At 42.3% G+C, this 287,905-nt stretch overlaps 6 protein-coding genes and 1 long non-coding RNA gene across 12 annotated transcripts; 5 read left to right on the forward strand and 2 right to left on the reverse strand.

The window, feature by feature from the left end:
• Positions 1-5,316: 5,316 nt before the first annotated feature.
• Pfn4 (profilin family member 4) lies at positions 5,317-13,667 on the reverse strand. Its single transcript, XM_075955376.1, has 5 exons — positions 13,100-13,667; positions 12,707-12,918; positions 9,736-9,873; positions 8,753-8,858; positions 5,317-5,861 (listed from the first exon to the last, which is right to left on the reverse strand). The coding sequence occupies exons 2-5, from the start codon at positions 12,821-12,823 to the stop codon at positions 5,833-5,835; spliced, it is 390 nt and encodes a 129-aa protein (XP_075811491.1). The 5' UTR covers positions 12,824-12,918; positions 13,100-13,667; the 3' UTR covers positions 5,317-5,832.
• LOC142839344 (small ribosomal subunit protein eS27-like) lies at positions 10,208-10,466 on the forward strand. The gene has a single exon (XM_075955408.1). It carries the CDS (start codon positions 10,208-10,210, stop codon positions 10,460-10,462), a length of 255 nt encoding a protein of 84 aa, XP_075811523.1. The 3' UTR covers positions 10,463-10,466.
• Positions 13,668-13,706: 39 nt separating the features above from the next.
• On the forward strand, positions 13,707-34,650 carry Fam228b (family with sequence similarity 228 member B). Of its 2 annotated transcripts, none has more exons than XM_075955516.1 (10): positions 13,707-13,803; positions 14,465-14,596; positions 19,872-19,940; positions 21,038-21,229; positions 21,788-21,868; positions 23,522-23,609; positions 23,696-23,852; positions 26,203-26,310; positions 31,669-31,813; positions 34,490-34,650. In XM_075955516.1, exons 2-9 carry the CDS (start codon positions 14,498-14,500, stop codon positions 31,784-31,786), a joined length of 912 nt encoding a protein of 303 aa, XP_075811631.1. In that variant the 5' UTR covers positions 13,707-13,803; positions 14,465-14,497; the 3' UTR covers positions 31,787-31,813; positions 34,490-34,650. The 2 variants fall into 2 exon arrangements, with proteins under 2 accessions (XP_075811631.1, XP_075811629.1); XM_075955514.1 differs by having other exon boundaries at positions 13,759-14,072.
• A 2,171-nt stretch (positions 34,651-36,821) lies between these two features.
• Fam228a (family with sequence similarity 228 member A) lies at positions 36,822-56,708 on the forward strand. Its single transcript, XM_075955796.1, has 7 exons — positions 36,822-37,148; positions 44,855-44,923; positions 46,258-46,446; positions 47,728-47,815; positions 47,914-48,067; positions 53,021-53,162; positions 56,544-56,708. The coding sequence occupies exons 1-7, from the start codon at positions 37,056-37,058 to the stop codon at positions 56,706-56,708; spliced, it is 900 nt and encodes a 299-aa protein (XP_075811911.1). The 5' UTR covers positions 36,822-37,055.
• A 1,629-nt stretch (positions 56,709-58,337) lies between these two features.
• Itsn2 (intersectin 2) lies at positions 58,338-171,457 on the reverse strand. Of its 5 annotated transcripts, none has more exons than XM_075955454.1 (40): positions 171,355-171,457; positions 151,246-151,308; positions 144,451-144,543; positions 142,603-142,666; positions 139,684-139,847; positions 137,956-138,162; positions 137,737-137,833; positions 136,903-137,042; positions 135,606-135,669; positions 134,927-135,064; positions 134,455-134,540; positions 133,299-133,561; positions 132,226-132,375; positions 130,059-130,199; positions 128,867-128,954; positions 125,843-125,982; positions 124,672-124,752; positions 116,333-116,469; positions 112,933-113,069; positions 111,944-112,041; positions 107,592-107,767; positions 107,155-107,299; positions 105,545-105,747; positions 103,472-103,536; positions 101,326-101,492; positions 98,123-98,168; positions 97,920-98,041; positions 96,260-96,356; positions 95,674-95,865; positions 72,785-72,906; positions 69,783-69,889; positions 68,812-68,995; positions 66,173-66,271; positions 65,355-65,522; positions 64,727-64,942; positions 64,155-64,276; positions 63,377-63,459; positions 60,297-60,380; positions 59,657-59,830; positions 58,338-59,233 (listed from the first exon to the last, which is right to left on the reverse strand). In XM_075955454.1, exons 2-40 carry the CDS (start codon positions 151,274-151,276, stop codon positions 59,076-59,078), a joined length of 5,049 nt encoding a protein of 1,682 aa, XP_075811569.1. In that variant the 5' UTR covers positions 151,277-151,308; positions 171,355-171,457; the 3' UTR covers positions 58,338-59,075. The 5 variants fall into 5 exon arrangements, with proteins under 5 accessions (XP_075811569.1, XP_075811568.1, XP_075811570.1 ...); XM_075955453.1 differs by lacking the exon at positions 171,355-171,457 and adding an exon at positions 171,014-171,129; XM_075955455.1 differs by lacking the exons at positions 124,672-124,752; positions 171,355-171,457 and adding an exon at positions 171,014-171,129.
• On the forward strand, positions 170,648-242,195 carry LOC142839580 (uncharacterized). The gene is made up of 4 exons (XM_075955797.1): positions 170,648-170,713; positions 170,869-171,485; positions 173,486-173,587; positions 242,089-242,195. Exons 1-3 carry the CDS (start codon positions 170,648-170,650, stop codon positions 173,580-173,582), a joined length of 780 nt encoding a protein of 259 aa, XP_075811912.1. The 3' UTR covers positions 173,583-173,587; positions 242,089-242,195.
• A 20,343-nt stretch (positions 242,196-262,538) lies between these two features.
• Positions 262,539-272,294, forward strand: LOC142839480 (uncharacterized). Its single transcript, XR_012908763.1, has 3 exons — positions 262,539-262,607; positions 263,572-263,630; positions 272,072-272,294. It is a non-coding gene; the product is annotated as an uncharacterized LOC142839480 (long non-coding RNA).
• Positions 272,295-287,905: the final 15,611 nt, after the last annotated feature.

Below are 287,905 nucleotides of genomic sequence, written 5' to 3' on the forward strand. Positions count from 1 at the left end.
TATTGCATCAGCGGAGAGGCTTATGGGGTTCAGAAACTTTTCAACCTCTGACTGATGCCACTGGTATTAATCACTCTAATCAAGGATTACTGTTTCAAAATGTTGGATCCCTTGATGAATACTTGTGCTCGTATCCTCACCCCATCCACTCTGTGTGTGTGTGGGGGGGTGATAACTTATGAATAATACCACACATGGATTGAGTGGGTCTTTAGTGGGTCTTTTAATGTTAATTAACCTAGTCTAGATAATCCCTTACAGATATGGTCAAAGATGTGTTTCCATGGTGACCTAAATCCCACAAAGTTGAAATCTAGATTAATCATTGTATTTTAACCACAGGGCTTCACCCTACAATCTGTCACTACAGTCCCAATTTACTATGGGGCTGTGCATGCTTTGGAGGGATGAGTTGGTGGGCCCATGTCATCATTATTGGTGTGTGTGGGGGGTGTGCATGCTCATTCTTCATTTTTGGAATCTAATGTCACACAAACTGGGCTCTTGAGGGAAGTCATGTGTCTTTGAACTGTAGCAGGGTTGGGGGAAGCTGTGATGTCCATTTCCTCCCTGTGCTATCTGTACTTCCTGTGCTCAACCTGTTCAGTTCTGGGAAGGAGCATGGAAGGATCTCTCTTCTAGGCAGATAAAGTATGTTTGGAAGAAGGAGTGGCCATCTTGTATGTAGCTCTGGGATGGCTGCAGTGGTTGGTAGGAAGGCAGTACAAATCTTTGCGGGAGAGAAGATGGACAGAGGCAGTCTTGAGGGGAAAGTACTTGAACGAGGGGACAGGTTACAGTGCCTGATAGGACTACGCTCACTGTGCCTTGGGCAAACCCCATGGTGCAGGATTTGCAAGCCTGAGCCACAGCATCCAAATGTGCCAGGTGACTAAAAGCTCTATTTGATGTGTGGGGGATGGGGATCTGGGAGAGGGTCAATACCTCGTCAGGGCCACTTGAGTCCATAGGAGTGGTCATCTCATCAACTCCTCCTGAATACCTCTGTGGAAAAAGAAAAAGGACCAAAAGTGGAGAGAAGGAACTGGCTAAAGTCGTTTGTCTTCAAACAGAAGAGACCATCACAAAGCAGTGGGTGGCCCATGTGGCACCCTTTGTGTTACGTAGATTGTCCTATTTCAAGGTTCACTGACTCCTGGCTAGATCAGTAGGTGGTGTGTGGAACTCTACCCTTGTTGGGATGATCCAAAATTTAGGGTTACCTAGTTATTTCCCAGTTGCTAATTAAGTAAAGGTCTGTATTCTAAAATCCTCTTACCTCCACCTTTTGCCCAGAGCTCATCTGTCAGAATATGTTGGAATATCTCTTGAGGTCCAGAAACCCTGATCTGCGGCCACAGCCACGGCTGCTCATTTGATAGAAAAGTGAGCTGGAAGGATTAATTTTCCTGTTTCTAGGAGGGTTCCAGCAACTCCAAAGGTCCTGCACAGTTCTGCTGAATCACCCTGAGGCAGCAATTTCTCTCCTTGCACAATCGAGTTCAGGTGACTCACTGTCTGGAACAGCAAAAGACTTGAGACTTTCTCAAGGAACGCTAAGAGAAAGTCACCAACCAATAACATTAGCTCTCCTGTCTGCGGGACTGTCCCTGGCTCCTGGGAACTACGTGAACTCTCTCCATGGTACTACCCCTTAAGGCTGATGAGGCAAATCTCAGGAACCAGGAGTCTCCTTCCTCCTTCATTCCTGTCCTCTGTAGACTATCTGTTTTGGCTCTCTTCTTAGGTACCAGTTCTCAGGACTGTAACTCCAAGATCTGTCATCCTCACTTAGACATACGTGCAGGCAAAACACCAATGCACATAAAATAAAAATAAATTTTAAAAGAAGTTACTTTAAAAAGGAAATGGTCTTCACTGGTCTATTCGCTGACAATTTAGTTAAGCCTTGCTCCAGTTTTGCTGGTGGCAAAGATATGGAGACCACCCACTCAATAAACGATTTGTTCCCCAGTTAGACGCGTCATTCAGGCTCTCGGGTTTTAGAATTAGACAACACTTTTGAAGACTTACCAAGTGATTGTCAATTGTATCTCCTTTATTGTCACTTAGAAACACTATGTTTAAACTTATATACTCAGAAGGGATCCCAATACTAATAATGTTGTTTTTTTTTTAACACACTTTGGCTACGATAAAAGTTTTTGCTAAAATTTATTTACTTAATATGCTTTAAACATATTTTAAGTTAACACCTAGGTGCTGTATACGTAATTCACTTATGAGAAACATTTGTACTACTCTTATTGGCAAAAATGTTCCTCATTGTTAATAAAATAAAAATCCCCTTCTACAAGAAAAGAATTTCTCGTTTTTCATATCAAGTAATCATTTCACACATCTTGAGACAATCATTTTGTCTCTGAAATTTAAGAAATAATTGATGGGGAAAAGTGTGAAGCCCTCTTTTCCTCAATGAATTATGCTACAAAGATTTTCTTTTATTTAAAAAAAAATGTATTTTAACTTGTCTGTGTGAGTTCAAGTGATCCCCTGGAACTGGAGGTCCGGGTGGTTGTGAGCTGCCCTGTGTGTGCTTGGAATTGAACTCAGGTCGTCTGAAGAGCAGCCAGTGCTCTAAGCTGCTGAGCCATCATCTCCAGTCCACACCTCATTGGTGCTTTTCTGCTTTCCTCTCACGGGACTCCAGTGCACAGCTGGTGGTGTTTTCATCACACAGGATGAGGGGCTATTGGATCTAACTGTATCTAGTGTTTCCCTTTCCTTTAGCACAGTGTAGCTGAGTAGGGCTGGGGATGGTCAAGATTATATCCTGGAGACGGGAGGTGGGATGGGAGAGGAAAGAAAAGTGATTTGATACGAGCCCTCAATCTCAGCAGCATAGTATTAGGAAAGTACACATAGGAGTTAAGAACCTGGGGCGCAGCCGGATGTGGTGGCACACACCTCTAATCCCAGAACTTGGGGGGCAGAGGCAGGTGCCTCTCTGAGTTCCAGGCCAGCCTCATCTACAGAGGGAGTTCCAGGACATCCAGGGCTACACGGAGAAACCCTGTCTCAACCTTCTACCCCCGACACAAAGAAAAGAATCTGGGGTAGGGAACCCTTTAATCTATCCATGCCACTGTGGGCCTCCCAAAGATTTTGTGCCTACCATGATAAGAACGTCCTTAGTTTGGAGACTCTTTGGGAAGATTATGTGCTCTCTAGGTGTTTCTACCCATACTGTGCAATTACTGCCAAAGAGTCACTTCTTTGGTTCTCTATACAGCTGGGCACAGTTGCAACTTTGTCATGAGGATTATAGGAAGAAACCGGAGAGTCTGTCCCAAGCAGTGCAGTGGTCAAGTAGCCAGGAAAGGCTGTCCATTGGCTGTTGGCGAACCACCCGGATGTTTCATCCTTGCATGTCACTGATGTTTATCAGCCTAGGGGTAGGTACACAGTTATCCTGACTTAGACCCTCCAGATGTCTGTGTGTTAAATTACGAGGAGAAATCACTGAAGACAATCACAAACCTGTGGGAAGATCTATGTATATAGTCAAATAGGAAGCTATAAATTTATTTTTGAGTATTATTAGTGATGTAAAAAAAAAGTAGAAGCCGGGCGGTGGTGGCACACGCCTTTAATCCCAGCACTCGGGAGGCAGAGGCAGGCGGATCTCTGTGAGTTCGAGACCAGCCTGGTCTACAAGAGCTAGTTCCAGGACAGGCTCCAAAACCACAGAGAAACCCTGTCTCGAAAAACCAAAAAAAAAAAGTAGAAATAACTAGCCAGATGGTGGTGGTGCACGCCTTTAATCCCACCACTCGGGAGGCAGAGGCAGGTGGATCTCTATGTTCAAGGCCAGCCTGGTCTGGTCAACGGAGCAAGTTCCAGTACAGGCTACAAAGCTACCCAGCGGAAACTCTGTCTGCAAAAACAAAAACAAACAAACAAAAAGTGGAAATAACTAAAGCTTCTAGGGGCTGGAGAGATGGCTCAGTGGTTAAGAGCATTACCTGCTCTTCCCAAGGTTCTGAGTTCAATTCCCGGCAACCACATGGTGGCTCACAACCATCTGTAATGAGGTCTGGTGCCCTCTTCTGGCCTTCAGACATACAGACAGAATACTGTATAATAAATAAATAAATAAATAAATAAATAAATAAATAAATAAATATTTAAAAAAACCAAAAAACTAAAGCTTCTAACACAGAATATATATTTAAATTAAATGATATGCAGTGATCTGATAGTTTTTTTAAAGATTTATTTATTTATTTATTATGTATACAGTATTCTCAGTACTCTGCCTACAGACCAGAAGAGTGCACCATGAGTCACCATGTGGTTGCTGGGAATTGAACTCAGGACCTTTGGAAGAGCAGGCCGTGCTCTTAACCACTGAGCCATCTCTCCAGCCCCTGATAGTGTTTTTTTGAAGGAATCTTAGTGACACTCAAGAAACAGCCTGATGCTAAATAAACATGTACATTGAAAAATACTGAATAAAAATGAAATCAGTAGTTTTCATTTAGTGAAAAATTATGAGTGTCTTATTTTTCCCAGGTTCTTAATATGTCTACTTTTGTATTTTTAATAGATGAAGACTAAGTTTAGGGTATTTACATGTATTTTTTTTTTTAAATTTCGGGAGCACTGAGGCTGGCCCTCCAGTCTTCTGGCATGCTAGGTGCTTCATCCCTGAGCTCCATCCCCAGCGTACACTCAAGTATTATAAAAGCATCGTCCACAGTTGCTGATGCCCTTTTGGGAGGCATCCTTTTCTCTTGTGGAATATCCACACACACTGTTTTCCACTTCTCCAACTTCTCACCATTCCTGACATGCCAGGAGGCTCCCTGACTCTGGGGCTCTCATATGCTGACCTCTATCCTGGCATGCTCTCTGCCCTCTTCTATGCTTCCTCTCTCAAACTCGCTTCTAATGCCAGTTTCAGGTTCTCGTAAAGCCCTGAAGCAGCTTCATGGGACAGTTAGTTGCTCCAAGCTCTGTGCTCTGGCATGGTTTCATACCTGGACACATTCGGGTTCATTACGTGATCCTGATAAACTGGGAAGCCATCGGTGGTCGAGAGGACCAGGTGTTTACCTCTGGGCCATTGCTACTTAGCACTTGGTAGGCTGCTCAACAGGAAAGAGATGAATTTTGAACTTATCTCTTTCACAAACCAAGCACACGGATGAATGGTTTCAGTGGGAAAGTTGACAACGAAGAACAAATGGGTGACTCTTAGGACCTATGCTCAGAGGACGGCTGGCATTGGCAGGAAGCTCTTAGAAAGGTTGTGAGATAACACTTGAAAATGAGAGGATTTTCTAAGCAATACTTTAATTTTTAAGGTGGTTTGACACTGACACGGCCTGGGTACAGAGTGGTCAGGGACACTGGTGAGAGGGCTCAGTGGGTTCACTTGCCAGCAGCCCTCACCACCCAGGTCCCTGGTCCCACTACTCACATGGTGGACGAGGAGAACTGACTCCACAGCTCTCCTCTGACTTCGATGTGCGTGAGGCCCACACACTGGGAGACTAGGGCCTGTATTCTTGGAATATCTGGCAGGTTGTGTGGGGACTTGGAGGTGAGACTCCCAGCAGACTTCTCCTATGAAAAATCGTTAATGCACTCGGGTTTCAAGTCAGTGACCAATGCTTAAAGAAAAGGAACGAGCTGGCCAGGTCCTTCCGGTGAGAGATGATGAACACTTGAAATAAGAAAAATATTCCTTAACTCAGTCTTTGTTTTTGTCTTCCACTCAGTGTTTTTAAGCACAAAATACTTTTTCTTAAGGGTCTGTACATTCTTTCAAAATAATAAAGTTGTCTTCACGAGTTGTCCAACGGTTTAGCTTCCTTTCTTTCTTAGATAGTCTCCTGAAAGAAACCCAGCACATTGAGAATTTGTGAGTGTGAACTGACATTGCAATGTAATTCATTCATTTCTCAATAAGCAGCGCTGGCTGACTACCACGTGCTGGAACCATGCCACGTACTGGAGTTACAAGGATGACAGACAGGATGGATAAAACACAGGCCTTGTTCATGTGGAGGTCTGTGCCTAGCAGGGGAGTCAGATGTATGCAATCCTCGGTTCTACTCCATAGTGACAGGGCATTTGAGCTGTTCTGGAGAGAATGAGGGCACACACAACTGTCAAGGGAAGATGGGTGGGGGAGGGCTCAGGGAACAGTAGAGCCTGCTGCTTGCTCCTTCATTAAAAAAACAAAATCTGTTAATAAGAAAAATTTGAGGACTGTTTTTCACTCAGAAAAAATTATACTTGTTTTCTTAACCTGTGCAAGGTTGCTTGAGCCCCCAAAGGAGTCTTGACCCACAGGTTGAGAACCATGGCTCTACCGCAACCATGACAGAGATAGGGGGAGACCAGGATTGTACTGGCAATTGACTTTTAGTCAGATATGGTGGCATGCTTTTGCAATCTCATTACTTGGGTGTTAGAAGCAGCAAGTTCATGGCCAGTTTAATATGCATGTTGAGTTCTAGGCCAGTCAGTACTACATAGCAAGACATTGTCTCAAAAAAAAAAAAAAAACCAGCACCAAAAAACCGAAAACAAATAAAAAAAGTAAGGCCTTTAAAAACTTAACTTATTATAAGAATTACTGCTAGGCAAATTCAGAAAAATGAATTATTTTATATTCTTCTGTTTTATAGGACTGGTCTTAGATGATATTCTAATGAGAATAAACAAAATACCCAAACCATGAACCATCGCTTCTTTCCATGTAGATGACAAAACACAGAGCCTAGATTCTTACATACGTGTGGGTTTAGTTAAGAGAGAGGCACATGTGAAGAGGCTAGGACATTTGGTTGTCCACTTAGGGGTTAAGTCACAGGAAGTTCAAGGAATAATTATAGTTCTTTAATAATTTTATACTTTTTTTAAAACTGATAACTTAGAATTAGTGGCTAACATTTTACTGACACACACAACTTGCCAATATAGTTGTTTAAAAATAAACCTGACTGATTGTGTGGAGTAATACAGGGTTGTCTGCCTATTGACTCCTTAAAGTTGCTATTACGTCATGCTGTTGGAATCTTCCATGTTTAAAAAACAATTGAAACAGGGTTTCACCATATAACTCTGGCTGGCTTGAAACTAGCTATACAGATTATTCTAGCCGTGAACTCACAGAGATCTGCCCACTCCTCCTATGTGCTGTGGATTAAATACAGGTGAATGGTCTACATCCAGAGGTTAAAAAAAAAATTAATCACCTTGATTCTTTATTTCTCAAATCTTCTGCAATAATCACATATTTTTTAATAGAGAAAAGCACAATTGGAGGCATACTAGCACATGCCTGTAATCCCACAATTTAGTGGGCTAAAGTAGGAAGATTACAAGTTTGATCCCAGTCTGAGGTACACAGTGCAACCCTGTATCAGAGAGAGAGAAGGCTGGAGGAGGGGAGGGAGAGAGAGCCATAGTAATGAAGGAAGCACAGTTAAGTCAGATGACGGTAGCAGCCTGACCCACCCCTTAGGCTATCCAAACACTTCTAACATCGCTGGTCCCTTCTTAGTGGGTTCTAACTTGGCGCTGTGCCAGCTGCATTATTTTTTGGAGTCTTTTGTGGCCTTAAGTGAGTGAGTGAGTGAGTGAATGAATGAATGAATAAATAAATAAATACATACATAAATAGTCAGAGAATCTTCATTACAATGAAGCCAGGGAACTTTCTGACCTTCCCTATGGAATTAGCTTGGTTCTGAGCCAATAGAATAAAGCCTGGTTTATTGAAAACCTAGTGGCCTGCCTTCCTACTTTCATTATAGATATTTTAATGAGATATATTTGCTCAAATTATAGGTCTCTGTCTGGTTTCTGCTCCTATTCTGTTGAAACTGGACCTCCTTTTCTAGGACTTAACTTCTTACACATTCATTTGAGATTAGTTCACTGGAACTGCCCTGGGTTTGTTAGGTAGAAGTTATTCGCATCTCCATTTATCAAACATACTGTAATTTCCTACTCAAAATCATGTACTGTGCTAGATCTCAGATGGGGGGATCAAGATGGCATTGCTGCAATGGGTTTGTAGTCCACATCAACAAAGAGCTCCAATGGGAATAACAGCAGTGGTGTGCATAAAATACACAGCACAGTGGAAGAGGGCATCCAGATCTGCCCAGACCCTCAGTGGCGATGAGGAGTGTACCAACCAGATGTGAGGGGCGTGGGCAGGACAGGATGCATTTCTGGCAGGTAGGACGGCATCTACAGAGTCACGAGAGGCCATTTACCATTTGCTATGCTCAAACCTCACTTTAGTTGTCTAGTAAATCTTAATTTTTATTTTCCCCAATTGTGAACCAAAGAAGGAGACGGCACTACACACCAAGATGGCTCCACCTTTCCAGGGTGGGCCCCTAACATTCCTTTTTAACCTGCTTCCTCTCTGCTCCCCTGCGCATCTCTCTTGCACAGCCTACTGACATGGGGGTGGGGGTAGGGGTAAACCACGACACAAATCAGGGTGCTACCAAGCCAGGGAAGGAAGCAGTTGCCTTGCAATGGGACAGGGCAAAGCTGACTCACGAAGAAGCAGAGACAAGACAGACTGTCAGCTGTCGAGCAGTGTTCCCATCCAGGGTACTTGCCTTTCCCACGGCTCCCCGGTGTTCAACACTTTCTGTGTGTGTGTGTGCATCATCTTCGGATTCTCCAATAAATTCCTCCTTTCTCCCCTGGCTGTCTGAGTAGGGTCTCAAGCCTCAGTGGGAGGCAAACTTACCCAGCTTCTCTGTGGCCTCCACACAGACGCTGGGATACATGCCTTCAGTGTAAGTGGCCACCAGAAGATACAGATGGGTCTTCACAACCACCACACCAGTGTTCTCCTGGGTGAGGAAGGACATAGAACGCTCTGGCTTTGTTCTGAGCCACAAGGCCAGGAGTTACCCCAGACACATTCAAAACAAAACAAAAAACCTTTTTCCTGACTTCTTTGTATTTTTGTACTTGTACTTTAATCTTCTATGATTTTGAGAAATTTAGTAGTATTTTCTGAAAAGTTTCAGTTTTTTTGTACTAATATTGCACGTATTGTGAAGAAGAATTCCTGGAAAGTATATTGACCGTGGGGAGGTTGGAACGTTGCAAGTCCAGAGCCTTTAACTATGTATTGTGGGCTATAGCCCAGTAATAACCTTTCCTTGCCTACCTCTGTGTCTGATTTAACATTCTTGTGCCTAACAGGTATATGAACGTTGGAATGTATGTAAACACCCCACCTGATCCTAGCTTTACTGTCTGTATCCGTGTCTCTGCCCTTTCTTCGTTCCCTCGCTGTCCCCACACTGGGTTTCAGGACCCAAGACAAGCAAGTCATAGCACTGGAGGATGAACGGTATCAGGAGAGGTAGCTCAGCTGACAGAGTCCAGAGGGAATATTTTAACAGCCGGGTTATCTGGCTAAGAATACTTTTGGACAAAAGTGCTTTTCTTCTTCTTTAATTCACTTCAGTGCTGGAGACCAAGCCCGGAGCTTTGCACGCTCCAGGCAAATTCTCTGCTTTTCATGTCCATCCCCAGCCTCTATGAGTATCTTCACACTTCACATCTTCACGCACACACACACTTCCTGGCACTAGAGTGCTATTTCAACAACTCAAGGCTACTAGTAATGTTTTGCAGAGAGCATCAGGAGGGATAAAGAAAACCAAAGTAAAATTCTTAAGATTTTTACCCATCTGTCTTCGAATCTTGAATACTTACATTCTTAGCATAAAGAGAATAGTCATCTGCCCGGACACATTTGTAATCCTTTTCCTTGAAGTACAAGCCTTCCCTTCGGGTTATCAGTGGGTTTTTGGCAAATCCATTCACAAGTGTTCGAACATCACTTGGCATTACCTGCAGCGGTTAAACAGGACAGGTAAGAAGCATGGCCACTGGCCAGGTAAATTTGATTGACTACCTTTTAAAATGACCTGAAGGCTGGGAATGGTTTTCACTTTTTAAAAATGACTGGACAAAAGAAAAGCACTCGTGAGCTGTCACCATTACATGAACCCCAAGTTCCACTGTTCATAAATTTGCATTAGAGGATAGCCATACCTATTGCTTTCTATGGCTGCTCTTCCAACTACAGAATTACTGATTGTGAATGACTATGTGGTCTAAACATAGTCTAAAGCATTTCCAATGGCTTTGTACTAGAAAAGGCTTTTTTGGCTTTCCAGCGGTGATGACTCTTGCAAAGGATCTCCTTCATCCCTCTCCAGAGGAGGAAAAGAGGAAACACAAGAAAAAGCTCCTGGTGCAGAGCCCCAGTTCCTACTTTATGGATGTGAAGTGCCCGGGATGCTATAGAATCACCACGGTCTTTAGCCATGCACAGACAGTAGTCTTGTGTGTCGGCTGCTCCACTGTCCTCTGTCAGCCTACAGGTGGGAAAGCAAGGCTGACAGAAAGATGCTCCTTCAGGAGGAAGCAGCACTGAAAAGCACCGGATTTGAGATGAGTGGAACCATCCCAACAAACACATTTTGGGAAAAGAAAAGAAAAGAGAAGAAAAGAAAAGAAAAGAAAGAAGAGGCTGTTTTGTTTTAAAGTCATACCTACAGGAAAGGATTTTCTGAAAAGGATTCCAATAGCACAGGCAATAACCTCGGGAATTTGCCAATGGGATCACAAGAAATTAAAGAGTTTATGTACAGCAAAGGAAACAATACTAGAACAAAGTGACGGAACATAAATGTGAAAGAACCACCAACTACACAGTGGACCAAAGGTAAACAAAGGTAAACAAAGGTAAACAAAGAACTGCAAAACTCGGGCTGGAGAGATGGCACTGCCTGCTCTTCCAGATCCTGAGTTCAATTCCCAGCAACCACATGGTGATTCACAACCATCTGTAAAGAGATCTGGCGCCCTCTTCAGACAGAACACTATACACATAATAAATAAATCTTTTTAAAAAAAAGAACTGCAAAACTAAAATTCCCAAAACACCCAATCAATCAATCAATCAATCAATCAATCAATCACAAAAGGTCAAATACTTGAAAACATAATATTCACCCATCAGATAAATGCAAATTAAAACTGCTTTAAGGGTTTGGAAAGATGGCTCAGTACTTAAGAGCACCGGCTACTCTTCCAAAGAACAGGAGTTCAGTTTCTAAACATGCATGTCAGGTGGCTCACAACTGCCTACAACTCCAGCTCCAGAGGATCTGAAGCCCTCTTCTAGGCTCAAGAGCACTGCACTCAGATGCACATCTAAACAGATATACACACATATACATATACATATATAACAATAGTTCTAGAGAGATGGCTCAGTTGTTAAGAGCAATTGTTGCTCATGCAAAGGACGGATCTAGATTTGATTCCCAGCACCAACATGGTGGCTTACACTTCTAGGAGATATGAGTCTTCTGAATCCTGAAGGCACTATGTATACATTTTGAGAGTATACCATATGCCAGTCATAATAAGTATCAAGAAAACAGAACCAAATGAGGGCAGGGATGTAGCTCAATTGGTAGAGCACTTGCTGAGAATGTCAAAGCTCTGGGTTTAGTCCCTAGCATTATAGAACAGGCATGGCGCTCCAGGAGTATAGTCCTAGCACTTGGGAAGTAGAGGCAGGAGGTTCAAGGTCATCTTTGGTTACCTAGCAGGTTGCAGGCTAGCCTGGGCTGTATGGAACCTTCTTAAAAACAGAAAAGAAAACAAATGACAAGAGATGCTGGCAAGGATGTGGGGAAAGATGAGAGCAGCTCTTAATTCATTGCTGGTGTGAATGCAAACTTGAGCATCTACTACGGAAATTAGTATGGAAAGTTCCTTCCCAAAAAACTGCCCCTAGAATTACCACATGGCCTAGCCCCACCACTCTGGGGGATGAATAAGTGAAGGACTTTGACTCAACATGTCAGGATGAGATAGGTACATGTACATGTTCACTGGAGTAGTAGTCATGATAGCCAGGACACAGAACTTATCTAGATGCTGCCCAATATAAGAGTAAACAAAAAAAAAGTGGTATATGTACACCATGTAATTTTGTGCAGCCATAAAGAAATTGACATTGCTGGACATGGTGACACACGCCTTTAATCCTAGCACTTGGGAGGCAGAGGCAAGCAGATCTCTGTAGTTTGAGGCCAGCCTGGCCTACACAATGAATGAGACTCTATTTCAGAGGGGAAAAAAAAAGAAAAATGAAATAATGACATTTGCAGGAAAATAGCTGCCGTTGGAGTCATTGTGTTAAGGGTTAATCAACCAGACCCAGAGAGACAATTAGCACATTTTCTTTTACATATAGAATGTGGATTTAAAATGATGTGGTTGAGGCTGGAGAAAGAGCTCAGCGGGTAAGAGTACTTGCAGAGGACCCAGGTTATTCCCCACTGCCCACCCACACTATGGCTACCAACCGTCTAGAACTCTAGTTAAGGGATCGGAAGCCCTCTTTTGGCCTCTGTAGGCATTGCATACACACGATAGGTAAACATACACATAAAAATAAAAACAAGTTTTACAATTATGTGTATGAATATATTTACTGATGTGTGCATCTGCAGGTGAAAAAAATTGTGGGGCTCATAAGAGGGAAGATAGATCTCTTACATTGTCCACTCACAGCACATATCTGAAGATGACATGATAAAAAAACAATACTTTGGATGCTAACCTAGAAAGTTATTTTTTTATAAAGTTTTTTTCCTCTTACATTAAATCCTGGTGATGTCACACACAGACTCCTTTCTTGGAGTTTGATGAGGGCGGCACTGTCCACGTGCTTTGTCCCCAGCAAGGTGTCTAACAGTAAGTTTTGTAAGTGACTCATGCTTCCTCAGCTCTGAACCAGGAACTGCAGTTGAAGCCTCCAAGTATGAGCATGTAAGTGCCTCAGATGCTTCAATTTTAGTATCAGTGGGTGACCTTTAAAACGTTGGAAGAGTGACATTGGTGGTCTGCCATCCAGTGTTCACCAATACTCAGAATTAAACAACAAAACACCATGGAAAACCAGAGTTCATAGAATGGCTTATTAAGCGGAATTTGAAGAAAAAAATCAGAGCCTCAACATTTTTAGCTATGAAATAATTTACATGAGAATTACCTGGGGTTTAAAGACACAAATCCATGCCAATCATCACAGGTACCCTAGCGGCAGGAAGGCTACAAGTTCAAGGCCAGAGAGACCCTGTCTCTCCATGGTAGAGAGGGAAATGTAAAATCCTCGGTTCAATCCTCAGACCCGCAGAAATGAACAAGTAAATAAATAAAAAGCAAATAAAGTAAAAACAAAAAGAAGCAACCAGCTACCCAAAGAACGTCATAGCCACTGACTAAGGAGAACAACCGAGTTAAATAAGATCCTCCTCTCATTCCTCCTTGACCAGCATCAACGCTGGAGACAGACACTGGTCAATAGACCCCGAGCTCTACCACCACCTTGGATGTCCTTTAGGGCTACATTTCCTGCCCATGGACCGCCACCAGAGTCAACCGCCACAAACGCTCGTTCACCAGGGACCTAGCATGGCTATCGCCCCTCTCCTGCCGCTCCCTTCGGAGAGGCGACTGAGGGCGAGCGAGCAGCCTAACCAAATCCGAAGTCCTGGGGAATGGGAGCTAAACACCGGGTACCAGCGCTACTGGGGAGTCCAAGCTCCGCCAGGGGCGGACATGGGCGGAGCCTAGGGGCATGGGCGGAACCTAAGGGCACAGACGAAAGCGGATTGGCTGTGGCAGCTGTCTGTTAGTGCGAGGCCGGCCCCCGCTCAGGTTTGCGGGCCGCGGTCCTCGGTGCTGCCCGACGAGGTGAGCGCGCGCGCTCTTGTCGCCTCTCGTGGCCGTGGGGCGCGTGGGGCCGCGTCCAGGAGACCGAGGCCCTAACGTTCGCGCGTTCTGAAGCCACGGTCTCGGGCTGGGGCCGCGGGCGCACTGTGCTGCGGGAGAGCCGAAAACTCTGCCTGCCGCCAGAGGGGGCCGAAGGGCCTGGTCGAGGCCTGCACTGCCTGGCGGCCTCGCGCACACGGTCTGCGTCAGCGGGCGGAGCGGGGACCGGACCTCGCGGGCTCTACTCCCTGGTGAGCGAGCCTGGTGCCTGGATCCACCGTGGGGACAGCCTCCGAAGTCCCCTTTCCCCACACATGCAGACCCTGGGGAGGGCTTGGAGCCTCTTGGAGCTTGAAGACCCGAATTTCGTCCAAAATTCCCTTTCTTCTCCAAGAGCTCATTTGTGCCCCAGTAGTTTGATCAGCTTTAGGGAACTGCTGGGGATGAGATTCCTAGAGGCTGGTCGGATGACCCGTAGCCATGAGGTCTCCAAAAGTCCCCTGTTTCATGGCAACCGGAAGGGAAACAAGGATGGTCCGTTTTCGAAGATTCATTCCACGGATGCCCAAGGTCATGAGTGTTGATTATTAAATAAAAAAGAAAACTACTGTGAATTTTAATTACAAAATAAACGCTGTTTTAGCTTTTCTAGGGACCCTGTTACTTGGTGACCACAATGAAAAATGGGAACCAAGATGATCTGGTAACGGGCACACTTCCTAAGCGCAAGAGCTCCAAAGAATGGTTGGAACCACAGTCGCTTTCTTTTATGGAGGTATAGTGTATGACTTTTGAGGTCTTTGCTTAGAGAGGGGTCTTGTACTAACTTGAGCTTTTTTTTCTTCCCTGTTCTAGTCCTTTGCTTCTCAGTAGAGAGCTGCTTAAAGTAGAATCACAAGCCACTGATTTATAAACCTTTTCTAATATAGATAGCAAAGCTGTTAAACATCCACTGAAACTTGGATATATTTTTCCAAATAGTTTTATTAAGGTATAATTGGTATACAGTAAATACATACACTTAAAGTGCATAATTTGCTAAGTTTTGGCATGTATGTGCTCCCGAAACCATTGTTACACATCAAGATAACAAGTATATTCAATATTCCCAGTTTCCTCATGTCCTTTGCAGTGCCTCCCCACCCCCAACATTTCCGACATTTCCTATAACCACGCTGACTTAAAAAGTTTTATGCAGGGAAAACTTACATGTTCTTTTTTTTTTTTTTTTTTTTTTTTGAGATCGATGTCCTGGAACTCATTCTGTAAAACAGGCTGGTCTCCAACTAAAAGATCCAGCTGCCTCTTGCTCCTGAGTGTTGAGGTTAAAGGCCTGCGCCACCATGCCTGGCTCTTACGTCATCCTTTTATCTGGCTGCTTTCACTTAACACTGTTTTTCGGTTCCTCCACGCTGTTGTACGCATCACTAATTAGTCCAGTGCTCCTCTTAGCAACTGCCCGTCTCCTCAATGACTGTGTTCCAATTGGTCCGTCTTATTGATGGGCATTTGGGTTGTTTCCAATCTGAAGCAATTAAAAGCTTTTCTAACTGGGCAATGGTGGCACACGCCTTTAATTCTAGCATTGAGGAGGCAGAGGCAGGCAGATCTTTGCGAGTTCAAGGCCAGCCTGGTCTACAGAGTTCCAGGACAGTCAGGGCTACACAGAGAAACCCTGTCTTGAAAAGCCGAAAATAAAAATAAATAAATAAATAAATAATAAAGCTCTTCTAAGCATTCACATTCATGTCATGGTATGGACATTTTTCATTTTCCTTTGGTAACTTTTAGTTGTGAGATAAATTAACGTTTTGCGAAGCTGTCAAACTATTTACATTCCCATTAGCAGCATATGATAGTTACAGTTTTTTTCATGTTCTATCCAACATTGGTATAGTCTTAAGTTTTATTGTATAGTTAAAAGACTATTAATTAGTCATTAAGACATCTTTGCTTGCTATTTATCTTTTTGGGTGAAGTTTGTTCAAATATTTTGTTCTTTCTAGAATTAGGTTATTATTGAAATTTTAATATTGAGATATAATTTATAGATCATAACAGTCACTTCTTTAAAATGTACAATTAAGTATCCTTTCAGTTTTTTTCACAAGGCTTTGTGTCTTCTACTACTCTTTTAATTCTAGAATATTTTCATCATTCCTAAGAAGAAGCTATTTCCTTCTGCAATTGCACCTCATTCTCTTTGCCCTCTAGTTGTTGGTAACATAATCTACTTTCTATTTCTGTGGATTTGCCTATCCTAGGCATTTATACAAGTGAGTCATACATAATATGTGGTCCTTTGTGACTGGCTTCTTTCCCTTGGAATAATGTTTTCAAAGTTCAACCATGCACTCATGCTTTTTAAACAGCTTTTTATATGTGTGTGTACAGGTGTTTGTATACGTCAGAAGGGGGTGTTGGGTCCCTTGGAGCTAGAATTTTGATGTTGTAAGTTACCTAATGTGGGACTGAGAACTGTCCTGACCTCACTCTGGTCCTCTGGAAGAGGAACAAGCACTCTTCACCAGACTTTCTCTTTAGTTCCTACGCCCTTTTTTCTTTTTTCTTTCTTTCTTTCTTTCTTTCTTTCTTTCTTTCTTTCTTTCTTTCTTTCTCTCTTTTCTTTCTTTCTTTCCTTCTTTTTTGTTTTTTTGTTTTTGTTTTTTTGTTTTTCAAGACAGGGTTTCTCTATAGCTTTGGAGCCTGTCCTGGCACTAGCTCTTGTAGACCAGGCTGGCCTTAAACTCACAAAAATCTGCCTCCTGAGTGCTGGGATTAAAGGCGTGCACCACCACTGCCCAGCCTCCTACGTCCTCCTTTTCATGACCAAATACTATCTCAGTGCTTGGATGCCACATTTTATTTCATCAGGTGCTGAACATTTGAATTGTTTCTAGTGTTTTGTTGTTATGAACATTGTTCTCATGAACTTTTGTATACGACTTTTAGTTTGAACATGTTTTCAGTTCTTTTGTAACATAGGATTGGATTTGCTGAGTCAAATAACTCTGTCCCTAACGTTTTGGGAAACCAGCAGAGATTCCCAGGACAGCTGGACCGTTTATAGTCTCAGCAGTACATGAAGGCTCCAGTTTCTCCACTATTTGGAGTTTATTGAACTTGGTGTTATTTGTGGGCTTACAGTTTGTGAAAATGCCCTTCCTCTTTCAGGTACTATTTCCTTCCTTCGCTCCTCACACCCCCACTTCTGTCTCTCTGACAAGTCTCTGTGTTGTCCGTGCTGTTCTCAAACTCCAGTGCTCCTGCCTCAACCTCTGCAGCCTGGGTTTCCAGACGTGTCACTAAGCCTAGGTCTGAAGTGAACTATTTCTAATGCTATACCGTCTTGTTTATGTCATCTTCAATCTTCTGTTAAACTCACTGAAATTTGTGTCTTTTTAAAACGTAAGAACTGAAAAAAACAAAATAAAACGTAAGAACTGGATTTTTCCACTTTTCTTGCTTCTGTTTGTTTGCTAAGTTTGTCCTTTCATTTTTAGCATATTTTTACCCTTTCCAAAATCTCTTTTTTTTCTTTTAGATAGGACTTTACTGTATAGTGTAGCCTGACTTTCAACTCTTTCTCTTCCTGCTTCAACCTCATAAGAAACTGGAATAACTGGAATTAGGGCATGTGTACCATGCCCACACCCCCAAAGGCTTTATATTTCAGTTTCAACAAATGGACCGTCCTAGTATTGCTGATGTTTTTCTTAAGTGTGGGTCACATTTTCCTTTTCCTCTGTGTCTGTTTTAGGCAGTATGAATGATGCATTTTAGAGGACCTTGATTCTTTTATGTCATTATGAGGAATATTAAACTTCCCAGACGCTTAACTTTGCTGAGTTGAGGCTCCAAATTTTGTCTTCCAGTTGGCAGCAGGTGAAGCCACTCTGCTTTTCTTAAGCTTTGGTTTTACTGCATAGAGTCTGGTCCACAGAGAGGGCAAGTGCTTACTGGAGATTTGGCCAGTCCTTTCGTGGACTTTGCGGCACTCTTTCTGTGACCCTTTTAGAGATGTCTCCTTTCCTCTCTCATCTCATCATGGTTGGGCCTGAGGATGTGGTTCAGTGATAGAGCACTTGCCTAGCTTGCACAAGCTTAATCTCCAGCAGTGCTAAGGAAAACGTCTTCCATAGTTACCAATCAGTAAGACTGCACGCATGGGAGTTTTCGCTACCTTCATTAGCTCTGGCTGAAACGAGTCGGGCACGAAGGGATGGGGCTGTGTGGGCACTTTGGACCACTCTCCAGGGCCTTCAGATTGCTGATTTTGTGTTGTTTTGTTTTGTTTGTCTGTGCAAAGGGAAGAAAGAAAATAAATTCTGAAACCAAGGATATTGGTTCACATCTGTAATCCTTGCACTTGGAAAGTTGAGGCAGGTGGATCACAAGTCTAAAACTCCTGAGCAAGTTTTAGACTAGGCTGGAATACATAGTCAGACTCCATTACACACAAAATAGTAGATACATATTTGAGTTTGTATTGTGGTTCAGTTATGTTTGGTGGCACACAACTTTAAACCCAGTACTCAGGAGTCAGAGAGGCAGGCAGATCTCTGAATTTGAAGATAATCTGGTCTACATAGTGAGTTTTAGAACAGCCAGGGCTATAAAGTGATTCCCTGTCTCAAAATGAACAACAACAAAAAGCCCACCAAGCCCACACAAAAATACATAAATTTATTAGGTGATTACAAGGTCTTCATTAATAATAAATGTATTTATTTTAATTATATGTATGTCTGTATTGCCTTTGAGAAAAAATGTTTCAGTCTATCAAGCTGGTAGATTGTTATGGAAAATTAGTTAAAGAAACATACACAGGCCTGTAATCCCAGCACTTGGGAGACCAAGACAAGGAATGGATTGGCAGTAGTTTGAGGTCAGCCAGGGCTATATAATGAGTCCAGGCCAGTCTGGGCTACATTCTAAGATCCTGTCTTAGAACAATGTAAGAAGACTTTAAGAGAAAATGTCTCTATTTCAATCCACCATTCTTATATTTTATAAAGATCCAGCCATATATTTGATTATACTTTTATATTTCATGTTTATTTGTAAGTTTGTGGATAAAAAATGTAACCCATGATTCATATTATCCACCGTCTTTACATTTTAGTATTTGTTCGTTTGTTTATTGATGGATTGGTTTCTTCAAGACAGAGTTTCTCTGTGTAGCCCCGGTTGTCCTGGAACTCAGAGGTCTGCCTGCCTCCTGAGTGATGGGATTAAAGATGTGTGCCACCATGCCAGACTTTACATTTTCGTTTTTATTTTTATTTATTTATTTTTGGTTTTTTGAGACAGGGTTTCTCTGTGGCTTTGGAGCCTGTCCTGGAACTAGCTCTGTAGACCAGGCTGGTCTCGAACTCACAGAGATCCGCCTGCCTCTGCCTCCCGAGTGCTGGGATTAAAGGCATGCGCCACCATCTCCCGGCTTCTCCACATTTTCGTTTTTAAAAAGCAATTTTCAAAGTCAAATCAATAGGTAAATTCGTTATAAAAGAGTAAGAATAGGACCAGGAAGTGTAATGAAGCCCTTTCTTTGACCTTGTGTTGTTTTATTTCAGTTACTTTTTTCTAGGATTAGTTTTGCCTAAGGTGTGCTAAACTCATAGTCTTCCATTAGACATACAGAGAGATCAGTCTGTCAAGTAGAGCCTGTGCATGTCTGTCTTTACCCAGAAAGGTAAAAACATTTGCCAGAGATGTGGGGAAGTCATTTGATGGTTCTGGGACTCAAAACGCCTGTGAGGTCAATTATTTTTTGCCCTAGAATGAGCTGTAACCAAGAGCAGAAAGATCGAAAGAGTCTTTGAGAAAGCGCTCAGTGACATAGAAACATTGGGTTTACAGAGAGTGTTTCAGGGATATGCCTTTCATATAAAAATACAATAAGAGAATGTTTCAGGGATATGCCTTTCATATAAAAATATAATAAGAGAATGTTTTAGGGATATGCCTTTCATATAAAAATATAATAAGCTCAGATAATGCTAATGATTGTTCAAGATTTGATATTTGGACTAATTCTGTTCTTTTAGGCTTTAGCTAAAGAAGACACTGATGCAGCTGTTCAATCAATTTTATACAGAGAAAATTATGTAATAAAGGTAAGAATTAGCTACAAAATGCATCTTAGATAATTTTTTTTCATTTCCATGTAGTTTCTACTTAACAACTTTGAGTAAAACTTGAGGTTTTAAATAATTAGAAAATAGAATTAAAAACACTCATTAGCAATTGAGATTAAGTGGAACACATCTCTGAGAGTGTTTTAATGACTGCCAATCTCCTGTGCTTTGGGAGACTTTCTTTAGTGTTGTACAGGTGAGTATACCTGCCACACACATACGTGTCATAAAATAATTTTGCTAGAATGACTTCACTTATAATGTATGCAAAGTTGCTATATTTTCTCTCCTCCCACTGTGTGATATATTTGATCTATTTTAATTTAAATAAAACCTTTTTTTTTGAGACCAGGTTTTTCTGTGTAGACCTAGCTATCCTGGAACTTGCTCTGTATATCTGGCTAGCCTCAAGCTCAGAAATCTGACTGGCCTCTGCATCCCAAGTGTTAGGATTAAAGGCATGCACCACCTCTGCCCAGCTTAAATAAAATTTGTATTTATTATTATTGTACATGTGTGTATGTGTGATATATGTGTGGACACACATGCCGTGGCACACACGTGGAAGTCACAGGACAACTTTACAGACTTGGTTCTCTTCTTTACCATTATATGGGTTCTGGGGTCACAGGTTGCCAGGATTAAGGGACAAACTTCTTCACCTGCTAAGTCATCTCACTGACCCAGCATATTTAATTATCAAGAGGGTGGGCATGTGCCTCCATTGTCCATGTATCCTTGTTTTTGGCAGTGTGTGCCAAATGATGGAAGCCTTATTTATTTATTTGTTTGTTTGTTTATTTATTTATTTAGCTATGAGTGCTATGTATACCTGTATACCAGAAGAGAGCATCAGGTCCCATTATAGATGGTAGTAAGCCACCAATGTGGTAGCTGAGAATTGAACTCTGGGCCTCTGGAAGAGTGGCCAGTGCTCTTAACCACTGAGCCATCTCTCCAGCCCCCAATGGTGGATTGTCCTGAAGAATAATTTAAGCTATGAAGTTTAAGTTTTATAAAATTTTAGGAGATAAAAGCTTCAGGATAATTTTTTTCTTTCTGTCACTGTTTACTAGGAATTAGACAAGTATTTAAATCATTACGAATTCTTAAATGAAAGAAGAAAAGAAATGTTGTATAAAAAATGGGTTGAGCGTGTGGAAGATCCTCTACAGAAGAAAATTATAGAAAAAGTTTCTTCACATAAGAAGATTAAAAAGAGGAGACGACAAGAATTAGAGAATTTTTTGAAATATGTTAATAAGAAGGTACTAAGAGGTGATTTTGTACTTTTATAGTGGTTTAAAAATTATGTTTATCTTTGCTCACTGGCTCATCCAGAGTCCTGCCTCTTCCTCTTCTATTTATGTACAACCAATACTCTGATATAAACAATATATTCTTTTAAAAAATTAAATTGTATTTATTTATTCTCTCTCTCTCTCTCTCTCTCTCTCTCTCTCTCTCTCTCTCTCTCTGTGTGTGTGTGTGTGTGTGTGTGTGTGTGTGTGTGTATGTGATGAGCTCTTGGAAGTCAGAGTTCTCTTCCTACTGTATTAGTTCAAGGGATTGCACTGAGGCCATCAGTCTGGTGGCAGGACTTTACCCACTGAACTGTCATGTGCATGAAGAGATGGCATCGATGCATTGGTGCTATTCTCAAGCATAAGACTGGAACCTTGTGGGGCTGGGACTGTAGCTCAGTGCCTCAGGTTTGTCCCTTATGACTGAGAACAGGAATACAAACTGTTAAACTTTTGACTTCCGTTATCCTCAAAGTTAATTGTGTACCCTTTCTTATGTGCAGTTTTATTTCCTTCCTATAGGAAAATGCGTTTATAGAGCATTATGATCCAAAAGAATATGACCCTTTTTATACGAACAAAGAGGACCCCAATTTTCTGAAGGTAGGCAGGTTTTTTTAATCATGGTGGTATGTGTGTGGTTGTTGTAAGTGTGCTTATCGTAGGTGTTGCTTGCCCTTGCGTGAGTTCTTAAAGTTCAATAGCACTGTTAGTAGTTTCCTCCCTAGTATTTTAGAAAAGGAATGAATAACCCAAAGGCCAAAGACGAATTAATCTCAGAAAGTATGAAAATGTTGTATAATAATTGAGTAATAGGAAATGTTTAAATATTTTCAAAGACTTTAGATTTTGTTACAGAAGTAATACATTCTTTTGTTTTGTTTGTATTTTGAGACAGGGTCTCTTTATGTAGTGTTGGCTGTTCTGGAACTCACTATGTAGACCTGGCTGGCCTCACAGAGAACCGCCTGCCTCTGCCTCTCTAGTGCTGGGATTAAAGATCTGATGAGTTCTTATAATAAATGAGAAAATTAACTTTAAATTCAGAATATAAATAAAATAAAATAAAACAATCCATGTAACTGGAAGTTTCTCCCCTGGCTGCTAGTTCCTGAGTAACCACTCGAAGGCTTAGAATTAATTATAAATGTTGGGCCGATGGCACAGGCTTATTTCTTGCTAGCTCTTATATTTAAATTAACCCATTTTTATTAATCTAAGTATTGTCTGTTGGCATTTGTTCATTGGATGGCTGCTGGTGTTACCCTGGCTCTGCCCTTCTTCACCTGTTTCTCTGCTTGGATTTCCCACCTGGGTCTCTCCTGCTTTGCCATAGGCCAAAGGAGCTTTATTTATTAACCAGTGAGAACAACACATATTCACAGTGTATAGGATCGTAATTAATCTTGATAATAAAAACCAGGGGTCAGATATTTGTCAGAACACAAACAAAATATCACAACATTTCCACTTCCCAAAACAAACTCATTAACATTTTTATTTACCTTTCTGGACTTCTTTATCTATTTAAAACTAGTTGGTGTTAACCAAATGTTTGCTTTTCGTTCTATGTATAAAGCATTCATTCTACCACTGAGTCTACTGTCTCCTAAAGAAATCCATCTCCCCTGCTGTTGTGTGAGGCAGTGTAGCACAAATAGGTTATTTGTCAATTCACCCACCTATGAGCAGCAGGGCATAAATGAGTCTCTAGGCATTTACCACACCTTGCAATGTTGTCATTTTCCTGAAGACTGAGTATTGCTCTTACAAACGATTTTTATGATGCTTATCTCTGTAGCGGTTTGTGACCCGGAAGTTATTTTATCTGTTCCCACACATGTGCATGCAACCTACAGGCATTAAGTGCCTTAGATACCGATGACGGTAAAAAGAAACAGACGGACAGGGGCGGCAGTAATGAGCAAGCGAAAGGGGAAAGGGAGCATTTTCTCAGTTACGGTTCCCTCCTCCCAGGTGATCCTAACTTGTTGACCAGACAGCCATCAGTGCAGATGGAGGCATTAGAGCAGAGCAGGGTGGGAGATGCAGACGGGCTCTCAAAGCTGTATGACCTCATAAGAAGAGTGTCAGAGAACCCATCTCTTTTGAATGTGTTACATATGTTAATAGCTCTATGTTAATAGGTCCCATGTCTTGACTCTTCTGGCGTGAAAACATATGGGTGTGTAGGGTGGACTGAATGCTGATACTCAGACCTGCAGCCCAGGCCTCAAAGAAGTGCTTCTCTTGTAGGTTATCATACCGCCAGTTCGTGACCCTTTGAAGAAAGCTCAATATGACAAGGATGATGAGAAGCGAACTCTTCTTCAGTGTGAGACTGGTACGTAACTCTTAGGCGACTCCTAGCCTGACAGCGAAGGCAGTTGTATTTAAGCATGCTGATTTAGGTTGCTAATTTTCTTGCAGGCAGAATCTATACAATGAAAGAATTTAAAGAGATCGAGAAGGCCCAATTGCAGTCCAGGTTCCCGAGTATTTCTAATTCAAGGCAATGCATGACTCCAAATGAATGGCTTAAAGTGCCCATGAGATATATAGAGAGTGAATTTTGTAAAAAGAGCAGGTAATAATTGATGTAATAGAAGTTGTGGGCTTCCTGGACTTTGAAAATTCTTTCTTGAGATAGTGATCTGTTTCAGTAATGATTTTGAAAATGAAGTCTGCTGTAATTTATTGTTCCTCCATATGTGATGTGTTTCTTGAGTTCTATCAGGATTCTCCAATTTTGGCTTTTGTTGGGTAGGCTATGAGGTATCTAAGCTTAGTTTTTCCTCTTAGAGTCCTCTGAAATTTTCATTTTTATCAGTATGCATATTTCATTAATTTTGGGGGAGAATCTAGACCATTATTACTTCAAATATTTCTCATGTACCATTTGTCTGCGTTTAATTTCTGAGGTTCTGTGTGTGTGTGACCATGGGTAATACCCACAGTTGTGTAAGTCTTGGATAGTGGTTGACTTTGCTTACTGTGTTTGGGTTAGATGATTTCTATTGAGCTGGCTGTAAGCTCACAGAGCCTCCTTGTTGCGTGCTGTCTGCTGGTGAACCCATCAGAGACACCAACTGTGATATCATGACTTTAGCTTTGCCATGTGATTTTTCAGAGTTTTCACCTTTTCCAAAATTCTTCATCTTTTAGTGCACTTTTTCAACCAGAATTTTTCAAAGGCCATACTAATCATAATTATTTAAATTTCTGATCTGATAGATCCAACATTAGGATCATTTCTGAATTTAGTTCAGTCTGGTTCTGTTGATTGCCTTAAATCTTGACTAGGCATTATATTTTGCCTGTTTTTTTTTGCTTGCCTTATAATTTTAAAAGATTTATTTATATTTATGTGTTTTGTCTGCGTGTCTATTTTTACATGACGTGTATAGCTAGTGACTGCAGAGGACAGAAGAGGGTATTAGATACCCTGAGACCAGAGTTAAATGGGAGCCACCATACTCGGCATTGAACCTGGCTCCTCTGGAAGAACAGTCACCTTGTTTGTTTGTTTGTTTGTTTGTTTTTGTTTTTGAGAGAGGTTCCCACCATGCCCTGGGCTGTCTTTGAACTCCCCCTGTACATCAGGTTAGCTTTGAACTCAGCTCTAGAGATCTTCCTGCCTCTGTTTCCTAAGTGCTGTATTTAAAGGCGTGCACCCCACAACTAACCCGAATTTTATGGTTTTTTTTTTATTGAGTATCAGACACTTGAGATGGAAAAATAGTGCAGATGCAAGGTTTTTTTCTTTTGTTTTGTAGAAACTGACATGCCTCTTCTGCCTCCCATTAGTATTGGGGGAATTGGCTTATTAGAAGTTGATCTATGTTTGGGTATTATAGCTGTTGCCTTTAGCACTCTACAGACAGTAAAAACAAGTATGCCATGCGTGTGCAGCTCACAGAAGCCAAAGGAAGTTATTGGACCCCCTCGGGCAATTGTGAACTGTCCATGTGGGTGCTGTAAATTGAACCTGGGTCCTCTGGAAGGGCAGCCAGTGCTCTTAACAGCTAAGCCAGCCACCATCCAACTCTCCAGATCTCTAAAGAGTTTTTTTTTAATTGTTATTGTTTTTAAGATGTTTTTATTTTGAATTTCTTTGTATCTGTGTGATTCTGTGTATGGGTGTGGGAACATGAGTGCAGGGGTCTGCAGAGTCCAGACGAGAGTGTTGGGTGTTATGGTGCTGGAGTTGCAGGTGTTTGTGAGCTGTCAGAGTGGTTGCTGGGGACCAAACTTAGGTCATTTGGAAAAGCAGGTTTTGCAGCTTAGCTATGTCTCTAGGCCTGACTTTCTTTGTTTCTGCCTGTTTGTTTGTTTTTAAATAGGAAACCATGTTGTGTGAGGGCCTCAGGATGATAGCAGAGGGATAAAATAAAGAGATTGATATGATAAAAGAAAAGATTTATGCAGTTTCATAACTGGAGGGTCAGGAAGAAAGAGAAAATTCGAAGTTGGAGCTCATGTGCTGACTGCAGGATTTCACGCGTGCTGGGCAGGCTCTCTGTCTCTGAGCCTGTCTCCAGCCTGCTGTTCTAAGAGCTGTCATCATTGTGTTTATCTCCTATGGCTGCCCTATTTGTGGCAGTCTTCTTGTCTCTGCCTCCCAAGGGCTGAGAATACAGGCCTGTTCTACTACATCTGACTTTATGACTTCTTTCTACATTAGAGTGTAAACTCCCAAGGATTAGAGGAAAGGGTTCAACTTTGCCTGCCTAATCTTGGTTCTCAGCGAACATCATGCCATTCTCCATTATGGTTTCAGAAGCTCTTAAACAACTAGTATCATTGAGAAAGTATAGCAGTGTCAAGTGATGGTATTTTGGATCATATTTATAGCAGTCAGTATCTAATGATAATTAAAGCTTAAATGCAAATGAACACTGTTTCGCAATGTCCTGACACATGCTTTCTTGTTAAAGGGTCAAAGTAAAGGTGAATTTTAATGCTGGTAGTTTTGATTTGAATCCACTGAGAAGGGTGCCTGATATTCTGGATTTCCAGGAGAAAGAAAAGGCAGTCAGTTACAAGTAAGCCTCTTGTTTTATAACTTTGCTCTCCTTTCATTTAAGATGCGTAGCTGTGTTGCCTTCTCTACCAGCCTTTCAGATTGCTTGAGTTAGTGCCAAGGCCTCACACAATGTCAGGGTAAGGAGACTTTTCTTTGTTTAAAGGAACAAATAGCACAGAAGCAGCAAGTACAAAAATGGGGCTGGGGGAGATGGTTAACAGCTTGTACTAAAGTTATGAGAATTTTAGACTGAAACTAGTTTTGGCAGGTATAGTCAGAAAAATACCTGCACCAGAGTGAGAACGTACAGCAGGGAAGGAATTCATAGAACTATGTGTGCAACATGGGAAGTAAGTTATTAGGTACTGATTAGTTAAAAATGAGAGGTTTCACACACAAAAGAGCTGGGTGGTTTACACACCTGTATTCCAGTACTTGAGAGGCTGAAGCAGGAAGATCTTAATTTTGAATACAGCCTGGGCTACATAGCAAGATCCTCCTGAGAAAATGGTGTGTGGCTAGAGATTTCTCCACATAGTTATAGAAAAAGGTTAAAAATAATAATAATATAATAATAATAATAATAGAATCCGTCATCGTTGCTAGAGGGAGTTGAAAATAGTGCAGAAACTTTGGGAAACAGTTTGTCAGTTTTCTAGAATGGTAAACATTACCTTACCATGTGGCATAGTTCTGTAGCAATGAGGTGAGCAGGCCTGCTTTTCGTCATGCTCAGCTCACGCATGGTTAGCTTTATACCCGAAATAACAACACACAAATTGTATTCTTTTAAACACTGCCTGGCCCATTGTATCTAGCCTTTTCTTGGCTAATTCTCACATCTTGCTTTAACCCATATTTAGTAATCTGTGTAGCACCACGAGGTGGTGGCTTACCGGGAAAGATTCAGCATGTCTGACCTGGCGGCTGGCTCCATGGCGTCTGGTTTCACTTCCCTTCTTCCCAGCATTCTGTTCTGTCTACTCCACTTATCTAAGTCCTGCCCTATCAAAAAGCCAAGGCAGTTTCTTTATTAACCAATGAGAGTAACACATAGACAGATGACCCTCCTCCATCATAGTTCTACTGCTGATTTTATTTGAGTGGTGTGTGTGTGTGTGTGGTGTGAGACATGGTTCTCACTGTTTAGTCCCCTGGCTGACCTAGAACTCATTCTTGACTCTGCCTCTAGAGTGCTGGGATTAAAGACATATACTATTATTCCCAGCCTACTGCCAGGTTTATATTCAGAAGAAATGAAAACATAGATCCAGCTGGGTGGTGGTGGCACACACCTTTAATTCCAACATTCAAGACAGAGATTAAATTACATTTATTTATGTATTTATATATTGTGTGTGTGACAGAGAGAGGGGAAAGAGAGGAAGAAAGAGGGAGGGAGGGAGGGAGGGAGGGAGAGAGAGAGAGAGAGGGAGAAAGAGAGAGAATATGAACATGAAAGTGTGTACCACAGCACAGAGGTAGGGTTTGCCCAAGTTCTTTTCTTCTGCCATGTAAGTCCCATGGATCAAACTCAAGTCATCAGACTTGACAGCAAGTGTTCTTACTACTGACCCATCTTGTTGACCCAGTAATCAACATCTTATTGTAATTTCTGTCACCGGGACAAAGGTTTTCATAAAACCTCTCCGAGTATGACTCAGATAATTGCTCACATTGTTGGACACCTGGGAACTTGTGTTTTAGATTAGAGGCATTAGTCTTCCAGCTCCCTCTGGAAAAGGAGTAAGACTAGATTCCATGAATGAGAGAAGCATCCCAATGATAGCAATAGGTGTGGAGAGGTGTTGTGTAATTTGGGGGGAGTTATACAGTTAATACCTGCCCCCAAACTGGACCAGTGCCAACAACCCTAAAATGACTTATTCAAGTTTATCCTTTTGTTTTGCTTTTCCAAACAGTTTCTCTGTGTGGCCCTGGCTGTTCTAGAACTTACTCTGTAGACCAGGCTGGTCTGGAACTCAGAAATCCACTTGCTTCTGCCTCTCCAGTGCTGGGATTAAGATATGCCTGCCTCCCTCTCAATCAAGTTCATCTTAATGAGAACAATGAATTTATCAGAGGTTAGTTATGGAGCAATGAGTAAGCATGGCCCACTCCACTCTTCCCTCTCTCTCCTATTGCAATACCACCTTTACTAGCCCTGTGTACGACTTTAAGTCTTAAGCAGGATTCATGTAAACCTGGGTGTAGTAATATGGGCGCAGCGGCGGGGCTACGTCCCCAAAACCCCAGCCGCCTGCCCGGCTAGCTTATGCCCTAAAATAATTACACGGACACTGTATTCTTTTAAAAACTGCTTGGCTCATTTCTACCTAGCATCTTCTAGGCTAACTCTCCCACCTGGACTAGCCCATTTCTTATCATCTGTATAACACCGGTCTTACCGGGAAGATTCTAGCCTAAGTTCATCCTGGGTCAGAGCTTCATAGCGTGCGTCTTCCCTGGAGCAGGTAGCATGGCGTCTCTCCTGCGTCTGCTCAGGAGAGGAGAGCTTCGGAGTCTGACCTCACTTCCTCTTCCTCCCGGCATTCTGTTCTGTTTACTCCACCCACCTAAGGGTGGGCCTATCCAATGGGCCTAGCAGTTTCTTTATTGCTTAGCCAATGAAATCAACAGATTGATATATGACACTCCCACATCACTTCCCCTTTTTCTGTTTAAACAAAAAAAGGAAGGCTTTAACCTTAACATAGCAAAATTACATATAACAAAACAGTTATCAAGTAAAAATTACATCAGAAACATTTATACATATAACAAAATTGACCATAAATCTCTATCAATAAAGCAAAATCTATACTAATGCAAATTATTCATGTCTATATCATATCCCCCTTTAAATGTAAAAGAACATTTATAAACTATATTTGGGAACATGGGCGCAGTTTTTTCTCTCCAAACTGCTTCCTGCTGAATGGGGGCGTCGTTAATTGGGTCTTTCATGGTATAACCTGTGTGCTAGTTTCATCTCAGTTGGCAGTTGAGCAAAGCAATTTTCTGAAGATGTTCACAGCAACCCTTCAGGAGGACGTGGTCCATCATACCAAATCAGAATAGAAGAAATCCATAGAGTCTCATCCTCTGTGAAAACAAAAGAAGAATCTCTTTTCCAAAGTATCATATCCTTAGATCCAAATTCTGAAATCATACCCTCATGATATCCGTTCTGGTTCCACTGGGTAGCCCATATAATGAAATGTCTCTCTGTACTTAGCTCCTTCACAGTCAAAAATTTTAAAGAAAACACAATGTACATAATCCAGATTCTCTGTGAATTTTCCATCTTTACGCGGCTTATTTTTATTTATATCTATAACTATCTGTACTCTGTCTCTTTAAAGACTTTACTTTTACTTTTTTCTTTTTAAACCATTAACTTTATTCTCTCTATTCTTTTTCTTCTCTCTCCCAAGCCTACGTACATTCATCCAACAGTGTGACTCATTTAGTGGTCTGAATCTGTCCTATTGTGAATCTACAATTTTTTACTATCCAGGAGCACTTTTGATTTGCGCCTTTAAATCACTAGGCACTTAAGAATCTAAGCTGTGACATTCCTAGGTTAACTTTTTGCTTTTTGAGCGTAAATCTGTAGACCAGGCTGTCTTTGAACTCTCAGAGATCCGCCTGTCTCTGCCTCCCAGGCATTGGGATTAAAGGTGTTTGCTACTACACCTTGAACTCACAGAGATCTGTTTGTCTCTGCCTTCTAGGCACTGGGATTAAAGGCGTGTGCTACCACACCTTGAAGTCACAGAGGTTTACTTTAAGAATTTTAACTTTTAGTCTGCATATATTTTTTACACTGTAAATCATTTAAAATTTTTCTTTGTCTTTGAATCTCTCTTTACTGTATATCTCTCTTTTTCTGACCACATGAGTCCTTAATTTAGCAAGCAATATCAGTAGAATTAAAGCCGTGGCTTTGCGGGCTAGATGTAGCCCATTCCTTAGCTGAGGTACTGGCTGTAAGGTCCCTGCCAGCCAGCAAGCTACAACAGACAACACTCAAGTCCTCTCTCGGTAGCTGGCCCTCCTGCCTCAAACAGTCAGAGTTTGCCCTTGCAGGACAGCCCAGAAAGCCGGCATTTTTAAACGCGCAGCTTTTTTCCTGCTATGGCTGAAAACCGAAAAGCATGCGTTCAGCTTTTCGCCAACACCGTTTAAGTGTTTCGTGGCAGGACCTCTTAATGAGCTGCAGGCTTTGCAGCTAAAGCTGAGTCAGGAAGCCTCTCTTAGATGAGGCGCTTGCTTGCCTCTAGCAAGCAGAGCAGACCCAAGAAATTGCCATAAGAAACATGCTTTACTCTATTCTTTTCCAAGCTTTCTCAGGCTTTCTGTGGACTCATTTAGCCACACGACTGGGCGTCATTTGTAGTAATAGGGACGCAGCGGCGGGGCTACGTCCCCAAAACCCCAGCCGCCTGCCCGGCTAGCTTATGCCCTAAAATAATTACACGGACACTGTATTCTTTTAAAAACTGCTTGGCTCATTTCTACCTAGCATCTTCTAGGCTAACTCTCCCACCTGGACTAGCCCATTTCTTATCATCTGTATAACACCGGTCTTACCGGGAAGATTCTAGCCTAAGTCCATCCTGGGTCAGAGCTTCATAGCGTGCGTCGTCCCTGGAGCAGGTAGCATGGCGTCTCTCCTGCGTCTGCTCAGGAGAGGAGAGCTTCGGAGTCTGACCTCACTTCCTCTTCCTCCCGGCATTCTGTTCTGTTTACTCCACCCACCTAAGGGTGGGCCTATCCAATGGGCCTAGCAGTTTCTTTATTGCTTAGCCAATGAAATCAACAGATTGATATATGACACTCCCACATCACCTGGGTTTGGAGTGCTACCTACCAGCAGCATAGGCAACTATGGGCGTGGACATGTGGCACAGAAAACAGACTCTAGGAAAGAAAGATACATGAATGTGTGCTCTGTCCTTCTTCTTAAAGGCCCTGTCTTGGCAGACACTCTGCAGACATAAGAAGGGTAGCTTGTTTAGCTGTAGTCTGGCATAAGAACACTTAAAAATGGCAGCGTGCTGCAAGACAGCGTCACTCTGACCAGTATTTGGAGGACCAATTTCACTAGGTCAGGCTGATTTTAGGTCAGTTTGGAGCTTCTCAAGGATAGCAAATGCACAATGCTGAGGGCATTGTTCAGGACAAGGGACTATCACTCAGCTGTTTGATTATATAGTTTCAACAAATATAATACTAAAACAAGGTGGTTACCTTTTAGTTTTCATAAGAATGTGAGTTCATATAGATCTCATAAACTTAGATTTTAAATGAAGATGTTAAGTTCTTCTACTGAGTTAAATGTTAAAAGGATTGCTCCTGGTTCTTCCTACAGAAACAAAGGACTTTCCTCTCTGGAGAGTGAAGATCCGTGTCTCCAGGAGGGAAAAAACCCAAGTTCTAAAGGGATCAGTGCTAAAGGTCGCCATTCTTCTGCAGCCCTCTGCCAGTAGGTAGAGAGGAACGGGGACCAGGATGCGGTGAGAGCTGGGACAGTCAGTCCCATTTTGTGATACACAGGGCAGCACTTGCTGACACCCAGTCCAAGCAGCTGGGAACTTCTTGATATGGTAGGCTTTGCAGAATCCAGGATGCTATTGAGCACATCATTAGTGGGCAGTAGAAGAAACTAAGACCGGTGTCATTCAGAGGCAGTGGAGAGTGTCCTTGCAGCCTGATGGAGCCACATAGTGGACTTCCCAGATGGTCTAGTATTTCCTTGGCTCCTGAGTTGACTCCTGATTGGGTAATCTGTCTACCACCTCTACCCTCTTTCTCTGATTTACCTGTAGTCAAGAAAAAAAATTGTTTCTTTTAATTCAGATCAAGAATTAGTTTTAAAAAGGATCAATACTAAAAGCAGTAAGCTCTAAGAAGGAAAGTAACAGCTCCCAAATGTAGACTGCCTAGCGATAGAGGTGTTCATAGAGACCTCAATCCCACGGGAACTCCAGTGCTGTGGTGTCCTGTGACAGAGCTAGTCTGACACAAGTAGGTCTAGAGGGTACTATTACACTTCAGTTTCCCTTCCCATCGCTGGGTCCTGTACGATGGGGACAGTCTCTTCTCCGAGGAGATTTATTTTATCCATTCCTGAGAGTTTCCTAAACCTGTCAGCACTCTGTTTTACCGTCTTTGCCTGTCGTTGTTTAGTTCTTTTTTCCATGTGGTTGCTTACTTTGTACCCTACCTTAACAAATACCTTTCTGAGTCAGGCAGTATGTAAGGGGCTGGATCCATAATGGTGAACTGCGGGGAAATCTCTGCTTTTGTTGAGCTTTTGACGGTAAAGAAAGAGAACAATCAAAATAAATGTAGAACAGGTGAGTTGATGAGTGAGGAGGAGAAAGTTAGATAAGGACAGCAAAGAAGGGGATGGATGAGGACACCATTTTAAATGGAGAAACCAGGAAAGGCTTCCTGGAAGAGATGACATTGTTCAGTGGCCTTAGAAACTGAGGATGGGATGGGCATGATGGAGCACATCTTCAATTCCAGTACTTGGGAAGCAGAGACAGGAAGACCTCTGTAAATTCGAGGCCAGCCTGGTCTATATTGAGTTCTAGGACAGCCAGGGCTACACAGAGAAACCCTGTCTTGAAAAATCAAAAAAAAAAAAAAGGAAAGGAGCTGAGGGTGGGCCATGGAGAGTCTTAGGGGGAAGCACATCCAGGGAGCAGATTGACACAGCAGCTTGAGGAGGGAATGAGGCTGACAAGAGGGGACTGGAGAGAGGTAGGTACCACTCGGAAGCCATTCAGAGATTTTGATTATACACATACCTAAGTGACTTTGGGGGAAGGTTTTTTCTTTATTTTCCTTTTTTTTTTTTTAATTGGTTGTTGTCTAGTTTCTTAGAGACAGCATTTCATGGTTTTATGTATCCTAGACTGGCCTTGAACTCTTTATATAGCTAAGGGTAGCCTTGAATTCTTCATCCTTTTGCCTCCACCTCCCACATGCTAGGATTACAGGTGTGCACCATGACACCTGACAAAGTGACATTATAAAAAAAAAACATGGCTGCTTTGTAGCCAGCTATATGCAGGCCAGAACAATCTGGCTGGTAGACCAGGGCACTGAATCAGGAGCATAGTAACTTGATGTCTAGTGATGGCCGTGTGGTCATGGGACCTAAGGAGAGAGCAAGACAACAAAGCTATTAGTGTTCGACATGTGAATCGAGTATTCTTGAGGTTTTTGTCTTGAGGAGCCTGGATGGACGATGGTCCTACTTCTGATTATAAAAGTTGGACTGGAACTTGGAGAGATTAAGGAAGAAGTACAAAGATGAGGTAATGCTCCCTGGGGCTAAATTAAAGATACATTTACCATTCCAATGTACACTTATAAGATATGACTATTGAGTAATTTAGCCTTTTCTCTAGCTGTTCATCAGGATGTAGCCCAATGGAGAGTATTTACCTATCATGTGCGAAATTCAGTCTCCAGCAGTCTCTTTCTTAAAAAAGAAACAGACGAATAAGTAAGGAAGTAGTAAGCATGTTCTGTAAAGGTAGTTTCCCCTAGCCTAGGTGTCCTCAGATGCTAAGTGTAATCAGAATACAAAGGCTCTCACTTCTATAGTTAGCATGACTAAGTGACAGAATGACTGTGTGCTCCTCCTAGCCTGGAATTTGCTGTGAAGACCAGGTGGGCCTCAAATCCACAGATCTCTGACAGCTTCTGTCCCTGGAGTGCTAGGATTAAAGGAAGCTCTCTCTCCCTTTCTCCCTGCCCCCCCCTCTCTCTCACACACACACACACAGGTTCTTGAAGACTCATCTTCACACATTTAGAACATAACATTTTCTCCCTAACAAATACCAATACTAAAATCAAGTATATTTTAGTAATATTCAGCTGTATTTAGCAACATTTATCTTTTACCTCAACCTCCCAGAGGAGCTGTGCAGTGGGCAGGTGGGTGTAATCTGAAGGTCAAAGGAGATATGAGGTTGGACGTGCATAATGTGATTTGAAGTCACAAGATAACCTGAGAATGAGTTTCCAAAGGGATGATGGCTAGATTCTGTGAGCAGTGTCAACTCTGGCCAGAATGACTTTGGGAGATCAGCTCCCATAGCCAAGGAACTTTCTGGTCCTGTAACCCTTTATTACTATGTCACACTCAACTCCTTTGTTACTTTCAAAAGGTTGTGACAACCACACATCCTGATTCCTGATCTGAACAAGGACCCACAAAAGAAGGCTGCTTTAGACGAAGTTACCTGCTGGCAGGAATCCTTCTGAGGCGAACCAAGGAAGAAACATAAGAATCATTCTGTTCTCTACAATAAACTTCTTTTGATATAGAGTTCAGTGCCTGTGATGATTAAGAAATTACAAGGTAAAAAAACCAAAACAAACAGAAAAACCGGGTGTGGTGGTGCACGCCTTTAATCCCAACACTTGGAAGGCAGAGGCAAGTGGCTCTCTGTGAGTTTGAGACCAGCCTGGTCTACAGGATGAATTCCAGGACAGCCAGGAATACACAGAGAAACCCTCTCTTGAAAACAAAAAGAAATGACATTACATTTCCCCAAAAGTGTATTTTCCTCTGAAATTAAAAAGTTCACAGAAGGGGCCAACAAAAAGAGCCATCTTCCTGAATGTCTGTCTCAGTTCACTTGGTTTGTGACTAAGTTATTCTTTCTTTTTTTTTATTTATTTAATTTATTTATTTATTAAGGATTTCTGCCTCCTCCCCGCAACCACCTCCCATTTCCCTCCCCCTCCCCCGATCAAGTCCCCCTCCCTCATCTGCTCGAAGAGCAATCAGGGATCCCTGACCTGTGGGAAGCCCAAGGACCGCCCACCTCTATCCAGGTCTCCTAAGGTGAGCATCCAAACTGCCTAGGCTCCCCCAAAGCCAGTACGTGCAGTGGGATCAAAAACCCACTGCGATTGTTCTTGAGTTCTCAGTATTCCTCATTGTCCGCTATGTTCAGCTAGTCCGGATTTATCCCATGCTTTTTCAGACCCAGGCCAGCTGGCCTTGGTGAGTTCCCGATAGAACATCCCCATTGTCTCAGTGTATGGGTGCACCCCTCGCGGTCCTGACTTCTTGAATTTTGCATACAAATGGATGGAAATAGAAAACACTATCCTGAGTGAGGTAAACCAGACCCAAAAAGAGGTACATGGGATGTACTCACTCATATTTGGTTTCTAGCCATAAATAAAGGACATTGAGCTTATAATGCATGTTCTTAGAGAAGCTAAATAAGAAGGTGAACCCAAAGACAAACACATAGGCATCCTCATGAATATTAACCTTCATCAGGCGATGAAAGGAGACAGAGACAGAGGAGCACGGGACAGAAATCTCAAGGTCCAAATCAGGAGCAGAAGGAGACGGAGCACAAGCTAAGTTATTCTTTCTGCCTAGGATTCCTGAAATTGAGCTTTAAGATATCAATTGTATTGTCATATTTTATTGCAATGCCATATTTATTATTTGCCTTATTCCAGAAGTATTCTAGGCTCTTGCCTCCAATCTACAGGTGAAAAACTCAATTAAAAATTGTGAAACATTATATTGTGGGAAATTTCAGAAAAGTATATACAAATAGAGATAACTGTGTAAGAGACCCTCATCTAATCTCAATAAAGAAAATTTTATGGTCTGTCTTCACTTACTTTTCAACTACAACAGATTGTGTCCTAGATATGTTTTCAAAAAACGCCTGTCCAGGTAGTAGCGAGTGGACTTCTTTTCTTGCCCTGTCTTTGGATGGGAATGGCAATTCCAAATACTTCCCAAGTCCTCAGAGCCTCGACCCGTAGGGGCCTATCTGGATGCAATCCTTCCTTCCAGAGGCCGATGCGGGAGGAGCACAAGGTCCAGGCCAGACCTATCACACAGGCTTAAGATGAAATATAAAAGGTTTCAGATATTGTTACATTACATATTTTCACAGTATTTACTATTTGTCAGGTGCGCACTATTTGCTATCATGACACATTAAACACTACATTTGTATTTATAATTTTATTTTTCATATTAAACTACTAGCATTATAAGCTTCAACCAGGGACTGTGGCATCCTTGCACACCCACAAGCTGAGGAGAAACACCTTCGAGAGGCAAGGGAGAGGTGTAAAGACAGTGCTCTAGTTTTCTGTCAGCGCGCCATTCCAGGGACGTTGGTGTCGCAGACCACGTGACCCTGCTTAGCACTTCGACAGGGCCCGAGACACCACCCATGGGAACTGACGGAGGCAGGCTGCAGGGTGCCCAGGGTAGAAACCAGCCTGAGAGCAGCCCGATCCTGAGGCGGCCTGGGAGGCCTGTGGGTCGGAGGTAACCAGACCAGCGCAAGAGAATCCATCTGAGGGGAGGGAAGGCCTGTGGGCCTGAGGCGACCAGACCACTGCAGGAGCGTCCATCTGAGGGAGGGTAACTGGCCACTAAGAGCTTCCATCTGAGGAGGCCGCCCTTACCCACTCAAGATGCCATCAGCCCAGGAGCATCCATCTGAGAGGAAGCCTGCAGCCTGAGGTGGCCACCCTTTCCTGCTGAGGGCCATCACCCTCAGCCCGAGGCTATGCATCCCGTGTTGACTCCTGCTTTGGTCCCCACGACAGCGTGGGAAGCGCAGTGAGGCACACCCGGGTCTCTAGGACACAAGAAAGAGGAGCTGAGTCCCTAAGACCCTGCTTTTTCCACATCGATACAATAAGTTCCTCAGTTTTTCTTGCTCAGAGATTCTACTATTTATGGCTGCCACAAAAACTTGGAACTGCGATGACTATTTCAGTGTGGACAAACTAAAGGAGTGGCCAGAGCCGGAGTCTGTTTCTTTAATGGAGGTAACAGCATGGCTTTCCCCCCTTTCTTTTCCTTTTTCTTCCTTCCTTCCTTCCTTCCTTCCTTCCTTCCTTCCTTCCTTCCTTCCTTCCTTCCTTCCTTATTCCTCCCTCCCTTCCTCCTTCCCTCTCTCCCTTCTCTCTTCCCTTCTTCCTTTTTCATAAGAAGCAAGATAATGTAAATGGAGGAGACCAGTGATAGCTCCAATTGTGAACCCACTATCAAGATTGGTCTGGCTTAAAAAGGACTTAACGGTTTGATTTTTAAGATGTTGTCTTTCCATGAGACGCACAATTCCTTGACTTTATAACCAGTTTGGTCTCAATCGCCCATCTGTTTCCAGTATTAGAACAGTTCTTCTTGGCTTAGATTGGGTAGTCAGTGAGTGGGAGCACCTGGGTTCAGATTTGGCCAAAAGCCATCCTGAAGGAAAGATGGCACCAGCTGGCTGCCAGGCAGGTAAACACGAGTCAAATTTGGCCAAAGCGCTTCAGTTTCATGGGATTCTATGGTTTGCCTCATTAGAAAGCAAGCTCTTGAGAATTGATCTTGCCCCCTCTGTCATGGTGACAAGAAGAGTTGTGAAATGTGAGTTCACTATTTTTGTGTTTGTGAGCAGCGGATTTCAGAGGAGCTGCTTCGGATGATTAGTGTGTCTATATTTTCTAAAAATAAAATGGCAAAGAATGACTTATCAATGACAAAGACTATCTAGATCTCTCTTTTTTTAAAAAAATTAAGTTACATTGGTTGTTTTTTTTTTCATTTTTCTATTTTATACTTTTTTCGAGACAGGGTTTCTCTGTAGCTTTGGAGTCTGTCCTGGAACTAGCTCTTGTAGACCAAGCTGGCCTCAAACTCACAGAGATCCGCCTGCCTCTGCCTCCCGAGTGCTGGGATTAAAGGCGTGCGCCACCACCGCCCGTTATATTGGTTTATAGGCATGTGCTTGCAGAAGGCAGACACACAGGTGATGTAGCACGCGTTTGGAAGCCCTTCCATGGATCCCTGGGATTAAACCCAGGTGGTCAAGCATGGTAGCAAGTACTTTTACCAGCTGAGCTCTCCTGAAAGCCTCTCTCAGATTATTATTATTGTTACTATTATTTTATTTATTTATTTAATAGTAGACCTAGCTGGCCTTGAATTTGCTATGCAGTGTGGGAAGTCCTTCTGTATATGTGTTGTTTTTTATTGGTTAATAAAGAAGCTGCTTTTGCATATTTAACAAGTGGTGCTGGCATAACTGGATATCAACATGTAGAAGAATGAAAATAAACCCATATCTATCACCATGCACAAAACTCAAGTCCAAATGGATCAAAGACCTCAACATAAAGCCAGCCACACTGAACCTCATAGAAGAGAAAGTGGGAAGTACATTTGAACGCATTGGCACAAGGAACCACTTCCTAAATAGAACCCCAGGAGCACAGACACTGAGAGAAACAATCAATAAATGGGACTTCCTGAAACTGAAAAGCTTCTGTAAAGCAAAGGACACAGTCAACAAGACAAAACGACAGCCTACAGAATGAGAAAAGATCGTCACCAACCCCACATCAGACAGAGGTCTGATCTCCAAAATATACAAAGAACTCAAGAAATTGGACGTCAAAAGATCACATAATCCAATAAAAAAATGGAGTACAGACCTAAACAGAGAACTCTCAACAGAGGAATCTAAAATGGCTGAAAGACACTTAAGGAAATGTTCAACATCCTTAGTCATCAGAGAAATGCAAATCAAAACAACTCTGAGATTCCATCTTACACCTGTAAGAATGGCTAAGATCAAAATCACTGATGACAACTTATGCTGGAGAGGTTGTGGGGGAAAAGGAACACTCTTGCATTGCTGGTGGGAGTGCAAACTGGTACAGTCCCTTTTGATGTCAGTGTGGCGATTTCTCAGAATATATATATATATTGGATGGGCTCTGTTTGCTGGTGGCAAACAGGGGCACCATGGCTCCTTTAAGAAAAGACTTACTGATTCAGCATAAAAAATGGTGATATCCTGGTTCATGCTGGCAGCACTAATAGCTCTGGCTCTTTTAGGAGGCCAAGCACTTAAATGAGATCTGTGAGCAGCATGTTACAAATTGCTTAATGGTGACATAGACCTGCTGCGACCCTAAATCTGGGGAAGTGTGCATGGCTCTCAGAGGCAGTGAACATGTCTCTGCTATGTTGGACTGGGCAAAGTAAACAAGCAGGACCTCAGAGTTGGTTCTAGCCATACCCGCTTAGCATTAAAAAAAAAAGTGCTCCTGGTCAGAAAATAATTATACATGCAATAAAGACAAACTCAGATGAAGAAAACCTCTAAATATGTCACAGTGTTGGATAAATGTATTTAGGCTTGGGAGAGAGAAAAAATAGTTATAAAAAGAAGTAAATGGTTTTTTAAAAAGTAAAGTCTTTAAAAAGGCAGAGTAAAGACAGTCATAGATGAAAGGAGTAAAGAAAAATAATCCACGTAAAGATGGAAAATACACAGAGAATCTGATATGCATATTATTGTTTTTCTTTAATTTTTTGGCTGTAAATGAGCTGAGTGCAAAGAGGCATGTTATTGTACAGCCTTCTAAGCTAAACCAACATATTTATTTTAAAGGAATCTCGACTTCAAAATTTGGGTCTAAGGATATGTTACTTTGGAAAAGAGGTTCTTTTTTTATTTCCACAGAGAATGAGAACCTGTGATTCCTTCCAGACTAATGTGGTTTGAGGAACTAAGATACCCCCCCAAAAGGTCTTCATGAACCCCTTCCCCCAAAATACTTTGCCCATCAAAAAGCAGGAAGCAGTTTGGAGGGAACTATGCCCAAATTCCCAAGTATTGTTTATAAATGTTTGCTTACACATAAAGGGGGATATGATATAGAGATGAATACTTTGCATTGGTATGGATCTTGGTTTATTGATAGAAATTTAAGGTCAGTTTTGATATATATATACATATATATATGCTCTTGACTAAAGTATTGTGTTTATACAACTTATTTAAAAATGTAATGTATAATTAAGAAATACAGGTTAATAGTCATTTATAATAGTCAAGCTTGTAGTCATATTAGGTTTTCTAGATGTGCAGAGATGTATTTCAGATGGATAGGTATTCTTCAAGCCTTTCAAAGACCTATAGAATATGGCATTTAAAGTGTTTTAAAACTTAGACTTTTCTCAACAGTGAGACATATCTGCTTATGGCAGCACCAATCTACTTCAAGAGGAAGATGGGCATCAAAGAAGCTCCTTGATGCTATGCTGTATAAACTGGACATGCAGGACCCACAGAAAAATGACTGTTGAACTTGCCTAAAGGTGAAACTGCTTCAGGGTTCCTGCTTCATGAAAGAGTCTCCCAGACATTCTGCAGGATACAGAAGAAAGTGACTGACAAACTGCCAATAGAGATGAAACAGTCTTTCAAATTTTCTGCTTCATGTAAAAGTCTGCAGGATACTGTGGGCCTGTAGGCTGAAGATGGATGCCCCAATGTTACAGAAGAACTTTGGGTGACTATACAGGCAGTGAGATATCTCTGTTAATTCTAGAGCTTTGGTAGTTGCTTACAATGCACTTCCTGTTTACTTAGCTAATATTATATCCTTCTGGAGTCTTTGATGGAATTGAAGAAAGATAGTTATAATTATAAAAGGTAAATAAGATATAAAACGTTAGACTCACAAAGATAGAATAGATGGTAGAGTATTTTCCTTAATTTGACAAATATAAATAAACTAAATATTGTAACTATAATTCTTGCTTGATATCTGTTTTGTTGTATGTAATCTTGCTGTGTTAAAGCTAAAACTTTCCTTTTTATTTAGACAGAAAAGGGGAGATGATGTGGGACTTCCCTCTGTATACTGTGAATATGTTTTACTACCATTGGTTAAAGAAGAATCTGCTTTGGACCTATGGCAGTGCAGAATAGATAAAGGCAGGAATTCCAAACAGAGATAGAGGAGAAAAGAAGGTAGAGTCAGAGAGACGCCGTGTAGCTGCCAAAAGAGACAGAACTTTACCAGTAAACCATGAGTCTGATGGTAAAATACAAAATATCGCACCTAAGAAGCTGAGAAAAAAATAGGAATGGGTTGATTTAAGATGTAAAAGTTAGTTAATAAGAAGCCTAAGCTATTGGTCAAGCAGTGTTATAATTAATATAGTTTCTGTGTGATTATTTTGGGTCTGGGCAGTTGGGAAAGAATAAATAGCAAAACTCAGAAAGCTCAATTTAGTGCAACTGTACTCAAAAAGCAGAAAATTCAACTTAGTGAAATTGGCCCAGAGTCGCAGGGCTGGTGTGGAAGCTTGCTGTTTGCATTTTGAGTTTAGAGAAAGCTGATGCACTAAACCCTCAGTCTGGTGCTTTTTCAGCTGCGTCAGTATGGACCAGCTTTCATCCTTGAATTACTACAGAGGAACAAATGAAAAGGCACTGTGAGGCCAGTGTCTGGAAGAGATACAGTATGTCCTAAAATAATGGCCTCTCGTGAAACTCTTACTATTGGTTTCTCAGAGTTTGTTATTCCATCATGGCTCTTCCTCCTGTTCTACCTCATTGGATGCATCAAGACCAGCTAAATCCCAAACTCAAACACATCCATAAACAATAGAAGTCTCAAAAGGAGTGCTGTATTTTCCATCCACAATTTAATATGCTCACATGAAATCGGAAGTTGTATCTGAACAACTAGCTGGGTCTTCTCCAGTGTAAGTTCTAGAATATGTACAATCTTACTTTAAAGCCTGCTCAGATTTATCTCAAGATGCCAATGGGAAAAGTATTTTTTCTTATAAAAGTAGAATAATCACTATTTAGAGTATTAACAAAAATGCGGATAAGTATCATTGCGAAAAATTTTAGCCTTCTTTGTAAGACTTTAAGTAAATTATCTAATGTCATATGTACTCTTGGTCAACAACCTTCTTTATTTAAAAATAAAGTCAGAAAGGTAGGATGGCACACACTTTTACTCCTAAGACTCTGGAGATGAGCAAGGATCTCTGTAAGTGCCAGGCCAGCCTGATCTGCATACCTGTTGGTGGAGGCTGCTCTTTTGTTCCTGGCTACCCAGACTTGAAAGAATCACACAGAAATTGTGTTAATAAAATCACTGTTTGGCCTATTAGCTCTAGCTTCTTACTGATGAACTCTTACATCCTAAACTAACCCAGCTCCATTAATCTGTGCATCACCATGAGGTTGTGGCTTCCCGGTCAAAGTTTCGGAGGTCTCCAGCAGCAGCTCTTTTAGCCTGGCTATGTTCTGTTAAGCCATTGGCCAAAAGCAGCTTCTTCTTTTTTTAAAAATACATTTTTTATTGATATTTATTGAGCTCTATATTTTTCTCTGCTCCCCTCCCTGCCTCTCCCCTCCCCTCTTCAACCCTCCCCCAAGGTCCCCATGCTCCCAATTTACTCAGGAGATCTTGTCTTTTTCCACTTTCTACTTCCCATGTAGATTAGATCTATGTAAGTCTCTCTCAGTGTCCGCATTGTTGTCCAAGTTCTCTGGAATTGTGTTTTGTAGGCTGGCTTTCTTTCTTTGTTTTATGTTTAAAAACCACCTAAGAGTGAGTACATGTGATAATTGTCTTTCTGTGTCTGGGTTACCTCATCCAAAATAATGTTTTCTAGCTCCATCCATTTTCCTGCAAAATTCAGTCTGTCGTTATTTTTTTCTGCTGTGTAGTCATTGTGTAAATGTACCACATTTTCCTTATCCATTCTTTGGTTGAGGGGCATTTAGGTTGTTTCCAGGTTCTGGCTATGACAAACAATGCTGCTATGAACATAGTTGAGCACATGTCCTTGTGGCACGATTGAGCATCCTTTGAATATATATATATTCTTGATATATATATATATATCAAGAAGCTACACTAAACTTTGTGTGTGTGTGTGTGTGTGTGTGTCTAGAATTCCTTTTTAAGTTCTCTCAGATTTTATGTGGCTGTAGTCAGCTCACATTGGTGCACCAATTTGTAGGTAGAGGCCACTTGCTCATTCTTGGCTGCCCAGACCCAAAATAATTACACAGAAACTCTATTAATTACAACACTGCTTGACTAATAGCTTAGGCTTATTAACTAACTCTTACATCTTAGATTAACCCATTTCTATTCTTTTGTATTTTACCATGAGGCTCGTGGTTTACTGGTAAAGTTCCAGGGCTTTTGTCTCCTTCAGCAGTTACATGGCCTCTCTCTGGTTCCACCTCACTCAGGATTTTTTTTCTAGTTCCATATATTTACATGCAAATTTCAAGATGTAGTATTCCATTGTGTTAATATACCACATTTTCTTTATCCATTCTTCAGATGAGGGGCATCTAGGTTGCTTCCAAGTTGTGGTTATTACAAATAATCCTGCTATGAACATAGTTGAGCAAATGTACTTATAGTATGATTGAGAATCCTTTGGACATATAACCAAGAATAGTATTGCTGGATTTTGAGGTAGGCTGATTCCCACTTTTCTGAGAAACTGCCTTACTGATTTCCAGAGTGGTTGTACAAGTTTGCATTCCCACCAGCAATGGAGAAGTGTTCCCCTTACTCCACATCCTCTTCAGCATAAGCTATTATTGGTGTTTTTGATCTTAGCCATTCTGACAGGTGTAAGATGGAATCTCAGAGTAATTTTGATTTGCATTTCCCTGATGGTTAAGGATGTTGAGCAATTAAGTGTTTTTTGGCCAGTTGAGATTCATCTGTTGAGAATTCTCTGTTTAACTCTGAACCCCATTTTAATTAGATTATTCGGCATTATATGATGTTTAGTTTCTTGAGTTCTTTATATATTTTGGAAATCTGTCCTCTGTCTGATGTGGTGTTGGTGATGATCTTTTCCCATTCAGTAGGCTACCTTTTTGTCTTACTGACTTGTCCTTCGCTTTACAGAAGCTTGTCAGTTTTAGAAGGTCCCATTTATTTATTTATTGTTGCTTAAAAATGCTTAGTAAGCTTCTTGGAACTTTATTTATTTTAAAGATATATTTATTTATTACATACACAGTGTTCTGCTTGCATGTATCCCTGCAGGCCAGAAGAGGGCACCAGATCTCAGTACAGATGGTTGTGAGCCACCACGTGGTTGCTGGGAATTGAACCCAGGACCCCTGGAACAGCAGCCAGTGTTCTTAACCTTTGAGCCATCTCTTCAGCCCGGAACTTTATTTTTTATTCTTAACTATGTATCGTATGTGGGTATGTGTATTTTAGTGCTTGTGCTTAAAGAGGCCAGAGGCATTGGATCCCGTGGAGCTAGAGTTACAGGCAGATGTGAACTGAACTGCCGGACGGACATAGGTGCTGCCAAATGAAACCTAGTCCTCTGCAAGCACAGTATGTGCTTGCAACTGCTGAATCATCTCTCCAGCCCAGCTTCCTGAAACTCTAACAAAATATGATTTCATGATGTAATGTCAGGGATGTGTTTCAAAATAGTCTAGGTGGTTGATGGAAAAATGAGTAGGGTTTAAATGAAATAAGATTGCGTTGCTACCATTAAAGCTAGATTACGGGCTCGTGGAGAGCAGGATTTGAAGTTTCCCATCATAAGGAGTTAGAACTATGCTGTGAGATACAGGCGCTAGATTTTCACGAGTGATACTGGAACACTGGCCTGGGACTTGTCATTCCTATGCTTCCTTCAGAGTGTTTGACTTCCCGTTCAATTTTGTTTTTAGGTATTAGCTCGAGAAGACATCGATGAAGCTGTGCATGCAATATTGTTCCGAGAAAACTACATTGTGAAGGTGAGTGGCTGCGTGCTGCCTTCTGGAGGAGCAAGAGTGGATGCCGTGCTCTGATGTGCTGAAGATGACCAACAGGAGAGCAAAGGCTTGTGTTGGCTCAGAGATTCAGGGCATTCCGTCAACAGTCACTTCACATAAAGGCAGGCAGCAGTCAGAGCTGCTCACTCCTGGGCATTTAGGAAGCAACACAGGAAGCGAGGAAAGTGTGTCAGGATTTTCTTCAAAGGTCTGCTCTGGGCAACCTATCTCCCGCCTACCAGCCCTGCCTTCTAAAGTTTACAGCACCACCCCATGGCCTCATCAGCTGAAAACACAAACTAGCACACAAGTTTGGGGGCACATTTTACATTCAGACTGCAATGTTCTGTCTGAGAGACTCATTTGCAGGCAGAATGACGTGCCTCTGATTTATACCCTTGAGCTGTGTAGCACTGAGAGGGTGCCGCTCTTTGCAGGATCACTAAAGGTCCCACATCTTGTATGGATCTGCCCTTAAGGAATCTGAGGGATCGTTTTAACTGCTTCCCCCTCATTGACTTGTACCAAATGGAATTCTTTTCTAACAAATTTGCCTCTTTTTCCTATTTTTCCATACTGCATTGGGAAATATTAAAACCACCAGAAATTAATTAGCATTTAAGGGTAATGACCAATTAAGTTACTAATAATCACTGTTGGATCAGCAAGCTTTAAAGGAGTTAATTTCCACCTGAAAGATAGTATTATAATAGCACTTTGACATTTTTATTGTGATTTGAATTTACAAAGTAAATGGACATTCATTCTCTCTCAACATAGTTTATTGAGTACACTGTAAGAATCAATGGGCTAGGCAGTAACTAAATCACTCGCCCATAAATTCTCATTTAAATGAAGTATCAAAAGCAGTCTTGGGGTTAATGCCTTTCATAGGTCAGGGAGCAGCATAAAAGTAAGTTCAGTGTCTTTGTTCTTCCAGTTCTGGCACAGACCTAGTGCTGGTAAAGCCTAGATAGAGAATGAATGTCTGGGCAACGTTTTAACAAGAAATGAGAATTTGGTGAGTTAGGAAAGGCTTCATTGGGTTCATGAGTTGGATAACAGTTTAATCCGAAGGTGCGGTATGATTTAGAAGTTTTCATATTTTCTTCCTGGCCTGTGTTTTCAAGTTCTGTCTCTGAAGTTTATTCTGCGTTCCAGTTATTTGGTGTGAGGACTAGGCGGCATGAATCCCTGGAGCCCTTAGGAACGGGTGTTTTCTCCCTGGAGCCCTTAGGAATGGGTGTTTTCTCCCTCACTAACAGAATGACAGGAACTGAGGTCTGTGATCCTTGCTGTTTGTGTTACTTTGTCAGAGAATGGATACATACATTCAGCATCAGGCTGCTTTTAAGGAAAGAAGAAAAGAGATGTTACATAAGAAATGGGTTGAAAATGTAGCGTGGCCTCTTCAGCAGAGAATTATAGAAAAAGTGATTTCATATAGAAGACCCGGACAAAGTCAAATGAAATATGAATACTGCGCAAAGCACACGGATAAACCGGTTGGTACTGGATTTTATTGCTTCTTCTACGTAACTATGATGCCATTCTTTTTCTTGTCCTCCCATCGTTTTCTTCTCTGGCCTGATGTGTGGGTTGTCCTATCATTCTCACTGTGTGCCTGCTGGCAAGGGAGGGAGGGAGGGTGGTGCCGGGACTCTCTGATCCACTCCTTTTATCAAAAAGCAGAGTCTTCAGCATTCCCTAGGCCAACGTTTCAGCTTCCAATCTTACCAGGACTGGGTCAAATGGCAATTCCTAGTTCAGAACAGGGCCGGGAGAGAGAGTTCCTATCCCTGTGGGAGGAAATGGGTGAGGGAGAAGCGGACTGCGTCAAGCCCGGGGACAGACAGTTCTTTTCTTCGCTGTCTTGACAGAACAGCACCATTCAGTGTCTTATTTTGAAGATGTGTTTCACGTTGAGGTCAGGAACCTCTTCAGGAATTTGTGCCCTCCTAATTTGCAATATCAAATTTAAGTCTACTGGCTTGAAGTGCCCTCCTATTGGATCTTTGCTGTTTGGTTTCCTGGGTCTTTCAGCCCCAGGTATTTGCTAAACTGTAGAAGAGTTTAGACAGAATGTTAGAAACACTGGGTATCATCAAGTTCTGAAAACGTGCACTATTAATTCCCAAATGTCCTAAGAGCTGGAACTCAAGATGTAATCCAAATGTGTTGGAATCAAGGAGTGTGATCTTTCGGCATTGAAGAAGTGGAGAAAGAGGCTTATGGTTAGCCGGAGATTCCTTTTAAATGGCCTCAGTACCATCCACACCCTGACACAGGCTTACATTTCCCTAACCCCACCCCTCCCCAGAGCAGTGGGCAGTGTCCCCTCCCACAGGGAGGACTTTTCCTCCCAGACTGGTTAGAAACAGTGTTTGTGCTCCTAAAGGCTTGAACGGGTGCCTCTCACAACCAAGGTGTCACTTGCATGATTTGTTCCAGACTGAGAACGCGTGAGGTCCGAACTTGGCCTTGGTGTAGCACGGAATAGCTGAGCAAATATTATTGACTAATGCAATGGCTTAGTAAAGCTACGAATAGAAGCCGCCTCTTGCACGTGGGTCGACCCCCTCCTTTCTCCTACCCGCCATTACAGTCCGTGAAGCATTTCCACCCTAGGCAGCTTCTCCCCTTGCGCTGTGCCTGACTTTATTCCTAAGTCTTGATCATGGCTTTGGTGGAGAAAGGCCTCGCTGACTGACGTTATTTAGGGATAGATTTGATCACTCGCTGGAAACTGCAGCGGGGGACTCAAAGACTCTCATTTTCTCCTGTAGACGAAAGCCTCTCTGATGTGTGAGTGTCAGTTCCGAAAACAGCAAGAGCTCCGAGAAGCTAAAGGAACCCGCTACCAACACCGCACAGGTGCTTTGCAGCCACAGCTAAAAGTCAATCATTCCCACCCTGAAGAGCACAGGGGTTGGTTTTACAGAGTTTGATTTTGCTCTGGTGTCTTCCTGTAGGGAAACAGAACGTCATGCAAAAAGAACCTAAAGGAACCAAGAAGGCTCCCCTCTTCAGCAAATCACCCAAGTTCCTCACTTCCCATGGCATCGTTCCCAAAGAGAAGCAGAGAGCCTCTGCCCAGCCTGTGTGGAATAAGCCCAGTCTGTGCAGGTACGGAGTAACCAGATAAGTCATTCTGAGCTCTAGGGGTTCTCCCAGAAGAGAAGAGAAAGGGAGCATCTAGGAGCCAAGGGTGTGGAAACTGTTGGTGGTTATTGAACCCGGGTGGTAGATTCAGTATATTTTTAAGCGTTTATACCAAAAGTCATTTTGAAAGCTCTTGTGATCTCTGTGTTAACAGAACAAAGTCATAATCATCTCAATAAATAAAGAATCAAAATAAAAAATCTAGTCACACCCCCCAAATTAGCTCATAATTAGAGAGATAGAAATTAGCTTACTTAATTTGCAGTAGAGTTCTAGAAATCATAGAGGTTTCATTGAAACACTAAATGCTTTCCCTGTGACTTCCTGAATCAGACAAAGAAACTCACAATTGCCACTTCAGATTTGTGCCAGTGACCTTAAGTAATAAGAGAGGGGAGAGAAATAAAAGGTAAAAGAAATGGGAAGCAAGAATAAAACCCTTCCTTTTTTAACAGAAAATATGAGGCTCTACATAGAAAAACTCAAAGGCTATAAATATTTTTATTTTGAGGCAGGGCTTCTCTGTACAGCCCTGACTGTCCTGAAATATAAATAAATATTAAAAATTAAAAATTGCAGTGAGGGGCTCAGGAGCCCCCACCCCTAGCTAAGAGGTTATTGACAGTTGATGGCTTTTAGAAGAGGGGTAATAATTTTTTCCTGAGGGTGTGTCCCTTGGTAAACTGACTGTTCTCCAGTGCCTGGCCCCGCTCTCATGAGCATATGGACAGCACAAATTGAATCTTGTAACATGATCGGGCCAGCTTGTTGGGGGTTTCTGTCCTGCCCCCATATCCCACAGCGGGCAAGCCCCAAAGAAAATAACACAGAGATCTCTATAAGTTATAAAGCTGATTGGCCCATTAGGTCAGGCTACTTATTAGCTTTTGTAGCTTATATTAACCCATTATTCTGATCTATGTTAGCCATGTGGCTCAGTACCTTTTTCAGTGGGGCAGATCACATCCTGCTGCTTTGGTGGTGTGGGCAGGAGTGGGAGGAATCAACTTCCTCCTTCCCAGAATTCTCCTGTTCTCATTGCACCATTTCTACTTCCTGTCTGGTTTTCCTGCCTATATTTCCTGCCTGGTCAGTCAGTGTTTATTTAAAACATGATTGACAGAATACAGACAATTCTCCCACACCAGAATCTGGTGGGCTATAAAAAAAAAAAAGGACATGAAGTTGGGAGGGGATGAAGGATGAGAGATGGGGAATGAATCTGGGAGGAGTCAGGGGAGGGGATGAAGGATGAGAGATGGGGAATGAATCTGGGAGGAGTCAGGGGAGGAACAAGGGATGTCTATGACCCAAGTACATTGTGTACATGTATGAATTCTCGAAGAATCCATGAAAATATTAAACATAATAAAGTTCAGAAAGATTATCAAATACAAAGTCAATACACAAATCATTTTAATTTCTATCTAGCCAGAAAATGAAATTCTGTAACAAAATAGCATAGTAACAAAAGAAGCATACCTCTAGCCGTCCACAGGACCACAGGACCTTATACATGATTTCTCATACATGGTACTTATTGGTCTTTGGGACCAGAAAATTCTTTGTTTAGGTTTTTCAGCAATATCTGTCCTCTGTCCATATGGCCTCGCTTCCCTGATGATGAGTCCTGCCTTCAAATACTACTCTGGAGGCAGAATCAGGCCTAATTGAGAGCTACTTTAAGAGGAATAAAGTAAGAACTAAATTAGCAAGGCGGTGGTGGTGCATGACTTTAATCCCAGCACTTGGGAGGCAGAGATGGGAAGATCTCTATGAGTTGGAGGCTAGCCTGGTCTATGGAGTGAGTTCCAAGACAGGGCTACACAGAGAAACAGACAAGAACCAACTTAATGGGAAGATGTACCATGTTCATGGATCACAGCATGTAACATGAGGGGGGGCCTGCTTGTTGTTGGGGTTTTTGTCTCGCCTGGCACCCCCAGCTGTTTAGCACCAAAGAAAATCACACAAAGATCTCTGTAAGTTATAAAGCTGATTGACCCACCTCTCTCTCCAGTGGCTCTAGAGGTGGCTCACTGGCTAACTCTCACATCTTGATTAACCCATTTTTCTGATCTATGTTCGCCACGTGGCTCAGTACCTTTTTTCAGTGGGGCAGATCACATCCTTCGGTAGACTGGGCAGGAGTGGAGGAATCAACTTCCTCCTTCCCAGAATTCTCCTGTTCTCATTACATCATTTTTACTTCCTTTCTGGTTTCCCCGCCTATATTTCCTGCCTGGCCAATCAGCATTTATTTATAACATGATTGACAGAATACAGACAATTCTGTACCAACAGCACTCAAAATTGAAAACATGAAAAGTTTTAAAATCTGTCCACACATTCAGTTCAATCTGAATGAGTCAGAGATATTTGTCTGGAGTGTGTGTGTATGTGTGTGTTTATGTGTATATAGAAACTGAGCTAATTCTAAATTTTATAGGACTACTTTATCAGGTATCAAACTGACTTAAAAACTGTACCAAATCAACAATTAAACCAAATTAGAGAATCAAGAAATTAAATACATATGGATACTTTATTTGTACTAAAATAAGGCTATAGTGCAGAACAAGGGGGATAATATAGGATTTTCAATAAATGGTACTAGAAAATGAGTTTCATTATGGGGGGTTAAACTGGACTCCATTATCTATATAAAAACTAGTTCCAGTTAGGTTCTTACGTAAATTTGAGGAACAAAACCTTAAAGTCCTAGGTATCTCAGTATATTGACCAAGCCCCCAAATGGTGAGAGTCCAGAGGATCAGTCTCTACTCCGATAATGGTACTTCAAATGGTCACAGTTTGAGGAGTAAGAACTCTCTCTCCTGGGAGCTGGAGAGATGGCTTGGTAGTTAAGATCATTACTGTTTCACAGGATCCAATCATGCTCTCTTCTGACCTCCTTGGGGACTACATACATGTGGGACACAGACATACATGTAGGCAAAACACCCACACACATAAAAATGAATAAATAGCCAAAAAAGAAAAAAATAAAGAGAACTCCCCCTGGAAAGTCTCTCCTTCTTTGGCACAATATCTGCAGCTGTCCCATGACTTTACAGACGTGAGCGTTACGTTCCAGGTAGATTTCCTGGTTCTTTCCAGCTGTTGCTATTTCAGATCTTAACCCTTGCACAAAAGCACAAGTTTCTCACTTTTCCCTTTTTGCGAGGGGGAGGGCAGGATTTCTCATCACAACTAAGTCTGGCCTCAAGCTCTTTGCCCCACCTCTGCTTCTCAAGTGCTAGGACTTCTCCCTCCCTCCCTCCCTCCCCCACCTCTCTCTTCATTTTTTCTTTTTGAGACAGTTTTTTGTTTGTTTGTTTTTGAGACAGCCCTGGCTGTCCTGGAACTTGACCTACAGACCAGGCTGGCCTCGAACTCACAAAGATCCACCTGTCTTTGCCTCCCAGTGCTGGGATCAAAGGCTTGCAACACCATACAGCCTGGTGAGTTTCTTTTACTTTTAAGAGCTTTTCATTTAAACACTAACAATGACATAACTTCTCAGTGGTGGAGAGGCCTTTCCTTGCTCTCACCCCTTCACCCCTCCCTCCCTCCCCCGCTTTCAGCCCCTCAGCCAGAGCTGCCACAGCTCCTCGAGCCCCGCTTTAGTCTGGCCTTTTCCACCTAACAGCTTGAATGATCACTTCCCAGTGGAAGGCTTTTCAGTGGCCTCCTCTAACCCTCTCAGCTGAGTCGGGTTCCTTACAGCTGTGAGACACTGCCTGGCCCCCGCTGTCAGCCTTGCTAGAAGGCTTGAAAAATCCCCTTTCATTAAAGCAAAGAAGTACATACTAGCCCCAGAAATGTCTGGATTGATCCAACTGTTTACAGTTTCCCGATCTGCCAGGCTGTTGTGCACTTTGTTTCCTGTTGCCTGGTATCCTAGCCCAGGCGAGTATTACATCTTGCAGCGGCTGGCCTCAAGCGCTGGGCTGGATAGATGGCGAGTCTGCTAGACGAGTAAGAGATGGGGAAAGAGAAGGCCTATTTCCTTTGTCGGAATAGGCAGCGATGGCCATGACTCTGCGAGGCGTCCAGAGCGCGCCCTGTGTAATGAAGGGAAGAACTAAAGAGCAGTACGATACGTTAACCAGGGGCAGTTGATGGCAAAAAGCAGAATCTTTCTCAAGTGGAAAAGGAGAGAAGGCTAGATACATTGGAAAGTCCCCGTATATTATATAACCAGCAAGAAAGCCAGGCTGCTTGAGGGACCACGATGCCTGTCGTCTCCTCTGAGACTTCGGGTTCTCGTCATCTCTTCTTCTTGAGGCTTTCTCTGTTCTGCGCATGTGCTGCCTAGTCGATTGCACTTCTCCCTGACTTCCTGGCCTGAGTACTCACACAGGCTGCCTATGGCCCTTCTGTTTCAATCCCAGGTCGGAGGACCGAGGGACTGCCTCAGCCACAGCTGGAGACCGGTCCCACGACTCACATGATAGTTGTGTTAGCCAGCTTCATCTGTGCCATTTGGCTTAAGAAAGGTTTATTGAACTCCTATTTTGGAAGGAAGAGATCACGATTCCATGGTCCCTCTCACCCCCCAGACCTCTAACTTCATTCTTTAAAGGCCCATAGCACACCCGACACTACGACCCTGGGCTCCCAGTCTTCCCATATGGACCTTTAGAGACATTATTCCAGCTTGACCAGATGGGCGGGCTCCAGTGATGTCTAGCCAGCCTTTTCTTTTCACAAAACGAATATCGATCAAGTTCATTCAATAACTTTTTTTTCTTCGAGACAGGGTTCTCTGTGTAGCTTTGGAGCCTGTCCTAGAACTCACTCTGTAGACCATCAGGCCAGAAATCCTCCTGCCTCTGCCTCCCAAGTGCTGGGATTAAAGGCATGTGCCACCACCACGCGCTGAATTGAGATCCCTCCCCCTTTTCTCCTCAGTTCTGAAAAGCTTGTCTGTACATCCAAGTCACATCTGCCTCAGGAAGAGAAGACCTGCAACATAAGCCAGATTATCTTTGAAAGGCAGTTCCGTTCCTCTAAGCTCAGCCCGAAGAAGAAAGAGGCTGAGAAGAAGGGTCCGGTAAGCTGAGGTCTGGGAGTGGGGCTGGGTGGACGGCATTGCAATACCCACTGCCCAGAACAGTGAGCAGAACCTGGCAGAGCCCTCCCCCACGAGGAAGAGGGGAAAGTGGAGGCAGTGGGGGCATTCAAGTCCTGCAGTGAGCTGGTGGGTGGCCTGGCCCTCTGTCCCTCTGCCCTGCTGGACGCTGAGCGAAGAAACACAGTGTAGGTGGGTTCAGAACACAAGTGCAGACCCGTCTTTACAAGGTGAGGGCCAAGAAGACTGGCCAGAGCTGGTTCACCAGTAACTTCAGCCCTCCTATTTCCTGAGCCTTCCTGCCTCTGACAGTTTCTACCATTTACTATTCACTGAAAGCAGATCGGACATTTTGCTCTTAGCCAGGCCTGGTGGTGCACACCCATAATCCTAGCGCTTGGGAAGTGAGGGCAGTGGGAAGACCAGGGACTGGAGAAGATGGGTAAGCTGTCAACAGTACTGGCTGCTCTTCCTCAGGACCCAGGTTTTATTCCAGCATCCACATAGGGAACTGATGCCCTCTTCCGGACTCCGTGGGTACTGCATGTGTCTAGCTCACAGACCGACAAGCAGGCGAAACACTCATACACACATGATAACATTTTTAAAAATTAAAAAGAATTTGAGGCCAGCCTGGTCACACGGCAAGACCCTGTCTCAAAAAAACTACCACCAGCAGCAACAAAAATTGTTCTTAATTCAGTTATAATAGGCAATTTTAAAAATGAAACACGAGAAAAAGGGGTGGAGGGCAAAATGAACTTTTGCGTATTTCAGAGGGAATTTCCCTACACACAGAGTTTTGCATATAGGGCTAAGGATCGCATAGGCTCCTGGCCTCTTTGTCTCCCCCTTCTCTCCCTCTGAGGCTTAGTCACAGAGCTTAGAGTCTCTGTGACTGCAGCTCATGACACAAGGGTTTTCCCTGATCCCTGCCACACTGAGAGCTAACGACTCAGAAGTCGTTACATTAATTTTCTCTATTCTTGAGAACCTCATACACGTGTACAATGAAACATCACAGATATCCCTGTTTCTCCCAATGACTCTCATCACAGCCCCCTCTCCAAACTCATGTCCTTGTCACTGTCCCCTCCTGCTTCCCCATAGCCCACTAAGTGTGATTAGTGCTACCCATAGTGGATGGTGCTGGGCCCATCCTCAGTGTGTGGGGAGCCTACCACTGGCAACACATGAAAGCAAAGAAAAAGGCTCTCCTTCCCTCAGCAGTTATAAGCTGCCAATAGCTCCTCAGTAAGACATGGAGTCTGGGGATCACTCCCCCATCTATGCCAGAATTCTGGCTGGATTGGCTTTAAATACCACGGCTGCTGTGAACCCATGAGGGCGACAGCCATGCCAAGCTCACAACATGATTATGGAAGTTATAAAATAATCCCACACTAGCTCAGAATTACATATAATAAAGAGTTATTTATTAAGGGGGGGGACTCATAATCACTGTCCTAGATCACCGTCCGCTGCATGAATGGGGAACAGGAACCAAATCTAGCAGCTGGAAGGGAGAACCAGAAGCAAGAGAGTGAGTGCATGCTTTACAACTGCATTTGCATATAAGAGACCACGCCCAAGTGGGCTGGGATCTTAAAGGCTATTGGCTGAAGGAGCAGGAGGAGCTCCCACAGCAACAGCTCTCCTCCCAGTTATCAATCAGACACACAGATACACAGACACACACACAACACACACGCGTTTTCAGAGAGACTCACTATGGCTGAACTCACTCTGTAGGCCAGGCTGGCCTCAAACTCAGAGATCCACCAGCCTCTGCCTCCTGAGGCAGTGCCATTATGTCCAACTCTTATATTCTTCCTACTTCCTCTTCCTCAGTGTCCCATGAGCCTTGGTGGTGGTTGCGGGGGGGGGGGGGGTGAGAATGATGACCCTTCTAGGACTGGGCACTAAATCTCTTGGTCTCAGCACTCAATCAGATGTTTTGTGCCCCAGCTCCTCCTCAGTCATGATGTTCTCAGTCTCCTTGGAAGCAGATTCTCCCTCCAGGAAGAACTACCTTTCGGCATTAATATAAGACATGGTCCTCTACAGAGCTCACACTCAACAACCAAGAAATAGCCAACATTTAAGTTAGAGTTTTTGTGTTGGATCTTGTTCCTTGTACTTCCCAGTCATTGTGGTCCACAAGCCACAGGCTGGACATGCCTGCTGGGATAGAAGCTTACTTATACACACCCTCTTGTCTGTCTGTCGATCCCTGTCTCTTTTCACTCTCCCCTCTCTACTTGGCTATACAGAAACTTCTAGTCTAATACAGCCCACTTGTTTTAGGTCCTGATGTGGGTTCTGCTGTCATGGTAGGGGAGACCCTGCTGTCATCATAAGAGTAAAAACATTTGAAAGAGGGTTTTAAAAGCAATGGTTTTGTTTCATTAGTGGATGGGTTAACAGGCCAACAGACTTTCCCCCTTCAGGACCTTGGGATCTTTGCTGTCTTTAGCACCTGGCTTCCAAGGGACTCATTCCTGCTTTCTTTCTTTCTTTCTTTCTTTCTTTCTTTCTTTCTTTCTTTCTTTCTTTCTTTCTTTCTTTTATTTTGACCTTTTCTCCGTGTATCAGCCCTGGCTGTCCTGGAACTTGCTCTCTAGACCACGCTGCTCTCAAACTCTGCCTCCCGAGTGTTAGGATTAAAGGCGTGCACTCCCACCACTGCCCGGCTGAAAAGAATAGATTTTATATCAGGTCGGCGGTATATCTTAGTACTTGCACAAAATCTTGGGTTTAATCCCTGCCATTGAAAAGTACACGAACGTTTTTATCACTAACACAGCTGGTACAGGAAGAGCATGCACCTTGGTGATAAACCAGAAGCAACTGGGTTCCGAGTCTCAGCAGTGTTCAGATCTTACCTGCTTGGCATGCTTATGTGGTTCATGTTGTGGAAGTACCGTGGAAGTGACTTGAAAAATGCTGGCAGAATCAAGTCTAAAAGAACTCTGTCTCAATAAAAACAAAACAGAAGTTCCCCGTTACCACTACCCTAGCCTGCTAACATCTTTTTATGTGGGACAGGACTAAAGGTAGGCACTGGGCTAGGACCACTGTCCCTAACTGTGGATGCAAATGTGCTCAGGAAAGCAGCCCTGAGGGTCTGAACACAGTGGAGGGCAGCGCCTTGGGGACAGCTAGTCACTTCTGCCACCGTTAAGGTGGGTGGCGGTAAAGACACGGAAAGGCTCATCTGAGAACTGCAGAAACCACCAGAGAAGGGAACCTGTCAGAAAGGATAGAAGGCTTGGGGTGGGGCACTGTCTGGGGAGGGGATGCTTCCTCTCCTGGGAGCCTGCTCAATCAGCATTACATCCAGCCCTTTTCTTCTGTGAACAGGTTTCAGGGACCCGACCACAGAGACCACGCTCCTGGGCAGCAGCAGACAGCCACCATTGTCAGGGGCAACCCGCTGTAGGAAGAAGGGTGATGACCGCAGAGCTCTTGGGGAAGCACCTGGCCTCCCTGCAGGGGGCAGCCAGGTCGGGCCTCCAGTGGGCATAGAGCTTCCTGCCTTCGCACTGCACAGACATTTAAGACACTGAGAACACAGCTTCTCTCTAGGTAGGAAGCGGTTGCAGGAACGACCTGAGGAACAGCAGTTAGTTTTCTAAGCCCTGGCTAGGAACTAGGAAGTGTGTGTGGTGTTTTCGGTTCACTGAAAACACTTGACAGCCAGATAGCTTGAGCATCTCCTAGCACCTGGTGCTCAGTGGGGCTCTGCGCCTGGCCTGGGGCCAGTCCCCACTCAGAGAATACCAGGGCTTTATTCAAGTTCAGTCCTGCTTGCACTCCAGGGTGCGACTACCTCACAGACACTCAGGCCTGGCAGTGGGGGTTAATTTGCTCAGAGGGAGGATGCTCTACCATTGTGTGAGGCCCCCGGGGGGTGGGGGGACACTGAAGGGGTTTAATGGGGTCTCTTCACCCGAGGGGAGATGTCTAGTTATGTGAGGGCTACCCACTTCCTGGTGGATGGGGGGGTCTCCTCGCATTCTAGAAACTTGGGCTCACATTTCAGTGGGGAGGACAATTTGACTTCCTCAGGGGCAGTTCTGGGTTACTAGGCAAAAAAGACTGGAGTTGCTGGCTATACCCTTTCTAGCCATCAAAGTCACGTGAGTCAGATCCTGAGGGCTCCTGTGTCCCAAATCTGATCAAGGTGTCCTGACAGTTGAGAGACAGGGACACTTACTCTAGTGAGGATTAAAGTCCCCATGGTCAGGGAAAGAGTATAGCTACACAGCAATGTAGACCTATTGCTGTTTAGCTATAGGTCACAAGGAACCTCAGAGCTTTAAAGCTGCTGGATTGCTGGGGAGTGTAATGTTCCACACGTGGGCTGTCAGCAGCAACTTTCCTGACTCCATCTTGCTTCAGTAGCAATAAGACAAGCTCCCCAAACCCAGGAGAGTGGGCAGCGGGCTTGCCCAGCAGCCTGTGCCTGGTCCTTCAAAGCTTCCTAGAATAAGCTGGATACTGGTTGCTTCAGTTTTATGTATCAAGTAGCAGCTTCTTCCTGTTTTAACCAGCGGGTATGTGAGGTCAGCATCTGGAGTCAGAGAAGGGAAAAGTCTTTAAAATTTCAGTCCACTGAACTGTGTGTTCCAAGTGACTCAGCCAATTTAAACAAGAATGGGAAGAATGGAAGAGCCCTGAGCTTCTGGCTACTCTAGCTGCTGGAGAAAGATCTGTCACCTTTACTCTGTGATCTTCACTGGAGATTTTGTGTTCAAAATCTTAGTTACTATTTGAAAATTTTCATATTTCAGTATTGAGAAGCCAAATAAACAGTATGCTTATGGCTATGGCAAGACAGAGGACAGGAAGTGCTGGGGCTGCTGGAGCTGCAGGGCAGCAGAGCTGCAGACAGTTCTGACCTCTGCACTTCACCCTTCCCTGTAGGATGCCCCTGTCGGTGCCAGCGTAGCTCCCACGCAGTTCCCCCGCCCACAGCAGTGACCTGTGAAACCAAACCTCAGGAACCTGAGAGCCACACAGAAGGGTCTGGGCAGGCCAGCGGTGGAGTTAAGTAGATCTCCTGGCCCACCCATCCCTCAGGATTCTTTATAAGCAGTTTCGGAAGGGAGCTGTTAAAAGCCTTTCACACACAGTCAAGCTTTGAGAGGAGTTACATTCATAAACTTATACTTTTATTCTCTTTCTGTACATGTTGGCAATGATAAAGCTTAAAGATGCATTTCTATGAAATATGCAAAACAAGGAATTTACATAAATAATTTATACTTCAGAAAATTAAAGTTGAAAAATATTCCCACATTATTTTAGAGTTCACAGTATATTTAAAGGACATCAAGCTTCCCTCCTTATATTTCAAACCGTATTGTCTGAGCAGAGAAGGATAAAATCTAACCAGAATAAAAGGATCAAGTTTCTGTTTATTCAGTGCACAAGTGGATGCTACTTCAGTATCAGGCCACACAGCCCCGCGGCTGCAGTGTTCTTCCCCAGCCCTTCCCCTCCTGAGTGCTGTGGCCCAGCAGGGCTCACGTATGTGGACCAGTTCCAGCATCACCGACTCCACAGTGGACACATTTGCCAAGTGGTAACGCCCGGTGGTCTGATGCCTCATTTCCACGTAATACTTTATAGCCCTGAAAATGGAAACCCTGGCACCTAGCGCAGCTGGACGTTAACACTAGTTACAAGGCACTGAGCTGTGGTGTTTGTCTATAGGAAAGGTCATGTTTGCATAGATGGCTAGCAAGTTAGTATGCAGGAACATACTGGCCCGGTGTGTGGCTCTGTGATGGATGAAGCCCTGTGATGCTCCTCGGCCCAGGAGAACGTAGTCTTCCACTCTTGGACCCAGACTGTGGGCAGCTCCCCGGTGCTGGCTTCTCCAGGCCCTCAGAGGAGAGTTTTTTGTTCAAAAAGCTGCAGGTCAAAGCGGACCCAGACTTCTCCAGTGGGGACTTCGTGCAGCAGGAGCCGGCGAGTCGTAGGGCCTTTGCTTTCCTGCTCTGTTTGAATTTTTGCCACGGGAACTTCAGTACGACCCAGGAAGTCTGGGGAATAAACATCACGTGAGGATCAAGTATCTTCGCTCCTTCTAAGATTTAAAACCTTGCCGAGCAGGAGAGCCCAAACAGGATTTAGACAGCTTTCAAGCCCTGCGTGAGGAGCCCACTGGCTCACGATCTTTGGTTCTACAGTGGACAAACACATGGTTACAGCTCCCTATCTGTTAGCCAACAGGGAAGACAATGCTCTACCCATCCAGTACTCACTAGTGTTTCCAATGTATGCAGGCAGTGCCTGTGCTCAGAGACCATGCCCTCCGGCCAACACCCACCTCCTGCTGAAGTGAGCTGACAAGGCCCTGTGTCATTTCCTATAGCTGTCATGGGGCGATAGCACAGTTTAGGACTCTGGATAAAGTCCAGATCCCAGACAACCGGGACCACCTTCAGGTGCCGAGTTAGACTTACCATCTGGAGAAAACTGGTCTCTGTCGAACATAGTAAGACACAGTACGTCCTGGTAAAGATCCTTGATGAAGAACTGGCAGTTGAAGTTCCACTTGGGGTTTAGCGTGTCTTGGAGGGTCCTGGTGGTATAGCTCTGGGAGCCCATGCTGACTTCACAGTATGGATTACTCTTACCTGCACAGAGAGAGGTCAAGGACACATGCAGTGTGGTAAGGAAAGAGGGTGACCAGGGCAGGGTCTATAGGCTGCTTCACCAGAGACCATGGCAAGAAGCACCACTACCTGGTAGGACACATTTACCTCAGAGCTGAGTAGCAGTATGGCCCCGTGTTCCCAATGATGCCATAATCCTGGGGAGCAAGTGTAGGTTCTAACAGCAGGGCTGCTCCCCACAAGCCTGAGAAAGTGCCAGTGTGACATGCTTTGTGTATGTTCATGCATTAGCAATCAAGATGGGGGATGCTGGTTCTTACTGGGAAACAGTGAGTGATATTGGCCCAATAAACAGCTTATCAGGGTTCTAGCAACACAAGAAACACTGCCTTTTAAAAATTACCCATCATCCCACATTCAAAAGAGGTACCAGTAAAGAGCAGGGTGTTACCACATCTGTTGAATAAAACATTTGGTTTGCATTTACCATTTGGTTTGCAGGCTTTTAATTCTGTAGCCTCAATGACGTGCACCATCAGACGCCCAATACCTGACGTCTTCTGAGAACGTGCTACAAAAGAGGAAGAGAGTGGTGTTAATTTCTCTGAGAACGTAGACAGACACCACAGTGAGGAAGCAATGCTGCAGGGCGGCAGTCTGCTCTCGCACCCTCTGTCTCCACCCTGGAGACTGAACCATGTTAGGGCGCGTCCCACCAGCGGCCGCGCTTCCAGCCCTCACTGTGTGTCACTCTGTCTAGACCATGAGCGCCAGGCCAGCGCTGCTGTCATCTGCTACTGCTGGCGAGCTAGCTTCTCCCAGGCGGCCATCTGCTAGGGATGCCTTTCTGGCTGTCTTTGCCCGTCAGGATCCGAGTCCTCCTGAGATCCTGGTTAGTCTCGGTCAGTTCAGCCTCCTTCCCTCTGTGTACCACTGCTGTGTAGCCTTGCCTGAGGCCTGAAATGTTGTACCCTGCCAGTCTCCTTCCTCCACCGGGAGAAGCAACTGTGTGCCACGTGGACTGCTTATCTAGGCTTCGTAACCACAAAAATGCCTATGAATAGTAATATTAATTTTAAAATGCATCTGTTTGTCCAGTACTTCTGGCAAATAACATGTACTGGTTACTCCGTGTTAGGCATGTGCTAGATATAATATGGATTATATTTAATTCCATAATTGCCTTATAAGGTAGCTCCTGTTTAATAGGTGAGGAAAAACTGAGTCTTAGGAAGAACCCTGTGCTTAACTCACAGGTTTTTAAAGTCCAGGGTTTCATTCTAGCCCAAGCTGCTGGCCTGGCCTTGAATTTGAATCCTTCTGTTTCAGCGACCTGACTGTTCAACTCAACAGTTTCCCCCTTTTGGCTTTTCATTTTGAGACAGAGACTCACTGACAGCCCTGACTGGCCCAGATCTTTCTCTGTGGACCAGGCTAGCTTTGGACTTACAGAGATCTGCCTGCCTCTGCCTCCAGAGTGGTGCGTCTAAAGGTGTGAGCCACCACACCTGCCCCCGAGTTTTTAAATGGCAAGGTTAAAAGGAAACATCAGTTAAAGTGTGAACTACTTGTGCAAACTTCAATGACATGGACCCTGGTCTTGGTGAGCAGTTTGTTTCAGGTTTCATGTATTTGGAGAGGTTCTGAAGCTGTTTTAGTGTGGCAGAAGTGATTCCTGTGTTCACACTGCTGGCGAACATGAGGTTTGGAAGCAGAAGGAATGCTTGGTGTCTGGGCCTGTGCAGCCTTCCCACCTTTCCTCCTTCAGGTTTTCTGGTTTTTATTTTCTGTTTTTTTTTTTTTTTTTTTTGACAAGTTATCGCTAGTATCCCAGGCTGCCAGGCCTCAGCCTTGAGGGCCTCTTGCTTCCATTTCAGAGGTGGGTAGCCTTGTCTGTAAGCAGTGCTCTCCTCCCTGATGTCCCCATGTCTCTACCATGGAGCATGCTCTTGTTCCTTGAAGGCAGACCCTGGCCTGATTGTCTCTATAGGTCCCACTGTGTGCGCTGCAGGGCCTGGCACACAGCCAATAACCACGTCTAAATGATTGTACCCACAGAGGATGCAGAGCAGTGCATATTGACAAGAAACTCACGAAAAACCTTGATTTGTACTTTTGACAAATTAAGAGATCATTATGTATTTTATGAAATGATTCATCATTGATTTTTCAACAGCAAGCTTTTAAAATAGTATTCATTTAGGAAAAGGCAATTTACACATACCTCCAGGAGCACAGAACAATAGGGGAAACCTGAATAAAAAACACACAAGAGCTTCGGCTTCAGCAGCAGGGGCCTGAGTGGGAGCACTGGAAGGGAGGAGGGTGGGGAGGGGAGGGAGTGGGAGCAGTGGAAGGGAGGAGGGTGGGGTGGGAGGGGCAGGCCTCCACTGGGGAGACAGGAGGTGGGGCCTGGCATTCAAATGGAGGTTGGGGGCTAAGGATGCTCTCCAAAGGTCCTTTAGGACACTGAGCTGGTGGACAATCTGTCCTACATACGGTGTGACATACAGATCCCCTCGTCCTCGGGAGTCGGGGTGACTTCAGAGAAGCAAAATCTGAAAAATGGTCCAGACTTAGCCCAGAAGGGCTGCTAGCAGGTGCCAGGGAGGAGCCAGAGTTTCACTTGGGCCTTAAAGAGTGGGAAGCATCCTAAGGCAGACGTGGCAGCAGGCTGTGACATAGCAATGGGGGAGGCACTGGGAAACGGGCTGTGATGGGGCAGTGTTGGAGATGAGCCCAAGTTTGGGATGCGAAACTGTCCTTAATTTGGGAGGCCAAAGGGAGGATGCTGAGGCAGGGGCTGGCGCACAGAAAGGGAGAACAGAACCGTCCAAGAGAGAGGCTGCTGGAGCTGCTGGACAGGGCTTGTCTGGAAGGCTGGGATTGTGGAGAGTAGCCATACCCACTGTTGAGCCTGGCAGAGGTAGGAGCCCATGGGAGGGCTGTCTGAGGGGCACAATGCTGGGACAAGGGTAGATTCCCAGGAGGAGGGGAGAAAGGAGACTGAGAAGTCAGATGAAGTGTGCAGAGGAGCCTCAGAGTATGAGGGGGTGGGGGAGAGGGCCTGTGTGTAACTACAGGAAGCTGGAACAAGGATTAGTTAGGTTACCCAAGCACAGTCCTTGAAAGCAATGGGGGAGAGATGTGTGCCAAACAGTGGTGGGGCTGAGGTGCAGGAGGGGCCAACTGGGCCCGGGGTCCTGGATGCCAGGATGGTAGGGGCAGGGGCCAAGAGGAGAGGGTCGGAGTGACATACCCAGCAAAGGACTCAAGTGGGATGACAGAGCCCCACCAGGGTGAGGTTAGTCATTAAGAGGAGGGAGGAAGAAGGGGCAGGAATGGCTGCAGAGAGAAGGCAGGCCGTGTGGGGTCCCATGGCAGGTGGGAGAGCTCAGGGCAGTCTGGAACTGGCAGTGGGAGGGGAGGTGCCCAGCTCTCCTGCTGTCCTATGACCCCATCTCCAGGCTTCACTGCAGGGGCAGCAGCTGGTGCCTCTAGAGCTAGACTGTGGTCTGCCCATCCACCTCGGGAGCTGGTTCCCACAGCTGGGGCACTAGCAGGTACCTTGGTAAGCCTTTTCCCGTTTCTTCTTCTCGGTGTCAATGTATTGTTCTGAAGCAGCCTTGATCTTCTGGACCCAGGCCGTCCTGGAGGAAAAGCAGAACGATGGCCATAGGATGGCCAGGCACCTCCGTGCTCAAGCACAGCCCAGTTCCGCAGCTCTCTTTTGCCAGGCTTGGCTTTAAGCTTGTATAGCAGGTTTCTAGCTACCACCTAATCTTAGTCCAAGTGATAGACTGGGCTGCTAAAGACAGCGTTGGACAACACGAGGCCCTTGTGAGGGGCTGGGAGCCCCGAGCTGGAAGATACACCACACTGATGGTAACTCAGCATAGTGGCAGTTCCCAGGGGACTGTGCGGAGGAACAGCAGCATCCCCTGGGATCGTCACCAGAGGTGCTTACCCTGGGAGCTCCACTGGAGGGAAGCAGGGCTGGTGGGGATGTGGCAGGGAGGGCAGCCATCTGGCCAAGTGAGTCTGTGGGATGCAGATCTGTGGGGTTCAGGCGGCTCCCGGGGAGATTTTGGTAGGGACTGAGGCATTGACCTGCCATTTGGGGAGTGTATGAGGACTCAGGAAGCAGGGAACTATTAGCAGGCGGCTGTGTGACTAGTGGCTACGCCAGGGCCTACTGTAAGGCTGGAGTACAGGGACGCACACGCGAGAGGTTGGGATAAGGGTTAGTAGGCCTCCATCATAAGTGGCCCCAGGCCAATGGCACAGGGACATGGTCTGTGCTTCCTCTGGAGTTCAGGACAGGTCACACGTCAGCAGGACTGACCTCTCATTAATGTTGTCTGTTCGGAGGGTATACACCCGATCAATGTGGGAGATGTGGAAGACGGGCTCATCACTGGAAGGGTCTGTGGGCAGTTTCACCAACACTTCATTCAGGAAAATGGGCTGAAAGAATTAGGGCCAAAATATGTGAGAAAATGAGAGATGGGTCCTAAGACTCCACCCAGTGTGACCACAGAGTTCTGTTCATAGTTGTAAAGAGCCCAGGGAGAAGCAGAAAGGGGCTGGTGCCTGCAGGACAGTCAGTGTCCCTGACTGGACAGGAGCTCTGAGAGCCTGTGCTGCTGATGGAGTCGCAGAGAGAGCGATGCCGGCTGTGGCGCGGTGGAAGCTCCCCCTGTCACAGCAGCGGGCGGTCAAGGGCTGGCACACAGGGCTCCTTCCCTGGGGAAGTGCCAAAGGACACTGAAAGCCACTGGAGCAGGGGATGGACAGGGCAGGACCAGGTGGGAGGTCCTATGTGTGTGTCGTATGTGTGTGTGGTGTGTGTGTGTGTGTGTGTGTGCTCAAGGCGGAACGTCCTTAGGCCCCATCTGCGGCAGACATGGGGCTCACCGTCTTATACATTTTGAACTGAGCACTGGACTTGGAGCTGAAGAGCTTCTCGGAGCCGGAGGATGCGGCGAACTGCCTGACCATGTAGGTGAGCAGCAGGAAGTCGTTGAAGAGAAACCCATGCAGTTCCTTGTTGCTCTTGGTCTTATATAACTTCCCGCTGTGCAGAAGCTTCCGGGGACCCAGGCAGTTGGTGAGGGAGTTGAAAATAAGTTGCTTAGAGAGAAGAAAATGGCACTTTGTAAGTCTGAGGGCAAATAACTCCGCTGTCCATGGAAGGCCAGTACCCAGCACCTGAGGGACTGTAGGAGACTTTCTAGGAGCAATACAGTTTGAATCACACAGCTTTCTAGAACAAATACAAACAAAATTTTTTCTATTTATCACTCTTTAGAATTCTCTCCAGCTCCATGAAAAATCAATACTTGATTCTACGGATTTCTACCAGTAAATTCAAAGAACTCACAAGGAAGACCCCACTTTGCCTCTCTTGGCAGGCAGGGCAGCAAACCCAGGGTGTGCTGCAGGCAGGACGATGGGCCCGCATGGTCAGTGAGCGTGCGCGGGTGTGACACAGCTTCCCTCCCCTGAACCTCCCTGGTGCATCCAGCTCAGTGCACAGCCTCACCTCTGCCAACCCTTCGCACTGCACATGTGCCTGGATCCACTCCAGCCGGTCTGAATTTTCCTTCTCCCGAACTCCCTCGTTCACCTGGGAGCACAGCTCCTCGGCTCGCTCAAGGGCCAGTTTCAGGGAAGAGTGGTCAACGTGATTCTGTGGAGTGTTCTCTAGGATCTGGAGGACAGTGGGCAGTGTCGTGTAGGTCACACCGTGTCACCCGCCCATTCACTGCCCTGCTGCATACATGTGTGAGGCCTCGGGGGAACCTCCCGCGAGAGGAGAAGCAAAGGCCTTGGGAAGCACACAGTCCCACAGTCCTTGTGGGAACAGGGGCTGGAAATTACATGGGCTATGGGTGACAGGGACACTATGAATCTGACAAGTCTTGATAATAATGGCTGCCTTCTTGGGTCTCCCTAAGAATATAAGTCATGTGGGGTTTTTTTTATATTTTTTGTTTTTTTTGGGGGGGGGTTGGTTTTGCCTTTTTGAGCCAAAATCTCTGAAGTCCAAGCTGCAGAACATTCACTATGTTCCTTTATAAAACCTGTATTCTCCTTAGAAAGCATTCTGGGGCCCAAGGTTCTGCTAATGGTGACTCCATGTCCTCTCTGGCTTGATGGCTGTCCCACAGCTACAAGATGGCCTTTACCCTGCCCCACCAGCACACGGTGACCATGGAACGTTAGGGCACTGCTCCCTGGGTGTGTGGCCTCTGTCCAGCACACTGTGACCATGGAACGTTAGGGCACTGCTCCCTGGGTGTGTGGTCTCTGTCCAGCCAGGGGGGTCCTGCTCCTGAGTCAGCCTGACCGAGAACTCACACTTCTGATGAGCAGGGGGTAGCGAGTGATCCTCTGCATGGGCTTCAGCAGGAAGCTGGACAGGGGCATTCCTTTACATCGTGGGTCAGATGCCAGTTTCTGGAAAACAGAGAGGCCTTGTGAGGAAACTACAGCTTCAAGTGAAGCAACAGAAACACTGGGCAAAATGCCCACCTCCTGCCAGGGCCACTGTCTAGATTTCAGGTTCGTTTTATGACAGGATCTGAAAAGACACATGTCAGGTTAGCTCATGAGTCCAGCCCAACCCTGCTTCTCAGCTTTCCCATGCTGTGCGGCTCACTCTTCCTCTGCTGCTAGAACAGCGCTCGCCTGGCCGCTCCACCCAGCCCACTGGCCTCGCTCTTCACCACATTCACTTCTGCCATTTTCTCTCAGTGTAGCGGCTGCCCAGGCCCAGCACCTGTACGCAGTCATTCTCTGGAGTTCTGTCATGACTACATTACACTTCTCAGATGCTGCGAAGTCACCTCAGTCTCAACATGCCCCCCATGTTCGAATTCCCTCCACCTCACCCAGGAGTTGTCACTTCCTCCCGTCTGTCGGGTGGACAGCTCTTGATTTCCCCATTTCAGTACGCCTACCACCCCTGCTTCACCAGAATGTGTGAGATTGCTAGGTGAGAACCGGCTGTGCACCAGGCCATGAACGTATGAATTTGGCCAGTACTGTCTCTACTGCCCTTTCTCCATGTTTCTGATTCACACTCAGGCCGTGCTTCTCTGTGGTCACTTTCCCCTGGGACACCTCCCTCCTCTCGGTGACTCTCCTCTGTGTACTTAGTGCCTCTGGGCACCAGGTGGGGGCACCATACTTCAGGTAGCTCCGTCAGAAAGTCGGTATCAGTGGCCTGCTGGCACAGCACCTGAAGGGGTCACCAGCACTCTGGGGAGAGCACACAAAGTGGTCGCTGGCACTCTGGGATGAGCACCTTTAATACTGAGGAGTGATCCACTACATTTATGAACAGGAACACTGTCCTTTTTGTTTTCAGATAGACCTGCACCTACATATTTTGCTCTAATGATATCTTTATGCTTTTCATTTCTATTAAAAAGTAATATTTGGAGATAGGGTTGTATCTCAGAGGAAGAATTCTTGCCTATTACGAGCAAGACCTTGGGTCTGAGTCCCAGCATCAAAAAAGAAAAAAGACAAAAATTTAAAAGTAACACTTTGAAATACATAGTATTGACAAAATTTCCTTTTATTTAACTTTTCTTTGAAGTACTAGGGATGGAACCTAGGGCCTTGCGTATGTCAGGGAATCACCCTCCTGTTGAATTATACCTCTAGCCTTATATGCTGCTTTACATTTGAAAACATGTTAGCTGGGTGACAGTGAAACACTCCTTTAACCCCAGCACTCAGGAGGCAGAGGCAAGTGGATCTCTGAGTTTGAGGCCAGTCTGGTCTACAGAGTGAGTTCCAGGACAGCCAGGACTACACAGAGCGACCCTGTCTCAAAAAACAAAACAAAACAAACCAAAAACAAAAATCCAAGTGTTTACTTATTTATGTATTTATTTATTTGTTTGCTGTTGTTGTTGTTGTGTGTATAAGCCATATGTATGTGGGTATCTGTTAGAACCCTGGAGCTACCAGCAGCTATGAGCTGCCATGTGGGTGCTGGGAACTGAACTCGGGTCCCCTGGAGGAGCATTGAGTGTTCTCAACCATTGAGCCCTCTCCAGCCTGTTTGTTTGTTTTTTTGGAAACAGATCCTTTTTATATAGCACAGGCTGACCTTGAGCTTCTGTTGTCTGTGTCTCAGCCTCTCAAGTGCAGGAATTACTGGCATACACAAGCACGCCTGACTTAAAAACAGCATTGCATTACAGTAACCAGGAGTATGAAGTTAGCTGCTGGTGCGCCACACGCAGGCTCACAGCCACACCTGTAGGGATTATTCATCTTCCTGTTCATTCTTTTTTTCCTACTTCCATTTCCTCTAATCACAAAGTACTCACCTGATTATTTAAAATTTATTTTGCTATTTTTTTATGTATTTAAGTAAGCTCTTTATTTTCTTTCTGGAACAAGATGATTATTAAATAAATATAATTGTAAAATTAGGATTTAATAGTACAGTGGGGCTGGAGAGAAGGCTCACTGGCTAAGAGCATTGGCTGCTCTTGCAGAGGACCTGGGTTTGGTACCCAGCACCCACATGGCGGCTCACAGCCACCTGTAAATATAATCTGTAACACCAGTTCCAGGGGGTCCAATGCCCTCTTCTGACCTCTGAGGGTCATGCAGGTGGTTCACAGACATACATGCAGGCAAGCACCTGTATGCATAAATAATTTAAAAAGTAATGGCATTATGGATGGTTCTTTGGAAAAACAAAACAGTTGATATATAAGGTTGTTAAAAAAACAAAACGAAGCAACACTACTCTTTAACCAGGACATAAACTCATGGTTCTAGTCAGGAAAATAAGCTCTCCCTGGGACAACACTATGCAGTCAGGAAGCTGCTGGCCACGCTTGCGCTTCCACTAACGGGACACGTCTGTCAACTGCTGATTTCCCACAACTTCTCAGCTTCCACAGTGGGAGGCGTGCTGCTGCCTCCAGGTGAAGAGGCGGCAAAGACCCAAAGGCCCAGGCTGGGCGTACCTTTAAGAATTCCTTGAAGTCAGCGTCCTCGTCTGTCTTCTGCTGTAATAGAGTGGCTCCGTTAAGCTGGCAGCTGCAGAAGCGGATGTAGGCCTGCATGTGGGACAGCTCTGCGGCCAGGATGTCCCCGATCATCTGCACGGGCATCTTCTCACCGCCAGTCTTCTTCCGCACCCGCAAGGCCCTGCAAGTAACTGACGGTCACTCCCTTTTCCACAGATCTCCTTCCCTGGGAGTTAGAGAGTGAGCGCCAGAGACCCATAGCAATGGCACCGGTGCACTGACCTAGCATCCTTGGACACTCGGACTGGGAAGGCATGGCTCGCAGGAAGGGGCAATTGCATAGCCTAGAGCTCTGCTGGCTGAGCTAATCTGGGGGAAATACTAGCAAAAAAGAAAAAGGTACCAAAGTCTACACATTTAGGTGCTTTCTAGGTGAATTAGTTTTCAATTCACCTCATTCTCTTGACACAGTTCCTTTTGCAAGATTCAATTTGTTTCTCCTCATTTGAGGAAATGTGGCTTAGGAGCCAAGGTGGCCAGGGGCTGGAATAGAGTGTTGGTGTCTTCATGGTGGGCTGTGTCCCTGCACAGGCAGGGGTGCAGCCCGGATTAAACTGGCCAACGGGCCTGGCGCTCTGCTTTCATAAATATTAAGGACAGGCCTTGAACAGGAGCACTGTGCTGGCGTCTGGCTGTGGCCGCAGCTCTCTTCTGCCTGTCACCCCTCCTCCCAGCAGCACGCTGGACCTGTTTGGGGATCATACACCAACACAGCTTTTCTTGTTTAGTCAAAGCAGTTTTGCCTTCGAGTCCTTTACCTTTCTCAATGATTATGTAATGAAGCTGCAGGGAGGGCCCTTCTCAAAATGCTCACGGAATGCAAAGCCTTAAGGAGGAGGACGGAGTTGCAAGTCCCAGACCCAGCAGTCCCTGAAGGGCTACAGTACATCAGGAGGCCCACAACTCACTTCAACAGCTTCGTGTTGGACATGATGAGCTCCTTCCAGTTCACAAAGATCAAGGTCATCTCTGCTTCAGTGAGGAAGCCCGACTCTGCCATTGGCTTCTGGAAAACCTGAGTACAAGACACAGATGTAATTTAGCTGCAGTGTGGGTCCACAGCCATGCAAGCCTTCCCGTACTCTTCTAGATAAGCATATTTATAACTGTTAGGTTTTTAAAGTTACCTGTTGTTATTGTGTATATATGTGCATATAATATATACACAACAGAGAGATAGAGACAGAGTGGGGGGCATGTATGCCATAGTGTAGAGGGCAATTCTGGGGTGGGTTCTCTCCTCCCCCCTTTCTGAGGCAGCAGGGTCTCACTCTGCAGTGCAGTATCTACAGGCTACCTGGATCGCAAGCTTCTGGGCGTTCTCCTGACGGCCACTCATCTTGCCATGGAGATTACAGATGTGTGCTACCATGTGCGCCTTTGTCACGCGGATTCCAGGGCTCGAACTCAAATACAAATGCTTTTAGGGGCTAAACCACGCTGGCTCATTGTTAAAATCGCACCATTTCCTATTCTCACTAGTTGGGCTCCTGTAAGGCTGACTTAGGGGCTGAATCCCCTCCCTAAGGAGGTAGTCCCTCCTCCCTCCAGGCTTGCTGTGGGGCCAAGCAGGGTGGGCCCAGGGCCTTGCACAGTGGAACCCACAGGATGGAGGGAGAGCGTCTGCTACACAGCTGCTCATCCCAGTTCTCAGGACCCTGTGTGTTGCTCAGCGAGAAAACAGTGGGGCCTTCTGTTACCCCATGACGACCATGAGCAGATGCGCCCAGCAGAAGCCAGCTGCAGAAATACTCCCCACCCAGGCTCTACATACACACGGATGCACATGCGTGTAAGGCACAGGAGTGGATACAGGATTCTCACTGTGTACAGATGAAGCGAATGAACTGCTGTTATTTCTCATTGGCTTATGAAGGGATGAGTGATTTTCCCAAGGTTCCCTGTAACACAGGGTTCTATGTTAAACCATGTCAAGGCCCTACACCTGTGAAGTGCTGAGATGGGGAGCCCTTGAGGCTCACAGGCCTTTAGACACAACTCACCATAGGCCCCTAGGTCCTTGACACTCCAGTGTAACTCATAGATCCCCATCCTCACGTCCACTTTTTCCTCCTGGCAGAGTAGACTCATGATAGTCTGAGCATAAGTGGGGAGCCCTTCCTGGTTGGGGGTGGGCCTGTTCTCTGGGCTCTAATCTTTACCCTCTTTGGGTGTTGTTCCCCAACAACACACTGTGAGGACAGGAACACCTTGGCTGCCTGTGTTCCCTGCCATAGCACTTTAGCTAACCTTTGCTGAGTTAATGTGGGCCACAGACATTAGCCAGAAATGCCATGAACCAGAAGCTCTCTAGAGGAGATGTCTCAGCTCCACAAGAGATGGAGAATGTGGCTGGATGCCAGGACACACAGACACGCGAGAGGGTCTTCCTGCACCCAGGCTGCACTGACGGCAGCTAAGGCCCCGGTCCTTATTCCCTACTGGGCTGTTCGTCTATGCAAAAGTCACGTGAGCAGGCTTAGAGAGGGAAGCAGAGGGGAAAAGACCACAGAGGCTTTACCAACTTCCATGAGAAAGTCACATTAGCATAGTGTTTTCCACCCTACGTCCCTGACAGGTCCCTGCCCCTGGAACACTGGGTGAGGAGGGTAGAAGGGGCATTCCTGACAAGCAACTGTGTCTGCTTGTATTCTGGGTTAGTGCGTGAGACTCTATGGCCACCCTCAGTCTCCTTGGAACTGTCACTTCCAGGAGGCTGATTGGGAACAGGGGCTTTTCTCCTAAGCTATCTTTCCAGGTATGGGGAAGTACAAGTAAAACCATTCAACCAGGGCCAGGCTAAGTTTGGGGGATCTAGAATGAAGAACAGATAGGGAGGGCAAGAGATTTAACTCAGTTTATAGGATGCCTGTCTAACAGGCATGAAGTCTGGGGTTCAGTCCCTAGCCCCACACAAACTGGGTATGATGGCAGATGCTTCTAACTGCAGTGCATGGAAGACAGAGGCAGGAGGATCAGATGTTCAAGATCATCTTTAGTTCCAAAGCAAGTTCAAGGCCAGTTTGGACTACGTGAGGACCCTGTCTCAAACACAAACACAAAGGAGTGTGTAGGGAGCGCACAGGCGTGAGGAAAGCAGGCCTTGCAGGCAGATGCAGCCCCTGCTCCACTCTGCTATCCAGGTCATGGCCGGGGACGCACCCATGGGTCCAGGGTAGGGTTGGGAGTGCTTGTTTCTCCAGGTGCTTTGTTGGCTGAATTGCTCTCCTCATCTGATGGCCTTGCTACATTCCCTGGCAACGGAAGGCCGTGGAAACAGAAACAGGGTGGAAGTATAAAGCTGCCTTTTGTGCTTTCAGACAGAGCCACTGTAAAGTGTCCCTCTCAGGAGGGCGCTGTCACCAGCTTAGACACCACTGACCACAAGGGCAGGTCCAGGCAGTAAACACGTGATTTGGGAAAGTGTTTGGCAACTGCACCTGTTTGGTTTCCGAAGTTGACACCAACATTAGGTAGAGCCGAATGAAGCCAATGATAATGTCAGGTTTCCAAACAGCAGTGTAAATAGTTAGGCAAGACCTGGAGTGGAGCCCGTTTGGAGGCCTTCGCACCCTCTCTATGCCCTTGTCCTCTGCACATTCAACTAGGGCCTTCGCAGGTTCCCACCCCCACTCAGTGGACTCAGCTGGGGAAGAGCCTGTGCCTCCATCAATCAGGAGCCTTCAGTCTTCTGCCTCACCAGGGAGCAGAGGCAGCCTTTATTACTACAGTGTGTGAGTCCTCATGTGGAAGTGGTGCCCAGGCAGGGGGCACAGCTCAATGGTATAACACGTGTGTGGTACGTGAGCGGCCCTGGGCTGTGCCCAGCACCGCAAACAGAAGAGGATGGCTTACGTTGCTTTCATGTGAGACTGGCAGAGACAGCCACCCTGTCTCCCACGGGCCTCACCTCGATGACCAGCTGCAGATCGTCCATGTACCTCTCCTCTGTCTGAATCAGCTCGTGAATGTAGCCCTGCCTCTTCCTCTCCATGGGCTGCATTGTGTCCAGGGCTTGGAGATCGGCGCACCCTGCAGAGACAGGCAGAGCTTAACGACACTACTTCAGTCCCTCAAGGGAGATGGGATTTCTCAGAGGAGGCACTGCTTTCCCGGAGGATCACCCATTTGCGGGGAGCTGGCATGAGCGCTACTCTGCTCCTAGAGGTAAACTTACCACATCTGTTAAGTTACAGTGTGCCCCTGATTTCGGAGCAACAGTGAGAGAATTAAGAATTTTAGAAACGGCCTCAAGGTGACCAGAATTCCACCATCCCACGACTTCTGGAAATTATTGAAATGATTAAATAAATTAGTTCTTGAAATTGGTGTTTTTCAAACTGTAGATCATGAGCCATCATCAACTTAGGCCCGCTATTCACAAAGAATTATGGTCTATCATACACACGGTGCTGGTCGGTGCTGTGAAAGGCTTTGCAATATATCTAGTTATACTTACAGAAAATACCATAACTCATTTTGAATTACTGTTAGGAAAACAAGAACAAAAGGCCTGAGAAATGTATCTCTAGAGTTTTGCAAGGAAAGTTCTAAGGTTAAAAAATCTCAACCAGCCCACTAAAAGAGAGCAGTGGGGCCAGGCCCACCACAGAGTCCAGACACAGCCACTCAGGAGTCACAGCTCACAACAGGACGAGCGGTACTGGGTTCACTCTGCATCCATGCACAGCAACTACCTAAAACTACCCCAGGAATCCCCTCCTCAGGCAAAAAGTGGAAGCAGGCAAGTACCATAAAACCAAATTTGTAGGAGGCTGTGTGATTGGATGGAGCAGCTAACAGATCAAATCAATGTAAAATGTAATCACACTAACTGGGTTCTGGCTGGTTGCAGGAGGCCCTATGGTCAATTAACTTATGATTCTTATTATTTTAATATTTTTATTATTTATGTGTATGTATACAGTGAGGTCAGAGAGGTGTAAGGACCCCTGAATCTTGACTCACAAGTAGTTGTGAGCTGCCTAATATGGGATTCGAACTCAGGTCCTCTGTAAGAATACACTGTCTTAGCCACTGAGCCGTCTTACCAACCCAATCACCAATTAAGCTGGAACCAAACGGCAGAGTATTTCAAGCCATAATGGAAAAAATTCTTTGTAAGCCAATAAAAAAATAAATTTTAAAAAACCACACACACACAAAGCTGGAGCCAGTGGGATGGCTCAGCAGATAAAGGTGCTTGCTGACAAGCTCCACCACCTGGGTTTGTTCATTGGACTCACATGATGGAAGGGGAAAACTGATGCACACACACACACACACACACACACACACACACACACACACGAGAGAGAGAGAGAGAGAGAGAGAGAGAGAGAGAGAGAGAGAGAGAGAGAGAGAGAGAGAGAGAGAGGCAGAGACAGGCAGAGACAGAGAGACACAAATACAGGTTTTTGTTTCTGTTTTTTAAACAAACGCTGATCTAGAAGACAATGAGGTGTGAATGGTGACTTCATCTGAAGCAGCAGCAGCTGAGCTGTCCCCAGCACAGGTCTTGGGAATTATGGCAGCAGTGGAGGATGCAGAGTCCCACAGGAAAGCCACAAAACAATGGGAATCGAGAGCAGTGCCCCAGAGGACAAACAAACAAGGGTCAGACTCTTTTTTTTTTCCTGCTTGCTAGGGGAGACAGTAGACAAATACTATCACCAAACTCTGGTATAGCCCAGATTGCTTTAACCTTCTCTAACCTTTTCCCACAGGACCTTGTGTATGACAGGAAAGACTCTACCACTGAGCTATGAATTAAAGAAACATATTTGTAGGCCAGGAGTGGTGGCACACGCCTTTAATCCCAGCACTTGAGAGACAGAGGCAGGCGGATCTCTGTGAGTTTGATGCCAGTCTGGTCTACAGAGCGAGTTCCTAGACAGGCTCCAAAGCTACACAAAGAAACCCTGTCTCAAAAAACAAACAAACAACAACAGCAATGTGTGTGTGTGTGTGTGATAGATTTGGATTAACGTACAGTTTTAATGAAGTTTTTTTTCTAATACTGCAGACATGGATGACAGGTTTATAAAACAAAAATACTGAATTTATCAGGTGACATGGGGTGCTAGCCAACCAGAAACCATAGCTCTGCCAACTCAGGAGCACTGATTTGTTCTGCCTGCCGGGGAGAACTGCACAGCAGCAGATACACAGTGAATCGGGAAGGCCAGGTGCCAGGTAGAGCCTGCTTGCCTGTGCTGTGTGTGGTATAGAAGCCAGAAGTGCGGCAGACAGCTTGTGAACAGTGCTGCCCAGGGCATCATCAGAGACACTGCTGGAAGCAACTAGAACCTCTGCTGAGGGTATTGTGCCTCTTACTTAAAAAAAAAAAATTAAACCAAACAAACAAACCAAATTATTTAACTTTATGTGCCCCATGGGTGTTTTGCCTGCATGTGTGTCTGTGTACCAGGTGAAGCCAGAAGAGGGCATCAGATCCCCTGGAGATGGATTACAGGAGGTTGTGAGCCATCATGCGAGAGTTCAGAAGAGCAGCCAGGGTTCTTAGCCACTAAGCCATGGCCAGTCGTTACCTGGTGTTTCATGTCATTCATGATCCCTATTTGGGATTTATGAAATATCTGCATTCCATATCTACGACTGTTTAGTTCTCTTCTTTAAGAAAGTTTTAATTACATTTTAAATTTATTTATTGTGTGTATGTGCATGCATTGCCTCGGCCTGAGAGTGGAGGGCAGAGGATGACCTTAAGATCCAGTCTTGCTTCCGCCACGTGGATGCTGGGGAGTGGAAGCAGGTGTCACTGGGCCACCTCACCAGTCCTTGGTACTTTTCATTATATTTATTCATATTTAGAGTTAAATGTACCTGTGCTTTTCTGTAAGTCACTGAAGTGAATACATAGCCATTAAATGAGCCTGCATGCATGTGTGGTGCCTGGGTTCAAATGCAGACTGTTGTAGACACTGCTCGCCCAGTGAACCGCATCCCCAGCCCCGAGCCTGGACATATTTTGTGTACCATTTTGCTCACATCACATTCTCAGTGGTTGCCTTAAAATACACCAACACTGGGCTATCTAGAACAGCAGCTTATAACCACAGGAAGAGCCTTAAGTCGTTTCTATTTCTGCAGCTGGGATGGATATGACAGACGCTTCGTTAGGATGAGCACGGGGATAGCTCATCACTATGCCACGCTGACCCCTTGCGTCTCATCCCATGGCCCTTATACTTCTGTTCTTGGTTCAGTTCCAAGCCCTCACTCCAGATGTCCTTACCTGTGAGGTCAGGGGAAATAAAGGCACAGTGCCCCCTAAACCTTCCACCCTTTATCTCTCTACTCCCTCACTCTTTATTTCATTCCTGGTCAGGTACTAGGGGTCCTACTTCTCTCTCTAGCCAGCACCCTTAATTGGTCTTTCCTTCCACAGTGCCCCCACCTGCTCAGGCCCCCCCCCCATTATATTCAGTTTTCACTGCTTTATTTTTTGGTTCACAAGCAGGGTTAGATGTCCCTCCTATCCATTGGCAAGGACAACATACCAGCACGTCTCCTTCAGCCCCATTCCCTCTTCAACACCCTCTTTCTCGTGTCACTGCCGAAGTCACAAGAAGGTCTAGACTTGTGTCCCCTTACATTTCCCTAACTGGGTACACTGCCCTGTTGACCCTGCTCTCAGGAAGGTAATAAGGACCCCAATATTGCTGGGTTCAGTGCCCTCTTCCAGCTCACCGCCTCCTCCACCTGCCCCTGCACTGTTACCTCGGAAGCGCTGCCCCTTCAGTCTTGCTGTCCCTTCTCAGCCTTCTCAATGCTCCTCTTCCTGGTGCCTCCTTCTGAATGTCTCCCTCTGCCTGCTGCCAAGCTCTCTGCTTCTCCCAAACCAGCAAACGCCAAAATAGGATATGGCATTCCTGTCCTGTAAGGTCACAGGAATCTGGCCACACTGCAGCCTGTGTACTGCTCTTCCTGGGCCACAGTGCATATTAGCCTATTTGATTCCCAGAAGCCCTGCATTACAGACATATGCAAGCCGAGGCACCCAGAGTTGCCAGCAGTGGACCTGATAACAGAGGAAGAGGGGGGTGGGATTGCTGGATGAACCGAGGACTCGGGTTGTCATGGAGTGAATAAGCACACTTTGTCATCCTGGATACCCAACTGTCCCTGTACTTGACAGAGAGGAGTGTGACTGAACCCTTTCAAACAGCTTGTCCAATAGAGATATTTCTAGATGCAAACTACACACTGGGTTTTGAAGACATATTTAAATATGAAATGTAAAATATTGTATCAATACTATATTGGCCAGATCATGGTGAAATATACCTGTGATTTCAGAAGACTGAGGAAATGGAGTTAGAGGTTAGCCTGGGCTACATAGTAAGACTCTTAGAAACAACCAGCCAACCAGTCAACCAGCCAGTCAACTAACCAACCAGCCAGCAAACTAACCAACAAACCTACTAACCAACCAACCTACCTACAAACCAACCTACCAACCAACCAATCAACATAACAATCAACCAACCTACCAACCAACCAATCAACCTACCAAGCAATCAACCAACTAACATACCAACCATCCAACCAACCAACTAAACCTACCAACCAATCTGCATATATGCCAACCAATAAGCCAGCAAACTAACCAACCAACATACCAACCAACTAACCAACCTAACAACCAACCAGCTAGCCAGCCAGCCAACCAGCCAATCAATCAATCTTGTTGCATGTTGTAATATTTTGGATCTATTGGATCCAAAATACTATTGGAATTTTATGTATTTTGACTTAAAATGTGACTGCTAGAAAAGTTTAAATTACTTTCGTATTTATTTAGGGCTTTCGTAGTTAGTCACATATTTCTGTGGACAGTTCTGTATTTTGGGGGGTCTTTTCCTCACAAAATGTGAAATGACTTCCACGGGCGGCAGAATGATGCCCTAACTCAGCAGCACGGCTTCATGGTCCGGCTCCAGTCTGTCTCCGAGCCTCTGCAGTCACTGCTTTGCCACCTCCCCACCCAACCAGTAAGGCTGGGTCCTTACAACAGGGTGCATACTCTGCCCACAGCTTTGCTGAGTTCCTCCTTCCCTTCCTCATTTCCAGCCTGGTTCTCACAGAGAGTCCTTCACGGTGCAGCTGGAGGACTCCACTCTAGGGGGAAGTCTTCCCACCTTGGGTCCCACTCATACCCAGATTTGCTTCTTTTGTGACTAGTGTATCTGTATTCAGTGGCAGCTGTGGGTGGTGGCTGCATGTGTTCTGCCAGGGAGCTATACTATTTTAATATGTCTTCTAAATGAGCTTCTGTTGTCCTTAGTCCATAACCTTAGTATGCCTATGCATCCTCTGGTCTGTCTGTAACAGAGGCCTCATATCAAACTGGTCAGTGCTCTGCCCCCAGGGACCAGGCCGTGTTTGGTAAGTGGTGGAAATACGGTGTTGGTCCTGGGCTGTTTGTTTCCAGATGCACTTTTCCTCTTCTGTCTTTGATCTGGGCTGTAGGGAGGCAGGGCCTGTGGGTGGAGCTGGGTTCTGCCAGGTCTGGCAGGAAACTGAAAATGATAGGATAATTCCTTTCACCAGAATAACGGGGAAGAAACCTCTTTGTCTCTGCTAGTGGGAGAAGGAGAAATTGTTGGGCTAAAAATATCACCAAAACTTGGATTTTAAGAATTCTGAAACAGGCTGGGCGGTGGCACACACCTTCAATCCCAGTACTCAGGGTGCAGAGGTAGGTGGATCTCTGTGAGTTTGAGGCCAGCCTGGTCTACAGAGTAAGTTTCAGGACAGCCAGGGCTTCACAGAGAAAACATGTCTTAAAAAATAAAAAAGAATTCTGAAATGGATGATTTAACACAGAAATTGGCCCATAACTTCAGGGGGTGCTCAGCCAAAGAAAGTATACAATCTGTTGGGAGGATCACTCTTACCACCAGGAAACCAAGTACCACTAACAAGGAGCTGGCTAACAGTACAAAATCACACAACACACACACATATATCATACACACACACATATCATACACACACCATACATACCACAAACACACACCACACACACACCATACACACCCCACACATACCACACAAACACACACCATACTTGCACACACACACCATACATATACACATCACACATACCACTAACACACATCACACACTACATAAACACATACACAAATACACACACATACCAAGGAGAAAATGCACAATAAATTTTAAAGTGAAGATGAAAACCCCAAGAACCTAAGATGACAGAATAAAATACAGAAGGAGATGTAAAACACACATTACTGAAAACATGTGGGAAGGGAATAATCCACACAGCCCACAGAAAGAGTCTCATTGGAGAGTCTGGCAGATGGCTTGGTCAGCACAGTTACCTGCCAGGAAAGCATGAGCACTTGGGATGGGATTCACAGTGCTCACATTAGCCAGGATGGTGGCATGCATCTGTGCTGGGGAGAGGAGACAAGCCAGCAAGCCAGAGAGTGGCTGGGAGCAGAAACAGGTGAATCCCTCGTCTTGCCAATCAGTGAGCTCAGCATTTAGTGACAGATCCTACCTAAAAACTAAGGTGGAAAGCAATTAGAAGACCCCTGACCCCTGACACTGACCTCTGGTTTTCATAGCCACTTATGCACCCAGGTGTAAACACACATAAAACACACATGCATACACTACCTGCAATACACAAAATACATATATTTGAAAAAAGTAAAGGCAAATGGTAAATATTATAATGAAAACAGTATATTAATGGATAAAATACCAAATTAAACACATCTAAGAATTAATAAGTAATGTGAGATGTAAATAAATAGCTTAGAAAGTAGCTCTGAAAAAAAAAAACCCAGAAAACATAAACTTATGATGAGGCCAGCACACACTACACAGAACACAGAGTGACAATGAGGTGGCCAGCGCACAGCATACACTGCATGGGACTCAGAATGACAAGACCAACACACACTACATAGTTGCTGAGGCGGGGAGGACAAAAGAGCTGGCAGGCAGCATTGAGGTTACAACAGCGATCTCTTTCAGGGATTGCATCACTAATGTTATAGCTGGAGTCATCCCTGGGCTGTGTGTGGCAGCCCACTGCTGTAACCCCAGCATTCAGAAGACTAAAGCAGGAACACAGGGGAGGAGCAGTCAGCCTGGGCTATACAGTGTGCTTTAGGCTAGTTTGAAACTGCAAAACCTTATTTTGGAAAACCAGAATCAATCAAATAAACCAACAAAACAAAATACAACAAATCCCAAAGGATCTGCATGAGAGGCTGCCAGCAACCACCTAGACAACACGATGATACTGTGCTTATCTGCAACAAACAGAAAAGCCTCAACGTATGAAATAAAAAGATGGATGGAACCTTTCTTAAAACAAATACACCTCCTTTCAAAAAATGAGAGAAAAAGAAAAGCAACTATAATGTCAGTAGTGAAGTTGACACTTTTCCATGAAAATTATCAAACGAGCAGTTTGAATAGTTAACAAGTGTGATAAATGAACACATATAAGAGAATACACATTTCAAAAAAAATCTGGGAACATTTGCTGAGCATAGCAGGGAGTGTAAGAATTTAACACTATTTTCAATTGTTTCCTTTTAAATTTATTTCTGAGGCTGGAAAGATGGTTCAGGAGTCCAAGACACTGCTCTTTCAGAGAGCCTGAGTTGGGTTCCCAGCATCCACACTGGGCTGCTCACACTGCCAGCAGCTCCAGGGGACCCAGTGGTCTCTCCGACCTCCACAGGCCTGCACTCACAGACACATGCTCCCCGCCCCACACAATCGGGACAATGAAAAACCATTGCAATTCTGAATATGAAGTGATGTGCGCACTGTAGCATGTCTGTGGGCAGAGGACAATTCTGTGTAGTCGTTCTCTTCTTCCACTTTTATGTGGCCCCCAGAGGTCAAACTTAGGTCAGGCTTGTGTGGCAAGTGCCTGCTTTGTCATTGATCCATCTCTCTTGCCCTTCAAATTTTATTGTAATTGTGTATATGTGTGCACGATGTTTGTGAGTGGGCACATGTGCCATGGTGAGTGTGTATGTATGTGCACGATGCTTGTGAGTGGGCACATGTGCCATGGTGAGTGTGTATGTATGTGCACGATGCTTGTGAGTGGTCACATGTGCCATGGTGAGTGTGTGTGTATGTGCATGATGTTTGTGAGTGGGCACATGTGCCATAGTGAGTGTGTGTATGTGTGTGCACGATGTTTGTGAGTGGGCACATGTGCCATGGTTGAGTGTGTGTATGTATGTGCACGATGTTTGTGAGTGGGCACATGTGCCATGGTGAGTGTGTATGTACGTGCATGATGTTTGTGTGTGATCACATGTGCCATGGTGAGTGTGTGTATGTATGTGCACGATGTTTGTGAGTGGTCACATGTGCCATGGTGAGTGTGTGTATGTATGTGCACGATGTTTGTGAGTGGTCACATGTGCCATGGAGAGTGTGTGTATGTACGTGCACGATGTTTGTGTGTGGTCACATGTGCCATGGAGAGTGTGTGTATATATGTGCACGATGTTTGTGTGTGGGCACATGTGCCATGGTGAGTGTGTGTATGTATGTGCACGATGTTTGTGAGTGGGCACATGTGCCATGGTGAGTGTGTGTATGTATGTGCACGATGTTTGTGAGTGGTCACATGTGCCATGGTGAGTGTGTGTATGTATGTGCACGATGTTTGTGAGTGGTCACATGTGCCATGGAGAGTGTGTGTATGTACGTGCACGATGTTTGTGTGTGGTCACATGTGCCATGGAGAGTGTGTGTATATATGTGCACGATGTTTGTGTGTGGGCACATGTGCCATGGTGAGTGTGTGTATGTATGTGCACGATGTTTGTGAGTGGGCACATGTGCCATGGTGAGTGTGTGTATGTATGTGCACGATGTTTGTGAGTGGGCACATGTGCCATGGTGAGTGTGTGTATGTATGTGCACGATGTTTGTGAGTGATCACATGTGCCATGGTGAGTGTGTGTATGTGTGTGCACGATGTTTGTGTGTGGGCACATGTGCCATGGTGAGTGTGTATGTGTGTGCACGATGTTTGTGTGTGATCACATGTGCCATGGAGAGTGTGTGTGTGTATGTGCATGATGCTTGTGTGTGGTCACATGTGCCATGGAGAGTGTGTGTATGTGTGTGCACGATGTTTGTGTGTGGTCACATGTGCCATGGTGAGTGTGTGTATGTATGTGCACGATGTTTGTGTGTGGGCACATGTGCCATGGTGAGTGTATGTATGTGCATGATGCTTGTGTGTGGTCACATGTGCCATGGTGCATATGTGGAGGATGGAGGACAGCTTTGTGCCTTTGGTTTCTTTCTTTTGGATTCAGGTTGACAGGACTGTGCTGTGTGTGCCTTTACCCGCCGAGCCACTATACTGTCCTCAAACGTCTTTGCTTAGGAGAAGAAGCTTCCTGGTGCCCCAGATAGTTTTCTTTCAGTAGCAGGGACCCATTTAACCTGATCCACCACTACCTCTTGTGATTACTGCCTTTTCTGTTTTGATTTTCAGGTTCTGGAGATTCACCCATGGCCAGGCAAGAGTCCCATGCCAAGCCATAGCCTATTCCCTTTCCTCTCATTAGCTTCTCTAGGTTTCTGCTCCTCCTTCCTCCACAGCCACCCAGACCCCTAATGGTGAGAGTCCTCTGTTTTAGGCCTAGAGACTCTTCTCTGCGAACTCAGTGACTTGGTTGAGCACATGTCCACCTGACGGCTCTCACATTTATACTCTGCCTCAACTTCTTATTTTTGCTCATGTAGACTCTCCCTCATCAACAGAACAGCAAAAGCCATCTTCTTACCATCACTGCCAAACTCTCCTCATCACCTTCTAACTCAATGCCAGTACCATTTCTCCCCAGCTCACGACGCATCTTTCGATGCAGACCTTCCTTCTGACCCTCCATATCCAATCCACCCCCTGGCCCTAACATCAAACACATCCATAACTTGATCCTCCATTACCATCTGGATCCAAGCCACTATCTTATGCTTGGGTCACTATGCAAGTTGCTAGAGGACCTCCTTGCTTCTAGTCCCTTCTGTTCACTTTAACAGGTAATCCTGTTGAGACACATCAGATCATATCCTTCCTTTGGTAAAAACCCTCTAACAGGATTTTCTTTTGCCACACAAAAGCCCAAGTTATAAGACAGCCCCAAAGAATCTCAACTAGCATTCCATCTCCTTGGCCACCCTGGTCTCATTTCCTCTTCTTGCTATTCCCTTTGTTCCAGGCCCACTGGCCACCACCCTGTTCCCTGAGCATCACGAGGACACCCCAATAGCATCCCCCTCTGATATGCTGCCCCTCATCCTGGAATGGTTTGTTCCCCAGATATTCCCCATGCCCTTCAAGTCTTTCCCTGTATTAGCAATCTGGACACGTTTGAAGGTCCTGTTCACAATGAAATGCCTTCACACCCCGACCAGCACTCCCTCTACCCTATCTATGTTATTTTCCTGAGATAGGCACACTTGGTTAACCTCGTTTGTTCACATTCCCCTCCTCACCTGGAGGAAGTTTTGTCCATTTTCTATCTACTCTATCCACAGTGCGTGACACACGAGTCGGTTTTCTTTAAGCATTGGTAAATGTGAGAGATCTACCCTGACCTACAGGTCACAAACAGTGATGAAAATTTCCTTGTAGGCCCCTATGGACAGGGAGGATGGACAGAGTGAGCTGGACTACAGGCCCTCACAGGGTGGGTAGATGTGAAAACACACTAGGAACCTCAGCTGATGAAAACTCTGCCCCACTGCCATGGTTGGGAACCACTGTTCTAAATCCCTGGGCAAACAAGAAGCCAAAGAGAGAAGCTCAGGCGAGAGATAAGAAGGTCTGGGAAGATCCCAAAAGGCGGAGGACAAAGGACAGGCTGTGCTGGCTGATACAGGCTGCTTGTTCAGATTAGGTCCTAAATGCCCGAAAACTCCTCACCCGTTCTGAGGAGAGCGAGGCCACTGAACAATGCCACTCTCTGTGAGCCCCGCTCTGCTAACAACTCTGAGTATTGAATGTAGTTGTCAGCTGTACTGTGTGGGAGCTCCATGAAGAGACGAGCTCCCAACAGTAAACCCAAAAGATTAAACTGCAACTCTGCAGACTGCCTTGATGCCCAACTCTTATCAGGACTCTTAAAAAACGGCTATTTTATAAAACAATATTTTTTTATCTACTTGGTAAATACATATTAAGGACAAACAACGTACCAAGTAATATATTTCCACCATAAAGCAATAGGTGAATATATTTTGGGGGAATTTAAATAATTCTTTAACAAATTTTTATTTATTTGCTGGTAATTCTGGGGATCAAACCAGCAGCTTCATGCATGTTAGGGAAGTGTCCTTTAAAAACAATTTAAAAGTTCTTTCTTCTTATTTTTTTCAGAGACATAGGCTAGCTGTGCTGTCTGATTCTTCTGCCTTACTTCCCAAGTGCTCTGATTAAAGGCATATGCCATGTACTCCACCAGCTTGGGCACCTGTGTATTTTTCTGAAGCCTACTGGGTTGTACATCAAGCCATAGGTTGGTTATTTAAATGCAACTGTACTAAAATATTTTAGAACATAAGAAAGCTACCACATAATAACAGCATTCTAGAATGTCCCCAAAGCAAGCTTATTGATATGTGCAAAGGCATATGTTTATCAATTTATTTTCATTTCTTAACCTGCTGTGAAAGATCATAAGCCTAAGACAAAGAGAACTTTTTTCTCTGTGTGTACTTACATGTGTGGCTTGTGAATGCATGTTCACATGTATGGCTGCATGTATGTGTGTGTGTGAGGAAGTATGGGGGGCCAGAGGTTGCTGATGGGTACCTTCCTTGACTTACTGAGGTGGAGCCTTTGCTGAACCTGGTGCCTGCAGATTTTAGTCTAGCAAGCCAGACTGATCCAGGGAAATCCCTGTCTCTGCCTCCTGAGTGCTTGGATTGCAGTTCTTACGTGGTGCTGGGGATCTGATCTGTGGTCCTCACACCCGGACATCTCCACAAAGACCAAGGCACTGGCTCTGTCCTTGGCAGTTACTTCTGGCTAGGATCTATGCGCTTCCTACCCTACACGGACTGAAGTGATATGCTCTTTAGATTCAGACTTCAGGCAAGAGAATGGGCTCCTTCCTTGCACCTAATCCAGAAGTTTCAATTCTGACAATATGTAACCTACCTCTGACTAATGTAACTGAACCTTCTTGAATAGAGGACAGAGATTGTGTAGTTGGGTGGCAGAGAAGGACTTCAGAGCTACCAGGTTTCTTACGTTGGAAGGAGAGGCAATGGTAAGCAGTGTCTACACGGCATTCACTGGGTACCAGGGGTAGACTGTACACCTGACCTGGTGTGACCCTGAACTGATTCTGGAGGAAAAAGGACTTAGAATACTCAGAATATCAAACATCCCCAGGCACTGCAAACAAAACCAACATGACCTTTACTTCCCTTGAGCCCTGTGTGTCTTAGTGACATAATGGGCCCTTTATGCACCCTCTACCCTGGTACACAATTAGAACCTTGTAGCTACTTGCTGCAGCACTTTGCACCAGTACTCAGTCACCCAGCACTGCCCTGGGCAGAGGGCTTCATAAACCTATCCTTCCTTAGTATCACAAGCTGCCTACACACTTCTCACCTCCCCATGGAATATTCTTACAGTTCTATTTCCAGCGTCCACTATTCCGTGACTGGAGAGCACCCTACAGTGCTGGCTCTAGGAGACACTTGTTCTTCAGCATCTCCGTGGCTGACAGATAAGCATTGGTGGCACTCAGGTCCCAGGGGCCGGCTCTTCCAGGGCCAACCAGGATTCACCCAAAGCTGTTCTTTTGACCACCTCATCTCACCTCGCCTTGGATTAACTGGTGATTGCTCTACGTTTCTGGTTTGGAGGAATAGCAAGCCCTGGTTAAGGAAAAGCAGGAACATAAATTCCAGAGTCAGGATGGATTTGAGCTTCAATCTGTCAACCCCAAATGCCAGGTTAACTGTGTGCTGCACAGAACATGTTCAACATGTCAGCTATTGTTTCTAGAAATGACTATGCGGTGAACTAGTGCTTCCAGAATGCTAAACATATGATGTGGCTCTCATCCTCAGTGACAGACCAGGTGTGGACTCCCAGGGCAGCTTCATTATGCTTTGAAGTGAACACTGAGTGATGGGTGCCTTTTGACAATAGCATCACGTCTTGTAAGAACATTTCATGATTCCTTGTTCTTGTTTAAGGCAAAAAAAAAAAGTGGTTCAAAAATTAATTCTAAAGTTGATGTGGAGAGGTGAGACTTAGCACAGCCACCACAGTAAGGAAGAAGACAAGAGACTCGGCACTGACCTGCAGGAACCAAGACAGCATGGTACAAGCAAGAGAACAGACAGATGAACTGACCATGAGACCCAAGAAAACCCAGAAATCGACTCAGGAAACAGCTAACTGATCTTTGCCAGAGGAGCACAGGCAATAACAGAGAACATAATCTCAATAGATGGCTCTGGAACATGTGACAGCCACAGGTGTGAGATAGACTACAGACAGGTCTGTTCCTCATCAGAGTTAACCCGGAACACACCGTGCACAAGTCCCAAATGTGAGCCACAAAAGGTCCAAGTCCCAGGAGAGAGAACACCTACGTGACCTTGGGTTCCGAAATGACGTAATATATGACACAAAAGACATAATCCACAAAAATTAATAAACTGGACCTCACTAAAATTTAATTTTTTTGTTTTATAAAAGACAGGGTTAAGAGGAAAAAAAGACAACTCACAAACTGGGAAAAAAATATTTATAAAACTTACATCAGACCCAGGACTGTAATTCAAAGTGTACAACTAACTCAACAATAGACAAAAACACCTGACTTAAAGAATGGGCCATAAGGCTGGGCAGTGACAGTGCAGGTCTTTAATCCCAGCACTCAGGATTCAGAGGCAGATGGATCTCTATAAGTTCAAGGCCAGCCTGATCTACAAAGCGACTTCCAGGACAGCCAGAGCTACATTGAGATACTCTGTCTTGAAAAAAAAAAAAGGAATGGCCCATAGGCCTTAACACTTCACCAAAGAGAGGCTATAGCCAGGACTCGATAGCACACCTTTAATCCTGGCAATTGGGAACTCTGTGAGTTCAAGGCCTGTCAGGGCTACTTAGTGAGATCCTGCCTTGAAAAGGGGTGCTGTATGCCATCTAACTTCAGGGAAATGCATATTAAAACAAGATACCAACACACGCATTAGCTTGGCCGGAAGTCACAATATAATAGCAAATGCTGGCACAACAAAAGCTCCTTCATTGCTGGGGGAGATGCATAGCACTGTGACTTTGGAACAGTGTGCTTGTTACAAGACAACATGCTACATGATCTGGAAACCGAAAACACGGCATAGCCAAACAATACAATTTTAACTTGGCTATAAAAAGGAAAAATGCATCAATACATACTACAACATAGATGTTATACGAAGTAAGCCAGTCACACACACACATACACACACACACACACACAAAAACAAAAAACAAAACAAAAAACCCATGTTTGTCCAGAACAGGCAAACAGATGAAGACAGAAAGTGGTTTAGTGGTTTCCTGGGGCTAGGGACTGTGTAGGTGGTATGTCCAGAAGTGTGTGTGTGTGTGTGTGTGCGTGCGCACACGCATGTAGTTACAGGAAGGTAGGAGAGAGACAATTTAAAAGTTTTTTCTCCTGAGGTGATGAAAGTATTTTCTAATTGATTATAGCAATGTCTGCCTGACTGTAACCACACTAAACCACTGAGCTGTGCACTGTACAGACGTGTATGAATTACACCTCAGTCAGATGGCAACTCTGTGCAGCTTTCTCTTTTTGGATGCTATTGCTACAGGCTCTAGCTGTCTTCTTCCATCCTTGCCTCTTCTCTGTGTGTATTTTTCCTCTCTTTACTGGCACGAGCAATGTGTCCCACCAGACCTAACAGCTCTAAAGGCAGTGGAAGCATCAGCATGGGATTCACAGCATGGACTCAGAAGCCAGATCTCTAAGACACTAAGCCAACTTGTCCCTAATTGTGACTGGAGCCCTTTTTTGTTTTCCCATCTGTAAAAATGAAAGAATGAGTTACTTTGTTCATGGATCTTAGAAAAGTATCTGATGAGTCCTCCTTTTTTTTTTTTTTTTTTTTTTTTTTTTTTACCAGTCCCGCAATGGCCCAGGCAGAATTCCCATCTAATAAAACCTGCTGCCTGCCATGGGACCTCTCACTCCTCAGTCCTTAGCTGAGGATCTCATATAAGTCTGAGCCTCTCTCTAGGGAGCCTCAACTACTTCTGGTGTTCTGGCGCTGCCCAGTCCACAGTGGTGCCCATTCCCAGCCGATGCCTATCCAATGCTGGGCATCTAGATTGTATCTTTTGTATCTGGACAGCCCATAGGTGTCCTTCCTTCCCCCAGCTCTGGGTCCACACACGGCACAGGTACCCTGTTACACCATTCTGCCACTCGGAATACAAACCTGGGACTAGCTGAGAGTCTCCTCTCACGTTTCATCAACGCCTAACTTCTACCAGTTTCCCCTCAGAGCTTTACACATTTTCTTCACCTCTGCTCAATACCAGAATCTGGAAAACATCCCATGCTCAGGCTACGCCAGGACTCAGAAGTTCTTTAGAGCATTTTTTGTCATCCCACAGAGTCAACCTAGAGAGTTGTAGCAGCCGACCATCTCCAGAGCCTCTACTCTCACGGCTGGCTTCACAGTCCCACCCCTGCAAAGCTGAGTGCTTGTGACCACACCTGCCTCCAGTAGGCTTACTCCTACTTATCTCATGGGTCTGCCAGCTGCTGCCCCCACCTAGCAAGTCTTCCCTGCCCACCATTCTAAGGTCCAGTAGGTATTTCTCCTCTTCTCTCCTCGAAATGCAGGGGAAAACATCTGCCACTGTGCTCAGACTCTTAAATTATGTGCTTCTGCCCTCACCCCATGACAGTGCCACGCTACGACATCCTCACTCTCATTTACTATCACCTGCACCTGGTATTCTGCTTGACCTCATGCCAATAAATACTCTACACATATTAGCAGGACAGCTTTGCAGAGAAAGGATTTGGAAAAGATGGTGTTTATGCTAAATTACATTTGGATACATTATTTTTATTTTCATCAACTTGGTTACCAAATGTAGTTCTCCGCTATAGAGGTCCAGTACATGAGAAACTGCTGACGTTTCTTTATTGGCCTCCTATTTACACTAAAATGTCTCCTAAGATTCTTTCAATAGTTTAAAAAAATTGTGGGGAAAAAACTATAAATAAAATATTCTGCCAGGTATGGTGATGCATGCCTTTAATCCCAGCACTTGGAAGGTAGAGGCAAGTGAACTTCTGTGAGTTCGAGGCCAGCCTGGTTTATAAAGTGAGTTCCAAGACAGCCAGGGATATACAGAGAATCCCTGTCTCAAAAAAAAGAGAAAAAACAAAAAAAAGAAAGAAATATTCCTATTATCCTTGATTATACTATCTTACTTCTCTATGTAACAGCATAATAAAATAAAAGTATCTTTTGCTTTTGAGATATGTATGATTATCTCAAATTATATAAATCTTGATCATTGATCTGTACCCTGAGATTAAATTAAAAGAGGAATTCCAAAGACATTAAATCACACTTATATCTAAGCAATTAAAATAAGCTTTAAAAGGATACTTCAAAAGAAATACACAATACAAGTAATGGAGTTTGTGTTCTTTTAATAAACACACTTGCATAGTTATATTACAATTGTGTAAAAATAAAAACAGATTATTTCATGCCAAGCGTGCCCAGCATTTGCACAATCTCAATACCTTTAATACTATAGTTTTCAAGACACACAAAATAAAAATTTAAGGCAAATACATCACTTTGCAACAATTTAATAATTTATTACATTACAGTAGCGTCACAGCAGCATGTAAGAATGCCACCCTAGGCAAAGGGTCTCAGTGCTCCCACCAGCTATTTACAGGAATTCATAACTTGGTAAACTCATTCTAAGAAAACTTGGCAGATAAAGCTTTGGCCTAGACTTCATTTCTTTCTTGCATTTCCTTACACCCATCTCTTTCTTTTGAGCTCTAGCTCCATATTGTATTTTAAAACAGTTACCGTTTTAAGTGTTGCATTATTTCAAAATAGTCAAAGATTCAGAGAAAATATATAATCGATAGGATAATTTTTAGTTTTCGATTTTCTAAAATAACAGTTTTGGCTGTAGCCTTTTTCCCCCTCGCACTGCTGTCAAGTTCAAGCACATATTTTAGAAGTGCCTGCCACACAGTGTGACCTTAACCAGGCATTTCCTGCAAGTTTCAACTGATTGGTTCCATTGTATTCCAATTTTTAAATTATGCCTCCAATAAGCTCTTTCCTTTTAAGCAACAGAAAGCTGCCTTACAGCAAATCAGGAAGAGAGCAAACACATGACTGATAAGGTATTGCAACAGATTGCATGCACTTATAAGAGCGATTTAAATGATTATACATCATACAATTTCCTTCCTTACAGCTTCCTATCAAACACATGACAATATACCCACCCAGGTAGTATCTGGTTAACACAGCAAATTTATTTTCTAGACTGACATTTACTTTGATGATGGGCCAGTGTGTGACTTAATCCACAGGTATCTGATGAACATATTATTTTGAGATTGATCATAGATGCTGAGTTTAACCTAAGTGCCATTTCTAGTAGTCTACTCTTAGTGATGGAGAAATCAAGTGATTTGACCTATAAAAATACTTTTGGAAAGATTTATCAGTATAGTAGAAAGCCTAAAATAAAAAATATAACAGAAAAAAGGGCTTTATGGAACAATGCAGATAATTAGCAGCGCTTGAATTTCTGACCTTGGCTTATACAGCAGCTGTCCACACACTGAATTCAAGGATGTAAAGACAGAATGTTGAGGAGATAAAAAGCAAGTTCGGGTAATCTATATACTGTGGAAAAGTCAGTTTGGAATCAGTCTTTGCACTGTTTCTTAGTGACTGCAGGCAATTCTCTTACCCATCTATAAATAGATACTATTGCTTTCCTATGAATGTCATTTAAAATACTGTTATGATGGCAAATGCTAAAATGGAGGTGGTTTAAGAACTTTAGCAGAGATCTCCACCCCTGGGAGCACACACACATATCTCCCAACATTGCAATAATGGGAAGTTTTCCAAACCAGATATTGGAGCTTTGTAAAGTTGTAACTAAACTGTCGGTTCTTTCATGATTTAGGTAATGTACAATTGCAGTATTTCATTCATAATATATAGGCACATTAACATAAATATTGCACAAAATATGCCTTTAAATGAAAGTCAGAGGTATAAAAGCATGTTTCATTTTCTCAAAGAACTCTATGAGGAATAAGACTCTGTGATTGTATATACATTTATCTGACATTTCTCAAACAGTAGATTGCACTGCAATTTGTAAACATTTTAAAATGCATAAACTGCTCATTGATTTTCAAATACGGTTTAATACTGTATTAGAATTCTTTTTCTAATTTCAGCTAAGTGCTCTCATACATACTAGTTTATAATAATGTCTATTTTGTTAGAGTGCTTTCCATTCAAGGAAAGAGGTAAAATCTTACGTCAAAGGAGCCAGTGTGGGAGAAGAATATTAGCCAGGAAAGTATGGATAGCAACATCAATATGCTAGTCTCAAAGAAGCCTCATGGGCATAGAGGAATGCCAGCTCTCACGTGCCCTTACCATTATGGGTCCTTGGTTAGAGCTTTCAAGCCTGCTTCAGGTCTGGCACAACCTCTTCAAGGATTCCTTATGATTTTTACTAAATGCATTATGAATGCCAACAGTGCCATTTTCTATACTAGGGTAAGTAGTCACCTGACTACAAGACATAACATAAATTCTACTTTAGAATATATTCAGTTATAAGTGCTCTAAGCTAGGGGAAGTTTCTCACCCACAGTCAATGATGGACACTTTCCATTCTTGAAAGCAATTGGTGTTTATGTCATCAATAAAGCAGTAACTGTGCTGGAGCACAGATCTGCATTCGAGAGCACCTGAGACCCTAAAGGAGCTGCCCGAGTCCTCCACACATCCTTGGGCAGTGGAGACAAACCAGACATACACTGCTCTGCACACAATGGCCAGAGCACACCACTTTCATCTTCTGTGGGACAAGGGAAGTTCCTCCAATGTTATTGCTCCTACTCAGATTACACAGAAACATACAAAAGGCTATTTCCATTCTTGGCTTTCAAACAAACCTGACTACTGGTACTTAGAATGGCATATTAGAAAGTAATAAACAGTGATTATTTGAGGGCAAATCACAGATTGAGCCAATCATGGCCTCTTGTGATTAGGATTATATCAAATATAATAGCAGAACATAAGCAAACATCACCTGAATTCCATAATGAATATACAATTTGCAACAGCATTGGAAAAGCATGGCAGCCCATTCCAAACCAGATAGAACAGTTTGTGCAAATAGTGGGTCTTTGTGTGTTTGCACTCCCACCATGTAAGGGCAAACTGAATATGCATGCTAATGACCTACAATTGCCAAATTAAAAAAGGAAGAAAAATGCTAAAGGATGCCAGAGTGAACAGCAGGGAAAGCCACACAAAGACCCACTATCCTTGAAATTGTTACAAATAAATTTTAACTGTAAATTAGAAACACAAATAAATAATCACAAGTGGCTCTAACATTCAAGCGAAGTAAACGAATTGTGTAGGAGATATTTGATCAGGGCTGCCTGCCCTGCCTCCACGCTAGAGTCAAACTTGGATAGTGGGTCTCTGGGGTGCTTTCACAACTGGAAGACAACATTGGGTCCTAAAAAAAGAAAATGAGGAATAAAATGAACATAATGTAAATTAGATGGGTGAGAAAAAAATCTAATAGTCACATGCAACATCAACTAAATAAATTTGAACCACAAAAATCCTCAACCTTAAAAAGTCCCAATTGTATAGTAAAATGAAAATAGTGTTTATAAGGGCAAGAGAAACACAAATGATAGTCTGCAGTTTAACTGGCACTAATGCCTCAAGGACTCTTAATAACTGATTCACTTCTCAATATCTAAGTAGCTATAATAAGTTCTCAGATGAATTTGTGACTATAAGCACGAGGTGTTTTCTAGAACATATCCTATGGAAACCGTAGGCTTATGCCAACTTACGTTTAGCGAACTTTCATAGCTACCAATACAAGGAATCCTGGTCATTTCTAAACAGCAATTTTGGCTCTTCAGTTGCTAATAAACAGCTATTTTGAGCAAACCTAACAGACATGCTGCTGGTTCCTAGGTGGTTTAAACAGCTGTTTTATGGAAAACAGACTTTTAAGAGGGTCTATTTGGAAACTGTCCTGAGAGCTCTTTAATTTCATGATGGATGACGAACCTTTGCCATTCATTTAGGAAAGAAGCATTATTTTCAGATGTATTACTACAAAACCCCAGATATCTTGGCCCAAATCAGGGTAGCAGATAAGCTACAGAGAATAACTTTATAACAAAGAGCAATTTGAAACTATTCTATTTTGACCCAGTCCCTTGACAGTCCTATTTCCTCATCTCTAAATAGGTAAGGCGATCAAGAAAATAACTGGTACTCCCTTCCATCCCTATTTGCCTTTCTAGCAAACTGTAACTCCTTCTCCTCTGGTCCAGTCAAATGTCCTCTGAGAAGCCTTCTGCAGTGACATGCCTTCCTCCCCACAGGGACTCAGGGATCTTTCCCAGGTATGTATTTGTATAAATATTCACTATGGCAAGTGTTGCGTTTATGTTACTGCTCCCAGCTGAAGTCCAAAGCTACCTAGAGCAAGTGTTGTCACTGACTATTGGGATTCTCAGTATGCGGTGGGCAGCTATGAGATGAATACACTTTTTCTTCTTCTTCTTTTTTTGGTTTTTTGAGACAGGGTTTCTCTGTGGTTTAGGAGCCTGTCCTAGAACTAGCTCTTGTAGACCAGGCTGGCCTCAACTCACAGAGATCTACCTGCCTCTGCCTCCCAGGTGCTGGGATTAAAGGTGTGCGCTACCACTGCCCGGTTATGAATACATTTCTTTACTGAAGCAAATGACAACTTCATTTCTTTAAAATTGTGTAGACAATAATAAATGAAAGATTTCCCTTATATTTGTTCAAAGATTATAGTTTCCTTATATTATTTCAAGGAGGGCATGAAGTCAGTCGCCTTGTGGAGCTGTGCTAACACAGCAGCCTGGTGTAGGAGGTCCTACTGTTTATGTATTGCTTTCAATGGTTAATCAAAAAGAAACTGCTTGGCCTGATAGGGCAGAACTTAGGTAGGTGGAGAAGACAGAACTGAATTCTGGGAGGAAGAGAGCAGAGTCAGAGAGAGCCGCCATGGAGCTGTCAGATCAGACATGCTGAATCTTTCCCTGTAAGCCATGACCTCGTGGTGATAAACAGATTATTAGAAATGGGTTAAATCAAGATGTGAGAGTTAGCCAGTAAGAGGCTAGAGCTAATGGGCCAGGCAGTAATTTAATTAATACAATTTCTGTGTGATGATTTCAGGTGTAAGCTAGTCGGGGAGCCGGGACAAACAGTGGGCCCCCGCTCTCCTTGCAACAGCAGCCTCTTGCTACAACAGCTGATTTTAAACTGGATTCCAGTTTATGATCCTTCTGAGTGCTGGGATGCTACCAGTGTATCATGCCTGGCTTCAAAGTTACATGTGCAATCTGATATGTGTCCTTGGTTAACCAATTCATGATTTCTGTATAATGTGTGTACCAAACAAATTTCAAATCCTGTTCTCTTAAGAATTAGAAACTGGGGACATGGATGAGGGGTGGAGCACCTGCCTATAGTTCATGAGGCTCTAGGTTCAATCAGCCCCCACTACTGCTTCTACTACTGGAAGGAGGAGAGAGAGAGGGAGAGAGAGAATTTTATTTGAGCATGGTAATACAGGCTTATAATCTAGGTACTCAGAATCAGAAACTGGAAGCAGGAGAATCAGGAATTCAAGATCATCCTCAGGCACAGAGCAAGTGTGAGACCAACCCCAGCTACATTTAGACCAGTATAGTTTTAAAAAAAAGTTCTCACAAGATAGGATATTTTTCCAGGAGGTTTTTATATTTGAGGTAGATTTCTCTGGAGTAATGGCTTCCTTTCTTTTTCTTCCTCCCACCCCTGTCTCATTTGTATGTGTTTGATGTAACTGATAAACTGATCTTGATTCATATATATTTTGTGGCATTAGACAGTTCTCTAAAGAATCACCTAGTGAGAGTTTTGCAAGTATGGAAATGGGTTAACTTTTACAAACTGGGTAGTATATAAACACATAAGAAATAAACGAGGGGATTCCAAACGAATGGCATGTGTACACTAAAAGGATACATTGGGGGATAGGAAATTACAGTACCGGCTACTTTTCATCAATCTGAGAAGGAGCACCAGATGCTGTAAAGTGGTGGCAGTGGTAAAGGGGAGATAGATGCCATCACAGCAAAGAACCCACATGGGAAATTACACACTTTTATAAAGACAAAAACTAACACTGAAGTCTGAAACTAGCAGAAAGCATTTATGACAAAGCAGGACAACTTTTGAGCTTGTGAACTGTTACCTTTTGGTTTTTCTTATTTGAAATAGTAACTATATCTTGTGTGAGCACTAATATCTGATCTGGAATAGCAATGCATGCAATACGGCATATTAATGGTTTTATATCAGGTAAGAAGTAAGTAATCTGATGTTACTCACACTGTTGACTTGGGTCTGAGTCTGTTGTCATCTTAACATAGTTTGAAGGAAAGAGACCAGTCATCCCATTGATTTCTCCTTGCCACCAGTCAGGATCATCCTTGTTCATAACATTAATCAGCTGTCCCTTGGAGAAACTCAGCTCATCTTCATTATTTGCTGCATAGTCATACATAGCAATCACCTGACACACTACAAAAAAAAGGAAAAATAATAAATTAAGCATTCCTGTAAGGATCAACCCTGTCCCTAGCGTTTAAATCATTACTAAATTCTAAAATCAGGCTAAAAATTTCCCTTACATGCTCTCTCCCTCCATCTTCTTTCCCAGTCTCACAAAAACAAAAACTAAGCAACTGCAGGTACAAATCCAAGTGAACCACTTCACGTTAATACGACGGAACGACAATTTCACATGTCAAGGAGTAACAGAGTTCTGCAGGAAGACGTTCCCAGAGGCCCGCTGCTCTGAAGCAGAGGACAGGAAAGGCAAGTTTTCCGTGTCTTCAAAGAGCTAGCTAATCTAAGACACTCTGTGCTTTAACACAGTCTGTTAGACGAAATACAGGGTGACCCACTTTCATACCAGCGTGAAAGGCAGGTGTGGTCCTCTCACTACTTGGACCCAGCAGCTTTACGTGGCTGGCAGGAAACCACCCCTTCTGTCGTTTTTTCCCTCTGGCCTATAAAATCAGCAAAAGAAACGTGTAATTAAAATATGAAATTAAAAACAACCATTGAGCTACAATTTAAAACTAAGAAAACCTAGGATTTCTATAATGACAAGTTAACCTTGCCCATATACTGGCCTTTGCACTTGACTCCTCAAGACAGAATCTATATCATCACTGGCAAGTGTCTTAGTTTACCTGCAAGGCTTGGGAACACCAAGTCTAGCACTGTGACTTATGGTGGGTGCTCCCTGTCATACTGTATCAGCTCACTCTGATGAGAGGGCTGGAGTCATGCGTTCACCATATGAACAATCAATCGTACCCAAGTGAAAAAGATCCAGTTAAAAACTCCAACACTAGGGCTCCCACAGGCTTCTCGGGCTGGCAATAACTCTGAGTTGTTACAGATTATTTCCAGGGAAAGGTCATGCTGCCCCCTGCTCTGCTGGAGAGGGACACCTGTTCCACTTTAGGAACCCCTTGTTCTAACCTATAGGCTGATTTAGTCTGTACTGTTTCATAATGACAGTGAGGACAACAGCCTCAGTGAGTACTAAGAATCTCTCTTATGAACTACCAAATTTGAGAGCAGTATTGGGGACTAGTTATGAAACCTCTGAACTCACCATTGGCCTTTTAGAACAACATTAAACAACTGGAAGATTCACTACAGTATGCATCTCAAAGCGTTCTGAAAATGACAGTCATGGAAGTCTCTAGAGATCTTCCAATTAAGAGTTCTCTGGCTATTCTGCCCAAATAACAGTTTAAAGAGATCTTCCCAGAGCCTTGCAAGTTCAACTTAACTGTTAAGGGTATAGATCACTGAAAGTACACCCTGGAGCTTCATCAATAATCAAGAAGTCATTAAAGCATATCTGGAGGGTCATGTTTCCCATTTAGTCCGTTCAAAGTGAATCAGAAGGTGGCTATTGAAGGGCTGAGTCAAGAACGTATCAAATCTGCACATCTGTTCACTGCATGCCAGAACTAAGTTATGCCTCGCCTCCCATCATTTCCATCACATGTAAACTTATATAAAAACATTATTTCTCTCATCATCTCTTAACCCTAACGTGCCTTTAGGTTAGCAAGGAAAATTAGATAAGAAAGAAAGCATGTGCCAACTGTTAACATTTTTGGGAAAAACTATGTTCATCTATGTCTGTACTGTTTCCTTGCACTGCTGTTTCCAAGGCCTAAGACTTAGGGGGTGAGCACAACAGCTGTCTACTGGGGAGTATTTTTCTCAGCACACAGCTGGGTCTTTTCTTTTGAGGGGTACAGCAAGGTCAGTGTCCCAGGCAGAGTTAACGGTATGCTTTTTCCTTTAAGAGAAGGACCTATGGCCTAGTGAGTGGTGAACTGGAAAATGATTATGTTGTTAGAGAAAATTATTCTTTAAACTGTTACTTATAGGTCTATAAACTACGTTCAAAGCAGCAGAGACTCAGGGAAATATATGTAAATGCTGACTGATCACCTCTAAGTGTTACGACTTGGGGTGACTTTTATTTTAACTGACTCTGTCTTTCTTATGAGCCTGCATTTTTACCTGGCAAAGAACATTACCTGTAGCTCTCCTTGCCACCACCCACTTGTGTTTTTCTTTAAGATTAATATTAACTGCCCTGGTGCAAGGCTGAGCTGCTCAGCACCGGAAGCGGCATATGCTGAAGTCACTTGCGCAATCTCTGAAAGGAGAAAACAGAAGTGTGGGTCCAAGACTATGGCAGGCAAACACCAGTCAGTTTTCAAGTCACTGTTCTACATACCAGGCTTTTTGTTTAATGTTCCTGACTTGCCAGCATTCCCAAAACTCTACAAGGAAAAAATACATTTTAAAAATTATTATTTTCAGCAATCCAGACAGGACAATCTAGGTTTACTAAGAATTAAAGATTTCTAGTGCCCAAGATTCTTGTTTTTTTAAATGAAGGCCAAAGTGACAATGAACTTTGTGTTAATCAAACACCTGAAGAATCCGACACTGACAAAGAGATCTGGTCTGCTGACAGAGTGTTTCATAAGCAAGTAGCTGACACTGTCACACACTTACACGACAGAAAGAGTTCATTTTACATAACTTTCCTGACATTAAACATGGCTGTCTGGAATATATTGGTTTGGTTTTGATTGCTGTGATGAAACACCATGACCAAAAGCAGCTTAGGGAGTTTATTTCATCTTACACTTCCAGATAAGAGCCCATCGCGGAGGGATGTCAAGGCGGGAACTGGGAGAGCCATGGACGGTGCTGCGTCTCATGGCCTTCTCATCCTGCGCTCCTGTACCAGGACCCAGCCCAAGGGGGCCCCAACCCACAGTGACCTGCTCCCCAATCACTAATCAAGAAAATGCTCAAAAAGTTTGTCTAGGCTGATCTGACTGGGACATTTTCTCAGTGGGGCTCCCTCTCTCAGATGACTGACTACTCAGCTCATGGGCTAGCCTATACATGAAGGGGTTTAGCATTGATGCTAAGTCTATAAACATGTATTCTGGGATATGTGGAGACATATATGAGTTTTGTTCTTATTTCCTATAAGGGACCCTGACTCACCCATAGCTCTTGCTGAATAGTAGGCAACATTTATTTATTTATTATTATATTCTCCCTAAAATGACTGAATTTAATTTAAGAATAGGGAATTCCTATCATGGGCAGCAACTATAACTTTTGTTTGGCTTTAAAGGATAAGCTGGGGATAGAATGTAGCTCAACATTTGAATGTCTGTCTGCTATTTAAGAGGTCCTTGGTTCAATCCCCAGTACTGCAAAATAACAAAAAATAAATTGAACTGATCATATTTATCATTTTTAGCAGTCCAAGTAAAAGAGGGAGGAGTAAGGAGATTTTCTTCTCCATTAGCATACACAGCAGCAGTGAGGGTCTGAAGTCAAACTAACATTGGTGAGTACACAGCAGGGCTTAACCACTGAGCCAGACCCATCCCCAATTTACCCTTGAAAGTCAAATACAAGTCACAGAACGTTTACTTCTAAATCAGATGAAGTCCTCTTAGAGAGAATACAGTCCTCAAAATCCACCCTTTCAACAATCTGACACGATACTGTCATCTACTAGCATGCTAGGCCGCATACACAGTACACCACACCACATTCACCCACAGCACACCGACCACACCACATTCACCCACAGCACACCGACCACGCCACATTCATACACAGCACACCGACCACGCCACATTCACCCACAGCACACCGACCACGCCACATTCACCCACAGCACACCGACCACGCCACATTCACACACAGCACACCGACCACGCCACATTCACACACAGCACACCATCACACTCACACACAGCACACCGACCACGCCACATTCACCCACAGCACACCGACCACGCCACATTCACACACAGCACACCGACCACGCCACATTCACACACAGCACACCATCACACTCACACACAGCACACTACCAGATTCACACACAGTACACCATCACACTCACACACAGCACACCATGCCACTGTGCTGCTCCTACCTATCATAAAGGTCGGCTGTGCCTGCTAGACCTTTCTGAAAGGGATAATATTTACAGACATTTGTCTTGCTATCATATAATAAAATGTGTCAATACAAGGAGCATCTGCATACCTCAATGAGCTACTAGTTTCTAAGTACCGGTGAACAATGGTACGATTTTTTCACACAAGTAAAGGGTCTATTAACTATGCAAAACATTTTAATATAAAATGCTTTTAATATAAAATTTGGAATTTTATATTAAAATGAAAAGAATTTTAAAATAAAGTAAATATTACTTTTATTTTAAAATTTAATATTTTATTCAACAAATAAAGGTATTTAATAAATTAATAATTATTTTATATTTAATTATTAGAATAATAAATTTAAGGAAACAAGTAAGTTTTACAATTAGTCTATTTATTAGCATTAAATAAATATTAATAAAAATTAAAAGGATTAGAATACAAAAGCATTCACTGACATGACTCTAACTACTAGAGCTACAACTAATCTAACAGTTCACCCTGCACCAGATTCTGATGTAGAAGAATTAGACTACCAAGAGACATCTGCAGATATTAAAATACTTTTTACCCTAATATCTGCATGGGGTCTTATGTTCTTCATATATTTCAACCAAAAGAGAATACCAAATGCACTGAAGCTGAGCTTAGTGACAGACACCTGTAATAGCTTCATTTGGGAGGTCCCACATACCTCCCAAGACTAGGAGTTCAAGGTCTCAGATTTGTAGCAAACATGAAGAGAGCCTGAGTTATGTAAGACCCATGTCTACCCCAATGATAAAAAGATTACTTTCAGTGTAAACCAGATTGAATATAGACACATATATGGGGTCTTTCCTCACTTACCATAAAAGCAACCATAAAAGGTTCACAGAAATAAAAATTATACCCCTCTTCTCACTGAATAGTTTTCTTGAAATTTTGAGTTATTTTTTTCACAAAAGTTTCTTATATTTTCAGATAATGAATTTAGTAATTTAAAATGAGTAAATGTTTAAGCAATTTCAGCTTTAATTTCTAATATGGTAAAGATCACTGAGGTCTGACTCACATACTTAACCCCTTTGAGGGGCTCCTGATCCTCTACAATAGCCAGAAGGGTCCACATTACAGCAGAATGGGGTGTGTGGAAGCAGCGGGAACTGCAGAATGTGGACACGTGGAGTTAGGGCTGGTGCAGACTCCTGCCAGGTGGCTCTTCTAAGTTCTGCAGACTCTGGAGCCAGTTCTTAGTGTGGGTGACCATTAGGCTCAGTTTTATCAATGGCTCATACTCTACTTACTCTGTGAATCCTGTGCCCCTTATCTTCTAACTGGAACTCCAAAATAAAACCTATGTGGTCAGAGCTACTTTGAGCAGTTTCCTTGTGATGAAAGCAGCAAGACGACAACTGTAGATCTCCATATTGGTAACAACGGAATGCTTTTATTTTAACACAAAGACCATTACCTCTTGATCTTTTGGTTTGACATAGTTGGAAGGGAAGATTCCAGTTCTCTCTCCAATACTTCCTGTCCACCACTCTCCATCTTTCTGGGTCACCAATATTTCTTCACCTTCATTGAAAGTCAAATCTCCAGGCTCTACACTTGAGTATGGATAAAGTGCAATGTACTCTGTGGGAACAAGGAAAGGCAACGGTCTGGACTTTAAGACTACAGATGTAAAAAAGAAAGTGACCTTGAGCCTTACAAACTTCAAACAAGGTCTTCAGGCAGAAAACAGAACCAAAGCAATAATTTAATAATTGTCTAGGTGAAGGCTAACAAACGTTAGGAAGTGCTTTACAGTTTTTTCAATTGCTGTTATTTTGTTAAAGAAAAGAAAGACTATTGCTTAGGCTGTAGGGACAGTGGGCTATGCTACAACAAGACTATCAATAGTCAATCTTTTGTTTGTTTTGGTTGAGAAACTATCACTATGTAGCTGTTCTTTGCTAGTTTGGAACTCACAGAGATCACCTGGCCTTACTTTCCCAGTGCTGAGATTAAAGGTGTGCCCACTTTGTCAATCTTTTTTTTTTTTTTTTTTTTGGTAACAAAGAATTATCCCAAACAACAAACATATAGTATGTCTACAAATAATGGAACCGAGGCTTACTGGGAGTGCTACTTGGTAATAATGGAGTCAAAATGATCTCTTAAACCTTTCATGTAAAATACACCCTAATCTTTGTTCTTTAATTGTTCTGTACACAGTTACGAAAACATTAAGTTCTGCTACAAGGCTCCAGCTCCTAGCATACTGCTTGGCTCCAAGCAGATTCTAGATGAATCTCTGTTACTGAATGACCTCATGGGATAGATAGGTCTGCAGTTTTATACTGTCTTTGATTCTAGTTCCTATGGTTACTACTACTTTGAAGAAACAACATCTGTGTTTTAGAAGTCTATTTATTTATTTAGGTTTTTTTTCTTTTCTTTTTTTTTTAATTGAGAAAAGGAGAAAAAAAAAACAAGTTTCCACCTCCTCCCAGCCTCCCATTTCCCTCCCCCTCCTCCCACCCTTCTCCCACTCCTCCCACCCTTCTCCCCCTCTCCCCACTCCTTTCCCCCTCCCTCTCCAGTCCAAAGAGCAGTCAGGGTTTTCTGCCCTGTGGTAAGTCCTAGGTCCTCCCCCCTCCATCCATATCTAGGAAGGTGAACATCCAAACTGGCTAGGCTCCCACAAAGCCAGCACATTACGTAGGATCAAAACCCCGTGCCATTGTCCTTTGCGTCTCATCAGCCCTCATTTGAGACAAGATTTCTCTGTAGCTTTGGAGCCTGTCCCGGAACTCACTCTGTAGACCAGGCTGGCCTCGAACTTAGAGATCCTCTGCCTCCCGAGTGCTGGGATTAAAAGTGTGAGCCACCATTGCCTGGCTAGAAGTCTTTTTATTTTTCTATTTTTATGTATATTTGTCAACACAGAATCTGGTCTTTTGTCAGAAACATACTTTGAAACCTACTTATTCTCACTCCCAGAGTCACTCTGCCTAGCTGGTTTACTACAACCACAAGGGTTACAAGGTCTAAGAAAAATCACAGTAAGGAAGAGCAGCCAAGCTCTCCTACACTCCTCTCCACACTCAGTCTGCAGTGCAGATATGGAGCCAGCCTCTCTGGGGACCTCATTCCCTAAGTTGCAAGGTCATGGTTGGCTCATTCTCTTCAGTCTGTGAGAAGCCCTTTCTCATTCCTTGCCACTGTGTTGGGATTAAAGGCACGCACCGTCACTCTTGATTAGTTTTATTTACGTGTGCGTGTGTGGTTTCTACAGAGGCCACAAAGGGCACCAGAGCTGTAGTTACAGGCAGTTGTAAGTAGTCTGATATGGGTGCTGAGAACTGAATGTAGGTCTTCTGTAAAATCAGCAAGCGCTCTTAATCACTGACCCATCATCCCAGCCCCTGTGCTGAATTTCTGTAGGCCCTACTCTAAATATGCTAAGAATTTTCAGCCATATATTTTCTGTATCTTCAATATTCATATGACGTAAGGAGAAGCAGGTTTTCTTAATTTCAAAAACATCAAAGAACTAGAAATGGAGAACAATGTATGTTCAAATAATAACTAAGCTAATTCCTGTTTAATACAAATTGTCCAGAGCTTACCTTCTCCAGCTGGATAGGCTGTGGAGGTAGGTTTCTTATTTACAGCTGCATATAATGCTTCTGGCCTAGCAAATTAAATGGAGAAATAAGACAGATTCACGCACGCAGAGGACAGAAGCAGAAGAAAGGTGAGCTGAAGACTTTAACAGGGTTAGCAGAATCTAGGGTTCCCTCAACTAAACTGCCATCTCTGTGCACACAGGAGTAGTCCTATATACCAAACCCTCCTAGACCAAGACCTGTCTAATTATAAACCACTACATTTTAAAATAACTTCAGTAAAAGATAGCTTTTGCTCTATATGGAATTTAACTAACAGAATGCACACTAGTAAGTGGACAGTGTATCGAGAACGTTATTATTTGATTAGAGTTTACTGCATCTTACAATTTAAAAATAATATTTAAAAAATCTCATAATAGGTAAATAGTAATTTTCATGTTAATACAGGAGGCTGGTTTCAAAAGTTTGGAAGAACTATCATGTTCAAGATCTAGATACCCAGGGGATACAGAGGACTCCCCTGGACCTGCAACTGAATTATGGGGTGGCACAGAGGGAACATTACTAAACCTCACAATGGGACTGCCTTGCTTAATTCTAATGTCTCCATTGGTGCAGGCTTTGCTTGCTCTTTTTTTGTGGTATGTGTTTTGTTTGTTTTGAGACAAGGTCTTCTATGTTGCCCATGCTGGTTTTTGAACTTGTAAGATCAAGAAATCCTCCTGGTTCAACTTCCTAAGTTGCTGAACCTATAAGCATGTATACCCATGCCCAGCTTTGCTGCAGGCTTTTAAGTAACATGACTTGTCTCTTAGAAAGGATCAGTAATTGAATAGAAATTTATGGGGGAAATGGCCTCTAAAACATTTAAACCTAATCTATTTTTTGTTTATGCTTTCTTCTCTGTAGTATGTTATAGAATAATACAATAATTGCTATAAAGGGTCTCTCATAGAGATGCTAGGCATGTATTGTGATTTCTATACTTCATTCATCCAAAATTTCAGTCAACCCAAGCAGCTCATTTCTACATCTGAACTAAATACTGACAAGTAGACATGCAGCACCAAAGAGCTTAATTTGTCTATGTAATTCTTTTATTTAATCAGAAATTGGAAGATAATACAGGCTGGCGAAAACAGTGCAACTAGGACATCAGCTTGACACAGGGACAGTACCCACAGCTAACATCTGTGCCTGCTGCTAGGACATCAGCTTGACACAGGGACAGTTACCCACACTAACATCTGTGCCTGCTGCTAGGACATCAGCTTGACACAGGGACAGTACCCACAGCTAACATCTGTGCCTGCTGCTAGGACATCAGCTTGACACAGGGACAGTTACCCACACTAACATCTGTGCCTACTGCTAGGACATCAGCTTGACACAGGGACAGTACCCACAGCTAACATCTGTGCCTGCTGCTAGGACATCAGCTTGACACAGGGACAGTTACCCACAGCTAACATCTGTGCCTACTGCCGGACATCCCCACAGACTTAAGATTTCAGTCGAGTTATTTTTCGGGTTTTGCATATTTGTGATTTCATTCTTTTGCTCACTCATGCTCTCCTGTCCTCATTCAGTTAGCTAAGATGACTCAGTAGCTACTATGTATTAGTATTATAGTAGATACAAAAAATTGGATCAAAAGAGACAACGGATTATAGCTTCATGAGCTGATGACTTAATTAGGAATATTGGTCAAAAAAGTCAGTAACTATGAAAACATATGCTATGAACAATAGGGAGGTTATGCTTAAAGAGCCCTAGAGGTTCAGGCATGACCCCAGTAAAGAATCCTTTAAATATTGAAAAATTTCAGTAAACAGTGGAGAAATGCTTCAAGTGAAATGAAAAGTAATTTTTCTAACTGGTCTTACGATAAAAAGAAAACAAAAGTCTAGAAATTGAGTGTTTTGAAACCTTCACAAATTTGAAATGGTTAAAGTGAAAGATCCTAAAGCAGACAAAACATGTGAAGCAGTTTCTTCCATGCTAGGAATCACCCTCTGGTTATGCGGAGAAGACACCACCACCCTGCACGTAACACAAGGAGGTGCTTACTCTCGCTTTACTTCACTCCCAGGAATGATCTTGACATAAGATTTGGGGAACCATCCTCTTCCTCCATGTACCTCCCCAAACCACCAATTTTCCTGCTGCTCCAGGACAGTAATGACGTCATGCTTTGAGAAGTTCAAGTGGTTCTCTTTCTTTGCTGTCCAAGAACAAAGGGCCTGAGCTTTCAGGTTTTCTACAGCCTGCCCCTAGGACAAAAAGCAACCAAAAGTTAACAACGGATCATGGTAACCACGATTTGTGATTCCTAGCATATAACAGAGAGCATATTAACCTGGTCAGTCTATAAACTTAAAATGACACTGATCCCCAGTCCTCCAGCTCCCAATGGCTTCTAACTGCTGTTGGTAACCCTGTTGCCCAAGGACTAGAGACCTGGTCATGCTTAGCATCTCCCTTGCTATTCCCTCTTAACAACCAGGACCCCTTCCCTTCCCTCACACCATGCTCACTGCCTTCTCACTTCCCACAAGCAATAACATGAGTCCCTCCCAGGCTGATTCCTTTCCCCCTCCCACCTCCCACAGCAGTAAGGGCGTGTCACTGCAGCAAGCTTTCCCAGATGCAGGTCACTGTTTACCCACTGAGCCATCAACCTGGTCACGGTGTTAAAAGTGTAAGCTTCTCTCAAAAACTTTGTTTTTTTCATTGTCAAGTTGTCTAGTACTGAATTGCCTACTTTATTAAACCCCTAACCTCTCTAACTGCTTATCTTAAAATGTTACTTGTAGGCTGATATTTTACTGATTGAGACAAAGTCTTGGTTATATAGCTCAGGCTAGACTTAAATGCTTTATGTAGCCACGGCTGGCTTGATAATCTCAGTCCTTCAAGTTCAGCCTCCTAAGTGCTGGTGGTATACACCAACACCATGCCTGGATCAACCTGACTTCTTCACCCTTTCCTCAAGAGTTGTGTAATCTAACTACACTATGCACAAGTTTCACTTCTTCCAATACCTCTAACTTATGTACCTCAGTGACCTTCCTCACAATGCTCTTTCACTAGAGAAACTTTTAGGTTTAGTGAAGCCTTACTTCTGTTTGAGGGTCCAACTTGGACACCTTCCCTTCAGGAAGCATGCACTAATCCTCACAGATCAGTTGAGATGCCCTCTCATCTCCAAGCCTCAGAACTTTGCACACACATTCATTATAACATTTCTCATGCTTCACAGCCATGTGCATGAAAATGATTCCTTTATTAGGTTATAACTACTTAATAGAGAGTTTTAGTTAACTTATGTTTTTCTTGAATTTTTAGCACATAATAAAATGCTGGAAATTATAACCATGTAGTAAGGATTTCTAAGGGAAGATGAAATTTGTATTTCAGGCTTTACTGTGATGAAGTCCACCATTTCTTTTTAGTAATACTAATGTGTCAAAGTATATATACCAAAGTACCAAGGTTCCCAGCCAAGAAAAAGCAATGTCCCTCCCCAGTCCAATCCTCATGGAACTGAATTATTGAGCAAACACTGAGAATGTAACTGAATGCTACAGGCTCTGTTTAAGTGAGGGAAATATGGATGTCTATGTACGGAATCCAGAGCAAAGACAAGAATAAAATACACAGAACTACAGATAACATACCTGTCCATGAATGGGGGACACAGATCCAGGGGACACGGTGCGAGTAAAAGCTGACTTTTTTTGCCATGACGTGTTAACAGTAAGGTTTGAGAAAGATACATTTTGATAATCAGTCACTGATGCTGGTTGAGTTGAACAAAGTGGTCTGCAAATGTAAAACTTCAATATGAGTATACTTAGTTGGTTAGACCCTAGTGAAGTACTACCAGTTTACCCATGTGTCTAATATACACTGTGTTCAAACAGAATTTGTAGATAAAAAGAAATTATGCACTACGAGGTCATTTCCTATTTCAGGATGAAAATGGGAACAAAAGGCACTGTTGGCAGAGCCAGCCCAGATTAAAACCGTGATCAAGAATCAGGTTGACAGAGCTATGCATTAGTATTCACGCACTGCAGAGCTGTATGAATCCCACTGTCAGCTCACAACTCACTGGGAAGAAGCTGAGGTAGCAGAGAGAGATCCTGTAGGAGGAAGTAAGGCCTTCTTAGGAGACGAAGCTTTTTCACTGGATGGCAATTTTTCTACATAGTTGCATGGAAACCAGCCAAACTTTCCCCGAAAGCTGCCATAAAGCCAACCAGGCTCTCCTACGGTTTTTTCATCAACCTATAGAAGAAAAAAAAAGGTTTAGTGCTTACTCTTAGATTAAGAATTAAGTCCATATGAAATAAAAAGATATTTCCTACAAATTTTTAGGTTACTATTTCTTGACATGGACAAATTAGTTTTTAAAATTTTAATCAAAGTTAAAATATGAGGCCAGGTGTGGTGGCACATGCCTTTCATTCTAACACTCAGGAGGCAGAGGCAGGTGGATCTCTATGAGTTTGAGGCCAGCCTGGGATAGAGAGTAAGTTCCAGGTCAGCTAGAGTTACATAGTGAAGCACCGTCTCAACAACAACAAAATTAACACGAAGTTAATATATGAAAATAAGTTACAACAAAAGCATCATCATATACAGTTTACATTGGAAAAACTTTTCCTCTACTCTCTATCTAATCTCTCTCTCCATCCATCTATCTATCTGTCTATCCGTCCGTCCATCCATCCATCCATCCATCCATCCATCTATCTATCTATCTATCTATCTATCTATCTATCATCTATCTATCTCCATCTGTCTCTATCTACCTATCCATCTATCTATCTCCACCTGTCTCTGCCTCCCAAGTGTTGAGATTAAAGGTGTGTGTGTGCGTGTAACCAGAACTCTTGGTTGGCCTTAAACTTGTGGCAATCCTCCTGTCCTGGCCTCACATGTGCTGGGGTCACAGTTCTGAGCATCAGGCCCAGCTGCAAGTACTATTTACAGTGCTGCTTCTCAGATTTGTTTTCTGTCTTTAGACATAATCTATTGGGTTTTGGTTACAAAAAAATATAAAGATTCACCTCTCTTTCACTGTGTTTTCTTACTCTTTCTGTATTGTTATATAGTTTTTATTGAAGTATAATTAACATTTATGTTATATCTATGTCAATCTCTCACATCTGAGTTATACAGTATTTTGCTGATTACATTTCCTGTCCTGCAAACATTCAATATCCTACAGTTAGTCACTTTTGGGGCTTAGCTGAACTGGAAAACCTGTGGGTACTATTTTCTAAGTGATAAAAACCAATTTTCTTTTTTTCCCTCAAACACTTTCTTCCCCTGTAGTATAGTGGCCTCCCATCTCACCATGTCTCTTGCACTTCTTTCTGGTTACTACCTTCAACACATATGGAACCTGAGTGTAAGCCTGGTTTCCTTGCCTCATGCTGTGCACTTCCTGAACAGGCCCACTTGCTCCCAGAGTTTGGCCAGTGCTCTTACAGAATAGAGTCCCAAAGCTCTTCTCTCAAGAGAGACTTCTTTTCCAAAGGAGATTAATACACTTTCAACTTCTAGCACAAGATCATCCACTGGGACCATCAAACTCAAGTCTAAGATTGAGCCCCTCTCCCTGGTCCTAGGCTACATTCTCCAAGCTGCTATTCCTCCTCTTCTTTTCTTTTAATTGTAGAAAAAAAGTGTATTTCGAGTTAGCCAGCTGGACTCAGTTTAGATGACCCCAATTCTGCTAACACATCCAGAGCCTCACAATGCAGAGCCAGCTGGACACAGACCTTCTCGCCATCAAGCCTTATGAGGATACTGACTTTGGCCACATCAATGTCACAGAGTTTCTTCACAGTTAGTTGGTTTGATGCGGTGCTTGTTGGCCTTGACATCCACAATGAACACCAGTTGTCTTGTCTTCTTCACGGCTGAGTCTGTGGTCGGGGGAGGGGGATCTGACGATGGCATAGCGATCAAGCTTGTTTCTCCTGGGTGCACTCTTTCAAAGGTATTTGGGCCCCCTCCAGAGCCGCAGGGTCTTAGGCCCTGGAAGGTGCGTGAAATGCAGATTTTCTTTTTGAGGCCACGGATGGCTTTTGGCAGAAGCTTCTTCCTTCTTTGTTTTTGGCACCAGCTTCGCTTGCTGTTATTCTTACCATCAAAGACATAAGCCCCTGAACAAGTCTGTGTCTCTTATCTCTATACTATGTCGATAGCTAAACTGTTGACTTTGCCACTAAACAGTTCTTTCTTTTTTTTTAAATTCCATCCTCCATAAGCAATAGCAGCCTTTTGTTTTGTTTTGTTTTGTTTGTTTGTTGTATAACATCAACCATGATAATCGTTACTCACAATCAGATTTGGTTAAAGTGCTCTGGCCCAAGCAGTGCTCTCCCATTGAAACTGTTATAATCAACATGACCATACTGTATTATTTATGCACATGCATTTCTGCTAAGCCTGTCGTAATCAGCATCACTATGTTACTGCATCTCTTCAGCTGTCTGAGTGCTCATCAACTCCACGTAGCACAGTACACACTTGCTGACTTCAGTGTAGCCAACCGTCTCTCACCTCTTATTTTCTAAACCTTTCTACAACATACTTTTCTGCTGACAATGTTACATTCATCAAAACATGCAGGATCTACTAGGATTTTAAAATTCATTTTTAAAGTTAACATACAAAGAAGTGGGTTGTACCATGGCGTTGCCATGCATAGACGTCATCTGCTGCATTCTAACTCATGTCCACCTCCCGTGTTCCACCTACTTCTACTGGCTCCTTCCTTTCCTCCACAATTTTTAAAAACAACTTTTTGGAGATGTGATTAACATAAATTTTATATTAAAGGTGTTAATGTAATGTTTTGGCATATTTATATGCATTTCAAGATTATAAGGTACCCATCACCCCAGTTTCTTCTTGCTTCACCCTAAGTTCTGCTTCCTCACCATCCCTCCTGGGAAACACTGGCCCGCTTTATGTCTCTAAACATTACTTTGCATTTTCAACGAATAAACTCGTGTAGTATTTTTCTTGTTTTGTTTGCTTCCTTACGTGTAAATAGACTGTTTTTGGATCCATCTGATGTGGGATTTCCCTCTGTATGCTATGAATATGTTTTATCACCTTAAAATGTAAGAGTTAGCTAGGAATAGGCCTGAATCATTGGTCAAACACTGTTATAATTAATGTAGTTTCTGTGTGATTATTTTGGTCTGGGTGGCTGGACAATGTAAGCAGTCTCTGTTTACATCCATCCATGTTGGAATATGAGTGCCATTCCTCTTTATTGGTAGTTATTTGAATATATCATACTCTGTTCATGCTTTTCTGGTGAGGGACAATTGTATTCTGCCAATTATGTTTAAATAAATGCTGATTGGCCAGTAGCCAGGCAGGAAGTATAGGTGGGACAACCAGACAGAAAGTAGAGGTGGGGCAATGAGAACAGGAGTATTCTGGGAAGAAGGAAGCTCATTCTGCAGTCCTGTCTCAACCACCTAAGAAGCAAGATGTGACCTGCCCCACTGAAAAAGGTACTGAGCCATGTGACTAATACAGATAAGAATAATGAGCTATATAAGTTATAAGAGCTAATACGAAGCCTGAGCTAATGGGCCAATCAGTTTATAACTTATGGAGACCTCTGTGTGATTTTCTTTGGGCTTTACCAGCTGTGGGAACTGGGCAGGCCCTCATGTTACACTTTCCTGCTGATGGACATCTGAGTTGTTTCAAGTGTTTAGCTATTATAAACAAGTATGCTATGGACACCTGGATTCACGAGGACATGTGCTTTCTATTCTCTGAGGTAGATACTTAAGAGTAGAATGACTGGGTCATAGTGGATGCATATTTAACTTTTTTAACAATAGCTTATTGAGTATTATCTTGATATCACTCAGAGACTAAAATCTGAGTCTGTGAATTTTAAAGCCTGTGCTTTTCCAATAAATCATATTACCTTTATCAACACGATTCTCTATTTTCTTACTCATCTATCTCACATGGGTTACGATAATACAACAAAGACCACTTGTTCCTTGGAACAAATTCAGTCAGGACTGCAGAACTTAATGTCATCTCTTTTAACAGCCGCTAGAGGATATGCGGCCTCTCAAACTCTGCTGCTCCTTTATTAAAACACTGCAGGTGGTGCTGCTTTTCTCATGGGAACTGATAGCACAGGGAGAACACTGGGCTGAGGACCAAAGACACACTTCCATTCCCCTCTGCCACCGCAATGCTGACAGTCAGAATACGTCTGAGTGTAAGTTTTCATGTTTGGTAGTAATAACTACCCTGTGTGGCTCCAAGAGATGCTGCAAGGACTAAGTGAGATCATGTTTAAAAATATTTTTAGAGGTCTGTAAAAATCAAAGTTAATATTATAGAAGCATAGCATAACGTACTATAATTAGCTTACTCATGAGTGGGAAAGGCTTCATTTCTTACCTGAATGACATCCCCAGAATTAAAACTCATCTCATCATGGTTCCTTGCTTCAAATGGGTACAATGCTCTATAATTCACCAAAGCACTAGCTGTCTCACCTGAGGAAAAGATAATTCCCATCATTTGGTACTTTTGAGTATACACATCTTTACTATGACTCAACAAAGAGCCTCTTAAAATCTACAAGAAAAAAAGTGAGCATTGAACAGTATAATGAGAATCTGCTTGCCTTAGACTTGCTAGGATTTAAATCTTGACTAGTCACAGAGTCAATGTAAAGCAAAGCATGTTCATCTTAAGTGAAGTAGGAGGTGCTAAACCAAGCGACACCTCATAGGCTGAGATGCGCACATGGATCTAGGGGAAGGTGTGGGAATCGGCCAGATCAAGCTGTGTACAGGGAAAGCATCATAGCAGGGGACGAGACATGGCTAGAGCAGTGGAGGTGAGATCACAGAGAAGCAGTGTACACAAGGAAGCCGCAAACGAGACCAGTGAGGAAACAGGATTAGATGAAGAAACATCTATAGATCTACTAGTTTGCTCTAAAGGGAAAATAGAAGGACTCACAAATGAATTGGACTTGATAAATTCAAAATATTTTGTTAAGAAGTTTGAACACACTGTATTACTATTATCAATCTCAGTGTTTACTCATCCAGAAGTAGGCATACTACTGAACTATGACAGGAATGAACTCCAAGCTGTATAAAAAAGCCTGCCTTCTGAGAAAAGTTTGATGTGAAAGGCTTAAAATTTTATTGTGTTTCCCTTAAATAAGTGGCTAAACCATACTGGTTAGTAAAGTAAAATCTTCCTGATGATGTCGATTCTGAACACTGCAGTCAAAGTCTTTGTCTTGTTATGGAGTCTACGCCCGGTCAGTCCCACCTACATCTAGTTGAAAAGGCTTTCCTAGCCTAAAGATGAGCATCTTCCATCTGTCACTGTCACTCGGCTGCTCTCAGCAGATCTACCTTCATCCTTACTTTGTTTGGCCTCAGCTTTTCGCTCCTCTTCTTGAGTTTTCTGCTGTGACTTTTCTTCTTGAAGTCGCTTTTGTTTTTCTTCTTCTTCCTTTTTAATACTTTCCCTCCATAAGTTTTCTTTTCCTTGCTTTGCTTTCCTTTAAATAAGACAAATAAAGAGTTTACACAGTGTCCAAATATGTGGTACACAAAAACCAAAACAAACTAACACACATGCTGGATGATCTGGTATCCACTGGCTGGAGAACTAGCAAGAGATGTTGACAGACGGGAAAAGATGGGCTGAGGAAAAAGGAGGTTGAGGAAGAAAATGGGGGGCTTAGGGATAGTAAAAGGGGGGGCTGAGGGAGGGAAAGATGAGTTGAGGGAGGGAAAAGGGGGCTGAGGGGGAAGTGGAGGGTTGATGGATGCGAAAAGGGGGGCTGAGTAATGCGAAAAGGGAGGCTGACGGAGGGAAAAGGGGGGCTGAGGGAAGGAAAAGAGGGGCGGAGGGATGAGAAAGGGGGGATAATGGATGGGAAAGGGAGCTGAGAGAAGGAAAAAGGGGGCTGAGGGATGGAGAAGGGGGCTGAGGGAGGGAAAGGGGGGGCTGAGGGCTGAAGGGAAAATAGTCAGCCAAAGAGAAACTTCCGACTAAGGTGAGCTGGAGAGTACACCTGACAATTCTCCAGACCTCAAATTCCCTCTAAACCCAAGAAAAAAACAGAATGAGATCCATTCAGCAAATATAAAACTTCTTCCTGTCTGGATTCTTCACAACTACTCCTTGTGGCCTCAGCATTATCAAGACTAGCAGAGGCTGTAGACAGAGAGACCCCTGGGCCTAGTTTTCTTTCAATGTTTTTCAAACCCTTTAACCTCCATCCAATCACAACATGCTTCCTCTAGAAGTTTTGCACAATTTTGGTGAAATCTGTGTATCAGGATAATGAACAGGAGTATGAGATTTAAAGTATTTTAAGAGCCTTCCATTTTTAAAATTACACGGAATCTCCAAATTTCTTCACCAACTAAAGCTGAAATAAGCCAAATAGTAAGCCTCAAAATAAACCAAAGTTCCCATTTTGATTGGGTATAATGTTATACAATCACAGAGATTCATCTGGCCATAATTTCTGCTATTCTGACAGTGCTGAGGCTAAGGGAAGATACTAAATATAGTAGTGGCAACTCTTTCTTTGAATGGAGGTCATAAAAATAGACGTGAGAGAACTATATAATATATATTAGTTCTGATACTCTACTGTCATTTGTCATAAAAACAAGCCTAGAAGTGGAGGGAAAATGCTGTTGTCTGAGTGTATAGACTTTGTAAGGTGATAATATAAAAGTAAATTCTCTTTCTAGAAACATTTTCTCTTATCCACAGCCATGAATTAATGCCCTATATAGGGACTAGATCAGACAGTGTGAATACCAAGCCAGAGATGACCTAGTGATCTTGATTTGATTATCACAGCATCATAAAAAAAACTGCAGAAAATTCATTAAATTCTGGTAAATTTTCTTAGGCAAGCTAGTAAGTTAAAACTAGTCCAGAGCCAAGTGATACCTCATCTACAATGTGAAAATCTACTACCAATAACTTGGAAGAAGAAAAAGACCACACCTGGGCAAATAGCCAAGAAATCACACCTCAGTACTAGCTTGAAGCTCTGGACTGCTAAGATCCTATATTCCTTGTGTTCTCTCTAACTTCTTCAGTTTACTACAGTGGGAAAATATCCAAAGATGAATTAAATGAAAATATGTGTTACTAACAAGAATTGTAAGCCTGAAAGGAACTATGAGATGAACAGTTATCAAGAGCTACATGTATCAACAGAAAATCCTCTTTCAATGACTGTGTGACCATTGCATAGATCCTTTGTGCAATGTTAAGTGGCACAAGGTAAGTGTCAAATAAAGAATTTCACTGTTTTTATATTGTTTTTAAAAAAATGCATATATGTATGTGTTCATGCCTATGTGTGTGTGCTCATGCCTATGTGTGTGTGTTCATGTATGTATGTGTTCAGGGCTCATGCCTGTATGTGTGTGATCATGCCTGTAGGAACCAAAAGACAACTTCAGGTATCATTCTCAAAAACTCTGCCCACTTCCTTTAAGCCAGTGTCTTTCGTTGGCCTGGAATTCACATTAGGCTAGATTGGGTGGCCAGTGAGTTGGAACTGTAGAGGCCATCACCATATTTTTACATAGGTTCTGGGGATCAAACTAACTGAGGCCCCTTCCTTCTGTATTATTCTATTATCTCTAGCTAGGACTAGGAAACCATGGATATAGGGTACCTGGAATCTATCTGAACCAACAACTAGATATCTGAGGAATCCAGGAGGAGCAGGAATCCCCTGTGGATCTGCATTGCATCCAGAAGCTGCACTCCACAAACATGTAGGCCCTGGTCATTTGGAGTCCCCAAGGAAGGCGTTCAGCAGGGGGAATGTGCGTCTCCCTTCCCTCGTGTCTGTGAGCTGTTCACAGGTGTAACCCATCTGCTCTTTACTAGGGCAGAGAAATGCTGGCTCATTAATACTTGTTTACCAATCATACTAATTTCTAACACAGGGGAACTTGGGAGAAACAAAGGATTTTACAGACAAAAGACAAAAAGCAAAAAGCCGAACAATCCACACACTGTTTCTGAGGGAAAGGTCTGTGCTTCAGAGTCCCAGCCTTCTCCCTCCCCTGCTCTAGGTGGGGATGATCGGAGCATCTAAGTGTCATAAAGAGAAGTGCAGCAGCCACACGGCATAGAGTCAGAAAGTAAAATCACTCCATGTTTTTACGTGATCTTTCAGAGAACAGACGGATTTACTGGAGAGAGAGAACTAATGAGGGTTCATCATGTGCAATGTACAAGATAGATGCAGTCCCAGCTACACCATTTAATGCCTACAATATCTCCAAGGTCTTCATCTTTTTTACAAAAGAAGAAACTGAGATTTAGAAAAACAGTCTGTTAACCAGGGTCCCTCAGATAGGAAATAGAGACCAGGAATCCTGTCCAGGTCTGAGTGCACGTACTTAGCATTCACTGACAAGCCATAAAATTGGTTAAAAATGAGCACTTAATAACTAAAAGAAGAATTGAATTTATAAAATTTTAGAATCTGATTAGTATCTAAAAATAATCCTTTAATTCCCTTTAAATTTCCATAAATAAAGCAATGAGAAACAAAGCTAGATTTCTTTGCTTTTTTTTTGTTTGTTTTTATTTTTTCGTTTTTTAGGCAATGTTTCTCTGTGTAACCCTGGCTGTAGACCAGGCTGGCCTCGAACTCACAGAGATCTGCCTGCCTCTGCCTCCCCATGCTGGGATTAAAGGTGTGCACTACCATAGCCTGGCAGAATTTTAATAGCAATATAGCACAATATATTCACCAGTTATATTAGTTACCTTGCAGCCTCATCTTCTAGCTTCTTTTTCTGTATTTGCTCTAATCTTTTTCTTTCAATTTCCTTCAATTTGTCACGTTTGATTTTATGAAGTTGTTCGAGGGCTAGTTGCTGTGTATTATAGCTTTCTCTCAGTTCCTAAGGATAAAATATAAATAAGTCAATACTTAAGTATTTTAATCATATTTAATAATATAGCATTTGCATTTAAAACAAATTACTAAGACAAGTATAATTAAATTTAAAAGATTTAAATATTTAAAAAATATCTATTTAAATGATATAAAATCTTGAATACTGTAAGTACTTCATGCACCTATTAAGACAAACACATGCTAAATTCACCTATTTCCACATCAGTTCATCTATAAAGGACAAAGACTATTTAATAAACCAGTTCTTTGAAGTGTTATTTTCAATAGAAAATGAAATTAATTAAAATATGGAAAACAATTTGCTTGTAATAACATTTAAAGAAAAATTTTGTGGTGTGTGTGTGTGTGTAGGTCAGAGGTCAAGGTCAAAGGTCAGCCTTGAGTACCACCATCTCAGGTACCACCAAATTCCTTGTTTTCTGAGATAGACTATCTCTCTGCCTGAAACTTGCCTAGTACTCTGGTCCGGCTGGCTAGCCCAGGGATCTCCGTGTCCACCTGCTCAGCACTGGGCACAAATATACACAATGGATTTGTACGTGTGGTTTTGGCAGGTCTCACTGTTCCCTGTATTTCCATTCAGAAGCAATCATTTATTCTTGGTCTAAATGATTAGGTGTTATAAAGAGAAACTTCTCTGGCTCATTAAACTGAGATAAACTAAATCTGGCTCCTTTACTATCAAGTGAAACCAGGAATGACCTTAAACAGAGAGGTGAGATTGTAGACAGAGGTGGGGAAAAGGACGAGGGGGACCTGGTCTTTAGCTCCATTGCTCAATGTAGGGATTGCCTTTCCAGCGCTATTCTGATTCAGCCTTGTATTCTTTCAATAGCCACCATTTTGAATTGGCTTTTTCCCCTTGGAATCTAGAGAATACTAAACAAGAGTGGGGGAGGGGGACTGAAGGAAAGAGAAAACTAATAACAACCAATCAAACAATAAAACAAAACAAACAAAAGAAACAGAGAAAGAGAAGGGAAAAAACCCCTAAAATAATCAAAAGAAATTTAAGAGCAAAGGAGGGAACTGGAAAATATTTGACTACATTTTAGTCTTCTAAAAAGTGTGTCCCCCTCACCCTCCTGGTCACAAAACTCCATACCAAGCTAGGCCAATCTATATATTTTCAGGAACAAGCATGTCAGAGGTAAATGTAGGTCTGGCCTAGGGGTAGTGTGGTGACTGAGACTGTCCAAGTGTCTGGGACTTACACAGCAACAGCATAAATGCTGTGTTCAGGTGAAGTCTCACACAGCGCTCAGCCTCCATGGCTGTGGTTGGTATTGTTGCCTCTACATTCTACTGGAGAGCAAAGATAGGGTCACTACAAGCAGAAGCAGGGTGACTCAGTATTAAGAAGCATGGCTCTATGGGAAGTCCATGAAAGTTAGAGTCAGGCTCTGTCAATAATGGCTTGTATTATCTCAGCCAAGTTTTATAGTTTCCTGAATGTGTCTTACAGAGCTGCTGGGAGGGTAAATGAATTAATTCAGGTAAAGTGGTTATAGTTTTGCAAGCTACATAGTTAGATTCTCAATAAATATTAGCCTTTGGTGGCAGGGGCCAGGACTAAGGAGACTGCCACATTTAGAGAGGATATAAAGATCTTTCAAATTAATGTCACATCATAGCCTGTGTACACTGGTCCTCCAATTTATCCTTTAAGATTGAGCTGCAGTAACATTCCAAGAAGGTTTTATTTCAGGCCCTGAGTCCTTGAAATGGGCCTTCTTCCAATGGACAAAAAGTCTATTAACCAGGACCTCTCCCAGCAAAAGCTGAGTAATTCTTGTGGCTCCAAAAAGAACTAGGAAGTTGAATACGACATAAAAACTGCTCATTTACAAGTTCTGAAACACTGGCATGCACCAGAGAAGTCAGGGGGCCAGAGAGAGAAACCCTGAGGGAGGTGACGGATGTCCACCCGACACCCAGCACTCTCTCCTTCCAGGCACTCAGCCATCTGAGAAGCTGAGAAAAAGCAGTGGCTATCGAGCTAAGGAGAGCACCTACTGCTGTAAAGGGTTGGGGTAGACAAGCTGGAATTCCTCCTGAAGAGGACACACTCTGAATGTGTCATGGACACCTCAGGATTAGAAAGTAAGTTGGGGCTCATGGTTCCGTTCCAGAGAGCCATCATGTTATGGAACATGGAGTAGGCAAGCAAGCATACATAAGCTAGAACAAACATCTGATCCGCAAGTGTGGGGCAGAGAGAAAGCTAACTGGGAATGATCTAGGCTTTTGAGACCTCAAGCCCACCCCCACTGACACACCTCCTCCAACACAGCCACACTGCCTAACCCTTCCCAAACAGTTCTACCAGCTGATGACCAACTATTCAAATATATGAACTTATAAGGGCCAGTCTCATCCAAACCACCACAGAAGCACACCAGTCCCGCTTTGAACCAGCTCAGTCAGTAACTGAATTAAGGTTACTACTTCTGTGATTTTTTTCATATAAAAAGCTTGGATAGGATTCAACAAAAAAAAAAAATTCTGAAGAATACCAGAAGTCAAGGCCATGCATCAAGAACTAAGGAAAAGGGCTAGAGAGATGGCTCAGCAGTTAAGGCTGTTCTTCCAGAAGACTCGGGTTTGATTCCCAGCACCTACAACTGTAGCTCACAACCATTTGTTACTCCAATCTCAGAGGATCTGACATACTCTTCTGATCCCTGCAGGCACTGGGCATGTACATGGTATACAGATATACAAGCAACAAATTAATATTGATGCTAAATAAGTCAAGTATGCAAATTGTAGTCTCTAGAAATTACCAGAAAAGTAGAAGGTACAGCTAGTTACAGAGAAGAAAGGAGGGGAGTCTAGCCCTATAGTCCCTGAAGGGACTATAACATTAATGGTTGCTGGGGGAGAGTGAGTGTAGCCATTATTAAGCTGTCAGAGCTCAAGTAAATAACTCCCTACCCATGCTCAGGTAGAACCCTAACCAAATGAAGTAGGTTTGCAAAACGTGCAAGGAGGACTTTTTAGGAAGGAGAAGGTGTTGTGGGAGGAGTAAGAAGATGAGGATAATGGTGGGGGACTGTGCTCAAAGTACATTATATATGTGAATGACGCTGTGGAGAAATGGAGGAAGGGGGAAGGGAGAGAGAGAAAGGAAGTCAAAGTAGATGTACTAAAAAAGGGAAAGGTAAGAAAAAGAAACACAAAATAAATGAGGCAAAATAAATAACAAAAAAAAAGAAATGCAGTTCACAGTCCAAACTTGTTAATAAGTATATTAAACAGACCCATGAACTCAATTTAAATATAAAACTGAAATTATAAACTATAACTATGCTATTTAAAAGATAAAATGTCAATGCTATATTTAACAGTCTATAATTAGTATGGAAAAAGATATATCATGACAACAAGGCAAAAGAAAGCCAGCACTGTTAGAGTAATACATCAGGAAATGTCATTCTTGAAAAAATTATGTGTGTGTGTGTGTGTGTTGTATGTATGTTTACATGTGTGCATGAGCACAGGCATATACATATGTTTTCAGGCCTGAAGTCAACTCTAAGTATCTTTCCTCATGACTCTACCTTGTTTCTGAGACAGGGCCTCTTGCTGAGACCTGGGGCTCAACAATTAGGATAAGCAGTCTAACCAAAAAACCCCAGGGAAAACCCTGTCTCTGCCTCCTGCCCACATTGCATCTGTTACTTCCTGCACTGGGTTTCTAACCATATCACAGACTTCTGTGTGGATAGCTGGGCGCAAATTCAGTGGAGTCTCATGCTTGCATAGCCAGCACTGTGCCAAGTGATTATCATTCCAGTTCCTCCTCTCCACTTGTTTTGTGTCTTTGAGACAGGCTCTTACCATGTAGAGACTGTATTCAAACTGTACTCTAGGGTGACCTAGAACTTGCAGTCCTCTGCCTTAGCCTCCCAGGGCTGGGATTATGGGCAGAAAAACTAGTCCTAAGGCAAGAAGCCTCCCTATAGGAGCATATCATGATAAAGGGACCCATCACAGTAAGATACAACAGTCTTAAATCTATTCACACTAGCAAAAGCCTCCAATCTGTAAGTACAAAAGGTAACAAAATCAAGAGAGACCTATACATAATCAAAGTGGGGAGTCTTATCATCCCAGTCTCTATAACTGAGACAAGAAAGACAGCACATCAAACCACTTTGCCTTCACTGGAGGGCAATAGCTTGTAATCTGAGAGCCAATTCATTTCTAAGGTTTTAAAATTATTAGTAGTAGAGTTCACAAGTCCATGTACATGGATGGCTAGGGACAAAATTAATTTTTATTGAAATCCAACAATTCCATTAATGTCAGATGCAAGCAACAAATCACCATGGTATTACTCACATTTATGACATTTTCACTAACAGAAACTGAAGATTTTTTTCCCTGTATAGTTTTAGTAAACAGAAACCGAAGATGTTCTTATAATTTCAGATTACTGCTATTATGACTTAAAATGTTATTATCTGTCACTATATCTTCTTGAATTCATAAACATAGAATCACATATACTTGAACTTTTATATCTGATGACATTTAAAATACATATATAACACTGGGGATTGGGCCTAGGGCTAAGTGCATGCTAGGCAGCTGCTCTAACCCTAAGTTACACCCTCAGCCCCTCATTTAAAATATTGTGAGATGAGATCTAGAGGAGTCCACAGCATAAACATATTTAAGAAGCCAGTTCCTTCCCCATGCCTTGCAGCGGTTCTTCGGGCCCACACTTCCTGCTATATACTTATCTTCCCAAGGTATACCTGACACCCACCTGGAGGGTACAACTAACAATTGTGGTGTTGGCGGATTTTGCTTTTCCTCTATGGAAAGCACTTCCCACGTTTCTATTCTGAGTCACTAGCAGTAGGTTTTACCACACTAGGTATTTTAGAGATTCTGTGCATCTCTTTCCCGAACAAGAACAGAAGTGTTTGTATAGCACATGAGGGCTCACCTGTGTCTGCATGTATGTATATGCATGCGACTTCATGTCACCTATTGATCAGCTGGTCACTGATTCTCATTTATTCACATCTGATCTCTGCATTGATGATCCAATAAAACCCTAACTCTGAGATCAGACCTTTTAAATGCTCTTTTAATGGATCATTTCTACTTGCATACCTTGGGTTCTATTATCATCAAAAACATCTATCATTGACCAAATACCTTATTCCTCACACAAAAGCTCTCAACCTTTCTTATACCTGGTACAGTTACTTTAAAGGGTTCCCAGCCTCATGGAGACCCCTACTCTGCTAACTTTCTCATTCTCTTTCTTAATCAGCCCCTTGTCTTCTATGATCGTTTCTCATCCAGTTCCTATTTCAGAGTTCATCCTTACCATAATTCTCATGTTTAGATCTGTATCTCCCCTTCCCTTTCATCTCGGCCAATGTCTGATAAAATCTCAAGCCTGTATGAAGCCATGAGCCTATTTCACAAGCCTTCTCTGGGCATTATCTAAGCAGCTGTACATTAATGGAGGAAAGTCATATAATTAGATGTAGTCTTCAATTTAAACTTATGACCCAGAATGAAATAGGTATTTAACATTGCTCAACACATTGTTTTCTTCTCCCAAGCTTGTACTCAACCACCCCCACCTACCAAGGCATCTACTTAAGGCTGACTTCTCTATCCTGAAATTTCCTGATCCCCTGTCTACTCTCTTTCCTAAAAACCTCACTGAGACCCCATCAGACTATAATCCCTTTGCCTTCCCATCTCAAAATTACTAGAACTCTTGCATCTGTCTTTTTCTGACCTGGAGTGGTTGTTCCTTCCATGTTCTCAATGATCCAATATATTCGAAAACTCCCTGCTTTCTACCAACAAATGTAACTGCATTGATCTTTTTTTGTTTGTTTTCATTTTCAAGACAGGATTTCTCTATATAACAGCCCTGGCTATCCTGGAACTTGCTCTGTAGACCAGGTTGGAATTGCACCAATCTTTCCCCATATGTTACACTGGAAGAATTATTTCTTCAACAATTACATTTATTTACTTAATTTGTGTGTGTGCAAACATTTATACACACACACATACATACATACATACATACATACACACACACACACGCATGCCACAGTGTGTATATAGAAGCCAGAGAATGTCTTGTCAGAGCCAGTTCCCTTCATCCACCACACAGGTCCTAGGGGTTGAATTTGGGTCATCAGGCATGGTAGCAAGTACCTTTCCTCACTGATTTTTGCCTCCCATCTGTGGAAGTATTCTTTTTAAAGAATTCCTATAATCTATGCTTTGGATTTTTTCTTTCTTTTCTTTCTTCTTTTTTTGGAGGGTGTGAGTATGTGTATGTGTGTTCATATGTGTGTGTTTGTGTGTGTGTGTATGTTGTGTGTATTCATAGGCCTGAGTTCAATATCAGATGTCTTTATCAACTGTTTTTTTTGCCTTATTATAATCTTTTTACTTATTCTTTGAGAATATCATATAATGTATTTTGATTGGATTCATCTGCCTCCCCCACCTTCCTACCCACCCAACTTCATATTCTCTTTCACTTTTAAAAGGAAAGAAAACAAGCAAACAAAACCATGGAGTGCAGTCTGTGTTGGCTGAATACTCCTGGGGCATGGGCCTGCCCTGTTCTCTGGAGTACAGCTGATACAGCTGTCACCTTATTTTTCTGAGACAGGGTCTCCCACCACCTAGTCTCCCTAGCACTGGAATTACAGGTGGGCGTGCCCTTTTCATGGCAAACATATAACCCATTGAGCCATTTCCTTAGCCCCTGGATCTTTTTCTTAATCTACTTTTTTGGGGACTGGGCTTTATCAAATATCATACATATTTACACAGAGCCTCCATCTCTTCCCCTCACATCCTTTCTTGTCTCCTTTGAGTTTTTCTTTGTCCCTTCATGTAATACCCTTCATCCTCACATTTTCCTGCTCTCTTCAGAATCGCTCATACACATTTAACAGTCTTCACGCCCATCCATTGCTGATCCACAGCATCCAGCTTCTGCTTATTACTCGGCTGAAATGGTGCTTTCTGTGCAGTTCTCAGAGGAAGTCAGTGGAAATCCTCAGTGCTGGTCACCACTACAAAGGCTTCTTTTCTAGCTTTCTGCAGCTACACTCAAGTTTACTATCCAGTGACTTACACACTTCACACTCCTTTGGTGTCCTAAATTGTCTCTGATGAAAGTTTCAAAAAGCAATAAAAAACTAGAATGCAAGAAGCAGAAGGAAGAAAGTAAAGCAAGACAAAATAATCTGCTGGCCTGTAGAAAACCAATGCTAACCAGAAGAATAAGACAGTACCCTACGGATGAGTACAGTCCACAAATCTGTACTGAACCTCATTTCACAATGAAGAGATTCACACTTATGTTTCTATGTAATCTGTATCAAAAGTTCTAAGACCAGATAACCTGGTCAGCCATGTTCTAATCCTATAGATAGATCAACATTTGGGACCTTGCTACTGCTACTTTTGAAATCTGCCCTACCTTTTCAAAAGCAAGCGCTGAGGTGTGACTACTGTGGACACACGAACTGCCTACTGCCATTCATTCTAGCGCTGAGTAGTAGGTGTAATAAGAATCGATAAGGGTGGACAAGTGGTTAATATAAATCATCTCTCTTTACACTACATTAAAGAAGGACATCATTGAATATTTTGAACAGTCTGTGTAATAGAAGTGGCAAAGCCCATGACTTACACCTCAGGTGTGTGTCAGAACACAAGGCCTGGTAAGTAATGATGCCCTTGTATTATTGGTTCTTTACAGTTTTCCTTATGCAAAATCAGGATGCAAGCACACACAAGCCATCCTGCCCTAGAGAGCAGGAAGTCGAAACTCGAGCAATGGTTTTCAAGGACATAGCTGATTTACTCTCACATCTCCTTTGTTTTCTCTCAACCCACCCCATTGGTTAACCCAATCCACAGAGATAATGTAAGGGAACCGGCAGGATTCCTCATGAAGGAAGACACTATGGGTAGCCTTCCTGACTTCTGGCATTAAACTCAAACAGGCAATTAGACAGCAGAAGGATATTAGAGCAAACAGAAAGAAAAAAAGGTTTTATTGTATATGTTATTCCAAACAAAGATAATCAGATAAAGGCAAAGAATAGTACAGTTTAAAAATAAAACAGTAAAATAACTAAAAGAAAAAGGAAGCTAGATATTAGAAAATAACCTTAAGTAAGAGGAAGAGGTTGTTGAGACAGCTTAGCAGAGACAAAAGGCACTGAAGAACAGAGTCATCCATATTCCCACACTGTAAGATAAGGCAGATAAGAGGCCAGTTAAACTATGTACAGATTCAAAAAATAATTTAAGGATGATAACTTGACTGGCTTGTCTGACCAGCGGTGACAAACAATCACATTTTAATTTCTCTAAAGAACATATCTTTATGTAAAGTACACTCTCAGCATTATTCACCTCCATTTCTGTCCTTAACTGAAGCCACCATGCTGTTGTTTATTCCATGGTTGTTGCTAATGTTACTCTCAATAAGTCAACAAGATAAAAACCATATGAAGAAATAGCTTTCTTAAAGAATCACTATATAACACTGTGTGCTTTCATCACCTTATGCATAGGTAGCAAAGGGTGAACTGAGACTGCAGTTTGAGTGGACACCAGTAGTCTGGTTCTCAGCATGCCGGTCAGTTCCAGTAACCAGCTAACACTTACTATCCCCACTCATATGGTGCCAGTGTCCAATCACCGCTGCCCCAAAAGAAAAACACAGTCTGCTGGGCACCTGCTCCGCCACAGAGGCAAACAATAAACCAACGAATCATGAATTATATGAAGTTTATAATATCAAATTCTTCTTTAGATTTCCCTAAGTATTTTATTGTTTCATAAAGGTTAATTATATTAGTACGAAGCGACAAACAAGAATTTAGTGTGTTAAAAGAGGATCTACCGACAGCAATTTTGAAATTTCCATGTTTACCCCTCCTCCCTGTTTTGAGACAGAGTCTCATGTAGCCAGGCTGCTCTTAAACTCTCTAAGTTGCTGAGAAACAACCTTGAATTCTAATTCTTTTGTGTCAGTCTCCCAGTTTCTGGGATTTACAGGTGTGACCCACCACGCCCAGTCTGTTGCTGACTTTGGTTCTGAAAGACTGACAAAAGCAGTTGTTTGTGAAATGCATAGATGCCAAGAAAAAGAGCACATAGCACCCAAACCTGGAAACTCTGAAAAAAATATTTAGTCTTATGACACAATATTTACTAAACTTTAGAGAGCATTAAAAACAATATAATTCTAGTAGATGAAATGACATAGTCAATTAAGAAAATGTGATACAAGAAGCCCCTACAGAGACATGAAGATAACAGAAGATAAATACCTTCAGTTGATTGTTAAATGTATCCATTTCTGAGAGCTTAGATGCAGTTTCTTTTTCAAGAGCATCTAGTTGTTCTTTAAGTCTTTGGCATAATTCTTCCTTTTCTGATGATTTTTTATGAAGTAAACTGATCCCTGAATCTGAAGTAAAAAAAGTCACAGTAAGTACTCAGTCAACAGAATATGCTGCTAAAGTAGCTTTGTACTTACTCATGATGATCTCAAGAACAGAGGACTACTCACAGAAAAGACCCAATAAGTATTACTAACAGAACTATTTAATAACACATTTTAAGAGGTAAGAGGAGAGAGTTTCACTGTACAAGACCTAAAAATATTTACACAAGGATACAGAAACTAGGTCTGAATATAGTGATTTCCATTAAGATGAAATAGTAACATTACTATCTAAATACATATTCCAAAATTTTGCAATTTTAAAGTATAGAAATCAAGTATAGAATTTGAATAAAATTAAACACACAGAGTAAAAAGTTAAGTCATCCTTTATCTGAAACCCTACATTCTCCTTTTAAGCATTTGTACTTAGATACATGTGCATTCAACCAACTTCTACTTGACAGGCTCATGTTATCTACAGCATTCTGTAACATACATACATACATACATATATCATTTATTTATTTCCTTACTTTCTTACTCAAATTTTGGTGATAGTGAACAATGGACACATGCATGCTAGATAAGCACTCTGTTACTGAGCCACGCATCAGTCCTAAGTTGTTTTAAATTTAACAATATATCTTACCATTAGGACATGTAGATCTAGTTCCATCTGCATAGTAGTCTACATTATAGCTATTCTGCATTAACATACCTAATCCCTTTTTGTGGTAAAATCCATTTTTATGGTAAGCACCATTCTACTCTATTTCTCTGAGTTCGATGTTTTCAAATTTCACATGTGATACCATGCACTTTTTCTATTTCCATGGCTGATTTATTTTACTGAGTCTACAGCCTCCAGATTATCCACAATGTCACATTTGGCACTGTTTCCTCTTTTTTAAGGTAGAATATTCCGTTTTGTGTGGATGTATGTGCACGCACACACATTTTTCTCTACCTGCTTTCCTGTTGATGGGCATCTGATTCCACCTTTGGCTATTGTGCAGGAGCCACCATAAACACAAGAGTGGACATAGTCCTTTGAGACAAAGGATTCATTTCTTTTGGATCTACACTCAGATGTGGGTCATATGGTAGCTTAATTTTTAATGATTTAAGGATCTGCCTTACTACTTTCTATAGTCTCTGATTTACATTCTCATCAATGGTGTGCCAGATTTTCCTCTCTTACCAACTCATATTTCTTCACCTTTGGATAACATCTATCCTGACAGTCTGAGGGGATAATTTGTAGAGAGCTGCGTGGAGCCGCACCTGATGGTGCTGGCTTCAGCCCTCAGCGATCCCAAAAGCAAGTTCTCTCTGTGATAATCAACTCCTATTATGGTTAAGGCCTGACTCATGCTATTATCACGCAATGATTGTCAGCTGCTTGCATATGCGTGGACCTATGGGCAGTGCCCACCTGGCAATCCGGGGTTTGCGGCCCATGCCTTTTTAAAGGCTGGGAGAGGCTTGCCCGGAGAGAGAGAGAGAAAGAGAACAAGGTCCTGAATAAACTGCTTGCAAGAAGAGCTCCGGTGTTGCGTCTTCCTTGCTGGTCAAGGCGGGCATGACAATAATTCAGTGTTTAGCCATAGTGACCACATCTCAAATACCTACTGGTCATTTTATCTCTTCTTTGGGGAAATGCTTATTCAAGTTTTCTGCCCATTTTTAAGTTGGGCCATATGGAATTTTTCTGTTTGTTTTGGGGATATTTTTTGGTATTAGATTGTATGAATTCCTTATATATTTTGGAATCAAGCCCCTACCAGATAAATGATTCTCTCAGTCTGTGGACTGCCTTTTCATCTTGGGTACTTCACTGGCTATGCAGAATCTTTTCAGTTTGATGTACAATGGCTTATTTCATATTTCTTGAGCTTTTGGTAATATCAAAAACTATTTCTATGAAAATTTCCTAAATCCATTTTTCTATTTTTGGTGATTTAAAAAAAAAAACTGTCAATGTGGCTGAAGAGATGCTTCAGTAGTTAAGAGCCCTGGCTGCTCTTCCAGACCTCTGGGGTCTGATTCCCAGCACCCACATGGTATCCCACAGTTGTAACTTCAATTCTAGTGGATCCAATGCCCTCTTCTGGTCACCTCAAGCACTGCACACATGTACTGCCAAGACATATGTGAAGACACACAAATAAATTAAATAGTTTTTAAAAATCCTGCTGAAACAAAAAAAGAGGATATGAAGTTGGAAGTGAGATGAAAAAGTGGGGTGGATCTGAGAGGAGTTAGGGGAGGAGAGGGAGTAAATATGATCAAAATACATTGTATGAAATTCTCAAAGAATAAAAATATTATATTAAAAATGACTGCAAAGGATATCGAGGTACTTTTGTTTGCCCTCTTTCAGGAGTTTTATAGCTTGTATTTTATATTTAGGTTGTAATCTATCTTTGTTGTTGTTTTGAGACATGTTCTCATTCTTTCGTCCAGGCTGACACGGAATTTGCTGTGCAGTCCAGACTGGTCTCAAATTCATGACAATCCTCCTGCCTCCATCTACAAAGTTTTGGGACAGGCATGAGCTACTATGCCCAAGCTTAGGCCTGTAATTCATTTTCAATTTATTTTCATGTATGGGGAAAAAAAAGGCCAATTTCACTCTTTTACATGCAGTTTCCCTACACTATTCCCACACAGGATCACGCTTTCCCACTGATTACTTCCTCCCTTTAGCTTCCTACCTCATCAGGGATCTGGTCATGGCAATAAGATGAGCAGCTATTACAACTTATGATAATATTCTTCACATTATTTAAAAAATTTTAATTTACAGGCAAAATATTATTTTAGTGGAATAATGCCATTTTAAAATAACACTATATTAAAACAATTATCCAGAAAGGAAACAAAACAAAACTTAGAGACTTACCAGGTGTGTTATTAAGCTGCATGTTTTTAATTCTTTCATTTAGTAGTTGCTTTTCAGGTACCAGATAGATAAGCTTATTTTGATATTCCTTTAAAAAGAAAATTAGAATCTGATTAAAACAATAAAATGTCTAAGAATTTTTCTTTAAATTTAAAACCTGATAAAACTTCTAAGACTCAGAATAGAAATACAAGGTTGTAGTGTAGAATTATATAGGCTATAAAAAGAAAATACTTAAGCAAATATTTATGAATGGCCAGCTGAAGTTTAAAGGTAATAAAGAATTCCTTCACCACTGGAGAGTGTCTAGAGACCTGAACTTTTCCGCACTGTAACGGATAACAGTTGGCAGAGTGAGAGGGGCTTCTATGCACAAGACCACACAGGTAAGCAGGCCACGTATCCGTAATGCACAAGTACTCATCAAACATGGACTGCAGTCTCAGGGAGAAATAGGGAAGCAGTTTTAAACCACGTGAGAAAGGGCTCTGCTGCGACAAGGGGAAGACCGATTATTCACACTTGCAGTAAAGACGCTATGTGGGAGGCCTCTCCAGTGGAAAAGACTTCTAGTGCCCTATTCTCAAGTAGCAATAAATAAACCAGACTCCACAAGCAAAGGGACAGGTCTCTCAGAGAGACACTTAATCTCCTCTCACCACAGTTCTGAAAACAGTAACTTCAAATCAGAAATTCCTCAACTTAATAGTAACAGCTTTACTGTAACATATGATATGGTGTGAATATGGGTGTCCTGTTATAATTCCAGGACTGACACACAACTCCCAGTGCTATAGTGATAAGGGACAAGGCTGTGGGAAGTGGTCAAACCATGAGGACTTCCCCACATTAGAGGGATTATTGGCCTGCCCTGCTCACTTGCCATGTGCGAGAACAGGAAGATGCCACTTTTGCAGCAGAGTAAACCCATGTCAGACAACGTTAATGCCATGATCTGTAAATGAACTAAACAGATATAAAGAATTTTTTATTAAAGTTCAAAGTATGCATATTTATTTATGTATAAATTTAAGCAGAACCTAGCTCACATCTATCCTATGGACTTTCTGATCTTTTCTATCATAGGTCTGCCAAGAAGTCAGGGGCTTACGACTCCCAAAGCAACTATCTATTATGAAGAACTGCTGACGACTGCATGTGTTTATGGACCATTCAGCTGCAAAAGACCTACCTGAAGTTCTTGTTGAAGTTGTTTGATTTCCATAATTTCCAGGTCACACTGCTTATCCAAAACTTCTAGCTCAGTTTTTTGTGTTTGCTTTCTGATTCGGACATCTTGAAGTCTGCCTGAGATCTGTTGATGTTTTCCATTCTATGGGAAAATCACAATCATTTATATGGTAAAAAAAATTCTATAGGAAGATCAAATGCATGATCAAATGCATGATCCATTGTCAGTCTGGTCTACAATCCAGTGGGATCCATTTTACATTCATTTATATGAAGAGTTATCAGCAAGAAGCAAATCATTCTCAGAGAGCAAGATCCCCTATGCTATGTGAAAAAGCACAAATATAACACACTGAATTTTTTCTGAATTATGTATTTATAACTACCATAACAATCTCAAAGTATATTTAATTTATTCTTTAAATGTTCTCTGGCTTTTTTTCTACCTTCAATGTTATTTTTTAATCTCCTTTAGTTAAACAATATCCAGAGGAAACTTTTGAGTTTCAATCTTTTTCTCCTTATGAAAGAGTAACCTTCCTTTCCTGGGGAAGGAAAAAAACAGACAGCAAACATTCTTCAATAAGGTTTTAGATGAACGGAGAGGTGGGGCATAAGGATGAACTCCACCTCACCCTCCAAGCAAAATTTATCTAATATTTAGAGAAACATATTTTAAAGAGGCAATTGGGTCAAAAAAAGGTCTTTGGAATGGGCCGTAATCCAATAGAACTAGTGTGTCACTATAAGAAGAACAGACAGAAAATGCAACAGAAATGCCGGTCACAGAGAAGGACATGTGCGGGCAGAGCGACACAAACCCTGGCTCTGGCCTCTGGAACCGTGAACATTTCTGCTGTTCAGCCTTCCCAGCCTGTGGGGTTCTGTTATTACAGTTCTAGCTGTCAAATAGTGAGGTGAGAAAAACTGAGTTATCACTGATTAAAGTCTGACTGGATAACATGTCTTATATTTGAAAAATACACACTAAAAGGAACATGTTGCATAGACTCCAGAGCTTATTTTATCTTTAACATGTATAAGTACAGACTGAACCTCTCCAGACACTGACCCATGATACTGTGTTAAAGGAAAAACAGGCGATGCTAAGGTCTTTTCTTATGTTAAATTATTTTATATTTATTTATTGTGTGGGTGTGCACACAGGTCAGAGAACAATTTCTGGGAGTCAATTTTCTCTTTGTACTATATGGGTCCGGAGATTGACCTCAGCAGCAAGTGCCTTGATCTGGTCAGTCCAATCTCCCATTTTTAAGAAAAAAATACAACATCAAGGTGATGGTTCTAATATACACATAGCATACAGAAGCTAAAGGTTTAAGATCTCTGGTGTAAAAATCTCCTGAGTAAAATTAGGAGCGTGGGGATCATGGGAGAGGGCAAATGGGAGAGGGGAAGAAAGGAGGGAAAAAATATACAGCTCAATAAAAAAAAAAATAAAATTTTTAAAAAAAATCTCTGTTGTAGCACTGTGGCATGATTAATAACTATGGTTTGTATACAAAGTAATTTAGGGTCATAAAATAGCACCTTTCTGACTAAAAATATCATGGTTTTAAGTATTTAGTTGTTGTTGCTGTTATTATTAATTTTTGCAACACTGGGTTTCTCTGTGTAGCCCTGGCTGTCCTGGAACTTCCCCTGTAGACCAGGCTGGCCTCGAACTCACAGAGATCCACCTGCCTTTGCCTCCCAAGTGCTGGGATTAAGGTGTACATCACCACTGTCTAGCATAATACTTTATTTTTTAAAATTATTTCAATGCCACTCAAGCCAACAAAAAAAAAAGGTATTAAGCAACTAGTACAGAAGAACTAAATTTGGTTCCAGTGCATAGGAAAGCATTCATCACGCTGACTCTTGACATTCTAGCAAGGCTAGGCTCATGGGATTCTAGATCTTTCTATCTTCTCATCCTACATTTCAAAGAACTTGACCTCTAACATTTGATGTCAAACATCAGTTAAGTAGAGTGACTATCAGTGGAAAACTAGTTTTCAAACTAAGAAAAACTGTAAAAGAGATCATGTGGTAAGCAGCTTTTTTTTCTTTTCCTTTTAAGTAACTGAATCCTTTTTATTTACGCAAACCCTGGACGGGTAATGCCAGCATTGTTCTGATAACACCCATGTAAACTTTAGCCATACCACTGCTTCCAACTCAAGATGGAGACTCTTCTTTTTAGAGTTCAGCCTGACGATTTCTTCTTGTTCTCTATTCTTTTGATTGAGAAGTTCCTGTCGACGGATTCTTTCCCATTCTAAACGACGCTGTCTTTCAAGCTCCTGTTTTGCTGCCTGTAAATATCAAATTATTGTTAATTTTTAAATTAAAAATTACACAATTCAAAAACTCATGGGATGACATTCTTTAGAACTGAGTGGCCATAATACCTAAGGGCAGGTAAGAAAATCTGGTTTTCTCAATGGGCCCTAAGATACCCACAAAAATGGCTTTCATTTATCACTTTTCTTTTTTTTTTTTTTTTTTTTTTTTGGTTTTTCGAGACAGGGTTTCTCTGTGGTTTTGGAGCCTGTCCCGGAACTAGCTCTTGTAGACCAGGCTGGTCTCGAACTCACAAAGATCCACCTGCCTCTGCCTCCTGAGTGCTGGGATTAAAGGCGTGCGCCACCACCGCCTGGCTCATTTATCACTTTTCATTGCATCACAGAGTCATCTTTTTGTTAAGTCATTCTTCTTTTAATAAGCTAAAGGATGGCTTCATGGTATAAAAAGCAAGAGAAACAACCATGCCTTTATTCTGATAAAGAAGAGAAATAATTCCATTTACAATTCTTCAAAGTACTGTAATTTACTGTGTTCCATCCCTGGCCCATTAAAAACAACCAGTGTTTCTAGGCACCTCTGTAATACTAGGTCGCTTCTGGACTCCTCTGTGTAGCTTCATCTGCCTATGCCTCAAGTCTTCAGACTGATTCTGAGTCCTAAGCTTGCAGGCACCCAGAGACCTCCTGCTGTCAAATTCACTGTAGCTCTTCACTCAGCTGAGCTAGGCACTCAGTCCTCCTCTGCTTGGGGCCTCACCTGCACAGGGTAAGGTTTCCATGAACCTTAAAGCCCTTACACAGAAAGGGAAGTGATAAAGAGTGGCATGACACGGAGGGGGAAGTCACAACAGAAAGGTCACCATAGTCTCAGCGGATGCCATGTGCTCACTCATTAAACCAGTGACTTTCTTAGGAAAGAACTCGAAAATGACCTCTCGTCTTTCTAGCTCCTTTCTCCTCTCTTCCTCCCGCTGTCTCTCCAGTTCTCTCTGCTTCTCCAAGCGTTTTTCCAATTCCAGTTGCTTCTTCCATTCTTGTTCTTGTAATTCTCTCTGTTTTCGCTCCCACTCTTCCTTTTCTTTCTGGGCTTTTCGCTCAGCCTCCCTCTGCTGCTGCTCCATCAAGGCTTGGCGTCGCTTCTCCAGTTCCATGTTTCCTCGTTCATAGTTGGCTTTCCGTTTGTCCTCAAAAGTAACTAAAAGGGGAGAAAGGAAGGAAGGAGGGAGAGAGTGTATGCTTTCTCCCACAGTCTACAGAATCTCTTATCTAGTTCAAAACACTGTGGCCTAGTAGCCATTGGGTGCTCTTACTCTCTGGCTATTTCTCCTTAGGATACTTTTATCTAAAATGTAAACAGGAAAGAATTTACTTTCCTGTAAAAACATTAATTCAAAAACCCACAATTTTCTATGTTTGAATCTATTCAAATATATTTTGACTATCCACGCCAATAAAAATATTGGTTTACCTTTTCTCAGTGCCTTTTTCAGATAACCAAGGTTGTGTATTATCTGCTATATGACATGAACTTTTTGAAGAAGGTAGTTTTTTTGTTTGGTTTGTTTTGCAGTGCTGGAGTTCAAACTCAGGGCCTTGCTTCAGCTGGCCAAACATTCTATTATTGAACTATAACCCCAGTCTTTTCACTAACTTTTTAATAATTTAAAATAATTATGTATACACTCTTTCAATAAATAGTTAAAACTTTTTCAAAGCTAAAAATTTCATTACAGAGCTTGATCTGATTTCATTTCCCTAATTTTCCAAATATATACACTCTCCCTTATTCCTTCATCATTTTCAGTTTTGCTCTTTGTTAAAATGAATAAATAATTTAAAACATTCCAATGGACTGGTATTACTGTTCAGTGATATAAATGTTTGGTCAGTTTACTTAAGTCCATGGATTCAGTCCCCAGGAATGCTCACACACACAGACACAAATTTCACCTTGTAATTTCTTTATATAACATAATTTTTAGGTATATAACACTAAATATTTGTTTGTACTTCAAAATAAAATTTAAAGTAAATACGATCAATTTTAATTTTAAAATAAGTAAATTAATTAAAGTGTAAGATAGACACCTGGCAATTTTTTCTGTGGTTCTTCTTCTTGTGTTTTCTGATACGAAGGTAGAGTTCCATTAATGGAATCAATTTGCTTCCCCCCTCTAAGAAAAACAAACAACAAAAAGCATCACATAGTCTAAGAATTTTCAGACTAAAAAATACAGGCTACTAACAACGAAAAGAACTTAATACTTAAAACACAGGACTAAGACTATTTAAAATACAATATGGCCTTTAGTTATATGTACAAAGTATAGATTCAGCTGACTGCTATACTTGAGCAAGTTTTTCCTAATCTTTTTAGTTAAACTAATGAGTTTCCTTCTCTCCACCATGGTGAAAACAACTCCTGTTATCTATGCTTTTCCAACATGACTCATGGAACATGAAAATCAAAGGATAGAGTATATATTTAGTCTCCTCTAAACTAAAGCACAGGCTTCAACAAACTCTGAAACCACAGCTCTGCGGCTCCAGAGACACTGACCTAAAAGACGGAGGAACAAGCTCAGGAGGTAAAGTCAGGGGTAACGGCTGTCCAGCTTTGGCCATATCAGTGAGGTGCATTGCCAGGATAAACTCTTCAGCTTTCAACTGTCCATCACCATCAATGTCAGCCAGAGTCCTAAAGGAAAAGTGAATAGTCACAATCTACCAAGGCCACTAAGAGTTTTTACTGACTAACTTAAGAGTATAGCTTTTATTTTCATGAGTAATAATAATGATAATGTAAATGCTAGGTTAATATATTTTAGTGAAATATAAACATATACAGAAAAATGAGTCAATTTTTACCCTTAATTTTCATAGCCCACAAAACAGAGGGAAGACACTGACTCATTATGACAATCGCCCATTCTGAGAAAGTGGTTTATCATATTTCATGTTCAATTCACTATATTAAAAATGAAATGATCTCTGAATTGCAACAAAAGTCATTATATAAAAACTTACAGTGTCACCTATAAAATAAAGGCTCAGTTCTCTAGAACATATGCATCTCAACTGAATATTAACTTTCCAATTCCCACTTTTATGGAGCATGCTTGAGTCACAAATTCCAACAGAAATGATTAGTTTTCTATTTGTTTTTTCCAAAACAACCTTCCGGAGGGATTTCTGATAATGGAGAATCTATAGCTGAAATCGCTAATGGGCAGACTCACCAAATGGTAGCCAGCTGAGTTTGGGACAGATTTGACTGAAGAAGGGCATTTCTAGCTTGAAAACCTGATTGGGAGAGAAAACCACAGAGACTTCTTCAGTCTCTTTTAAGTCATGCAAAAAGTGTTGCTGCTTTCCTGGAACATTTACTGTGAAAATGTTTGTGCCAGGGGCCAGGTATTGAGTATTCCATAGTAATCAAACACAGTCCTGCTCCAAAGAGTTCAGAGTCTAGAATCAGTGAGGATGGAGTGCTCCTCCATGTTCTTCTAGCGAGACAGTGCTACTTACAGCTCTGAGAGCAAGGGTCAAGCCACCAGCATGGAAGTGAACTCTCCAGCCTTGATCCCCCCCACACCTCTCTCCCTGCACCTCTCTTCCTTTGTCCCTTATTCTTCACTGTCTCTCCTGCAACATGGTCTATAAGAGCTGTCATTGCTTCCAGGACTCCTGAACACACTTTTCTCTGTTTTCAACAAGCATCTAAAGCCTGATGAGCCCTACGTGCACATCCACAGCCCAAACTTCACCTCTATATTTATATTCCGAAATCCAACCAAAATCCTACATGTGTGTTTCACAGGCATCTCAAAAAAAAAAAGTATGTCTAAAACTTCTCTGTTCCCATCATGTCACTCTCCCAAACTGCACCCTTTTCTCTATGAATTGCATTACTGCCCAGCCATGACTCCAACAGTAACTGCATTCTTTCCCAATCCCCGTTCTTTATCATCATTTACGATGTCTGACCAGAGAATTAGTGCTGAGAGAAGAGGGAGTGTGATACCCAGAGGTGGCACACACTTGCCTATTGTCAGTGTGTGCCCCAGGAACCACCATGTCACCATCCTCTGTCAATCTATAGAATATGCTAAACTGAACTCAGACACATTTGAGTTAGAGCACAAAGAGCGAGCAATGAAAAGGGCAAGCAGAGAAAATGTACTTTCTCTCAAAGAGATCTAAGGCTAGATGTAACCACCACCACACTCTGTGGTTTGGGGTTTTCATTCACTTCAGAGGCTACAAGATGAAGACTGACCTTCCTGAGAAATTCTTTTCCAAAAAGTGGGATGTACACCTTTGTACCTAACTTGGCATAAGAACGTGAAGAAAGCAATCAGGTTGTATCATCTTTCAATAATTGTACATGTGCACTATTCTTATGTATGAAATGCCTTCTGAATGTCCTAAATGTTAGAACTTTAGGTAAGACAAAGCACAGATTCAAATAACAGTTTTTTCAAAAGAAGTTTACATAGAAGACTAATGGTCTCATAACCACTATAATCCAGTTACCTGAGAGGTATCCACTCATGCTTTTGTCTAGACTATTAAATTTTTGCCGATACTTTAATCTTGAAGGCTGAGGAACTGCCCACTCTGAGGTCCCAGTCTTGGGCGAGTTCCCTGAGAGGGAAGCAGTTGAGGAAGTTGAGCTATAATGAAATGTATTTAAAATTCTATGTTACCAAATAAAATACATTTAATTAAGACAAAGACATTAAGAATCATTCCTTATACAATATAATGGCAACAGACACATGCAACTCCATCTGTTAAGAACCTATTAATTCCAAACATCTTACTGTCCAGGGTCATTTCAAATGGTATTTCTTATCTTTCAAACACACTTAAAAGATATTATTGTCTACATTTGTTACTTTGTTAAACTATGGCTCAGTGATGTTAAGAAAAGAATAAGGTCACAGAAATCAATGATTAAGCTACAAGGCAATATTTTTCTGGGTGAAACGTAACTCTTTGCAACTGTTTTGAAAGAACTATGATGACTTCTATGGCAGGTAATAAATGACACTTGTGTTTTCTAAAATTTTAAAAATAACACCACAGCTAGGTGTGGTGATGCACACCTTTAGTCCCAGCACTTGGGAGGCAGAGGCAGGCGGATCTCTGAGTTCGAGGCCAGCCTGGTCTACAGAGTGAGTTCCAGGACAGCAAGGAACACAGTGAGACCCTTCCCAAAAAACAAGAAAATCAGCAACAAAAGAGAAAGCTTACCTAAGTATTTATACTTGTCCATTACAAAGAACAACCTGGATAAGTCCAAGGCTTATTAAATAAAAACCCACATTGAAAGTAGACAAAGTTATATGTGTTAAATATTCATACCTACTAGATCCTAAATCAATCAGAGACTGGGCCTTCTGGATACTAGCACCACCAAATCCTCCCATCATCAAACTGTACGATGATGCATGAGGCAATGCTGGGGAAGGAGAGAGATAAAAGGGAAAAGATCTGTACTAGACAATTCCACAAAGAAGAAAGTCTCTGAACAACAAATATAACAGCGGCTTCCTTCACATGTCTCGCTCACTAGACACTTACTTGAAGAAGAGTAAGGAATGGATAAAGGCTGAATGAGACTGGCGGTTCCATTTGGTAATGATGATGTACTAACGGAAGGCACTAGGGGAGCAGGCATCATTAAGGGAGGAATACTGGTCCCTGAAGTTGCAGAAGACAAGGGTGTTGTTATCGGTGCAACTGGAGGCAGTGGCTGAGGAATGGACAGATTGGGCATGCTTCCCATCCCTAAAGACAAAAGAGAACACATTTTCTAGTGGTACCAAGTCAACTATAAAATACACGCCAAAAAACAAGTTACAGCACAAGAAGCAGCCCCGATGTTTGTAGAAACACCATGGGCAAACCATCCTTAAAATACTCCTTAAAGCAGCTTTGAACCTGAGGTGAAGGAGATATTCTACTGCTCTGAGTGTCAATCATCTGCCATGCATGAGCTACAAGCGAGCCCAGACATCGCTTGACTTTTTTCTCCCATTACCACTAAGACAAAGCAATCATTGTCAACTAAAAACACTATCTCGAAGCTAAAATGTTATCTGATTGTATGGTTTTTTTGTGTAAGGAAACAGATCTAGTTCTGCCACATTACTAGACTCCACATGCTCATTTCTCAGACAAAACAGGTTCTAGTTAGTGGTAGACATGTTTATGTATATGTATTATTGGCAAACATGCCACATATTTCACTTTTTTATAAGTTATATATCTACAAATTAAAGACAAATCTTTTAAAAAAGTGGTGACTTATTTTCCTAACTGCGGGACACTACGACAGTGTGTCCACCGGTGGTCTGGTGTTTATCACTACAGCTGAGTACGCGAGTGGAAGGACACAGTGTGTTAAATCCAGTATCTGGTATAAAGAAATGCATTTCTTAACACAAAAATACCTTATTGAATATTTCATTCAAAATGAGTGCTTTTCACATATAATTAATAAATTGACTAGTCAAAATTATATGGAAAGCATATTAACCAGTAATTTCTGAAGAGTGTATAAATCAATTAGGAAAAAGTCTGCAATTTTTTGGCCTCAATTTATCTGGCCAATTAATCTTTAAATTAAAGAAATTCTACACATTTGTGATTTTAAATTACCACACAAATCAGGTGAGTTTAAATTTATTCAATCATCTTGTCTTATTTATCTACTATTAAGGACACACCCTGTACCTATTTCTGAGGTACAGTGTGGTATTCTGATACATGGAAACATATATGCTAACCAAACCAGGGTAGTTAGTACATCTACCACCTCAAGCATTTGTCATTTATCCATGCTAAAAACATTCAGAATCTTCTCTCCTAGTTACTTTGGAATACACAATGCAAAGCTGTTGACCATAGTCACCCTATCATACAGCAGAACACCAGAATTTATTGTCTGTAACCATAATTTTGTAGCCACTGACTATTTCTCCTTGACACCCTGTCCCCATCATCTCCCTTCTGCAGCTTCTAACACTTAGCATCCTGCTTTCTCCTTCCAGGAGAGATAGAAGAAACTAATTAGGAATAGTGATTTGAGTCTGTTGTAACTAAGGAGGCAGATCATTTATAGGAGTTGTGACAGAGGATCTGGCAAAACCAGACATGGACACTTAGCTATTAAGATCTCTTCTCTTAAAGGTATGAAGCTTAACTTGGAAGTCTGATAATTGTCATTTTGTGCTAATAAATCCTTTCCTGATCCCCAAAGAACCAAGCTTAACAACAAATAAAGGTGATAAATGAATGCATACATACCAAAACGAGCGGAGATCAGCGGAGAGAACATAGGGGGCTGTTTCATGATAGGAGGGAGAACTACAGGCAACTGCTGGCCTTGAAGCTTTAGTTTGATGAGTTTCATAGCTATGGAGAACTCCTGCTGATCCATCTTCCCATCCTTGTTCAGATCTGATAAGGCCCTAAAAGGAGAATGAGGGGAGTACATCAATACATGGGGTGGCAATGAGGAAACAAAATTACTGCTGAGGTTGAGAAAATAAAAACAATGATAAAGCACTCACATGTAGACCAGCACTTAGTTAGGCATATATATATATATATATATATGAATAATAGAAAACCTGCACAGTAAGAGATACTAGTCAGGCAGAGTCAACGCAAGGCCCATCAAAATCCCAGAAAAATTCTTCAAAGACCATGAAAGAACGGTACTCAACTTCATATGGAAAAGCAAAAAACCCAGGATAGCCAAAACAATCCTGTGCAATAAAAGAACTTCTGGAGGCATCATAATCCCTGACTTCAAACTCTACTACAGAGCTACAGTACTGAAAACAGCCTGGTATTGGCATAAGAACAGATAGGAGGACCAATGGAACCAAATCAAAGACCCAGGTATCAATCCACACATCTTCGAACACCTAATTTTTGACAAAGAAGCAAAAAATATCAAATGGAAAAAAGAAAGCATATTTAACAAGTGGTGCTGGCATAACTGGATATCAACATAGAGAAGAATGAAAATAGACCCATATCTATCACCATGCACAAAACTCAAGTCCAAATGGATCAAAGACCTCAACATAAAACCAGCCAAACTGAACCTTATAGAAGAGAAAGTGGGAAGTACACTTGAATGCACTGGCACAGGGAACCACTTCCTAAATAGAACCCCAGCAAGCACAGACACTGAGAGAAACAATTAATAAATGGGACCTCCTGAAACTGAAGAAAAAAAAAAAGCTTCTGTAAAGCAAAGGACACAGTCAACAAGGCAAAACGACAGCCTACAGAATGGGAAAAGATCAGAGGTCTGATCTCCAAAATATACAAAAAACTCAAGAAATTGGACACCAAAAGAATAAAAATAAAATGGAGTACAGACCTAAACAGAGAACTCTCAACAGAGGAATCTAAAATGGCTGAAAGACACTTAAGGAAATGTTCAACATCCTTAGTCATCAGAAAAATGCAAATCAAAACAACTCTGAGATTCTATCTTACACCTGTAAGAATGGCCAAGATCAAAATCACAGATGACAACTTATGCTGGAGAGGTTGTGGGGAAAAAGGAACACTCCTGCATTGCTGGTGGGAATGCAAACTGGTACAACCCCTTTGGATGTCAGTGTGGCGATTTCTCAGAAAATTAGGAAACAACCTTCCTCAAGGTTGTTTGGATATATACACTTTTGGGTATATATCCAAAGGATGCTCAACCGTGCCACAAGGACATGTGCTCAACTATGTTCATAGCAGCCTTATTTGTCATAGCCAGAACCTGAAAACAACCTAAATGCCCCTCAATTGAAGAATGGATATGGAAAATGTGGTATATTTACACAATGGAGTACTACACAGCAGAAAAAAAATAACAACATCTTGAATTTTGCAGGAGAATGGATGGAGCTAGAAAACATTATTTTGAGTGAGGTAACCCAGACACAGATAGACAATTATCACATGTACTCACTCATAGGTGGTTTTTAAACAAAAAACCAAAGAAAGCCAGCCTACAAACCACAATCCCAGAGAACTTAGACAACAATGAGGATACTAAGAGAGACTTACATAGATCTAATCTACATGGGAAGTAGAAAGTAGAAAAAGACAAGATTTCCTGAGTAAATTGGGAGCATGGGGACCTTGGGGGAGAGTTGAAGGGGGGTAGGGAGAGGCAGAGAGGGGAGCAGAGAAAAATGTAGAGCTCAATAAATATCAATAAAAAAAATACTTCTTTGAAAATAAAAAGAAATACTAGCCAGAGACAGTAACTAACAAAATGCTCACAGACCATACAGAATCTATAGTTTGCAGAGGAAATCTAACAGTGTGGACAGAAAATAACCATTTAAGAATACTATAATTCTAAGCCTGGAATGAGAGCATAACCCTGAAATACCAACCATTATAGAGACAGAGGTAAAAGAATTGTTCCAAGTTTGGGGCCAGCCTGGCCTACAGAGTGAGTTTTAGGACACCCAAGTCAACATAGTATGTGTATTTTATGCAAATATGTAAATTCTAAGTTTAACTTATTCACTTGTTCAAATAATTGAAAACATGTTTGTGACTAGCATTTTGTTAAACACAAAAATGTTCCATAAGGAAAAAGGATGAGGTAGAAGATCTTATTTATTATAAATACATTTTAAAAACACAATCCCAGATACTTTAAAATTATTTTTTAAAAATTTATTATTTCTTCATGTGTTTGAGTGTTTGCCTACTTATGGGTATATGAACAACATGTGTGCCTTGTGTCCACAGACTGAATTGAACCCAGGTCCTCCGCAAGACCAGAGTGCCCTTAGCCACCAAGCATCTCAAGAGCTCCTCTCAAATATTTTTTTTAAGTAGGAGCAAAGAAAGGGATGACTACTTTGGGGTTTACAGATGATAAAAATAAGTGAAACTACAATGCGGTAACAAAAATAGGAATTAGAGATTTTGTCAAATTGTACAGAAATAGTTTTCAATGATAATCCATATATTCTTTCTTGAATTCTAATGGAATTAGAAATTTTTCCTATAGGACAAAACTTCACGTGATTTTTCAATCATTTATTCAGTGTAATTTATTTCTAAAAGAACTAAAGAAATATTCTTATTTAATAATAGAGCACAAATGAAAGCAATCTGATGTTAACACTATAGTATTGAAAACAACAGCCTATCAGAAACTTAAGTGCATTTATAAAGAAAACATCTTACCATATTTCCGCTAAAACTGGGGCTGGTAAACCTGACTGTAGGAAAAAAGTACGGGCCTGATCACCTGAAAGTACAGAACACAAGAGCCAATGATACATTGTAAGTGGAATCATCCTAATACTTAAGAATAATCACAGCTGGCAATGATGATGACTTAACTCCAATCATTAAAGACTATGGAGTTACAAGTGTACATACAGATATCTGTACTTTAGAACCATACAAGTCACCAATAACATTTAATTAAGTAGTGAAGAAACAGTTTATTATTCGTCTTTGATTTTTCATCTCGAAAGGTGCTATAATTAAAACTATCAAGTGCTAGTGAAACATTCCTCCATGAGCTTCCCCATTCTTGTATGTTTGCTAGCTGTACATAACAATAACACAAAACCCAATTCTTCTTTGTTTGGGTTTTCAGAAAGGAGTTTGTAGAAGGAGGCTGTTTGTTGGTTCCCGGCTGCCCAGACTGGGTAAGGTTCTGAGTGTCTGTCTCCTTAGGCAACTACGTGGAGTCTCCCTGACTCATCTACTCTCTTCCACATATCTTCTAGCCTGGCTATATTCTGCCCTGCCATAGGCAAAAGCAGCTTTATTCATTAACCTACAAGAGCAACACATATACAGAAGCATATCCTTCATCAGGAGTCTGTAAGTGGAAAATCTTGAAGAATGAAGTGATAATGTCTCCCACTGGAATAAAGAACAAACTTGCTTTGGAATGATGGCTTTTTCAAGCTCAGTGCTCTCCTGCAGCTCTCACAGCATGCAGGGTACGTTCCCAGCACTCTAGATCATCCATGTCAGGCTCAGGAAACAAGGGAAACCAATAGAAACACAGCCACGTGCACACTGCTAGCTGTGCTGCTAGTGATAAAGTCTTGATTCAGGAATCTAGCAGCCATGAGTGGTAGCTGTCAATTATTAACTTGTAAGCAGAGTAATCAGACTCTGATAGCAGGTACAATAAAGCAGGAATACAAATAACATCAGACTATAATAGGAGGATGGATTCTAAAGTCAGACTAAAAGTTATCAGCAGTAGACATCTTGATATCCTTAAGCAAGCTCCACCTCATGTCTCGGTCAGGACTTTACCCTGTGTGAATACAGACACACACAGTAGCTGCCTCACAGGGTGCTGTGGAGGTGAAATGCAGTAATGCATAGTACAAAGCCCACAAGTGGTATAGGAGTCATTCCTGTAACAGTTGTTATCTGTAAAGCATAAGACACAGTGGCACACAGATGAAAAGTTTCAAATTGCTAGGGAAGGAAGGAAAGACACTCCCAAATTCATCACCTTTTTGTTCTGGTGGTCTTTCACAAAACAAGTGCTAACATCAACAATTAATATTTAAATTATATCTGGAAAATATCATCTTATATAAGAAATAAATTAAGGGGGCTGGAGAGATGACTTAGTGGTTAAGAGCACTGGCTGCCCTTCCAGAAGACTGGGTTCAATTCCCAGCACCCACCTGGCAGCTCACACCTGTCTGCAACTCCAGTTCCAGAGTCTCTCACATCTCACACAGACATACATGTAGGCAATAACACCAGTGAATGTAAAATAAAAATAAATTAAAAAAGAAAGAAGAAACTTCTTAAAACAGTATTAATATGTAATAAAACAGATTCCTGACCATCACTTAGAATACAAGAACTCTAATATGACAAATTAAATCAACAAATTAAGATGATTTCAGGAAAAATATTTTTTAAATTCTAGAGTTTTGATGGATATATATTTTATTATTTAACACAAATTTGACAGCAGTTATTAAAACTAAAATATATGAACATAAACATAATTTACAATAAATAATATAAAAGATAAACACAAACCTGTTATATAACCTCCTGAAGGCTTGAGGTTATCAAACTGTTTGTCATGCTTATTGCGCTCCTCAGAGGTAATAGCCCACATATTCGGCCCTCCTAAAACATATATGAAAGGCCAAGATATTATAATATGTACATGAGCCTGCTCAAAACAGTGTATCCATAAGAATGCAAAATTCTAACATACAAATATGAATCCTAAGTATCCATTTGATAAGATTATTGAATGCGTGAAGGATATAAAAAATAGAACTCTTATCAACTATACACAGAAACACTAAGGTTTTTCAGCCATTCATTGAGTTAACATCTATTGAATAATAACTCACCCACTCACGAGAATGAGATAAATATTGGCAATAAAAAGATTAAAGTCTGGCCGGATTGTGGTGGTGCACGCCTTTAATCCCAGCACTTGGGAGGCAGAGGCAGAGATCTTTGTTAGTTTGAGACCAGCCTGGTCTACAAGAACTAGTCCTAGGAGAGGCTCCAAAACTACAGAGAAACCCTGTCTCAAAAAACAAAATAACAACAAAAAAAATTAAAGTCTGGCAATAATGGCACACACTTTTAATCCCAACACTCAGGAGGCAGAGGCAGGTGGATCTCCAAGTTTGATGCCAGTCTGGTCTACAGAGCAAGTTCAGGGATGGCCATGGGTACCCAGAGAAACCCTGTCTCAAAACAACCAAAAAAAAAACAAATTAGCATACTATTCTCAGTCTCAAAGAATCCCTACCTATAAGGTAAGTACCACCATGTACTATAAGGTAAGTACCACCATGTACTATAAGGTAAGTACCACCATGTACTATAAGGTAAGTACCACCATGTACGGTGCTAACTGTGAGAGCCCCCGAGCAGAAGTATGACAACAGCTGTGGGATTTTTTATTTTTTATTTTATTTTATTTTTTTTTAGTTTTTCGAGACAGGGTTTCTCTGTAGCTCTGGAGGCTGTCCTGAAACTAGCTCTTGTAGACCAGGCTGGCCTTGAACTCACAGAGATCCACCTGCCTCTGCCTCCAGAGTACTGGGATTAAAGGCTCGTGCCACCATTGCCTGGCTGAACTGTGGGATTCTAAGTCAGAGCATCGGAAGTGAATTACAGGAAAGACTAAGACCTAAGCAGAGGCTGGAAACTTGGGCATCTTGCCATGTGCCGAGGTGGTCTGGGAGCACTTGGCTCACACAAAAAGGGCATAGTTGGAGAAGTTGGGATGCGCAAGACGGATCTGAGTGCACCAAACGGACTACCAGCTCAGGTGCCATACAGGTGAGTGCAGAAAGTGGCAGGAAATAACTAGTCTGAGTTAACTGGAAGGGTCATTTTCTTTTCCTTCATCACTGGGGACTGAACCTAAGGCCTCCCGGTAGTAGGTAGTAGGAAGACTCTCCTTCAGAGTCAGGACATGCTACTTCCTTCAGGGGGACCTTGACATCACTAGATGACAACAATCACTTCCTCTTCCAGATTCTCAAGATAAACTGCATGCTTCAGCAGGGCACTCAGGATCTGCTCCAGCAGGCTCTAAGGCCTGGGAGCTGGAGTGTTGTATGTTTGCCTTTCTATTCTGAGAACCAGCTGAGTACTGGCAAGGAGCAAATACTTAAAAATGATTCCAAATAGATGTCTAAATCAATAAGAAAGGGAACAAGTGTGGACGTGTTTACTACATAGACCAGGACCAGAGGAACAGAACACTCACAAACTTTGCTGTCTACCCTTCACATAGAATCACCAGCAGCCTCTGAAGGAGTCTTTGAAAAGCTTCACACATTTGCCTTGGCTAATAATCACCTGTGCATCACTTCTGGCTACTCTTATAGTGTGCTCAACATCTGTCAACAAGGAACCACATGTTTAGACACATAAACTCACATAAATCTGCTATCCACACAATAAAAAAGTGTTAGAAAAGTGATTTTCTAACTAGAAAACTAAAGACCTACTCTAATTTTAAATGCTAAAATTGATTTAACACATTTTTCTTAGCCCTAAATGACTAAATTAAAAATAAAAACTACAAAAAGAAGTTTTAGGAAGTAGAGTTAAGAATAAAGAGAGCTGCTGAAGAACTAAGGATCTAAAGCAGCCACAGCTACCTACTTCTGAAACAACCACCCCAGGTGGAGTAAACTTCCCTTGTCCTATCACCTTATTTATCAGAGACTGAGCATACTATCTATACAATATGCAATACACCTACAATAAAATAACACTGGACATAATCTTTCACCTATTAAGATTAGCAAAATAAGCCAGGAGGCCAGTGTGTGAGGAGGAACAAAGTATAACGACATGCACATGTGAAACCCCATTACAAGCTGTCAGAAGTCCTGTGACGGGAAAGAAACTGTGTGTTATTGAACTTATTTACTGTGATTAACTTTGGGGAAATGTTGGTAAAAAGATGAACATGACAACAAAGGGTGAGAGCAGCTGTGAGCCCTGCTGATGCAGGGATTTATGTTCAGTAGCTCATTAACTCCGCCAGCACCGTGCAGTAAGTTAGGTACTATTTATAGATAAGGAAACTGAAAGCAATGGTGGAAAAGCAACTTACTTAAGGTAATACAGTAAGTGATAGAGCTGACATCAGAACTTGGCCGCTGAAGATTAGCGGAGTGGCAGAGTGTTTGGCGGGCAAATACAAGGTTTGGTCCCCAGCATGAGACAGACAAAATGGAAACTGAGGCTAGAACGGGGGCAACCTGAACTTGCTGAATTGTATGATATCCCAACACACATGAAAACATGCTCTTGTACTAGAACCGCCACCTCTGAGGCCTCGGAATACCACCTAGGACAAAGGTTCCTTCAGAGACCATGTGGAATGTGCAATACACCTACAATAAGACAGTGACTGAGGAATGGCAGAACCAAGTATAATGATATGTATGAAAATTCCATTTAAAAATTCACCACTTTGTATGCTAACCTAAAAAACTAATTTGAAAAATATAAATGGGCAAAAATGTCTCACTATATAGTTCTGGTTGGCCAGGAACTTGCTATGTAGATCAAGCAGCCTCAGACTCAACAGAGATCCTTGTGTCTCTGCCTGGAATTAAAGGCATATGCCACCATGCCTGGCTATGGTGCTCTTTTATATACAACTATTTTCAACTTTTCTTGGGTGCTTGTCTTCACAGTATGAAACTCAATCAGCCTGTTAATAGTGTTTAATTCCTCCTGACTCCTTCATATCCACTCATTGAATAAACACGTAAGGGGGAGCAAAGCTGAGTACATGCACCCCTTTTAAAGGTGCTCTCGGCCTTTTTAATATTTAAAATCATACCACCAAGAAAAGCAAACTATAGTGACTATTATTATAATTAAAATTACCTGAAGAAATGAAATGCTCAATAAATTAGTTAGAACATGGAATAACTTTTAAATCATGTTCAAATAACTTGCAAAACAAGAAACCACTTTAAAACGTAAAATATTAATGTATCAAAAATTTTCCAGAAATGAGATAACCTCTAAATGAAAAAAATCAGAATGTGTTTGATTCAAAGTCAATTTTTAAATAATTAATGTAAGTCTAGTTTTCTTACTTAGAATGTAGCACTAACAGAATCTTTCAAAGAACTAACTATTTGGTATTCTGCACCTGGAGGGAAGAAAACCTCCCAATTTTAGTCTATTTTTGTAAGCTTTATGGAAAGACAGAATAACAAGGTGGCGGTGGTTGTCCAACATTTCCTTTAAAAGCTGATGACCTCTGACACTGTCTGATAGTCATGTTAGGACTCCATCCAAATTCCACCCATCTCCCTGTTAGGTTGGGAGCGTAGGTCCCAGCCCCAGGCCTGGTCTGGACTTCAAATCCCAGCAGGCCAGGTCCTGACCCCTCCCTGGGGGTGGGGTCAGGACCACTCCTCAGGGTACTAAAGTGATCCCCCAAAAGAAGAACACCTGGTCCCCCTTTCTTCCTCCCAGGGGTCGCTTTTCTGGCTTCCCGTTTCCCCCTCGGGGCCACCCGAGAGCGCAGATCTCCCATTAAACATGGATATTTCTTAATTCGGCTTGTTTTGATTTGGCTTGATTGGGAATTTTTGCGTCGTCAGAGAGCTCGCTTAGGAAATATTCCTAACACTCCCCAACTCATCACTAAAGATGGATTTTCAGAATGACTTCTGTTGTTTATTCTCTTCTGGCTACTACCTCTGTTAAGTACATTCATAAAACCAGTGAAGAAGAAAGAGTTCTCAATTACAGAACCAACTATATGCTTGTTCGTAATATAATCCCTGTTTTCACATATGTAGATATACACACATATCTATAAATATGCAAGCATACATAAAGAACACAGCTAGGTAGTTTGTCAATACTGTAATTCTAAATGTAAGTAATTCAAACATGCTATATTTATATACAATAGAAACTAAATTTTAGAAATAGTCTGCACTGATATTTGTCTCCAGTTTAATATTTAAAACAAATATACACAAATAACACTTAAAATAAATGATATATACTGATCTAGTACTAATTTAAATGTCTAAAATATAATTGTTATACTGTTCTAAACAAAGCTGTAGCCTAAGTTATGGGAACCTGAACAATAAAAACCTGGGTTTATAGGTATAGTGCAATGCTGCATCCGACTGTAGAGACCCAACATCTAGCTCAGCAATTTTCTAACCATATGGTTGAAAGATTACTGAGCCCTACAATTCTAAAATGGCAATAAAGTTCCAAGAAAATGGGGTATTCTTAAAGCCACTGGAGGCTTTTATTCTGTACCCTACCTCTCCTTTCTAGATTATAGATGAAGCCATTATGATGGGTTTCATAACTTCTTCCTCAGTCAGTCTTAGCACCCCATAATTTTGAGGCTAAAACAAGTGATGTCACCCTGTAATATCAACCAGTAGCAACACGTATCTGAAGTAACCTCTCGCCTAGCACTTGATGTCCTATCTATCATGTTCTCTCAGTCTACAAATGTATTCAGTTCTTGAAAAGCAGAATGTAAAGCACTGTGATTAAGGAGGCTCTGGGAAGGACGTTCTGCAGAGCAACAGATTAGGGGCAGAGCTGCAGCTGCAAAAACAGGAGGGAGGCACCGACAGCCTTTTCAATCTTGTTAATAATAATAATAATAAAAGGAAGTGAAGCACCGAAGACTAAGTAAAAAACATCTTGTTTGTACATGTCTTTATCTGCACTGTCCCATAGGGCAGCCTCAGCTACAAGTGGTTGTAAGCACATTAAATGCAGCAGCGTGGTTACTTGACTTTTATAAACTAAGACAGACGTGGCTACTGTATTAGACAGACAGCACTCTGAGAACCAAAGCAGCCTATGAAGTCTGCACTTAGCCCTAGAGTGATCAAGATATACATGGACAAATTAGATGAGTGTGTCACAGCATTCATACAAACAACTGGGTCTAGCATCTAAAGACTTAACTGCGACAAATGATTTACTAGAGATGCAGGCATACTTTCGAAGTTTTGTGTTATACATGGATGTTGCTTTCAGTAACACTTTAAATGCTGAGTTGGACTTAAACTAGATAAATACAAGTTACTCAACTATTTTTAATAAGAAGAAGGTAACAGTCTCTCTGTTATCAACTTTTCAGAAGTTTTTTTTTTTAAAAAAATGACTATATCTTCCTTTAATCCCAGTACTTGGCAGGCAGAGGCAGATGGCCTCGGTGAGTTCGAGGCCTGCCTGGTCTATAGAGAGAGTTCCGGGACAGGCTCCAAAGCTACAGAGAAACCTTGTCTCGAAAAATAAAAACAAAACAAACAAAACAAAAAACAAACAAACAAAAAAACTCAAATGACTTTCTTTATTCCTACATACCACTTCCTAATTAATAATTGGAATTTTATTCACATGGGCATTTTTATCACTGAATATTTTGTTTGCTTCCAATCATGTTTACTTATAATGCAGTGATCTATACAATAAATACGTATGAAAGGAAAGACTGGGATCATACTATGTGTTTATTTGATCTGTAAACTCTATTAATATTCTGGTTGAAGTTTGTAAGTAAACTGACTTTAGTGAAAACGCTTTCATATAAGGCAGAGAAATCTTCAAAGCTGGGAAAGCAGCACTGTCTTAAACTTACAGATCACTCATTGTGGAAAATAATTGTTTAAATTAAAAAACGCCTGTGGCACCAATCCCTATAGTCCTACACCAATTTCACAATGGGAATAACAGTCATTTTAACCTTATTTATGTATTTATTGGGAGAGACACACTAGGCAGTGTGTGGAGGTCAGAAGACAACTTGTAGGAGTCGCTTCTCTCCTTCTACCCTGTGGGTCCCCGGGATCAAACACAAGTTGTCAGGTTAACTAATGAGATAAAATAAATATGAAGTTCATAAATGTTAATAAAGGAAAATTTAATCTTATATTTGTATTATTAAACAAATCTTGATGGCCAGATCTATTTGCAATCATCTGTGCAATTACAAATACCCTTACTATTCACCTAAGGGCACTCTTGGTTTTTGTCCTCCAGTTTCATGCATTAAATAGAATATACCTTTAGGTTATTCTCAATTGTTTAATGGTAAGCACATATTCCAGATACTACCAAAATGCTTCAACAGAAATGTGGAATTTACCGCATAATACTAATAAGAAGATACAAGTATTGCTCTGAAACACTTGGTGCTTTCAACCAGAATACTTCAAGTTCTACGTTCGAAAAGTCAAGGAAAATTATCTACATAAATATTTCAAACAACAGGCTCATCACTACAACAAAAGCCCACATCCTCTCATGTACCATCAGCATAAAGTTAATTACCGTTCATAGCTGTGGGAAACTGAGCCATCATGGTCCTGAATTTTTCTTGCAGCGCTCAGCCATCTGCAATATGAAAACATGGTCCCCATTAATACAACAAAGACAGATCACAGCTTAGTGCTAAGTTGTGGGACTGTCTGTCCCCTTTGGCACACACACCCAACAAAAACAACACAGAGCTCCTGCTGCTGCTGAACAGGCAGAATTCATAGCTGGGGATGAGGAAGGGTTCTATTGTAATAGTGCTGCCTTCAGTACATGACCATTTAAAAGAAATAGTATATGCAATAGCAAATACAGAATGAAAAACCCTCAGTATTAATTAATATTTCTGTAGAAATAAATTCAGGAAGAGGCACTGTTAAGATTAGGTAAGAATTGATTTAAGGAAATCAACTGCATAAATTAAGTATGTAAGAATAACATGGAAGTTAGGGAATGGTGGTGCACAACATTAATCCCAAGACTCGAGAGGCAGAGGCAGGTGGAGATCTGAATCCAAGGCTAGCCTGGTCTACAAAGCAAGTTCCAGTATAGCTAGAAACCCTGTTTCAAAAAAGAAAAAACAAAAACAAACAACAACAACAACAAAAAACCATGGAAATCCATAACAGGTTTTAATCACCTGAAAGAAATCTATCCAAAATAAATGTAGTACTGTGTTTTAATTAAACTCTCTAAGTTTAAAAAATCATCTAAAAGGATTGGAGTAGATAGAAAAGCGCACAGACACACATGGAGGTACAGTTTAAAAGTAATTATCAAGCCGGGTGGTGGGAGTGCACTTGGAGGCAAGGCAGAGGCAGGTGCATCTCTGTGAGTTTGAGGTCAACCAAGTCTACCGAGCAAGTTCCAGAACAGCCAGGGCTATACAAAGAAACTCTGTCTTGAAAAACCAAAAAAAAGAAAAAATTAATTATCAAAAGGCATCACAATTATTAAAATATATTTACATTTATTTAAACAAGTTGATTGATCTTTGTAGCTAACAGCTCTAGGTTCAGACCTTCTTGGCTCTATTCCTAAATGTGACCATAGGAAAGTTGTTTAACTTTTTTTAAGTCTTATATTCCAGCCGGGCAGTGGTGGTGCACACCTTTAATCCCAGCACTCGGGAGGCAGAGGCAGGCAGATCTCTGTGAGTTTGAGGCCAGCCTGGTCTACAAGAGCTAGTTCCAGGACAGCCAGAACTGTTACACAGAGAAACCCTGTCTCAAAAAACAAACAAACAAAAAGTCGTAGATTCCTTGTCTACAAAAATACTTGGATCAGTATTTTTTTTAAGTAGTACATAACTCAATACACTGTCTAACACACAGTGTGTATTCAGTAAATGATCGCTATTCTGTAAACATGCAGAGAATGTGAAGCTTCACTTTTGATACTCCCATTCATTATTTAACTTTAAAATAAATACAAAATTCAAATTTTGTTACAAAAATCTTAAAAATAGGACTAATGAGGGACAGTTAAAAAGACCACTCCATACCTCATCTATTTAACCAAATAGTTTAAATATTGATAGTTTTAGGAGCCCTAGAAAAATACTTGGGTAAGTGATTTTAAACAAAGCAGTTGGGAAGGGTTCACATGAAACTATCACCAGAAAAACTGGCTAAATGGCTGTCAAAGGTACTGTTCCAAGGTACCATTCTATTAGTGAATTCAGTACGCTAGCACCCTATGCTAGCAAGAATCCAGTCCTCTAACGACTTAGATAAATATGGTTACATTTCATATTTATTCAGTGATTTGCAGTAACCCTCCAAAAGATGGCACATAAATGCAATTAATTTATTGGCAAGAGAACTGACAGCTGCTTTTCCTCCTACAGAGCAAACTAATCCATCTACTCCATGTTGCAGTGAGCAAAAGGAGAGGTGATTAGAATGGTTAATGGCAAAAACCATCCTTCTACACAACAAAGAACAGCCAGACTGAGCCAGAAGGACGGGTAACCTCGCAAAGGCTTACTCTATAATCCCACCTCCGCCAACCACAGGCTCTTGCTTAGTGGACAGTGAGCTGTGGACTGCAGCTGTTGTCCCCTCCTGCTCTTACTCTTTTTGGGTAGGAGGAAAGTTTAGCATGAACATGTTGGTTTTCTTCATTCCTTTCTTATAAGATAAACTCCCAAGCATTGGAGTTGTTTACAAAAAAAATGCATGCCAAAAATCTGCTGGGTGACAGAATTCTTATAGAAGGTACTGTGTTGAGCCTTACAGGATGAATGAGAATTAGTTACAAATAAAAGGTTAAAACCTTGAACTTAACTGTGGCAGAATGGTGTTTTAACGGGTTTTACAGAGAAGAAAATACATTTCATTTAAGATAGATAATCCTGAAAAAAAGGCCAAAGCAAGGAGCAAACAGGGCAAGCCGAAAACAAAGCCTGGCACTAGATAGAGGCAGTGGGAAGAGCTAAGAGGAGCTAGAACAGCGAAGTGTTCAAAATAAGCAGAACTCACCGGTTCTCTGGAAATGAGTGACTGTGGAATAAAAGGAAACAAAGAGACAACTGCCAGGATTATAGTCTGTGAGGTTGGGAAACCGGTGCCATAACCAGTAAAAAAAGTTACCACCAAAGGAAGTCTCAACTACTCATGACTACAACCTCAACTTCCTTAAACACAGAACAATTCTACAAATAAATACATTTTACTTCCTCCATGTAAATGATCATAAGCAATATAAGACCTATGCCAGAAAGTAACTATCTACTTAGATGTGCAGCTTCAGAGGCTTAGATCTTACTCACTTCCTGTAATAGACAAGGCTTAAACATGAGAGAAAGTTTGTCCAAAACATTACATATAACACACTATGTAACCATCTAAAGCACCAAACACAGTGTCAATGATGACTGAGATAACAGACAGAGAACAGAATCCCATGGACAGAAAACTTTAATCAGTTAGATCTAAACTTACAAACCATCTGTCTAGAACTTTTGGCTGGATATCATGTATTCCATGAAGATAACAAAATGTCATATGGTTGATACTCAATTATCGCAGTTATAATCCTAAAATAAAGTTAGAGAACAACCAAATAATACAATGGACAGGGAGGACAAGCCTCCTGGTATTACAGAATCTCTTCCACCTCACATGTAGAATTCACCTATTCATGTATGCAGGCACCATACTGAGGCATTTACACATGTATAAAGCATTTGGTTGACTCTGGTAGCATCTGATTATGGTAATATAATTTATTGGAATCAGTAAGTTTTTAAAGCATACCACTGCATCTGCTTTAGTTACATTAATTTTCTGTCCCACTTTAGAATCATTAATTGTGACATGCTAAACAATTTTCTAGTTTACTAGCAGACTTGGACAGAATAATAATTGGGGCTGGAGATAGAGCTCAGAGATAGGGCACCTGCCTAGCATACACAAGGTCTTGGTTGAATCCCCAGTACATCACAAGAAAAAAATATAATTGAAATCTTGAAAAATAAAAAAGATCACATAAGTGTCTTTTACATTTTTTAAAATAATTGCTAACACAGGGTGGTGGAGGCACACGTCTTTAATCCCAGCACTTGGGAGACAGAGGACGTGGATCTCTTGTGAGTTTGGGGCCAGCCTGGTCTACAAGAGCTAGTTTCAGCTACAAACCTGTCTCAAAAAAATAATTGCTAATATCTGCTTAATGATTTCTATTAATTTAACACGCCTCTATTAGTAACCTACCGCGTGTCGTGTTCAGTCACTATTCATCAAGAATTCAACATTCCACTTCTGCACACAGACCTTCAGATGCCCAAGGGCTATGTACCTGGAATACTCCTGCAAAATCCTTACAAGGCAGATATCTTACTCATGCCACAGATGAAGGCGCAGAGAGATTAAGTTACTTGCCCAAATTCAGTGTCATGAAACAATGTGGAGATTCCAAACGTATCTTATTTTAGAGCCTGAGAACGTCTCCCTGTAGGCTTTATGCACCTTTTGCTTTCTTAAATGAATATAATAATGATGTCATATGTTTTAGGGGAGAAGAAAAGTCTGGCCAGGCTGCTGCAATCCTGGAAGCACAGATCAAATGGACTGTTTCTGGCCTCTTGGCATAAACTCAGAAGGGCACACGCTTTGTGGGTGTCCAACAAACCCCCTGCTCTACTGTGTAGAGGATAATGTGCGACGATCAAGTGGCAGTCTGCGGTCCTGATCTGAACTGATAAGTACTGTGGAGGACGTCAAGATCCTCTGCAGAATGCCTACTTGGTGAATAACAGGTATAAGGTCAAGACTCATGTGACTGAATGTCAGCCAAATGCAGTCTGAGAAGCCACCAAATATAATTTTGGGATTGGGAAAGTATATGATCCTGATGAGAGAGAAAAGTGAACTGCTAGACCTGGAGACGCTTCTATAATGGGTCTTAAGACCTAGGAAAGAAAAAAAAAACTACAGCCATTTAAAATTCAAAGTGGCTCAGCAAAGGGTGGGGGTTTTGTTTGTTTAGAAGCACACAATTATAGAAAGGAAAAATTACAGCCATTTAGTCCAGGATACCATTTTCAAGATAGGAAGACTAAAAGAGTTGAGGAAGCCCACAAGTTAGTGAGCAGGAACGGACCTGGAAACCACACCCTCCATCCAAAGAAACGTTTGTAAAAGAGTGTCCCAGTCTGGCCAGGCAGAGCACTTGGAATGCTAGCAAGTCTACAGAAATCCAGGACCAACACTTGAGGCTGAGTCAGCAGCACGTCCTATGTGAATTCAGAGAGCCTTTTAGACTAGTTTCCACCCCCCAAAACCTTCTCGCACAGCTACAAGTTTGTTTCTTCCCTCGCCTCACTGGCGTTCCACCCCTGCTTATACTCTTCTGACTTTGATAAGCATGCCCTGGCACACACGCACACACTAGACAGACACATGTGCACACATACATGCACAATAGTAACCAGAATTTTTAAAGATTGACTATATAGAGAACTAATAGAAAAGAAGAGGATCCAAACTGCCTCCTTGAGATCCTCCAGACACAGGAGATATGGATATCAGCCATACTGTTCCCCGCAACGTGGCTCTTCCATAACTGGTGGGGAATCTTTTTTTCTTGTAAGCATACTTTTAGAGATAAAAAAATTATTTCTCATTAAATTCTGAAGCATTTTAAATTTTGAGTAGAGAGGAAAGCTTGTATTCATCAAATCTACTTTGAATCATAATAGTTAAATAGCTTAAATAAATTTGACTAAAGGCCTGACACTCAAAAGCATGATAGTACAGTTCCTGACAGTATATATTTTATCTATCTATCTATCTATCTATCTATCTATCTATCTATCTATCTATCTTGATTTTTCAAGACAGGGTTTCTCTGTGTAACAGTGCTGGGTGTCCCAGAATTTGCTCTGGGATCACTGTAGTGATGTTTTGTTTATGTTTTAATAAATAAAGATTGCCTGAATATCGGAGTACAGAATTTAGCCACAGGAAGAAAGGGAGTGGTAGCACACACCTTTAATCCCAGGACAAAGACAGAGGCAGAAGGAGCACTGTTAGTTCAAGGCCACCCTGGGTTATATAGATTAAATCTGTCTAAAAGAGAAACAGAGCTCACACAATGGTGGTCCCAGCACTTGGGATCACATGCCTTTAATCCCAGCACTAGAGAGGTAGAGATGGGAGTGATATGGTTGACTGGAGAGAGGAATATAAGAGGAAGGAGACAGGAGCTCAAAGCAGTCTGAGGTTTGGTGGAGACAGTTGTAGTCTGAGGTTTGGTGGAGACAGTTGTAGTCTGAGGTTTGGTGGAGACAGTTGTAGTCTGAGGTTTGGTGAAGACAGTAGTAGTTTGAGGTTTGGTGGAGACAGATGGAGTCTGGAGATGCAGTCTGAGGACACGATCACCCCTTCAGTCTGAGTACTGGTAGAGGTAAAAGAACTCGCTAGTGGCTGGCCTCTCTGCTTCTCTGATCTTCAGCATTAACCCCTATATCTGACCCTGGGTTCTTATTAAGACCAACTAGAATTCATGTTACAAACCAGGTTGGCCTTGAGCTCACAGAAATCCACCTGACTCTGCCTCCTGAGTGCTGGGATTAAAGGCATGCACCACCACCATATTTTAAATTTGTTACTACCTTATTGTTTATTTTGTGTGCATATGTGTTTATGTGTATGGATATGGGTGTGCACACATAGCAGCAGTCATGTGGAGGTCAGAGGACAACTCTCTGGAGTCAAGTCATCTTCTTCAGCCACGTGAGTCCAGGGGAACAAACTCAAGTTGCCAGGTTTGGAAGTTGGTGCCTTCATCCACTGAACCAACTAACCAGCCCAGGTTGTTTGTGTTTTGAGATAAGGTTTTGATATGTATCTTAGGTTGGACTAGAACTCGGAACTCAGGATCCTTTAGACTTAACCTTTAAGCCTGATTTTACACCTGGAGCAGTGACATTAACCAACAGAGAAGCTCTAGGAAAACAGAGATGCGGCTGTTAAACTTGGGAGACAAGTTGAAACAACAACTTCAGTTGTAAGCATAATTTGACATATGTTGGTAGGAGTGACCAAGAAAATGGAAAGACTCTGTTTGAGCTACAGACACATATTTGGTAATCATTGGGGACTAGGTATAGTTGCAATCATGCCAGGGAAAGAATGTATCAGGAACAAAAGAAGCCAGGCATGGTGGTGGCACAGGCCTTCAATGCCAGCACTCCGAAGGCAGAAGCAGGTGGATTGGTATGAATTAGAGGCCAGTCTGGTCTATATAGTAGAGTTTCAGGGCCAGCCAAGTCTATATAGTGAGACCTGCCTCAAAAACAAACACAGAGAAAGTGTTCCAAGGAGGAGTTATCATTGCCAAGTGACACACAAATAAAGGCTAAGCAATGAGTCTTAGCAACCTGTCAGGATCGGTTCTAATACAAGCACAGTTCCAGTGACTTCAAAGACAAACTGATGCAGTAAAGGGAAGGTGGCTCAAGAAATATGCAGTTGCTAGGCATAGGTGGAGCTAGATAGTAGTAGTGCACTCGGGAGGCAGAGGCAGATGGATCTCAGTGAGTTTGAGGCCAGTCTGATCTACAGAGCAAGTTCCAGGAGAGGTTCTGTGGTGGGGGGAGGTGAGGAAAGGAGGATTATTGTATTTACTTTTTAGACAGGGAAACAAAACTATTTTCCTAGAGAAAATGAAATTCTCCAAAGAAAGTGAATGAAAAGAGACCTTTGCCTACATAAGTAGAATCAGATAGTTCTTGAACATAAAGTCACACCATGGGATAGAATTTCTGGTTCTGGGAATAAAGTTCAGATATGGCAACAGGAATGAATACAGAGATTTACAAGTATAAGAGCAGGAAAATAGGAACAGAGAAAAAAAACAGATCTCCTTCTGCCAATCTTTTTTCTTTCCCTCTCTTCAAAGGGCAGGGTTGAAGACAGACTAATTTCTTGAACTCTCCAGTGTCTAAATGTGAATTTCTTTTCTGAGACAGAAAAAGGGAAGATCACATGCAAATCAGTTCCCAAGAATCAGTCAAACATGTATCTTGTAGACCAGGCTGGCCTCGAACTCAAGGGATTCACCTGCCTCTGTCTCCCGAGTGCTGGGATTTAAGGTGTGGGCCACTACCGCCCGGCTACAGTTTGATTTTATATCCTACAACTTTACTAGAAGGGTTTATCAGGTCTACAAGTTTTTTAGTGTAGTCTGTGGATCTTTTATTTTTATTTTTTTTTAATATTTATTTATTTATTATGTATACAAAATGCTGTCTTGTGTATGCCTGCAGGCCAGAAGAGGGCACCAGATCCCATTACAGATGGTTGTGAGGCACCATGTGGTTGCTGGGAATTGAACTCAGGACCTTTGGAAGAGCAGGCAATGCTCTTAACCTCTGAGCCATCTCTCCAGCCCCCTGTGGATCTTTTAGAAAAGAATCTGAGAACAGGAATAATTTGCTTTCCCCCTTTCCCATTTATATTCCTTTAATATCCTTCTCCTGTCTTATTGCTCCAGCTAAGACTCTTAAGTAGTACATTGAGTAAGGGGGGAAGAGTGGGGAATGCTCAGGCTTCCCCCAAGTTGTGTAATGTTGGCTACAGGTGTGTCATATATGCTTTTATTATGGTTTGGTATGTTCCATCTATTTCCATTTTCTACAGAATTATGATGAAGGCAATGTTGAACTTTGTCAAATGCTTTTTATAATGATATTTTATTTATGTTTTAATACAGAAAGCTTGCCTAAAGATCAGAAGGGTGAAGCTAAGCCACTAGAGGTCAGGCAGTGGTGGTGCACACCTTTAATCCCAGGATTTGTGAGACAGAGGCAGATGGATCTCTGTAAATTCAGAGCTGCCCTGGGCTATACAAAATCAATGCAAAAACAAATTCAGGTGGTGGTGGCCTACACCTTTAATTTTAGTTCTAGGGAGTCATATGCCTTTAATCCTAGCACCAGAGGGAATATAAAAAGAGAAGAGAGAGAAGCTTAGTCAGCTTTGTCTGCTTAGGCCCCTTTAATCTGCTTAGTCTGTAGGCGCCCAGCCTTGGTAGAGGCAAGACTTTTCTAGTGGCTGGCTGCTTTGCTTGTCTGGTTTTGGGGATGAACCCCAATATCTGACTCTTGGTTTCTATTATTAGTGCTACAGCTTTTTTCTTTATCTATGAAGCTGATCATGTGATTTTTGTCCTTAAGTTCATTTATATGATACATTTTCTGATTTGAGCACACTGAAACATCCTTGTATCCCTGGGATGAAATCAAGCTGGTTATGATGTATAATCCTCTTCCATAAATTCAGTTTGCAAGGACCTTGTTAGGGTTTTTACATCACTGTTCATTAAGAAAATTTATCTATAGATTTCTTTTTGTTGTTGTGTCTTTATCCAGCTTTGGAATCAGGACAATATTGGCTTTGCAATTAGTTTGGTAGTATTCTTTCCCTTTCTATCTTGTGAATAGCTGGAGGCACAATGGTATTAGATTTCTCTTCAAAGTTTGGTAGACTTAAGCAGTGAAAACACACTATTCACAATAGCTTCCAAGAGAAATTAAAAACAATCTAGAAGGCAAAAGACTTCTACTGTTCTAAATCAGCTATGATAGATGTGTTACTCATGAAAATAGATATTAAAAACCATAGAATTTGGCACTTTAAAATGGTGACATTTATTGGAAGTGAATTATGAAGTTGCTATTCTAAATAATCTAACGTTCTTTACATTTCATAAAATATGTTTTAAGAGTCTAGTCTTTATTTACAAGGCACGAATGAACTATTCCCCCTTCGCTTTTCTCCTCGGTGCCTATAGCACTACCTACCATGCTGGTGACCTTTCTACTTATGAAGGTTTCCTTTCACTTCCATTTCTTCTTGTACATAATGTCTAGTGTTCTAACTTCTGTTTTCATACTTGCGCACCTCTATAAGACTGTCAACCCCTGAGTTTGTCTCTTCATTTTCATATACCTTAATGTCCAGTTGCTATTGGGAACTCACCAAGGCCAGCTGGCCTGGGTCTGAAAAAGCATGGGATTAAACCGGACTTGCTGAACATAGTGGACAATGAGGACTACTGAGAACTCAAGAACAATGGCAATGAGTTTTTGACCCTACTGCACGTACTGGCTTTGTGGGAGCCTAGGAAGTTGGGATGCTCACCTTACTAGACCTGGAGGTGGGTGGTCCTTGGACTTCCCATAGATCAGGGAACCCTGATTGCTCTTTGGGCTGATGAGGGAGGGGGACTTGATGGTGGAGGGGGAGGGAAATGGGAGGCGGTGGCGGGGAGGAGGCAGAAATCTTTAATAAATAAATAAATTAAAAAAATAATAATATATTTTCTGTGTGGTTATTTTGGGGCTGAGCTGGGAACTAACTAGCAGTCCCCTACAACAAATTGGTGTGCCAACATGGCTGACTAAATCCATGTAAAACCTGAGAAAACTCGGAAAGAAATCCTAGTCAGAAAAAAAAAGTTTAACACAGCTTCTTGCTCTGTCTGTGGGCAGTGTGCTGCAGCTTCTTTAAGAGAGGTTTTCTTGATTCAGCGGTAGCAGGGGAAAAAGCCACATGGTTTTGAAACAGTGGCTTTCTGGGCTGTGCTGCCAGCACGAACTCTGGCTCTTTTAGGAGGCCAAGCATTTAAATGGGGTTTATGGGCAGCATGCTGAAAGTTACTTGGTGGCAGCATGGGCCAACTGGTTATCAGAGTTGAGGTAGTAAGGACAGCTCCTACCCGGCAGTCTCAGAGGGAGTGAATGGACTTCTGCCATGTCGGACTAGGCAGAGCCAACAGGCAGGACCGTATTTGCCCTAGCAATGCAGCTGCTTAGGTTTTTAAAAAGGGCTGAACATTTTAAGCAGCAGTCCTGGTCAGAAAAGGATTACAGATACACAATAAAGACAAATTCAGATGGAAAAGATCTCTAAATGGGTCACAGTGTTGGATAAATTTACGTAGGCTTGGGAGAGAGAAGAAAAAGAGTATAGAGAGTCATAAAAGGAACTAAATAATTCAGAAAATAAAAATAAAACAAAGTCTTTAAAGAGACAGAGTACTGACAGTCATAGATTAAAGGAGTAAAGATAATAAAATAAATATTTAAAAGGTAATAGAGTAAAAAAATAAGCCATGTAAAGATGGAAAATACACAGAGGGTCTGAATTATGCATATTATTGTATTTTCTTTTAATTGTTTAACTGCGAAGGAGCTAAGTACAGAGAGACATTTCATTGTACAGACTGATAAACTAAACCAACATATATGTTTTAGAGGTATCATGATTTCAGAATTTGGGTCTAAGGATTTGTTGTTTTGGAAAAGAGGTTCTGCATTTGTTTCCACAGAGGATGAGAACCTGTGAGATTCTTCTAGACTAATGTCTAGACCCCCCCCCCGAAAGGTCGCTGTGAACACCCCCCAAAAATTACTTCACTCAACAAAAAGCAGGAAGTAATTTGGAGAGAACTATGCCCATATTCCCAAATATTGTTTATAAATGTTTGTTTACATTTAAAGAGTGATATGCTATAGAGATTTGTATTGGTATGGATTTTGGTTTATTGATACGAATTTAAGGTCAATTTTGTTATACTATGTGTGTATATATATTTCTGCTCTTGATTAAGGTATTTTGTTTGTGCAGCTTATTTTAAAATGTAATGTATAGCTGGGCAGTGGTGGTACACGCCTTTAATCCTAGCACTCAGGAGGCAGAGGCAGGCGGATTGCTGTGAGTTTGAGGCCAGCCTGGTCTACAAGAGCTAGTTCCGGGACAGGCACCAAAGCTACAGAGAAACCCTGTCTCGAAAAACCAAAAAAAAAAAAAAAAAAAAAGAAAGAAAGTATACTGGGTCAGCTGGAACAGTGTATGCTTGTAATCCCAGCTACTGGGAAGGTGTCAAGTTGTGGGGTGGGGAGGACTCAGCTGTAGCCAGGAGTTTGAAAACAACCTGAGCAGCACAATAAGACCGTTTCTAAAAGAAAACAGAACAAAACAAACATCAAACCTCCCCACAAAACCAAGAGAAAAAAACCTACATCCATACCCACAAGCACATACTGGGAGCAAGCAGGGCTTTATTGCTTGGCTCTCCCAGAAGCAAGGCTGTGACACTCAAAACTCACTGCACACATAATGGGAAATCGCCAGCTGTGTTTTCACTAAGTTTCAGTCTCTAGGCTTCTACTCTTTCCCTGGCTGCTTTCAGACCAGCTTTCATGTTACTTCCTCAGTCCAGGTTTCTACTTCATATGCTCTGGGAGGGGACTCACTGCTTTGTGTTTGTGGGGGAGGTATGTAAGGGTGTGTACAGGTGTGCACAGGACTTGGCTTTTTATGTGGGTGCTAGGGAGTTGGACTCGGTCCTCATGCTTGTGGAGCAAGCCCTTTGTCAGGTGGGCCATTTCCCAGCCTTCAATCCTTGACACCAGCAGCACCACCAGAACACCTTGAGTTCAAGTCAGTGCATCTGCCCAGTCACCAAAGAAGAATGCACCAAAAGTTAGAATTCCATGTAAGTGCTATGGGAATGAAAAGGGCAGAAGATGAGTGCCCACTTTGCCTTGAGAAACCAGAACGTTATTAGATGAGTAATCTCAGAGGAAATGACTCCTACATTGAGTAATGGGTACTAAACAATAGGTTTCAGACAGCAGGTTACTGTGATTTTTAGGAACCAAGAACAGAAATAGACAAAGGCACAGAGGAAAAAAATCTAAGACTTTAAAAGACGATGTAAAGTCACACGCCTTTCATTCCAGCACTTGGGAGGCAGGTGGATCTCTGTGAGTTCAAGGCTAACATGGTCTACAAATAGAGAGTTCCAGGATAGCCAGGTCTACATAGTAAAACCTACTATCAAAAAAAAAATTTTTTTAATTTAAAAAAAAACAAAGACAATGTCAAAGGAGCTAATCCTCCTAGGGGATGCTGTAAAAAGTACATGAGTTATAAAATATAAAACACTTAGGTATACAGCATATACTTACTCAGAAAGTGCTACCACCATTATCATTTTTCTTAAATCTATAAACAAAGCTAAAAAACATGGGAAAATCTGTATAACTATATGGAAGACATACTTCTTGCCAAACAAAGAATTCTTAGAATAAACAAGAGCACTGGTGATTTGGTTAAGCTAATAGAATAATCTTCTACCATGCACCAAGTTTCAGGTTTGACCCTTACACTACATAAACCAGAGGAGAGGCACATGCCTGCAATCCCAGCATGAAGGACATGGAGGTGGGTGGATCAGAAGTTCAACATTATCCTAGGCTACACAGTAAATTTGAGGCCAGTCTGGGCTACAAGAGACTGTCAAAAGAGATTAGGGGGAAAAAAAAGGAAGGGGAAGGGAGAGAAGAGAGGAAAGGAAGGAACAAATGAACAAAGTAAGCATGCTGATGAAATGAGAAATCAGAAAGGAAAGTTTTCCAGTATAAATGGAAAAAAGACGATGTGATGCTAATACTTAGAGGAAGAAAACCTAAAGTACTCTGAATAAGTTAGTGTATTTTTTTAAAGGCAAAGCTTTCAAGAAAGTGGGGAAATAAGACGGTGTTGTTTACACATTCATACTAATTCATTCTCCTGTAAAATAGTCTGGTAATATGTTTACACGGGCATTAAGAAGTGTCCATACCTTTTCATCCAATGTCTCTCTACTACTTGAAATGTATTCTGGGGAAATACTCATAATCATGAAAACAATTACAGCTAAAAGGATGTGAACTGCGGCAAGATAGAGATTACAAATGACCTTAGCAGTACAGAAGCATAGATAACAGCCATAAGCAGAAGAGCAAGGTCAGAAATAGATCCTAGGTCTGTCGTCTACCAGTTGTGGACTCTGGGGAAATTACTATACTCCCTCAAACTCAACTACGAGGTTCTTATAAAGAGTCTAAAGACTAAATGAAGCTGGGCAGTAGAGGTGCATACCTTTAATCCCAGCATTCAGGAGGCAGAGGCAGGTGGATCGCTGTGAGTTCAAGGCCAGCCTGGTCTATAGAGCAAGTTCCACGACAGTAAAAGCTGTTACACAGAGAAACCTTGTTTCAAAAAAAAAAGACTAAATCAATTTATGCAAAGTGTCCCCCAAATAACTAACATATAGCTACTGCTCTATAAATGTTACACACTATTAATACTCTTCGGTAGTGAGGACAAAGTATTCACCAATAAAAGTATATGGTGGATAAGTGCATAGTGAAAACAGAGCCACGCTTTGATCAATATTCTTTGTAAACTACAAAGAAAAGTCACAGAAGAGAAACCGAGCATGTAGTCCAGTGGAAAACCACTTGCCTAGGGTACTACACGTCAATCCCCGGCACAGCAGGAAAATACATTAAATTATAACAAAACACATGACAACATAACACAGGTCCATAGTCAGCAGAGACTAGCTTCTAGGAGAGCTACTAAAACATGAGCGATGGCTATGTCTGGAAAGTTTCATAGTCCTTGTGTTTCCGTATAGCGTCCCCATTTTCTACACAGAACATTTATTATTTATCGTAATGAAAATAGTACACATACAAAGTCAATAAAATTTAAAACCAAACAATACAGTGCTTTCAGGAAAAATCAAATTAAGTGTCCATCCCAAACTATTTGGCAAAACTCTGCTTTAAGTGCACACTATGTGGGGGAAGGTTTTTTCTGGTTTCAGTAACTAGAAGAAATACCAAGACCTGCCAGGTATTAACAAAATAAATAACAACAATAAACTATCTTAAATATGTTATTCTGAAATACAAATAACTTATTTATATGAAGGCTACCATTTATTCTAAATTCAAGAAATTTTATTCTTTCTTCTCTTTTCCTGAATTTAAAGCCACTATGGCAGGACACGGTTGTATATTTTGTCCACTGGTTATATAATCATTACACTGGGCATGTCTTACAAGAAATCATGTAATATTTATGGAACGATGGAGTGAAAGAACAAATTCCATGCTATGAATTATGAGTGACTTCTGTTGTCTTTAACTTTCAAAGAGAGAGCAGTAGCTGGAATAAAGGAAAGAAGTTGTTACATGATACGGAGAAAGGCAAAGATGAGGGAAGATACACTGTGGAGAGAAGCCCAAGATGGACTGAAGAGCAAGCTGTGAAACTCTACTCTTAAGAGGGGGTTGCCATCAAAAACTAGAAAGCCCAGGTCCTAGAGAGTACTATAGAAAAGGCTTGCAGTTACCCAAACCCAATCCAATGGTCCTTTACATTTCATTCATCCAAATTACTCAGTTCTCGGAACCCAGTGTGAACCAGTAGGAACCAAGATGTTGGAAGAAGGAAGTAGTAACTCCAAGTCACAGTTACTGGAATGAATGAGGGGAGGGCAAGGAAACCCCAATACAGGCTGTCTCTGCAGCAAGACAAAAGATCATTTTATAAGCATTTCACTAAAAATTTAGCAGTGGAAAACCTGAAATGCTCTAGTGAAAAGGCTTCTCTTCTATCTTTTCGGTTTTCAGATCTTAATAAAAATGGGTTAGAGAAGCAATACTACTTTGCACTCCTATTTGACCCACACCACTCTTGGCAAATATGATGGTGAATACTGAGGGACAACTTGACAGGATCTACAACTACCTAGGAGATAAGCCTCTGGCCAGGCCTGTGAAGGATTATCTAGATTAGGTCAAAGAAGTGGGAAACTCCACCCTGAATGCAGACTGCTATTCCCTGGGCTGGGATTCTGCACTATGTACAAAGGAGAAAGCCAACAGAGTGTCTGCATTCATCTCTCTGCTTCCTGAGTGCAGACGTGGTTACCTATCAACTACCTGTCTCATTCCCCTGCTGCGATGGACTAGACCCTCAAACCATGCGTCAGTAAACTTTTCCTCCCTCAAGTCGCTTCTTGTCAAGTACTATGTCGCAGCAACAAGAAAGTAACTAACGGAAAATGTCACTAATCTTTGACATGATTAGTTATAATCCCTAAGAATAATTTCTAAATCAATGCCACCAAATGTTATTAAAATTATAAGATTTATTAACTTGACCTACCTGGTATTTTTATTAAAGCAGTCATTTGAGAAGTGCCACAAAAGCCTATCAGATGGAAGATGGAAATGGGGTCAAAGATTCCAAGCAGCAGCAAAAAAAATGGCAAAGCAAAGGTTGCTCCTGTCCTAAAGACCAGTGTGAACCCTGCAGGCACCTCAGCTGATCTCCCTTGTCACTACCCTCTCTCAACACCAGCTTCTTCCTAGTCAAGGAAGAACTGAACCCCTGCCAAAGCTCTGAAGTGATTATCCAAAGCAGTAGAAGCTAAGGGAACTAAGGGGCAGAGTCTTAGACTGAACTGAAGGTCAGATCATCTAATCTATTTTCAGTCTTCTCATAGAGTTCATTTGGATGCTGATTAGAAAATGAGTACCAAAAGAAGAAGCTAATTTCTTATGGAGTCATTAGGATAAATCACAAACCAGAGAGAAAGAGACAGAGCTACAGAGTGAGGGAGAAAATAGCTTGAAATTTCTCACTGAAGCAAGCTGGGATGATAGCGGGTAACATTTATTACATACTTCTCCTAAGCACAATCACTAAGCACTTTGTAGTACATACAACATTATGAAATAGGTTCTATTATTATCCCTCTTTTATAGATAAAGAAGAAAACAGAAATTAAGAGAATTTTTAAAACTTGCTTAAAGTCATACAACTATTCGGAGCTGGAGCTGGAGCTGGGGTAGGAGGTCTAACTGAAGAGCCCATACTTTTATCCAACATGGTTATAAATACACATGCAATTTTTATTAAACCAGACTTTTTCTCAAATGAATATGTATTCACAATGAGAAGGATCCAGAAAACATAAAACAAGTGGTTGAATACCACAGGTTAAATCTCTACCATCTGGTTGTAGACCCCTACATGTCTGCCATAATCACGGCTGAATAGCTGTACTGCAAATAACAAAGTTACTCAGTGTCTTGGTCTGGCTGTGAAGTTATGTTTTAATTGAAGCTCTCAAAACACTGCAAATGAAATATGTTGCACTCTTAGAGTTATGAAAATACATTATTTCTCAGGCTATTCACTGTCCTATTTCTGCTCAGTTTCCTCCCTCCCTCCCTCCCCCATTTCCTCTCTGCCTCACATCCTTTAAAGCTGGTTCAGTTCCTCTTTCTCAAGAACACCTACATGCACATCCCACCCAGGGGAGTGCTAACCCCTGCCTGTGTGCAACAGCTGTAGATGGTACAAACTTACAAACAACAAGAGCCAAGAGTGGAAGTACATTCTAATGGATGTTCAGTTTTAGATCTATGCAACTGCAGAAATCATTTGAAATATTCTTGTTGGGACCAGTTAAGTCCTGGCCTTCAGCTGCTCTTCCCTGTCTAGAGCCTTCTAATTGAAGTTACTAGAAGCTGTGCCTAGTCTAGAGGATCAGAGGATGGGATTTCCACCTGTTGGCCATTGACTGCAGAGTATTTAAGCCTCCATGGTGCTATTAAAGAGGGGCTTTTGGTACCAGTGTTTGAAGGTCTGTGTGTCAGTCTGTCTCTGTGTGTGTTTCCTCAACCTCCAGCCCCTTGCCTGAAGCTCGCAAACTGGGTTCTAGCGCATAGAATGCAGACGGGGGGGGGGGGGTGGCAATTCTTGTTTTTCTATTTCACACTTAGAATCTGCTTTTAACAATTGGCATACCCCAAAAGTCTTCCCTTGTTTGGCCTTTTTTTGCAAAATATTTTTTCCAAAAATTTTCCCTAAGTCTGAAAATACAAAAGCAACCAACCCCCAAACTGGTTGTTAGACAACAAATATATCATATTTTAGTAACATAATTATCATATCCTGAATAATGTACAGTGCCCAACGTAAACGTTCTACAAACAAACAGTGAAACTTCTGAGATGGGTGTGAAGGTGCACACGTGGTATCAGCAGTGGGCAGAATGAGGTGGGATAAGTTCGAGGCCTGTGTGTGCTGAATAATGAGACTCTGGCAGTGTAAACTGAGGGCTCCAGATGCAGCTCCATGGTGAAGCACTCTTCTGTCCTCCCAGAGAAGCCTGCAAACCCTAGTCCTGGCAGTCCCTGCTAGAGCTGACAAACCTAGCTCACCCTCCCCTAACGTGAGTACTCACGGCAATTCGTTTGCTCTCTCTATATATTGGACATATATATGTATATGTTCTATATATGCATATATACATATATAGAATGCCCATATAACTTTGTTTTACCTGAACCAAGATGTTATGTACGAGAACATCGGTGCTGAAGTTATAAGAATCCTAACCTGAAATGGGATGCTCACACTTACTAACTCTGAGACCTAGAGCAGCTAAATGCTAATTTAATATTTCACTTATCTGATGGGAGGACATTAATTACCTACGAGGCCTTCATATGCTTTAAACAATTATATAAACACTGAACATAGGCTCTAATACTACAAAGTGTGCTATAAATGACCACACGGGAGATAAACTGTCATACTAAAGGAAGTTTAGTTGATGATGAACAATGCATTTTCTTTTATTAAAACGATGGAACTCTGTGAAACTCTACATTAAAGATGAATTAGAACTAAAAAAAAAGTCTGCATGTACCCTGTACCCAGATGGCAGAGAGCATGCTCAGAATGTGTGAAATGGTTGGTTCACTCCCTAATACACACACAAACACACACATCCCTGAAAGTTCTAAGATTATATATGAAATTATCCAATGTCAAAGATGATGAAAATCTTGAGAGTTCCTAAGTCTGGGTAATGGGTGCATGCTATTTTAAATATTTTTGTAAAAACATTTATTTTTAAAGTACAAATTGAATCTTCTGAGTGTACGTATTTCTTCATATTCAGGAGAAATCAGAATTTGAGTCTTAAGATGTACTGAACAACGGTATAATTCTACTCAGTAAAGTTTTCACTAACTATTCTACCTTTCATTATAAAGGTGAACAACGAGAATACTTAAATGCATTAAATGTTTATAAGCATGCAGATTTTTTCAGCTGCATACCAGTATTACACCAAACAGCAGCAACACGCTTTTTTCTGCATCCTTAAGAAAAAGAAAGGAAGGAAGAAAGGAAGAAAGAAAGAAAGATTTTCACTTTGCTTGCTTGATTATGAGGCAATCATAGGAATAATCCCTAACCTATAGGTAACTGAATTTTGCAGGCCTCCTATCAATCCGTATAAAGGCTGTGGGAAAGGTTTCTGGATCGCTTTCAGGTTTTATCAGTGACAATATAGCAAGCCTTCAGAGAGAAGTAAGCAATTTCTCAGAGGCTTATGTAGTTTGGCCTCCGGTCTGTGCTACCGAAATTAAGCTAACAGCACAAAATTCCAAGTGACAACTTGCCTCCCACGAGGACAACACTCGTGAAACGGACCAAAAAGCGTGTAACAAAACAGTAGTTTCTGTGCTAACTTCAATTTCTATTATGAAGTAGCTGGCTCTATCCAAAATGCTCCTATTCATTATGAGTTCAAGTTTCAAACGAACCCATTGGCCACGGGCAATCCCTGAACAACACAGCCCGTGACCAATACTCGCAAACAGCATCCTATCTGCAGAATGAAAGCCACCTGCAATGGCAGCCTTAGTTTCCCGAGCCACAATGCACTTGCAGGCGTCTTTTCTCCCTTCCTTAAATAGGCAATCAACTTTACTCTGGTGACCGAGGTTCCCTGTCGCCGTGCTTCCTATACACCCTGGAAGTGCATAACGCAGAACAGAAGTCAACGCTTAACATTTCCCAACTTTAGCTGTTAAAAACGCGAGCTGTGGACGCCAAGCATCCGCCCACTGTCCTCTCCTGACTCGGGCTACTTTGACGCACCGGGGTGCGGCTCACCTGACACTCTGCACCAAGGCTGACCAAGGAGGGGAGGAGAGAAGAAAAACAATAAATAAATAAATAAACTAAGCCAAAATAAAATGGGTCTCCAAGGCAACGCGCAGCCCGGTGCCCCTAAGGAAAGCCGAGGACCGCGTCGCCCCTCAGTAAGAGGCGGCGGCCGTCACCTGCCAAGCGAGGCCGTGCCGAGGGGCCCCAGGGTCCCGGCCTCAGAGAGGAGCGGCCCGCCGACCCCGCGGCCGGGACAGGAACCCGCAGCCCAGGTTTCCGCCCGGCTCGGCCGAGCCGGGCCGGGGCCTAGGGCGGGGGCCGCACGCGCTGTCGAGAACGGGCCCCGGCGGTCTGCGGTGCGCGGCCCCCTCGGCGCGGCCCGTGCAGCCCCGGGGCCGGCGGCGCCCGCACCTGCCCAGCGCCCCGCAGCAGCGCTGCCGGGCGGCTTCACCCACCTGGCGCCTTGCGCGCGTCACCGCGCCACCGACCCCCCGCGCGCTCCTCGGCACCCGCGCCGGGGAAGACCCTGCCGTGCGGCCGCCGCCGCCGCCGCCGGGTCAGTCGTCAGGTCGGCCGCAGCGAACCTGTTGCGCAGCCTGTCACGGCCGCTGGGCTCCGCCGGCGCCGCCTCAGCCCCACAACAACATGGCGGCCGCGGCCTCCGCAGGAAGCCGGGGGGCGGGGAGGCGAGCGACGGGCGGGCAGTGACGGTCCGCCCGCTTGCTTGCCCGGCTGGCCGCGGGGCACCGACTCCCCACCGTGGGGGAGCGCGACACTGCGTGACGTGCCTGCTCACCCCGGGAACCGTGGAGCCCTGGACCACGAGGGCGTGGGCCGAAGCGCTTCGCTTCCCGCGACGTCGCGAAGCCTCCGAGCTGACAGCCCTTCCAGGAGCTGCCACGACCCACCTGGCTCCTCCTCTACGAGGTGACTTGCGGAGGCTGGGTGGGACTTTTCCTGCCACACTGGACCCCAAGTTTTTGGAAAGGGCCAAGAGATGTTCAGGACATCCCTGTTGGACCACACATGGAGCTTGCTTTCTCTCTCGCTCTGGAACCTTCTTATTCACTGAAGGTCTCATCGTTGATGAGGGAGCTAGAATTTCCTGAGAATGGGGAAGTTAGAGGTGCAAAGGAGTTGCCTCCACCTTTGAAACAGACCCTTCTCAGGAACTCCCCTAAAGGAGTTAACCGCACCCAAGAGTCGGCCATCCATTCACCATCTCTCTCTCTCTCTCTCTCTCTCTCTCTCTCTCTCTCTCTCTCTCTCTCTCTCTCTCTCTCTCTCTCTCACACACACACACACACACACACACAGAGACAGAGACAGAGACAGAGACACACAGAGGGAGTCCAACAAGGAGCATCCCTAAACCTGTTCACATGCAAGAGCATGCTCCTCACAGGAAGACTGCTCCAATTTCTTCTGCCTGCAGAAGCTAACATTCTTACCTGTCTGATAGGAGAAAGTCAAATTCAGAATTCCTATCACCCCTGTCTATTATGTGGATTCCTCAAATATCTATATCTAGGGCTAGCCGGTTGACAAAGTCAACACTCCCTGGGCAGAAAGGCTTTCTTTAGATTGGTGTGAAGATGTGATGGTTCCTAATGAGCAAAATGGGGTAGTGGAGGGGGACCCTAAGACTCAAGGTTTAGGTTGAGGGGACTGTGCTGAGAGGCAAAACGCTTAACCAGAACTGGAGTGTCTGGAATCCCCGCACTCAAGAGGCTGAGTCGGAAGGACCATGGTTTGAGGTCAGTCTAGGCTATATAGAAACTGTTTCAGAAAGCCCATAAATAAATGAATGTTTTTAAAATATCCATATCCCTATGATTTCTGCTGAGATGTGAGAGATCTGTGTAGATCAGATACCCTGGAGCTTCATTTTTTTACCTGTTGCGGCAGATGAAGGAATCAGGTGTGCCCTGCAAGAGACGCTGCTGCAATGCTCAGGCCTGACTGAACTGGACAGCCAACTCCTCAGAGGAATTTAGCAAACATTGATGGGGATAAACAGGCTTTTCTTGCTCTCACAGTGTTTTTTTTAACTCTTCGATTAGGTCTTCACCAAGACCTGACAGACAGGTCCTGAGCTTCCATGACACAGAGACACCTGACTCCCTGGTATCAGTCCAGGAGGTCCCTCACTTCCTGGGGACCAGTTAATAAGGCTTCTTCCTCTATAAACAAGCCACTTGGATTAAGAAAAGCACTCCTAAGCACCCATTACCATTCCCATGCCAGTGCTCCCTTCCCATGCCCACATCCAAGTGTGTAAGCCTCAGAACCACAGTGCTGCAGAGATGGCCTGCAAGGTAAAACTGATTTTTTTTTATTATTCCTAATGGGCAGATAGTTAATCTCCACTTCCCTCCCATCACTGACTAGTGTCACTGTGTTTTGATGTTCTGGACATGGTAGCGTTGACCTTGTCTTCTTTCTGTTGAAGAAGCTGCCAGATCCTAGGGAGGAGAAGGATAGGGAAGGAGGGAGCATTTGAAAGTCTCCCTAAAACAAACTACAAAGCTAACAACCTCTGATGCAAATTGGGGTTCTGTAAGCCTGCCTGCAGTATCCCAAGCACTAAATCAACACCCCAGGTTTCTGTTCAAAATGTCACAACAGAATACAAAGACTTCCGGTAGCCTAGCTTCTCCCATACATACATGTGTGGCTCTGAGGTGAACCAGTGCCGTGAAGACAGAAGCCATGAAGCAATGAGGGATCCTCAGCCCCCAGGCAGGCTGTGCTGACAGCCCCTCTGTTCAAGAAGCTAAAGAATGGAAAGCCACCCAAGAAGTGTTCTTGCTGCTTCTAGATCTTCCTTTCCCCACTCATATGAAAAAAAAAAGTCCTTTTTTGTTTTCTTTTGAGGTTTGCAACACCTCTCTTCTTTCCTTATGTCTTCTTTTGCCAAATTCCAGGACACTCAATGTTTACCAAGAATGCCAACGCCTGAAGAAGTCAGTCCTCCAGGTCCACCCAGAATTCTCAGCATCCTCCGTCCTTAGGTATTCATGATTCAGGTAGGTGATGCATCCACCCTCCCAGTTCATTAACTTCCTCCACTCAAGGGCAGATCTTGAAACTAAATTCCCTCAGAAGCTCCCAAATCTATTTTTGGTTCACCTCCGGCCTGGACTGGAGATGAAATAGCAAGTCCTGCCTAAGTCAGAGATATTCTTGTCGATTCTATAAAAGAGTAACAATTAATGAAGAATGGAAAGCTAAGGAGTCAGGAGGTAGACTATGTATGTCACATCTGTCTCTCCCCACCTGCCAAAATCTCGGGTGGATTCTTAGGCCTGTGACTATAAACTGAGGTTTTACCATGGGGACATCTAATCACGGACTTTTCCCTTTCATGTATCTATGCTCCTCCCAGTCATATAGATCCTCTCAATTTTCCCATTTGTAATTTTCAAAGGTCCCATTCTTCATCCAAAAACCTACCACTCAATCTATCCTCAAAACAAGTCTATTGTGGTGACAACTGGCTAGAATAGACAGAAGTAAACTGTCCCGATTTCAACCATCCCATAGGATAAACATGTTATCTTTTAGGAAGCCTTAAGAAACTTGTCTTTTAACATAAGACATGTACCACTAATAGACTGCCTATGGCAATACTATAAACAGACTTAAACCAATAATTTATGAAGAGATTAAGAGGCTATGGCCAACAGAAATCACCCTGCCTTACCCGGCGTTTGCTACTTCTGGGGTTCTTCTCTCCTGAAGACGGTTTCCATTTATGATTTCCCTTAGATAGCTTCCTTTAGTGTTCCAAGCTACAGTGCAGATATGTTGGCCACAAGTTCTTATATTTTATATAAAATTTAGATGTTATTTGCTTTCATATTTGAATGTAAATTTATATCCACTGGATGTCAGATACTGAGTTACGACCGGTGAGATGGCTCAGGGGTGAAGGCACCGCTGCCATGCTCTCTGGGCCCAGCAGGTAGAAGGAGAAAATCACCTCCCACAAGCTGTCCTCTAACTTCTACACATGCCCCATGGTAGGTACATGCTCATGTAGAATAAGCACATTCAAAATACAATATAAAAATTCTGGGTTTTATGTTTTACTTGTTTTCTTTCGCTATTTTATTGATATTTTTCAATTCTCATCTAGTCTCACAGTGTCTCTTGAGAAGTGAGCTGTTGATCAATTATGTCTATTATTGTCATACATCATTTTCTTCACTGCTTTAAGACATGCACTGTATCTTTGCTTTCAGCAATTTGACTATGACATACACCAACATGGACTTTCTGCTTTCCAGCTTTATGAATCTCAAGACTGCAGATATTTGTCTTTTGTTGAAATATTTTAAATATCAGTGATCATTCCTTCAGATAGCTTTTTCTGCTCCACTCTCCTCCTTCTGACATATATTTTTAACTGTCCGTTGTCCTCTGGAGTTCTTGTTAGGTATACCCCAACAGTGTTACAATGTTCCAGTATGGAACACCAAAAATGCTGGCTCTACCCTCCCCTGCACACAGGACGTCTGGAGCTATGGGTACTGGGAAATGCTCTTTTGAAAGTTGTGTTTCTTTGACCTTCTTTGGTAAGAGCCTGTTTGTGTCCACTGTTAGCCAGGGCATCGTTCTAGTGTCTTATAAGAAAAGAAAAGGAACATCATAGTTTCTCACTCCTCCGTTCACATTCTCTCTCTCTCTTCTGAGAAATGGGTGAAAATTCTGGGTTTCTTTTTCCTTTCAAAACTTAGAACAAACTACTAACAATAGTGGTTAATGCCTGGATATCTAAAGTTAAGTCCATCTGGGAAACAGTTTGAGACTGCCCTGGTATTTTATCATCAGGATCGTATACTGATGAAAAGTAGGCCAGCATAGGTGTTCCAAGCCCAAGGAGAGGTCTAGGCCTTCCAATGCCATGTCTTTGTCAAGCCATTAATTGAATCGTTTTCTTTCACAAAGTTAAAATTATTAAGACCCTCACAGGTTCTTAGTTCAGAATCATCATCAACGGGTCAAACCGGTCCTTGGGTTTTCTTCTCTGCTCTTCAACCTCACAAATCCTTTTCTAGAGTATGGTGCAGAGGGGGAATAGCGAGGTGGAAATAGGAATAACTCGGGGAAAGAGGCAGGAAGGGAAACCTCCCACTCTAGCATGGGAGGAATATTTCTACTTCCAGGTCACTGGTGTCGTGTATAACTAAGACTGTGGCTTGAAGCCGGATGGTACTGGAAAGGCAGTGCCAGGCAAACTGGGGAGGGAAGTCAGCCCAGACTTGGTTCTCTGCCAGCACTGCAGGGTGGAGTCAAAGGCCTGCTTCCTAAGGACTGAAAGCCCTGAACAGGATGTGCTCATTCATGACTGAAGCACCAGGGGCTTCCAGTCTGGCAGGTGTAGCTCAGCAAATGGGAATCCAGTCTGCATTCAGGAGTCAGACATGCTTCCTGTCTGGCATGTATCCCCAGCTGTCTGCTTATGTCATTGTTACTGTGTGCAGACAAACCAGATACTAGTTCACCACTTGAAATAATCTAACTAATAATATTGTCTTTTACACTGGACAGAGGGCTTTTAATTTTTACCTTTCTATTTTTTAATTTTTGTAGTGCTGCAAATGGAACCCAGGGTCTTAGGCATATTAAACATGTGTTGTATCATGTACTCTTAGCCCCTAATTTTAAAAAATTTTTCTTTTCTTGCAACAAATTTGAAAATCAAATATCTGTTTGTGATCAGCTAACTTTGATTGGCATGAGAAAAAGAGGTAAAAATCAGACTTCATCTTATGTTTGGGGATTTTCTCATGCATAGTTTTGATTTTCATTTGCCTCTTTACCTAAAATAATCGTAAGCAAGCCTTGCTATCGCAGAAGAGTAACAAGTTTCCTTTAAAGCAGGCACTATATCAGATCCTTTGGTACTGCTTGACCCAGAATGGCTAAACGTTTGTTTCTGGTGTTAGCATTTCTTTTTTCAAAATAAGACAATGCCTTGAGAAGAATCTAAAAAAAAATAATTACTATAACATGCCTGTAATCCCAACTACTTGGGAAGCTGAAGCCAAAGCTTCACAGATTTAAGGCTTGTTTGGGCTACACAGTGGATTTAGGGCCAGCCTGAGTAATGTAACAAGATTGTGTTTCAGAAGGAATTGTGGGGAGAAGAGAAAAAAGAGAGGGGGAAGACAAAGAAGGGGGAGGGAGTGAAGTGGGGGGGGAGAAATAAGGGCAGGAAAGGGAAGAAGGGTGACAAATGTTATTACTGGCTCTTTGAAGATTGAGGCAAGAAGGTCACAAGTTTGAGGCCAGCCTTGGCTACAGAGCAAGACACTATCAGGAAGGAAGGAGAGGAAGTGAGGGAATAAATCCAAACCAGGAGTGGTTATGGGCAGGTACAGAGTAGCCATAACACTCACATCGTGCCAAGGGAAGCCACAGGTAAATGGAAGGTGCATTTTGATATTCTAAAAAATGATAAGCCTTTAGACTTGCCCTGTCTTGTCTTCACTTATGAAAACAAAGTCCAGGCTATGAAATTATAGCCCAAAGTAGAATCAGCAACATGAAGCTCGTCAACATCCTCACCCCACCGGGGAAGAGCAACTAGCTCACGAGGTTTCTGCTGGGGACTCTGGTGTGAGAAGTCCTTCTTCGTGTTGCTTTTATTGGTTAATGAATAAATCTGTTTAGGCCAGTGGCTTAGCAGAATAGAGCTAGATGGGAAAACTAAACTAAATGCTGGGAGAAAGAAGGCAGAGTCAGTGAGAAGAAGCCATGTAGCCACCTCCAGAGACAGACACACCAGAACCTTGCTGGTAAGACACAACCATGTGGCGATATACAGATTAATAGAAATGGGTTAACCAAAGATACAAGAGCTAGCTGGCATTATGCTCAAGCTATTGGTCAAACACTATTGTAAATAATATGGTTTCTGAGTGATTATTTCAGGTCTGGGCAGCTAGGAACAAATGAGCAGCTTTCCCCAACAGGACTCTGGTGGTGATGATGATGTGGGTGTTGGGTGCTCTTTGCCATCCAATTGATAGGTCTTTTCTAGTCTTCACAATTTAGAACTGCCATCGCCAGACAGTGGTGGCACATACCTTTAATCCCAGCACTTGGGAGGCAGAGGCAGGCGAATCTCTGAGTTCGAGGCCAGCCTGGTGTACAAGAGCTAGTTCCAGGACAGGCTCTAAAACTACAGCGAAACCCTGTCTCGAAAAACAAAACAAAACAAAAAAAAACAAAAAGCAATTTAGAACTGCCTAATTCAGTATACCCACAAAGAAAAAAAAGAAAGAGCAGAAATGGGCTACTTGCAAAACAATTCGCCTCAGAAGCCATTCCTCAGTGGGTGAACTTTTGTTATTCTCATAAATGGAAAACTTGAATGTCAGAGAAACTCCATCATTTGAACAATTCATTCATCTATAAGTACTGTAATCATTAATGGAATGAAATTTATGTCCTGCCAATGCTGAAGCATGCATGGGCAGCCGTACATAGTGGTTCTGTTGAGCTTGTCCATATTGGATTTCATGGTCTAAGTTGTTGAGGATGACTGACCAGGTCTCTTCCTCAAGAGGGAACCAGATCACATTGCAGACGGTTGTGAGCCACCATGTGGGTGCTGGGAATTGAACTCAGGACCTTTGGAAGGGCAGGCAGTGCTCTTAACCACTGAGCCATCTCTCCAGCCCCAATATGGGCTATAATCATAGTCTGATACAATTTTGTTTTTAGTTTTTTTCTGGAGATACATACATACATACATATATATATATATATATATATATATATATATATATATATATATGGTTCCACTTCTTATAGGCTCCTCTACCTTGCAGTAGCCTCATGAACTAGGGCTGAAGTATATATATATTTAGTTTTAGGAGAGCATTTATTTATGTTTTATACTTATTTTCAGTAAAGATACTTTCTCCTGCTTTTCTGTTTTTTTCCTTAAAACACATTACTGAATTGTTTTTAGCCATAGTGTATTTTCTATATTCTTATAAAATTGTATACTATCTTACTATCTTTGAATGGAAGACCATAATTCACTTAATGAATCTCTTGTTAGTAGCTGATTCTAACTTATTATAAATAATAAGCATCTCCTTTCTAAATATGCACATATAGACTATAAACATTTCACAGTATTTTCTTTTTTCAAGACAAGGTTTCTCTGTAGCTTTAGAGCCTGAATGTAGACCAGGCTGGCCTCAAACTCACAGAGATCCACCTGTCTCTGCCTCCTGAGTGCTGGATTAAAGGTGTGCGCCACCATCACCCAGCTTTCTCAGTATTTTCATATTTCTCTTTTACTAGACTTTCACTATAAAATGTCCCATAAAGGCAGTTGTTTTAAAGGCTTGAGCTCTAGTTCTGGGGTTACTGCAAGGTAGAGGAGCCTATAAGAAGTGGAACCTGGTCATGGTGGTTCACCCATATAATCCTCGTACTGTGGGATGGAATTACTATGGAGACAGAAGAATCAAGGGTTCAAGGATTTTCATGACAACATGGTAAGTTTGAGGCTAGTCAGAGCTATATGAGATCCTCTCTCAAACAAATAAACAAAAATAAATAAAAACAACTTAAAATGAATTGAAAGGAAGTTAGGTCATGGGGGGCATGACCTCAGAGAGAATTCTGGGTCCCAACCTTATCCATGTCTTCCTTTGGTACCCAGTCACCACAAGGTGAGCATCTCTCCCTTGTCACATGGTATTCTGATGTTGCCATTAGGCCCTGTGGTCATAAGTTGAAACCTACACAACTATGAGCCAAAATAAACCTTTCTATATGTGTGAAGCTGCCCTAATAAAATCCATTACTTTTTATATTACCTTAAAAGTTAATAAATAGGGCTGGAGAGATGGCTCAGAGGTTAAGAGCACTGGCTGCTCTTCCAGAGGCCCTGAGTTCAATTCCCAGCAACCACATGGTGGCTCACAACCATCTGTAATGAGATCTGGTGCCTTCTTCTGGTGTTCAAACAGAACACTGTGTATGTAATAAATAAATAAATCTTTTTTAAAAAGTTTTAATAAATAAATAAAACCTGCCTCTTTTGAAACTGATTATTTCTGCCACCACAGAGATGGAAAGCTAATTACCATTTTCTGTTGCCCATTTTTAGAATTTATTTTAAAAATCTTAACCACTGAATGAAAATAATTGTTTCTATAAAAATGTATTAATCTACCATAGCAATATTAGAAGATTCCACTTCCACTGTGTTCTCCTCAATTATATTTTATTTGCATTTAAACTTTTTTCTAATTAAAAATTATTTTAAAATTTTACTTGTTTTTTTTATATCCACTGATGATCAGCATTTTTATTACTTTTGCTAAATAACAAAATTACATTTTAGTAATAACTTTGTTCAATGAACTATTCATATACTATCTCTGGTTGATATATATATGTATACATATATATATCAGATAATAAATCTCTGTTATATTCCTTCAAAATTTGTGTGCTGAAATCCTAAACCCCTAGATGATAATCTTAGAAGGTGAGGTTTTTGAGATGATTAAAATAATCTAAGTACAAATGAGATTAGTTCATATAAGGAGGCCTCAGGGAAAGACCTTGTGATGTCTCAGCTGGACCATGGTACCCGTGTACCAGAAGTAAATTCTCACTGCTGTGTGACAAAATGATTTTCTGGGGAGAAGCAACATACATGTCTATTAACCCCAGATAGGAAACACACAGCAAACCAGAGTAAAGATACCACCAAAGTCCAATTCATTGAACCATGAAGTTTTACTGGGGGTACTTACAGGACTATAGCTGAGCGGTTCCTTACAGGAGTAAGTAATTTGAGTAATTTACTCAAAAAACAGCCACACCATCAAGGCACACATCACCACAGGGACAGCTCACAAAGTTGGGAACCTGAAGCACACTGTAGATAGCCCAACAGATTGGAGAGTGTCCTTCCCACTTGTCTGAGCTGGTCTAAACCTCTTCCAGGCAGCTGGTATAGTATCAGAGTCTTCTTTGCAGCTTAGCTCTGCCCAGTTTGAGAGGGATTCTCAAGGTTTATTGTTGGTTGGTTTTAGAGGACTGAAGCTCTTTTGAATTGTTTACCTTCTTGCTTAAGGAGCTTCCCTGCACGATGGAATGTTTCAGAAGAAACTGTTAGACAAAATCAGGATGTACTAAATCTGCAAACGCCTTGATCTTGGACTTCCCAACACAGAACTGAGAAATTCCTGTGCTTTTTACACTAGCTAGTTTGTGGTATTTCAATTTGGCAACCCAAGACACTGTATACATATATAGTCTTGTATTTATTTTTTATTTTTATTTTTTTTTTGTTTTTTTTTGTTTTTTTTTGTTTTTCGAGACAGGGTTTCTCTGCGGCTTTGGAGCCTGTCCTGGAACTAGCTCTGTAGACCAGGCTGGTCTCGAACTCACAGAGATCCGCCTGCCTCTGCCTCCCGAGTGCTGGGATTAAAGGCGTGCACCACCACCGCCCGGCTGTATTTATTTTTTAAATATTAATAATTATTACTATAATGCATATATGTATACCTACATTCACATGAGGTACCCACAGAAATCAGAGTTATTAGATGCCCCTGGGGCTCGCATTATAGGCAGTTGTAACAGCTTAATGTGGGTGCTGGGAATCAAACTCAGGTGTGCTGGAAGATAGCATGTGCTCTTGACCACTAAGCCATCTCTCTATTCCCTATTCCTATTTAACCAATTCACACAAATGCTTTATATAATATACTCAAGGAAGGGTTGTTTTGTTTTATTTTTAAATTAATTAATTTTAATTACTTGTGTATGTATGGGGAGTGGGGTCACAGAGGGCATTTAGATACCCTCTAGAGCATTTAGCTCTAGCTGGTGTTACCATGAAGTTGTAAACCACCTGACATGGGTGCTGGGAGCAGATTAGGCTCGTATCCACTGAACCAGCTCCTCAGCCTCCTGAAGGAGTTTTAAAGATCATCGGAGAGATGGCTAAGAGATTAACAGCGCTGGATGCTCTTCCAGAGGTCCTGAGTTCAATTCCCAGCAACCACTATGTGGCTCACAACCATCTGTAAATAAGATCTGATGCCCTCTGCTGGCCTGCAGGTATATATGCAGCCTCTATACACTGTATACATAATAACACTGTGTACATAATAAATAAATCTTTAAAAAATCACCATGTCTTGCTTGTCTGTTGCCTTTCAATTTACAGATTATTTTATTATCTGCTTACAAGAAATGGATTTATTTTCTTTTGAAATCCATTTGCTCATCTATATAATTTAATTGGTAATAGCCTTTTATGTTCAATAAAATGTTCAATATGTTCAATGAAAAGGCTATGTCAATAATCATAATATGGATCCTGACTCCATTAGGTGTTTATTAAATGTCACTAAACACTGACAAAAATGAGCATTGTGACAGAAGATAATTTTATCTATTTCAACAAGGTTAATAATTGATTGGAGGCTCTAAGTAAGTTCCTAAGAGTCTCTTACCCAATCCAAATAGTAGTTGGGTTATTTTGTCACTGTTAAGTTTTTTTTAACAAGTTCTATTTCTTTGTTTTCTATAAACACTAATAACATTACTATGATGTAGTAGGAATAATAAAAACCCAGAGACAGGTATTGGGGTTCAAGCTAAAGGTCAGAAAAGCAAAGCAGCTGGCCACTCGGAAGACCTTTTACCTCTACCAAATCTTCAGACAAAGGGGGCGACATCCTGTCTCTTCCCCTTTATATTCCTCTCTCCATCCAACCATATTGCTCCTGTCTCCATCTCCCTAGTGCTGGGATCACCTTTGTGTGACCTCTATTTCTCTTCCAGACAGATTCAATCTTGTATAGCTCAGGGTGGTTTTGAACTAACGGAGATCAGACTGCCTCTGTCTCCCAAGTCCTGGGATTAAAGATGTGTGCCAACACTCCCTGGCCTGTATGCCTGATTAGTATGGCTACTTTGCCCTCCAATCTTCAGGCAAGCCTTATTTATTCAAACTCAAATAATATACCACTATATTCTGAGGCTAGGATTATAAGTGTGCACCACTCATACTCAGCTCTGTCATTATTAAAACATTAATTGTAAATTTTAATGGGATAAACTATGATTTTTCTAAGTATGCCTTAGGGTTTCTATTGCTGCAACAAAACACCACAACCAAAAGGCAAGTTGGGGAGGAAAGAGTTTATTTGACTTACACTTCGGAATTGCTGTTCATCACTGAAGGAAGTAAAGATGGTGGCATGGACCACATGGTGACCATTGCTGTTTGACAAAGTTCCAGCATTTCAACACTGCAGACCATACTTCTCCAGCACCTTTTTACTTTCATTTTTAATGATTTTTAATGATTCTCAATGTTAATTCTTTTCCTCTTGGGAAATTTTATATGGGCTTCAGTAAAGGATGAAATTGTGTATAGTAGCTTCTCTAAACAAAATAATTCTTTGGAAAAAAAGTCTCTGCCACCATAGAACCAGAAATTCCATTGTGCCCCCCTAATTATGCCAAGAACAGGAACGTTAGAAATTCACTAGATACACCTGATCCCAAGGATGAAATGCCTGCAGTTCAGATGCAGAGGCCATCCAAGGCAAGAGTTCAGTTAATAAATACAATACAATGGGAAAAGATTAAGACATCAGGACCTTCCCTTTTGGGAGTGTTATGAGAGAAACAGGACCGTATAGTATAGATAGTGTCTGTTCCCCAGAAGTCCTTTTCCCATTTGGATAAAGGTCTCCATTTCCTCAAGGGGCTTGAGGAAAGTTCTTGCTTGCTAAAAAGGGAGACATTCTTATCTCTAGCAAGAGGAACTTGTGGCCCTTCCATTAACATAAGACTTGTGCCAGGAGTCAAGTTCAGTGCTAGATTCCTTAACCCTTGACCTCAAGTCACACCCCAGCTCACATGCCCCTTGTCTCCCTCTTAATCCTCTGTGCAAGCGTGGAGTATAAAAGGTGTAGTCTTTTTTTTTTCAATTAAAGGCTACTGACAGCCATCCTAATTCACCCTCAGATCATGTCCATCTCCTCCTTCACCCACACACCTAACTGACTCTATGCATCCTCTTTGGGACCTGAACCCCCAGCCAGAGCAGGTCTTCGGCAGGACAGGAACTCAAACAGGGCAGGTACCCAGAGGCAGGAGCTGATGCAAATATCATGGGGGTGGGTACTGCTTACTGGCTAGCTTCCCATGGCTTGTTCAACCCCACCTTAAAGAACCCAGGACCAGAAGCCCAGGGACAGCACCACCCACCATGGGCAGGGCTCTCCCCATTGATCCCTAAATGAGAAAATGCCTTACAGCTGAATCTCAAGAAGGCATTTCCTCAGCTGAGGATCCTTCCTCTGATGACTTTAGCTTGTGCCAAGTTGACACACAACAGCCACTCGGTATAGAGCCATTGATCATATCCAACACCTTTCTACCCCACCCTTCTCTCTCTACCTCCTTTTCTAGACTCTAGAAATTTATACTTTCAGGTCACCTTAAATATTTTTAAGTATTATTGTTAATAGTAGTAGTACTTGTTGTTGTTGTGTGTGTGTGTGTCAGGAACAAGTTTTGGGAGTTGGTTCTCTTTTCCATTTTGGATGCTGGGGATCAAACTCATGTGGTTAGGCTTGAGAGCAAGCGCTTTTACCCACTGAGCCATCTTTCAGTCCTGACTTTTACTTTTTTAAAGTTTCCACATATGATAGAGAATGTGTGATACTTGTTGCTTTGTGACTAGTTTGCTTTGCTTAACGCTATGTCCTCCAGATCTACCCATCCATGGTGCTGCAAATGACAAACTCCCCTTCTTTATGGACAAATACTACTCCATTGTGTACATACACAGCCCATCGTCTTGGTCTCCTCATCTGCTAGTGTGCATGGAGGTCGAGTCTGCATCTTCGGTGTTGTGAATAGAACAGGACTCAATAAGTATGGGTACAGGATGTGTACACCGACTTCATTTCCTTTGTCCCTGTACCCGGAGTGGGATAGCTGTCTCCGGTGGCATTCTCTTGACTTTGGTGTTCTGTCCCAGAAGAGAAGCACTGGGATTGTTAGCAGATTTAAACAGAAACAGAAAATTCTACTTTCATACCAACAAGCTTTGGTGAGACTTTCTGTAACTCTTTAGAGATTTGCAGAAAGGTTCATGAACTTTGTGCCTTTCAAGTCTAGCCTTGCTTTAATTTGATGTACTGTGTAATCAAAATTGATTGGGTTTTATAGGGTAAGCCTTGGGGCAGAGACCAGGTTTGAACATGCACTTAACAGCTTCTACTGTACTTTCAATTCTTGGAAAATAATAATTAATGGTTAGGCATTGGGTGTTTGGCACAAAACCCTGACTCTAAGTATAATTAACTTTAAGAGCTATTTTGGTGTCCGTTGAAAGTGAGATGTGAATTCCTTATGGCTTCATAGAAGGAGTCAGAAATCTATCCTGTGCTTAAGACATGTGGAAATATATAATACGTAAATGGAATTACCTGATGAACGTAAACTCAGTGGTGTTAATGGAAGAGCAGTAGAGATTTTAGAATTAACTCCACAAAAGTCAGATTAAGGGTTTAGGGTCTCTGAATACTTAAAGCGTCCATGTTTATAGTCTTAAAAAGCAAAATCTCAAAATACATTAGATCTTAAAATGAATATCAGTAAATCTAGTAAGTTCTATAATTTGTTTCATAGTTTTCCTTATGACTACTTCAACAGCAGTTTTTCGTGCTCAGATGTTGAATGACTTCCAATAACTGTGTGTGCATATATGGATGTGCAGGCATGTGTGCACGCTTGCACTGAAGGCTGCCACAGGGACATCTTTAGTTTGCCTCTGGGATATTCTGTACCATCTTCTTCAGAACTTCAAGTGTTGAGGGAAGTGTGTGCACTTTGGCTCCAAGCAGGAACACTCTGATTAGAAAAGGTAGCAAAAGAAGAAACAACCCAGGCATTCTGTGCCCACCTCCAGAGAGATAGAGAGAAAGCTGTACACAGTGTCTCCTGCCTTGCAGGCTGGGGCTCAGCTTCGAACTTGAGCATGAACGTTTGCCCAAGTATGATGGTCACCAAGTAGGAACTGCAAGAGGTCTTGTGTGACATTCCTAACATCTTCATCTTTGCCGTAGATTTAATCATTTACCAACCCAGAGTTGAAATGCCTCTTTCTAATTTTTAAAGATTGCTTCACTTGTCTAAATATGTGTTCTGTGTGTGTGTATAAAATAAGATGCCCTGTGAGAATAGAAGATGTGTTTGACTTTTTCTGAGACACAGCACCATGTAGGCCACTGGTAAAGGCTAGGTTTGAACTGTGTGTGTGTGTGTGTGTGTGTGTGTGTGTGTGTGTGTGTGTGTTGGGTTTATTGAGACACGGCACGGTTTCTCTATGTAACAGTTCTAGCTGCCCTGAAACTCACTCTGTAGACCAGGCTGGCCTTGAACTCACCGAGATCCACCTGCCTCTCCCTCCTGAGTGCTGGGATCAAAGGAATGCATCACTACACACAGATTTTTTTAAAAACAGAAAAGAAAATAAGATCATCTTCAAAATTAAACTATCCAAATACAAAATTGAAAGATAAAACTTGGCAAAAATATTTTAAAGAAATGCAACAACTTCATGTCAGAGTGAACTGATGTGAACGTTAAGGGTGTAATCTAAAGTAAATAGAAGCTTGTTGGTTTGGGTGCCCTTTCTAAAAGCACAGCCTTCATGATACAATTCAGCAGTGTTCGTAAGGTTACAAAATATATACTTGGCCTTTTCTTTCATTGACATACGCTTTCTAAAACACTTTGGAATCTCTAAGCCAGGAGGAATGTGTTATTGACAGAAGTTTCTGTTCTGCTAACAGCTCCCAAATAAACACACTGAGGCTTATATTAATCATAAATACTCAACCAATATCTTAGGCTTATTACTAGCTAACTCTTACATTTAAATTAACCCATATTTCATATCTCTGCTTTGCCACGTGGCCTGGTACCTTTTCTTGGTATGGCATGCCCATCTGGCTTTTCTCTGTCTCTACTGGCAACTCCAGACTCCACCCTTTCTCCCAGTGTCCTTAGTCTGGTTCTTCCTCCTAACCTTATCCTGTTCAGCTATTGGCCAATCAGCTTCTTTAGTATACCAATCACAGTGACATATATTCACATAGTATAAAGGAAATACCACATTTCCTTTTTTGTCTAATTAAAAAGGAAGGTTTTAACTTTAACATAGTAAAATTATAAACAACAAAAAATGTTATCAAGTAAGAATTACAGTTACAATATCCAGGCCATTTTTAGTTGGCAAAATTAGAGAAAATATTTTGTTATCTATTTCATCTTTTGACTCTAAAGTTTTAAACATAATTTGCCTTTTATCATAACTAAGGAAAACTTTAACTATGACTATTTAGTCTTCATCTCTGTGGGGTCCCCCGGTAGATCCTGCCAAAGAATTGAGCCAGCCCCCCACCAGCAAAGTGTGCTGCTTGCCACCCAGTCCCCGGTCCTGGAGACAATCAGATACAGCAGCGAGTCAAGTCAAGCTGGAACTCATTGATTTCCTTACAGCATGCAACTTATAAAGAAAAAATCCCACGAATCCCAGAAGAAGCAGAAGGGGAATTAGCCAGTCACATCAGCAGTCACATCTGCATGAGCTACGGCTCCCACAGCTTCTAATGTGGATCGCAAGTTATTGGCCACTTCAGCCCCCTCTATGCTCACTCTCGATTCAGCCCACACATCTCCATCAAAGACCCCAGAAGGATGAGATGTCACCTAATGACAGGAGCATCTGGCTGCCTAGAGAGTCACCCTAAGTTCTTCTGTAACTACAGGCCTAGAATATGTGACAGACTTTTCAGAGAAGCAAGGAATTTTGAAAGACTGTTCTACATTGTCCTGGCAAAGTTTCGTAATCACTTTCTTTTATGTCCTGTTTGTCCAATTTGGACAACATACTGTCAGCAGTGACGTCAAAGGCAGGTTCTTGCTCAGTGGTTAAAGCAAACTCCATATTGAGTTTCTTTGATGCCCATCATCTCCGAAGTAGATTGGTGTTTGCCAGGAGCAGATGTGTCTCATTGTCATAAAAAGCCTTATATTACTAAGCATCTTAAGTGCCATAGTCTGTAAATCTCTGAAATGTTTGAAAATCACCTATCTAAAATATATCTCTGACCTTGAAAATATACCTCACGTGACTACAAGTTTGATTGCAATAGGTGACTAACTACTAACCTGCATTTCTCTATTATCCCAAATAGTTTGTAATAATAATTTTCAAGGACTAGAAATTTTCATCGCATTGTTAAATAAGCTGCATAGGTACAATACCTTAGACAAGAGTAGAAACATACATATAGTATAGTAAAAATAACTTTAAATTTTTATCAATAAGCCAAAATCCATACCAATGTAAAGTATTTAAGACTAGTAGTTTCTTTTTTAGTTTTAAAGTAGATTCAATAATCTACTTTTTTATCCTATCATTTCTATATCCCTTTTTTTAGAATGAGATCCGTGACGCTAATCTCCTTTCTTCAGATTTTTTCCTGACCATTTCCAATAACAACTTGTAACCAACTCCCTAAATTATGAAAAATGACCATAAGCCATCAACAACAATCCACTCCATCTCTTGGAAATGTGGGTATGCTATATTGGTCACAATCTGTAGTCAAAAGTTTCTGCCTTGCCAGCAGATCCCAAATAAACATACTAAGGCTTTTATTATAAATGTTGAACCAATAGCTCAGACTGATTAGTAGCTCACTCTTATATATATGTATGTATGTGTGTGTGTGTGTATACATATGTATATATATATTCTTTGCCACATGGTTTGGTACCTTTTCTTTATATAGCATGCCCATCTTGCTTCTCCCTGTCTCTGCTGGCGACTCCAAATAACCTTCTTCCTCCCAGCATTCTCTGTTTGGCTCTCCCTCTAACCTTGTCTTGTTCAAGTATTAGCCAGTCAGCTTCTTTATTAAGCCAATCACAGTTGCTTTCCATTCCAGATGAAAAGCCAGCCTCTGATTGTGCTCCCCTGGCCCCCCCCCCCCGCCCACTTCAAGACAGGGTCTTACTATGTAACTCTGCTGTCCTGGAACTCTCTCTGTAGACAAGACTGGCTTCAAACTCGCAGAGATCCACCTGCCTGTGCCTCCCACATGCTGGGATTAAAGGCGTGTGCCACCAGCCCAACTCTGTATTCTTTGTTATATCTTATATTTAAAAATGGGTAATTGTAAATAAAATGTTCTCTTGAATTCCATGAGCCACTCTGGAGGAGGAACTCGTTGGAATCTTAATTTTTAAACAATTGATCAGAAGTTGCAAACTGACATCTGAAATTGGAAGCTTTCTGATGGGGGTGAGCCTTTCCATGTGGAACCCAACACTACTCCCAGGTATACCAGGCCAGAACTGAGTGGAGTCAGGGGGTCTGCTGCTGGTGTTCCCGGGAAATCCACTGCAGAATTCATTGGTTGGGGTGTGCGCGGGGTGGCAGACCAGAACTGTTTTGCACTGTGAGAATGTAGGTGGAGAAACTAAGTTGTTTTTTGTTTTGTTTTGTTTTGTTTTTTCTATATCCTTATATCTTACAGTTATTCTCCGGGGAGGAAAAAAAATCTAACACTTGGTGAGGCTGAAAACATGTTTAACAGAGGGACATTACCTGTATTCTACTTGGAGTTCATTATACTTTGGGAGATACTGCCTGCCCTGGGATGGGTCCAGACTGAGTGGGCATTTTCTAATCTTAATTTTGTCCTTCCTTTTAAAACATTCTTTTTAGATTTATTTACTTTATTTTATGTATATGAGTGTTTTGCCTATATGTATATATGTGTACCACTAAAGAGCTTAGTGAATTTGCTAATTCATGCAAGCAGAAGTCTGGGAAATATGTGTGGGAACAGATTTTAGTGGTGTCAGATAATGGAAGGAACATAATACTGAGTCAGGCTGAGTTTATTGATATGGGCCACTGCGTGGAGATTCTAGGTTCAGGATGGAAGTTCCCAGAGTTGAAAAGGGTGTCAAAGGTCTGTTTAAATGGTTGGCTGAAGCATTTGTCAAAAGCTGGCCTACTGAAAAGGAACTGGGGATGCCTGATATCCCTTGGCTATTGATGAAGGGATTTTAAGGTTCAGAGAAACTGCAATGGTAGAGTGGACACTGTCTTAGTTAAGGTTTCCTTTATTTATTTATTTATTTTTCCTGAGACAGGGTTTCTCTGTAGCTTTGGAACCTATCCTGGAACTAGCTCTTGTATATCAGGCTGGCCTCAAACTCACAGAGATCCAACTGCCTCTGTTTCCCTAGTGCTAGGATTAAAGGTGTGCGCCACCACCGCCTGGCATTATTTAAGGTTGCTGTGAAGAGACACTATGACTGTGACAACTCTTATAAAAAAAAATTAATTAGGGTTAGTTTACAGTTCAGAGGTTTAGTCCATAGCAGGACTTGTCATAGCAGGGTGGCATGGGGTATGCAGGCAGACACGATGCTGAAGAAGGAGCTGAGAGTTCTACATTTGATCTGCAGGCAGCAGAAAAAAACAAAAACAAAAACTGTCTGCCACATTGAGCATAGTTTGAAAATAGCTTGAGTTTTGCTATCAGAGCCCATCCCCCACAGGGACACACTTCCTACTCAAACAAAGCCACTTGTCCTAGTAGCGCCACTCTCTCTAGGGACCACAGGCACCTGTGTAGAGCTAATCCTCCACAACGAGTCGGCCCAGAAGACCTGCTCCTCACTAGTGCTGTGCCACAAAATGGTGAGAGGAGCACCAACATATTTGAGAAGCGTCGGCTTCATTGTCCTTTTCCTTCTGCACACGTAGGGCTGGAGATGCTGCTGCCCAGTTGGGTGATCAAATGCAATCGATTTAATTGGGCCCCCCGAAGTAGCAGGGGCCAGATGGTGGCACTGAATCGCCAAAGGCAAGATGATCTCACTTATTGTGGTAGGCAGCACAGGCAAAGTGATTTTTATAGTGGCATGACTCACGGACCTTTGTTACTGGCTAATCAGTCATGATGTTTCCAGGCCTGAAATAGAAACATAAAATCTTTATTTTAAAAAGTGGCTCTGGAAGTTCTTCCTATGAGGTCAGCACATATCATTTGGGGAAAGGGTATAAAGCATTGCTCTGACTGCATTCAAGTTTAAAGTGTTACCTTAAAATGACAGGGATGATTCTGAAGGTTCCCCTTTAGACCTCATTTATTCTCCTGACTCTGCCTTTCCAACAGTTTTGTCTTAGACAAGTTTTTCACCTTTCTGAGTCTTTCTCATTCCTAAAGGAGCCCTACATTCCCCTTTGTAAGTGTATCTCAAACACTGAGGTAGCTCACACAGTCTATGGGTGTTATGGTTTTGGTCCCTTTAAGAGACAAGCCACACCCATTCCCCCTCCCCATCCGCTGAGGCAGGCTGATCTTCAGCTTCCGGCCTGAGCTCATTCTCTTTTCTATCTTCCTCTCCCAGAGGCAGCTTTACTTCTGTCTCTCTCCCCACTTCTCTGCTTCCCCCCTTCTCTGTCTCTTTCTCCTCTTCTCTCTCTCTCTCTCTCTCTCTCTCTCTCTCTCTCTCTCTCTCTCCCTTCCTCCCTCTCCCTCTCTCCCCCCCTTCACCCTTCCTCCTCCATAACCCCCTGAATAAACATTCAACCTCACCCTGCATGTCGTGTCTATCCATGTTTCTGTCTTCTGCCGGCCCGCCATGTGTCTCCCTGCCTGGGACCAGCCATTGCTCGGGGACCAGCAGCCGTCTCTGCCTGGGGCCCACTGCCTGCTGCTACATGGCCCGCCACCACTGCTCTGAGACCAGCAGCCGCCTCTGCCTGGGACTGGCTGCTCCCAGGGCTTGCTGTCTGCTGCCACATGGCCCGCCACCACGCTCGGGCCACCACTCTGGGACCGGCAGCCATTTCTGCCTGGGACTGGCTGCTCCCAGAGCCCGCTGCCTGCCACCACATGGCCTGCCGCCACCATTTGGGACCTACAGCATTTCTGCTGCCTACTGCCGCAGGGGATCTTGCAGCATTTTTTTAAAAAAGAATAACAATGGACAACTTTGGCCTGCTCTACTCATACACTGAGGGAAAGTGTAACCACAGGGCAATCTCACAGATATTTCGGGTTTAATTTGTTTGTGACCCATTCTAGGGAGTGTTACTAACTTTGGGCATGTTATTAAACTTATTTCCTAAGTGTGTGTTAATAAACAGAAGGGTTAGTGCTCAGATACATATCTTCTAAATAAGAATGTGTATGGATGTCCATGTTTACACCTTACAGATTTGCCCCTGTTGTGCCCAGAGTGTGGACCCCCCAAAACCACCAAGAGACCAGATCCTATGCAAAAGCAAAGAGTCTTTTTAATTACGAGTTAACTCAGGTCCTCCATCCATCCAACACACAGCAAGTGGAACAGGAGAGACCCCCCCACCCAGCCAGCAGTGGGGCAGGGTATATATTGGGGGTAGAGCAAGGGGGACATCTGGGAGCCTGCTAGTTGCATAGTAACAGTCTCAGGATTTGGTGCACCTCCAGGCTAGGGGAATGAGTCCAGAGTTGGTCAGCTACAGCCACAAAAAGGTTACTATCCCTGGAGGCCATGGGGGGTGGGGGTGTTACTGCATTCCACCATTATCAGTAAAGCGTGGCCAGAGCCTGCCAGATAACTTCTGATTGGTTCTTACCATAGGGAGGATATTCAGTAGTTTCTTTCAAGTAATTAGGACAAGGTCTGGCAAGGTGAGGGGCTCAGCCCGCCCTGCTGTGTCAGGGGCCTAAGGGCCTACTTCTTGCTGGGTCTTTTCTGTTGCCTAGGCTGCCAAAGCAAAGGCTCTGTGTGTGTGTGTGTGTGTGTGTGTGTGTGTGTGTGTGTGTGTGTGTGTGTGTGTGTGTGGAGGAGGGGGGAGGGGCTGAGCCTTCACCACTTCCCACTTACAATGATTTAATGTGGGATTTTTCTGCTTTACAAAGGTGTAACGGTCATAAACATTCAACAGAAACCGGACTTCCAGTTTTCTCAGGCTAGATGTGGGCAATGTGGTACTGTCTCACAATACTGGGAAGTGGTCGGGAGCCTAGCTCTTATTCAGCCACACAGTCTCAAGGACAAGCAGCCAGTATTCTAAGCTGTGACGTTGGAAATCTTAATCACATTGAATACATTATTTTGACACAGTATTTTCAAACTATTATGAGTTTCCTGGTACATAGCCCATTGTACATCCAGGAATGCTTGTATCATCCAGTTTGTCATGTGTGTGAAAAAGAATTTGGGTCTTGCCCACCCACCCACTAGGGCTAGGAATTTGACCCTTATCCCAACAATAATCTTCAAAAATAAGGAGTTCTTCGAGTTTAAGCAGGACTTAAAGACTAAGGTCTGTGTAGAAACAGGTCCTCCAGGCCTTTTGCCCTCAGGGCTACACTTCAGTTTTATTCTGGGGAGGAACAGTAAGTAGAACCAAAGGGAAAAGAGCACTTTCTCCTTTAGCCTAGCTAGGACTGTCTGCTTCACTAGATTTTAACTGGACTCTTTTTTGCTTTGTCTACAGTAGGCCTTTATCTTGGCACTTGTCCTCGCTTAGGCCTGACTAGCCCAGGCTAGCAGCTGATCAGATTCTTTATCTCCCTCCAGCTTTGTGTTCAAGTCCTTAGCTTCCTTGAGTAAGAATCCTATCATGTCCATTTAGCCAAACAACAAAAAGAAGAGAGGCAGGCAGATCTCTGTGAGTCTGAGGTCAGCCTGGTCTGCATTGTGAGTTCCAGGACAGCCAGGGCTATGTAGAGAGATCCTGTCTCTAATCCACCCAACCACCCAGAAAAACTTCCTATCTTAGTAATTCTTGGAAATTTTCTATCCACCAATACTCTTCCTTCTCAGAGCCTGCCAATGCCTACCTGGCCTTATTGTGTTCAGATTTAAGATGAATTGCTCCACAAGACTGTTAGGCTGGAGCCTAGGCCCCAGTCCCTGGCATCTATCTCTGCCCCCAGGCCTGGTCTGGACTTCAAATCCCAGCAGGCCAGTCCTGACCCCTCCCTGGGAGTGGGGTCAGGACCACTCCCCAGGGTACTTAAGTAATCCCCAAAAGAACACGTGGTCCCCCCTTTCTTCCTTCTGGGGGTCGCTTTTCTGCGGCTTCCCATTTCCCCCTCGGGGCCACCCGAGAGCGCAGATCTCCCATTAAACCTGGATATTTCTTAATTTGGCTTGTTTTGATTTGGCTTGATTGGGAATTTTTGCGTCGTCAGAGAGCTCGTTTAGGAAATATTCCTAACAAAGACAATACTGTGATAGTCTCTCAGAATAAAACATACCTATTTTTTTAAACATGTATTAAAATATTTTTTTTTCTTTAAGAACCTTAACAAATCCAGTTCAGGTTGCCACAGAGACGCATTTTTTAAAATCCAAAGACTTAAGTAGCAGTCAGCTGGAAAGGACATTCTGTGGCTTAAGCATTGCTTCTTACTGCTTAGCACCTTCCATTCTTAGTCCCACCCTAAGCAATAAAACCCCAGGGTGTCCTTGACCTGTAGAAGGCACCTCCCCCTTCCCTCCCCACCCCTTCGGCACCGGCGAAGTTTGTGTAAGGAGACCCTCGCGCTCCCTCTAGCGGTGAGAATGCATACCGCACCAACAGCCCCTGGCGTCTCCTTAGTGCAGTCCAGAAAGCAAGAGTTTCATTTTCTGTTTTCGTTTTCGTTTTCTGTCAGCAAAGAATTAGAATTGTCTGTACCTTCAAGCAGCTATTTTCTCAGTTCTTGCTTAGATGGGTAGTTCAGCCCGTTTTAAAATATCCTTTGATGTTATACCCTGGGAGCCAGAGAACTCCAGCAGGACATTCCCTCAAGTTAAAAAACAAAAACAAAAAAGCCAAAAGGTTCCCTAAGCGCTCTGCGCACCACCTGCAGAAAATAGCCTGCTGTGTTTGTTTTAACGGAAGATTTCTGGGCCCTGCCCCAGAACTTGGGGATGATGTAGTTCTCACACAGATTAAGGTTTGAGAACAATTTGAAGATATTATTCCAATCCATGCCTCATTTAAAATCGTGCAGGACAGTGCTGTGATCAAACTCATTCGATAGGATTTTATCCACAACAAGCCCAGTACTCCTGCCAGTCTTTCTCCCTGAACAAAGATCTTTCTTCCTGACCATACACCTAACAAACATCACTGTGTATTCAAAACTTTGACTCCAGATCCTTGAATGTTCTTTAAGTACCTGCCTCCTGTAAGGTGTTTTGTTCTGTCCAGAGAGAGGTGTGTTATTTGCACCTACTACTCTGAAGGTGGGTTGATCTAATGTTAGTCTCTTACTGATTCCAAGACGCCAAAGGGAATCGTTACTTTTTTTTAAAAGATTTACTTTTATTTTACATGTATGAGTGTTTTACCTGCATGTTATGTCTGTGCACCGTATGTGTGCAGTGTGCACAGAGGTCAGAGTGTCAGGTCCCCTGGAACTGGAGTTGCAGATGATGGTTAGCTACTGTGTGGGTGCTGGGAATAGAAACCAAGGTCTTCTGGAAGATCAGCTGCTGCTCAAACCTATTGAGCCGTGTCTCCCACCTAATAGTCCCTTCTTAAAATGCCTGTAAAACTGAACCAATTGTCCACAAACACCACCGCTAGAAACCTAAGTGAAATTTCTCTTTGGAAGTATTGTTTAAATGGTCCATTTGTAGAATCCATTCCCAAATCTTCTGGTTTGGTAGATGTGATTGGAGTGAGAAACCTATATTTTATCAAGTATCCCAATTTGATGGTTCTAATACACATAACCAGGAGGTTTTTGTGGGTCTTTGTTTGAGGTAGGGTTTAGCAAGCCCAGTCTGGCCTTGAACTCAAGGATGACCTTGAATTCTGTTCCTCTTACTTCTACTTCCTAAGTGCTGGCATCACCTCCAGGCCAAAGCACCACATCCAGTTTTTCTGTGGTGGTGGGGAGGGGACACAGGGCATGGTGCATGCCAGGCAAATGTTCTACCAAATAAGCTCCATTCCGAATCTCTTAGATAGCATTTCAGCAAATACCATCTCACATGCCAGACTTTCCCAACAATACCATATTTCCAGAATGCTTTACAACCAAGTCCCTCAGGAACTTAGAAATTGAAGTCTTTGCTGTTGGCCTGAAGAAAGAGAGAGTCAGAGTGGGGTTCAAGTGGCACAGTGACCATAATTTCCCACCTTCCTCTTGTAATTGTTTATAGAGGATGTTTGCTCTTTACACACCAGTCCAAACTGGACCTTCAGTTATGTCCCAAGGCAATTTAAAATAGCCAGCCGCTCTAAGTTGTTTGGAGCTAATATATAGGAAGGAACCCATTGGATATTCTTGACTAGGAGAAATTAAGATTGATATTTCTGCTTTACCAGGATGGTCAACCGCCTGAATTGATTACCTAAAGTTCACCACTGTAACTATAGAGCACCAGGAACATTGCTGTAACAACTGGCTAAGTATTTGGGGGGAAAATAATTAAATTTTCATGTGGGAGTTATTTATGTGTTAGTATTTTAAATTAAATTTTATACACTCTTAGGGGCTAGGGCAATGACACATTTGGTAACACACTTGGCGTGAGGACCAGTACTTCAGAGGTGGAAGCAGGGGGGTCAAAGGGTTCAAGGCCACCTGGAGTACCTGAGATCCTGTTTCTTCCAGGCTCCAGACAACTAAACAAATAAATATAGGTGAATTTTCCATAAAATTTGGACAATAAATAATAAAAGAAGAATCTGTAAAGGAACAAAATGAAGGAATTTAACATATAAACAACTCACCAGGAGCACCTCAGAGCTGAGGTATAACTCAGTGGAAGAGGCCTGTCCGGTATGTATGAAGCCCCGGGCTTCAGCATACAAAATACAATAAAAATAAGATTGTAACATCTGAGCCTATAAGTTCCACAGTTAAAATCATGCTCCCAAAATAAAAAGCTAACAGCACAATAATGAGGGTACCCCTCCATCTGTAACAGACCTGGAGGAGATTCTGCTAGGGATAGATGTGAAGAAGGACCAGCACTGGCCTGAGCCTGTGTCTCCCTCTCTGACCTGTTCTCTGGGCTACTCTCTCCCTTGCTTTATCTTAAATCACAGATGTGACCAAAAACTGTCCCCCAAGCAACAGTGATGTCCGTGACCCTGACAAATCTCGGAACACCCAGTCCCAAGATAATAATCAACCAGACCACAATGTCCCCAGGATTACTAGCTGTATAAATTCCCTCGACTTTGGCCCTTTTCTATATATAGCCACAAAGCTGTCACTGACACCTCAAAGACAGATTTTAGGTCACTAGACTCAATTCTTCCCAGTATGTCTACACTCAAAACAAATCCTTCCCAACTTTGAGCACTGCAGGAGAGAGTGACCAGGCCGAACTGTTGGGAACCCCAGAACCAATCAGTTTGAAGGAGACCATCAAAGAAGTATTATTTTAGACTTATGTTTTTGTCTTTAAATGAACTTTCAAACTCTGACTATCTTAAACAGCATAGTATTAGCATAGAGAACTAGGAATAAAGATCCAGAGTAGGCATTGAGATCTACTTAATCCAGGGATTCTGGCTCCATCACCTCCTCCACACTAGTCCGTTCCTTTTCTCTCCTCTGACTGCAGCTAGGCCTCATCACTGTACACAGTATCAGATGGGAAGCCAGCACTTCCTGAGGTGCTTCTTCATGTTACAACTCTCCAGGTTTTTATTTGTGTGTTCGCACATGTGTGTACATACATGTGTATGCGTGTCTGTGTGCATGCACGTGTGAATGTGGGACTCGTGGCCATAGGACAACTTGTAGGAATCAGCTCTCAGTTCTCTCCTTTCAGCATCTGTGTCCTACGGGCTGAACAAAAGTCATCGGCTTTGGGTCAAGTGCTTCCACCCACTGAGCCATCTTGCCAGTCCATCTAAGGCACTCTTAAGAGTGAAAGAACTTTTGCTAGCAACCCCTGGCACGTCCTTACAGGACACCAGCTGAAATTTGGTAATGCTTGTTGTGTGACTTATCCTGGAGAAACATAACCTATCACAGACGGAAGTAACAATTCCATGGAAATCCAGCGTGGGGAGACAAAGACTGTGCTACTGTTGCTTCCAAGAGCACAGGGAAGGGCCACTCACGGGGGAGGGGGGGCCATGGGTGACCCAAAGACAGCTCTAGCACCGAGAAGCCCACCCCAGCATGGATGATTCCTGAAGGTGGCATCTTTGGAGCTCCTGCACGACTTCCATGACCCTTGTAGGTCAGCGAGTGCCAGGGGCCACGGCAAAGGAGCAGCAGGTAGCAATTGACTTCAGGGTATTAGCCCGCCAGAGGGGAATCCCTGAGGGTGAATCTTGGAAGAGCAAGGCCCCTAGGCCAGAGACTCTAGAGTGTCTTTTCCTTCTGCTGCTGCTTTCACAGGTCTGCCGCCGCCATCTCTCTCCAGTATCTAGTGTAGCGTGATTAATAAAAACCCAGAGGCAGATGTTGGGATTCAACTTGAAGATCAAAGAAGGAAAGCAGCAAAGACACTGGAGAGCCCTTACCTCAGTGAAATCTTCAGACTCAGAGAGTAAGCTCCTGTCTCATCCCACTTTGCATTCCTCCCTAGTGCTGGGATTAAAGGTGTGCACCACCATCGTTCAGCCTCTGTGGCTAACTAGTGTGGCTGTTGGGATTAAAGGTGTGTGACACCACTGCCTGGCCTGGATAGCTGACTAGTGATGTGGGAAGTCCTTCTGTATATGTGTTGCTTTTATTGGTTAATGAATAAAGCTGTTTTGGCCAATGGCTTAGCACAGTAAAGCCAGGCTGGAAGAGATATATATATATATATAGAGAGAGAGAGAGTAGGTGAAGTCAAAGAGATGCCATAAACTGCTGAGGAAACATACACCCCAGAACCTAACCAATAGGCCACAGCCTTGAGGTGATGCACAGATTAATAGAAGTGGGTTAATTTATGATATAAGAGTTACTTAATAAATAGCCTGAGCTAATAGGCCAAACAGTGTTGTAATTAATATAGATTCTGTGTGATTATTCTGGTCTGGGTGGCTGGGAAATGAATGAGCAGTCTCTGCTTACAGATGGTGCCAATATGGAGCAACTACATTCACATAAAAACTGAGAGAGCTTGGGAAGGAATTCAAGACACAAAAGAACAAACATAAGCATAAAAAAATGTTCCTGGTCAGAAAAGGATTACAGATACACAATAAAGATAGATTTAGATGAAAACGACCTCTGAATGGGTCAGTGTTGGAAAAATGTACATAGGCTTGGGAGAGAGAAGAAAAAGAGTATATGCAGTTATAAAAAGAAATAGTTTTAAAAATAAAACAAAGTCTTTAAAGAGGCATTAAAAGTAATATAAAAGAGTACAGACAATCATAGATTAAAGGAGTAGAAAAATAAGCCATGTAAAGATAGAATATACATAGAGTCTGGATTAGGCATATTATTGTGATTTCTTTGAATTTTTTGACTACAGAGAGATATTTGATTCTGGGGGCTGCTAAACTAAACCAACATATATATTTTAAAGGTATCTTGACATCAAAATTTGAGTCTAAGGCTATGTTACTTTGGAAAAGAGGTTTTGCTTTTGTTTCCATAGAAGACCCTGTGAATTCTTGCAGGTTAATGTGGTTTGATAGAACAAACAAGACCCCACAAAAGATCTTTGTGAACCCTAAAAATACTTCACTCAATAAACAGCAGAAAGCAGTTTAGAGAAAACTATTCCCAAATTCCCAAATATTTCTTTTTTTTCTTAAGAAAAAAAAAACGGAATACGATATAGAAATGAATACTTTGAATTAGTATGGATCTTGGTCTATTGATACAAATTTAAGTTTGATTTTTGTTATACTGTGTATATATATTTCTACTCTTGTTTACGGTATTATGCTTATACAGCTCATTTAAAAATGAAATATATAGTTAAAATTACAGACTAATAGATAGTCATTTATGTTAGTCAAACTTGTTAGTTTTCTAGATATACAGAGATATTGCAGTTACATAGATAATGTTCAATACTTCAAAGACCTACAGAATATGGCATTTTGTTTTGTTTTGTTTTGTTTTTGTTTTCGAGACAGAGTTTCTCTGTAGCTTAAGAGCCTGTTCTGGAACTAGCTCTTGTAGACCAGGCTGGCCTTGAACTCATAGAGATCTGCCTGCCTCTGCCTCCCAAGTGCTGGGATTAGTGTGTGCCACCACTGCCTGGCTCAGAATATGGCAATTAAAATGTTTTAAGAACTTAGACTTTTCTCAACAGTGATATTACGTCTGCTTCTGGCAGCACCAATTACTTCAGAGAGGTTGATGGGCATTGAAGAAATTCTTTACGGAATTTACCTTCTATGTTACAAGGCTAACCATTTGGGCAAGAAACTGCTCTTGCCTGGACTGCTCGATAGTATGGTGTATGAAATGGACATGCAGGACCTACAGAAAAGTGACTGCTGAACTTTCCAAAAGATAGGATAGACCTTCAGGGTTCCTGATTCATAGAAGAAACTGCCAGAAATTCTGCAGGATTCAGAAGAAAGCTACTGATGAACATTGCCATTACAAGGAAGAACAGATCTTCAAACTCCCTGCTTCATTGAAAAGTCTGCTGTATACTATGGGTTGTAGGCTGAAAATGGATGCCCCAGTTGTTACAAAAGAACTTTGGGTGACTGTCCAGACAATGTCTCTGTCAATTCTAGAATTTTGAAAGTTGCTTACAGTATACCTCCCGTTTACTTAGGGAATATTATATCCTTCTTGGGTCTTTAAAGAGTTGAGGACAAATAGTTATAATTTTCATTAGTTAGGATAAAGGATAAATTAGATATAAAATTTAGACTCACAAAGATAGGATAGATGATAGACTATTTTCCTTAATTTGCCAAATGTAAATGGATTAAATATTGTGAGTGTAATTCTTGCTTGATACCTATTTTGTTATATGTAATTTTGTTATGTTAAAGTTAAAACCTTACTTTTTAGTTATACAAAAAATGGGGAGATGATGTGGGATGTCATTCTGTATATGTGTTGCTTTTATTGATTAATGAATAAAGCTGTTTGGTCAATGACTTAGCAGAGTAAAACAAGGTTGGAAGAGATAGAGATAGAGAGAGTAGGTGGAGTCAAAGAGATGCCATATAGCTGCTAAAGGAAAGATATACCCCGGAACCTAACCAGTAGGCCACAGCCTTATGGCAATACACAGATTAATAGAAATGGTTTAATTTATGATGTAAGAGTTACTTAATGGTAGCCTGAGCTAATAGGCCAAACAGTGTTGTAATTAATTTATATTCTGTGTGATTATTCTGGTCTGGGTGGCCAGGAAACAAAGGAGTAGCCTCTGCTTACAAACTAGTGTGACTGTTTTGTGTTCTGAGCATCAAACAAGTTTTATTTATTAAAATACAAATGAAATATCACTACACTTTCTCTTTTTTTGTCTAAAGAAAAAAGAAGGCTATAACTAATATAAAAAAAACCATACACAATAAGTATAATAACTATATACAATATATACAGGCAATATATACACCAACAATGTCTAGTCCATTTGCATTTGACAAATTCAGAGAAAATACTCCATATCTATTCTATCTTGGTAAGACCAAAGTTTTGTACCTAATTTATTTTCTATCATAACTTGCTTTCTGCATCAGATAAACAAAGAAAACTATAACTGTAACTATCTAGTCTTCAACTACCTCAAAGACCCACGAAGGAAATAATATTAATTGAATAAACAGGAAGTTCAAGCAAATGAATTTCAAAAAATATAAGAAATGACAGAAACACCTGGCTTCCTGCACAATCACCCAAAGTTCCTCTGCAGTGCTGGGCCATTCATCTTCAGCTTGCAGGCATAACATATCTGATAGACTTTTCTGTGAATCGGGGTATTCTGAAGGGTTGTCCTTCCTTGTCTTGATGATGTTCAGCAGTCACTTTCTTTTGTGTTCTGCTTGTCCAATTTGGATAGCATACTGTCAGCAGTTGAGGCAAGGGCATTTTCTTGCCCAGTGGCTTACTTTTGCCACAAAGAAAGTAAACTCCATGTGGAGTTTCTTCAATGCCCATTATATTCTCTGAAGTAGATTGGTACTGCCAGGAGCAGATATGTCTTATTGTCATAAAAATGGAACTATGTTATTAAAACATCTTAAATACCATATTCTGTAGGTCTCTTAAGTGTTTAAAGATGACCTCTCTATCTAAAATGTATCTCTGTTTCAATTTGAAAACATGTGTAATGTGACTACAATTTTGATTATAATAAGTGAGTAACTACTCACCTGCATTTCCTTATTATTTTAAATAGTTGGTAATAACAATTTTCAATTACTAGAATTTTTTGCGTTGTTTAATGAGCTGTATAGGTATAACACCTTGAACAAGAGTAGAAATGTATGTATAGTATGTTCTAGGAAAATTAATCTCAAATTTGTATCAATATGCAAAAGTCCAATCCAATGTAAAATATTTAAAACTAGTAGTTGCTTTTTATAAATAGATTCAATAATCTATCTTTTTTATCTTATCATTATCTTCTTAGCTTATCATATCTATATCCTCCCATATTTCTTTCTAGAGTAGATTCAATAATCTACCCTTTTATTTTATCACATCTGTATTCCCCTTTTTATTTTCAAAACAAGGGCTCTGAATCTAATCTTTTTTGTTCAACTTTCCTCCTAGTCCTAACCAATAACAACTTATAACTAACCCCCCCCCAACAATGACAAAAATCCATAACTCATTGAATGACCAAAAACCACACACCGCACATCTTGGGAATGTGGGTGTCGTAGTCTTAAATTTATTTTCTGATGTCTTGGTTTACAACATCTTTAGGGAATCCTGAAAAGAAAATTTTTGGTTAATTGTCAAGTACTGAGAGAGGTAGTTTTATCAAATGTGTTGTCCAGTCTTTGAATAATTGGAAAGTACAGGGCTTGTCTCAAGTCTTGGCTGGAGTAGTCTGCTAGACTGGATCGTATCAGATAGCCACCTAGAAATTGTCCTGAGCAGTTTGTAGTCCAAAGCTGATCTTCAGGTGGAGTTTTTCAGCTTAGTGGTGTTATCATAGTCCTGGAGGAATGGCACCCAATTCTTCTTATGAAGAGTTCAAAGGTTGCTGTTAGGCATGCTCTTGGTTCACTGCAGAAAATTGATAGAGACTCAAACATGAAATCATGTACAGGAAGGTAGATAAGGTAGATGAAACTTTTTTCTAGAATTAGTTAATATTCTATATAAGCATTAATGCCATGACAAAAAAATCTAGTGTGTTATACACACACACACATCTTAAAAATCTTATACCTTAAGAAAAGTTGTTAACAAGTTAGTATAAAACCACAGATTATTAAATTAGTGATAATAAAATAGTCCTTAAATTTTTATTTTTCTTCTGTTCCATATCCACGTATTTCTTCTGACATGAGATAGAGCTTTTGAATTTTACCTTAATAAGCTTGCTTGGGTTTAGAGGGAGGAGAGAGCCACACTCCAATTCAAAGGCAGCTTTGATTTTTAATTAGACTGGGACTATAAAAAGACGATTTGCATTATTTATCTATAGAGATAGCAGAAACAAACATTTGGGAAGATTTATAAAATTTTATCCTGTTAGAAATGTGATATAGCAATAGGTCATTTTACTCTTTTTCTTGGGATACTTCTCCTGGATGATTTATCTCTTTTCTTTAGATATCTCATTATCCAATAGTCATTAGATTCCTTAGCTGGATGCCTTTACTCTCCTGCAGAAACAAAACCCTTCCCCAGCCCTAATTTTGAGATTCTTTTGGGCAAGTTATATCTGATTAAATGAAAGATATTTATTAGTTTTATATTATCATTTCTTCTAATTAAGAGGTACCTCTTGTTCAAATCAAATCTTTATAAATTTTGATGGTATCCATAGCTTTTCTTCTCCTGTGGAAACAAAAACAAAACCCTAATCTAATACACGTCCTGGTCTCCATTCTGAGGTCAGTACATCTTTAAAGTATATTAGCTGGTTTAATTCTGTAGTTTTTTCTACTACCCAATGTCTCCCCGCAGCTATTGTTTCTTTCTCATTAACATTTAGACAATTTAAAGTTAATAAAGTATTATGCAGTCTATTTTGGGGGGTCTTTATCATCCATTTCTGTTTATTTAACATATCCTTTAGAGTTTGATTGACATTTAAAATTATGTGGTATACCTGTAATATGCTTTATATTATAATAATTAAAGACAGTTTTATTTTCTTAGAGACATATGCTGGAACATTGCCTGTCTTTATTTATACAGATATACTCTTATGGTCATAACTTCTAGCAAATGTGTGATTACCAAATCAGCTTTTCTGAACTCAAAGCACTTGCTCATTGAAAACCTGAATATGTATCAATGGTGTGTTGTACAAATTTTAGTTTTCAAAATTCTACAAAATGTAGCACATCCATGTGCCAGATTTCATTCCTTTGAGTACCCTTTGGGTTACTTCCTGCAGGTAGTGGTGTTTGGTTGTTTAAAGAACAAGTAGGACATTTCCTTGGCTTGTTGTTATGTAGTGGAAATTTTTTTAAACAATCTTTGCTATTGACATAATGTTTTAAATGAAATTCTGAGGCCATCAGCACATTTCCAATCAGTAATTGATCAATTGCTGCATTATCTTGTGCTAGAGGACCTGGCATACCCATATGGGATTGGATGTGTATCATGTAGATAGAATGATTTCTATTCCTGATTATATCTTGTAACTCAATAAATAATGAAGTCAATCCTATGTCATCTGGTATAAATTTAGAGGTTTCAATATGCAATAACTTTCTGTATATTGTAAATAGGGAACTATATTGGGAGGTTTTTTTAAAAAAAATCCCTTAGTACCATGAGAAGCATAATTCTGACTTTTGGATAAAATCATAAGGACTTTGGCCCACTTTGCTTAAATTTTCTGATTTTGTAACCTGCCTTTTATGATTTTATTTGCATTAGTATAGAATGTAGGGTCTGCAGTTATTGGTGTGTCCCTTACAATGTGAAGTAGCATCCAGTTAATTCTCATAATTTATAAGTTGAATTCTCTTGCTTTTGGGATAATCTCTCCCCCCAAAAATTGCTACAAGTTCTTTTCCAAGGTTCACTTTCTGCTCATAATTTGTCAATTTCATCATTATTAAAAGGTACTGTATGGCATAGGAGACCACTTCCTAAATATAACCCCAGCAGCACAGACACTGAGAGAAACAATTAATAAATGGGACCTCCTGACACTGAAAAGCTCTGTAAAGCAAAGGACATGGTCAACAAGACAAAATGACAGCCTACAGAATGGGAAAAGATCTTTACTAACCCCACATCAGACAGACGTCTGATCTCCAAAATATACAAAGAACTCAAGAAACTGGACACCAAAAGAACACATAATCCAATAAAAAAATGGAGTACAGAAATAAACAGAGAATTCTCAACAGAGGAATCTAAACTGGCTGAAAGACACTTAAAGAAATGTTCAACATCCTTAGTCATCAGAGAAATGCAAATCAAAACAACTCTGAGATTCCGTCTTACACCTGTAAGAATGGCCAAGATCAAAAACACTGATGACAACTTATGCTGTATAGAGGTTATGGGGAAAGGGAACACTTCTGCATTGCTGGTGGGAATGCAAGCTGATACAACCCCTTTGGATGTCAGTGTGGTGATTTCTCAGAAAATTAGGAAACAACCTTCCTCAAGACCCAGTAATACCTCTTTTGGGTATATACCCAAAGGATGCTCAATCATGCCACAACGACATGTGCTCAACCATGTTCATAGCAGCATTGTTTGTCATAGCCAGAACCTGGAAACAACCTAACTGCCCCTCGACCAAGAATGGATAAAGAAAATGTGGTACATTTACACAATGGAGTACTACACAGCAGAGGAAAATAAGGACATCTTGAATTTTGCAGGAAAATGGATAGAGCTAGAAAACATTACTTTGAATGAGGTAACCCAGACACAAAAAGACAATTATCACATGTACTCACTCATAGGTGGCTTTTAAATATAAAAGAAATCCAGCCTACAAAACACAATCCCAGAGAACTTAGACAACAATGAGGACACTAAGAGAGCTTACATAGATATAATCTACATGGGAAATAGAAAAAGACAAGATCTCCTGAGTAAATTTGGAGCATGGGGGTCTTGGGGGAAGGTTGAAGAGGGAGGGGAGAGGCAGGGAGGGGAGCAGAGTAAAATGTAGAGCTAGGTAAATATCAATTTAAAAAAGTATATAGAAAAAGACTTTACGATCGATTTCTACAATTTTTACCTTTTGGGGTCTAGTTTTTTGTAAACCTATTTTATAACCTAAATAATTAATAGAATCTCCCCTTTGTATTTTTTAGGAGCAATTTGTAATCCCCAACAAGGCAAAATTTTCTTCTTCAAATGTTCTTTCTAAATTATCTACATTTGAATCAGATAGTAAAACATTATCCATGTAATAGTAAACTGTAGATTCAGGAAATTGCTTACTTATCATTTCCAATGACTTGCTTACAAAATATTGGTACAGGGTGGGACTTTTTAACATTCTCTTTGAGAAAACTCTTGATATCTCTTTTCAGGCTGAGAATTATTATAAGCATGTACTGTGAAGGCAAATTTTTCTCCTTTTTCTTGTAAAGTATAGTGAAAAACAATCTTTTAAATAAATAACTATAAGAGGCCATCCTTTAGGCAATAGAGAAGACCAGACTATAGAGAGCCATTGGCCGAATCACCTCATTAATAGCTCTTAGATCTGTTAGCATTCTCCATTTTCCAGATTTCTTTTTAATAACAAATACAGGATAATTCCAATATCTGACCATATAGTTGCCCTTGTACTAGCTGTTCTTAAGCCTGAAATTTCTCTGTTGTTAAAAGCCACTGCTTAACCCATTCAGTTTTATCTGTCAACCATTTTAAAGGCAGGGCTGTTGGTGCCTTTGGAAGATCAGCAGCTGCTCTGCTCTGTTCTTGTACAACTTGTATGGTCACTGACTGTTTTTTATAAAATTTTTTGTACACATACATGAATGTATGGTTTGTTCCTAAGATCAGCAAATGTTATTCGAGTGTTCCATTATTGTAAAAAAATCACATCCCCACAAATTTGCTATGTTAGTCACATATGGTTTTAATATTTATCTCTGTCCTCTGGTTTTATACATTCAACCCATCTCATGCTCTGCTTTACCTGAAATAAAGTTCAGATCCCTAAAAACTGAACATTTACATCCTGAAGAGGCCAATTTGAATGCTAAGATTCTGATAAAATTGTTACATCTGCACCTGTGTCTTCCAGACCTTCAATGACAACATCATTTATTCATATTTTTAATTTTGATCTTTGCTCATATATAGAAGTTTGACAAAATATTTTCTTTATGGTTCCTTCTGAATTTTTTGTTCTTTTCTATAGCTATTCTATCATTCACAGCAGTATGATTTCTTACAATAGCCATTAGGTTTTTTACTTGCTCTGGGAAGGGGTTTCCTCTACAATGGCTGGAAATGACTGAACTGGATTTGGCTAGGGCTCATGGAGTTTCCTGATGGCAAAGGATTACCTTGAATATTCCTCATTGACCAACATTCATTAGTCCACTGCCTACCTTTGCCATACCTGCATAATCCAGAAAGGAGGGGCATTCTGAATGGATTATTCTTAGAAAATACATTGTTTCTAGATGTCAGGGACCAGCTCTGACATAAACCATTTCTAGTACCAGAGTGGAGGTATGGGAATGAAAACACAACTCACATGACTATATAGGGAGGGAGTTCCAGGGATCCTTTATGAAATCTTGAATTCACATCCTGAAATTCACCCATGTTTATTATCCAAACAGCTTTTATATCAAAACATAAGCTGAGGGAGAAGTTCATTAGCATTCTGTTTCCTAGGTATTGGGGAAATGATTTAGGTCATGTCCATAGCTGTGCTTTTTGTCACCTCCGTGCCCATGCTCATTTTATCATGTAGACTGAAAAACACCTCTTCCCCAGACAACCTCTTAAATTACAATAGAAGAAGCATAACAACATCAGCATATCCTGAGCACTTGCTTAAGATGGCATCAGGTTGTTTCACTATCAAAAGGCTAGGCAACCACCTTCTGTATGGCAGTTGCAAATTGTGCCTTGCAGGTTGCTCAGAATTCTGACTGCCAGACAATGTAGGAATATGGACCTGTATAATTCAGCCCCTACACTAGGTACACAGTCTGCAGGCCCCTTTAAGGTGACATTGTTTGCCATAATTATAACATTTGACATTTTGATTTTTCCTCAAACCTCTGGAAATCACCTTTCCTATCCATGCATCAACATGGTCATGAGATTCAATATTAATTGTACCTCAAGTCCATTCCTCCAAAGGTCTGACCTTGCCTTTAATGGCCTAATTATCTATTTGTATAGAGAATCGGCATTTCAAAAGCCAGAGGTTCAATTATCATTTGTCTAGCTTCTGAATTTGGTATCATTCTAATTATTGCTGAAATCAATCTTTTTAAGAAATCCACAAAGGCTTCCTTTGGACCCTGTATATTTTAGTAGATGATTCACTTTTCTTTCCTATCTCTCCAATTCTGTCCCAAGCATTCAAAACTGCTGCACGGCATAAATTCAGGGTGTGGTCATCATATACAGCTTGCCTTTCTATAGTAGAATTTGATCTTGGGAGATTTCCCTACCTCTAGCTTTATTCTGTTGTTCAATAATCCTAGCCTTTTCTCTGAACCACATACTACATTGTGATTGTGGACCACGCTCTAAAACACCTTTAACCAATTCTATCCAGTCTTTAGGGATAATTCTGTACAAACTGACCATGAGTTTAACATTTGCTTCACAAAGGTGAATGCCATATTAGACTATTACTTCCAGTTAGTCTCTGCCATGTGGCAATTCCTATAAGGTTACTAGATATATTAAGGTTGGTTGTTTGAAAACCTTAGACTGTTCCTCTCTCGTCTTATAATGCAGTGCTGAAATTGGTTTTCCATTAAATCCCTGTCTGGGCCGGGCGATGGTGGCTCACGCCTTTAATCCCAGCACTCGAGAGGCAGAGGCAGGTGGATCTCTGTGAGTTTTAGACCAGCCTGGTCTACAGAGCTAGTTCTAGGACAGGCTCCAAAGCCACAGAGAAACCCTGTCTCGAAAAAACAAAACAAAAAATCCCTGTCTGAATTTGAATATCTCTGTGATATGTTTTGTTAGGTTTTTCTAAGGTCTGTATCTTTGCACCCAGAGTAACCAACATTTTTAGTGATAAGACAAAAATGATAAAGCTGATAATGTTTACAATTGACATTACATAAATCCCATCTAAATTAGATATCTTTTAATTTAATCATTCCATTTTCAAACTAATATTATTATATAGAGACCCAAATCCCTCCATTGTAATGTTTTTTTCCCATTTTTTAATGTGGGAAAAACTCTCTTTTTAAACTAATTTCTCCCTTTAAGAATTCCCAATTATCTTACCAAATCTACCAACGATGTTGATAACTATGTGAGGCTGATTGCTGCTGTGTAGTACAGTAAAAGCCTGAACTGAAAGGGGTTCAGGGAGAGCCCACAACCCACATTAGAGAGATTGAGAGTCGGCTGTGGAAGGGGAGAAATGGTTCCTGCAAGTTGTCTGTCCTCTGACCATCATTCATGCACACGGTACAAACACACATACATGTGTTCGTGTGCATATGTGCGCGCACACACACTGAATAAATAAATGTAAGAAAAATAAGAATTAGAAACAAAAACAGTAGAAATTGACCAAAGGCTAGAATGGAAAAATTCATTGATGGAGTGTGCACATGGGATGTCTTCCAGGGACTCAGGTATTAAGGATCTGTCCGTGAGTCTTTGGGGCATGCACTCCAAAGGAGCTGTGGGATGCTAACTTCTTTTCCCTTTGCTCCCTTGCTATGAAGTGAATGAGGAGTTTCTTCTGTGGTTCCTACCACTGTGTGTCGCCACAGGCCCAGAACAATAAGGCAAATCAGCCATGAGTTGAAACAGCTAAAGCTGAGACAAAATAACCTCTTCCTCTTTCTAAGTTTAGCCCCTTGGTATTTTATCATATTACTGGATGCTGACTAACATGATTATAGCAGAAACAAACTCAATTAATTATATAATTAACACAAGGAAAAATGCTCGGCCAAATTTAACATTAGAGAAACGATTCATCAAGACATAATTATAAACTGTGATTCTAGCTATTAAAGACTGAGGCATGGGGTAGTGATTTCTAGGCCAGCTTGTATACCATAGTGAGACCTGATGTTATTCCCCTCTGTTTGCTATGAATATGTTTTTATTACCATTGGTTATTAAAGGAGCTGTTTCTGCCAATGGCTTATAGAGTAAAGTCAGGTGGAAAATCCAAACAGAGATATAGAGAGAAAGTAGGCAGAGTCAGAGAGACGCCATGTAGTGGCTGAAGGAGAAAGCCGCCAGCCAGAACCTTACTGGTAGGCCATAGCCTCATGGTGATTCACAGATTATTCAGGTTAATTTAAGATGTAAGAGTTAGTTAGAAATATGCATAAGCTATTGACCAAACAGTGTTGTAATTAATATAGTTTCTATGTTTTAATTCGGGTATGGGTGCCCGGGAAATGAACAAGTAGTCTCCATTTACAAAGCCCTATCTCAAAAAAGTGAATAAAATAGATGTAATTTTATATTAACCAAGCTAGCAATAATACTGAATGTTGGCAATCATGTGGAGAAATACAAACTTTTAGTATTCTACCAGTTGGAGTATAAAATGAAATGGTAACTTGAAAGACAACATTGACTAATCAAGTAGAAGGTGATAGAACGCAACATTCCCATTTCTAAGTCAGCATCCCAAAGAAACTCAACAATGTGCATCAGGTGAACAAACTAATTTGCAGTGGCATTGTTTTTAAGTTTGTTTATTTATTTATTTCCCTATCTGTCTATGTATTTCTTTATTTACTTATTTTGTGGTGCTGGGAATCGACCTCAGAGCCTTTGTGCATGCTAAGCAAGTGCTTTGTCACTAATCTATGTCTCCAGAAACAGTGACACTGATTATAATAGCATACTGTTAGAAACAGCACCAGTGTCCGGCCGTAGTTGAAGGACAGATTACAACATAGTTCACAGAACAGAATGCTATTTAACAGCAAGACTACAGCAGCATGGAAAAATCTCTGGAATGTAATTTTGAATGAGAAAAGTCAAGCCACAGAATGCATAATACATTATTTCATTCAAATGAAATTTAAAGGATGCAAAACTAAAGATACATTATATAGATGTTTAAACCCTAAGAATTCAAAGATAGCGGGCAGTAGTGGCGCAAGCCTTTAATCCCAGCACTCAGGAGGCAGAGGCAGGTGGATCTCTGTGAGTCCAAGGCCAGCCTGGGTTTACAAAGTGAGTTCCAGGACAGTCGAAAAACCAGAAACAAACAAACACACCCCCAAGACAAACAGAGATAACATAAAATTTAGAATGGTGTTTATTTCTATTAAAATTCCATTTTAGATTTATTTATCTTACATGGGTTTGCCTGCATGTACATGCATGTACCAAATGTGTGGCTGGTGCCCAGGGAAGTTGGAAGAAGGCTTTGGATCCCCTGGAACTGGGGTTATGGACCATTGTGAACCATCACGTGGGTTCTGGGAAATGAACCCTGTTCCTCTGTAAGAGCACCAAGTGCTCCTAACTGCTGAGTCATCTCATGGTTTTGTTTTGTTTTCTTTTTAAAGAAAAAAGAAGGAAGGGAGTGAATGAGTTAGTGAGTTGGACCAGAGAGAGCCCTTCATGTGATGCTAATAGTCTTTATTTTTTAATTGAGGAATACACACACAGGTATGCTCTGAAGCTTTATAACTTTATAAATATATCTTTATAACTATATATACAACTTTCTCATTTACCTTTATTTTATTGTTGTTATTTTTACCTTTTTAATTTATTCTTACATTTATGTTTTGTGAGTCATGTATTATTTGTGTGTGTGAGTGTGCATGTGTGTGTGAGCGTGTGCACAAAAACACGTTTGGAGGCCATAGGTTTACATTGCGTGAATTTCTTAATTTCTTCTCTACTTTAATTTTTGAGACAGGGTCTCTCACTGAACCTGGAGCTCACAGATCTTGCTAGATTCTCTGGCCAGCAAGCTCTGGGATCATATCTCTGCCTCCTCAGAGCTGGGATTACAGGTGTGTACTGCTGCACCTGGCTGGGTTCTTATGTGAGTGCTAAGGATCTGAACTCAGGACCTCACACATTCTTGGTATGCCTTCTACAGCCTACCAACAGAATCAGCTTCCCAAGTCTCAACAGTTTTCTTTAAGGACTCGAATTTGTAGTGCATAATTTCAGTTTTGGTTAAAAACTCCAAATCTTGAACAACAACAAAAAACATTTTCTTTTTACTTAAAATAAAAAATAACTAGTTTGGGTATTTAATGTCAAGGATTCCTAAGTGGCTTTAAAACCATCAGCCCAGTTCATTCATTTTGAATGTAAGGCAACTATTCAAGAAGAAAAGTAGTTCCCTGCTGGGTTTTATGTTTTGAAGCTGTAAGAGCCTCTTTAAAAATTAGCCACCACAGGGGGGCAGTCAGCACAGGGTCTGTGTCTCCAAATACTGCAGTACATACCAAGATTGTTATGTTGTTTGGGAAATAACTTTCAGTTGAAAAAACTTCAAGGAGTTCATTGTAAGTTCAATTACATCTGAAGCAAAATAATTTATTATAATTTATTAGTCGTTGAATACCCATGCACTCCCCCACATTCCCCAGTTCCCTTGCTCCTAGATGGGTCTGTGTGAGTAGTTATGACACATGAGCCGAGAGCAGAAGTGACATTTGTCACTTCTGGGACAAAGCACTCTTTGGTTCCTTGAAGCCTCTCTTTTCCCCCTGCCATGGCAACCACAGAGGCCAGATGTTGAGAAGGAAGAGATGTGTCTAGAGGATGGTGAATGGCACCTGCAGTTAACTTTGAGCCTAGGAGAAGTAAGCTCCAGTGAGCAAAGCAGGAAGTGTGGGGATTATTTGTCACTGTAACAAAACCTAGTCTAGCCCAGCTAATACGACAGCACTGTCCATTACAGTCACCATGTTTGTTGTTATGGTAACATCCCCAGAGTGGTGGCAGTGGGCAGTGGGCAGTGGGCCATGAAGGCAGCCAGTCCCAGGCAGGAAGATGCATGAGGTGAGAGACAGAGACCTATTAGGCACGCCATGCAGAGTGAGGTTGGATATTTATTTAGAGGGTTATGGAGGGGAGAAGGGAGAAGAGCAGAGAGAGAGAGGCAGAGAGAGAGAGAGAGAGAGAGAGAGAGAGAGAGAGAGAGAGAGAGAGATGTAGGAGCCGCGGGCTGCATTCCTGCGCCCCAGCTCCCAGCCACCTGGCTAGCTTATGCTCCGAAATAACAACACACAAACTGTATTCTTTTAAACACTGCTTGGCCCATTATATCTAGCCTCTTCTCGGCTAACTCTTGCACCTGGACTAGCCCATTTCTAATAATGTGTGTAGCACCCCAAGGTGCACTTACTGGGAAGATTCTAGCCTACGTCCATCCTGGGTCGGAGCTTCATCGTGTCTGCCCCAGAGAGCAGAGCTAAGGCGTATGAGCTCACTTCCTCTTCCTCCCAGCATTCTGTTCTGTTTACTCCACCCATCTATGTTTTAACCTATCAGGGCCAAGCAGTTTCTTTATTATTTAACCAATGACCTTCCTCCATCAGAGAGAGAGAGAGAGAGAGAGAGAGAGAGAGAGAGAGAGAGAGAGAGAGATATTATTAATTTTGATCATTGTGCTTTTGGGGTTCAGGGAACAAAAGTTATCAGCTAGAGCCCACACCAGCCAGGGTAAGTGCCCATGCACCTTGAGTTGGAATTAGAGGGGTATGTACAGGAAAGGAGGGAGAATCAGATAGACCAGCCATGCATCTGGAGCGTTGTTAATGTCCCCAAGTGCCTGACAGAAGACAAAGTGTCTTTGGAGAAAGAGACTATCATTGTAGACTTCCAGTTACTTTCACAAATAATTGAAAATACAATTGTCAGAACATAGGGGAAAGTAACCAAGTACACAAAACAATTAAAACACTATAAACAAGAAAAAAAAGACTACAGAAATGAGTCCTCAACAATTACAGAATTAGACAGTAAAGCAACTATTCATGTTGAGTTCAAGTAGTTTAAAGTGAAGCTTGGAAATTTTATATTTATTTTATTGTCTGTTTTGTTTTTCAAGACAAGGTTTCTCTGTCACCCTGGCAGTAGACCAGGCTGGCCTAGAAGTCAAAGGTCTGCCTGCCTCTGCCTCCAGCCTGCCTGCTTCCAATGTTGGGATTTGAAGTTATATGCCACTACACCCAGCTAAGTTTGGCTATCTTAGCAAAGGGCTAACAATAAAGTATTAACCCCCACAGCCCCATACCCAGAGGGGAGAAAGGTTCAGTGCTAGAGTTCTTACCTTGCATATATGAAGACCTGGGTTTGACCCCCAGCACCCCACCCCATAGATAAGCAAGTAAATGTCCAGCAGAGTTAAAAAGAATTAATTAGAAATTCTAACCATAGAAATGAGTGACCTGAGTTTAAAAACAAACAAAAAACTGACAGGGCTGGAGAGATGGCTCAGTGCTTAGAAGCGCTGGCTGCTCTCCCAGAGAACCAGGGTTTGAGTCCAAGGAGCCAAGCTCACAATCAACTGTAATTTTAGTTGCAGGGCATCAGACTGCCCTTCTGAACTCCAAAGGCTCTTGTACACATATGGTGCACATACATACACTCAGGCACACACACATACACATCAATGAAATTTTTAAGAGACAGAGAAACTGACAAGAGGCCAGAGAAAAACTCAGTGGGTAACCCTAAGGAATTGAGTTCAGATCCCCACATCAATGTAAAAATCTGGAGGTCACTGTATCGTTGCCTTTTACCCCAGTGCCATGAACGGAGGCAGGAGGATCTCTGGGGCTTGCAGGCTGGCAACCGGAGGGTCAGGTCCTGTGAGAGACTCTGTCTCAAGGAGTAAGGTAGAAAAGGATAGAGCAGGGCTCCCAACTTCCTCTCTGGTGCATACACTGGATGTGGGCACTCACGCACATACACAGAAAGAAGCACTTTTAACTGTAAGGCTTAAGAATGAATTATGGATAGTTCTGGATACCATTTAGGATGAAGCACAAGGAGAAAAACAAATGGACAAATTAAATGGCAGGTGGAGTGGAAGCGTCTAACACGCTGAACTGTCTTTTCAAGCGATCAAGAGAATGAGCCAAAAGCAGCATTTTAATGGGACACGCCTTGAAAGCTCCTCAGTTCTAGGCATCCACTCACAAATGCAAGGAGACAAGTGAATCTCTGGAACACTTAAGAAGGAAGCCACACATAGAAACGCTGCAGGGCAACAAACCAAAGGCTTGAGGAAAATACTAAGGGCAGCCACAGGCAAAATGTTTACCTTCGTGGAAGGAATAGTTCAATTGCCAATGTCTGGGCAGCAATCGTGGGAGCCAAAATACTAAGCAAGGTCCCTTTACATGTTGATGTGAATATCTGTCAGCTTAGAATTATATGTCCAGTGAAAATCAACTCAAACACTGGAACCAGCCTCGTTTTAGTAATTGGATGTTTTCCCTCGTAGATCCACTGTAGGTACAAATCTGTGCATAGTTTTTTTTTAATTTTATTTATTTATTTTTTTTAATGAACTTGAACCTTGGATTTTTCCTGTCTCCATCTCCAAGTGCTAGAATGACAGGCATGTACTACTCCTCTCGGACTTTATTGGACTTTCAGCCATGGATAGGAAGGACTCAGAGCAAATCCCAAATCCCTACAGAACTTTTTTTGACTCCCCCATTGGCTTCTGAGCTTCATGTTCTTTGTTAGTAACTTCAAGTAGCCAGGGTAGAAGTGGGAATGGGAGTTGAAAAAACCGACATGAAGGCTTAAGAATGTTCTCAGTTGACTGACATTTTGTAAGGTTTTTGTTTTACCCAGATCATGGAGACTGCCCCCCCCCCACCGAAAACCAACTAGGAGACCAAGTTTTGTATGTAAAACAAAGAGCCTTTATTCTTACTCTAGTTTGAACTCTGACTCTCCATGTCTCTAATGCATTGGCACGTTCAGAGAGCCCCCGGCTCAGTTGGGGTGGGGTTTTTTATAATAACAAAGGTTGGGTTGAAGGATTTCTAAGGTTCAGAATCCCTGGTTAGCTGATATTTGTCTAGGGGTGTCCTGGTGAAAAGCTATGGGTGTGTGCTGGCAGGTGAGCCTATCTACAATGGTTAAACTGTTAGGAATTTTCTTTGGATGGTCTGGTCCTGGATGGAACCTAGGTGGTCTTAGTTTGTGGTCTTTCTTGGAACCAGGTAAATTACTGAGACTCAACTGAGTTTGAGGCAATGTGTTGGACACATGAAGAGTCAGAGTTTAAGCTACAATAAGAATAAAATCCCTTTGTTTTTGCATACAGGACTCAGTCTCCTAGTCAGTTTTTGGGGAACTTCATGATCTGGGCATAACAATTTTATGTTCTTTAAAGCTAATGAATTTTTGAAAATGGCCCTCTGAAAGCAGATTTCTACAATTCATGAATATCTGTCATTGTAGGAATTTAGTAGAATCACTGTCTGGGGTAGATATTAGAACAAAGAAGTGTTTTTTAGAAGTACTTTGACCTTGAAGAATCCTTGTGGAAAGCAGCCATCGGTTTGCAGAAGGGGCTCGTATGTTACTGTATATTGCACATGGTACATAATAATGGACTAGAGTCATGAAGGCTTGTGATGCTCTTCTTCAGTAAGACATGTAAATTAATATTAGGGACATTGGTATAAGGGAATACTTTGTGTAACTTTCAATAAACATGCCTTTGTAAGGCTGTTTGGGGTTCAGTCCATCTGAAGAGGCTGGACCTTCCCAGATGTGCTAAGCAGCAGCAACCAGTTTCATGCTCTATTGTCATTGTCAACAGATTTGGTGGGACAATGGGAAATTCTGGAAAGGGGAGAATTAGTTTTAAAAAAGTTTTTTTCCTGTGTTAACAAATGGAAAACAGTATTATGAAGAAGGGAGTTAAGTCTCTGTATGATTATATAATGGATGGTTTAAAATAGAATAATTAAATGAGGGGATAATTAACTTAGATAAGATTTATGTAATGTCAATTATAAACATTATCAGTTTGATGATTCTTGTTTTATCCCTAAAAAAGTTGGTTGAAATGAGTCTCAAGTTGGTTGATGTGAGTGACAAGACATAGGCCTTAGAAAAAGTTACTAGAGAAAATAATGTCATTTTGACTGATAAGTTACAAGCCTTAAGAGATATTCAGATGAAAGACAGATGAATTTAAAGGAGAATCGACTTCAGCATTACATTATAAAATTAGAGAGGAACAGCCCAAGGTTATCAAGCAATCAAAATTAATTTATCCAGTCATCTTCCAGGAATCACTGCCACATGGCAGGTATCCCCAAGTCTGTGTTAATGCTGACTGTATTCCAATGGGAATGTTAGATTTGAGGAGATCTAAGGAAGGCCTAGTCTCAAGGCATGCATTCACCTTTTGTAAAGCAGATGTTAAATTCATGGTCAACTAGTAACAGAATTGCCCCACAAGACTGGAAAGACTTGGTTACAGCAGTATTGGAGCCTGGGCCTCAATTGCAGTGGAGGACCTGGTGGAAGATGAGGCTAGGATCACTGAACAACAAAGTAGGGCTAGAGGTATTGAAATCTCCCAAGACCAACTTCTTGGAGAGGGTGATTATGCTGATGTACAAAGACAGTCTCTGTATGTTGACCATGCCTTGACTTTATGCTGTGCAACAGCTTTGAATGCTTGGGACAGAAATGAAGAAGTTGGAAAGAGAACTTAGTCATTTACTAAAGTTATACAGTCACTGATTTTTTTTTTTACAAAGATTGACTTAAGAAGTAAATAGGATGATACCAAATTCAGAACCTAGGCAAATAACAATTGAAAATTTGGCTTTTAAAAATTCTAATTCACAATGCAAAAGGATAATTAGTCCTTTAAAGGTAAGATCAACACCCATAGAGGAATGGATCCGAGATACAGTCAGTATTGAATCTCATGCCTATGATGATTCTTGGATAGGAGAGGTGACTTCCAGAGGCTTGGAGAAACAAAAAATATCAGCTGTTTTAATTGTGGAAAACAAGGTCACCTAAAAGGGGATTGTAGGCAGGGCTTTCATAGTTTCTTGTAGGAATAACCCAAACAGAAGGCCCCTCCCTTCTGGAATATGCAGAAGGTGTAGCAAAGGTCAGCATTGGACCAATGAATGCAGATCAACAAGAGACAGACAGGGTAACCCTTTGCCATAGGGGGGCGTCTCACAGGCCCCCATGTAAAGGGGGAACTGCTGCCGGAAGGTTTATAGCTAGTAACTACCTGCCTACTGGGGCATGGCCTCATAGACTGTTGATCCTATCTCTCTCTCTCTCTCTCTCTCTCTCTCTCTCTCTCTCTCTCTCTCTCTCTCTCTCTCGTCCCCCTGGTGCCCACTTGGCTAGATCGGATTTTTTGGATCCCATCTCCATCTGCCATTCAAGCAGAGAACCCTGGTTTTGAAAGTTTTCCCCCTAAATAAATAACAATCTGTCTCTCAATTCTGAGCCAGTGTGAGATTTCTTTTAAGCACCTGATTTCTTGGCCCGTCAGGAAACACCTGTCACAGGCCCCCGTGTCAGATCTGGTTCCATCGTTCTGTCACAGTGGGGGAACTCCTCCCCAGAGCAATTAAAGGACCTCATGCCTATTGTAACAAACCATACTGCTCTGGATGATAGAACAGCTTTAGAAGATAAAACAAAAATTTCAGGCCGGGCGGTGGTGGCGCACGCCTTTAATCCCAGCACTTGGGAGGCAGAGGCAGGCGGATCTCTGGGAGTTCGAGGCCAGCCTAGTCTACAAGAGCTAGTTCCAGGACAGGCTCCAAAGCCACAGAGAAACCCTGTCTCGAAAAACCAAAAAAAAAAAAAATATTTCAGGAGAAACCAGAAGAAGTGGGATCTCTTGATCAGAAGAGGAAACAGGAAACAGTTCATCAACCAATGTGACCATTCAATCTAAACTAACTTATGCAACTAATGAATGCTTTTCATTGTCATGATATTAATGGTTGTATAGAGTACTAATCATAGAAAAAGGCTTCATTTATCTTCCTGTACATGATTTCCCGCTTGAGTCTCTATCAGGTAAGTAGGAGTTAAGTTTTGGTACTTTGCATGAACTTAACAAATTGTGGTCCTTTAATGATTCCACCTGCATTGTGGTAAAGCACTAAGCTGACAAAACCACCCAAAGATCAGCTTTGGACTACAAACTGCTTAGGACAAGTTCAAGGTGGCTAGCTGAGATGGTCCAGCCTCACAGACCCCTCTAGCCAGGACTTGAGATAGACTGGACAACAAATGATACAGCTACCTCTCTCAGGATTGGACAATTACCCCAATTTTTTCAGGATTCCTAAAGATGTCATCACCCCCAGACAGTAGTAATTTTAAGAACATGACGTCCACATTCCCAAGAGGTGGGGTGGGCAGTTTTTGGTCATTCAATGGGTTATGGATATTTGTCATCATTTAGGGGGGTTGGTAACAAGTTGTTATTGGTAATGGCCAAGAAAAAAAGCTGAACAAAGGAGATTAGATTCAAAATTCAAAAATGTTCTGAAAAGAAAAAAGAGAGCTGTAGGAGTGAGGATAAAGGGGTAGATTATCGAATCTACTTTTAAACTAAAAAAGCAACTACCAGTTTTAAATATTTTATATTGGTATGGATTTTTATATATTGATACAAAGTTGAGGTTATTTTTATTATATTGAACATATGTTTCTACTCTAAGACTTTTGTACATTGATACAAATATAAAGTTATTTTAGTTAGAACATATTGTACATGTATTTCTACTCTTGTTCAAGTTATTGCACCTATATGGATTATTTAACAATGTAATATAAATTTCTAGTCCTTGAAAGTTATTATTACAAATTATTCAGAATGCTTAAAAAAATGCAGGTTTGTAGTTAGTCACCTATCATAATCAAACTTGTAGTCATGTGAAGTATGTTTTTAAGGTCAAACAGATTATTTTAGAGAGATAGGAAGTCTTCAAACACTTAATAGATCTATAGAATATGACATTTAAGATGTTTTAGGGGTTTTTTTATGACAATGTGACATGTCTGCTTCAGGAAGCACCAATCTACTTCAGAGAAGATTATGGGCATCAAAAAACTCCATATGGAATTTACTTTCTTTGTTGAAAAGTAAGCCACCAGGCAAGAAAGAAATTGCCCTTGCCTCAACTGCTAACACTATGCTGTCCTAATTGGACAAGCAGGACACACACACACACACACACACACACACACACACACACAAAGTGACTGTTGAACTTTCCCAAGACAAGGAGGGACAGCCCTTCAGAATTTCCTGCTTCTCAGAAAAGTTTGTCAGATATTCTATGCCTGTAGGCTGAAGATGGATGCCCCAATGTTACAGAGAAACCTTGGGTACTGTCCAGGCAGCCAGCTGTTTCTGTCATTTCTTAGTTTTGGAAGTAGTTTGCCCTGCACTTCCTACTTACTCAGGTAATATTATATCCTTCTCAGGTCTTTGATGGAGGTGAAGACTAGATAGGTATAGTTTTCCTTGTTAATAAATTCAGAAAAGAGACAACAAAGATGTAAAGTGTATAAGGATGAGAGACATAAAACGATAGTTTTAGGGCTGGAGAGATAGCTCAGAGGTTAAGAACACTGGCTGCTGTTCCAGAGGTCCTGAGTTCAATTCCCAGCAACCACATGGTGGCTCACAACCATCTGTACTGAGATCTGGCGCCCTCCTCTGGCGTGTGGGCATACATCGAGGCAGAATGTTGTAAATAAATAAATCTTAAAATAAATAAATAAATAAAACGATAGTTTTAGGTTGGTGATACAAGTTAGGATAGAAAGTGAATTAGGTACAACACTTTCAACTCACCAAGATAGGATAGATAATGGAGGATTTTCTCTGAATTTGTCAAATGCAAATGGACTAGACATCATTAATATAATTATTACCTGTATATATTTATATGTAGTTATTATACATATTTTATATAGTCTTACTATGTTAACTAAAACCTTCACTTTTTAATTTAGACAAAAGAGGGACAATGTATGATATTTTGTTTGTGTTCTAACAAATAAAGCTTGCTTGGAATCAGAGGGCAGAGATAGCCACTAGTTAACCTTATTGAGGTTCAACCTAAAGATCAGAAAAGCAAAGCAGCCAAGTCACTAGAGAGCTCTAACCTTTAAGAAATCCTTAGGCTGAAAGAGAATAAATTCTTGTTTCATCTTGCCTTATATTCTGCTCTAGTACTGGGATTAAAGGCGTGTGACTCCCTGATACTGGGATTAAAGGTGTAGGCCACCACCACCTGGATCTATTTCTGCATTGATCTTGTGTAGCCCAGGGTAACCTTGAACTCACAGAGATCCATCTGCCTCTGTCTCCAAAATCCTGGAATTAAAAGTGTGTGACATCACTGCCTGGTCTCTAGTGACTTCATTTTACCTTCTGGTCTTCAGGAAAGCTTTATTTATAAAAAATAAATAAAATATCTAAAATATCACTGTGGAGGTCTGGAGGACTATATGGAGAGGAAACAGGAAGTGATGAGGTAGGGCAGAGGGAGGGTCTAAGATGCAGTAAGGTTGGTCCGCGGATAAAGACGAGCCTGACAATGTGAGTTAAATTCCCAGGACCCACATGGGGTGAGAAGAAAACCACCTCTCACAAGTTATCCTCTCGTCTTCACATTCGCTCTGGGGGACACGGGAAACACGCGAAACAAACTCGAACCCCTGCTGCCCCACCACCACAGTCAATAAAAATATTGAACAGAAGTTAGTGGTCTAACCAGCATCCATTTCCCTCTTTTCCCCTAATTACAAACCAAACTTGGTGAGGGAAGGTTTTAAAGAAAATGCAAATGCTAAAATCATAGGTTGTTCAGCCAAACATACCCCACTCTTGATTCACTGAATCAGAATTCCTGTAATGGAGCTTGGATGTGCAGAAATTTTAAAAGCCTCCCACCCCTACAAGGATTCATTGTGCTTAAGATTGCAAAGCAAAGGAGAAAAAGAAAAACAAACAAACAAAAACAGAACATAAGGGCTTAGAAGGCTGTAGCTATAAGGAGAGTTGCTATTTGGAAAACACATTCTAGAACAGGGGCCAAGGAGGATACAGAGCAAGAAAAACATGTTGGGTTTGGCCAGAGTCGCCAGCCAAGTAGTAAACTAAGAACACTGTCCCACAAAGGTGAGGATGGGATTCAGGGTGTATGGCATGGGGGATGAGGAGTAGGGAGAAATGGACAATATCAAGCATCTAAGTAGATGGTAATAAAAATAATTTTGCTTAATCAAAAAAGCCCTCCTTTTCGGTTTTGAAAAATTGTGAACATACAGATTTTTGACTTTTAATTTTTAAAGTTGAAGGAGAGCGCAGAGACCCTCTGTCTGAATTCCATCTGACAGTTACACTTTCTTCCTGTGTTTCTTCGCAAACAATGTGCTCCACATTCCAAACAGCTAGAAGTGTTTATGAAAGTATTCACCATAAAGAAAGGCTGAGAATTTAATAAGTATGTTCAGTCTGGTTAAAATATTACTTAGGACATTAAATGTGCCAAACAGTACATGTGTACTATCATGATTTCGTACATAAGTTAAAAATAAATTTAAGAAATTAGTTTACTTTTCAGTGAATGTTCTTCTTTACCACTGTAGGCTCAAGACTCCCCTCAGATTTTATTGATTGTCACAGTTGAGACAGAAGGACAGGTGTCAGCTGTGAGGGAGTGTTCTCTTACTAATAAAGATATTTAATGGCATTCCAAAGGAAATGATAAATAACAAAAAAGGGCCCAACTTGTTATGTTAGACTCTAGGATCAAATTTAAATGAATAGGATAATGGAAAAACAGCTGTTGGGGAAGGGGCAGGAGACTGGGAGAGGGGAGGGAGCGGGGAGAGGATTAACCAAGACTCAGAATGTTGAAAAAGCCGGAAAGAATCGACTGCTTTGTAAACTAATTAAAAAAAAAAAATACAGCTCTTGACACTGCTGTTGGTTGCCCACCAGAACTAGAGAGAAACACCATATTTCTCTGCCTGTAGAATGGAGAGAGATTAAGCTAAAGCTAAGATGGAAGCTTCCTCCCTGCTAGCTGGCTTTCATTGTGCCAAAAGGGAAAATTCGGGTAACTGCGTGTTATGATATGGTGGTGCGAGAGGGACCTTGGCGGGCGAGAGGTAGACACGCCATGCAGACCACCAAGCAAATCTTGTTCACTCAGAAAGTTTTACTGGGGGAAGGGAAGAAAGCCAAGGGAGAGCAGAGTGGCCTTGTGGAAGGAAAGGGGGGAAACGGGAGGGGGGGGGGAGAGCTTGGCTTTTAAAGGTGGGTTTAGCGCATGCGCACAGACTATGTACTGAGTAGTGACATAACAGGCATAAGACCCTGGGTTGGCCAGGGTACTGCCTGAGTGCATCCTGCCAGGTGAGCATAATGCCTGAATCTTAAGATTCCCACCTTTTGCCTATTATGAAAAGGTGAGAAAATGAAAGGGGATCTAGAGGGCCTTCTTTACCACCCTGGTACATTGCTTCAATAAGTCATTTGCTTCATTCAGTTCCCCAGTGGGTCGGGTTTGCTCTGCTTCCATCGGATCTGGAAAATCCTGTCTGTACAGCCCGCTCGCTGTTTGTCAGGGTCTGCCTTCATCAGAGCGTTAAGGTCTTCCATGTCAGGTGCAGTATCTGTAGCTCAAATCGAATTCTAGCCGCCACATCACAGGGCGGGGGCGGGATTCATTTGATCTGGAAACATCTCTTCCAGTCTTTCTTGTTTGTGTTTGTTTTCTCCAATATTCTTTCCTTGGCCTCTCCATCTGCTAGACCATCACGCACAGACTCCCCTAGAGTCATGGTTTTACCTTCCTCTTCCTCCTCACCACTCTCATCCCGAGACTCCTCTTCCATAAAACCTTCGTGTAGTCTGCCATTCCCTTCCCCATGCTTTCATCGCCTTCATCCAAAATCCATTCAGCTTGGTAACTGGATGTTTCCTTGCCCATTGTATATCATAACATTAGGGAAGAAAACTTTTTTTAAAAAAAGAAAATTAGGCCGGGCGATGGTGGCGCACGCCTTTAATCCCAGCACTCGGGAGGCAGAGGCAGGAGGATCTCTGTGAGTTCGAGACCAGCCTGGTCTACAAGAGCTAGTTCCAGGACAGGCTCCAAAGCCACAGAGAAACCCTGTCTCGAAAAACCAAAAAAAAAAAAAAGAAAATTATTTTTATTGAGCTATATATTATTCTTCGATCCCTTCCCTTTTTCTCCCCTCCCCTTCTACTCTCTCTCATGACCCCCAAGCTCCCAATTTAGACAGGAGATCTTGTCTTTTTCTACTTCCCAAGTACATTAGAACCATGTGAGCCACTCTTAGAGCCCTCTCTGTTGTCTAGGTTCACTGGGGTTGTGAATTGTAGGCTGGTTTTTCTTTGTTTTATGTCTAAAAGCCACTTATGAATGAGTATATATAATATTTGTCTTTCTGGGTCTGGGTTACCTCACTTAGTATGACTTTTTCTAGATCTATCCATTTGCCCGCAAATCTCAAGATGTCATTTTTTTCTGCTGTGTAGTACTCCATTGTGTAAATATACAACATTTTCCTTATCCATTCTTCAGTTGAGGGGCATTTAGGTTGTTTTCAGGATCTGGCTATGACAAACAAAGCTACTATGAACATAGTTAAGCACATGTCTTTGTGGCACGGTTGAACATCCTTTGGCTATATACCCAAAAGTGGTATTACTGGGTCTTGAGGAAGGTTGTTTCCTAATTTTCTGAGAAATTGCCACACTGATATCCAAAGCAGCTGTACCAGCTTGTACTCCCACCAGCAATGCAGAAGTGTTCCCTTTACCCCACATCCTCTCCAGCATAAGTTGTCATCAGTGTTTTTTATCTTGGCCATTCTTACAGGTGTAAGATGGAATCTCAGAGTTGTTTTGATTTGCATTTCTCTGATGACTAAGGATGTTAAACATTTCCTTAAGTGTCTTTCAGCCATTTTAGATTCCTCTGTTGAGAGTTCTCTGTTTAGGTCTGTACTCATTTTTTTTTTATTATTGAATTATTTGTTCGGGGAAGAAAAATCTTAAATGGTCTTACCTAGCTGTAGAGCCTGCATGCTACAACTTTCCAGGCACAACGTGCCCAATGTTATAGTAGTGGTGTGGCTGTTTTGACGGTAACCAGATACTTTTTGCTTGTATTTTGGAGGGATTTCATTCCCGGTATAAAACTGATCAATAGATCAAGGCTGGGGACATTATCCCTTAGCAGGGCAACGTAGCTATCACTGTTGATTTCTAAATGGACCTGTTGTCCCCATCTGTCTGCCTTTTAAATATTTACATTATGTCCTAGAGCAGTGCCAAGGTGTCCTTGGTGAGAGAAGCTTATTCTTGCAGTGGGTGACGGTGACTTCCGAGACTCATAACTGGTCAGAGTAATAAATAGCCCTAAACAAGACTCTGTCACTTCTAAGGCGCAGAGAACATCAAAACATGGGAAGAATATAAGCCAGTCTTCTGGATTCCACAAAGCCATTGTACTCACGAACTGCTGACATCAGTACCCTGCAAAAGACCTGCCGGCAAAATTAGGTCTGTCAACATTCCAACACGGGGAGGGGAGGGGCCTATCCGACCCATCCCTCCTTGAAGAGCTATTTGTAGTTTATAGCCAAAGAGAGATGTTTTCTTCTATGGAGTACCCACTGGTAAATCGCCTGTGCTCTATGCTCATTCAAGCAACCTTAGTTAAACTCCGTGGGATACACATCAAAGCCAAGGGGCCCTAGTTAAGAAGAAAGTCTTCATTGAGGGAGGGGAGGGACAAGAGAAGACAACGAGATCAAACACATTATTTACATCTATGGAATTGTCAGGAAAAATCCCCCAAAGAAATGTTCTTGCAGAATGAGTTGATCCTTTGTCTTAGCTTTTACAAGGCAAGTAAGTATATCACCTCAAACCTTAGCTGTGTGATTTTTTTAATGTCAACCTCAAATAAAAAAAAATGAGAAGACGTCACTTCGGGACTGTTTGGGTTGGAAGTAACAAGATGTGCAGTTAAAGGTGGTTCGGCCCCACCCATAATGTGCCATTTAAGATGTCTAGAAGCTCTGGCGGGGGTGGCTGGCTCGTCTAGTGGCTTTCCTGTTGTGGCCACAAGGTGGCGATGGCGCTCAAAATATCGCTTCAGGGAGCAAGGCAAAGGAAAGAAAGCCAGCAAAGGGGCTTTCTCTTCGTTTTAAGTCTCCTTAAGTAGAAAGAAAAAATGGAGGCTTTTTGTAGAATTCCTGGGCAACTTCATCGCATGTCCCTTTTTAGGGACAGAGAGAAAACGGAGCACCCTGGTTTACTTGAGAGCGTGCAGCTGAGCTCTCAGTTTGCAATTCCGGAGCAAATGGGACTTTTATTTACATATTTAACGTTTTTTGTTTATTGTTGTTTTAATCAAGAAAGATGGGGGAAAGAGCTATTGGATAGGCTACGGATAGTGCCTGCCAGAGGGGCTCAGGAGAAATCGCACACGCCAGATTCCCCGCCTCATGCCAACGTGTGAGCCAAGACAGATTCAGAAATGTTTTTTCCCTTTGATAATTACTTATTCTCTACAGTGACTTAGAAAAATGATTGAACTAAATTTCCTGCCACCAGAGACTTGATGACTATAGAGATTAACAATCAAACTATTTTTAAAAGCCACTCCTCACCCAAACTTCTTACTCTTGCTCTGAGTTGTACGAATCACCTCCGATTTACATATTATCGCGGAGAGCCTTACATGGAGAATAAACCCTTTTCAAGCCAGACGTTCCATCTAGAACTGACAGTAGCTGGTTCCCAGCATGTCTTTTATGTCTGACATGCTTTTAGAAGACTAATCATATTCCCAGTGACTCTCAGGATAAAATTTTCTTCTCAAAGCTCATTTTATGGAGATGTTTTTTCAAGTTCTGAAGAATAAAACAATTATTCTTTCTTTTTGAAATTACATGTCAAGTCCAGAAACGTCGACTTCTTTAAAATATTAACATGAGTGATTGGGATAATTCTCTCTTGTATCCGTCCCGCTTTCTTTCGGTGGCCCTTGCTTGCTTTGGCAAACCCTCACTCCTTCTAGATTTCCATCGCACATCGATTATCCCAAGCTCCAGCTGCCCACGGACAGCTGTTCTCACTGCCCTCCACGAAGCCTCCACTTCCGTGGGAACCCTTGCTTCCCTGGTGTGGCCGATGCTGGGGCTTCACTGCTGGCTTGGGCACAGAGCGTCTGCTGGGAGCAATTCCTCTGACTGCTGAAGAGTTGTTTGGAGCTGGTGACGAGTACTGGATGGAATCTTGCACCAGACACTCTATGTCCTGATAGATTTTTTTTTCCCCCGGAGGGGATGTGAGCCAGGTTGGTGATCGCTGCTGTAATATTGATAGTTTACATGGGAACAAGTCTATGACCAAAGCTGAGAAGGAGAGGCAGGAGAGGAAGCCCTGGGCTTTTGTTTGTTACATAACCCAGAAAACTCATGTTTTGCTTAAGCCTCTGTTTGGGTCATGTACTTGCTTGCATGTGACCAAAAGAGTTCTAACGTATACAAGAAAATTCTCAGACCCTGAATATTTCAAAAGCTAATATGGAAACCACGTAGGGAACAAATGCATTTAGAACTAATGGCCAGAAATTTTAGTACCCCTCACTAAATAATAATGGCCACTCATCACCGAAGACCTTAAGTCTGCTCTCTTTCTGCAGATGTCTAACGCAGCCCAGTCTTTGCAATGGCGATATGCACGGGGGCCATATGCACGGGGGCCATATACACGGGGGTCATATGCACGGGGGCCATATGCACGGGGGCCATATGCACGGGGGCCATATGCACAGGGGCCATATACACGGGGGCCATATGCACGGGGCAGTGTCTTCAGGACTGGACTTGCAAACTTGGTTCCTTTTTCAAATTGTTTCTCAACACCATGAAATCAGATGATGTTGGCCACATCCAGAAAGCCTGATAAATTATTGCTCTACACAAACCTCTCATTCTGAAGTGATGTGAGAGTGTGATTCTCAAGTTTCTCTGGCCAGTTCTTTGCTCAAACAGCACCCTTGTGGGAAACAGACACAGCAAACTGACCCAGCTGCTGTGACCACACTCTCTGTGCCTGGCTGAGGGCCATTTGAGTCTTGAAGAGCATTGTGGAGAAATTTTTCTCAGCAGAGAGGTTCCCAAGTCAATCCTGCCAGCTCTCCCCTTGGCCACCCCTACCCACACCCCCTTGGAGCTGAGGACTGAACCCAGGACCTTTTGCTTGCTGATCAAACACTCTACCACTGAGCTAAGTCTCCAACCACTCCCTTCAATGGCTTTTTGTCACTCTCTACCTTAGGTGCTCCAGCCTTGTCAAATTGTAAGAAATCTTTTGTGATGATAAAGCTGGTAGCTAACCAGTTTATCCACCTGGAGCAATCTCCAGAAACGACCCAGTTTGTTTATTATTTCGTTTGTTCTATGCACGTGTGTTTTGCCTGTGTGCAATGCCTTGGAGGTCAGAAGAGGTATCAGATTCCTGGAACTGGAGTTATGGGAGCTGGGAATTGAACCTGAGTCCTTTAGGAGAGTGGCCAGTGCTCTCAGCTGCTGAACCGCTCTCCAGCCTCAATTCCAGTTTGTTTTTTAGACACAGTGGGAAACATGTGACAATTTTTGTCTCTGCCACTGAAGGGAGGACACATTGACTGTGCTACTAATTAAGTTATCTCCACAAGCAACAATAGTGATATTTATTTGTGATCTGACAAATAAAGCTTGACTGAAAATTAGAGTCACTAGTTAACCATAGAGGCCAGGCAGTGGTGGCACACAACTTTAATCCCAGCACTGAGGAGACAGAGGCAGACGGGGCTCTGTGAGTTCAAGGCCATTGATTGAAAGAGAAGCAGAGCTCACACAAAGGTGATTCCAGTACTTGGGATCACACACCTTTAATCCCAGTCTGAGCATTGGTAGAAGTAAGAACTCTCTAGTGGCTGACACTCTGCTTCTCTGATCGCTCAACTTTCACCCCCTAATATCTGATTCCAGGGTTTTATTATTAAGAACAATTAGAATTCATGCTGCAAACCCCTCTGCCTACAGTACGGTGGTGGAGCTACAGCAGGACAGAGTTTTATTGTTAATGATAATAGTTCACAGGCCTGTAAAGTCAAAGGGACAAAGTCTCCTTCTTATTTCCATCTCTGTATATCCAGTTCCTCTCCCCCAAGGGGTTTGTCTCCTGTAGAGCTCTGTTGCTGTGAAGAAACACCGTGACCTTGTCCTGTTTAGGGTCACTATTGCTATGAGGAAACACCGTGACCCAAAGCAAGTTGAGGAAGAAAGGGTCTGTTCAACTTCCTCTTCCATTTGTGGTCTGTGGTGGTTTGAATGAAAATGGCCCCCATAGGCTCATAGGGAGGGGTACTATTACGGGGTGTTGCCTTGTTGGAGTAGGTGTGGCATTATTGGAAGAAGTGTGTCACTGGGGCAGGCTTTGAGGTCTCAGATGGTCAAGTGTGGCCATCTCTTCCTGCCATCTGCCAAATCAGATGTAGGACTCTCAGCTACCTCTTCAGTGCCTCTGCCTATGTGTCCCATGCTTCCCGCCATGATGGCAATGGACTAAACCCCAACTAAATGTTTTCATTTATAAGAACTGCTGTGGTCATGATGTCTCTTCACAGCAACAGAAGCCCTAAGATATGGTCCATCACTAAAGGAAGTCAGGGGAGAAACTCAAACAGGACCAGAGCCTGGAAGCAGGAACTAATGCAGAGGCTATGGAGGGGAGCGACTTACTGGCTTGCTCCTCATGGCTTCCTCAGTCTGCTTTTTTAATTTATTTTCCAAGACAAGGTTTCTCTATGTAGCTTTGGAGCTGTCCTGGAACTCTGTAGATCAGGCTGGCATCAAACTCACAGAGAATTGCCTGCCTCTGCCTCCCAAGTGCTGTGATAAGGCATGAGCCATCACCACCTGGCTTCAGCATGCTTTCTTATAGAACCCAGCATCACCAGCCCAGGGATGGTACCTTCCACCATGGGCTGGCCCTCGCCCATCAATCATTGATTGAGAAGTATCCTACAGCCAGGTCTTAAGAAGGCATTTTCTCAGTTGAGGTTCCCTCTTTTCAGATGACTCTAGCTTGAGTCAAGTTGACATAAAAGTAGCCAGGACAGTGACCAAAAGAAACTTGGGGAAGAAAGGGTTTATTCTGATTACACTTCCACACTGTGCATCAGCAAAGGAAGTCATGGCAGGAACTCAAATGGGAGGAGCCTGAGGGAAGGAGCAGATGCAGAGGCCATGAGGGGGACTACTTGCTGGTTTGTGGCAACCTGCTTTCTTACGGAACCCAGGACCACAATGGGCTGGACCCCTCACTAGTCACTAATTAAGAAAATGCTCTCCAGACCTGCCTACAGCTGCATCTTGTGGAAACATCTTGTTTGAGGCTTTCTCATCTCAGATGATTCCAGCTTGGGTCAAGTTGACATAAAAACTAGCCAGCACCAAGGTTTTATTTTATTGAGCCCGGTGCGGTGGTGTGAATGAGAACAGCTCCCATAGCCTCAAATATTTGAATACTTAATACCCAGTTGGTGGAACTATTTGGGAAGGTTTGTGGCCTTGTTGGAGGAGGCATGTCACTGTCGTGGGGAATGGGTTTTGAGGTTTCATAAGCCCTGCCATTTCCAGTTAGTGTTCTTTCTCTCTCTCATAGGGGCTGAATTATGCAGGCCCATATTCCTACATTGTCTGGTGGTCAGAGAATTCTGAGCGACCTATAAGACGCAATGCAATTGACACCTGCCACACAGAAGATGGTCTCCTGGCTTTTGATAGTAAAACAACCTGGCGCCATGCTAAACAGTGATGAGGATATTCTAATGTCATTCTGCTCCTTCTATTGTAAGTTAGGAGATCACCCGCGGAAGAGATTTTTTCAGTACATGACAAAATGGGCATGGGCAGGACGTAACAAAATGGGCACAGGTATTGACGTGACCTAAATCATCCCATCCCACACACACCTAGGAAACAGAATGCTCATGAACTCCCCCTCAGTCTACGTTTGATATAAAAGATGTTTGGAGAATAAATGGGGGGTGATGTGAATTCAGGATTTTATGAAGGATCACTGAAACTCCTCCTATACTGTCGTGTGAATTGTGCTTCACTAATTCCCACACCTCCACTCTGATATGAGAAATGATTTATGCCAAGGCTGGTCCCTGACACTCTCTTTCCACCCCAACCCCCACCCTCTGCCTCATGGTTGTGGATTGAGATGTGAATCCTGCACCAATGCCATGCCTGCCTGCCTGCTGCCATGCCTGCCGCCATGTTCCCTAACACGATGGTCTAGAACCCGCTGGAATCATGAACCCCAAATTAAATGCTTTCTGAATTAAATGCTTTTTCTAAATTGCCTCTGTCACAGTGTTCTATCACTGTGATAAACAAGCAACTAAGGCATAGGGTCTCTTTGTGAGTCCCCACCAAATTAAAAAAAAACTTCATTATACTAAATTCTGAGCTAGTGTGGGACTACTTTATTCACGTTCTACAACTTTGTTGACCACACTGGCCTTGAACTCTCAAAAGTTTTCCTGCCTCCTCCTTCCAAGTGCTGGGATTAGAGGTGTGTGCCACCCTGCCCTGCTCATTTTTATCTCTTGATGCATTCTTCCAGAATTAGTTTTCATACTCAATCAAATCTGAGTAAATGTTACCTTCCCCCTTACCTCATCAACGGGGCACCTTACTCTTCATTGATGATCTCTTTCTCTCTCTCTGTCATTTGTTTGTGTGTATGCATGTGTGTTCTCATGTGTGTGTGTGCACACATGTGCACACACATACATGTGTATGTGGAAACAGGAAGTTAATGTGGACTGTCTTCTTCACTTGCTCAACACTTTTAGTTCTGAAGCATCCCCTGTGTCTGCCTCTTGATTCTTAGATTCTAGGTGGCTGCCACACCTGCTCAGCTTTTACCTGGGTTCAGGGGTACCAAAGTTTGGTCCTCACTTGCATTGCAAGTGGTTTTCCTATTGAGCCATTTCCCCTGGTCCACTGAAGGAGGCACAGGTTTGCTTCCATCTCCATGCCTGCAGAGCTTCCTCTTTCCTTTTGACAGCCTCTAAGGATGTCACAGTTTCATAATACATGGTTTCGACAACATCCTACTGTATGTATTTGATTGGCTCCAAACTTTGGCCATTATAAACAATGCTCTCATAAACATGTACATAAGCCAACCTGACTTTGGGTGTGTTATCTTTTTTATTTATTTTCCTTTCTGTGCTGAGGTGAAACCTCAGGCCTCCTGCACACTAGGCAAATGCTCTACCACTTAGTTACACCCCAGGCTTGAGTGTATATCTGAAATGAATGTCTAGAAGTGGAGTTTGTTTTCTTGTGCCAAGGGTGCATGTATTTGAAATTCCTGTCTAAGACATTTGCATGTTTTGCTGAAATGGGGTCTTGCCATGTAGCCTTGGCTGGTCTGGAACTTGTTATGTAGACCAGGCTGGCCTCAAACTCACAGAGATCTGCATGTCTCTGCTTCCTGAGTGCTGGGATTAAAGGTTTACACCACCATACCTAGCCTCTCCCCAAGTTTAAAGTTTTATTATATTTGAAAAATAATGCATACCTGTAATACCTGATTCTGTGTTACCCTCTCAGTACAGTGTGCCACTGTACTGTACACGAGCCGGTAAGGGCCTGGAGATTGAAAGAACACACAAGAGAACTGGGTCATTCGAAAGGAGATCAGCTGAATGCCATTTATTCAAATTTAGGGAAAACCTAGCTGCTGCACAAGGAATTCCCTCCAGGCAGGTGGGAAATTGCCACATCCAAGATGGAGTAAACTGTCCTCAAGATGAACCCCAGGAGCAGGGGTAGACCCATGGGCCCTACAAATACCATAATAAAAATTCCAAATAGAATAAAAACATATACAGGGAAAGTCCATCCCTCAACCACTCATCTTCTAGGCTTCCTCCCCAAAGAGCATATATGCATAGTTCTACACATCATACATGTATGTGGACTTGCATATACAACTAAGTATTTGACAGCACTTGTTTTTTCTTAAAAGGAACATAAGTTATATACCATTCTGCACCCTCAAGTTTTCATTTATTTGTTTATTGAGTTAGTAGTTTTGTGACAGGATGTCACTATAAAAGCAAGCTGACCTGGAATTTGCTGGGTGACTCAGGCTACCTTTGAACTCATGGTCTTTTTGCCTTGGGGATCGTGGATATGTGCCACTATATCCAGATCTGCACCGTCAGCTCTTAATTTACTGTATCTTGACATTCATTACACAGTGTAATACTAGTAGGTCAAACTCAGTCTCTTTAAAGTCAATATGGCATTTACTTCAAGGACACTGGCATTAACTTTCTAGCTTTTAAAAATCAAGGTATAATTTACATAAAATATCATTTTTTAGCATACATTTAAACAAACCTGTATACCCTATTATGATTTGCTAGCACTTGAACTCAGGGCTTTACCCATGCAAGGCGAATGCTTTACCACTGAGCTTCACCCCCAGACCTGTCTGTCATTTTAGTGTTTTTCCCATTATCCTTTCAAGGCGCTGTACCAGTTCACACTAGCACCGGCAGGATATGAAGCCCTCTTCCTGCAGCCTTGCCAAGTTCAATGCCATCAGTCTTTGGATCTCTCCAACGTATCGCTAGAAGTAATAATGCATTCTTATTTAAAGTGTCAGCTCTCTCTCTCCATCTCTGTGTGTATGGGGGTGTTGGGGGGCGGTCTTGCTATGTAGCTCATACCTGCCTTGTCCTTGAAATCTTCCTGTTTCTACTCCGCAAGTGCTGGAGTTACAGAACAGAGCAAGGTGGGAATTCCAAGCAAACATAAAGGAAAAAGTAGGCATAGTAGAGAGGACGCCATGTAATTGCCAAAGGAGAAAGACCTCGGAACTTTACCCAATAAGCCACAATCTTGTGTTGATACACAGAATAATAGAAATGGGTTCATTTAAGATGTAAGAGTTAGTTAGTAAGAAACCTAAGCTAATAGGCCAAGCAGTGTTTCAGTGAGTAATTAGTTCACAGTTTCTGTGTGATTATTTCAGGTATGAACAGCCAGGAAATGAATGAGCAACCACCATTTTCATTTAGACAGAAAAGGGGAGGTGATGTGGATCCCCCCTTTGTATGCTGTGAATATGTTTTATTACTATTGGTTAATAAAGAAGCTGCTTAGGCCTATGACAGGGCAGAATAGAGAAAGGTAGGAGTTTCAAGCAGAGATAGAGGAGAAAAGGTGGAGTCAGAAACCCTGGAACCTTATCGGTAAACCACGAGCCTTGTGGTAACATACAAAATAATAGGAATCGGTTAATTTAAGACATAAGAATTAGTTAATAAGAAGCCTGAGCTAATAGACTAAGCAGTGTTTTAATTTAGTTTTTGTGTGATTATTTTGTGTCTGGGCTGCTGGGAAACGAACAAGTGGCCTCCGCCTACACGTGTGCTCCTGTGCCATGGTGCTTATGTGGAGGTCAGAGGGAAACATGGTGTAACTGATGCTCTCCTCCCCCATCCATGTGAGGTTGCCAGCCTTGCACAGCAGGTGTCTTTACCTGCTGAGCCATCTCAAAGGCTTCAGTTTTCTTATTTATTTGGAGGGATGCTTAATAGTTTAGAAAATGTGCCCCTGTCTGTGATATGAACCATGGAGTTTTGGGAAACTCGATATGCATAGAAATAGCATGTAAGAACTGTACTCCCTAGTCAGGTGTAGTGGGCACACTACACTACACTCAGGAAGCCAAGCCAGATAGCTCTCTGAGTTTGTGATCAGCCTGGCCTACATACTGAGTCCAGGCCAGCAAGGATAACTGGGAAAACTTCTGGAAAATCCTCTCCAGTGGCTCTTTTCAAAGTTATAATCAGTCGTAAATGATAGTTAGGGGATTCAGCTTTCACAGCTTTGGGGTTGCTTGCTTGCTTGGTTTGGTTTGATTTTTGTTTTTATTTCAAGATAGAGTTTCACTATATAGCCCTGGCTGTCCTGGAACTCACTATGTAGACCGGGTTGGCCTCAAACTCAAAGAGATCCACCTGCCTCTGTCTTTCAAGTGCTGGGTGGGATTAAAGGCCTGTACCTCTACGCCTGGCTTAAAGCTGATGCTTTTTTGTTTTTTTTTTAAATTTTTTTTAAATTTATTTATTTATTATGTATACAATATTCTGTCTGTGTGTATGCCTGCAGGCCAGAAGAAGCACCAGACCTCATTACAGATGGTTGTGAGCCACCATGTGGTTGCTGGGAATTGAACTCAGAACCCAAAGAGCAGGCAGTGCTCTTAACCACTGAGCCATCTCTCCAGCCCCGCTGATGCTTTTTTGTTTGTTTGCTTGTTTTCTTTTTCTTTTTAAATCTTTCTGTTTTCTTTTTTTTCAAACAAACTGCCTTTTTTCGTTTTACATAACAATCCCAGTTCCCACTCCCTCCCCTCCTCCCATTCCCTCCACCTTTCCCCCCTCCACCCCATTCACTCCTCAGAGAAGGCAATGCTCATTGCTCTGATGAAGGACCAAGGCCCTCCCCACTATATCCAGGCTGAGCAAGGTATGGGTTCCAAAAAGCCAGTATAAGCAGCAGGGACAAACCCTGGTGCCACTGCCAGTAGCCCCACAGTCTGCCCCAAAGCTGGTGTTTTATATGCAGTGTAACAAACACATTTCCAAATAAAATGCCTGAATATGGCCAGGTACCCAGGAAGATGAAAAGTCACCTCTCCATGCTTCCTGCCATATCTTCCCAAGCTCGCTATGTCCACACTAAAGCAAAGACTAAGTTCACAGTTTTGGTGTGCTGTCTCTAGTCTGAAGAGCTGATGTTTAACAAAGCCTTTTTTTTTTTTTGTACTTGGGTTTATAAAGGAGAAGAATCAGGATTTAAGAAAATAAAATTCTTGTCTGCATGCGATCTGAAGAAATAAGCTGTAAGCTGTGTTGTGTTGTTCAGTCTCCAGCACAGTGAAAAACATCTTGGGAACTGAAAATGGCACCGCAAACTTTGCTTGATTGACTTCAATAGTTGTAGAATGTTTAAAAGACGTCTTCATTGACAGGGGAATGGAGAAAGGAGCAACTCTGCTTCTGAGCTGTGGACTAGTGGCTGGCACAATGGATGCGGGACTATAATGAAGTCACCTCTTACGAGCATGAGCCAGGCGAGTAGTAGCCACTGGCTTTGATTTTCACTTGTTTATTCTTGATAGTAAACACGTCATGCACTCTCTCATCATAAACAGCTTTCTTTAAGAATGAGGAGTTGACGGAAGCCACACATGCTGCTCGCATCCTTATCTTTCATCTCTAAGTGTATCGCCAACCTCTATCCTCTATCTATGTGATGACTAGTGCTTCCTGATCATTAATGAGAAGCAGTGGTCAGAATGGGAAATTCATGCACTAAAACCTAAATCTTTGCATTTACTCTTCCTGAATTCTTCTGTGGAACTGGCTCTTTGAATGAGCAGGACTTGTGTCTTGCAATCAGAGAGGCAACTTTATTTTCCTCTCCAGCAGTCCCTTTAAAGCTGGTCAGTGGAAGAAGAAGTCTTTGCCGTCCCCTCTGGATGAGAATTCAAGTACTGCCATCACATTTCTGGCTCTTGGAGGAATAAAAATCCTTTGGTTGGTTTGATACCACTAACATAGCCGTCCTCTGGTGCTTTTTTTTTAATTTTAATTTTTATTTATCTATTTATTTATTTAAGATTTCTGCCTCCTCCCCGCCACCACCTCCCATTTCCCTCCGCCTCCCCCAATCAAGTCCCCCTTCCTCATCAGCCCGAAGGGCAATCAGGGTTCCCTGCCCTGTGGGAAGTCCAAGGACCACCAACCTCCATCCAGGTCTAGTAAGGTGAGCATCCAAACTGCCTAGGCTCCCACAAAGCCAGTACGTGCAGTAGGATCAAAACCCAGTGCCATTGTTCTTGAGTTCTCAGTAGACCTCATTGTCTGCTATGTTCAGCGAGTTTTATCCCAGGCTTTTTCAGACCCAGGCCAGCTGGCCTTGGTGAGTTCCCGATAGAACATCCCCATTGTCTCAGTGTGTGGGTTGCGTCCTCTGGTGTTTAAGGAGTCTGTTTTCCTTCAGCTGGAGCCTGCTACAGGTAAGGGTCTGTGCAGGTAAGGGTCTGTTCAGGTAAGGGTCTATGCAGGTAAGGGTCTATGCAGGTAAGGATCTACACAGGTAAGGGCCTAAGGTCTGGAGAAGGTAGGAGGAGTAATGTCTCAATCCTCTGTCTCTGTCTCTCTCTCTTTCTTCCTTCCCCCCTTCTCCATCTCTCTCCCCACTCTGTTCCACCTTCCCTAACCCCACCGTCTATGCTGATTAGTTTTTACTCTTGACACCACCTAGAGTCCTCTGGGAAGAGGGAATCTCAACTGAGGAGTTGCCTCCATCAGACTGGCCTGTGGGCATCTCTGTGGAACATTGTCTTAATGGTTCAGTTGATGTCAGAGGACCCAGCCCACTGTATGCAGCACCATCCCTAGGCAGCTGTCTGGGTTGTGTAAGGCCACTGAGCATGAGTCAGTAAGAAAAGTAAACAGCGACCTCCTTCCTCCATGGCTCCCACTCCAGATTCCCGCCCTGGCTTCCCTCAGTGATGGACTGTTACCTGGAAGTGTAAGCTAAAATAAATCCTTTCCTTCCAACAAGTTGCTTTTGGCCCGTGTTTTTGCACAGCAAAAGAAAGCAAATGGGACCACACCCTGTCAGGCAGTCTCTCTGTCTGAGGACTTCTGCCAGAAGCCAGGACAGAAGTCTGCAGGGCAGGAAGGCGAGGAGAAGTGAACACACGAGAAGGGCTCCCTCAGCCAGCCTCAGGAGACAGGCCTGCATATGTGGAGGGAGACTCCTTTGATTACAATGTACGGATGCAGTCCAGTTGGCAACAGTGCTGAGCCAACAGGCTATAGAACTAGAAAAAAAAACAGCGACATGATTTCCTGCATTATTCCACATGCCGACTTATAGAACCAATCGTGGGAGTTAAACGAATAAAGCATTTTTACAATGGGGGAATTTCCCCATACCTCTGAGGTAAACAGTGGTTTCTTAAACAGGCTACAGAAGTTATCAAATATATCAACTACACACACACACACAAACACACACACACACACACAAACACATGGCAAAAACTCCTCTATGGAATATTTAAAGAACTTTCGTTTCAGAAAGGAAAAGATAGACAACCCAATTTAAATAGTGTAAGCTTTGTACATTACAAAAGATAAACACGAACATGATTCACACTTGGTTTTAGCCAAAAGGCTGAGAAACAGCAACCCTGCAAACTTCTAACCATCAGGGAAATGCAAATTACAGTGAGGTCACAGGGAGCTGAGGCTCTCAGAAACAGCTACAGTTGAATACCAGGCAGGGGCAAAATGAGAGGAATTGTTCCTAGTTTAGACTCTACAATCCCACCCCTTCCTCCATGACCTCAACCTTGAACCCAGGCTGTTGTCAAAACTCATGTCTGTCCTGCTTCAGCATCCATATGGCTCAGATTACAGATGTGTGCAACTCTGTTAAGCCTGAGAACTTGCTAATGGTGCCAAGGCTAAACACACATACACATATATATTGAATAACCTAAAAACCAATGACATTCTTCACAGGAGTTAAAAGAAATCCTAAAATTCATATGGAAGCACAAAAGGACCCAAACAGTTTAAGCAATCTTCAGAAGAAAGAGTAATTCTGGAGGTATACCTGATCTCAAATTACATTGCAGAGTTATAGGACCAAAACAGCATGGCACTGGCCCAAAAACAGACATGTAGACCAATGGACTACAGTAGAGTGCTCAGAAACAAGCCCATACTTTATTGTTGACAAAATTGTCAAAAGCATGCACCAGAGAAGAAACAGTCTCTTTGACAAATACTCCTAGGGAAACTGGATTTCCACATGGAGAAGAGTGAGCTAGGAATCTAGACCCAAACCACTCAGTCATAGTTAGAGTCTGGAATTATTGTGGGGAATAGACAGAAAACACTTCAAGATATAGATACAGGCAAGGGTTTCCAGAACAGGCACTAACAACACAGGAAATGATTCCAAGAGTTGGGAAGTGAGACCTGCCTGCCTCTGCCTCCCAAGTGCTAGGATTAAAGATGTGTGCCACTACTGCCTTATATACTATTGGTAGGACTATAAACTTATGTAGACATTATGGAAATCTGTGTAGAAGTTCCTTAAAAACACAAACAAAAAATAGAGTTGCAGAGGATGACTTTAATGCCAGCACTCGGGAGCAGATGCAGGTGCAGGTTTGAAGCCAGTCCGTCTACAGAGCAAGTTTCAGGATAGCCAGGACTACATAGAGAAACTCTGTCTCGAAAAACAAAAACAAACAAAACAAAACCAGAGAATAGAACTACCATATGGCCAAAGCTATAAGTGACCACATCACAAAGACATTTACATATCCGTGTGTGTAGCTGCACTACTTAAAATAGCCAAGAAACAGAGGCAGCCTAATTGTACATCAACAGGTAAGTGGATGACGAAACCATGCTACATATATACAATGGAATTTTATGGAGTCATTAAAAAATGAAATCATGGCATTTATGAGAAAATGAATGCAACTTGAAATCTCTGTGTTAAGCGAAATAAGCCAGATTCAGACAGATATATAGTCTTTTTCATATGCAGACTTCAGATTTAAAATCAATATGCATATATTATGTATGTGTGTTGTGTGTGTTTTCATATACGTATGTAGGTCACTAAATTTGAAAGGAAATCATGAGAAGGGAAGAAGAGGTCTTAAGGGAGGAGAGAAACAGCAATGAAATAAGAGAATCATAAGAAAGCAGAAGTTGGGAAGAAAGGGAACCAGCCAGAGAAGAGCACAGAAGAAGGCAATGGGGGAGGGGAACAAATAGAACAAATTGTCAAGACGAGAGTTGAGGATGCTATAAGGAGCCCCCTCCGCTGCATGCTAACCTAAAAACATAAAATAAAAACTCCTCTCTATATTTCCAACAGCAACAAATGCTTACTTCAACCAAAAGACTTTTGACTGTGAAGGAGCATGCAGGAACTCTCTTGGGTGTGGGTATTGTCCCATATCTCTGTCTGAGGGCTGGTTACATGGGTGTGGTTACTTTAACACACTCGCCACAGTAGGCATCTGAGGCTTTATTGTAGGCGACACGGCCCCAGAGGGAAAGAAATGCAGACTCATCTTTCATCTTCAGTTGCTCTGACTTTTTTTTTTCCCCTTGAAACTTTTCATCTCTGCTTCGAGTGTCTGTTAGACAGATGATTTTCTTTAGGTCCTCGAATTCACAGAGATTAATTTTGATCCTGGTTTTCACCAGCTTTGTGGCAAGGATCTTTTTGTGTGTTGTCTGCCAGTTGCCCCTGGCTTGGCCCCGTGGATCCAAGTACTTTTGTAAAGATCCACGCTGTTTCCTTCTCACCTTTGAATGAGGACACCTTTTCCTGCAGGGCTGACACTCTCTGGTTTCCAGTAGGCAGCATCTGAATTAGTCTCCCTTCAAGGGGCTCTACTCACACAGAACAGAATGATGAGGAGTGCTTCCTGGGGAACTTGCTGCCCAGACAATAGTTGACTGGAATTCTTGTGGGGAGGACACCAGAGCCGTGTCTGAAATCCCTGATCCCAACAGGGGTTCCTACATGTGCCAGTGTAAGCTGGTTTAGCCTTTTTTTCTCTACCACCTTGGGGGTTGTCATCAATAGCAGCTCTTCCTCCACTCATGTCCCCACGGCACGACAGTATGAATGGGTCTGGAGGATCCTTTGCCTGCGCCTCTTTAGTGAGAAGTGGAGCCTAAGGGAACCTGAATGACTGAATGGCACATTACATTTATTCCATCTTGGTGTGCGTGCAAGGGGTGTAGGAGGGGGTCACAGTGGAGGGGAGAGCTGCATGGACACCTGGTAGAAATGAAATGGCTCCTTTTCTCCCACCTTTTGGGTCCTGGGGATGGCAACCTGAGTTCTTACCCCGGAGCTATCTTGCTGGGCCACAAAAAGCCTTGTTCTAAGCAAAGCATTTCATTTTGCATCTCAACGTCATGTGTGTGCGTGTGCGTGTGTGCATGTGTGCGTGTGTGTATGTTGACTTTTAGCAGCTCTGCATGCCCTCTTCAATCTCCAGCACTCTGTATGAATCTCCTTCCTGTCCTAATAAGGATCATCCTCTCAGAAGACAGGCTTGGTACCCAGAGGGCCGGGGTGAAGGCCGCTTAGCTGTTCGGTCAGATATAGTGTCCTTTCTCCTTACTGTCAGATGATGTGCGAGTATTTATTTTGCTCTCACACACATAGTGCCATTGTCCATAATCCGATTCGCGTATGTGAAAGTCCATCTGTAGACTAAGTTCCCAGAGCTGGAATGCCAGTTAAGAGTCTGTGTAATTGTAACTTGCCTTCTACGAGTTCCAATTTATACTTTTCCCAGTAAGTATACCAATCTCCCCAGCTCTTGCCAGCACCATGGTTTGGCCTACATTTTGGTCTGTAGCATTCTAAGAGGTTAAAAATGGAATGTCAGCATAGTGTTTGAAAACCACATCTTTTTCCTTTGCATATGTTGAAGAGCTGTCTGTCTTCGCGTATCTCTTCTATTTCCTTTCATAAACTGGCTCGCCATCCATTGGCCTATTTCTTTCTGGGGTAGATTTGGCATTTACCTTATTGATTTTTAAGACCTTTTTTGTATCAGAATATCAGCCGTCTGTGATATGAATTGCAAATATCTTGTCACTGGCCTTTTGTCTTTGCTCAGTGTGGTCATCGCTCTTTTGTGGTTCCTCGGTTTTTATGAGGAAAAGATCTGTGTAATGCAAGAGGGTCTTTATGGTTCCCACTCATGGCAGAATAGGGAACAGAATGAATTCCTCAACATCCTGAGTACCGTGTACAGATCAGCTTGTGTTGGACAAGCCTACAAGCTTGGGTCAAGTAAGAGGAGAAAGGGGGAGAAGTCTCATTTTCTCATCCTGCACAGGCAGATACCAGGACCTGGGCAATCAATCAGCTGGATACAAGGTAGGTGTGGGTTTAATGGGTGAGTCCTCTCTCCTCCTCACTCTCTTCCTTTTTTACAGCACAGCCATAAAACAATCTGTGGGAGGACAGTCAAACTACCTGCACCACGAAGTCTCCGTGTGGCTTTTATGATTCTAACTATTTACAGGAATTGTCCGGGAACGGCAGCTACCCAGAATTTGGGGACTTTGGTACCAGAGAGAAGTTGTGTAATCAAGATCGAAGGAGATAAATATGTGGAAATCTTACTCCTTGACCGCCAGGAGTTTTAAAAAAAAACATTTAAAGGAAATAAATCAGATAACAGAGGTATCCATACACTTAATAGAACTAGAGAAAACCCTGACTGATATTGTAATCTACAAAACGGGGTCAGGTTCTTGGTTTCAGCAATAAAACCCATGCTAACTAGCTGAGACTGAGGGGGGTTATTAAGTAGCTCATATAAGCCTAGAAGCTGGAGGAACAGGCTTCAGGCTGAGCTCTGGTTACAACCATCAGACCCAAACTGTGGAACTTCATCTCAGCGAAGAGCTGCCACCTCTGGTGGCAGAAATGTCTACCCAAATTGCTTAGCTCCCGCACTGTTGCCAGCTCCCTCTCTGGGATAACTCCCTGCTGGTATCCCTGGCTTGATCTCAAGCCAGCGCTTCCAGTTGAGTGCCTTAGTCGGAGTTTCTCTGTGTCCTGGCAGCCGCTCCCAAATAACCACTAAGAGACTTAATATTTATTATAAATGCTTGGCCAATAGCTTAGACTTGTTTTTAGCTAGCTCTTCTAACTTAAATTAACCCATTTCTTATCTGCCCTTTGCCATGTGGCAGTGCCTTCTTCTTTCAACAAGGCATGTTCATCCCGCTTCTCTCTCTGCCTCTGCTCGTGACTCCGCAGACTCGACCCTCATTCTTCCCAGCATTCTCTCTGCTCTGAAAATCCTGCCTAGCTGTGGGCTAATCAGCTTTTATTAACCAATGAGAGTAATGCATGTTTACAGGGTAAAGAAAGATTATTCTACAGTAGAGTGCTTTTCTCCCTGATCAGTTGGGTTTCTCAGACATCACTAGGTCACAGACCGGGAGGCTCCGTGCCCCATAGCCATTGGCCACACAAAACCAACTTGAGATGCATAAAAACATGAAAGGTAAGAGCTTGTCCAAAAGCTGAAGACAAACTCAAAACACAGCTTGAGTGGCACTCATGACTTCACCCTCACAGGGTCTCTCTGGGTCTGGCTCCTGCCCAGGTCCTCTCCAAACCACCCCCGGGTGGAGCATTCACTATACTAGATAGTGTGCTAAGTGCTGGACACACGAAAATGAAACAGGGAAGGATAAAAATATTCTGTTTGGGGCCACAGAGAAAACAAGAAAAACAAAATGATAGTAATGACAACGAAGCAAGCGAGAAACTGGAGAGCTGCCTGGTGGTTAAGAGCTTGTATTGCTTTTGCGGAGGTCCTAGGTTTGGCTCATAGGACCCGTATCTGGTGCCTCTCAACTTCCTGTAACTCCAGTTTTAGGGGATCCATTGTCCTCTCCTGGACTCACTCACACATACCCAAAGGCAATCATACACACATAAACATAAATAAAAATAAATCTAAAAAAAAAAAAGGAAACGAGAAAGCAGCTTAGATTGCGGTCTGATTCGGTGAGTTAGGCATTTATGATAGAAGAACCTATGATCATGTCAGAAGGCTGCGTGGAATCTTCAAATGTAGCTAATGGCACACATTGAAATGGCAATATTTTATTATTTTGGGTTAAATAAAATATGTCATTGAAATTAATTTCACCTGTTATACTTTTACTTTTCCGTGTGATATCAAAGAATGTTCAAATTTTATACACGGGCTATACTGAGCTTCTATCGGACTTTGCTGAGTTGAGAGAAGGATCAAAGGCTAGTACTCACAGTATTTTAAATCGTTTATTATTTAATAGTGTCAAATATATTTTTGCACATGTGGGACAGCTGTTTGATGTTAGTCAAATCAAAAGGTAGGCCCCAGTTGATTTCTGACGTCATTGTCCTGTCCAGATCCCCTGGTGTGTTCGTCCTGTTTCCAAATGTGCACACCACGCTAGCGTGTTCTGTGCAGAGATTATTTGTGGTCATCAAATTCTTACCGCGTCAGTCAGGAATTTCTGCTTAGGTTTTTTTTTTTTTTGTACTTGAAAAATCGGATCACACAGCAAGCGTTTCATCTGGGAGCCACATGTCTAGAAAAGTGACTATTTCACACCCATGGGAATGGCCGAAACGGATCTGGTTTCCGTTCTGTGTATCACTAATAAAGCATCGTACTCTCAACAAACCCACTGTGCCACACGCCGGCTGCCAACCTCGCATGCATCTTCCTGGATGACTCTGGTATGTGACTTGCAGCATGAGGGGGTTTTTAGTGTTTGGAAATGGGGAAGAGGAACTTGGTAGATGTTGTTAATTTTGAGGGATTTGGGGGCCATGATATACAGCTGCAAGAAAACAGAACTAAAGAAAAGTCTTAGGAAATCTGCCACCCATGCCAATGTGCTGTAAAAAGAAATTAGATTAAATTTCTTCAGGAATAGAAGTAGCTGATTCTCAGCATGAACTTGCTTGGTATGAGTGTTTGATGATAAAGATAATTAAAGCTGGACATCGTGGAGAAAAAACTATTACCCTCTGGTTGTCATTCAATAAATAATTAACACACGACCCTTAAGAGTAATTCAGCTCAACTTTGCCTCTGCTTTATACAAACCCGTTTGGTTTAATGTCAGCTTCCTTAGAAAAACGTTTTTCCCAATGGAGAAAGCTTAGAATGGAATTGGAAGACCTGGATCTTGATTTTGAGACTTGTTTGACTTTGAATATGTACCATATGTCTCTTAGACTCAGTGTATTTTGAGTAAGTCATCTATGGAAACATAATAGGCCTGTGGACTAGTGTGTCCAACCTTTTCAAGGTATGACCCTGCAATACCTCAAAAAGAAGCCCATTGCAGGCCCAAGAGGTTACCTTTCTGAAGACGTCCGTAGTGTTCATCTTCAGGGGAACTGACAACTGAAATGTGAAGGGCATTTTTGAATTTTACTTTAGGTGTGTGTGTTTGTGTGCATGTGTGTGTATGTGCGTGTGTGCGCATACATCCATGTGCATATGGAGGCTAGTGTGTCTTCCGCCACATTTTTTTGAGTCAGGGTCTCTCCCTGAACCAGTAACTTGTTGATTCAGCTGGACTAGAGATCCTTCCAGCACTGGGGTCCCAGGTGTACACCACCAGGCCTGGGTTGTTTTTTTCTAAGTTATTAAGCTTGAATTCTTTTTATTCTAGTTTTTGAGATTATAGTTTAATTACAGCTTTCTCTCTTCCCTTCCTCCTTCCAAATGCCTCTCATATACATTCCCATTCTCCTTCAAATACAAGGCCTGTTTTCACTAATTGTTATTATATGCATATATCCCTAAATACAACCTGTTGAGTTTGTATGTTACTTGTACATATGTTTTCATGGCTAACTGATTGGCACTGAACAACGTATTGCTGTGTGCTTCCCTGGGGAAGACCGCTTCTTCTGCTCCCAGTTTTCTTTGGTTGCCTATAGTTCTTTGTGTAAGATTGAGCATGCCTGACTTTTTACATGGATGCAGAGGATCCACGCTTAGGTCTGCATAGCAAACATTTCACTGGCTGAGCTATCGCCACCGTCCAAGGTGAAAGATCTTTATCAGAAAATACTCTGCAGCAATTAGGTGTCATGAATGGAGACATAAGAACAATATGGGAGAACACTTAAAACAGATGGAGTGGTGCATGCTGGCATTCTCCAGCACTCGGAAGGCTGAGGCATGAAAACTGCAAGTTAAAAGTCAGATCGACTACGTAATGAGTCTCACAATCCAACTCATGGTCTTGATTAAATAATGGAGACACAGAATAGTGCTTTATGGGACCATTAAAATCACAGTCATGGGAGCAACCCATGTGTTCCTCAAATATAACACCTGTCTGACAAAACAGCTGCCTGCAGAAGGGGAAAAGATCTTCACTAACCCCACATGGGACAGAGAGCTGATCTCCAAAATATACTAAGAACTTAAGAAACTAGACATCAATCTACCAAATAATCCAACTAAAAAGTGGGGTACAGATCTAAACAGAGAATTCTCAACAGAGGAATCTCAAATGGCTGAGAGACACTTAAGGAAATGTTCAACATCCTTAGTCATCAGGAAAATGTAAATCAAAACAACTCTGAGATTCCATCTTACACCTGTAAGAATGGCCAAGATCAAAAACATTGATGACAGCTTATGCTGGAGAGGATGTGGGGTAAAGGGAACACTCCTGCGTTGCTGGTGGGAGTGCAAGCTGGTACAGCCACTTTGGAAATCAGTATGGCGATTTCTTAAAATTGGAACTCAGTATACCTCAAGACCCAGCAATACCTCTTTTGGGTATATACTCAAAGGATACTCAATCATACCTCAAAGACATTTGCTCAACTATGTTTATAGCAGCATTATTCATAATAGCTGGAACCTGGAAACAACCTAGATGCCCCTTAACCAAATAATGGATAAAGAGAATGTGTGCATTTATACAGTGGACACTACTCAGCAGTAAAAAACAATGACATCTTTATAATTGTAAGCAAATGGTTGGAACTAAAAAAAAGAAAAGAAAAGAAAGAAAACATCCTGAATGGGGTAACCTGATGTGAGATTCCCCTCTGTATGCTGTGATTATGTTTTATTGACATTGGTTACTAAAGAAGCTGCTTTTGGCTAATGTCTTAACAGAGTAAAGCCAGGCAGAAAATCCAAACAGAGATGTAGAGAGAGAGTAAGCAGAGTCAAAGAGACGCCATGTAGCCGCCAAAGGAGACAGACACCCAGGAACCTTACCAGTAAACCACAAGCCTCATGGTAAAATATAAAATAATGGAAATGGATTAATTTAAGATATAAGAGCTAGGTAGAAATACACCTAAGTGATTGGTCAAGCAGTATTGTAATTAATATAGTCTCTGTGTGATTATTTCAGGTCTGGGTCTTTGCCTACAGTAACCCGACCCAGAAAGACAAAAATAGTATGTACTCACTCATAAGTGGATACCAGACATAAAACAAAGGATATCCAGCCTACAGTCCACAACCCCAGAGAAGCTAGAACCCTCTTCCAGAAACAGATGGAAGCAGATATAGAGATCCACAACTGACCACTGGGCTGAGCTCCCGGAGTACAATCAAAGTGAGGGAGAAGCGATAATATGAACAAAGGGGTTAAGACCATGATGGGGAAACCTACAGAATCAGCTGACCCCAGCTAGTGGGAGCTCACTGACTCCGGACTGAGAACTGGGGAACCTGCGTAGGACTGAACAAGGCCCCCTGAATGCAGGTGACAATGGTGTGGCTTGGGCAGTATATGGGGCCACCGACAGTGGGACCAGGATCTAGCCCTTATGCATGAACTGACTTGGTGGAGTCATTCTCTGTGGAGAGATACCTTACTCAGCCTCGGCACAGGGGTGGGGGGGGTAGGGCTTGGTCCTGCCTCAATGAGGTGATGGGATAGACTTGGTTGACTTCCCAGGGGAGGTCTTCCTCTCTCTGAGGAGTAGATGGGGGGATGGGGTGGGAGGAAGAGGGGAGTATGAAGAGAGGAGGAACTGAGATTGGTATGTAAAATAAATAAATAAAAATAAAGATGTTAAAAAACCTGTCTGAGTACATATGATAAACATATTAGAAAAGATACCTGGGAGGCAAAGATTGGTAACAGCAGTGATGTGGCGTAGGACGTGGCATCGTCCAGATCCAGTAATCAGAATGTGGCCTAAGCCCTCCAGTTTAAGGAGAAGCAGCAAAACCTGATGCTCCTCATTGTCCTGAGCTGGATCTGTTCCCCTCGCCATGCTGGCTCTCAGGGGCTTCTCACAAATTGTGCTTTGGAGGTTCATGGGTTTTCCTGTGCTCTGTCCAGCAATACCAGGGACGAAACTTAAAGTTCTTGTGTGGTCTGCAAATATCCATTTGTCCTTTAGATTTTCTTAGTTAAATTAAGTATGAAATGTGAATACGGTGAATTTTAAAACTTCATGAAAATTAATGTTATTTCTTGCTAAGGAGTCTGGCTGTTCTGCCAATGTTGAAACATTTTGGCTCTTTCTCCCCCTCCCCACTCTGTGTGTGTGTGTGTGTGTGTGAGAGAGAGAGAGAGAGAGAGAGAGAGAGAGAGAGAGAGAGAGAGAGGGAGGGAGGCGGGGAGAGGGGGAGAGAGAGAGAGAGAGAGAGAGAGAGAGAGAGAGAGAGAGGGAGGGAGGCGGGGAGAGGGGGAGAGAGAGAGAGAGAGAGAGAGAGAGAGAGAGAGAGAGAGAGAGAGAGAGAGAGAGACATGTTGTGCTTAGGGATCTTCCAAACTTTGTATTCTTTTCAAATCTATCCCTAGATTATTTCATTATTGCCCACATCTCGCGCCTCCACCCTCCTCTCACTCCACCCTCCCAGTGTTTCAGGCCTTCTTCTGGATTCTCCAGTCTATGTGACAATACCCTTCTTTACACGTAAATGTCACATCACTAGAGAATCTTCCTCTGACAGCTCTACCAAAGAGAACTCTGAACACTCACTATCTGATATGGTTTGAATCTCAAATGTCCCGCAGAGGCCCACGTTTAGAGCCTTGGTTTCCCTGCCTGTGGAAATCTGGGAGGGAGCTGTGGAGCCCTGAGGGGGTGTGGCTTAGATGGCAGAAGTAGGTCATGAGGGACACACTTTTGACAAAGCTGTTTCCTAGTCTACTATGACGTAAATAGTTGCGGTTCACACCCGTGCCACCAAGGATGGCGCTGTTTCACCATGCCTTCTCTGCTATGATAGACTGAACCCTCTTGAACTGGAGTCAAAATAAATCTGTCTTAAGATATCTATATAAATATTTTGGTCACAACTTGGCAAAAACAGCCAATACAGCATGTTACTAACAAGGGTGGGTTAGTTTCTCATGGATAAATCTGACCATACGGTTTTTGGTGTTTGGAACTAGTTTGAAGGGGGAATGTGGAAGAGTTCGTTGATGTGAGCTGGAGAAGCCTTCGGATGCTGCAAGCAGAGGTTAGCGGGCCATCGTGATTGGTGTTCAGAAGACCGAAACACCAATAAAGATATGGATAGTGGAGATGATGCTCATGACGTTCCAGACAGGAGCATGACTAGACACGTGAGAGTCTTTAAAACACTTCTCCCTTGTAATTTCTCTCTCAGTTTGTCAGAACCTCTCATTCTGCATCCCGTGCGCCTACTTATAAATGTGTCCGTTTTTATTCCCAGCTGTGGGCTCTGAGAATGGAACAACCAAGTTTCTAATTTTTTACAGTTTTAATTGTCTAATTTTCATCATTTCCTAACGTTTACACAAAACTTTGGTATTCTGTTTGGGTCGGTTTTTCTTCTTTTTCCTATGATTTTCAGGCTGGTCCTGAAGGTCAACTTACATTTATAAAGTACAATTTTGACGAAGATCAAATTTCTAGATCATGTTGTCATAGAAGCTTAAATTCTGCACAACAGAAAACAACTCAAACAAATTGTGACAAGGTCATGTACTTAGGATGGCGTGTTATCCAATGTACACAGTGTTCTGTCCTTTTCATATGAAGAACAATGGCATAAAGGACTCAAGAGAGCTAAGGCCACAAAACCCTGGGCTACCCCCCTTCTTACACTGGAACAGGTAGAAGAGATAAACTGAGATCTTTTGAGGACAGATCCTGTGTCCTGCTGACCTTCCTCTTCAGTGACTGACAGAACACACAGCATATAGGGGATACTTAACCAAAGCTTGCTAAATGATGGATCCAATAGGGGAGAGGAAATTGGAGAAATGAAAAGCAATGAGATCAATTCTTTCGTATGACTCATAAATTGGCCCAGAAGACGCTCGACTGCAGAGCACAGAGGAAAGCGCAGCATTGTTGACCTAAGTGTGTGGTCGCATTTAGCTGTACCCGTGGCACCGCAATCCACCAAGTCACCATCTCCCAGAGACTCAAGCTCGAAACTTTAAAAGCTCGCATGAGTCATCCACTCAATCCCTTCCTCCTCTAAGCCGTCATTAAACTCCTGCCAGAGTCACATCAGCAGTGTCCTCAGGCCCCATCTCCTTATTGTCTGATTTTTAAAGTACAGCTACCAGTCTTTCTCCCCTCTGCAATCCATCCTCCCCCGACTCGTCAAACTGTTCCTCCTGTAACTAATATATTTAACAAAATGGAAACAAGAGGGCTCACGCAGAAAGCAGTCTGTTCTGTCTTATGGCAGTCCTTTGTGTGTGTGTGGGGGGGGGTTACAGGTGTACATATGTACACACGTGTGTGGAGGTCAGAGGTCAACATCAAATGTCTTTCTCAATTGCTCTCCATCTTATTTTTGGGGACAGACTATCTCATTAAACCCGGAGCTTGCCCATTTGGCTCGATTTTTAGGGGGCAGCAAACCTCACGGGTCTGTCTATGCCCCCCCCCAGTGCTGGGACCACAAATATACAGAGCCACACTTGGATGCTGGGGATCTGAACTCGGGTCCCTTTGTTTGTGTAGCAGGCACTTTACCAACGGCGCCAGCTCTCCGACCCCTTCAAAATGCTCTTTCAAGTCTTTCTTCCCCACTCTTGGTTTTCTTGCTACCTTCAATCTGATCAAATGCCAAAACTTTCTCACCCAAATGAAGTACTTTTCTCCATTAGTGTGGACCACATCCAGACTCAAACGTGCTGAAGAAGGTGTCAAGACCATTGTCTTCGCTCTGTTGCGTCTCCTCTGCAGTGGTTGGGCCCAGGACAGACAGAATCAGGAAACAAGAAGTCTGGACTTGAGTGGTTCTTGCCTTTGTAATCCCAGAGTCCTTGGTGAATATCAGATCTACAGCTGTTTCTCTAGTTTTAAGGATTTAAAGACTTTTTCCCTCTCGGAACTCCATAACATTCCCCGGGTGGACAACAGTCTCTTTAATTAGGCTCTTAAAATTTCCTCCTTGCTGCCTGGAAGCCTGCAGACTCACACAGTGCTTTCCTGTGTTGGAGTCCTCTAGAAGGGTCTCCTAGAGAGGGTCCACGAGACGACTGAGGTCCAACTCTCTTCTACATAGCTACCTGCCATAATCCTTCCTATGGTTTATGCGTATATCGTGTCCTGTTGGGACCCCCAGGCTTTATCTCCTGACCAAAACTTTTCCAGCCAGCTTTTCTCTGCAGATTTTTTTTTTCTGGTGAAGTCAGAAGGCAGCAGCTGTGTCCCTGCTTAACTTTTCTCTTGCAGTGCCTGGAGCCCTGTGCAGGCCTGATCATGGCACCGCGGGCTCTGCAGCTCTGGAGGTCCTGCCTAGACTGTCTTGTATCCCGGTTAGGATGTGGAGATGGGGGTGGGGGAGGGCGCTTCAACCTATTGTTTTCAGCTTTGGAGCCTGGGCCAAAACTCCCAAGAAAGGAAGAGGCCTATTTTAACACGCTGCTACACTCCTTTAAAACATCAGATACTGTTTTGTTTTAATTAACTGTTCCAAGTTTACAACGTTTGATTTTTTTTTTTTTTTTTGAAGTTCAGACTCAGAACAGACATCTGAAGTGATCACTGGACCTTGATCACTTTGCAAATTGAGAAATAAAAGCCTGGGGAAGTTAATTAAGTCAGAGTAGATCACACACCTAATAGTGACTGGACAGAGCTTGATCTGAAATCTTCGCCCTTTAAACCTCATGCTTTTTCTACTGCGTCATCCTGCCTAAAATGCTTCTCCTTAAAGGAGACACGCTAGATTTGCTTCTGAAGTAAAGCTAGATGTGTGAGAGGATCAGTTGAAAATCATAGAGATGTTTAATGATTATAAAATGTATAATCTGAACTGGGTAGTGTAATTATGAATGATTTTAATTTGGAGGTTTATCTGTATTACACATACATCTATGATCAAACATTTATTATAAGAAAATAATATTTTTAAAATTATTATTTTGGGCTGGGTTCATGGCCCAATGGTTAAAACATTTACCATGCAAACATAAGGACCAGAGTTCAAATCCCCAGAACCCATATACAAAGCCAGGTGGACACAGTAGCACATGAGTAATTCTAGCCTTGGGAGTGGAAACGGGGGACCTCCCCACCCCAGGGTAAGTCGGCTATCAAGGCTAACCATGTGGGTTAGCTCCAGGTTTGACTGAAAGATCTTATTTCAATGGAAGGGTGATCAAGAATGATTCCCAACATCAACCCATAGCCACCATATTTACATGCACACATGTACACACACACACACACACGCCCATACATACTAGTATGCACATACATCACACACACATGGAATGGAAAAATAGAAATAAATAAAATTATTCTTCTTAACTGTAATGGTCTGTTCTTGTCCTTTTAAGAGACAAGCCAGGCCCACTCCCTCCCCCCTCCACCCAGGCAAGCTGATCTTCAGCTTCCAGTCTGAGTCCCTTCTTTTCCATCTCTCTCTCTCAAAGAGGCAGCTTCTGTCTCTCCCTTCTCCCCACTTCTCCCCTTTACCCCCTCTCTGTTTCTCTCTGCCCTTCCCTCTTCACCCCTTCCCTTCCATAACCCACTAAATAAATATCCAACTTCATTCTGATATCCATCTCAGTGTCTCACCTGCCACACGGCTTCCTGCCCGGGACCCTGCTGCCTTCATGGCCTGCCATGGTCTCAGGACCCGCTGCCTGCCACTGCTCAGGGACCTGCAGTGTAGTCTCATGGCCCACTGCCTACTGCCACCACTCAGGAACCTGCAGCATTTTGTTTAAACCATTACAATGGTGCTACAATTACATTGATGTTGTCAGACTCGGTAGGTCCTCCTGACCCTCTCCCAGGGTCGAGATCTGGAACTGGGTATTTTTTCCACAACAACCATGTGTTCCATCTGCCTGAGTGCTGACCTCTATGCACACCAGCAGCTTCGGTGGTGAGTTTTCCCCTCTAGTCCCCACCACAGCCATGGTGGCTACAGTTGAGCCCTTTGCTGCTTTCCATAGCTAAAAACGTGACGGGAGGACCCGGGGTCAGTCCTCCCATACTAGCACTGCAGATGCTGTGCAGCGCATTTGACTGGGGGCCCAGGGTCTCTTGGAGTTTTTTTTTTCCTTTCTCTTTTAACCAGAGCTGATTTTTTTTTTTTTTGGTTTTTCGAGACAGGGTTTCTCTGTGGTTTTTGGATCCTGTCCTGGAACTAGCTCTTGTAGACCAGGCTGGTCTCGAACTCACAGAGATCCGCCTGCCTCTGCCTCCCGAGTGCTGGGATTAAAGGCGTGCGCCACCATCGCCCGGCTTTCTTTTTCTTTTTTTTCCCTTTTCCTTTTGTACCACTCATTAGGGATCCCCGCTGTGGGAGACCACTCGGAGCAGCATCTAGCCTCTCTGGCTTCTGCGTCGCCCAGATGGGAGCCAGTCAGGCTTTAACACCCCGCCTGTAGATAGAGGACACTCTTCTCCAAGCCCTGCCATTTTACACCCTGCCTATAGAGGGGATATGTCCCCCTATAAGCTTTGTGGTGTTGCCGTTTTCGTGGGTTTTCACGTTTTCAGCTACGGTATAAACCCTCACTCTGCCCATGTCCCACCAGCTCCACTGGCTCCACTTTTTCTCAAACTATCCCTGTCATTGCTACTACTGTCAACAAGATTGGTCAGATCCCCAAGGCAGCTGTTTTTAATCCCAGCCTTTTGCTGCCCACCACAGCTTGTGGCATGGTGGCTTGGCAACAGGGCAGATCATGCCTCTAGGTCTCTCTTCCTTACATGTGACCACTGCCATTTTGACTGAGGTCAGGTGACCTTACCACCATCTTAACTGAGGTCAGGTGACTTCACCGCCATCCTTACTGAGAGCCAGGTCAGGTGACCAAGTTCCACCATCTTTACTGAGGTATTACCTGCCTGGTTCCCCGGCCTTAACTTTGTTACATAGGTGATCTTACCACCATTTTAATTGAGGCCAGGTGACCTTACTGCTATCTTAACTGAGGTCAGGTAACTTCACTACCATCTTTACTGAGAGCCAGGTCAGGCAACCAAGTCTTGTCATCTTTCCCTTGGCTTACTTGTATTTTTGTTCCTAAATTCCACTTGCTGACTCTGTTGCATGTGTGTTTTGCGCAGTGGCATGCCTTTGGTAGGGCCCACCAAGATCATCCACTTCATCTAATTCCTGTTCTCTCTGTGTGTGTTTATACATGTAACTTAAATTCATCTATATTTACTGTTAAATGTTATAATTGTCCGTTGATTGTATCTCATGTCAGACTATAAAAACAATGTGTCTCATGTTTTAAACCAGTATGCACATTGAAGTCTCTTGCAAAAATACTTTATATTTAACCCAACCCTGCTTTACCTGTTGAGAGCCAGTACAGTCAAGCTTGGACCCAGCTCTCCAGGCAGATTCTATACTGTAGTTGTACCTGATAAACAGCCCTCAACTGCTCAGAGATCTGGGGAATATGGCATTTAAATATTTAATTATTAAAAGACTTTTCATAACAAAAAGAGACAGGTTGGCTCCTAGCAGCAGCTCTCTACTTCCTCCAAAGAAGACAGAAGACAAATGGGCATGGAGCAATGTACATCTGCAATTCATTGCAACTGCCAAGCACTGGCCACTGGGCAACACTGCCTTTCATCTAAAGTGAAGATCTTCAGACAGTGGACAGAATCACTGGAATCGATAGCCTAGCTGCTCAGGTCAAGGTAGGCTTGTCTTCCTATAGACTTCTTAGCCCACAGACTCTTCTGGAGCCTGACAGGCCCTGCGCTAAATAGCAAAAGACAAATACAACTCTCAGCGACCACGGAAGACCCTGAGGAGTAGCTCTAGGTGCCAACCAAGTAAGTTCTGTGTCATTTTTTAATTAATAACTCAAGTAAAAATTTATCTTTCTCAAAGATCTCTATGCAGTTTGACAGCTGAGAGGTTTTGTCATTTAAAAGGACAGCCTCACCAAACAAATTTCAGCAAAATACAAATACAAGTTATTAAGGCATATACCTACAAGTTATAAAGGAATGAGGACAAATACACACTATAAAATTTCTCTCTCACACTGCCTTCCATAGTCTTAAAAATACTTTTCATTGTGCAAAAACATCTGTCACAATCATTCTACTGCTGTCTCAAACTTCTGTTTTCACAAACCCAAAGAATTCTTATGAGTTCCAGGGAGCCAAATTGAAGTATCCACCTTAAACAGGTCAGATACACCCTTCTCAATTCCCTGGTCCTAAAACAATTTTTTTTTCCTAAGCTTAACTTTTTCCTCTGTTCTGCCAATACCTTAAACAGGTATAAGAGATACCAGACATTTCAATACCACAAACACCGGACAGGAACAAAGAGACCAGCTACCCCAGGATGTGACCAGCAGCCAGCTTTCTTAGGTTCCCCCCCAAGATGACACCCCCAAATAAGCAGGAAGCAGTCTTGAGAATCCACCGTCCAAATTCCTTTAACCTGTTGTGCCTAACCTCCTGCCTTTATATATATATATATATATATATATATATATATATATATATATATATATATGAATGTAATGGTCTGTCCTGTCCCTTTAAGAGACAAGCCATGCCCACCCCCCACCCCCCACTCCTGTCCACCGAGGCAAGCTTATCTTCATCTTCAAGCCTAAGTCCCTTCCTTTACATCTCCCTCTCTCAAAGAGGCAGCTTCTGTCTCTCCCTTCTCTCCACTTCTCCCCCTCACTCCCTCTCTCTGCCCTTCCCCCTTCTCCCCTTCCCTTCCATAACCCACGAAATATATATCCAACTTCACTCTGCATGGCATGCTTATCCATCTTGGTCTCTCACCCGCCATGTAGCTTCCTGCCTGGGACCTAGCTGCCTTGTGGCCTGCCGTGGTCTTGGGACCCGCTGCCCTGCTGCCTGCCACTGCTCAGGGACCTGCGGCATGGTTTCATGGCCCCCTGCCCACTGTGGCCTTTCTTTCGGGGCCCCACAGCATTTTACTTAAACCATTACATTAACACCAGATGCACATGGCATAATCTGAGCACTTGTGGGTTGGGGTCAAGAGGATCAGGAAGTCAAGGTCATCTTTGCCTGCATAGTGAGTTTGAGGCTAGTCTTGGCTACAAAAACTCTGCCACATCCCCCCCCCCAAAAAAATTTTTTTACAAAAACAGCAAAAGTAATTCTTTAATAGTTTAGGTATCGATTGTAGGGAGCTATGAGTTCATACACGGGTTCAGTCCCCAACACTACAAAATAAACAAGCAAACAAATAAATGTAAAAAATGTATCAATGAAAACGGCAGCTCCACTGGAGAATAGTAAGGCCTGAATCCTTGTCCTGACTTATATTTGACCTTATGTTTGTCATTTGACTCTGCGATTAATTTTTTTCAAGTATAACTCGGGAGCCTACAATAAATAAAATTAAGTGTTTTCCTATTCTAAGAATAAAAATCCTTCCTTCAAAGCCTTGTGAGTGGGCAGGGATCCCACTCAGTGATCGAGCACCTGGTTATCATATACAAGGCCCCAGCCCCAGAGCTGGGGAGGAGGGGTTGACAAGATGCTTGTGGAACAATTAGGAGAACTTCTATGAACAGTTTCAACGTGTAACGCCTCGTGTACATTTATGATGGAAAAGAACTGTGGCTTATTCTCCAACGTGAACCTCCAAGTAGATGAGATCTGCTTCCCCAATTTATCCAAGAAAAGCAGGTCTGCAGATTTGCCTTCAGTCTCCACTTCTCAAAACCTACTGCTTGCGTGTAGTCTCCTTGACGACTTGAACCCTCATCGATCCCATTTCCCTTCTTCAGACCGAGCCCATGTTGCACCATTTACCCAGTGAATTCACGCTCTTCTGGCTGCACACTGCGATTCACTGCACGTTTGACTTCCTTTTCCCTTGCCTGCCGTCTGCAGCTCTTCTTGCTGTCTCCATTTCCCCCCACTCTTCTCAAACACAATCCCAGCACTCACAGGGGCTCCGCACACATTTATTAATGAGAAGCATTGTTGGAAGAAGGGGGAATGGTCCGGTTAAAGACTTCAGACCCTGCAGAATAGGCTGAGGCCAGCGCTCCTTAACAGAGTGTTTCCCTAGCATGCAGGAGGCCCTGAGTTTGGTTCCTCACAACCACAAAACACCAGTAGAAGTTCCCAGTTGTCGCTGGCACAGGGTGCCCTTGACGATCTATCTTGGCTCTAATAGACGTTGAAATCGATTCCTTTTCCTTCTACTCCCTCGGGTCTCTCCCCAACCTGGCCCTGGGCGACGCTGACTCTGGAGTTGCATTTCTGTCGCTATCACTTCCTGGAACTGGACTCACGGTTTGAACCTCTCCTGGAAAAAGGATCATGAATCTCTCCTTACATGCTGGCTCCAGCGCACCTTCCTGGGGCCAGGCTCGGGTAATGAAGTCGTCCAGAGTACTATCTGGGCTATACGCTGGGCCTCTTGGCTGAGAAGGTCCAAACAGTCCCTGTTGGTTTCTTGTGCCCCCCCAGAAACAGGGGAGAACGGAGCACACGATGCCTCTCTAGCTGCGCTGTTTGGCTGGTCTCATCTGCCCACCTCCACTCCTCCCCCTCTTCCCCTCTCTCTGTCCCCATTCTCCTCTCTCTGGCCGAAATCCCTGGCAGCTTGACTTTTCCTCCGGAGATTAGCCGCCTCCTCTTCGTGCCCACCCAGCTCTAGCTCTCGCCCACCTTTCTGATTCTGGTTATTTCCTTTTTTATTCTCTTCTTGGAGAGTAGATAGGGAACAGGGGCTGATTGTCACTCTTGTGACCCTGGTGGCAAGATAGGAGATTTCTATACAACCCCCACACCCCATTTTGAGAGCTGGGCATTATTCTAATCATAAGGTGTGGGAAACAGAAGACTTACATCAAATCGCTTATTTAGAAGAAGTGCAGGATCCTGACCGGAATATCCCACACCCTGTGGCCCAGAAGTAGCCTGGAAGGGACTTGGTGGTGCTGGTGCTGGCTGCAATACTAGGGAGCAGTCGAAGCCCCTCCAAAGTAGGCCACACACGCTTCACTGCGCGGTTCTGAGAGCCCCCACCGGTCTTTCCTACCACACCGCCTCAAGCCGCACATCTACAGTGAAATGTGGGTGTTTTAATCACTGAAGAGAATCCTTAATCGTGCCCCGTCAGCACAGGGCTGCCTCTCCAGTGCCAGGAACTGCGGGGAGCCTATTGCTTCCCGTCCTGAACTGGCTCCAGAAGCGTTAGGTGAGGCTCAGTACAATTTTCAGTTGTTATCATATGAGGCCCTTAGAGACGCTTCTCAATTCTAGCAATTAGCCACATAGGGGTCAACCAAGTGTTCTCAGCTCTAATTAACAGCTGTGTTGAATCTGGGACACATACAATTCCTCTGGGCATACACTCCTCCAACAGAAACAAAACCAGAATATCAGGCTCTTTCTTCCTTATCAGAGTCCATGAAGTCTGAAAATTATTGCTCAGAGTATTTGCAATTAAAAAAGAAAGAAAGAAAGAAACCTCGGAAAACAGGAAGCAGAGGGGCTTCTGGGTGGAATGCATGGATTTAAAGGCAAAAAGTATGTATGATTATCTCTGCCTAATTCTGAAAGTACCCCGTGGGCCCAGGAGACTTCGGGAGTGCCTTGGGGGATTAGTTGCCTCTCAGCTCTGCGCCCAGAGCCCAGCTACACCCAGCAGGCTACATGATATCATCAGCACACAAATCAAAGGCTTCTCTCTGGCTTCAGAAGGAAAGGGAACAGGATCCTCTGTGTTGGGAGCTCTGCACTGAGCGGGAACTACACCGGTGCCTGTTAGAGCTGCTCTCTGGGTATTCTGGCTTCATGCCCTGCCTGACAGCTGCAGGGGTCCTGTAAGAAATCTGGGGGAGAATTTCCTCTGCAGCCATGACTGAGAACCCAGGATCAAGAGCTTTGCAGACAGAAAAGACATCCCCCCCACTCCGCCTACCCCCCCTCCGCCATCCCCACCACGCAACTAGCCCATCCTTTACTAGGCTCAACAAACAACAGGCAAAATGCCGGACAGCTGGCCCTTTGGCCCTGGATGGGAAAAAAAAAAGTATTTCACTGGGATCTAGCTAGCTGGCTTTTCTTTACTAAATGAGAGCAACTGCACAGCATTTAAAAATAAGTTGTTGTTTTAAAGCTAGGATATTTATATAAAAAAAAACGTACAGAACAATACCCATGGCCTCAGATCAGTTCACGCTAACTTTGGACTACATTTGTTTCGTGTATTTTTTCTTCAGAGTTTTCATGAATACATTTGAAATGTCTCCTACTTCTCCTGGCCCCAGTCCCCATGCTGAGGGAGTTGATTTGGACTTTTTCCTTTCCTTTTCTACTCCTCCTCCTCCTCCTCCTCCTCCTCCTCTTCCTCTACCTCCTTCTTCCTCATGTATGTGTTCCCGTGTGTGTGCATGTTTACACACATGTGGGTGACGTGTGAGTGCTTGTGGAGACTGGAGGGTGACACCAAGTGTCTTCCTCAACAGCTCTTCACCTTTTTAATTGATGCAGTGTCTCTTGCTGAGCCGAAAACTCACAGTTGACTGATGTAACTAGCTAGGATGTCTCCACACCCTCTGAGCTCGAATTATAGGTGGGAGCCACACCCACCCCGGTTACATGTGTTCTGGGGATCTGATTCAGTTCTCACACGTGTGGGGCAAGTGGCTTATCCATCTCCCCAAGCCAGGTTGGTTTGGACCTTCCCAGGTATTTGCAGTGAAAGGCATATATCCCAACTGTTTATGGGTGCATCCGGAAGCGATGAGGTAAGACTCAGGTTTGGAAATGTCTACAAGTGTATACATTATTCTGTTCCTCTGTTTTTGTAACACATTTTTATTTCTCAGAATTAACCACATTAATCCAAGCAAACCTAGCACAATCATTCTAACTTAAAAAGCCACTTTTATTATATGACTGGAAGTATTTGCGTGCTCTCTTATTGACATACATTCATAATGTTCTTGAAGAGAAATCACCAACATTGCTGCCAAGATTAGCCCTCCTCCCTTTCTCTTGGGGAGACAAATGAGAGATTTTTTTTTTTTTTATCTCTAGGGCAAAGAGTCTCAAAGTTTTTCTCCTGGGATCCTTCCACACTGTCAAAATTATTAAAGATTCCGAATAGCTTTGTTTATATAGATTGTTGTGTCTGTTGATTCAAAATCAAAACTGAGAAATAAAACTATTTTAAAACCCACTCCCAAGTCACAATAAGAAAGTCCATGTTTTTAAATGAAAAAGAGCTATCTTCCTTATCGAAAAACTAAGTGAAAAGAGGGGCATTGCTCTGCATTTTCACAAGCCTCCCCCTTGCAGAGCGAGAGTCAGAGGCTTCTCATATCCGTCAGCATTCCGGCTGTGGCAGCATGTTGTCTGCCCGGAGTCTCTGGAGGAACACAGGCGTCACCCAGATGTGCAGCTGTGAAAGGGAGGCAGACCCTACCAGCCTCACTTCATTAGGGCTATTCTCCATCAAAGACTCTAAATCCAATTCAACAGATCACAGTTCCTAAAGCTTACTTTCCGCGGACTCTGAAATCACCTAAGCGTCCCTACGTGTTGTCACATAAACCTGTTGGTCCTTCTTGCTCATCTGAAAACACTCATTTACTGATGTGCGAGTCCCTCAAGATGCCGACAGGCTTCGTTATGTAATGTCAGAGTGCACACTTATTTATATCACTTCTGATTTGATAATCAAAGTTATTTTAAAAAATTGTGAAGATCATGGTGATGGATATAACTTTCCTGAAATTCCAGGTTTTGCCTGAAAGCTCAACACTCATGGTTGGCAACAGATGCAGCTGGTCTCCATCCCTGAGTAACAGGGCTCACTTTGTTCATTTTTTTTTTTAAAGAAATGCCTGCCAAATTCCCAAGTCTGAATAACCATGGTTTGTGAGTCTTTCTTTCAAGTGAAAATGGTATGCCCTGAAAAAAAAATTGTGGCAACTTCAGCTCATAGTTCAAAACAACTCTCAAACGTTTTTCTTTGAAAGACCACTATCAAGCCTTGGCAGGCAGAAGGTCTATGCAGGTTTCCCATTTCATTAATCCTAATATTATAAACATGTGCATTCAAGACAATCCCTGAGACTCAATAATATTTATTAACAATCTTGTTGCCAACATTTCTAAACTGAATTATTATTGTTGTTGTTGTTGTTGTTTTGCTTTGTGTGCAAGACAATAAGAATATACTAATGCCGAGAACAGTTAGTGGCATGGCCTTGCTTTAAGGTCAAGTACTAACAGTACCAGTCACCGTTTCTTTTGCATTGGAAGAACAGCTAAGAAGCACATTGAAAAAGGCAAGTATTATAGAGTGGAATTCTTGCAGCTCAGGAGATGTATGTGCATTTACAGAGACTTTCAGTGCTGGGGGTTGAAGCCAGAGGCCTTTGCCTGTTGTAGATGATTTCTCTATCACTCCACTAGATCCCCTGGCTCTGTGTGTGTGTGTGTGTGTGTGTGTGTGTGTGTGTGTGTGTGTGTGTGTGACAGCACCTGGCTGTGTAGCTCAGGCTAGCCTTGAGTCTACTAGATAACCTATGCTGGTTGCAGATTTTCCTCTCTCCTGCATAAACTGCCAGCTGCAGGGATTATATGCATGTCCTACCACACTTCGCTAGTTGGACTAGGTGACTGATCTTTTAAAAGAAGACATGAAGTTGGAAAGGGGACATGTAGGATGGAGATAGGGGAGTTGGAGAGGCAGTGGGAGAAGATATGATAATATACATTGTGTGCACATATGAAATCCTTGAGGTATAAATAGAAATATTTAAAAAAGTCTTTGTATTTTTCATACATACCTTTTGTCTTTTGTTAGATTGGTACCTCAGAGATTTCTTTCTACAGTTAATAGAAAACTCCCCATTATGCTTGAGGCTGGGAGAAATAGAAAGTAACCCTTTGTTTTTTGTTTTTTGTTGATTTTTTGTTTTTGTTTCTCCTCCTCCTCCTCTTCTTCTTTTTAAATGCCCGCAGTATTTTGTTCTTCTCCCTCAAGGGAAACTGCTTTACTGCAAGCTATCTAGTGAAGACTTTACTAAAGACTATGCCAAGGTCTGGGAATTACTCTCAGTTTCTTCAAGGGGAAGGATGGAGAGAGAAACACCCAAGTCCACTGCCTGTCACCTTCCTTTCTTACAAGGGTAGAGCAGGGTAACAACAAACAAAGAAAACAAATCCTCGTGAAGGCTACAGCCCAGAGGTAAAGGTTTATTAAAAGTCAAATACCTTGATTTTCAGAAGTTTTTTTTTTTATTTATTTGTTCATCTAGTTCTCTCTCTCTCTCTCTCTCTCTCTCTCTCTCTCTCTCTCTCTCTCTCTCTCGTGTGTGTGTGTGTGTGTGTGTGTGTGTGTGTGTGTGTGTGTAGGAGGGTGCTCTCACCCCATGGAGGTCAGAGGACAACTATGAAATCTGCTCTCTCCTTCCACTGCAGATATTACTCGGGTCCTCAGGCTCGCTTACATTCTTTACTTGTTGAGCCGTTTGTCTGCCCCTTCCAGGTAAGTCTAACAGCCCTCTTCTCTCTTTATCGCTGTATCTCTTGGATCCCTTTGTAAGATTAGAGAAAATAAACAAAGGAATTCACTTGTGTGTCTCAGACCTCATTTAAGGACCCTAGATTAGAGAAACCCAAAGCCAACAGGAGGCAGAAACAAGGACACAGGAGGACATTTTAGTAAAAATACTGACAGCCACAGCCAACAGTAAATAGGGCCTAACTCCAACCAGATAATATAAAACCTAACTCGAGTGACCTATTAATTTTGGTTTCTTGTACCCAGTCTGTATCATGTCTGGTTTTCACCAAAAGGTTTCAAGGCATAGCAAAAGAACAAAACCACATTCCAGAGAGCCCCCGCAAAACATCAAAATCAGGCTCTGATCAGGCCGTGGTGGTGGTCCAATCATCCTGGGGATTTTCATCTTAAACAACTGATTACCATGCCATGATATCCTTACATGGATATCATTACATACCTTATGTTTTCAGGACGGTTTTAACTGGACCTTATGATAATGGCCGCCTTTTCTCTCTGTACTTAAAAATGCTTCTAACATTTGACTATTGAGTATATATCCCCACCCCCAGGCTCAGGAAAGTCTCTGTGTCTTTCCACTTAGCTAAGAGTCGTGTGTTTTCTAGAATCATGAATGGTTGTTAAATTTTATTGAATGCTTTTCCTGTATCCTCAGAGAAGGTCACATGGCTGGCTTCTTTTATTAATGTGCTGGGATGAGATTACAGAATTTTTTTCCTTCTGGTAATTAATCATTGCATGATAAATCCAAACTGGCTTGATTAAAAAGTCCCATATATCTGGATTTGAATTGTTTAGGATGTTTCCTTTATATACTTATGGCTTTGCACATGATTGATTTATATTTTTCTTTCTTGTGTAGTCATTGCCTGGTTTTAGTATTGAGGATATACTAGTCTCATAAAATGAATTTTCCATTTTTTAGTTCATTTTCTGGAAATGAACTTGACTGTAAAATCACATGAGCCTCGTGTTTTCTTTGTGGTAAGTTTAACTATTATTCCTCTTTCGCTTATGATCATAGGTCTAGTATAGTTCCTGCTTCGTAGGTTAGATATTAAAATTTGTGTGTAAATGTGTGTGTGTATGCTATATCAGTGAAAGAATTTTTATTATGATTATAGCTAAATTTTTGTTTTCTTTACAGGATTGTTTATTTGAGCCTTCTCTTGTTTTGTTTTTAATCATAGATCAGGCTTGTCATAGGCTGATCTACTATGTTGAGATATCATCAATTATAAGTTATTTCATGTACTTAAAGTATACAAGAGTGGCTAAAAACAGGTAAAATATGGTCCCTTAGTTTTGTCAAAGATCTGCATTGTTACCGTTTCTGATTTTTATGTAATGGATTTCTGTCATTTTCTTTCTTTTTTATTTTTATTTCTTAATTTTTAAAAAACTTTTTGAGATAGGGTTTCTCTGTGTAGCTTTGGAGCCTGTCCTGGAACTCACAGGGTAAGGCTGACCTTGAACTCATAGAGATCTGCCTGTCTCTGCCTCCTGAGGGCTTCTGTCATTTTCTTTATTGTTCCTTCTATTTTTTAGCACTGCCATTAATTTTCTAATGCCTATAGTAGTGCATTAACTTGAATTTTTGATTTTACAGTCAAGTTCTTTTCCAGAAAATGAACTAAAATTAAAACACCCATACTTTGGATCAGAAGGTGCCCCTTCTGTGCTCCCTGTTTGTTTTCGAACTTGGTAAGGCTGAATGATCAAAGCATGTTTTAAATTTTTCAAGCATTGTTAAAATGTTGTTGGATGTGGGCTGTTTATGCCTTTATTTCCAGTCAGAAGCAAAGAATCTCTGAGTTCAAGGCCAGCCTGATCTATTTAGCCAGTTTTAGGCCAGCCCAGGCTACATGGTGAGACCCTTTCTCAAAATACCCAAGGAAAAAATTGTTGCTTATTTTTACCTCCTCCACATTATACTCCGGAAATATGATGTGTGGTTCTTAAATATTTGTGCAGACTTCCTTTAAGATGTGGGGCATAGTCCATGAACGTCCATGTCTCTCTGCCTTCTCACAAATGATTTGACAAATGAAGCCATTTGTGGTTGTTGGATGTAGGTGTGACATTACTTAGAGACAGACGCTCACAGCACCTCTCCCCCATGCTCCAGCTCTTACAATCTTTACTCCCAGGACTCAGGAGACAGAAGCAGAAAGATCTCTGTAAATTCAAGGCTACCCAGGGCTACACAAGATCAAAGTTGTCTAAAAAAGAAATAAGAGCTCACACGAAGGTGAGCCCAGCACTTGGGATCACATGACTTTAATCCCAGCTCTAGGGAGGTGAAGACAGAAGAGTTATGGCTGGGCAGGGAGAGGAATATAAAGGGGGAAGAGACAGGAACTCGGTGGCGTGTGGAGTCTGAGGATTCCTGGAGACAGGATCTCTCCCTTTCGGTCTGAAGATTTGGTAGAGGTAAAAGGTCTCTCTAGTGATTGGCTGCTTTGCTTTTCTGATCTTCATCTTGAATCCCAATGTCTGTCTCTGGGTTTTTATTATTCGTGCTACACACCTCTAATTATTTTTTTAATATTATTACTGCTATTTATGTAAGTGATATTTGTATACATTTAATCTATTTGTTTGATAGTTTATCTGTTGGTTGGTTTTTTTCTATCACATAGTTTGGTAAGTTCAGAAGCAAAGCTACCATATTGTTTGCTCCCTGACATCAATGTAATAGAACCAGTTGAAGAACAAGGATATGAGAAAAATCAAACTTTAAGAGCGGTTATCCCTACTGGTGAATGGCAAGTGGCATAGGAGAAGCAACTAGGCCAACACAGATTCTGGAGAACTGTTAGCTCTTGAGAGGTCAATCTGTAAATGGTTTACCATATTGTTATAAGCATGACTCAGTTAGACGAGGTTCATGGAAGGACCAAATGGCCAGTCCACCCCCTCGATTCCCAGCACGTTATTAATAGGAATCAGGACTCACACGAGTCCACCTCGTCCTTCTGAAGTTCACAGAGCAAACATGTTACTTACAGAGCTGCCTATTACACAGGCCTGGTCTTCCTTCTATAAACCATGCAACGAGGATAGACGTGTTTCTAGTCGTACACCCAACTGTTTCCCCAACCAGGTTTTAAAAATAAACTTTTAATTTTAGAATAGGTTTAGATTTATAGAATAGTTGCAAAGCTAGTCTGGAGAGCTGCAATAGCTCCAGCTCCTTCCTGTTTTCTCTACCTACCTTTTTTTTTTTTTTTTTGAGATTGAGTCTTACTATGTAGCCATGGCTGTCCTGGAACTCACTATGTAGACCAGGCTGGTCTTGAACTCACAGAGATTTGCCTGCCTCTGTCTCTGCCTCTGCCTCCCTCTACCCACTCTTAATACTTTCTATTGCCCCATGCCTTTGTTTCTGAGATGGACTGATGCTTTTTTCATTTGAGTGGGACTTGAAGCTTCCACAGAGCACAGCGTTGAGCTGTTCCCTTGCACCTACTCAGCTCCAAATGTGTTGAACTACTTAGGAAAATAAACTTTCTAAATGACTACATTTTCTGCAAAAATGAACTCTTTCACGAACACTTATAATTTTCTCTAAGCAGCTTTTGTCTCTTTGAGCTAGAATCCCCAGCTAAGTTGAGTTTAACGTTCTTGAAAGTCATTGTTTCTGAATTATTTACCAGTGTTCTCATTAGAGCAAGCACAGGAAGCCAAGAACTGAACTGTTTCTTTTTTTTTTTTCCTTCCCTGGTTTCTTTTCTAAATCAGGTCACGAAAATGGATGCTATTTCTTTAAATAATATAACCAAGTTGATCCCTGGATTACAATTAGGTTACGTCACTTGCTTATGAGCTGCTTTTCATTAAGACTTGCAGTGGGCAATGGTGCTTTACCTCTTAAAGCAAAGCTGCAGAGAACAATCCCACTAAAAAGCCAGAACACATGGGGTGGCAGCGGCAGGGACCGCAGTAATTTCGGCACGGGACTGAGTTCCATGTAGGAGGCCCCTTTTCTCTTTAAGTCCTTTAACCAGCCTTTGTCCTGCCACACCCCCTGGTTCTAAATACATTGGAAACACACATGCCGAGGGCCCACACCGAGAGGGAAGATTGGGGTGGCCGCTTCACAGGAAGCCCAGCAACAAGAAGCTCCCCAGGGAGGACACTATCAAGTTTCTGCAGAACTATGGCTCTGCTTCATTCCTTGCAGAACACAAATTACTAGGAAACATTTAAAAGTGTGGCCAAGGGAGGTCACAAGAATCCCAGCTCCTCCACATAGCTACATCTTTGCAAATAGACATCTTTGTTGCTACAGTAAGCAAAGCATCCACTGTCATCAGGTCAAGTACAAAACAAGAAGTTTCAGTCCATGGAATCTGAAGATTCTCCATCCTGATTCATCAAAAACACATAGCCATGTATTCTTAAAAATGGAAACGGGCCCGGGCAGTGTTGGTACACGGAGGCAGAGGCAGGACGATCTCTGAGTTTCAGGCCAGCCTGGTCTACAAAGAGAGTTCCAGGATAGCCAGGGCTACACAGAGAAACCCTGTCTAAAAAAGGAGGGGAGGGGCAGGGAACCGAGGGAGATGCTCAGCGGATCAAATGCTTTCTGCTCAAGCCTGAGGACCTGAGTTGGGTCCCTATCCCCCACAGAAAGCTCCTGGCAAACTGCAGTTGTCATGCTGGAGCTGGGAGGCAGAGGCCGGAGGATGTGAGTGTGGGAGCTTGCTGGCCACCCAGTCTTGTGAGAGCCAGTCGCAGAACAAAGCAAAAACTATAGGCAGTTGTGGAGGAAGACAGTGAATGCCCACTTACCAGCTACGAACACACACACGGGTACACCACACACTCATGCACAACAAACAAGAATAGACAGAAGACCCATGTTCTCATGTTGCTTATGGCTACTGTGCAGATACTCACTGTAGGACTAGGCCATTTTTCTTAAAACCACCTCAGGCCAGGTGTGAATGACTTACATCTGTAATCCCAGCACTTGAGAGGGTGAGGCAGGAGAATTGTTGTGAGTTTGTGCTAGTTTAGGTCACACAGTGAAACCCTTCTTCAAGCAAACACAAAGCCAATGAAACCCCACCCTAACAAAGACCAAAAATTCAAAAGAAAAATAGATCACAATGTCACATAGAAAATCGTAAGAACCAGAATTTGAAGTTGTCTGAGAGTAATCCCAGGTGGCCCCCAGAAGGGACGAGACAAGCAGAGGAAGATGCACGAGCCGACAGTGAGAAGCAACATTCCACCAGAGGCAAAACACTTCTTTGAAATGGGATAACTACATCACCTAGCACTTAACATGGGAATCAGGAAGAGTTCCATGACCTTGGGCCTCTTGACGTCCTCGAAAGGACACCTAGAATTTATTTTAGGAGAACAGCCACAAGAATTTCTTCTCTAAGTAGATAAATCCATGCTTGCTTCTTAATTTTTGATAAATGGGAAATTTTAAAATTCCTAAGGCAGAGATGGATATTTTATACAGCTGTATAAGATGCAGGTGGTGGTTGTTTCTTTTAACGCATGGCTAAGCTGAAAACTTACACCCATCATTTAGCTACCCAATAAGCATCTTAATTTAAGAAGCAGACTTTAACAGTCGGTACAACCAATGTAAATGCGAACTGCATGCTTGAATGCAAAGTAGTTCATTAATTCTAATGGTGTTTGCACATTAATCTTGGCCTCAACACTCCAAAACTTGCCTAAGCCCCGTTGGTTGCTGGGGAGTCTTTGATTCTTGTGTGTGTGTCCAATTTACTAATGAATCTTGGTGTCATTTCGGGGCTGAACCAAGTCCATCTGAACGGGTCCGGGCAGCTGGGGAAGGGCACCCACAGGATGCTGATTGCAGTTGGGAGAACACCAGCACAGAGATGACTCAGAAGAGCTCAAAGCCTGCAGTAAGTCAGAGCAAACGTCCCCCACCCTCCCCCAGCAGCAGAGGACAGGAAAGGAAGGGAAGGAGTGGAGGGAAGTTTAAGAGGGAAAAGTGTCAAAGAACTCACCGCACAGCCCCTCCCTGGGACCCCAAATGCTGTGGTCCAAACCTGTTCCTGAAGAGGCCCAGTCCAGTGGCCACAGTCTAAGTGAGGGCCAGAGGAAAAGCCAGAGAGAGTAAGCCCCAATTCTAACTTTAACATGATGAAAATCAAGAAATAGAGGGGCCAGCAGCTGACACTGTGGTCTGTAATCACCCACAATGCAATTTGGGATATCTTTGGATGACCGCAAGAGCTCCAGGATGCATTGTGGAAAGAGCATGGGGTCTAAGGTTCCTGCAACTTAAGTTTAAATTTAAATCCTTCCTCTGTCCCTTGAGCGAGTGCTGGCACGGAGTAGCCTTCCCTTACACAGAGTGAAGAACACCCTTCATAATCAGGGTAGTTTAGGTAGTTGCGGCGGGAGGGGAGGGGAGGTTAGGGGGAGTACTGCAGATTGCTAAACCAGATTGCATGGTACAGTAGTCCCCCTCTATCAGCAACTCCGCTGTCTATGGTTTCAGGTACCCAAGGTCAACCTCAGCCCCAAAATATTAAGTAGAAGAATTCCAGAAATAAATTCATAAGTTTTAAATTGCATGCTGTTCTAAGTGGCCTGGTGAAATTAGCACTGTGCTAGTCTATCGCACACGGATGTGAATCAGTCCTTTGTTAAGTTGTATCCACACTGTGTTTGTTACCTGCCTGTTGACTGGTCATTAACTTAGCCATTCCTGCGAGCAGATTGACTGTGGCGGTATCAAGAAACCGCTTCTATTCAAGAAACCTTTATTTTACTTAATAATGAACAAAGAGCAAAACTAGAGTTGCTAGCATTTGAGTAGGCCAGAAAAAGTTGTAAAGTGTTTCCCTTAAGTAAAGGGTGAATGTTCTCAAGCTTGTTGTAAGCTGGGGAAAAAGTTTACTCTCCGGGCTTTCAGGTATTCATTGGGGGTCTTGGAGCTGCTGATTTGCAGCTGATAGTAGGGTACCATTGTGTTGCTTAGCTCAACAGTGGACCTGACATCAAATTGGTAATTAATAAAAAGTAAATATGAGTGATAATCCCACTACACTGTCCAGCAGGGGTTCCTCTTGGTGCCTGGTTGACATGTTTTCCAGGCACACTTTCTTTAGACTCCACCTGTCATCTTCCAGAGATCAAGAGAGTCTGTTTCTTAATCTGGGAATGGTTTATATCCAATGAAGAAAGATTAGGGTAGTTCACACTGGTAACCCCAGCACTTGGGAGGCTAAGCAGAAAAATCTGGAATTCAAAGCCAGGTCCAGTTATATAATGAATTTGAGGTTGGACTGGGACACACACACACACACACACACACACACACACACACACACACACACACACAAAATCTCAATAAAATAAAATAAAATAAAATGCTAAAGGAGGCCAGGCCTCATGTCACACACCTTTACTCCCAGCTCTCACGTGACTGAGGCAGGAGGAGCTCTGAAAGTTTGAGGCCAGCCTGGACTACAGAGCGAGTCCCAAGCCAGCTATGAGTACATGGTGAAATCATGTCCCCAAAGGAAATAATACCAAAGAAGGAAGAGGAACAGCAGCAGAAATATCTAAGCGTTCAAAGGTCTCTTCAAGGGTAGGGATACAGCTCAGGGGTAAGGTGCTTAGCCAACACAGACAAAGCCCCAGGTTCAGTCCTTCGTACCACACACAAGATCACTCCAATACACACAACCTTCACAAAACTGCTTCTGCCAACCAACACTCTACCACTGAAGATTAATGTCTTGGTGACGAGAAAGCCTAAGGCCTTGGGGTTCTATTTCAGTATGAGATCCTTTTCTCTAGAGAGAGAGGAAAAACAAGCCCACTCGGCATTCTTTTTGACAAGTTTCCCCTGAAAGCCCACCCTCTGCACCGCTTTGTTCTGGTCAACTCAACAGAAGAACGTTCAGCTCAGGCACAGATGCCCATCTCAAGCCTCCTGTCATGGAGAAGGGAATGGCCGCTCAGACGGTGGGGGGTCACTAGGAAGGGAATTGTGAGGACAGGTGTCATAAGGCCATCTTGCTAATTTTTGCAATTCTCACAGGGCCTATTGTCCTGTCACACAAGAATAATGATAATAATAATGATAATGATGGCAGCGATAATGTGATTGCGACATCCTGAGTGCTTACAGTGTCTCCAACGCCGTGCTCAAGAGCTCCGTGTATTCCTACACGGCTCCGTTTCACAACAGCTCTGTCTGGTAGCTTCTTTTATTAAACTACATCACAGGCAGGGGATGGGAGGTGGAATTTCTCTCTGGTAGAGGCGGAAAACCTTTATTTGCTTGGCTCTCTGAACTTCAGCATCATTTAAAAGTCGGAGCAAGAAAAACGGAAGGGAAAAATTTGTTCTCAGATGTTGCTAGATCCGGGAAAGAAAAAGAAGAGTTGGGCATCTAACTAATATACTAAATACCTTAGCATACAGAATCTCATTTGGTCTGTTGTCATTTCACAGGTGAAGAAAAGGAAGGCTAGGAGAGAGTTCCCGAAACTGGCACTCAAAGAGGCCTAACTCTAAAGTCCTACTTTCTTTCCACCCATGGAAGCTGCACTGGCTCTGCCGCTCCAATCATTTACAAACCTTAGGGTTCCTAACAGTAAAAAGGGATTAAGATGCCACTTTTGCCTCAGAATCATTGAAAAATCATGGGAAATGTTTGAGGAGGTTTGCAAAACTGAAGCAGGCAGGTGGAGCAATGAATCCAGTTCAAACGGGGGAGCTCGAGGCTGCAATGGTTCAAAATCTCAGTTGTCTTTGCATCTGTTTAAGCAAAATTCTGGGGAGACAGAAAAACGTTTGGTTATTGCCTGGGTGATCCATGGAAGAGTCTGTGGAGAAAATAGCACTCCAGCTAACTCTTTAGAACAAAGAGGATTTCATTAGGTTAAGAAAAAAAGGAGAGAGGAGTAGACTAGGGAGGAGGGTGTTGTTAGGAGAGGAGCCCGTAGAGGCAAAAGCATGGAGACATGAAGGTTTATGATAAATAAGTCCAAGACAATAGAAGAGGGAGAAAAAGACCAGAGACCCATAGGCCCCTGGGACTGGCAGACAACAAGTCTTGGGTTACTGGACCAGACTGAGAAGGACCTTGAATATGCTAAGTCCTTTGGACTCAATTCTGTAGGCACTTGGGAGCCACCAAGGGTGACTACCCCAAGTATCCATAAGGACAAAGAGTCTGAACAGGGCCCTTTGCCATTCTGTTCTTGTGATGATTGCAAAGTCCCATGTTCAGAACATCACAGTCTGTTGCCATGGAAATAGTAATGGGCCTCACTATGGGAATAAATTAGCCTCATCATTATACCTTTTTTTCCAAGGAACTCAGAGAGTGTTTGTTTTATGTGTTTTCTTTTTCTTGTTCTTTTTCTTCTTCTTCTTTTCTTTTCTTTTCTTTTTTTTTTTAATAGAAGCACCAGATGGTAGTTAAGGGAAAGAAGAAAGCCTGAAGACTCCCGAATTAAAGGAGATTTCAAAGGAATGGAAGGAAAAACACAAGTTGAATTTTGAAAGGTTTAATCAAAACAGATGGCAGAATATCTCAGCCTGAGGGAAGGGGAAAAGTGTCTGAGAACCCATCTGATTCAGGAGCTTCCTTGTCCTGGCTTCCTGGGTCCCCTGGCTGTTCCTCTCTGCTGGCTGAGTGACACTCAGGCTGGCTAATGAGGAAGGAAAGATGTGTGTGTGTGTGTGTACATATATGCCAGATAATATATATGTGCCAGACTTAAGAATTAATGTTCTTGAAATGTATTCTAAATTAAAATTACAGCAAATATTGATCCATTATGCATATTATTTTTACTATCAAATTAACTTTAGGGAAAGTAACCAGGTACTGGAGAGACAGCTTAGCAATTGGGAGCACTGCCTACCATTCTCAGAGGTTCCTGGTTCTATTCCCAGCACACACATGGTGGCTGACAACTGTTAGTCACTCCATTCCACGAGATCTAACACCCTCTTCTGGACCCCATGCGCACTGCATGCATGCAATGCAGAGGCACACACACAGGCAAAACACCCATACTCATAAAGGTAAAATTTAAAAATCAGGAAAGAAAGATAACCAATAGAATATCTTATCACTGTCGTATAATTATCTCTGCTGTGTCTTCTCTGGGGGACAGAGAAGGGAACTATTGTGTTTATCTACTGCATATATACTTTTCTCTATGCCAACCAATTGCTATTCAGTCCTAGAATAGGCTATCCCTGTAAGGAAGACATCATTATCATTGTTACAGAGGAAGATGAGGTCCACAGAGACCTCATTCACTGTCCAGTAAGTGATGTGTCTCAGAGCCCTGATAGAACTCTGACTCGCTTAGCTTCTTTCTAAAGTTCCTAAAGACTTATGGCTCTACCATCGCAAAACAGGAAGAATCTGCCTCCCTAGGCCCAGTAGATTGGAGAAAAGCAGTGTCTTCTCTGTTGGTCTTCCTTCAGAAGTGTGGGCATGTGTGGGGGGATGAATACAAATGCCGATAAGCTCTCTGTGGTGTGAACATTCCATGTGTCTTTTTTGAGGCCCAGGTCTTGCCAGGCTATCTGTATTATTTTGAGAGACCAAATTAGTGTGTCAAAGACAAAACTAGTTGGTTTATAAGGAAATGATCATAAAATATAAAATGCAGGGAGACGTTAGGGCACTGAGATGCCAGAGTGATTACATTCATACAACAAGGATTTAATGAATGCTACTGGATACGATGCACTGGAACAATTGGTAGGGATCTTAACTTAAACATAACAGCCTAGCTATTCCATAGAAAATGTATAGTCAGGCAAGAATTTCTGTCTGGAAATGACATTCGAAATGAGGTTTTAGCTGTCATCCTGCATGAAGACTGCTTCCTAATTTTATACTTCAGAGCATTATATTGCTTTTAACCTGCTCCGACAAATGTATCTTAAGCATCTGTCCCCATTCTCAAGTCTTCTCCCTCCATATACTGCCTCTCGGCTTCCTGGAGACCTTTGAGGTTCAGATATGAACCCCAAAGTAGATTGCTCAGAGGGGAAAAATACTGCTTGAGTTTGAATCTTTTATCGTTCTGCCTTTTGTGGGCTGCGCTACTTCATGGAGACGCGCTGTTGGCTGATAACCCAACTGTCTGCTGCAGATGGTGGTGCCACTGTGAGTGGGAAGGGAGGAGAGCGAGAGGGCGCGTGAGGCAGCTGCAAAGCAAGAAAGAAGCAGAAAAGGCGGCTGCAGAGAGCCCAGCTCCCCATTTGTCTGTCTCTTTACCTTAGGGATGATGAACTCTTCTCCAACCTGTCTCAGCATAAAAGGTCATTTTTTTCCCCCATAAGAAAAGCTGTACCTTTAGATTTACACACACACACACACACACACACACACACACACACACACTTTATCTTAAAATACTGGTTTAATTGGCTCACTGATTTGCCTTCTGCAGTTCTGGGCAAAACTAAATTCTACTAAAGCATAGTGACTCAGAAATCTGTTAGCCAGTGTCCTTGGGTGAGGGGCTTGATGAGATGAAAGCTGAAATAGAACTAGAAAGACACATCCCCAATAAGGCATAAGACTAAGGGGTCATAACAAAGACAAAACCATAATCAAACAGGGCTGTGAAAACCTGGACAAAACAGGAGGAGTTGGGGGCAGGGAAGAAGATGGTGGCCAGAAAGAAAGAAGACAGAGAAGGTTTTGTAGAGTTCATGGACATCCTAGGCTTGTTTCAAGGTGTGGCTAAAAGAACTTAAGAAAGGTGAGCCGTGGCGATGGAAAGAAGTACTTGGATTTGACGTTGGGTGTTGCGGGAGATTTGTTTGCTCTGCTCCCCGAAACTGTCGATAAACTGAGGCTTGATTCAGAGGATGGAGTCCACACTCAGCTGACCAGAATAAACCGTGGAGGTTTTTTGTTTGTTTGTTTGTTTGTTTTTGTTTTGTTTTGTTTTGTTTTTTGGCAGACTCAGATGTGGAGAGGGACACAGCAAGGAAGGAGTTGGGGTTAGGAGTTTCGCTGGCCTTTTGGATTTTGGAAAAGCAGAGAGGAGGCCCAGCCGGACTTTTCTTGGTTGCCTTTTGCGTCTACCAGGTTCCCACCCTGCTATCTGACTCCGGAGTTTTCATTAATAACAGAATAATTTAGATAATTGTTACAGTTGAGGAGCGGTCAAGGCAAAGGCGGGACCCAGAATGCCAATCACTGTATACAGTACATGGGCCACTCAGACAAGGGCCAGAGTCAAGGGGCACTAAAGAATTTCATTTGGTTTGTGTCAGGTTCCAGTTGTATTTGATTTCAGAAGTCTGAAACTCAGAGGAGAGGTTTGGGTGGAGTGATAAACTAGGGAGCTGTCCAAACCTTTTTTTTTTTAGGTCTATTTTAGTTTTAAATTGTGTGTGTGTGTTGGTATGTGAGTGTTGGTGTGTGTGTGTGTGTGTGTGTGCGTGCATCTGTGCGCGTCTATATCTGTGTGTTAGGATCATGCTGTTAGCCAAAGCTGGTCTCTCAGACTTCGGATCCTTTGGCCTCAGCCCTGTAGAATGCTGAGGTTACAGTGGCGTACCTATATGCCTAGGTGCTACCAATACTAGTTTTTGTTACTGTTGTTGCTGTTACTTCTTGCTGAGGTTAAAGGCTTGCTTCCCTTCATTTATACTTGATCCAAGAAGTGATTGCTCCATTCATTTATGTAAAACCAGCTTAGCATCCTAAACAGCCTCATAAAAATCCCCTGTGATGATACTCCAGTGCCCTGGGAAAGCCCAGGGCGCTACCTCCCACCTGTCGCTGGAAACGGCTGGCTCTGTCCTACAAGCTCCAGCTCCTGTTCCTTTGCCCAGCACCTGCCTATTTCTGCTCTCTGCCCAGATCCTTTGGCCCCATTCTTCCGTGGGACTCTCTGTTTGTCACACCTCCCAGCTTTGCTCATGGATGCTATCTTTCCCTTGGCTGCATCAATTACACCCACAGGCCAATCTTGCCTCATCTCTGAGATTAGTCTTGGCTCCCGGGTCTCTAAAACAAGTATGAGTCCCTGGATACTCGCCTGTCTAAGAGAAGAGTTCAGGCAATATCCTGTTTCTGTCTATGTATGTTTCTGTCTGTGTGTGTGTGTGTGTGTATTACTGTGTCCATTATGTATGTATGTATGTATGTATGTATGTATGTATGTATGTGTAGTATTTCCATGTTTGTATGTGTGTATGTATGTATATAGTATCTCCTTTGCAGCAAGCATCCTCTTTATGCCCTTCTCCTTCCCCCAGACTTGGGCTGACCCAGCTACTACATGATTTTCATTTCATTGACTTGTGGCCTCTAAGCTTTCTTTTTGGCTCTCTCTTTTAACTTTTCCTGTAGACTTTAATGCTATAGAGATGACCTGGTGGTTAAGAGCACTGGCTGCTCTTCCAGAGGGCCTGGGTTGGATTTTCAGCACACACATGGTAGTTTACAACTATACCTCCAGTCCCAGGAAATCTGAAGACATACATGCAGACAAAAGACCCATACATAGAAAAGCAATAATGTCAAAAGCCCACATTACCTCCTTGTTTGCAGCTGTCCCTTTTCTCAAAGACTATTTGCATTTCATTTCTATGTATTGCTTTCTCCACACCATACCTAAGCTATCCCTAGTTTCAATGTTAAAAAAAAAAAAGTTTAAGCCTCACCATTAATCTTTTGACATTGAGGTGTCTTCTCAAAGCTCATAAATTTTAGGTCTGACAAGTCTCCTCAAATTTCACAAATACTGCTGGCGGGAATCCTACTGTTCCTCTCTTGTCAAGTCCTTGTGACCTTCGGAAGAAATCTATCTATTGGGTTTTATTTGTTTGTTTGTTTTGTTTTTAGACTCTCTGTAGCCCTGGCTGGTTTGGAGCTACCTGCCAATCTAGTATGTCCTCAAACTAGGGCTCCTCCTCCGCCTATTCCAGTTGTGGGGACTGCAGGAGTTCACCGCTACACCCAGCTACCTATTGGCTATTGGTGGTCAGCCTTCATTCATAGTGCCCAGTATCCATGCTGACCAGACAGTTAATATTTTAAAGAGCCCTTTATTCTGGTTAAAACATTGATGTTTTTATAGCAAATCCACATAGGGAATGACAGCCTTTTAACTCCAATAACCTGCCTGAAAATTCATAGAACCTAAACATTGGTCTATAAGACTTTTGGTGGCCCGCTGGTGTCTGTTGTCTACCTAGAAACAGTGAGATGAGATTTAGAACAACAGGGGAAAAAAAATTCCCAAACAGTATCCATGTAGGTCTTCCTTGTTGAAGAGTTATGAAGCTTATACAAGTGGGGGCTGGAGTTCTCTGTAACCCTGTCCAGTGATTTTTCAGTCAGGAAAACTGTGGACCTTGGGAAACAAAATAAGATTCAGGATTACGGGAGTGGGCACTTTGAGAAAAACATATTTACTAGTAGAACATACATTTGGAAAATAGTGAGGCTCTTTGTCTTCACGGTGTAGAAAATAAGCCCAAGCAGGGAAAAAGTCTCAAGACATGCCCTCTGAACCTCAGTGAAAAAAAAGGCAGTTTTCCTTCAGCATACATGTATACGTGCCTATGATTAAGACAACAGCCTGCCCTAGTAAGTGATCTTATTTATTTATTTATTTATTTATTTTGGTTTTTCAAGACAGGGTTTCTCTGTGGCTTTGGAGCCTGTCCTGGAACTAGCTCTGTAGACCAGGCTGGTCTCGAACTCCCAGAGATCCGCCTGCCTCTGCCTCCCGAGTGCTGGGATTAAAGGGGTGCGCCACCACCCCTCGGCCAAGTGATCTTATTTTAAAAAATGTTTTATGTCTGTTTAAACTTACTTCTTTGAAAGCATTTCATTGAGGTGATGTGGCTGATGATGTTAGGGAGTTAAGGTTATCCAAAACCAAACTGTTGGTCCTGTTCTGGACATTCAGACCCCCTTCTCCACAAGGACCCTACCATCGCTTTGTTTTCTTGCACTTTAGCTTGCAGGGGCAGGGAGGAAGCATGAGGCGCCATTCACAGCAGTGTGGGAATATCTGATTATGTACCACCCACAACAAATGGGAGGTGCATGATTCCAGTGCTCTAGTCCTCCCTTATTTATTTATCTTATTTTAGTCCTATCACCTAGCCTCTAACAACCTCTTAAGGGCCGATGAGTCAATTGTTTATTCCATTGTCTTAGGTTGGCTAGCCTCGACACCCTGTTGCTCACTGCCTCCAAGAGAAGCTCAGTCCCCAACCTACTTGGGACCTCACCCGCCAAATTCAGGATGGGTCACATTCCATTCAGCCTTTTGAAATTCCAAGTTGATACCCTCCACCCATCAGCATCTCTTGCAACTGTCCTCTTGCTGGCCTTCCTCTTAACCTAGTTTTAAAGTAAATTCCCTTCTTAAAGTACCTTTCTAATCTTTTCTCCCAAGTCCACATCACTCAGTTCCTTTATTCTTCTTGTCCTTTTCTTTTCTTCTTAGGAGGGTTGTAGCCCTGGGCAGGAAAGTCTACTAAATCCATGAAACAATTATACAAGTCAAATTTTAACCTAATCTGATAGGTGATTGGGTTTTTTTTTCTGGCATAAGCCAATAAAATTCATTTCAATATTTCAAACTGATGGGCAGAAGCAAAGTATATGTATCTTCTAGCCTCTGAATGGGCACAGTTGCTAAGTCTATGTATTCTAATTATTGGGGAAGGAATGGCAGAACAATGGTGTTCAGAGCATGGGTTGGAGTGTTTGAATCTAACACTCTACAGGGGCTTGTGACCTTGAGCCAGCTACTACCTCATTAGGTCTTAAATTCTCATCAGCCAATAATGCTGGCTTCACAGACACAGTGCAAAGAAAAAATAAAAAAAAAAAGGAAGAGTGTAGATAATAGAAAGCATGGATCCCAGGAAGTGCTTAGTAAAGTGGCACCATTGCTGGCTACTATACCTCTGGGGAAGATGTACATCATGATAAGAATGATCACACACTGACGTGTCATGACCCCACGTTGAGGTCCAGACAGGGTTCACACATTCCAGGGTAGGGGTCTGAGAGTTAGAAATATTTGATAGGAGGAACGGAGATATGAAAGAAATACAGAGCCATAGGAAAGAACTAGAGGGCAATCCAGTGAATATTGAATTCACCTGCACTGATTTTCCATATGCTTTAAACCCCATCCCAAAAAGGGGGAGAAGAAGGCAAAAGATTGCTTTAATATGACACAAAGGACAAACAGAGCAATTACTTGCTTCAGTACGTGAAACATCAAGCCACTATATTGAGTTAAGCATTCTGTTGTTTTAGGCAGGACATTCAGTCACTCCCTACGTCAAATGTCCTGTCATATTCTTGAAGGAGCAGCAGGAATAGTCTTAAATTCTCTAACCTTTGGTCAAGGTGGGGCAGATTCACTTCTGTGGGTCATCTTAATATCCAAAACACCAAGTAACCACGCCGTAGGTCAGGGTATCTTGTTTGTAGCCAGACCTTAAGTCAGACCTCTTGTCAGTAACTTTGAAAGAACAAGAGTAGACGCGTAAACTTCAGCCAAGGTAGAGCAGACCCTCTTCTGTGGGCCCCTACAATGAAGCTGAAAACGGCAGGCTATCTCCTTGGCACCAGAATACATCTTTTTTGGTTTATGACTTTGTGGCTTCTCTCTGCTCTCCATTTTTCTTTTTCTACCGGCCATTTTCTTCTGCTTTATCATTTTCTCCCATGTCTCTTAAACTTTGGTTGGCAACTTAGCTTTCCTTCTGTTTCAGTCATGACTGTTGTGTTTCTTAGTCCAAAAAAATCCAAGGGATGGTTTTTAGATTTGCCTCATTCACCTGTCTGCATATGACTGTTCAGTTCTGGTCACACTCTTTCTTAAACCCCTCTATATTTGGTTATGTTTGAAAAGAAATATGGTTTAACATCTCCAGTGAACACATTCAAAAAGAAAAATGATGGGGGAGAGTCTTCTGTTTTGTGTTAGTTTCATTGGTTAAATAAAGAGACTGCCTTGGCCCTGATAGGACAGAAAATTAGGCAGGCGGAGTAGACAGAACAGAATGCTGGGAGAAAGAAACCAAGTCAGGCAGTCGCCATGATTCTCCCACCCGACACAGCCGCAGGTTAAGATCTTCCCTGGTAAGCCACCTCGTGGGCTATACAGATTATTAGAAATGGGTTAGATCAATATGTAAGAGCTAGCCAATAAGAGGCTAGAACTAATGGGCCAGGCAGTGTTTAAAAGAATACAGTTTCCGTGTAATTATTTCGGGTATAAAGCTAGCCGTGTGGGCAGCTGGGTGCCAGGAACATAGCCCCTCATTCATCAACAGAAATACTTGGGAGAGATGGTAAAAAAAAATGGTATTGAACCTCAGCTTTGACATACCTGTAATGAGTCTGTCCTGTCCCTTTAAGAGACAAGCCCTGCCCACTCCCTCCCCCATCCACTGAGGCAAGCATATCTTCCTTCCACTTCCAGCCTGAGCTCCTTTCCTTTCCATCTCTCTCCCAAAGAGGTAGTTTCTGCCTTTCTCCCTTCTCCCCTCTGCCCCCTGTTTCTCTCTCTCTCTCTCTCTCTCTCTCTCTCTCTCTCTCTCTCTCTGCCTCTCTCTCTGCTCTTCTCCCTTCTCCCCTTACCCCTTTCCCCTCTGTAGCCCACCAAATAAATACCCACTTTCTCTGCATGGTATGTCTCTGTCTCTTACCAGCCAAGAGGCTCCCACCCACTGTGTGGCTCCCTGTCTGGGTCTGGCTGCCTTTGTGGCCCACCATGGTCTTATGGCCTGCTGCCCACTGCTGCCACTCGGGAACCTACAGAGTTTTATTGTTACCATATTTGGCGCTGCTGCCACTCAAGGGACAGCACCATTTTATTTTTGCCATAACATTGGTGCTTGTGACTTGGCCAGGCTCCCTCCACATTCTCTCCCATTCGCAGGTGAGTTGGTTGAGGAAACCCTGGACTCCAGAACCAGGTTTCTTTACAACAGCCCTGCCCAAACACTGACCTCTACACACACCAGCAGCTTTGGTGGTGAGTTTTCCTCTTCCAGTCAGCCAACCACAGCCTTCACGGCTACAGTTGAGCCCTTTACTGACACTCACCTCTGGTTGCTTTCCATAGCTAAAAACATGACCCCACAACCCAGGGTTGGTCCTCCTGTGCTAGCACTGCACACACTGAGCAGTGTGTTCACTTTGGGGCCTGGGGGTTCCTTGGATTTTTCTTTCTCTTTTCTTTTGGACCACATGTAAGTGGTCCCCACTGTGAGAGACTCCTCAGAGCGGCCTCTAGCCTCTCTGGCTTCTGAGTCACCCAGATGGGAGCCAGTCAGGCTTTAACACCCCGCCTGTAGAGAGGAGACATCCTTCTATAGTTCCTGCAATGTTTGTTCATTGTTTTTGCAGGTTTTCATGTTTCCAGCGATGGTATAAACCCTCAAACTATCAACCACCTGCCTGTGAATGCTCTGCCGGTGCCCCACAGGCTCCACTTTTCCTCAGACTGTCCCTGCCACTGCTACTGTTGACAAGATTAGTTGGATCCACGAGGCAGCTGTTTTCAGTTCTAGCCTTTGCTCCTTACCATGGCTTGTGGTGCAGCAGCTCGGCAACATGGTGGATCATGCCTCTAGGTCTCTCTTGTCATCATGTTTAAAACTCCCGTGGCTCAAAAGAACATGGCTTCTCCATACAACATGTGACTGCCACCATTTTGGCTGAGGTCAGGTGACCTTACCACCATCTTAACTGAGAGCCACATCAGGTGACCAAGTTCCACCATCTTTCCTGAGGTATTCCTGCCTGGTTCTCTGGTATTGAGTCTGTTTCATGTGTGTTTTGTGCAGTGGCGTGCCTTTGGTAGGGCCCACTTCACGCAATTCCTGTTCACCCTGTGTGTGTGTGTATACATGTAACTTAAATGCACCTATGTTTACTGTTAAATGTTTTAATTGTCTGTTCATTGTATCTCATTTTAGACTACAAAAGCAGTAAGTCTCATGTTTTAAACTGGTGTGTACTTTGAAGTCTCTTACAAAAATACTTTATATGAATCCAACCCTGCTTTAAAATATATTGAGCTGTTCTCTCCTACCGTCAGTTCCACCGTTAAGCTTTACTGCAAACAGTTTTTTCCTTCTTTGTCTTTCATAAGTACAAATATCACCTGTTAAGTTGAGAGCCAGTACAGTTAAGCTCAGACCCAGCTCTCCAGGCAGATTCTATAACTCATCTATTCCCAGTAAACAGCCCTCAACTGCTCAGAGATCTGGGGAATATGGCATTTAAATGCTTAATTATTAAGACTTTTCATAACAAAAAGAGACAGGTTGGCTCCTAGCAGCAGCACTCTACTTCCTCCAAAGAAGACAGAAGACAGGTGGGCACAAAACAACATCCATCAACAATTCCCAGCAGCTATTAGTTACCAATGTTTGATTGGAACCTTCAGCTTGCTCCTGCAGCTAAGAAGCCCCCAATCCTGTCTCTCCAAACCCTGCCTACACTAAGAATCTCCAAACAAAGGGTAGGCACCAGAAAGCCCAGTTCTGCATTCTTGGCAGCTACAGTGCCTCCTCCCCTGAAGTTGCTAGCAGACCAAGATCCTGCCTAAAGCAGTCAGTTGTGATTGACAGTCATCACCCCCTGCCTACAAATTATATAATCTCCCTCCTTTCATTTTTGGGGACAGATTCTCCAGCCTCTATCTCTGGGACTGGTGAACCCATCCAGGAATTGCTTTGCTCAAATAAGTGTATTGTTATACTTTTTCAATTCGGTGTAATCTGGTTTATTGTATCATCAGAGAAACCTATTATGGGTGGCGGGGGCAGAAAACCTGTTAGCCAATAGCTCCTCAGCTCAGGGTGGGACTTTGTGCCCACCTTCCTTCTCCATGCTGGGATCTGGTCTGGCTTAAATTTACAGAGGTCTTGTGTATCTGCATTGCTTCTTAATTTCCCTTTTTATTCTTGACTGTTTGAGTCAGAGTTTCTTCTCTGTGTATCCCTGGATGTCATTTGTTTGTTTGTTTGTCTGTTTGTTTGTTTGTTTTTTGAGACACGGTTTCCCTTTGTAACAGTTCTGCACTTCTTGTTACAAGCTGTTGTAGACCAGGCTGTCCTTGAGTGCAGAGGTCTGCCTGCCTCAGCCTCCAGAGTGCTGGAATTAAAGGCATGCACCACCACCCAGTTGCTTTATCTTTTTCTATCTTTGCCTAATGCTATTATCACCGTCTATTCAGTCTTACTTGGGCTGCTTTACAAGTGTGTTGTACTGCCAAACGTGCAAAGATCTTGACGAGTGAGACCCTAGCTAAGTTTTCGTTGCATAGGAAAAAAACATCACGAAGACTGTTACTTGGGTGCCCTTGTATACCTACTCAGGGTATATGTGCAAGTGTGTGTAAGCTATGATTCTGGTTTAGTCACATCCCAAACCATAACAGGAAACGGAAGATCTGGCTCCTTAAAAATGTTTCTTTTATATACATCATGGTTCTGAGTCCTCCAGTCCTTGTTTCCTTTCCTACATCTCTGTTATCGTCACATTCTCTGTGCTGGTAATCCAGCATTTTGGTGTATGTGCCATTGTTTTCCCTGGATTCCTTGCTGACAATGATGGCCCTAGTGAGCTGTGCTGTACTTCCTTGCATAGTATCTTATGTGCTTGAGAAGCACAGGAAGGAGTTAAATAGAGGTACTTTACAGAAGAGGAAACTGAGTCAGAAGACGGGTGAGTTGCTCAAAGTGATGGGGACAGCCTCTAGCCCTCATCCCAGTGCTTTAAGCTGGAGGTAGGACCCTGTGTTATGGTAAAAGTAAAACGGTGCCTTTCCCTGAGTGGCTGCAGCAGTCAGTGGCCATGGGGAACTGCCTTGGTAAAAACACTGCAGTTCCTGAGTGGCCCATGGACCACGAGGGCCAGCAGGTCCCAGGCAGAGAGCTGTGAAGTGGGAGAGAGACAGAGACACGCCTTGCAGAGAAAGTGGTATTTATTTAGTGGGTTATGGAAGGGAAAGGAGTAAAGGGAGAAGGGAGAAGAGCAGAGAGAGAAAAAGAGAAACAGAGAGCGGAGGAGAAGGTAGAGAGGCAAAACCAGCCTCTTTGGGAGAAAGACTGAAAGGAAGGAACTCAGGCTGGAAATGGAAGGAAGATTTGCTTGCTTCAGAGAATGGGGAAGGGAATGGGCAGGGCTTGTTTCTTAAAGGGACAGGAAAGACCCTTACACCCCGTATCTCAAGTTTATAACATCATGGTTGTTTCTGTCTCCCTTTTCCCATCATGTCCCATATCTTACCCATCCAAAGGTGCTCCAGATTTTTCTTCTACAAAGTCTCACCCTTGCCATTATCAAAGCAGTCAAAGAATGACCTTTATGGTCTGGCTCCTCAAATTCTCACCCTTAGCCAACCTGAGTTGCTCTTGTTTCCCATGTTTCTGTTCTTTTCTGCTATAATTCATCCAGAAGGTGTGTGTTGCTCTATTTGGTCTATATTTCTCTTTTATGTTTCCTTCCCTCTTCTCCATGTACATTTCAGGGTATACCATTACCTCCCCATCAGGACACCCATGGGGCTCATACAGTAGCTCTGGGGACAGCTGGCACTGACAGCTTCCCAGTAAACAGTAAATAGCAAGAATGATTGGAAACAAAATGTGTAAATACATTTCTTTTGTGATATCACTCATTGGTGGCCTATATCAGCTTCCTTTTGTGAAAAATTAAAGTTTCTCAGATCCTGTATCCAAGACTGTCTATTAACTGAAAATGTTGACATCATCCTGGTTATCAAGGCATTCCAGCATGTAAACTGTCCCAAGATTGCAAAATGAAAGCGTGCATATAGCCAGGACACTCCTTTTTAGGAGAACAGATGATGTATCTACCAACTTGGGTAATGGCAGAAGTGGTCCAACAGTTTGAAAGGAACAAACACTTATTGTATACCTCCTTGATACCATCAACAGCCCTGGGTTTTTTTGTTTTAATTGAATGCCAACATCAGTTCAGCAAAGACTAAAGGGTACAGTGGAATTCAGGCAATCTTGGCTCGCCTGCCTAATCTTGATTTTTCTCAGGATTCTGAAAGATCTAGAAATATATAGATGATTTGGGGAAGAATCTCTTTGCTTGAAGAATCAAGGGTGCCTCAAGAAAGAACTCATTCTAAGAACAATGGGGCAAATTTGCGCAAAAGCAGCAAGGCCGTGATGAATACTAGAAACTACAGTGTTTGTAGATTTCTACTTTAGTTTCGGGGGATTAAACAAAAGAACATATACAGGCATAAACCAAGCAATTACAAAGCTATTAAAGAAAGTACTATGACCTGAGACAGCCTTGCAGGGTAGCTTATGTGGCTGAGCGTAGCCTGGGGAGCACTGGAGGGAGTGTGGAAGCAGGAAACCCCAGTGATTGAGAAGCACAAAGATAGTCTTAGCTTAGCTCTTGACCACTGGGCAGCAGGCTTCACCCCAGGGTGCCAAAGACAGAAAACAGGAAAATGGCAGACTCCAACTGCCGGAGTCTAGCAGTTGCTTGAAAGAGTGTAGTTATGTAGGAATTTATAAAGTTTTTGAGGTGCCAAGGTGCCAATTTATAAAGTTTTGAGGTGCTCAAACCCAGGACCTCACTCAAAATAAGCAAATGCTCTATGACATTCCGCTACAGCATAAAGAGAGCAATCTAAAAATGAGAGAGAGACAGAGACAGAGACAGAGACAGAGACAGAGAGAGAGAGAGAGAAGAGACAGATGCAGAGAGATGACAGAGATGGAGAACACAAACCACGGTTTCCCAGGTTGCTAGAACCCTTTCTCAGAAACATTTGGAAAGAAACCAAAGAGAAACATTTCACAAACACAGCAGAAGAGAGAGGAGAAAGACAGGACCAGAGAAATGATTACTATTGCTATTTTGGTTGGAAAATTTTCAGCTGCTCCCCATCCTTGAACTTGGCACAGCCAGGGAAGCAGGTCACAACCAGCATTATTTTCAGTATATGCTGAGAAACAGGCCCAATGCTAAGTAACTTGTCTAAATTTATACAATTAGGAAATAGCAGGGCTGTAATTAAGATCTAATTATGGTAGTTTATTTAACAGGTGTGTATATGTGTGTGTATTTTATATGTGTATATGTGTGCTCATCTATATGCTTCATATGGAAGTCAGAGGTTGACATCAGTGTGCTTCTCAGTTGCTCCCCCCCCCCTTTTTTTGAGGCAAGGTCTCTCACTGAACACAGAACTCACTGATTTGACTCAACAAGATGGCCAGCTGGCTCCATGCCGCCTACTTCTCCCTCCCCAGTGCTAGGATTACAGACACATGTAGTTATTCTTGGCATTTTGTATGGGTGCCAGACATCCAAACTAAGGTCTTCTTCACTTTACTGACTGAGCCATCTCCCAACAAACATCCCTGCTACACGTCTAGTGTAAGAGAGTGTATGAATAGAAACTGTCTCTGCCCAAATAAACCTACCCCCATGGCAGAGACTGGTAACTGTTCACCAAAATTCACTGTCTCCTGGACTATATTTCCCAGTTTCCCTTGCAGTTATATCCCCAGTCTGGAAATGATGACTGCAACTCTTTGGGTCTGGTCCATAGGAACCTCCTCCCATGTCATGTTTTTGTGTGATGCGATTACCAATATAACCTTGGAAGCCACATGTGCAGACAGTGGGGTTGCTCCCTCTGATGAGAAGCACATGGGTTTGGCTGTTCTGTGATCGAGAATCAAACTGAATTGTGTTTGAGAATTTTCACATTTAGGCACTTATGCTTTGCACAGCTAACTATAGTTCCAAAAATTCTACCATGCGAATACCCGCCCTCCTGGGATAATTGTTTTCTAACCAAAAGAATTAAAGGTAAAGTTTTGCTCCTGTTTAAACTGCTCTTCGGTAACAGTAAAAAGTGAGCAGCTATAAATGGGACCCATCCCCCTGCTGCCTGAATGGGCCTCGCACGCACAAGCAGCACTGCCCACTTACCGGACAGCGTCCACAAAAGGGGTCATTCTGTGCAAATCTGACTCCATGTTAAACATCCCATTTTCAAAGGCTTCACTAACACAGGCTATGTCCATTATTGTAAGGTAGCATTTTAAATTTTCTCCATCAATTTTTTTTTGTATTCCTAATTTTTTCAGACTTTTTGGAAGATAGTTGCTAGTCGTTGATCTCACTCAGAGACCTCAAAAATTAGTGTGATTTTTGGGATATCTAATATGGGCTTTTGATGGACTTTTCAATAACAAAATTCTACTGTCCACCTCCAACATAAAGGTTGACATTTGTTCATGTATTGGTATTGGGTGGCCAATAACCTTAACTCCAGGAATATTCATGTTGAGTTGTAAAGAACAGATACAAGGCCAGGTGGTGGTGCAAACCTTTAATCCCAGCACCCGGGAGGCAGAGAGAGATAGGTGGATTTCACTGAGTTCAAGGCCAGCCTGGACTACAGAGCAAGTTCCAGTACAGGCTCCAAAGCTACAGAGAAACCTGCCTCAAAAGAACAAAAATAGAAGTAAAAGAACAGATACAAGAAGTGAAGGTAGGGCCAAAGAGTTTGCATGTTGCTATGACTACGATTCTTGAAGTCACTTTGGTGCTGCCCCACAGAAGTCAGATGATCCACCAGATCTTTTATTCTCTCGTCTGCTCTGTGTCCTTCCAGTGAGTTATGTATGTGTGTACATATTCATGTGATTGGACATATATGCACGGGCAGCTGTGCATGTGCACATGTGTGTTTACATGTGATGATTAGAAGGTGCCAATCCTTGAGCTCCTTCTACCTTTTGTTTGAGACGGGGTCTCTCATTGGCCTGAGACTTCACCAAGTAGGCTTGACTAGCTGGCCAGACATCTTCCAAGACTGCATATCTCCACACTTCCCATCTTGCCACTGTTGAGATTTCAGATGCATAGCACTGTGCCTGGCTTTTTGTGTAGGTTTTGAGGATCTGAACTCAGATCATCACACCTTTTAGGCAAATTATTTACCAACTGAGCCATCTCCCTAGCCTCATTTGTTTATTTGTTTTTTAGATAGGGTTTCACTATCATCCCAGGCTGGTTTTGAACTTACTATGTAACTAAGGATGACTTTGAATGTCTGGTCCTCCTGCCGCCAGCCATGTTTGGTTGTATGAGACCAGGGGCATATCTCAGGACTTTGTACATGCTAGGCAAGCACTCTATGAACTGAGCTACATCCCAAAACCAAGGTTGGTTTCTAAACCTCAGTAAT

This window comes from Microtus pennsylvanicus, chromosome 21 (assembly GCF_037038515.1).
Source record: "Microtus pennsylvanicus isolate mMicPen1 chromosome 21, mMicPen1.hap1, whole genome shotgun sequence".
In the NCBI taxonomy this organism is placed as follows: Eukaryota; Metazoa; Chordata; class Mammalia; order Rodentia; family Cricetidae; genus Microtus; species Microtus pennsylvanicus.

Bases quoted from the DNA above. Each gene is read 5' to 3' on its own strand.
- LOC142839344 (XM_075955408.1), top strand. From the start codon at position 10,208: ATGACTCTTGCAAAGGATCTCCTTCATCCCTCTCCAGAGGAGGAAAAG.
- Pfn4 (XM_075955376.1), bottom strand. From the start codon at position 12,823: ATGAGTCACTTACAAAACTTACTGTTAGACACCTTGCTGGGGACAAAG. The intron at 9,874-12,706 runs GTAAGAGGAAAA...TAACCGCTGCAG, and splicing joins TGACATCACCAGGATTTAAT to GTAATGCCAAGTGATGTTCG. The intron at 5,862-8,752 runs GTAAGTTTGCCT...GGTTTCTTTCAG, and splicing joins GGAGGCCACAGAGAAGCTGG to GAGACTATCTAAGAAAGAAA.
- Fam228b (XM_075955516.1), top strand. From the start codon at position 14,498: ATGAAAAATGGGAACCAAGATGATCTGGTAACGGGCACACTTCCTAAG. The intron at 19,941-21,037 runs GTAAGAATTAGC...ACTGTTTACTAG, and splicing joins GAGAAAATTATGTAATAAAG to GAATTAGACAAGTATTTAAA. The intron at 23,610-23,695 runs GTACGTAACTCT...ATTTTCTTGCAG, and splicing joins TCTTCTTCAGTGTGAGACTG to GCAGAATCTATACAATGAAA.
- Fam228a (XM_075955796.1), top strand. From the start codon at position 37,056: ATGGCTGCCACAAAAACTTGGAACTGCGATGACTATTTCAGTGTGGAC. The intron at 46,447-47,727 runs GTTGGTACTGGA...TTTCTCCTGTAG, and splicing joins CAAAGCACACGGATAAACCG to ACGAAAGCCTCTCTGATGTG. The intron at 48,068-53,020 runs GTACGGAGTAAC...TTTTCTCCTCAG, and splicing joins AATAAGCCCAGTCTGTGCAG to TTCTGAAAAGCTTGTCTGTA.
- Itsn2 (XM_075955454.1), bottom strand. From the start codon at position 151,276: ATGATGGCTCAGTTTCCCACAGCTATGAACG. The intron at 137,834-137,955 runs GTAAGTGTCTAG...CTCCTTCCCCAG, and splicing joins CATTCCTTACTCTTCTTCAA to CATTGCCTCATGCATCATCG. The intron at 107,300-107,591 runs GTGAGTTGTGAG...TTACATTTGCAG, and splicing joins GCTACCTCAGCTTCTTCCCA to ACCACTTTGTTCAACTCAAC.
- LOC142839580 (XM_075955797.1), top strand. From the start codon at position 170,648: ATGGGTCTCCAAGGCAACGCGCAGCCCGGTGCCCCTAAGGAAAGCCGA. The intron at 170,714-170,868 runs GTAAGAGGCGGC...GCCGGGGCCTAG, and splicing joins GAGGACCGCGTCGCCCCTCA to GGCGGGGGCCGCACGCGCTG. The intron at 171,486-173,485 runs GTGACTTGCGGA...GCCAAATTCCAG, and splicing joins CCTGGCTCCTCCTCTACGAG to GACACTCAATGTTTACCAAG.